The sequence below is a fragment of the Camelus ferus genome, chromosome 10 (assembly GCF_009834535.1).
Source record: "Camelus ferus isolate YT-003-E chromosome 10, BCGSAC_Cfer_1.0, whole genome shotgun sequence".
Classification (NCBI taxonomy): domain Eukaryota; kingdom Metazoa; phylum Chordata; class Mammalia; order Artiodactyla; family Camelidae; genus Camelus; species Camelus ferus.
Window position 1 is genome coordinate 27,886,012 of NC_045705.1, and position 243,793 is coordinate 28,129,804.

General features: G+C 38.3%; 2 protein-coding genes, 2 long non-coding RNA genes and 2 other non-coding genes across 7 annotated transcripts; 5 read left to right on the forward strand and 1 right to left on the reverse strand.

Moving 5' to 3' along the window:
- The first annotated feature begins 41,333 nt into the window (after window positions 1–41,333).
- On the forward strand, window positions 41,334–51,134 carry LOC116666355. The gene is made up of 3 exons (XR_004323165.1): window positions 41,334–42,594; window positions 43,852–43,982; window positions 50,736–51,134. It is a non-coding gene; the product is annotated as an uncharacterized LOC116666355 (long non-coding RNA).
- Window positions 51,135–54,850: 3,716 nt separating this feature from the next.
- On the forward strand, window positions 54,851–190,347 carry HSD17B12 (hydroxysteroid 17-beta dehydrogenase 12). Its single transcript, XM_006184248.3, has 11 exons — window positions 54,851–55,157; window positions 105,794–105,840; window positions 108,501–108,576; window positions 137,376–137,483; window positions 151,344–151,408; window positions 152,252–152,296; window positions 167,093–167,127; window positions 174,506–174,587; window positions 176,209–176,274; window positions 188,440–188,589; window positions 188,853–190,347. Exons 1-11 carry the CDS (start codon window positions 54,998–55,000, stop codon window positions 188,955–188,957), a joined length of 939 nt encoding a protein of 312 aa, XP_006184310.1. The 5' UTR covers window positions 54,851–54,997; the 3' UTR covers window positions 188,958–190,347.
- On the forward strand, window positions 162,449–162,550 carry LOC116666753. Its single transcript, XR_004323647.1, has one exon. It is a non-coding gene; the product is annotated as a U6 spliceosomal RNA (small nuclear RNA).
- TRNAP-AGG lies at window positions 169,130–169,201 on the forward strand. The gene has a single exon. It is a non-coding gene; the product is annotated as a tRNA-Pro (tRNA).
- LOC116666358 lies at window positions 172,783–208,789 on the reverse strand. Its single transcript, XR_004323168.1, has 2 exons — window positions 208,704–208,789; window positions 172,783–175,936 (listed from the first exon to the last, which is right to left on the reverse strand). It is a non-coding gene; the product is annotated as an uncharacterized LOC116666358 (long non-coding RNA).
- A 17-nt stretch (window positions 208,790–208,806) lies between these two features.
- Window positions 208,807–242,712, forward strand: ALKBH3 (alkB homolog 3, alpha-ketoglutaratedependent dioxygenase). Of its 2 annotated transcripts, none has more exons than XM_006184247.3 (10): window positions 208,807–208,959; window positions 210,618–210,766; window positions 211,150–211,253; window positions 212,058–212,092; window positions 214,553–214,600; window positions 216,124–216,227; window positions 217,813–217,901; window positions 223,957–224,166; window positions 239,706–239,804; window positions 240,563–242,712. In XM_006184247.3, exons 2-10 carry the CDS (start codon window positions 210,688–210,690, stop codon window positions 240,689–240,691), a joined length of 897 nt encoding a protein of 298 aa, XP_006184309.2. In that variant the 5' UTR covers window positions 208,807–208,959; window positions 210,618–210,687; the 3' UTR covers window positions 240,692–242,712. The 2 variants fall into 2 exon arrangements, with proteins under 2 accessions (XP_006184309.2, XP_032344400.1); XM_032488509.1 differs by lacking the exon at window positions 208,807–208,959 and adding an exon at window positions 208,994–209,169.
- Window positions 242,713–243,793: the final 1,081 nt, after the last annotated feature.

Sequence of the window (243,793 nt, forward strand, 5' to 3'; positions counted from 1 at the left end):
ATCATCAGATTGTGAGTCGTGCTGAGTAGGAATCTTGTCTTGCTCTTTGCATCCACAGAGCAACTAGTTAGGTGATGTTTAATAAACTTATTGTGCATAATAGATTTGCATTTACTTGCTTTAGGAGGTTGACTGGGATCTGTGGACAAGTCTGGGTCTGGTCTGGGCTGACAGAGAGGCAGGTTGGGTCAGTGGCAACTCAAGCAACATATATGGTCTGAGAGAATGGAGCTCATTCATTCATTCAAAAAAGGTATGTTGAGCATCTAATACACACCAGATACTGCTCCAGACAAAAAGAAAGAGCTGTGAACAAGTGAGAGAGAGAGTCTTGGGGGAAGGAGGTAACTCTAGTGGTAGAATGCATGCTTAGCATGCGTGAGGGTTCAATCCCCAGTACCTCCTCTAAACAAACAAACAAACCTAATCACCTCCCTCCCCCACCAAAAAAAAAAAAAAAGAAAGAAAGAAGGAAAGAAGAGAAAAGAGAGAGAAAGTCTGGCAAAGGAAGCAGATAATGCCTAAGTAGCTTCCTTACCCATTGCACTGAGGAATGGAGAAAATGAAAATGGCTAAAGTGAAAGAGAGTTTTAAAAGTAGGGCAGAAGGATGTGTCTGCTTTAGATACAGTGGTAGAGAGAGGCCTCTCTGAGACCCAGATGAAGAGAGAATCAACCATGTCCAGATCTGGGAGGAGAGTGTCCCAGTAAACATTAAGGCCATGAGGCAGAGACCAGATGGGAATACTTGAGAGACAGTAAGGCCTGCATAGCTGGAGTGTCGTGAATGAGGTGAGACAAGGGCTAAAAGGTGAGGTCAGAAAATTAGTCAGGAGCCATGCCATTTAGGTCTTGTTAGCCCCCATCAGGGATTTGGGTTGAATTCCAAGGTCAGTGAGAAAGCCATTGGAGGAATTTCAGCAGAAGAAGATATGCTCTGACTTATTCTTAAAAATATCTCTTTAGTTACCGGTGGAGGATGGATTAAAGAAAGGCAAAAGGTAAACAGGAAGACCAATTGAAAGGCTATTGCAGGTGAGAGATGACAGTGGGACATGGTGAGAATCAGGTGTGTCTTTGGTGCAATTTTGTGATGCAGCTCATGGAGTCTGGGTTCTCGGTGCTCTCGGGAACCTGGGATGAAGCATTGCTCCTACCACCCTAATCTGGTCAAGGGCTAGAAGCTTAATGAACAAATGTTTGCCTACTCAGGACCAAAACTGGAATCTTAGGGTTGGAAATGATTAACTTCCTCATTTTACAGATGACGATGTAGTGGCAAAGATGAGGTAAAGTGACTGATCAAAGTCACACTGTTTCTTACTGGTAAATCCAGGAATAGGGCACTTGCATCCCCGAGTTCTTTCCATTGCAGAAGACAGTTCCTCCACAGCAGCGTTCTTTGCCTTTATTTTTGCCTAAATCCTGAAAAGTCGGGCCCAGAATATTAGGGGAATTTCCCTTTAAATGGTTATGTGATTTGGTGGCTGGTGACACGGTCAAAAATATGACTGGTCCTGATCCTTGTTTCTAATACAAATGTTTTCCATGAGTAAAAACAGTTTTGCTTTTTTTTTTTCCTCTAAACTTAATGGATTTTTATCTCTTTTTTGTTTTTCTTTGCTGCCCTGACTAGGACATTCAGTACAATGTTGAGAAACGATGAAAGCAGACATTCTCGCCTTGTTCCTGAACTTAATGGGATGGGGGAAGTTAGTTGCAGGTTATTCATAAATACTCTTTATCAGGTTAAAGAAGTTCCCTTCATTCCTAGTTTACTAAAACTGTTGTTGGTTTTTTTTCATGAATGAACATTCTAAGTTCTCTTTCTACAAATGTTGAAATGATCGTGTCCCTGTTCTCTTATTTTGTAATATGATGAACTACATTGATTTTCAAATATTAAACTAATATTGCAAGCCTGGAATAAACTCTACTTGGTCATGACATATTATCATTTTTGTGTATTGTTGGATTTGGTTTGCAAATATTTTGTTAAATATTTGTCTGTGTTCATGAGAGAGAAGATTATCTTTTTTTTAATAACGTCCTTGGCTATTATCAAGGACATTGTAATGCCCCACAAAGTAAATTGGGAACTACTTCCTCTTCCTCTATTTTCTGAAAGAGTCTATAAAAAATTGGTATTCTTTGTTTTTTAAATGTTGGGTAGAATTCACCAGTGAAACTATCTGTCTGGAGTTTTCTTTGCAGAAGGTAGACGACACAAGATTATTTGGATTTTCTATTTCTTCTTTTATCGGTGTCTGGAACACAAATTCTATTTCAACAAAATTCTCAAATTTATTAACATAAAGTTGTTTACAATAATCTTTTATTATCCTTTTAATGTTTGAAAGATCTGTAGTGATGTCCCTCTTTAATTCTTTATATTGTTAATTTGTATTTTCTCTCTGTCTCTTTATCAGTCTGCCTAAGAATAGTTTAATTTTATTGATCTTTCTCAAAGAACCAATATTTGATTTTGTTGATTTTATGTTTTTCTGTTTTATTGATTAATGTTCTTTATTTTTTATTACTACATTATTTTTTTGGCTTTATTTCCTCTTTTGTTTTTTGGGTTTTTTTTTTTTTTTTTGGCTTCTTGCATTGGTTATTTTAAATCTTTCCTCTTTTCTAATATAACTATATAATGCTCTAAATTTCCCTCTAAGCACTGCTTTAGCTGCATCCCACAACTTTTCAGATGTGATTTTAAAAATTATTATTTATTTAAAATTCAATTTGAAGGATAATTTATATCTCATTTTGCTGATGAGCTATAATTTAATTATTTTGTGGTCAGATAACATACTATATATGGCTTTGATCCTTTGAAGGTTATTGAAAATTATTTTATGGCCCTATATATGTTTTATCTTAGTGAACATTCCCTGCACACTTAGAAAAAAAGTGTATTATGCTGTTGTTGGCTATAGTGTTCAATAAGTGTTAACTAGATTAAGTTGTTGATAGTGTTCCATGTCTTACATTCTCACTAATATTTTTGTTTGCCTGTTTTATCAGTTACTAAGATGGGAAAGTTAACATCAAATAGTAATTGTGGATTTGGCTGTTTCTCCCTTTAGTTCTGTTTGTTTTGCTTTAGGTATTTTGAAGCACTGTTATTAGGTGCACACTCATTTAGGATTGTTATTTCTACTTGATGAAGTCACTCATCATTATAAAATATTCTTTTTTCTCTGTTAATATTATCTGATATTAATATAATTTAATATTAATTTCACATTCCAGCTTTCTTATGGTTAGTGTCTATGCATTATATCTTTTCCCATTTTTTAATTTTAACTCATCTGTTTGTTGATGTTTAAAGTACAACTCCTTAATATAAAATTAGGTCTTGCTTTCTTATGCAGTCTGACAACAATTGCCATTAATTCAAGTGTTTAATCAATTTGCATTTAACATAGTTGTTAGGATAGTTGGTCTTAAGTCTAACATCTTCCTTGTTTTCTATTTGTCCCATCAGTCTTTGTTCCTTTTTTCCTCCTTCTTTTATAATCATTTAGTATTCTTTAGCACTGTTTTGTCTCCTCCATTAGCTTTTAACAATACGTATTTGATTTTCAGTTTTTCTGTTTGGTCTAGGAAGTATTATTTGTATTCTTAACTTATTATAACCTTCTATAAATTAACATGATGCCATTTCATGTATATTGTGAGACTCTTACAATCTGGTAGTTATTTTTGTCTCAGCAGTATAATACAACGTGTCTACATGTGGTTTTGCTTATATTTTTGCTTCTCAAAATAGGTTGAGTTTCTGGGATCTGTGGGTTGATATTTTTTATTAAATATGGAGGAAAAGTTGGTTATTGGGTCTTCAAATAGTTGCTCTGACTCAATCTCTCTATTCTTTCCCTCTGGGACTCCAGTTACACCCATATTATAACACTTTATATTGTCCCACAGATCCCTGGAATCTATTCATTTTTTCAGTGTTTTTACTTTCTGTGGTTCAAGTTCTTTGATTTCTTCTTCTGCGATGTCCAGCCTGCTGTTTAGCCCATTCAGTAAAATTTTAATTTCAGATATCATAATTTTTACTTTTAGAATTTCCATTTGGTCCTTTTTAAATTTTATATTCCTGTATGGAGATTTCTCATCTGTTCACCTATCGTGTCTAGGTTTTGCTTAAAGTTCTTGATATGCTTCAAAGTCCTTGTCTACTAATTCCATTATCTGTGTTATCTCTGGGTCTGTTTCTTTTGACTGGTTTTTCCTCTTGGTTATATGTCACATTGTTCTGTTTCTTGCCAGCTGGTGATTTTCTTTTAATTGTATACTGGACATTGGAATTTTACGTTGTTGTTAAGTGGATTTATTTGTCTTCCTTCAAAGAGTGTTTACTTTTGTTATGTCAGGTGGTTAATTTACTCACAGATTAGCTTGATCCTTTTGAGACTTGATTCTAGTGTTTTTATAGGGAGATAATGGAGTAATGCTTGTTTTATAGCTAGAATAGCCCTACTCCTAAGGCTTGGCCCTTCTGAGATCTCAAATGAATGCCCAGTATGTACAGTGAGGTCTCTCTATTCTGGCTCGTCAGATCTCCACTGCCTCCAAGCACTATCTCTGGAATCTGCTATCTCTGGGATCTTTGCACAGCTCACAGTTTCTCAGTAATTATTCTCTGCCGTGACTCACAATCTTTTTCAATGCATGCACAATTCAGTGTTCAGTGAAAGATTCAAGGAGAATTTTATGTGTATTTCTGAGTTCTCTATCTCTGTACAGCTCCTTTCTCTCTGGTACTTGACACACAGATTTCAGCCCCCTAACAAACGTACACTCCAGTCTTCACCCCATCAGCTCAGTGAGATCATTGTGTTTTCCCCATTGTGTGTTACCCCTTTCTGCACCACAGTCCAGAAATTGTTTCTAGGCAGAAAGCTCAAAGTGATTATGGGACTGACATCATGTGTTTTCCTTTTCTCCGGGATCACATTCCTTCACTGATCATTGTCTAAAGTGTGAAAACCCCTTTTTTCAGTTTTATATTTGTTAAGGTAGGAGAACTAGTCTGGTACCAATTACTCCACAGTGGCTGAAAGTGGAAATCTCTAGTACAACCGAGTGGTTCATATTCAATTGTTTATACTCCTCCATCTTAGATGGCTCTAATTTTACCTTAATGGAGAAATCTCTGAAAAGACATGTGACACTTTATATATTTTACAGACAAAGAGCATTTCCAAGGTGATATGTGGAATTCAAGGTGTTGTTTACAAACTCTGGTTTAATGTTTCTCCTGTAAGTGTAGTTATGCGCTTTTGTGTATTTATGTGTGAGAAAGTAAGAGTGAGAGAGAATGAGTATTAGAAGGGGGAAAGAAGAGATCAAGTAAATATAGAATTAGAGAAAATACACTGGAAGGATCAAATCTTTATTTTTTTAAAAATAATACTCGGCACGAAAGTAATTTAAAACTTAAAAAATTTTAATTCCTTTTATAGTATTAGCTACGTTTTTGAATTCTTATCATTGTTTCAAGCACTGTTCTAAGTGCTTCACATACTTTAACTTATTTAATCTTCATAACAACCCCTTCTGGTGGATGCCTGTATTATGCTCATTTTTTTTTAGATAAGAAAACTGAGATGTGGAGTCATGGTATAACTTGCCTAAGATTACAAGGTTAATAGGGTAGGAGTTAGGATTTGTCCCAAATGGTCTACACCCAAAACTCTACATTTGTAACCTGTGCACTGCCTTCATATCAGAGAAGGGTCTTGTTACTCTCTCTCCCCTATTCCTTCCCTCACTTCCCTGTCCCCACACTTTAAAAAAAAAAACATGTTAAGTTTTGGTAAGTTATAAAAATCTCACTGGGATTTGGTGTTGGTGAGAGATACTTGACAATGGAGAGACAGGCATTCTGTTTGTTGGTCCACAGGTTTTTCACACTGGACTCAGTATCTTTCATTTCATCGGCTTCAATAACCAGTGTCCCTTCTGATATTTAAGTGACCTTCAAACATGGGCAAAGTTGATGAGTGACTCAAGGAGATTTTTAGTGCCTAACTTCTTAATCTAGACTGCTAGAGAAATCAAGTGATGATTGTGATGACCCATCTTTCTCTAGACATAGGAAGTTTTTGGGGAAAAAAATCACTTCCCTAAATCATCAGTAATTCACATCAGGAGACTTTCAGACTCATTCTGCTACTGATGGGTGTGGTGAGATCGGGAGGCGGATTAGGGGTCCTGATCCATGCTAGAGTCACTGAAATCTCTAGGATTTTGTTTCTGCTTCTCTACCTGAGAGTTGGTATGTCCCTGGAATGAGTTTTTCCTGTGATCTTTGAGATCTCAGAAAGGAGGCGGGTAGCAGATTGCAGGTTATTATTATGGCAAGATCATTTCTCTTTGGCCACCAAGCAGTTGTTCCCTGAGTCATGAACCACTCTGTTCAGTGTCTGTCAAACTAAACTGCCTTTGAAATTTAGAGAAGAAACTCTGTGTGTGCCAAAACAAAGCAACTGAGTCACCCAGCACCCAGCAGGAAAACAGCAATGAACAGGGTTGGAAGTTGGGCCAGGAATCACACCTTCCAGCTAGTGTGGACCTTCAAGTGTCCATTCCACAGACATCTTTCCAGGTCATAAAATCTCATGTCCTCACAGGCAGGATGTGCCATTGTCTTTTCTCTCTGCTGTCTGTGAGGTTTCTGATCAGTGAATCATCTCCCTAAGTATCTTTTTACATAGATTGAGCCATGTACTAGGGAGATCATATTTTATTTGTAATGTCTAAGGAGACTGCATTAGACATTGCAGTTTATGAAACAAAATAGGGGAAATTTGTATTTGGAAACACAACATCTTATTTACTAGGAAGACGCGACTTTGGACAGATCTACCAGGGCCCATGTGAAACCAGAAAAACTAGTGTCCTTTTTCTCTTGTCAACCATAGTTCTGCAATTATTCTATATAATTTTTATTTTTCTTTTCTTTTTGGAAGGAGTCTCCTGCTGAAGAAAGAATCTAAAGAGATGCCTAAGTTGGGAATTTTCCTCTAAGACTAATAACATCAAGATAGCTTTGATTTTATTTATTTATGTTCATTATTTTTTTCCACAAGAGAAATATATGTCATCTTCAAAGATCCTGGGTTAGAATTTTTTTATTTTCCTTGTGCTGGTTGAAGACGAATCTCACACCCTGATGCTGTTTTTGTTTATTTGATGAAGAATTTCAAATGGTGCTTGACAACTGATGCCTCCTATAAAACCAAGAATTTTTTTTTACACAGTTTATATTAAAGATATCATCCAAGTGTCATTTCACTGAACAAAGAAATTGAACTACCTTGCACTATACATTTTTGGTTAAATATTTGAGAGCTATTATTTTTGAAAGTCACCCATGGTAATAATAGCCAAGTCCAAAAATGTCCCATTGAAGAGTCAGTTAAATTTTGATTCCATTTCTACATTTATACCCCTATCTTCTCCCTCCTTTAGTTCTTCTGGAAACAAAACAGAGTACCCCTCCTCCTGCAAGCCACTTGTAAAGTTCCATGTAAGAAAATGCTGAACTTGAAATTATGAAATATTTCATCAGTTTCTAAGGAGTCTAGGACTAGAACTTAACCAGAAACTGTATAATTTAGGGCTCAAGAGCCCAGAACATCAACTTCTGAGCTGGAATGGTATTGGCTCCAAGGTTAAAAATAGAGGACCACAGTTTTATTGCCTGCGATTATGACATACTCCCCGTGAACATCAGTAGGACTCAAACGTGTATTGAAGGCAGCCAAAGGGTAAATAAATTAAACTGAAGCGACTCAGAAAGCACCTAGGGAGCAGAGATGTGCCGCGGTAACAAGGGACTTTGTTCCTGAGAACAGCCCCACTCAGAACTTAAGGACGAGAGCCTCTTTAGAAAACGGAAAGAACTACAGCACTAAAATGAGTTTCATTTATAAGCTTTCTCAACAGACATGGAGAAGAATATATGTATGATGACTTAAGGGGACTAGTGGTACGTTTAGAAGTTCTGGGCACTTACCATATATTCAAGCCAATGCACTTTTCCTTTTAACCCAACAGAATAGCTGGGTCATGCGTACTAAGAATGTCTGTTGAAAAGGGTAGACTAGTATATGTTGATGTAAGGCCTTTGAGACCTTCTTTAATCTCTCTCACCAGCTTGCTTCTTGGAAGAGCTTCCTGCAAAGGCAGTGAGCTATACCTGAAGCTCATCTTTGTAGAACAGTTTTTCTCAGTGAGTTGCCTTTATGGCTTAAACTTGCTGCATTTTTCTGTACCAGGACAAGGCCCTGGTTGTCCATGGACTTTCACGAAGGCATCTACGGATGGTTTTGAAGTCCACTGGTTAAGAGGGAAAAGTGCTTTTGTGTTTGATCAGTGCGTAGGCGGAAGGTAGTTGGGAATAATGCTGAGTCACACTTTCAAACAGCTACATTGCAAACAAAGTGAGAGGGTTTCATCACAGGCTTTGAAGTCCGCCAACCTGGGTCCTGGCCTTTGCTGCAACAACGGCATGCCTCTCAATGTCTCTCAGCTTCATTTACCTTTTCATTCAATGCCAACATTTATTGAGCACTTACTATGTGCCAGCCACTCTGCTCAGCACATTTACTCATTTAAACCTCACAGCAATCCTGTGGAATAAACATTACTTTCATCCCCATTTTCCCCGTAAGTAAACTGAAGCTCAGAAAGTCTAGAAAGCTTGTTCAATGTTATACAGCTAGAAAACTAAGAGGACCAAGATTCAAATTCTCATCAGCCTCATTTCAGAATCTGAGCTTTTAGTCACCCTGAAAGGGATCTAATAGTAACATTGTTATTGACACTAGGAGGATCAAAAGAGATCATGTTTGTAAAAGCACCAAACTTATATATGCAGGTAAGATGTTATAATTATTACAATGAGGTCATTTAAGAAAAGAGAAGACTAAAAAAGAGAAGAAAAGGGAAAACTAAGAAATAGTTACATGACATGGTTATGGAAAAGTACTCTCAAATGCCTGTAAACCACAGCTTACTTGTTCTGTGTAAATCAACTTAGAATTTCCTGAATACACTACTTTTCTTGACAGTACCCCATCAAAATGTTAAATATGATATGTTCCATAAATCAAGTGTGATGAATGACCATTCTACTTTAGATCGTATCTGTTTTTAGAAAGCTGGGCAACCTAAAACAAAGAGAAGCAGCTCTAGTCCACTTGCTACCTCTGAGCCAAGCTGCACTGGTTTGCTTATTTGTTTAAGTTATGAAGACATTTGCACAGAAATTCACCCCATCACCCCAGGAACAATAATGCAGGTTACCAAGAGTCTAGAAAGTGCTGTTTGTTTGCTTGCAGGACGTAAGAGGATCAGAATCTATAAGACAGAAACATGATGTTCCTTACCACAATAAAATATACAGAATACCAAGTTCTTTTACTTTCAAATAGAAATTTAAATGGACCCCTACAAACAGTAAGTTTAGAAACACAGTGCTCAAAATGCTTTGTAGATTTACAGTTAAAAACCACACAAATAAACAACAACAAACTCAAGAATTTTGAAAAGATTTATTCAAGTTCCATATGCTCTTTCTTAAAAATGTATAAAACCCAAGTGTTTGGGCCACAAAGGCAAAATATACTTTCTCATCTATGGGATCTGTCCCTTCCTCAGCTCCGCAGAGCACTCTGCTTTTGTCGTACAAGCCTGTCTTCTGCGGTCAGAACACTGTTGACAGGTGGTACTGGAGGAAGAAGAGACGCCTGTCCTTCCTTCCCTTCCTTCTGCTGGCTGTGGTAGGGACTCAGCAAGGACCCTCAGTCATTAGAGGGAAGGTCATGGCTACATGGGCCAACCAGACAGTCTTTTGTGCAAACAGCTTCTTCGAGTCAAAAAACTGGCTTGGCTTGCCTTTTTCTAGTTCCGGTAGTACTGATGGAAGTGATTAAAGAGATTGGTTATTTTAGGGTTATGTAGTCAGATATGAATATATAATAATAGGTAGATCTAGAGTAAAGGGACTGTGGTTAGGAATGTGTCTAAAATGAAAATGTAAACCCAGACTCTGGTTACCAGATATTGTACACTTTGGGGTACAACTCCTTTGGGGAGCTGAGGACTGAAAACTTAGAATTCATGCTTACATCCCTGATAAAGACTTTTTTCCCCCAAATTCTAAGACTTGATGGTGTTAATAATTATTAAACTAGAGACTGGGGTATTTTACCTGATGGGTATCTATTTCCTGAATTATGATTTCCTGTTAATAGTAAAGTATTTCAGAGTTATAAATTTACATCATATTTAGTGCATCTTTAATAATTCATTTTTATTGAAAAGAAAAATATTTTCTCAAGTTGGGGCTGCACCAGAAAATCCACACTGAATGGTCTCCATACTTACTGGTTATCTGAGCTGATCTCCATCTGCTGAGTTGTAAAGGCTTCTCTTCTGAAAACCAAAGCTGCCTCTGGCCAAACATTTAGTTGAGTCATAGCACCAGCTACATACGGAGCTGGTACATACGTAACTGGCGCTCCAATCTTTCCCCTTTTGTCCACAAATAGGAAAGGATTTGCACCCTACACAATTTGAAGTGGTTTGGTAAAGTTGCATGGACTCTGTCCTTGGAGGATGTAAACCAAAGGTGGATTATCCTAGGAAGGGAGGTACAGGACGAGACAGCTGGATGCGCTGCACACCCTTTGAGGGACAGGGAATTTTACTCTTTTACTGTTTTGATCCCTATCAAACCCTGTGGACTTCTCAGAACCCTTGGCCTCCAATTACTCAATAATAGCTTTTATTATCTGAAGTTGGAGCCTCACTTGCATTCTATCAGGCAGAATATTGATGATTACTTTTTGAATAAATAGAAGAGGCTATATGATAAAGAAGGTGACCAGATTTTATAAAGAAAAGAATTGCAACTAATTGATAGAATCTGCAAATTTTTGGAAGGTGGTATTTTAGACTTACTAGCCCAGCCTCCTTTCCCCTTAATTTTACTAGTCCTGGCACTATGAGAAGAAAAGAGGGCATGAGTAAAGAACTATAACCTGAGAAATGAAGACGTGAATCCCCTTGGAAAAAAATTTTTGAGGGGAAAGGCCTATAAGAATTTATCTGGGGGGAGGTATAGCTCAAGTGGCAGAGTGCTTGTTTAGCACGCATGAGGTCCTGGGTTCAATTCTCCTCTAAAAATAAACAAACCTAGTTACCTCCTCCCACCAAAATAAAATAATTAAATAATACAATAATAAACAAAACATAAAGCTACTTTAAAAAAAAAAAAAAGAAGAAGAATTTATCCAAGTTCACCCAAACCAAAATGGCTTAAGAAAGAACCATATCCAAAAGGTAATCTCATGAATTTTAACACTGGGGTGGACTCTAACAGTTCTGCAAGGTTTATGATTAAGCCTTTTTGTTTTTAATTTTTTTCCCTTTTAGTTTGCTCAGCATGTTTAACAGGTACCATTTGTGATATCGAAGAGCTACTTTGTGGGTTTCAACAATAAGAGCAACAAGGAAAAATAGTGTTGCTGGAGTAATGTTTTAAGCCCAATTGATGAACAAAATCCAAGGCATTGTATGATTTTTTGGGATCTTGTGTCTAAAGCTTTACTTTCCAGGTTTTCATCTGGAGGGAGAGTAAGCAATTTATTTAAAATGGTTGCGAATGAAGAATTCCATACAAGGTCTTGTTTTTATCAATATAGCAATAGCAATTGTTGGAGCCACAAGCTGACATTTTAGTAGAGCTTCTGATTCAATCAGATTTTAAAAGTTTTTATTTCTGTTTATTATTTTTATTTTTCAGTTTTACTGAGATATAATTGACACACAGCACTGTATAAATTTAAGGCATACAGCATAATGACTTGACATACAAATACTGCAAAATGATTATCACATTAAGTTCATTTAACATCCATTACCTCATATAGTTATAAAAAAATTTTTTTCCTTGTGATGAGAACTTTTACAGTTTACTCCCTTAGCAACTTTCAAATATACCATACAGCAGTGTTAACTCTAGTCTTCTTGTGCATGACATCCCCAGTAATTATTTATCTTATAACCAGAAGTTTGTACCTTTTGACCACTTTTATTCAATCATATTTTTAACTCTTTCTGGTCTGCCATTGGCCATTTGAAAAAATGATGACTAAAGCTTTATATTTGTTTGTTTGTTTTTTTTTTTTTGCATAGTCTTCAAACAACATGATTTTTTAAAGTAGCCTGTATTTTTTGTCTTATGAAATGGTCAATAACTTTTTTTTTAAAGGGTTTCAGCAAATTGTAATTGAACAAATCTATGTCTAACAAATTAAACCATTGCTATATTCAGTTTTCTTTTTTAAAAAGTTACCTTTAAATAGTTTTTCAGCAATGTGTTTTAAAAAACCACAAATACAGAATTTTTCTTTTTGTATAAGGAGGTAAAACACTTTTATTTGTTCATGAAAACTGGCTGAGTCCGGGAGAGAGATCATTCATATTTTCCTTCATATAAGAGTCACATTAAGAAGATCTGTGGTGGGTTTTTAAAAGAGGAAAAATAAAACAGACTTTGGTAAGTGTACACACACACACACACACACACACACACGCATATATATTTCTGGACGACTGCTTAAAACGTCACAAAATTTCTGGAAGGCCTCAGATGGAAGCAGTCAGTGAGGCTGCACATGGAAGACAGTAAGAATTACAATTCAAAAAGTAGTTGCAAAAAAAAAAAAAAAGCATTTGCAAAAATCCTTCGAAGCCGTATTCAGTTTAGTTTCCTGTCTAGACACGCAAATTGAACTGAAGAGTTGAGGCAATTATTCAGATAATTCAAAGGAAAAAAAACTCTCCTCACTGAGAAAAGAAGATTTTGAGGAGCCTAAACTATGTGTTTGTTCTCACTGATCAATTCAACAGATAACTGTACTTCTCCCTGAGATTGAAAAGGGTCATGGGATTTGAGTCAAGAAGAAATTTCATGAACTTTTCTTTTTTTTTCTGTGCATTCAACTTCAATGAAATGTTTATAATTTATAGGAAAGAAAATAAGGCTCTTGGAGAATCTTCTTTTAAGAAAATCTGAAGTTCTTTTTATGAGGGATAGAAAATTTTGTATTAGTAGTGACCCCCTTCTCCCCACAAAAAAGTTTTCTGAAGTCTAATCTTCTAAGTACCTTTCTTTTTCAGATGAGATGACAAGATTTAACTGGAAGACAAAAGAAACTCATTAAGCTATCTGTCAGCTGGATGTGATACCCTATGGTTCTGTTCGTGTGGTATTTGTATATTCTTGTGAATTACACAATTTAAATAAAGGAAGAGTTATTACCAGTGTGTCTAGTACACATTAGGATTGTTATTGATACATGCTGAAGTAACTGCCAAGCTATGAGATTATAAAGGTTCAGAAATTCAGAAGTAATTACATTGATCCAGCTAGCTAAAGATAGATGATCTTTCAAAAAAATTTTTAAAAACCTATTATGAATATATTTCAAAAATTTAAAGAAAATATTCACATAGAACTGAACCATGCTGCAAATTTCGAGGTAAAAATTGGGTGGATTAATAGTCCATGAAATATATCAGATATTTAAATTAAAACAAAATTTGAAATCCATTCATGCCATAAATTACTACTGCCAAAGCCTGTCATATGTCCTGTTAGAAAATTAGAAGCATAATATTTAAACCAGGAAGAGTTAAATGAATATAAAAAGGAAGCTTATTATTTATCTCACTTGTTCATCAAATATAGACTTACGGAATACATTCAGCAGAATCGCATTAATTCTAATACTGCTTTAAAGAAGGGTTCAGGCACACACAAAATTTAAAAGACAGTTCTACTACAAACAAAAATATTATCAAAACAGTTACTTCAGATATCCAACAGGAAATAGCTGTTATCTATTTACAAAAAGCCTAAACTTGAGGAAACTAAATTGACAAAATGTAAAAAGAAAACAAAACCAAAAATTATAATTTCTCCACATTTAACTTTTAGGATCATTCATTATAATTTTGTAAGATTTGAAAATTTTTTCAAGATGGCATAATTAAATATTTTAAACACTTAACATAAAACTTTTATAAAGCCTGTGGCAAATACTAGCCTTGAACACTAAATGTTAAACTAATAGTTACTGTTAAAAATTATGCACATGTTTTTTTTAACTTCAAGTATTTTCAGAATTAAAGTAAAAATAGATAATTCTAAAATAATCTGAAAAACTAAATTTTGTTTATTAACAATCAATTTGTTTGGCAACTGATTTATAGTTCAGAAAAAAAAGAAGATATGACTAAAATATATTTTATTGGGAATCATATATTATAAATATGTTATAAGCATGCAAGACATTTTATCATGTTTATGTGAACCTTATTTTAAAAGAAACAACCAAATTATAGAATGAGAATGTTATCCCTACAAATTACATTGTTTAAATTTTTGCCAAGTTGAAACATTTTGATGAAGCCATAATTGATAACTATAGAAGTTCATTGTCAACATAGTCCTGAAATCTGTCTTTAACAATTCAAAAAATATTAAAAAGGCCAAAATAAACAATTTTGGACTAATAGTTAACATATGATACTGTTAAAAATCAATATTATTTTTTATTTTTTCTTTCTTTAAGAAATCACTGGCAAGTTCTAAAATTTAATATGAATTATTTTTAATTCATAAATATTTTTACTTAAGAATAAAATTATTATAACTGTTGAAAACCCTTCTTATGCTTTTTAAACCAGCTTAAATTCTTGACATCTGAAATACTAGTATTTGAAATACTAAAAGGAAGATGAGCTAATTTTATTAGTTAGAAGTTTTATTTTCACGAAAAGCAAGGACTTATTAAGAAGTTATTAATTGCTTAAGATTTTTAATTTAAATTTTTGAAAAATTGAATTAAAAAAACTCTGCATTATATCTATTTATAAAACAATGGAAAAGTATGCATTCTGGCTAGAAATTCTACTTAAAAACATTTGCTAAAAACCAAAAGCAATTTTTACTAAATATAAAAAATTTTAAATTTTTTTAGTTAAGCTCTTTTTAGATTTGTAAAGCAGAATAACAAAATTTTATTTTGAATACCAAATATTTAAGTAAGTTGGTATTTTATTGCTCAGATTTTTGTACCCTTTGTTTGGAATATAAACCTTCTACTTACTTCGATTTGTTCATAAATTCTAAAAATAAAGTATACATTCTAGAATTAGTCACATATGTATTTATTGGTTTTTAAAATGCATATAAAAATAATGCATTTTTGTTTTTACAAACAAATAAATGAACTAGTAGCAAGAAACAGAAACCATATGGCATACTGAAGATTTCCTGCATTTTATTTTTTAAAGTTGCTAAAACAGTAATTTCAGGAAAAGGATTATTTTTATTTTATCTGAGACCTGTAGTAAAATAAATAACGTTTTCAAAGGAAAATAATACCACTCTTTTTAAACTTCCCATTTTGCCAGTTCTTAGACTTAAATGAAATAGATGCAGCAGATTACAATTTTGATGCAAGATGTAATTCAAAACATGGTTCATAATCATATCTTACTAAACTAAGTATTAACTGATATGGAAATGAATATTACACATCCTATGGGGTAAATATAATAATAAAATGGGTACTACACAGAACAGAGAGACTATCATAGAATCAATAAGGAGGGAAATTTTAATACAGTTTTAGAACCTTCAAATCCATGGCTAATCAGTCGTATTTACTTTGCTTTACTTACTTAATGAATTAATCTCACAGTTTTGAAAGTTACAGAGGGGTAACTTGGTTTTAGAAGGTACACAGAGGTTATGTGACACAGTTCTAGCTACCTGACGTTTACAGACATCCAGTTGTCAGGCATCACTCAGGCAACATAGTCCAGTGCAGATTTTTGTTTCTTATACAGATATATTGACATTATAAAAACACAGTAATTGCTTTGATAGTGGTTATATGGAATTATACCAACATTAAGAGAAATGTTAGGGATTGGCCCTATAATCTGCTAAATTTGCTATTTAAATGTTTAAGAACCAGTCCTTGATTTATAAAAAATTAACTCAACTACAATGAACTGCATTTAAGAAAAGAAAAATAGTATGTATATGTTTTTGAATGAAAACAAAATGACATGATTTAACAAAATATTTATAGTGGTATCAAATAGGAACCACAGATGAAAACTAAAATGGTATTTTACTGTCTTACTACCATTTACTATTATTCATTCACTAGATATTAAAAACATTTTTAAAATAATGATTTTATATCTGATAGCATGTAATTTTTAATTAAATTTTAAAATTTTCATAGTATTAAAAAAATCTATATTCTAGTCTCAAAGTAGTTGCCACTATCAATGAAAGCTTAACAAATAAATTATGTCTATTTCTAAAACATATTTTCAGATATTCTAAATGATATTCCTCTCTTTAGATTTTGATCAAAGAATTCTGATATAATGCTAACCATTAGGATCTTGATCATGATAAATAAATCTTTAAGAATTTTGCCTAATGTTAAAAAATTTTATCTATATTTTGAAAGTGTTACTAGAAAGAATTGAAAAGCACTAGTAAAATTTTCTTTTTGCCGATTTTAATGTAGATAATAATAATGTTTTAAAACTCTCAATATTGGTCCCGAAGTTTTTGTCTTTATGACTTTTTTCCCCACAAAATACCATATAAGAAGAAATATAAGCAACAAGGATTTACTGCATAACACAGGGGGAAAGATTCAATATCTTATAATAACCTATAAGGGTAAAAAATCTGAAAAAAATATGTAACTAAATCACTTTGCTGTATATCTGAAACTAACACAATATTGTAAATCAACTATGCTTCAAAAAAAAAGAAATATAAAATTATGGTTTAAAATGTTTGCAGCACGCCACATAAAATAAATATTACCAAGCAATAATTTTTTTTAATTACGAGAGAAATTGGATCCCATTTCAATAAAACTTTCTTTCCTTTCTTAAATAATTTTTTTTTAATTTTCTTTTTTTTAGTCAGCTTCTCATGTTTTGTTTTTACAGTGATATCCCATTTTGCTGAAGAACTTTCTACTTGAAACTTACCCCAAATAGAATAGATCTGAGCCATTCTCAGTGATTCAAGTTTGGCAACTATCAATTACATTTCTTTTACTATCACGTGTTAACAACAAACAGACTCTGGCCTTGATTACTTTTCACTGTCACTATTGGCTGGCATTTTAGGAGCATTTTTAATTCTCAAGATTTGTTAGGCATTCAGATGAGGACTGGCTCACAACTCACAGATAAAGCAGAGATCAGCTACTTCCAAAAGAATATGTTGTGCAAGTATAAATGTTAATAAAAATGGACAAGAAGACCACTTCACCTTCTCACAATTTTTCAGGCTTTGATTTAAAAACATTCTGGGCTAACATACGTTTGGCCGGGTAAGAGCTAGTCTCCAGAGCTGTATAAACTTTCTAAGTCTTTTTTTTTTTTTTTTAACCTGCATTATAGCCATGGCCAAAGAAATAAGAAATGAAAGAACATATGGAAGCATACATGTATTTTCTTTTGGTTTTACCTATGTATCGTATTCATGACTCAGCGAATCTGTGATACTACGTTATACCATTGGTAGAGCTATCCCAGACCTCTCTTAAAATAGCTCTGAGATGCATCTAAGTAGTTTTCAGATAAGTACTGTTGACTTTTGCAATGTCATTTGACTGGCTTTATCAAAAGTGCTATGAGCAATACAATGTGAGCATTTAAGAATGTCGCTCATCTTTACTGACAATCCATACCGTGAATCTCATAACCATATATCACCCAATGTCTGGGTCTATATTTGTGATTGATACTAAGCAGTTGCTTGGCCAAACATGACCCCACCCCTACTATTTTATTTCCCCATGTTGATAGAATTGGCAGTTGATTTACCCAGGCCCGTTTTTCCAGGGAAATGTGGATGAGGGGTAGGGGAGGGCGGGAAGGAGAGGAGGAATGAAGAAATATCTTTATTCTTCTCTGTCCACAAACCTGGAAAGATCTGATTAGCTGCCAATACTGACAAAGTCCATTTGCAATCCCTTTGCATTGAACAAACGATCCAGACTTCTTCACAAAATATAATAATTATTATAATATTACAATTTTCCAAGTGAGCAGTATCAAATGAGTCTAATCGGGTCCTGTAACATCTTGGTATTCAAGTTGTGATCACACATGGTATTTTTGTTCACAACAGGAGAAAATCTAGTTCATTATCTCTAAATGTATCTTGAGAAAGCTACTATTATGTTTTTGTTTGTCGTTGGTATTTGTTCAATTTTCTCTCTTTCTAAGCTTTAAATATACTGGGTGACACTAACCAACATAGATTATGGTGCCTTTAGAAGAGCTCACTGGCATATGGTTCAAACCCCTTGGGGTCCCATTCACGGAGTTTATTGAGCCTGCCTGGTGAAGTTTCCTCCTTAGCTATCACTTCTTTCTAGGTCTGCATAGAAGAACATATTACCTCAACCACAGGCTCGGTGGGCTTAACACCAATTTCCTCTGGTGAATTCCTCATGACTGCTGGCTCTTTTCTGTATTAAATGAATGGAGTTGTCTTCCCAGCAAAACCTGATGTTAGGTCCAGATGGGAATTTACAAATTGATATATACTCCATAACTGTTTAGTAGGAAGGATGCAGGGTTGGAATTAATTTTTTCCGGGAACAATTTGTATTTAGTCTGATCTTCAGTCCAAACAAGATGTGTTTAATTTTGTTTGCTTTTTTTAAATGGGGATATGAAAGAAAAATCGTAATATACAAAGTACAAATGTAAACCCTAAATAAACAGAAACTACTGTTTTTCAGATGTCAGTTAGGAGAACATCTGATTCAGTGTCAGGACGTCTAACTTTAATTTTGAGTCTAGCAGTGACTCTTGGTGTAAACTTCTATAGTAATTTCTTTGTCTGGAAAATGAGAGTAACTCTATCTACCACAGAAGTTTCCTTGTAGGATTAAATGAGGTGATGAATGGTTAAACATTTTGGAAAGGTGAATTTCGGTGCATAGAAAAGAGAATTGGGTGGGAGTCAGAAGTCCTGGATTTTTCAGCCTGTTGGTTGTGTGACTTTGGGCACCTTCTTTTTGTGGATCCCAGTCTCCTTATTTACAAAATGTGAAAATTGGACTAGAGGATCTTTGAGTCCTCTCGTGGCTTTGACAACCAGTCTTTGGGGCTGATGATGAACTTATTTAGGTTTTAACCAAATAAGCAGTCCAGGAACAAGCAAATCTGTCCTTTCTCACTGATGCTATGCCAGATGTTCCCAGGATAATTACAAAAGGGGAAACACTTTATTTTTTCACAAGGAAGAGCTGTAGATTAATACCCAGTGTTCATGCATCAAGGAATGGAATATGTAATTTTATTTACTGTAAAAATGGAATTTAAGGGAAGGTTTGTGTTAATTGTTGAGTTTAAATAAATCCTTTATATTGAGGGAAAAATTGGGCAGGTGTCTGTTGACAAGATAGCAAGGTTCCGAACTATCCCCAAAGTGGAGGTTTCCAGGGTGTTTTTAATTTTTTTTTTTCTGTGTTCAGGTTAATGCCCTACATTTCTTTTTGCTTCTCGTGCTTCTGACTTTTTAGGGGATGTTGTCCTGGAGGGTGTCACAAAACACGACAAGTCCCTGTGCATCCAAGTATCTGTGATAACCAGAAGTGTTTTTGTCTGAATGCCCAGCAGTGAGGTATCTTGTTACAGACTGGAGAGAGGGTAGGTTGGATATTTGGGTACCTCAAATTCTGTGTTTCTATGAAGTTCATCTCCTTGTAAGAACCTAGGTAGATGGCTAATTAAATGGGTAAAAGGATGAAGGTTCAAGATGGTTGAGATTTTACTGCCTTAATTACTATGTCATCTCTATTGAAGCTTCCCTGGCATTGGCTTTAATGCCCCCTAGATGGAATCTTAATAGTCTAATAGGTTTTTTTACCTTAAAAAAAATGTAACCTTTGTCTTTCTAAGTTGGTTGCTTGGATGCGTTACTTCGACTACAAAGATTTTAAGTTTGGTGCAGTCAGGAAACAGATGGTGGATGGTTTGGCCAGAGGTGAAAAAAAAAAAAAAAAGAACTATAAAGTTTTTTGAACGAATACAGATTGGGTAGAAAGTAAGGGATCTCAAGTGTCTCTTTATAAGTATTTAACAATAAAGCTCCAAGTTCTCTTTGTAGCAAGAGGACTTTCTAAAATATATTTCAGAAATAAACACAATTTACTTGTTAAGCTTTCAGTTATTGGCAACTACTATAAGAAGCCAGAATATAGATTTTTAATACTATGAAATTTTTTAAGTTAATTAAAACTTACATGCTAACAGATATAATATCATTATTTTTAAAAAGGGGGGGGTCTTCCAAATTTTTCCCCTCAAAATTCCTAAAGGCGGTTTCTAATTTGTCCAGAGCATGGTCGGTCCTAATAGGCACCAGCTGGCTCCTTTTGACCCATTCTGTAAAAGGAGACCATTAACGTTAACAGTGGGAGACAGTAAGGTCCCATATCAGGAGACTGACTGAACAAAAACAGAAAGTTTTTTTTCTCTCTCTCTCTCCTTTTATTCCTTTTATTGTAATAAGTGTTCTCTATTAAACCCTGAGCTGCTCTGCCCTAAAGGTAACATGTACTGAGCTATGGATTCTCATAGAAAGGGACCACCTTATCAATATTTGATTTAGAGCTGACTCTGTAGGAATCCCGCCATCTTTCTGAACACTGGTTTGGACTGTGTACTGGGTAGCCACGATGTCCTATAGCCTGTGTCCTGCTTTTGCCCCTTCATCTCTTCCTCTCGCCACACATGGGCTGGAGAGGAACCGGGGACGCAGTTGGTTGACTACTCCACAGCAGGTGTATGTAAGGGAGTGGGACGTGAGAAAGGAGGGATGAGGAAAATGGCCAGAACTTTGCCTTCTTCTGAAAAGTTGTCAGAAGGTAAAATTCTTGATCTTTCAGTTTTGCTAGCTATTCTCTCTCATGTCCCTGGTGGACCTTCTTTTGAGCTCTTTGCCAACTATTGAAAAATATAAACAATTCAGAAAGCTGTATGACCTTGGTAAGTCATTTTACCTCTCTTGTCTTCCTCTGTAGAGCAAATAAATTGAATTATTTGATCTTTAAGGACCCTTCCAAATTCAAAGAGCAATGTTTCTATCACCAACATGTAGAGGTAATCAATAAGTATTTATTAGATGAGTGAATGATGCTAACATTCTGTTTCTTGGAGGTGCTGTAAAAGATGGCATAATACAGGACTATTTACACTGTAAATTTCATTTAGAAAGGAACTTTATAGAGGAAAAAAATACTTTTCTTGTGAGGCTCTTAAAGCTTTTGGGGGGTGGTGTGTGTGTGTGTTGAAGTTGTTTCTTGAAACATCCCATTGAGTAAAGGCAGGAAGGCATCCACTGGAATGGCCACATGGGCAAGGATGGATGGACAGCCTGTTTGTCCATCTGCATAAACACTGAGTGGCTTTGCAGACAATATCACGGATCAGGCATGAATTTCTGAGCTTTTAGATCACCATAGATCCTTTACAGCCCTTTTTTTTGTTTTTAACTTCTTCCATATTTGCTATTTTTCTTGCTTTACAGTCTTTATTTGGGAGAGTGGTATGAGGAGGTAGCCAACAATTAAGTTATCTATTGATTTTTCTGGAAAGCTTTCTGTGACCAAAGGAAAAGACTGAGGACTGTCTTCTGGATTGTTTTCCCATACTGTCCTTTGGTCCCATTTTTGGAAGCAGTTCACCTTGATTTCCTCCACCTAAATTATTACATCAAATATAAACGTTTCTATATATTTTTGTAAACGTACACGTGGGTATGTTGGCATGTCTTTTAGAATAAGGTTCATAAAGGAGTGGGACGTGGCTGAGTGTTGATGGCCATGCCCCACTCAGTCCTAATACTATCAGTAAATATTTTCTACTTCATACTTTTGTTATAGTTCCCTTATTAAAAAATAAAAAAAGAGAGAAAGCATAATATGGTATGCTTTGGTTACAAGGGAAAGAGGAGGTATATTTATCTTTTCCCCACACAGTTTTACCTCAGTGAAAAAAACAACATTTGTATTTCCTTAACTAGTTCAGTCATAGGTAAACCAACAATAAAAGCAATAAAAACAATAATAAGAAAGCACACATTTTTAAGGTAGCTTTGTGGATTCAGGGAGAAGGGGAAGATGCAAAAGATAAAGGTTGAGAAAGGATGAGGATTAGCTGTTCCAAGCAATGCTCTCTCCCTAAATGGCATGGAGGAATAGCCTTAAGTGCCCGAGCCTGCAAAACCCTCGACCCACCACCCTCCTTTGTTTGCATCAGTTTCTGATAAATATATATATACACACACACATATATGCAAATAGGAGACTTGATCTTCCTGAGAAACAAATAGATTGCAGATGGTATTGAAAAGATAATCTTAGTTAGGTTACCTATTTTCTCTGTTCTTTTGATTATTTCCTATAAAAGGACAAGAGAGACCTTTTGCCCTGGTCTTTATGACAAAACTTGACTTAAAATTTATGTCAGATTAATTTCCAGTCTCCTCTCCAAATCCCTCAAAAAAACTCTTTATTCCTCACTCCTTGAAAATCCAAGTAATCCATTTATTCCACCCCCTTCATGGATTAGTATAAGTTTACTTTTACTGAATTAACTAAATGATTGAAGAAAAGTGAATTTTTTCCTCTGCGTTTCAATGAATTTGACTCTGCAGAAAAGTACCACCTTAGCGTCTTGTGTGGATCGGGCTGTACAGACCTGGACTGAATGATCAGGCAAAACAACCCCATTTTAAACTCTGTGACTGTATTTAGGTCCCTTGTCCCACTCTCTTTGCTCCCCGTTGCACACTGATTATTGAGGGAAAATAACTGTTTGAAATTCCACAGGATCTTTTATCCAGTTCTCATCAGTGTTTGATTTAATGTGACATCTCCAACAGGCAAAATGGCAAGATTAGATGATGCCCGATGTTCTGTCAGGTAATGGGCTTGGAGCAGTTCAGGGTGGGCATTGCTTCCTTAGCAGAACTGGTTGGAATTAGCCACTTTAGAGGTGGCTTTTATTTAAGAACATGTGTATACTGCTACTCATGATAGAATAGAGACTTAAAGATATTATCAAGAAAATTAGAATATAGCCTGGGTAACAGGGAATTATTGTTAATTTTGTAGGCGTGATAATGGCACTCTGGTTCTGTAGGAAAATGTCCTTCCTTTTTAGATGAGCACAATGAAGTATTTGGGAATGAAATGCCATGATGTCTCTAATTTCCTTTAGAGTACTTCAGCAAAGGAAAAAAAAAAAAGAGAGATGAAGCAAATATGACTAAACGTTAATAGCTGTTAACTTTTAAATAGAGATGATGTACGCATGGATGTTTGTTATACTCTTTCTATTTTTCTTTGTTTGAAAATTTCCTTACTAAATAGTTAAAAATAAAAAAAGAACCCCTTGAGATCCAATATTTTAATATTAAAAATACCACACATATTAATAAAATAAAATATTGATGTAAATCAACTATAGATCAATATTTGAAAAATCTCCCCTCTAAAAAAAATCTTATTGAGATAATATTTTTTTGTGCATGCACAAGAGGGGAGCGTGGACTTAAAATTTCTCTGGACTGATGGGCAAACTTGACGTTCTGAGTTAAGGCTTTAGTTCTTAGAGTATGGTTAGTAACACATAAATCAGGATAAAATGAATATCCTGTGCAAAAATACTATTTATTTAATATTTTTAAAATACATTAAAAATTTTAGAATAGAAACTGCAAGAAAAGCACAGTAGACATGAAAAAATGAAGACATGCTCATTTTTATTTACCTGAGATAAATGATGAAACGTTTGGGGTTCTGATTCAGGGCAAGGTGAAATACTGCTTGAAGAAGGTCATAGAAATAAAAGGGTTTGAGGAACTTAGGAAGTGGGATTCTCGGATAAGAAGTTGAGAAGAAATCAGAGTAGCCAGTAACCATATAAGCTAACTGAAAGTCTGATGCTAATGATTTAAATTATGGAATTATAAACTGTACCGAGATGATTTTATTTTAATCTTCTTTGGCATTACCAGGTTTATGTGCTTCTTAAAAATGCATGTTTTATCTTCTGAATAGTTACCACAGTAGCTGGGTTCTACCCAAGTAACATAATACTTTTTTGATATGTTAGTATAGCATTTGTTAATCACAAAATGTGTTTATTTATTGCCAAACACAAAACGAAAATATACCTCCAGTAGTGAAAGGACTGTTTCTATGCAAAATAATAGAGTACAGAACTCAGCTTCAACTGTATTGATGTCAGACCCTTTGATTCTTTGCTGTACAAAATGCATGCCCGAATCTACTGGTATCACATGTAATATGTCAGAGTCATTAAAAAATATAAATATTACCCGCACAACTCTTGCAAACCCCTGTTTCATTTATACAAGGAAGGCAACCTTTCCTTCTGAATACCTTTTTTTTTCAGTTAATAAATATAAAATGGGCTCATTTTCAAGTCTGGGGTCTCTGGTGAGAAATATGTTTCACCAAATCAATATCACCATTTGAAAAGACTTGAAGCCTATATTCACCATGGAGGTCATTTTTAGTAGATATGTAGTCTCTGGTAAGCTTGCTCTTCCAAAAACAGTTAGACGCTGCTGAATTACAGGTTAGCAAAGCCTAGCTGTGCACCAGGAGGTAAAGACAGGCAAATCCAGAGTCCTTGATTCCTTGGAATTTGCCTTTTAGCAAGAGCAGTATGGTTCAATAGATAAAGCCCTGGACTAAGAAACACAAGACGTGGGGTATTTTAGTCTTGAAATTTAAGTGTGTCTCTGAAGTTAGCATTGCATTAATAAATGATATTTTTAAAAAAAGAAGAGAGGTGCATTACTCCTAGATTCCAGTCCTAGATTTTCCACTAACTTCTGACTTCAGTGTCTGCATCTGTAAACTGAGAGATTCCCCCATTAAATAATTGTTGACATTTCTTCAAACTACTCTGTGCCAGGCACTGTTTTTGGCACTTTACATTAAATTCCTTTAATTCTCACAACAACTCTATAAAGTAGCTGTTCTGATTATGCCTAATTCATCAATTACAGGATTAGATATTCTGAGATAATGAAGTGCTGGATAATCAGAGGATTTTAAAGGTGGGAGGGCTCATGGAAATCATTTAAGCAGAGAGGCAGTGCATCGTGGTGGTTAGGGTGCAAGCTCTGCCCCCAAAATGTGTGGTTTTCAAACTTGGATCCTTCACTCATTAGGAATACACCTTGAGCAAATGACTTAACCTTTGTTTGTCTCAATTTCCTCATGTGTAAATGGGGATGATAATAGAATCTGTATGATGAGATTGTTAGGATTAAATGTGCAGTGCTTAGAACAGTGTCTGTCAGCTAGGAAGCTGTCAGTAATTGTTATAGATGAGGATGAGGAGGATGGTAGGGACCAGGTAAGTAAACACCATTGCTTTACTTAGATGAATGCATCACAGTATTATTAAAACATCCTCAGCTAAGTCAGAAAAAGGTTGCTGGTGGCAGTGATGGTCTTGATGGGAAGGATAGTGTCAGCATTATCAGTGATACAGATGGTTTCTTAGAGAAAAAAGAATTTGAAGAAGCAGACTGAAGAGGGGCTGTTAGCCTAGAAAGGCAGAAAAATGTGTGGTATATTGTAATTCATCAAAAAGTTTACAGAGACACAGTGACAGCAGTAACACACACAGAAATAAGGCCCAAATGTGGGTGCTTACATGGAGTTCTTCCAGTTTCTCTGGATCATCATAGACACATATAGAATGTTAGAGCTAAATGCGACCTTGGAGACTGTCCTGCACAACCCCCTCATTTCACATTTTACATTTCTGTGAGAAATCTGGCCAGGATTGCAGTACACTGAAGCCAGGGAAATTTGTGGTATGTTTAAAGAGGGATTTCAAGTAAGGACGAAGGGAAAGAGGGAGTTTAAAGTGATACCCAGGTGGAAGAGGAGAGTAGAGAAGGCAGTGAACTTTCCCAAAGTAATTAAAAGAAGGAGGGAAAGAAGGAGGGAGAGAGAGAAAGAGAGAGAAAGACACAGAGAAAGAACTCTAATTTTATGCTAAACAGTGTTAGATTGGATTTGTAGTTAATGTTTAAAAGCTCATGATAAAGAAAATTATTTTTTAAAAAATTATTTCTAGGAACTTGGTTTCTAAAATGAATGGAAGTTTGGGGGAGAGTTTGGCAGTGTTGATGGTTCCAGCAAATGAAGAATCAGCTGGTGTTGAAACTGGTAAGCAGTTAGTGTTAATCTGTTGCTGTTTAGGATGAATATCTTGGCTTTAAAAAAATCACTTTTAACTAAGTTTATGCTAAGAGCTTTTTTTAAAATAATGGAGTGTCTCAATAGGATCTAATGAGTCAGATTAATTTGGCATGGAGTTGTGAGCAGGGGAGGGGGCAGGAATCCTCCTGAACACTAAAAAACACTTTTCGGAGTTTCCTTTACAAGTGACTGGGCCAGGGTTGGGATGGGGGCTTTTCTCTGAGGAGTTTAAGGGCTCCCCACTGTGTCTGCTCTCCAGTTACAATAGCATTGGGTTCCCAAATGAGGGATAGTTTGTTTACAAGGGGAAAAAAAAAAAAAAAGCCAACAGCCCTGAGGCCGAAGCAAAGAAGATTTTTATGGCTATGAACCCACTTGTGTATTACTCTTTATAGAAAGCATTTACCTACCATGTCAGTATTTTAGAAAGAAGCTTTTAGTCTGACTTTTTTAATTAAAAAAGGATAAACACTGCTGTTTCTTCTGACCATAGTATTGTCCTGACTGTTGTAGGGTGTGGGAATATGGGAGGCTCTCCATTTTGTACCCCTCAGCATCAACCAACACACCTCCATTGCTGGGAGAAGGCGTTAGGAAAATGAGTGGAGCTGAGAATAAATGCCACGTTTATTTAAGTCTTTCTTCTTTTTGCCTTTTGATTCCTCCTTCCCTGGCTGACTCCCACTTCAGTAACTGCTTGCTGTGTTGGGATCACGGAATCAAGTTAGAGATGAAGAAACTGAGGCACAGTGTAGCGATACACTTACCTTCAGTCCCTCAGGAGCATATGACAGACAAAATATGAGGCAGAACTCAAGCCTTTAGTCTGGGTGGAGACCTCATAAGTCTTGCTGCTTCTGCCCTAGAACTTGGTTGGGTCTGTGAGTGGCCAACTCTCTCACCCTCACTTTGCATTTGTGAAATTGTACCACAAAGGTCACATCCTTTGAAAAACTGGCTTAGAAAATCAAAGGCACCCAAGGGTAACGTAAGGAAAGGAATTTTTTAGGGCTGGTGCATATGAATTTTTAAAGCTCTAAAGCATTAAGGTAGTTATGACAAGATACGTTCAGTGATGTGAATAGTGACATCTGGTCTGGCATTCTTTCTTGGGGATCTAACTTATCTACGCTCTCCAACTTCATTCATCCATATGTGAATCCCAAATAGGATGTCCTGGTGAAGAACAAAAAATTGTTAGAGTCTGGTGAATGAAAGCCCACTCACCAGTGGGAAGTAAAAATATTTATATTTGGAGTATCCAGAAGTACCTTTAGCCAGACTGTGATATAGGCACCAAAACACCAAAATAAGATTAGAAATACCCTCAAGTGCTGGGGAAAGAAATGTTAAACAAATCTTACTGATGTTAAAAAAAAAAAAAAAAGGTAAGTGGGGTATGATAGACTCATAGCGAGAAGAATTAGAAAACAAGTCTAGGAAAAGAAATTCAGGGCAGAAACAGTGTAATTAATACCCACTCCCTCCCTCTAGACTTTGAAATAGGAGGTTCTTACGTGAAATTAAGGGAAAATATATGGGAACTTAAGGTTTTCCAAGCAGAAGGTAATTTTTTCTTTGGAGACGAGGATGTGAGTTAATGAATGTAATTCTGAATCAAAGTGGAGAAAAAATTATGAGCACAAAGAGGAAAAGGGAGGAGCAGGCTAATTGTTTTTAAAAATTCAGCCTACATCTTACTCTGTCTTAGAGTATTTCCAGCTTAGAGTATATAGTGTTTTAAACATCTCTTTTTGGGGAAGTTGATTTGAAGCTAGAAAAGTCTTTTAAGAGTTAGAAAGTTTAGAGTTTGGATTTTTTTTCTTTCACATATTTATTTGAAATTGAGATTATAGAAACTAAATATAAAGCAGGTATTACTATGTATTAGAAAACATCGTAAAACAGGTAAGGATAGTTACTGACTTCAGTATATTGAAAGAGTATTAAAACTAGTTCGAGTCATACATAAGAACCACAAACTATTATCAATGGCAGAATAAAATGCAGAAAAACTAAGTATAGGAAACTACTACCTTGTGATAGTGCTGTGATAAAATTTAAACTGTAAAACAGGATGATTTTTTTAATTGACAGCATTGATTAAATTAAATTATATTTAAGCCTTGCTGCCTAAAATTAAGACTCAAAAAATTCAAATATCCATCATCCTATTATGATTTTTCACAGAGTGGGAGTGATCATAATAATTAACCTGTATCTTCTTCACTTCCATAGGAGAATGTCAAAAGTTTTATCTCCTGAGAAACCTTGAAGACTCTTTTAAAGGTGAAACTTTTCATCTTTAGGTAAGGAAAAGTTTTCTGTTGTTTATCCATCTGTTAAAAAGAGAGCATTTCAATTAGGGGAAATAAGTAACATGTACTTAAGCTTTGCTTGTCCTAACTGATGTCAAACATTTGAAGAGGAGAGAGAGCAAGGTTTTTAAGTTAAAAAAAATTAGTTGGAAAATTTTTATTTAAAAAGATCAATTTGTTGAGGAAAAAAATGAGACCTTTTTTTGCACTTTCTCATAGACTGACATGATAATAGGATTCTCATCATCTAGTTTTCTAAGCATTTAAGATATAAAATTAAAATTATATTTAGCAAAATCAGAAACTAGAGATTTTTCAGATGACTAGAATATTCCTGAACATAAATGTAAATGTATATAATAATAAAAAGTAGACTATTTTGATAAATTTGAAAGACCGGTCACTGCTTTAAAAGCAGGCCAGTGAATTAAAGTTAATTAAGATCTGGGCAGTAATAGAGAAGCTTAAACTCTGGGATAGACTCACAGTATTGCTTTGTAGGGTCATAATGTAAATACAAACAATTAGTTTAATCAGGCAAGAACCTGTCCTTCGTGTGTGACCTGTTTTCAGTTTTTGCCTGTGTCATACTGTAACGTAAGAAAAGAAATGATAAACTTTTTGAGCATATTAGAATATTAGCAACTTATTCTATTTTTGGCAATAATTTTATTAGTGCAGTTTACTTGCATGAACAGTATAAACTACATGTAGGAAAATTAGATGTTTTAAAGCAGATAAACTAAAAATGCAGTTTTAATATGTAAATGTTTAGAGATGCTTTGAAGTATTTTATGAAGTTAAAAGAATAAAAGTAGTTGTTACTGAAATTATATATAGAATCTGTTGTAAGACCTGCAAATCTGCACTTTCCAGCTTTGTCACCAATACCATATTTGGAAAAAGAAATAGATTGCAATGTTTGTCTCCTATTAACATATATTTTTAAGAGTAAACAAGATTTCTCCTAATTTTAAATACATTAATACAGTTACATATGAATATTTTTAAAAATCATAGTATAGAAGTTTAGGCTTTTAAAAAATACATGTAAAAATTCATGTGGTAAAACAGAATCTAAAAACTTCGGGAGAAAAATAATAAATCTTTGGTATGAATTTGAAGAATGCATTTCTAGAATACATTTGTTTTCTTCTTATAAAGAAAATCATATTATTATTAAGTATATAGGTGAAGACTTACTTAAATGACTTAATTAGGATATACTAACTTCTAAGTCCTTTTTACAAGGAGAATTATGGTAACCTGAAAAAAATTTTTATTTTTATTGTAATCTTTAAATATAGCCTTTTAATATGTCAATTTTTAAATCTTGTATTTTAAAGAATAAAATAAAAGAAAGGATGACTAACCTCCTAATTGAGAATAAATCTCATAGCACCGAGAAGAGAGTTGTAAACCTGTAATAAATATACGAGGAGATCAGTTTCATTTCTGACTTGTTTTTGAGCCTTTCTCATGAATCATATGTTTTAACATCAGGAGAATAATATATAAAATATGCACTAAATTCTTATGGTTTTGCAGCTATTAAAAAATAGAGGGAAAACAATGCAACTTCTAGCTAAATTGTAACCAAAGTGTTAAGTGAAAACTAGAAAAATACAGAAGCTAAAATAGTATGATGACCTAAAATTCAAAATATATATGTATGTATAATTTTTATGTCTTAGTATGTAGCATTTATCTAAATTGTTAATGAAACTCCGTATACTGTAATACGAATGAAAAAATAAATGATGGAGAAGTATTTTCTCTTTGCAGTTTACTAGATCAAAAAATTTACTAATAAGCTAATAATATTAAGGGACAGGTTTAAAATAGAATATTGTAGAACAGAATTTTGCTGAAGACGCATCTTTCCAACAAGGCTTTGGCTTTTTGTGTGTATATTAGGATTTCTGAGTCTAGTGGTTTGAAATTCATGATACATTTTGAGTGCCCTATCAAATGGCAAAATCTTTCGGTGGAAAATTCAGACATTGTGTACATTTTATTTTCTATTGGGGTATAAGAAAAATAGTTGATACTTTAGGAGAATTCTAGCTGTTGTTTTAGTGCTTGCATCAAATATCAAACAGTTATTTTGTCTGTCAGTCAGTTACACGTCTGAGCAAGGTACAGTTTGTGAAAGTACATCTTATATATTTAATTTATATTGGTGATACAGTGATCTCTAAATGTGATTGTCATCTTTACTGAAATTATGGGCAATACATTTAAAAGAAATGTATTTTAAACCTTATTTTTAATTAAAATGAGAAAGACTTAGAAGGAGTTCTTTCGTGAGTAAAAGATGTGCTTGTGCAGTTTTCCGAAAGAATGAACTCCTAGTTTATTTTTCAAATTACATTTAAGTATTTCTTTACCTGTTGTTTGCTGATATTTTAAGTCAGAAAGGAATAAAGCAGCAGTATATGCTATATCTGAGTATGTCAATAGAGAGAGAAAGGAGAATGCAAAGTATGTTGGCACACGGGGTTTTCCCTTAAAAAATTTAATTTGAAATTGAAAAGATATATTGTCCATAATAAATTTTTCTTATTAGAACTTATTTGTAGTTGCATTAATTTTCTGAGTCAAATATTAGAGGAAATTCGTCTTATAAAATGGAGAGATGTAGAACATAGTAGTTATAGGATAGTCTTTCTCCCTTGTTGATTCCCAGAACTTAGAAAACAGACTTTAAATTAATAAAGTTGAGTACCAAAACCTCTAGGCTATATAATTTAGAAACATGCCAGAAAATTACAAGGGCGAAGGGGAAGATTAATTGAAGTTAAATGTCCCCTTAAACGATAAACATTTGGCACTGTGAGGCGAGCTCTGGAGTTAACAAAAAGTTCTCTGTCAGGGATAATTTTCTGGGCGGCTGAAGTTGTTTGTGTGGTAAAGAAAGGCGGCGAAATAGCGTAACTGTAGCTATTGAAAAAATTTCCAAAGTTAGTTTCGGACTGAGAGGCTAAAAGTAAGTGCAACAATTGGGTGTTGGGAGGTGTAGGGGGGTGCAAGGCTCGCCAGCCCCGCGCCACGACGGGGTTAACCGCGGCGCCGCCCGGTGCACTCTGGGAGTTGTAGGCCGCGGGCATTGTGGGAGTTGTCGTAAAAGTTCGCTTTCTCGCTGTGATGGCCGCCGCAGAAGCAGGAGTTGGGGGTTTCTCCCATTCCGGACGGTTTGAGGGGCTCTCTGTGCCGTTAGAGTGCCACCAACAGCCCCCAGGTTGCCAAGGACCTGTTAGTTGTGTGCTTAGGAGGTGGGAGAGCGGCCTGACGGGTTAATTTGAGCGCCTGCTGTCGTTAGATTGGCCAAGGGGCCTCTGGCGACGACTGGCTCAGTCAGGGGTCCCAAACTGCCGGACGCTGGCCATTTCTGGCCCTCTGCCTTTGAAATATCCGTGTGGCTAGCGCCTAAGAGTTTTGGAATCTACTTTATCTTATTGTGGTTTGTGTCCTGCGCCCCTCCCCCCTTTTGTTGCCCCGTTCGACTCTTCCTGTAGTCGTTGATGCTCACGACCCTGTTTGGGGTTGGATTGGGCTCGTTTTCTTGGGTCTGGTGGGATTTATGAAAGAGCTGGGATGTTGGAAGTGTGGGCAGCAGTATCCTGGGTGTCGTCTTTCTTGTTTTAGGTGTTAAGAAATTGCATGAGTTATGAGCGTGTCTGTAGTGAATGTGTGATTCTCTTTCCATCACATCCCGTTAACTCCCGTGAACTTTGCCCTTGTTTGCTAGTGCTGAGAGGCAGTGGCAGGCAGTTCCTGCTTGTGAAATGCTTTTCTGTTAACTTGAATGTGTTCTTAAATCTTTGGAGACTCCAGAAGAGTGTTTTACAGTTGTTTGGGAAAGGTATTGTGTTCAAAAATGAATTTTAAACAAGTACCTTGTGGGAGCTTGCCACTTTGGCTTCTCTGGTGCTGTGAAGTTGTTTGGGTATGTGTATGGGAATTAGGTTTGTTTTTAGCTGTGTTACGTTACTCTTGGCTCACAGGGTTCCTCTGCATGCTGGGACAGTTTGATCTTTGTTATTGAGTACTTTCTCAGCATGAGGCAAAATGAGACACTGTGCACTGACATGTAATTACATGTATCAGCATCTCAGGATAACACCAGATTGCCAGGCAGGTCAGCACCTGCCTTATCTCCGTACTAGGATCTCGCCATGTATTGTTTCATAAATCTTACCTTATTTTGATAGTCTGGTTGTTGTCTATGTAACTTGCTTAACTGACCATGAAAAGCCATTTCTCAGACAATGTGTTTTAAAAGCTCCTGCCCCCACAACCCCTGCCTTCAAGTAAAACTGGTCTCTAGAAAGTGTTTTCACTCACGTTTGGTGAAGTAGGGGATTTGAAATAATGTACAATAGATGTTTTGGAAATGAGCTATTAATTTTTAGTTTCAGGGGCAGGCCACATGATAAATGATTTATAGAGAATAAAAAGTGTTTTCATTTTTTTCTTGGTATTTCAGAGTATCTAAAACCTGTTTCTGTGTCATTGCACTGGACCACTTTCATATATCATTAAAAAGCCCTTTGATGTTTTGTGATGAAATAGATTTTCATAATTTCCCTCTTGTCTGAATTTGCTTAATATTGGACTACTTGAGAATACTGTAATGGTAGAAAAAGGAGCAAAGCTAAATAATTTTGTATGTGTGTTTCTGTTGAATGTGATTTTGGGTATAAATTGATAGACATATTGTTGGCTTGCTAGTCAGGAAAGTATTTCCTTCCCTCTGATCTGACCCCACTGTGTCTCAGAATGTTAGCTAACTTTCTAATTGAAAAAAATATTGGGAAACTTACTTTTAAGTGATTTGTTACTGTTCGGTTGTGTAGTAGAGTAACTGGTGAGTTGGTTTTGTATCTTAGGAAAACAGGGTGGCTAGAAGTTGTAGATACATAGAATCATTTAAAACCAGCCACAACCACAACTTGCTTCAAAAGCAGATGCAAAAATTTTTAATTGCTAAGTTACCTCTGACTTGAGTTAAGCAGAACAGCTAGATCGCAAGAAAGTGCTTTGAGAATGGATGGGTACTCCCTTTATAAGTTTAGAGATAAACTTACGAATGCATTTGCAGAGAACCCTCCCGGACATTTATGAGTAGACACATCTCTTGACGAAATAGTGAGATTTTACACCTAAGAATTCTGACATTCAATCCTTGAGGCCTTTATTTTGCACTCTGCTTTCCATCGCTTCAATTCTGCTGCTGGTATAAAATGTGTTTTGTGATATATAAAGTCAGTAATAGTTTCAGAAAAAAATAAGGCAAAATCCACTACCTTCTGGAGATTCCTAAGGTTGTGTATGCACATTGGATAGATATCAAAAGCTGTCTTTTTGGAACTTAAGCTTTGCATGGTTTTGATAAAACTCCTTTAAATGAGACAGAAACCAAATGATAACTTTGTTGACTTAGGTGTTGTAAGTGAAAGCCTTTGGTTCTGGTGTTCATTCAGTAAAGAGACACAAACTTAGTTCCAAATACAGACATACTTTATTTTATTGTGCATTATGTTATTGCACTTCACAGATTTTTTTTTTTTTTAACAAATTGAAGGTTTGTGGCAACCATGTGTCAAGCAAGGCTGTCGTGCCATTTTTCCAATAGCATTTGTTTACTTTGTGTCTTTGTGTCACGTTTTGGTAATTCTCACAATATTTCAAACTTTCTCATTGTTATATTTGTTACGGTAATCTATGATCAGTGATCTTTGATGTTACAGCTTTGACTCATTGAAAGCTCAGATGATGGTCAGCATTGTTTAGCAGTATTTTTTAGTTAAGGTCTGTGCATTGTATTTTAAGACATAATGCTATTGCACACTTAATAGAGTAAGGTATAGTGTAAACATTGCTTTTATATGCATGTGACTCGCATTATTGCGATGTTCATTGTATTGCAGTGGCCTGGAACTAAGCCTGCAATATCTCTGAGGTATGCTGTAATAGAGTTTGGAAAATAATTAAAAAACTGAAGTTTTCTCTTTAGATTGTAGCCACAATTTGGAAACACTTGGTGCGGGGGTGGGTAGGAATATCTATTTGAGGCTTCTACCCAAGTCCTTTCTAATTCCATTTCCCTATTTTATTCACTTTGCTGAAAGTAAGCATCTCTTATTAAGGTATTTCTGCATCTATGAACATTTGTGAGAGGCAAAACTGCATATACAAGACAACAAATCACCCGTTCAGAATTTGATTCTTATTTTTCCTTTACATTATTTGAAGAGGAAGAATTACTGATTGTACTCTGTGCACTTGTATGTGTATTTGTCTTCTTAAGTTTAATACGTTTGTTTTTAGATTGCAGTACTCTTAAACATGGAGTGTATCTCCACCCCTCACCTCCACCATCCCAGAGAGTAATAAGGTTTCTAGGAGAAAGAGGAAAAGTATTTAAAAATTTTCCATGCCTGTCAATAAATTTCATTTTCTGATTCTTCCTACATACATTTTGGACAGAATACATTATCTCTGCTCTGCTGGGCCTTATTTTTTGAAGTTATAGTATTAGTCATGATGTTTATGTGCAAAACACAGCAAACCAACAGTTACTTCAAAATAGTGTATCTAAATCAAAAGACACTAATTCATTCCCATTAGAAGGAAAACAAGATCATATGCATATATCCTGCCACTTAAAGCTTCAGAAGACCTTAAGTCATTTTGCTGTGTCCTGTGCCTTCTTTTTCTTTTTGTTTAACTTTCTCCCTCAGTGTGCTTGTGTGGTTCTAGAACTTAAATGACATTTTCGTTTAGTTTGGAATTTGTTTTTCCAAATTAATTTGCTTTAACTTTAAAAATCATTTTTATCTGAAATAGTCATAATAAGGGCATTATTTTAATAAAAGATTCTTGTCATATTACAATTTTATAATTAAAATGCTATACATATTACATTTCTAAGTGCTGGGGAAAAATTAGTTAATAACTTCCTTAAACTTGAGCATAAAGGGCCTGCAAAAAAATCCAGGACTTATGGCTTTAGTTTCCTTTTCTGTTATTAACAGTCTATAGTTAACAAAGAGATGCGTGACTTGTCATTTTCCAACAAGTTTTACTTGAAGACTGTATTACTTCTTGCCTGACACTTTCATTAAATACATACTTGTGAAAGTTTTATTGAGACAATATTAGAAGTCTTTGAATTCACATAATAGAAGAAAGCAGTTCTGTGTGTGTTTACTAATCTAAAAAAATTAATTTGTAAACTGCTTTCATAGTTTGCTTTTTTTAAAACTCTGAAATAAGTAAATTTTTCTAGATTTTAATTTGGTTTTAAAGCAGTTTTTTTTGAGGGAATGGGAACAATATTCTCAATGAAGTTACAGTAAAAGAGTGGCTAAACTTGTTCCTTTTTATTTTAGTATTAAACAAAGGTATAGAGTATGTACAATTTATGAGGGGGAAGAAAGGCCCATTGTATTAGAAAGTTAAAATGAACACATCAGTGATTTTAAACTTTTTATAAAGTCTGTGATTTGTTATAATTAATTTATAGAATTTGAATTTTTAATATGAGATAATTTAAAGATATTTGTGAAATGTCATTCCTTAATAAGATCCTGTAACATATCATTAAGTTTTTGAGATATATAGATTTAAGTATTTTTTCATCCTAACAAAAGATTTTTAAAAGAAAGCTAACAATGAAGTAAATGAAACTGTCTTTTATATTCTTCTACCTGAGGAGGAAAACTTGGAAAAAACATAATTTTTTAATAAACGAAAAGTTTTAGGACGTGTAATCTAAAAAGTTCTTGTAAGTCAGTAGGAAAAGATGGAAGGGATAAGCCATGGTATGACAATTCACAAAAGAAAAAAATAAAAATAACAATTAATAATGTGGCAGATTGTGTTTTCCAAAGTTGGCCACAGCAATATCTACCAGCTCATGCTTTTCTGCAGTGATGTTATCAAAAGGTGGCATCTCTCCACTTTGAATTTGGATAGGACCTCTGACTGCTTAGACCAAGAGAATATGGTAGAAGTGATAATGTGCCAGTTCTAGGTGTTGCTCTTACCCTGCCTGACAACTTCTGCTTCCTGCCTCTTGGAAGCCAGTCACTGTGTAAGAAATGCAATTACCCTGGAAGCAGTATGTTGTGAGAAGCCCACAGTCATGAAAAGAGGCCCTAGAGGATGAGACATCAAGTGGAGAGGCCAGAAAGCACCAAGGTGCCAGAAGACATTGAAGTGTGTGTGAAGAAATCGTTTTGGAAATTTATCCTCCAGCCTCAACTGCCTTGGCTATTGCTGTGTAATTAGATGAACCACCCAGTAGAGCCTCTTCCAACTTTTGACTCATAACATCTTGAGCAAAATAAAATGGTTTTTTTTTTTTTTTAAGTTTTTGGAGTTTTAGTGCTTCATTATGCATCAGTAGATAACTCGAAAAAATACTGAGAAAAGGATATAATTTATAATATATGGCAGTACAGGAGAAATTATTTGCATATTTACGTCCAACAAGGAATTAGTACCTATAATACAACAAGGAATGCCTAGAACATCAAATGAAAAAAAGAGACCAGTAGAAAAATGCACCATGGTTATGATCAGGCTAACAACATGGAAAGATATGCTCAAACTCTTTAGTAATCAGAGGTTCAGATTAAAGTGACAGTAAAATATCTCTTTACACCCAGTAGGCTAACAGAAATTAGAAGGATGGGTAATGTCAAGTGTTGATGGGGATGGGGGGATAGGAACCCTCTTATACTGGTGCTGAGAGTGTAAAGTGGTCGAACCATTCTGGAGAAATATCTGGCAGGGTTTAGTTAAATGAATATAGATGATAGTAATAGTGCATCTGAGTGTGTGTCCTCAAGAACTCTTACATAGGTCTCTAAAGTAACAAAAATGAAGATATTGATCTCATTGTTTTTGGTGGCAGAAGATTAGAACCAACCTGGGATTCTTAATCCCTTTGGGAAGGCTAGGGAACAGGTAAAATATGGTGGAAGCACACATAAGAGTCCTATGCATTAGGAAGCAAAAGACAACACATATGCGTATTTTTTTTAAATGCAGTGTTTAGTGAAAGTAATAAGCAATGAAATCTGTAACGTAATACCATTTGTGTACACTTAAAGCACTTGGATACAAAAATGTCTTAAAAGAAAATACTCAAAAACATGTCAAACATAGAATGCTTTCCTAAGGACAAGAAAAAAAGTTGCCCACGGAGGGAAAGGAGAGACTAAGAAGAAGAAATGAGGTAAAAGAAACTGAATTAAAGGGCCAATGATAGTGCTGTGCTGTCAACCAAGGCGTATGATCAAACTTTCTGTACCTATGGTACAACAGTAAAACTTCCCAAGAAAATTACAATTCTCCAATAGTCAAAATAATTGAAAGAATAGAATTGTTTTTTAAATCTGCTAGATCTAAATGATATTCTGTTTCTGTGCGTTTAGGTTGTTTCAATTATTTAGCTATTACAAATGCTGAAACAAACACTCTAGTATGCTTTCATACATATCTCTGATTATTTAAATTTTTAGAAATGCAGCTGAGATGTGTTGCAAATATTTTTTCCTAGTCTCTGGCTTACTTTTTCATTTTTTTTAACTATTTAGGTGAGAAATTTTAAAATTTTGATGGAATACAATTTATATTTTTTCTTTTATGCTTCCTACTTTTTTGTGTCTTATCTAAGAAATCTTTACATTACCCAAGATCACAAAGATTTTTTCCCTTTTCTTCTAGTTTTATCTCTTATGTTTAGATTTATGACCCATTGTATGAATAATATATATTCTCAGTTTTAGAAATCAAGTTTTTTTCACATGCCCATTTAAATGATTAAAATATCTCTCATGAAATGATAAGCAGTTTATTAATGAGGAACTTGTGAAAATATTACAATTGGGCCCTTTGGTTTCTCTACAAATTGAAACCAAGTAGAGAGTATAAGCAGATTGGTTAGAGAGTCTGCAGAGAAAGATGCTTAGGAATGGCTTTCTTGACATAAGAGAACCCATTTTGGCCTAAGTCATTTTGTGATCTAAGACTGGCTGCAGTGCTTCCCCTTGAGCAGGTTTCAGTAATTAGTGATCTCCAGGGAACCAAGGAGTGCAGGGACAGAATAAACGGCAGTCAAACAACAGTGCAGTGTTAAAGCGGAGTCCTAGTTCCTCTTCAAGGGATATACCCAATAAAATAGCTTTCAGTTCTGCAGGAACCAGGGGCCCCACCCAGGTGGAGGATGGAGAGTGGAATGATGATGTTGACCCTCCTGACTTCAATCACCTAAAGCTTAGATTCTGTTGACCTTTGCCCCAATTCTATGCTGAATTCTCCTCTGCTCAAGCCCCCTTGTGAATATGCATATACCCTTAGCTTAAAACTTCTCCGATTTTGCTGTTTAGGGAGACACTGCTTTGGGAAAGATCCCCCAGTGTTCTCAGTATTTGCTGCAAGTAATAATAAATCCTTCCTTCTCCCTTGCTTTGTCTTGATTATGCCTTTGGCTTGATGCCTACCAAGAGGCGAACCCAGTTTTCATATAACAAATTTGGCAGCTCTGGTGGGACATCTCTTGTCTTTAGGTTCCTTCAGCTCCCAGCAGGGGATGCAGTGAGCTGTGGCAGCTTGCCCAGGTAAATTCGTCCTGTTTTGGGGGACCTATGTTGTTGGGGGACCTATGGAGAAGGGGGGAAGAGAATCCCTCTTGGCACCTGTTATGTCAGGTCCAAGCACCTAGACTCACTGAACAGGCTCAGCAGTCACTCCAGACACCTTGATCTGGAGAGTCCCTTCACAGAGGTGAGTGACATTTACCCTACAAATGGGCTTCAGGGCTCTGTTCCAATCTCAGGGTGGGAGAAGGAATGACTCAAGAACTGCACAATCTGGTCTGACCATGGTGGCTCAGAGAGTCTAAGGGATTGTAAGACACCCCTGTCCTCTTAGTCCTGGAGGCTGATTGGGGATGCCTGATGGTGAAAGGCCTCACTGAGACAATCTGTGTCTCTCCTGGTTTTGATCCTCATTTGGGGGTCCTGGTAACTTGAGTTATTGGTAGAGAGGTACCAGTTTGGTATTCATGAACAACCTGAGTGTGTACTTCTAAATTATTAATTGGAAGAATTCACCAACTCTCTAGAGAAGGAAGTTTTCAGTGGGCTGAGAACAGAATCTTTGTCTCCACCAATACTTATTCCAGACTTCTTGGTAGTTGGAGACAAATCCTATACTGAGATCTGAGGAAATGGGGAACCAGACATCAGTCCCCTCAGACTGCCCATTAGGGTGCATTATGATGAAAACCAATTTATTTTAAGGAAAGGATAAAAACCCCTCTGTCTTTTTGGAGAGGATCAAAAAATGCCTTGGGCAATACACCACCCTGGACCCTGAAGCTCAGCAGTAATGAACAGCTATTTCATATCTCAGAGTGCTCCAGACATTTGCTGCAAACTTCAAAAGATTGCAGTGGGACCTAACACTCTCACTTCCCAATTGGTTGAGGTGGCCTTTAGGGCTGGAAGAAGAAAAAGAAGACAAGAAGCAGACCAACCCCAGGTAACCCAGGAGGAGAGAAAAAGACATCATGGGTGAGTGCCCCTACCCACAATGTGGGGCACCCTGGCTGCCAATGAAGCTGGGACCTAGTCAATGCATTTACTGCAAGAAAGAGGGACATTGGAAGAAAGGGAAGATCTAAGTTAAGGAACCTACAGAAAGAGTGAGTATTCATTCATATCTTCATTATACACACATATATACACGTATGATAAAGTGCAGAATACAGTTATAAATAAGATAATTCTGAAGGAAAAACCTCTAAGAGACAGTGTATGGACTGGAATTAGAAAACAGAGCCCTAGGAACTACTCACGTCTTGCACAAAGGTCATTTCTCCCTAACAAAAACTAGAGTTCCAAAGTTTTATTTTTAGATGATTGATGTCAAAGCACTATTGTCATTCGCACCCACATTTTTTCTTTCCTTCTGAATTTCATTTAATACAGGTATGCTGGAACCTAGAGCAGTTTTCCCTACTGTGTCCAACTATAAATTAAGACCACTTGCTTTGTGTTCCAAGAAGGAAGCTGTTTCACCATTAGGATGTTCACATATTCTTTTTCTTTTTTCCCCTCCCTTGTGGTATTCATAAAGTGAAATGTTGTTTCCTAAGTTGACTTGGTTTACACATGTTTCTGATGATTTCGAAACTGAGCAAGACCTTGTATGGCCCTCCTGGGCACAAAAGCCTTTTTGCATCTCTGTTTCTTTTTTTTATTTAAAAAAATGTTATTATATGTTTCAGATGTACTTTGTTATAGTTCAACATCTGTATGCACTGTACACATACCCATTTCTTATTTGCAGGAAAAAGGCTTCAGCCTCCTAGACTTTCCTGATTGAATACCAAAGAGCAGATTCAAACAGTTGCTAATCAGGGAAGGGAGGAAATGCAGAAACAAGAGAGGAACAGTCAAGAAACAATAGTGCAGCCATTAAAGCAGGATCCTGGTTCCTCCTCAAGAAATATGCATAACAATATCTTTGAGTTCTTCTGCAGGAACTAAGGCTCCCCTACCCAGGTGGAGGATGGTAAGTTCAGGCTGAACACAAGATTCCTGGAGCACCACCCTGTTACCTCATCGCCAACCAGTCAGAAGAAAGTCACACACCCTGCAGCCCTCGCCCCAAATTTTGCCTATGAAAACTTCTCCCCAAGAACCATTAGGGAGTTCGTTTCTTGAGCTCAAGCCACCTGTTCCCTTGCTTGACCCAACAATAATCCTTCCTCTGCTGGGACCTCTGCCCTTTCAGTTTGTGTGGCCTCACTGTATGTCAGGCACACGAACTAGTGTTCAGTAACAATTTATTTGTGGTGTCTAGTTGCTGATTTCACATCTGTTCTTAGCAACTCGCTGTCACTAGTTCTTTGTATAGTTAGCTAGATATCCATTTTTGCCGCTGACTTTTTTTCACACGATCCTACTTTTTTGCCTGCTCTTTCTGGTCATCAAAATGTTCTCAGCTTGATGACTCTTCCATGTATGTATACTTGAAACTTCCAAAGATGAAAAAGGTATGTGGTATGTGATTTCCAGGGATACTTGATTTATTTCTTTTTGGTGTGTGGGGGTGGTAATTAGGTTTATTTATTTATTTTTTTAATGGAGGTACCAGGGATTGAACCCAGGACCTCATGCATGCTAAGCATGCACTCTACCACTGAGCTATACGCTCCCCTCCAGGGATACTTGACTTAGAGGTGCTTCAAATAGGAAGCACATTAGGCACATCAAAAATTGCAAACAGATCATTTTTTAAAAAGACCTTAATAAGACAGTTACAAATTTGGGAATACTTGGTAGTATAAAGGAAATATTGTTAATTTTTTAGGTGGGATAGTGGCATAGTTTTTAAAAAGAGCCATTATAATTTTAGAGATACAAGCTGAAATATTTACAGGAAAAATAATGTTTTCTGGGATTTTCTTCAAAATAATTTGTGAAAGAGGAAGTGGATAGTGGTATAGATGAAACAAGGGTGGACATGAGTTGACAGTTATGGAAGTTCATTATGTGTAGGAGTTCATCAGATTATTCTGTCTGCCTTTTCGTATGTTTGAAATTATCCATAATGAAAAAGTAAATGCATTTTGAAAAGGATGAATAACCTTGTAATAACCTTTTACGAATCATTAGGATAAAGATAAAGATACTGTTACGGAATCGACAGGCCAGCCAAGAAACAAGCACCACTCGGAGGGTTGGAGTACTCAGATGTATTACGCCGGCGGGCTCAGAGGGGCTTCTACTCCGAAGCTCTGAGCACCTCCAAGACGTGCGCATGAGGTTTTATAGGGTAAAGTACAAGCTTGGGGTATTCGGCCATTAGGCATGGAACAGCTTTAGCAGCATCATTATCTCAAAAGTGGAGGCGGGGAGGCAGCAAACCAACATTCCAAAGCCAGATATATCTCTGAAAATCCAGCTGGCTAGCAAAAAAACATGAATAGCAAACCAACACTAATTAACTTAGATTTATGAGTTAGTCCAGCAGAACTCAGATCAGTATTCTGATACTTAGATTTGTGAGTTATCTTGTTAGCCCAGCCCAGCTTTTCTTTTACATTCTTAGACTTGTGGGTCATCTTGTTAGCCCAGCCAGGCTTTTCCTTCACAATACCATTGAGCAAAAGACATGAAGAGGCAGTGTGAAAAAGTAAATATATGAATGGCAAATAAATGTATAGGAGAACTTAAGCCTCAAAAAAAAAAAATGCAAATCAGAACAACTGTATGATATTGTGATTTATAATAAGAAACATATATTTGGTCTTCCTCCACTGTTCCTGGCTCCCAGCTCCCCACACCCTTTGAATTTCTTAAGTGAAAAGAACAGTGGGAGCATCATTTGTTATAATATTTGCTCTTTTGTAACCAGTTCCTGAAATAGCTCCAGAGCCATAAAGGTGAAAGGAGGGTCTTGTTATTCATAGCAAGGCCCTTCAACCACTTCTGAGGTTATGTTAACGAGGTGACTTTTGGAAAGCCCCTAAGGATGGGGGATGGGAGCACCCCTCCCCCCACCTCTGGGCAGAGGAGAGGAGCTGGAGGTTGAATCAACTGCCAATTGCCTATGATTTAATCAAGCATGCCTATGTAGTAAGCCCTCCAATAGTATGCGGTTCTGAGAGCTTCCAGGTTGCTGAACCTGTGGGTGTGCTGGGAGGGTGGTGCAGCTGGAGAGGGCATGGAAGCTCTGTGCCCTTCCCCACATCCTTTACCCTGTGCATCTCTTCCATCTGGTTGTTCCTGAATTATATCATTTTATAATAAACCAGTAATCTAGTAAATAAACTGTTTTCCTCAATTCTGTGAGACACTCTCGCAAATTAATAGAACCCAAGAAGGGGGTCATAGGAACCTCTAATTTTTAACCAACTGGTCAGAAGTGCAGTAACAACCTGTATTTGCAGTTGGTGCCTGAAGTGGGGGCAGTCTTGTGGGGCTAAGCCTGTGGGAGCTGATGCTGTTTCGGGTAGATAGTGTCAGGATTGAGTTAATCTAATTGCTTGGAAAACACACATTTGGAAATGAGACTTTTTCTCACCTGTAGAATTGACTGGGAAGCTGAATGATGAATAAACACTATTGATGAGGATGAAGTGAAGCAAATACTACCCGCACCACTCGTGGATGTGGAGCTCCAGCAGGCCCCTCAGGTTCCTTGGTGGTCATCTCTGAAAGGTGGGCATTCTTTGCCATCCCCATTTTGTACATGAGCTAACTAAATACTGGAACTGACCAAGGTCACACAATTTAGGGCTTGTTCTTTTCCTCATACTACTGAGAAAGAAGATTCTGTGGATGAAATATTTTGCGATATATATGATAATGAGTTGTCCAGAGTTGTTTTCAGATCTGGGTGATCCAAGATGATTGTGAAACAGAGCAGATATAAGCCCAGCCCATGGCCTGGAGCCAAACCTGGTCAACCCAGGGAGATGGGAGTGAGAAATAAATGTAGTTTATTGTACACCAAGGAGGCTTTATGGTTGTATGCAGGCTATAGGGGCCTAAGGCCTTACCTCCTATCATTCCCTTTCCTACCCTATTTCTCTTTTTAAAACATTTTATTTTATTTATTTTAGGGGGAGAGATAATTAAATTTGTTTATTTATTAACTGGAAGTACTGAGGATCGAACCCAGGACCTCATGCATACTAAGCATGCACTCTGTCACTGAGCTATACTCTCCCCACCATCCCTGCTTCCCTTGCACTCCAGTCATGCTACTCTGTCTTCCTCCCTGAACTCCTCAGCCTTACACTCTTGAGGCATACTCTTTCCTCAGTTCCCTCCATACCTGGGTGCTAGGAAAGGCGGGTATTTATTTTATTTATTTCTCCATTCTCTATCTTGTTTCAAAGATTTTGAGGAGTCTTATTAAAATTCTCTTAATGCAAAAAAAGAAAACTAGAAGGGGGCTAGGGATAGGAAAACATGTTTAGGTTCCCTATATAGATAATGTGAGCATAGTTCACTAACAATATCTGTTTCACAGAGGCATAACCAGCATTCTGATTTTTCAACGTCCCCTGTAAACTGGGTAACATGAGGTGGTATTCCTAAGATCCAGTCACACTTGAGTAAGAAGTGACAATGAAGCAAAGCAGGTAGACCTACCAGATGAGCTCTAAAAGCATGACAAAAGAATAACCAACTAATTGTGTATTATTTTTAACAGCTTGCTTTCCCCCCTGCAGACAGTAAATAAACTGATCTGGGCTAGGTAAGACAATGAAGCATGGCTTCTTTCCAGTCCTTGGTTTTATAAGGGGAAAATCCATGAGTTATAACTTAAAAGTAGAACCAACAGATGAGCTAGACAGTTTTAAAATTGTGACTGATTTTATTTTTCGTCTGGAAGTTATTGCTCCCTGCTGCTGAATTTTACACTTTTCCTTCTACAGTATTAATCCATTTGTTCATTTAATGAATACTTATTGAGAACTTGCTATATATGTTTCCCACGGCTATATTGGTAAATAAAACAAACAGACCTTTGTGGTGCTTTTAGTATGGTTGGTGTAGGGTGGATCTTGGTGCTTTTGAGGGCTAGAGAGAAAGCGCTTCTCACCTGAGTGTAGTGAACAAGAGAGGGAGGCAGGGGCCAGGGCCAGGTGTGCTTCCTCAGGACGGACAGACAGACACACACACACACACAAACAGTATTCGTTTTCTATTGTCGATATTGCAAATTACCACAAATTAGTGGCTTTAAGCAACACACACTTATTATCTGACAGTTCTGTAAGTTAGAATTGCAACATGGGACTCAATGGACTAAAATCAAAATGTTCCTTTTGGAGGTTCTAGGGAAGAGTTTGTTTGCTGGCGTTTTTCACCTTCCAGAGGCTGCCCACATTCCTTGGCTCATGGACCCCTTCCTACATCTTCAAAACAAGCCTCACTGCATCTCTGACCATTCTTCCACAGTCACATCTCCCTTTCTGACCAAAACTGGGATAGGGTCTCTTAAAATTAGAGACCTGTCTGATTATATTAGGCTCACCTAGATAATTTCTCATCTCAAAGTCCTTAATTGTGTCATCACAATATGTTGTCATTTAAGACAATAGTCACAGGTTCCAGTGGTTAGGATATATCTGTCTTGGGGTAGGGAGGTATTATTCTGCCTAATACAGACTTACGTGTGCAAAGATAGATATGAAATGAATTTTTTAAATTTTCAGAGTTTTTTCTCCAAAATATTGAAGTAAAGGAACAAACAATATGACTGTGCCCCCCAGATAGAGGCATAATCATTTTAGAAAGAATAAAGTCTTTTTCTTAGAAATATGATGTCCAGTGGAAAAAGCAAATCCCAGAAGACTACCCAAGTGCAGGTCTTAGATCTATGTGTAAGTCTCCTTAGGGCTGCTGTAACAAATTGATTAAAAAAAAAAAAAAAAAAAAAAAGCAAATGTGTGGCTTTAAAGAAAAGAAATTTGTTCTCTCACAGTTCTGGAGGCTAAAAGTCCAAAATCAAGGTATTGGCAGGACCACGCTCACTCTGAAGGCTCTATGGAAGAGCCTTCTAGCTTCTGGGTGTCATCTACCATCCTTAGCATACTTTGGCTTACAGCTCTATGACTATATTCTCTCCCTCACATTGTCTTCTTTCCTCTGTCTCTCTGTGTGCTCCAAATCTTCCTCTCTCTATAAGGACTGTCTTTGGATTTAAGGCCCACTCTAATACAGTATGACCTCATTTTAACTTGATTACATCTGCAAAGACCTTATTTGCAAATAAGGCCACCAACTTCATTGTCAGCTCTTACTCTGGGACTCCAACATATCTTTTGTGGGAACACTTTTCAACTTACAACAGTCAGGTTTCCCAGGAAACAGACTCTGAAGTTGAGATTAGTTTGCGGGGAATTTATTTATGGAGTACCCTGGGCAACAGCATAGGTACAGAATTGAGGGAAGGCTTAAGTTGAGGGAGAAGTTGAGCTGCAATGCAGTAGTAATGGAAGCCTCAGTCAATCCCCCAGGGAGCTCTGAAGCTAGGATGGCCTTTCAGAGATGTTCATAATTGAGATGAGTGGGCCAGGCTTTTGTATTTCTGCATTAACCAGGCACTGCATACAGGCTGTCTGTGGTGAAGGACCAAGCAGCTCCCATTGGCCAAGGTTAATTCCACAGATGTGAGCCCTCAGCAACTGGCACTCTCTACAAATGACTGTCTTGGTCCCAGAGTGGGTATCTGGGTTGCACACCCCAGCATCCATTTCTATGATGGTTTTTAATAGATCTCAAAAATAAGCAAAACAGAACAGTATGTTATTATTTCATATAAATTTTTGATAATGTATTTATATGTGTGTATATATATTAAATATTTATATCTGAAAGAAGTAGAATGATACACAACATTTAGCGATGTGCTTGTCTCTGAAAGATCGGATAGGTTCTTGGTTCTTTGGTTCTTGAGTTGGGTGGTAAGATACGAGTTTTTCATTATATTATGATTTATACCTAACTTATGTAGTTCATATAATCTTTGTATGTATCAAATGTATTTACAAATATCATAAAAGGAAGAAAGAAAAGAACTAGGCAAAAGTAATAGTAAAAGAAGCTAAAAATTTTACAATTTCTAGGACTTTTTAAATTTCTAAAATTTCTAGAAATTTTAGAATTTAGAAAGTCACTGGAAATTTTAGAAAAATAGTATGCATAAACATGGCAAATCCTGAGTCCATTGTTAAAGGAAGAATTTAGGCGAAGAAAACTTTCACCTGAAATTTCGTTATATTCTTTACTTCAGTTTGTTTGCATAATCATCCTAAAATTTTGTTAGTTTTAGTTGGCAGTGTGATTTTTTGGCAAAATATATTGTTTACTTTCCCTTTCACCTCCTTTTAAACTGATTTGTTCATCATGGCACTATTTTTTTTTTTAAAGTGTAAGAGTATTTTGTGTAAGTTGTTGGAATGATTAATAGATCTGCTGGTGAAATAAGGAAATCCAGTAATGTGCAACACCAAGTCAAGATTTCACTACAGTATTTTTAATGGAGAAAGAAAGTTGTTGGCTTATGTTTGTATGATCACAGTTTTTACTTTTTTTCCTTTTTTTTCTTGAAATATAGTTGACATACAATATTGTTAATTTTGGATGAAGTCCATAGTGATTTGCCAATTGCATCTGTTATGAAATGATCACCACAATAAGTCTAGTAACCATCTGTCCCCACACAAAGTTATTACAATATTATTGACCATATTCCTTTTACTGTATATTATATGCCAGTGGATTATATATTTTATAACTGGAGATTTGTACCTCTTAGCCCCCTTTACCTATTTTGCCCAGTGCTACCACCCTCCCCTCTGGCAAACACCTATTTGTTTTCTGTACCTATGAGCCTGTTTTCATTATGTTTTCTTTGCTTGTTTTCTTTGTTTCTTGGATTCCACATTTAAGTGATATCATACGTATATATCTTTCTCTGTCTTATTTCACTTAGCATAATACTCACTAGATCCACCCATGTTGCTGTAAATGGCAAGATTTCATTATATTTATAGATGAGTAATATTCCATTTAATATATATATATCACATCTTTATCCATTCATCTATTGATGGACACAGGTTTCATATGTTGGCTATTGCAAATAATGCTGTGATGAACATTGATATGCATATGTCTTTTTGAATTAATGTTTTAATTTTCTTCAGATAAATACCCAGGAGTAGAATTGCTGGGTCATATGGCATATATTTAATTTTTTTGAGGAAACTCCATACTGTTTTCCATAGTGGCTACACTAGTTTGCCTTCCCACCAGCAGTGCTTAGAGGGTTCCATTTTCTCCACATTCTCACTGACACTTATTTGTTGTCTTTTTGCAGTTAGCCATTCTGACAGGTGTGAGGTGCTATCTCACTGTGGTTTTGATTTGCATTTCTTTCCCTGATGATTAGTGATGTTGGGCCTCCTTTCGCGTGCCTGTTGGCCATATGTGTATCTACTCTGGAAAAACATCTATTTAGGTCCTCTGTGCATTTTTAAATCAGGTTGTTTGTTTTTTCGATGTTGAGTTGTATGAGTTCTTTATATATTTTAGATACTAACCCTTCTCCCATTCAGTAGGCAGCCTTTTTGTTTTTGATAATTTCCTTTGCTGTGCAAAAGCATTTTAGTTTGATGGTAATCCCATTTGTTTATTTTTGCTTTTGTTTTTCTTGCCTGAGGAGACATAGCCAAAAAATATTACTAAGACTGATGTCCAAGAGCATACTGTCTGTGTTTTCTTCTAGAAGTTTTATGGTTTCAGGCTTTACGTTTAAGTCTTTAATCCATTTTGAGTTTATTTTTTCATATGGTGTGAGAAAGTAGTCCAGTTTGATTCTTTTGCATAAAGCTCTGTGAGGCTCAGCAGCATGCTTCTCTCTGCTCATCAGAGCTATATTTTCTAGAGGTACCCCCCACGTGAGCTGTGTGCACCCTTCTGGAGTGGGGGAGTTGGCTGCTATGGGCTTGCTTGTACCTGGGGCTGTCCCCCAAACCTGCTCGGCTGCAAGGCCATGCCTCCTGCAGTGGGTGTGGGTTTGCTGGAGGGTGAGGTAGGCTTCCCTCGAGGCTGTCTGTGTGGCTTAGGGGTATTTGGGCTGGTGCTGATATTGGAAGGTGAAGCTAGGTGCCTGGTGCTAATAGACTAGGTGGAGGATTACAAAATGGCACCTGCCAGCACCAGTGTTACCGCAGTGGAAGGAGCTGCCCCAAATGACTGCCACCAATGTCTCTTTTCCCAGGGGAGTTCCAGTTGCCTCCTGCCTCTCCCGAAGGCTCTTCAAGATCATCAGTGAGTGGGTCTCACCCAGGCTCTTTTCAAACTACTGCCTCTGTGCTGGGACTTGGGCATGTGAGATTTTGTGCGCACCCTTTAAGAGTGGAGTCTCTGTTTGCTATAGCTCTCTGGCTCTCCCAAACATAAGCCCTGCTGGTTTTCAAAACCAGATGTACTGGCGGCTTATTTTCTGGTGCATGACCCTGGGGCTGGGGAGCCCAATGTGGGGCTTGGGCCGGTCACTTCATGGAGAAGACCTCTATGATTGTGGTATTCCCTCCATTTGTGGGTTGCCCACCGAGCGGGTGGGTCTTTACTATATTGTGTCTCCACCCCTCCTACCTGTTTCACTGTGGTTCCTTCTTTATGTCTTTAGTTGTGAAAAATCTTTTTTACTAGTCCTCAGGTTGTTCTAATATAGTTGCTATGTAAGTAGTTGTAACTTTGGTGTGTCCTTGGCAAGAGGTAGGTTTAGAATCTTCCTACTCCACCATCTTGGCGACCTCCTCACAGCTTTTACTTAAAAAAAAAAAAAAAAGGTATGTTTGTTGTAGATATCATATAGCTTTATACTGACATAGAAAAAGAAATGGAAGAATGCACTTCAAATTGCCAGCTACAATTAGTGGGAATAGGAAAGAAGGTGAGAGACTTTTTCATTTTATATACTTCTGTGAGCTTTTGAAACTAAAAAATAAAATAAGAAAACTATAAATCACTTGTTTCAAAATGATTGGTTTAGTTTTATATGTTTACAGAATGTTGCATGAAATGTGAGTATAAGTTCTTTATTTATAAAGTGAGTGATAGGGTAGAAAGAGCCCTGGATTTTTAGTGCAGGCACCTTGGTTCTAGAAACAGGCCTATTGCACCAGAATGGTTCTTAGGCAAGAAGTTCATCTCAAAGAGTTTGTTTCCTTGTTGGAAAAATGAGGGTGCTATTGTGATGTTTGAATGGATAATGTTAGTGAAGTCACTTCGAAGATAATAATGTAATATTGAAGCATAATAAACGTTAATGTTCTTATCTTATGGTAATATTGTTTGTTAAAGAAATTAAATTTTAACTTTTTGGAAACCTCCTAGTTTCTAATGTCAAAGGTTTGTTTATCATGGCACTATTTTTTTTTTAAACAGAAATTGAACACCTTTCAACTGAACTTAAAGGAGAAATTAAGTGTAATATTTTGAACTATGTTTACACGATGATGACATGGAAGAAGATGGAACTGTTATAAACATGTAAGTTTTATTATACAGCCAAATGAAAGATTCAACTGTATTGTAATGTATTCTTAAAAATTACTAGCTTCTATGCAATTTTCTAATTATGGGATTTTGTTTCATTATATTGAACTATGTCTGTAGATATCATATGAAAATCTGACCTGAAACTCAATTCACAGAAATACTGCAAATAAAATTAAAATTAAATGGGAACATTTGTATATTAATATGCTGTAATTTTGTTGATTCATATTTTTCCACATTAAAGATTATTTTGAACTCTAAATCTTTTAAATAAATGAGAATGGAATCCAATGTGGTTGTGTCTGAATATGTTATTTGTGTGACAACCAAATACTTCTACAGACAGTTCTACTCTCCCTTAAGCATTTTTTAAATGCTGCCTTCTCTGATCTAGTTATTGAGAAACGATTTCATAACCACATCTTTTTAATTGAAATCCCAGTTCTCCACTTACTTTCTCTGTGTCCACAGGAAAGTTACTTAAATGTTTTAAGCCTCACTTTCCTCATCTGTAAAATGGGTATTAGTACCTACCCCACTGAACACTTAATATCTCTGTGCCAAGCACTGCTAAATGCTTAAGTAGTATTGTCCCATTTTACAGATGTAGAATTTGAATGCTTAGTAGCTAAATCCACCCCAAATTATACAAATAATAAGAGGTAGAAGCGGGATCTGGCCCCAGGTTTCCCTGACACCAAAGTGCAAAATTTTGCAGTATTGCTCCCTCTTTGGAGAGCAATTAAGGTTTTCATGTTTGGCAGCATGGCTCTGCCAATCTCTGGGAACTGTGCTCTATATGTTAAATTTTAGCACAAAATGCTGCTGAGTAGGAGTAGACCATCATAGGTTCCTGTATGTATTAATGTTTACAGTGGTTTATAAAGTTTATCCAGGAATGAAGGATCGTTGTTCAATTCTAAAAGTGTGTAACTTTCTGAATGAGAAAGGGCTTAACTCTGGCACATACCACTTTACTCTGTGAGGCCTCTGTTTTTTTTTTTTTTTTTTAAATCAATAGAATAGTTAATATTCCTAAAAAGAAGCTAAGGTGATCAAAATAAATGTGTGTATTTTTAATAAAGATTATTCCTGTTAACTGAATGATTATGCCCAGAATCACAGAAAAAAAGTGGATACCAAAATGAGATGGTTTCAATCTTCAATATTCCTTGAGTTAAAATAACATATTTAATATGAATTCTAACAGCAATGGAAAGTGTATTTCTATGGTACCTGTCCTTATTTATTAACAAAAACAACAATTATTTTTTAATGCCTGTTTAATTTTACATCAGATGCTATGGTAGGTGCTAGAGGCATATTTGTGTGTTCTTCAAAACCGCAACAAACAATTAACTGGGATTTGTTGCTCTTCCTCTCCTCTACACCACTCTACTCTTTGCCAAATTAATTTCTGCTTATCCTTAGATCCCAGTTCAAATGTCACTTCTTTAGAAAGACCTTTCAGTCACATTTCCTCATCTAAATTAGGTTCTCTGTCTGTCCTCTTAAACCCTATTCTTTTCTTCTTTCAGTTTTATTCTACTTATTACAATTTTTATCATGTAATTAGTTGGATGTTTGCTTAATGTCTGTCTCTCCTATTAGACTATTTTTATTTATTTATTCATTATTCATTCAACAGGTATTTACTGAATACTTACTAAGTATTAGGTACCCTTAGATTCACATCTTAGGTTAAGATACAGTGGTGAACAAGAAAAGTCACTGTCCTCATGAACTTACGTTCTATTGGGAAGATGGACAAAAATTAAATAATTTGAAAGCATTAGTATTGTAAGGAAAACAAATTAGGGTAAAAGGATAAGCAGTGACAGGGCAAAGGAGATGAGGCTATTTGATCTATTCATGTAGTACTGTCAGTAAAAACCACTCTTAAGTGGGAGGATATATAAGCAAAAACCTAAATAATGTAAAGGAATGAGTCTTGGGAAATAGTAGGAGATTCCAGGGAGAGGGAACAAGAAAGTAGAACTGCTTTGAGACTGGAATAAACTTGATTTATTTGAGGAACTGCAAAAAGTGTGGCTGGCAGGTGGGGAAGCTAATAGCTCAGTGGTAGAGCCCATGCTTAGCATGTGCGAGGTCCTGGCTTCAATCCCCAGTACCTCAATTTAAAAAAAAAAAGTGTAGCTGGAATCAAGTGAGCACAGGAGAAGACAGTTGATGCTGCTGGAGAGGTCAGGGCAGATAAACTAGTATTGGAGGATTTTGTTTTTAATGTGATATAAAGTTCTTGAAGGGATTTGAGCTAAAGAAATGATATCTAATTTACTTTAAAGAAAAAACACTCTATAGATGAACAATCAGGTCCTACTGTATAGCATGGGGAATTATATTCAATATCTTATAATAGCCTATAATGAAAAAGAATATGAAAAAGAATATATGTGTATATATATATGTATATATATATATATATATATATATATATATATATATATATATATAATATATATATATGTATAACTGAACCAGTATGCTGTGCACCAGAAACTAACACAGCATTGCCAATCAAATATACTTCAATTAAGAAAAAAACAACACTCTAGTTGTTTCATGGAGAACAAACCCCATTAACAGGCTTCAGGGAGACAAGTGGTGAGACCCGTTGAACTGGACAGGTAGCGCCTGTCGAAGTTATTAAATTCAATTAAACCAAAATATAGTGCCAGATCAACTCACATGACTGAATTCTGCTGAACAATTGACAGTTTATGAAGAACAGTAACAGCCTTGGGGTTATATCTAATTAATCCTATAAGAGGGAGTAGAGAAAGAGGGAGGGGATTGGGCAGGGAGAGATAAGGCTCTTAAACTAAATATTATAAATTATGACTTTAGATTCAAGGTTGAACTGTTGACCCTTAGAATTATTATCCTCAAGTTTCTGCCTTTTAAAAAACTCTCAAGTCTTGAACCAGCAGCACCTACTGGCTAAGAAAAACTTTAGTTATCTTCTATGAACCCAAACCCATTGCCAGAAAAGGAAACAGAAACTCCTGAAGGGAGGATGAGAGAGTAAGTGTGAAGCACTTGTTGGCATTACACAATTTCTTCAACTTACATTGTGGTCTTACTCGTCTGGAACTTGGCTGAGGTGGTTTTCATACCTCCACTTGGTCTGTATACTTTTGTGCCCCCTTGCAAGCTCCTCCACCCCTATCCCCGCAAAAAAAAAAAAAAAAAAAAAAAAAAAAAGGAAATTAAAAAGAAAAATCTCTATAGTACTTTAAGATCCATTTAAAACATGGAGTCCTTCCTCAAACTAATTGTTCATTAAGCTTTATTCCCATAATATATTTATTTTTTGGTTTTTATGCCATTGTGTGTTATAGTCATTTGACTCCATTAAGTTATTTGCCTTTAAATCCAAGGCATTGGGAGCTTGTTTAATGCACAGCGCGGGAGGGAAGCCTGACATTTAGAAGGCCCTCCTTACGATGTATAACTGGACCGAAGGCGTGTTGTGGGGAACAAATACAGGAGATGCAAGCCTTTATCTGGAAAAGTTTATGGAAACAATGACAGCGCACTTAACAATCATACAGAACTGTTTAATAAAGATGTGAAAGTAAAACCATGGCTCCACGTCCGCTTCTTACTACAATCTTCCCACTCCGTAGTGGCGTCTCTGATCCCATTCCCTCTTCAAACTCGAGCTCAAGCCAAATTGGGTCTGATTGGCCAATCGGAGCGCAATCTTCCGTCGTCGCGAGGACCACTTCAGCCAATGAGACACCTGGACGATTTGGTGGGGTGAGAGGTGCCGCCCTCTGGCGGAATCCTGGGGGCGTGGTGACGTGTTGGGCTAGGCTGAAGCTTGATTGGCAGGTGAGAGATCCACTGCCTTAGAACGGAAACGCGGCTGAGTGACAGCAATGGGGGTCATGGGCGGGCCAGAGAAACTAGAGTTAGCCAATGGCTGACGCACTACTCGCAGAGAGAACGATAGATCACCAATGGCGGCACGAATATGGTGCCTTGGGCGGGGTTTAGGCCAAAAGCAGTGTAGAAGCAGCGCCTATTACTGTCGTCCTCACCGTCACGGCCGGAGCCTCTTCCTGGATTCATTCATTCATTTTTTTTTCATTTACGGAGGTAGTGAGGCCTGGTTGAAAGCCATGGAGAGCGCTCTGCCTGCTGCCGGCTTCCTGTACTGGGTGGGCGCGGGCACTGTAGCCTACCTGGCCCTGCGCATCTCGTGCTCGCTCCTCACGGCCCTTCGGGTCTGGGGTTTGGGTCACGACGAGGGGGTCGGACCCAGGCTCGGTGAATGGGCAGGTGAGTCGGATCCACTGCCAACCCCCCCCCCCCCCCCCCCGTCCTCGCTCCTGCGGCTGCTCGCGTGGCTCCAGGCCTGGCCTGGTCCGCTCTAACCCATTCCGGGCCCAGCGCTTGGCCTTCGCGTCCCCAGGTTCCCTCTCCGCCTTCCTGAGGCTACTGCGTCGCGCGTTCCCACCTGTCCCCTAAGCCATCTTCTGGCTTGCTTAGACTTGTGGAGTTTTTAAATGCCCAATGCATTGTTGGCTAAACTCAGCGAATCTCAGTGCCACTTGGTGGATGGGGGAGAAATCGGGCCTTAACTCCTTGGAGCATGTGTCCTTTGAGCCTTTCCAGGTTCACGACCCGGAGTTAGTCGCCTTGTTGCTCTCTCGAGTCACACTCTATTCACCTTGCCTCGTCCCTTAAGAGTGGGTTTAAAATAAAGTTTTTGGCTTGAATATTGGCCCTGTGTTAAGGATGAAAAGCTTTCTGTTGCCTTTGGGCGGGTGAGGATGGAGGAAGAGGACATAGCATTTCAGAAGGCTTTCTGATTGGATTCGGCCTATTCCATTATAATTTACTAGTTCTCCCCTTCTCCTTTTTTAAATCCTTTCTAAACTGTTCTGAAGTCCTTATGAGTAGCAAGAACTCTTGCTCCTGCAAAACGGTAACTCTTCATGTAGAAATCAGTAATACTTTTTGCAGAAGGACATTTGCAGGATAAAGTATTCCCGCAAAGAGTAAGCTAAACAAATGGATCCTGTTCCGTGTAGTCGGAGGATTTTGAAAATGGAGAAGAAAGGCCAGGTTGGAGAAGTTGGGAAAATTAACAGCAGGAAAGTTATGCGTTCTTTTTGTTGTTGTTGTTGATTTGCTTTTCTTATTTTTCATTTCTTTTAGCTTTTTTTTTTTTAAAGCCAAGTGATACGCCGTTTTCTCCGATGTAATTATTCATTCTGCAGTTTTGTAATTGCATGTTCACTTCACGAAGTATTTTATTGCATTTTAGGCTAGTTAGGGGTTGCTTTCAGACTAGGCTCAAATAAGGTACTCAAATAATGTTACTCCATATTCTTTATAAACTCAAAAACGTTTGAACAACTAGTAGGAAAAACAAAATAAGTTGACCTTTTGGGAGAAAATGTCTCAAGTAGGAATGAATATGTAAAGCAGCTATTAACATTATAATACATATTTTAAAAGTCACTGTTTTTGATCTTTGAAAAAGCAAGTGAAATGCTCAATTTGACTATATTCAAGATTATAATTTCTCTATTAACTTGCCTCAGTCTTGGCTATAATGTTTGGAAAACTTGCTTGTGGACTTTTGAAATAGTTGCGTAAGACTCCAGTGCCTTAGGAAATCTTACATTAGATGACTAAGTTTTGTAATTTGTAAGCAAAGACTTAATGGTAATAACTATCATAAAGGGAACTATTGTCCAGTTCACTTTACGCTGGATTGCTGGGAAATCTCTTGTGTTTTAAAAATACTTCAGCAGAAGAAGTGATCTAGTTATTTGTAACATTACTTACATGTGGCCTGGATTTTAAAATACTTCTTCCTCTATCTCGCCAAATTCAAGGGATCTTTGAGAAACTGAAATAATCTGGAAAACAAACCAGTAGAGATGGCACTTGAACAATTATTAATGGGGTTAAATTGTTACTAAAAATAGGTTGATAATTTGTTCAACTAAAGTTAGGATTTTAGAATTAACTTTTGTATGTAGGTAATACTAATGAGTTTTTTTCCTACAAACTCCCTACAAGACTGCTATCTTAATCTGGTGCAACCGTCTTTGAGTAAATGCTAGGAGCAGGCAGTTCAAGTGTAACCTAGCAAGGGCTCTTGAGCCTGGGTTGCAGAAAGCTGAACTCTGACAGCAGGTGTTTGCAGCAAAGTAAGCAGGGCAACCAAGCAAGGGAGTGAGAGACAAGTCTCAGATCTAGTCCACCTTGGTCTTTGAGTTAGGGTTTTGTTTTGATTTTTTTAAAGTGGAAGAACAAAGAGGCTGGGATTCATCATCATCTAGTGATACTTCTGTGACATCTCGTAATCTTAGTTTTGGGAATCAGGATGTCTCTGGTTTATGATTCTTAGGCTAGGTGGTCCATGGCTCTGGGGTCTGTTAGCTCATCTTGCACTGGAGAAACAAGCTGAGTTTGTGTGTTAATGACGATATCCACAGCAGTAATTTTAATGTATTAATGATGTTAACAACAGCAGTTTTAGCCACCTGACTCTGGTTGATTAGTGTTTAACTAGCACAGGATTGAAATCAGAGGGCACAAGAAAAGGAATAAAGTTTTGGATAGAAAGATTAATCATAAACTCAGTAAGGGAACTCAGTTTTAGGGGGACTCCGTTTCACTAGGGAGGCATTGCTTACTTTCTAATACTGATGTTCGTTAAACAGCTTAAATAGTTTAAGTATTATGTAATGATCTGTGTTAACTTGGTAGTTTATATTTATACTTGTTATTCTTAAGACTCTTCATGTGAGAATGTTTAATTTTCTCCCCCTCAGATTTTAGGATCTGAGAGGTAGGAACTGTGGGTCCACATTTTTTGTCTTTTACCCACAGTAACTGGCACATTGATCAGATATAAACTCTTCTTAACTTAAAACAAAAAACAAAACCGCTTGAAAAAAAACCCTGAAATACAGGTGTGCTTTGCAACCTGTAAAAATATTCCAGACCACAGATTCCTTAGTCTAGCAGGTTTTTAAAGACCATCCATTACATGGCCCATACTCGATCTCTTTTCATCTGATCAAGAGCTGGTCATCCCTTCCCTAGTTCTCTCCGGTAACACCCCCATTCAAGTGAGTTACGCTGATTTCATTAGGTCCCTCGCAGGTGGGTTTAGCCAGTTAGTAGGTAAGGCTCTCCTGCCTGCTATTGTTATGCGATCCTTTCTGTATTTCATCCAAGAACAAGGAGATTCTGTGAAAGTGGAGCTTCAAGTTGTTTGAAGGGCACAGTAGCAAGTAATGAAAAGAAGATGGCTAACAGAGGTGGTCAGTGTGTGCTAAATAAAGAAGAGAACATTCATTGCCGTGGAGCTATAAAGCATACAATCTGAAGCATTTGGTTTGAGCAGAGACATATTTTGCATTTATTTGAGCAAGTTTTCATCATTGGAGTTTTTCTAAAATGATTGATACTGAAATAAAGTGGAGATGACAGGTGCAAAGGCAAGGCAAGTATATGTCCGAAGCCACAATGTTTTATCAATTCTGAGCTCTTAGTTTTTAAAGGAGAGGATATTGCTCCAGGCAGCAGAGAATAAAAGAGACACTAATCAGTTAATGAGTTAGATTTTTAAAACAGCCTTATTACGATATAATTCACATGTCATACAGTTTACCCATTGAAAATCTACAATTCAAGGTTTTTTTGTTTTTTTTTAATGTTCACAGTGTTGTGCAACCATCATTAGAACCTAATTTTGGAACATTTTCATCTTCATTAAAAGAAACCCTGTACCTATTACCTGTCAACCCCTAATTCCACTCCCTCAAGTCCTCGCCAACCACTGATCTGTCTGTCTGTCTGTATACATTTCCCTATTCTGGATATTTCACATGAATGGAGTCATACAATGTGAATTTTTTGGTGACTGACTTCTTTGATTTAGCACAGTGTTTTCAAGGTTCATTCATGTTGTGGCATGTTTCAGTGCTTCATTTCTTTTTATTGCTGAGTGATAGTCCATCCTGTGGAGTGAGTCAGATTTTACAGAGGATCATCACCTCAAATTTTTGCCCCTGCACATCTTCGTTAGCAGATCCTTGAGATTTTGCACTTTTGGTTGCTGGTGGAACTCATTTGGCTCTGTAGTATTCTGAGGTTTTCCTAATTCAGTGGACAGTGATAACTTAAAAAAAGGGTATGGGATGGTGGGGTTCTCCTGTGGAAAAGCCGTTCATCAAAATTGGCTCTGCTTAGCCAAGTTCCAAGAATCAAAGGGTTCTCAAAATCATGGGTAGTACATAATTTCTGTTTTCACATTGGACAGCTGAACAAACTTTGTCTGTTTACTGCAAATGGTTGAAGGCTACTAACCAGGGCCCAAAGGCTGTAAGTCCTTTTCTTTAACTAGGCTTTGAGGTATCACATGATTATGTAAAAATGTATGTATGAAGGATTAATTATTTAATTTGGCAAACCCAGAAGAAATGTTAATCGCTACTGTTTATTGAATGATTGAAGCATTATAGGCTCTTGACATAGATTATCTCTAATTTCTCTTTGAGCTGTGCTGCGTTATCCCCAGTGTACAGAGGAAGAAACAGGCTTAGGTAAATGACTTTCCTCATCTGCAGTGTCAGACCTCGTGAGTTACAGAATCAGTATTCAAAGCCAAAGTTGTCCGTTACACAACCTCTGCACTCTTTGTGTGCTGACGACTGGCTTATAGACTGTATGGGTACTTGGGGGTGGATTCCTTTATACCTTAGCAACTTTATTGCTTTTTGATTTAAGGCACACTTTCAAACTTGCATAGGCTTGGTACTTCTGGAAGCATTGCAGAATAGCACATTTTAGAATCAAGTAGCCGGGGAATTTTCTTCAGATTTGCCAGCCGTGAATGTTGTTGCATAGGAACACATTGGAAAGGCACTCAGGGTGCTTAACGAAGCAGAGGACTTGACTGTCATCAAGATGGCTGGAGCTGACCTTGAAGGCTGTTTTCTGTTTATCACTCTGGCATTCTCAAATGGATTTAGCGACTCTGGAGGTCCAGCTTGGTAAATGTAACGTGCTCCCTGTTGACATTGAAGAAACTAGTAGGTCTGTCCTTACTGATGAACTTGTTCTTGATGGTGATCACAGTAGTACCGTGTTTTTTTTGTTTTTTTTTAAAAGATGGGTTTCTGTTTGTTTGTTTTTTAAAGCAGAGCAGGTGGTGGAGGGCAGAGAAACAGATGAACTTAGTCATAAAATTCTTGAAGATATTTATTTGTTCTGCACTTCAGCTCTGAAAAGGAAGTCCATAGGCCTAAATGGAACACGATCTCCAGATTGGAGTTAGTAGGGCAACCTTAAAGTGCTGGGGCTCGAGCTGTGTAAGAGGGAGCAGATGCAGCTGGAGAATCAGACCTAAAACATGCCCTGGTCTTATTTGGAGGAAAAACCAGAGAGGATGGTTTCCCGGAATTAGAAATTCAGCCTTTGTACTCTGAGTTAGAATATCTTTCTCTCCACCCTTACAGCAGCCTCCATTGTCTCCTGCTCCCCCCCCCCCCCGTTCTTCCTCATCCTTTCTGTGCAATAATAAGTTTCCTATTTATGGGTCAAACCTGAGATTTTGGAGGCTCAAACCTAGACTTGGATTCTAGCTTCTCTACTTACTAGAGTGTAACTTTGAGTAAGGGAGTAAACGTCTCTGAGCCTCACTTTCCTCCTGCAAAATGGGACTAATACTGGTACCTGTTTCATAGGATTGTTGTGAAGGATAAATGAGAATACTTATTCTATGTAAAACAGATGGTGCAGTGCCTGGTAGGTAAATGCTTAATCACTTATTGTTATTAGTAATATTATTATTATGTTTTTAATTTTAATTTTTCTGTGTGTGGGTGAGGGGAGGTAATTAGGTTTGTTTATTTTTTAGAGGAGGTACTGGGGATTGAACCTAGGACCTTGTGCATGCTAAGCATGCACTCTACCACTTGAGCTATACCCTCCCCCCGTTATTCGTAATATTATTAACCTTAGTAGCATTATATTCTAATCACTTGAGCTAATTGACAAGATTAAGGCTTAGTAAGAAAAAGCTAATATCAAGGTGACTGGGTCTTTAGAAAACTGAGATTACCTTTGCTACAGCAATTGAGAGTGTTGAGTTTCAAAACTATTTTTTGTTTGTTTTTGTTGGTTGAGGATCATTTATTTCTTTGAATTTCAGCAAAAATTTATTGAAAGATTTAGTTAGTGAGCAGAATATATGGGTAAGTGGATTTGAATAGATCAATTCCAATGCCAGTAATTGCCATCTATAGATAAGGATAAGTTTAAAAAAAAAAGTTGTTGTTGTTTCTAAATAGTGTGTCTTTGTTTGGGCTGCTGTAACAAAAATTCTGTAGACCAGGTGGCTGAAACAACAAACATTTACTTCAAAGAGTTCTGGAGGCTGGGGAATCCAAGGTCAAGGTGCTGGCAGGTTTGGCGTCTGGTGAGGAACTGCTTCCTGGTTTATAGATAGCTGTCTTCTTGCTGTGTCTTCACAGGACAGAAGGGGCCATGGTGCTCTCTGGGGTCACTTATAAGGGCACTAATACCATTTGTTAGGGTTCCACCCTCATGACCTAATCACACCCCAAAGACCCCACCTTCTAATACCATCACATTGTGGGTTAGGATTGCAACAGACACATTTTGTCTTTCACATATGAATTTAGTCTACAGTACAGTCCTTTATTCCATTTCTCTCCTCTTTCATGCAAATAAAAATATTAAAATATTTGTACCTCAGCCTTCTGGGATAGATTGTGATTGAGGCTGGGAGTCAGGAAGGATAAAGCCTTCACCATCTTGATGGAGGGTGTGATCCAACACTGTTCGTTTGTCCTCCTGAGCACTGGCCATGGACTTGTAACAGACCAGTGGGATGGCAAACACGAGTCAGGAACAAACTGCCCTGTTAGGTGGTGGAAAGCAAACACACTTGGTTCTACCAGAGCTTGTGAATGAAGGTCAGAGAGCCACCCTGGGGAAGCGACGGCTGAGCTGAGATCTGAAGGGAGGTGAAGAGTAGCAGAAAGAGTAGTGGGAACAGCAGGTGCGAGGCCCTTGAGGCAAAAGAGAGCAGGGCTCCCATAAAACAAGGCCTCGTGTAAGATGGGAGAGGAGAGGGGAGAAGGGGCCAGCGAGCAGGGCTTTTTCATCTCAGAACACGGAGTACAGTTGTGGGGATTTTAAGCAGAAGGGTAATGCTGAGTTGCAACTTTAAGCAGAAGTCTTTCTCTGATCTCCCTGAAGTTGTTCCATTGCCACAGAGATAGACCAGTGTGAGTTATTCAGATAATCTCAGTTAAAATTGCCTTTAAAAAATGCAAATTCATACTTTATAGTAAGGGAGGCCGTTTTTGTGCACTTTCTGATTATCATCTTTCAGAGGGTATTTCTCCCTGGGGGGAAATCTAATCACCATGTTGTGGGAAGTTCTGCTCTTACCAGAGGCTGAGTGATAGCATTGTTGAATGAACCCTGAAACTGGGTTACTGCTTTCTCAAGGTCACTCCATAGCACCATGGTGTGAGAGTTGAGAAGCCTGCCATACATGGGCATCAGAGGGAACGCTTTGTTTTATTATTCATTTCGTCAAGTGAAACAACGTGTTTGCCCTGTGTCTCACTGGCAATTCCAGGGAGACTATCAGTGTCTGAAAAGTTATCCTTACCACTATTAAGTGAAGTTATTTCTATTTAAATGATCTAGTCATTGGGAGAAAGGAGGAAAGGCTAGAAAACTGAAGATTCTGAGCAGTTACTGCCTCTCAGGAGTATTATGCTGGGGAGCAGTAGCACTGTCTGGAAAGACTGGCTTTGGGGTCAGTGTAGCCAGTGTGAGCTTTGCTACTTGCTAAGCTCTTTGACCTTGGGCAAAGATCATTCACTTCTGAGCATAACTTCCTTCATCTATTAAATGGGGCTGATACTTTTCAGGGTTAGTATGACAATGAAATGAGATGCAAATGAGGCTCTAGTGTAACCTTTGTGTGTTTTTGTGGATACCAAGTAACATGTTTAAGAACATTTTTTATTTGTATATGTTACTCTTATTTGATGAGAAAGGATTGCTGGAACCGAGAAATAATGTAGTTCACTCAGCAGATAAACTATTGGAAATCTGAAGTTATGAGCTGATCAGTTAGGAGGTGATTAATATACTGCAGGAGAATTCCTTGCTTTGTGAACAGATTTACCAAGTGCTTCCTTGAAATATGGTTCCCCTTAGTGAACTTAAGATACGATGGACTTCGAAAAATCTGGTTATAGTCAACTTTTCAATTGCTTTTTTAAAAAAACTTGAGTCATCTTCGACGCCTCTCTCACCCCATATACAGAGTCTGTTAGGAAATCTTACTGACTCTAACTTCAAAATATCCATAATCCAGTTCCTTCTAGCACTCTGGTGAAAGCCACCAAAATCTCTTGCTTCGATATAATAGCAGCCTCTTGTCTCTCTGATTCCACCTTGGCTTCCCTATGATTGATTCTTACACAGCAGTCAGTGAACCTTGAAAAGCTCAGGTCAGACCATGTGATCCTCTGCAGAGATCCCACTAATGTCTTCTCATCCTGTTCAGATGAAAACCCAGAATTCTTCCTGTGGTTGACAAGACTTTTGACCACCTGCCTCCTGCCTTCTTTTGCTTCTGATGTCCTCTCTGCCCATGTTTCGCCTCTCCCTCCCTCCTAGCCACACGCCCTTCGTCCTTGAACTCACTTCCTCTAGTGTGCTTGGCATCACTGCCTTGGCCTTTGGTTATGCCCTCTTCCTGAATGCTCTTCCTCCAGGTGTCCATGTGGCTAAGTCTTCTTACTTTCCTCTAGTCTTCGCTCAGATACCACCTTCTCAGTGAAACCTTCCCTCCTCTGATCTCCTACACCCCTCTTCTGATCCCTGCCATACTTGTCCTTTTTGTCACAGCACTTGTCACTGTCTCCCATCCTGTACACTTTGCTTATTTATGATGTTTCTTGTTTGTCTACCTGTCAGAATGGGAGTACCACAAAGACAGAGCTCTGTCTTTTTTTGTTCACTTATGTATCTCAAGCACCTAGAACAGAGCCTGCCTAAAACCGAAATACTGACTATAACCTCAGGAAGAAGTTCTCATAGCAGACTCTGGAACTAGACTTCCCGCTTCTGATTCCCAGCTCTGCCAGTTACAGTCTGTATCACCTTAGCTTCTGTGTGCCTCAGTTTCCCCATCTGTCAGATCGGATCTGAAGTGATGATTGAATGAGTTAATGGGTATGAAATACTCAGAACAGTATCTGGCATTTCTAGTAAACTGTATGTAAGTGCTAGCTGATATTGCCATCGTTTATCTGCTATCACTTTTATTTGTGGGGATAATTCTTATTTCTGTCTATATCCATCTTCTCTTTCCCAGACCTCTTCTCAAATTTCTAACAACTTACTGCATATTCCCTTCTGGTTGGGATGGTTTTCAAAGATCTCAGCCCTAACATGGCTAAAACTCAGCTTTTTTGTTCTCCCCAACCTGTTCTGGACTCCTTATTTTTGCTAATTTTAGAGTCAACCAGCCACTAAATCAGGATGACAAATTTAGATGTCTGGGCAGGCAGAGTACATGAGCGGCATGTAAATGCACGTCTGGACGCTGTTGGGTGATAAGTCGGAACTACTCACCATGGCCACTACTCAGTCAGCTGTTAGCCTTCAGAGACATTGGCCTCGTCTTCTGGGATGTTTCACGAGAAATCCCAAATGTAGATTCTCCCCTGGAAAGTTTCTTAGTTTTTTAAGGTTGATGCACATTTCTCAAGTTCATTCTGTGGGCCAAATAAATTGCGCCATTTTCGCCAGATGCAGCAAGTGGCCAGTTTGCTCCCTCATCTTTGAGTCACACTTACTCACATTTTCTTTCCGTGTCTAGGCAGGAAATTGTCATATCTCATTGCATCTGCCATCTCAGCTTCTCTCTCATCCATACCTTCCTCTGAGTTCCCCTGATATATCGCCTCCCTACCAAATCTTACACTTTGGTTTGAAAACATCTCCAGATTACCCCTTACAGGGAAACTTCAGAGTTTCCTAATGTCTATGCAAATGTCATGCCCCTTGGCCCTTTCTGATCATGTTCTTAAGTCTATTTTTGGTCTCGTCCTCATGTTGCCCTTTATGCATTCTCCCTTGGACTTTTCCCTGAGTGACTTTTTGTGTCTCAGATATGCCTGTACTTACCTACTTCTTTCCATTTCTGTGTCTTTTTGCTTGTGCAGAGACATTTAGTAGTTTCAGTGGTTGTTGAATGTTGATTTCACCCTACCTGGAGTGCTCTTTCTTCTGTGCACTCTTCTTACTCCTTCTGTTCAAGGAATCCTACCTACTTTTCAGAGTCCATATTACAAATTTTACCTTGCAGCTGCCCGCCTTGTAGGAAGCAATCACATACTTTTGGGACACTGATAGTGCTTGTTTTGTTCTTTTTTTGTGGACTTTTTCACGCTTTATCTTTTTAGTCATTTGTGTGTGTGTGCACGCACGAGCGCCTGTGCATGCATGCATGACTGTTCTAAATTATAAGCCCCTTGAGAGTGTACAATAAATAATATATAGTGAATAAACATATTTTCCTTGAATTATATTTCAATTGGGGCTAGGGTGTTTTGCTTTGGTTTTGTATTTTTTGGCTATGTTTTGCAAAATAACATGTACACCTTTTTTCCTCTTGGTTTGAACACGTCAAGTGACACTTAACAAAGCTAGACTGAAATTGAACCAAGGCTGACTAGACAAAGGCTGGTCACAGAATTATAGCAGGGCTGGGATAATAGTTCTGAAAGTGTGAAATGCAGTGAGAGCAGAAAGATGTTCTTGGGTAGTACTGGAAATAAGCTAATTTTCTTGCATACATATTTTAGGAAATTGCTAGAGGAAACTAACCACTCTGCCACATTTAATAAACATTTCAATATTGATAGAATTTTGGTAATGTGTTTATTATCCATCCCCAAATCTTTATAAAATTGTTACAAGTAGATTTTCTTTTAGTAAGAAAGACTTTTTCCAATGAAAGTTTCAGTAAAACCTTGGAAGTTGGTAAGGCTGAGATGAATTAGTGAAAAAATTGAATTGTGGGATGTGTTGACCGAAATGTAGTTTTGTTATTTCAAATGCTTGATAAAAATGAACCCAAGCCTTCTAGAACCTTCAGACTTTTTGAATTGTTGGAGACATTGAACTGAATTCCCTGGAAAATCTATCTGGTGGTAAAGGCATCAAATGGTCAGTGTATATCCTTAATCACTGCCAGAAAGTTAATTGCAGAGCATTGAGTATATGGTTTGTTTGCTTCATGGAAAGAGATGAATGCTGCAGGTGGTTGATAATCTACAAAAGTTTAGTCAGCCATTTTGTGAGAAACTTGAGAAAACTGAAAAATCACTAGGAGGCAAAAGAGAATAATGTTAGAATAACAAAACTGGAAGGGCTGTTGGGGACCTCTTCAGCTGAACTCTTAGGGAAATATACTGGAAGAGGTGACAACTTGCTCAAGGTCATGCATCCCGTTAGAGAATGGCAAGGCAAGAAAATCAGTGGCAAAGGGCAGAAAACGGGGGATGTGTCTGTGGTGGGTTGTTGAAAAGCATTGATAGGAGTGGGAATAGGAGAGATTTGTCAGGGGTGAATTAAGAGAGAAAAACTGGTGAGGAGGACACAGAGGTGATGAGTGGTAACAGCGAGGATGCACTGGACTTCATCACTCTTTTCCACAACTGGTATAGGGCAAAAAGCCCTCTCTGTACAAAAGCCTGAACACTGGAAGAAGTGACACCCATCTCCATAGTCCCTGAGGGTACCATTATGCCATGCTCTTGGTCCAGTCCTCCATGGACATTAAGACTGGAGGACTTTTTCACTGTAGATGGTGCTACAAGCTAAGTGGGTTGATCCAGTATCTCTTATCTATAGTTTCAGCTGTGCCTATAGCCCTAACTACAGATTATGTCGATGATACTAAATTGCCAAGGACATATTGTATAGTTTTAGTATCTGTTTCTCAAAGTGGCCAGGAAAGGGTACAGTATCCTTTAGAAGTTTAAATGCCAGTTTTAAAGTGCCCTTAGCCTTCCTCATATGTGGAAAACTCATTCCCCAGATAGGTTTTACTGTAATGACTGGCAGTAACTGCTCACCACCAAGCCAACTTCCAGTAGAAGGATTGCCAGGCTTGCTTTAATGATAGCTGACACTCCAGTCTTGTCACATGAATGGAGCTTATAGAGTAAAAAGGCTCCCCTAATCTTGCACATTCAGTTGAATAATTTTGCTGTGGAACAGGGAGCTGCTGCTTATCGGTGTGTTCCAATACCTCTCATTGCCTGTCATATGAAAGAAGGTGATGATCACTTTATAGATAATGTGAAAAAACACAGCGGGTTAGACAATAATGTTCACACATTCTGAATTAGAGGAGGCTGAATTAATGAAATTTTACCATAATTTCATTCATAATGACATCTTAATTTGCAAATTGCTTTGCAAGTAATCTCAAATGATTCCCACGACAACCCTGTAGTTATTATTTCCACGTAATATACCAGGACCAGAGGGAGCTGCGGTGACTGGTGTAAGGGTTACACAGTTAGTAAACGAAATTGAATCTAAGTTTTCTTACTCCAGGCTCCTGCAACATTTCCTGCTGAGGCTCCTGATAAGAATGGTTTGAAGGCAATTTGGAATACCTGTACAAGTTGGAGATTTCCTCAAATGTTGTCTGAAAGTGAAAGGTCTATTTATGTCATGACAGTATCCATGGGACATAAGAATCAATTGGATGTGCTTGTTAAAAATAAGAGTGTCCACACATTACTATGTATAAAATAGATAAACAACAAGGACTTATTGTATAGCACAGGGAACTATATTCAATACCTTGTAACAACATATAATGGAAGAGAATCTGAAAAGAAAAAAAATATATGTGTGTGTGTGTGTGTGTGTGTGTGTGTGTGTATGTGTGTGTTTAACTGGATCACTTTGCTGTATACCTGAAGCTACACTGTAAATCAATTACACTTCAATAAAAAATTAAAAAAAAAATTCAATTTGTGCTTAGGGCTTCACTACAGACCTACTAAATCAAAAACTAAGAATGGGAAATGTATTTTTAACAAATAGGTTGATTCTTAAGATTATGCATTTTGCGGGGGATGGTATAACTCAGTGGTAGAGCGCCTGCTTAGCATGCACAAGGTCCTGGGTTCAATCCCCAGTACCTCTGTTTAAAAACAAACAAACAAACCTAATTATCCTCCCCTCCCACCAAAAAAAAAAAAAGAGAGAATCATTAAAAAAAAAAAAAAGATCATGCATTTTGGGAAACACTGGACTGTGGTAAAGCTAATCCTAGAAGACAATGGACTAAATAGACATGCAGGCTTTTGAGCCAGATATCTATTCTTGGTACCAGGGCTCGATTTATAATAGTGTTAAACTTCCAACAACTTCTGTACCAAATATTTACTTATAATTTTGACAGTTAAATAGAGATTCTATTTTAGGCTAGTTCTGTGTTTGTGCATTTGAAGTAGATTAGGGGAAAAAAAAAAGAAAACTTGGAACTCTAGTATGTTGCTATGCAATGAGAACTCCATGCAACACATCCAGTATTTCCCAATCTCAGTAATTGGAGATCAGGGGTGAGGGTATGGGAGTCAGTAAGAATGGGTTTTGGTAGATGCAAATATGGGAATTTTAATTTGCTTTAAGGAAGACCCTAGGAAGGATAGCTGAAGACTTTGGAAGCTTAACAATGAAGAATTGAGAGAATAATATTTTCTTATTTTCTGTTTGTGTGTTTTTTGTTTTGTTTTGTTTTTAGTGGCCCTATTTCTTAGTTCATTTTTATTACATTTAGAGACAAGGAAGTTTTAAATCTGTTTGCTTTCTTTAGAGGTGGATTTTTAAAAAATTACCTTTATTGTGGAATTAACATAAGTGATACTTACTGGGCCAATAGACTGGAGAGGATGTTCTAATTAGTCTTTTCTTTTCTTTTTTTTCCAACTTTAAGTCCTCTAAATGATAAAGAAGTAGCAAAATGGGCTTAGGTTTAACCAGAAGAAATTCCAATTTTATTTGGCTATCTGGATGACTTTTGTAGTGATTAAACAGTGGCATTGGGCCATTCATTCATTCAGCAGATGAATATTCATTATATGCTGACTATGTGCCAGATACAGCACTGGGTATGGAAACAGAATGGTGAGCAAGGAAGCGATGGTGTCTACTTGCATTGGTCTAGTGGAGAACACAAAGCATTACATAAGCAGCTCCAGAAAGTTTAGTAGGAGCCAGCTATGGGGGCACTAACCTAGTTCAGGGATGTAAAGGTTTTCTGGAAGAAGTAACATTTAATCAAAGGTGTGGAAGAAAAGAAGTAGAAGGAAGAAGATGATGTTAATAATGGTAATAAGATAGTGTTTATTAAAAAGCTTACTATGTGCCAGATATGCTTCTAAATACCTTAGTGAATTCATTTACTCCTCACATAATCCAATAAAGTTGGCCCTATTAATATCTACATTTTACTGAAAGAAAGTTAAGGTAATAGAGAGGTCAAACAATTTGCCCAAAGTCACATAGCTAGTAAAACCGGAGGAGAACCTGGGGTTTGAACTCTTGTTAACTCTGCAGACTGTGCTGATGAATTAGACACAGGCAGATAATGGGGGCTGAAGGAGAGGGGAGTTTTTCCAGCAGAGGGAACACTTTGAGTGAAGACCTTGAGGAAAGTGAGAGCATTCAGGAGCTTTGGGCTGAAGGTTCTTGGGAGGAGAGAAGAAAGAGATTAGACTAGAGGAATGGGCACTGGGCCAGTCAAAAAGGACCTTGAGGCTCTGCAAGGCTTTTGTTTATCCTGGGGCAGTGGGAAGTCATTGGCAGATTTTAAGCAGTAGATGTCATGATCAAGTTTATATATATTTAGGACAGTTTGCCCTGGCGTTTTGGAGGAGGGATGTGGAGGCAGCCACCCAAGAGATAGGGGAATTCAGCGGGAGGCTGGTGGTGGCAGTAAGCCAGGCATCGGGTAATGGTGGCTTGGATTCAGGTAATGGGGCAGAGACTGAGCAGGGGGAGTCAGACAAGAGAGAGGGACGAGCTGGAAGTCCTGGGCCCTCATCATAAACAGGTTTTGGGGGTGAAGGAGCTGGCGAAGTCAACGGCTGTGAGGTGTCTGGGCAGACACTGACACTAGTTGTTGACCTTGGAAACACAGAGAAGGAGCAGGGTTTGGGAGGAAAATAATGATCTCTGTGTGGTTCTGTGTGGATGTCAGACAATCTTACTATAGATTAGCACCAGGCTGAGCCTGATATCATAAATTCCTTACCAAAGTCCTTTGGCTCAGCAATCATTTATCATCATCATAAGTTATATGCTGTATCTTATAGTCTATGGAAAATTTGGAGCCTCAGTATGTAATATTTTAGGAAAAGGCGAATGTTATTTTTGAGCTGTTTGAGTGCATCCCATGTAGCACTTTGTGTCTCAGCTTGGTGAATGTTTGCTCTTTTCCTTTTTAGGCAGAAAAGCAGGGAAGCCGACTATCAGAAGACCTGAGTTCATAGACCGTCCCACCTTTGACATTTATTAGCTGTAGAATCTTCAGTCAGCCACTCTGTTTATTTCATCTATCAGATATGTCTAAAAATACCCACTTTGTCTATATTCAGAGATACTGAGTCTCAGAGTCCTGTTTGGAAGCACTGTAGACAGTGCAAAGCATTATGCACAAACAAGACACTGGGCTTTTTTTCTCCTTCCATTTTTCAATTAGGAATCTAGAAATAGAATTGCCCCATGAGTTGATCAGATCCTTTGTGTGAGGTTCAAATCGCTTCAGAGATTTATTTTGGGATCTGTTGTAACTTTGTTGTGATCAACACCTAAGTCTCTTTTGATGTGATATCTAATATACGTCAGTTTTAGAAGCTACCTAAAACAGATTAAAAAAACAACTTTGTGGATATAAACTGGGTTTCTGAATTAAAAATTAAACTAATTTAACCACTAATTGTGTTAGTTTAAAATAAACACATAAGCTTCAACTTTATTTTTAACACATGCAAAATCTGCAGTTAGGTATAATGGATTTGGGATAGAGTTAAATTACTGGTAGTGAAGTGTCATTTTAACTCTGATATAATTGGAATACTTTCAAGCTTGACATAACTGTTTAAAGTCCCATTATTATATTATAAATGTTATTGTAAGAGGTGATTATAAGTTCCTGTCATTTCTCACTCAGTACCCTATTGTTTCTATCTCAGGCTTAAAGATACTTAGAGAGCTGTTTTTCTTGACTTAAAGTTTTCTGCTCTCACCTTTATTTAAGTTAGATTCTTATGAATTGACATTGATGACATAACAGTTCCTTTTAGATCTCCCTAGCAAAATTATTATCTTTGACATGAGGAAATATTTTCCAGATGTATCTTGAATCTGAGTCTTACAAATATAGCTAATATTAGGACTATGTATAAATATCCAAATCTTCTAATAATATTTGCTTCAAAATACATCTTTGAAAATTGTGAATGACTTTTGTGGGGCAATTTGCTTGTTAATATTTCTTCAAATGGAAACATTTACTTTTCTTTTCTGTCTTTTGGTTCCCCCAAAAGCAGATACTGAGACAGGGATTCAAGTGCAGTTTATTTGGAAGGTAACCCCAAAAAACACCAGTACAGAGGGAAGTGGGGAACACAGCCAACAAAGAGGCCATTATCAAGGCCTGTGATCACCTGGAACTAGTGTAGAATTCGAGTCTCAGAGTTCCTCCACCTGCAGGGCCTGGAAGCTCGGGTATTGCTACACCAGCAGCCATTAGTCACTGGTTGAAGGCTGTTGGTGGCGAGGAGCATTAATTCAAGGGCACTTGTGTCCACTGTGTGCTTGGGTATTTTTGGCTTCAGCCACTAGATAAAGCCATTGGGCAGTGAGATGCGTTTGGAATGTGCTCTCCAATGGTGCGGCCAGAGTGGGCATGGACGGGGCACCGCCAGCTTAGTGGTAATTCCCATCATTCTCTTTGCCCTTGGTTTCATTTCCTTTAAACAAAGCAACAAATAAAGACCAAGAAATAGGTAAAGAAGGAGTTATTTCCTGGAAATAATAAAAGAAACACAGTAGATTTGAAGCATATGTTGATGTATCATTGTGGGTGTAGGTTTTTGCTACCTCTTGGGGTGGTCGATGGATTGGCCTGTTTTAAGTGTTTTAACTTTTTTTATAAACACAGATGACTGACGAAATATTGAATGGACCTCATAGGTTTATGTTTGCATTAAAGTATGAGTTAACCTCTTCCCCTTCATAATTTAATTGTGATCTACTAAATGGGAGATGATTTCCACCAAATTTCCACATTTGAGGGAGTGGTGGCAGATATGGTTGGTTGCTTGTTGACAGAATGCCAAATGTGTACAGGTATTGGAGAACCATAGAATTCAGAGAAGGTTGGCCCTCTCCTCAGCCCCAGGGGCCCAGTCTTGAGTAACTTAAGCTTATCTTGATGATTCCTTTCCCCTTATTAGAGGCTGGTTTAGGAATAGGCATGTAGCACAGTTCTGGCCAGATGTGAGAAATCTTCTGGAGGGTGGGCTTCTGAAAAGGCTTTCCTCCCCTTTAAAACGAGGCAAAAGGAAGGGTTTTGTTCGTCTGTGAGGATATGATGTCTGTAGCCATCCTTGGGACCACAGGGGACAAAGCAACACACTGAGATGATAGAGCAGAAAGATGGAAAGCCCCTGGGTCTTTGATGCTGTTACTGAGCCTCTGAATTCACCCACGCTGGAGGTGCCTTACCCTTCCTGTTATTTTGAGATAATAAGTCCCATTTTTCTTAAAAGCTATTTCTGTTACTTGCAACCAAAAGCATCCTCACCTACAGATTTGGTGGAAAAGGAGGGAAATTTTCTTGTTTTGAATAAAATTTTATAAATGATTTAAAGCCCTATAGATTTTGGTGAACTTAATATATTGCTGTTTATTTGGCTATTGAAATGGATGATAGGAGGCCAACTTTGGTATGAGATGTGATCACAAGTTTCATTAGATAGTCTCACTCCTGATTATGCTGGTCCTTGAGTTCTTGGCCATATTAGGCCATTAAATTATTTTAGTGTTCAGGTCCACAGTTAATAAAGCCAGAGTATAGGTATGTGAAAATTGTCTTATTGCCAACATTCTTTGAGAACTGTTACCAAATGATTCAGGAATAGTGGGCTTTCAGTTAACTTGAAGTAAATGTCATAGGATGGTCTACTTTAAGTTAGTCTAAGTAAATTTATTTTTAGGGAGTACTTGGTAATTTGAAGACCTTGACCCAATGTAGTTCAACTGTATTGGAAAAGGATCAGAACTGAGTCTGAAGCAGTGAAGTTGGGGTGGGTATTTGTATACATGGGTCTGTTACCATCTTTAGTGCTTATTTCTCTCTAAATCCATTCCAAAGCAAATAAGAAGTCATAGTGTTCATTATCCTGGTGTTATAATCTTAGCTTTGCCATTTCTCCATATTAGTGTATTAAGTATAAAAATTATGAAATCCATTTCAGATAGTCATGGTTTGGGACAGTAATCAGGTATAAGGTTAGCGATTCAGTGTTATTTAAATTCCTTTGTCTTCCAAATTCAAATGAGGAAATGTGCCATCTGAGTCACTGAAAAGCCTGGAGCAAAGTTATGAGGAGCTTAGGGACGTGGACTCTGCTTTATATCCCATTTGAGGACACGGCCTTACTGATGCTGAGTTTGTTTTAAGAACCAGGAGAACCTGATGTGTGAATCTAAATACTATTTTAAAAAGAAGATAGAGAGATGGTTTGAGTTCCTCTTGAATAGCAGTACTGTAAGGAGCAAGCCTAAAGGGACTGAGTGCAATTGGAAATTAAGCCTCTCAGGCGTGTCAGGACTCTGATGAGCCATGCACCATTGCTGGGGCTCAGGGGGAAGCTGTGCTTTGGGTCTGCATGCCCCTTCTGCTAAGAGATTCAGTAACTTAGTCAGATTTTGCCCTGTGAATGAAGGTGCACATGTGTATATGTGTTTTGTATGTGTTCTTTTCCCACCTTCCTCTTTTAGAGATGAAACATGCCTTGGTTTTGGAAAGATGACTGTTCTTGTGTTTAAGAAACAGGTATTATCTGAGGTAAGGTACTACTGCTGCTGAGTAAAAGGATCTGATTTTTTGATAATGGGTCAAAGGCAAGTACAAGAAGACTGGGACAGCTGTTATTATCAGTCTTAATTTTGTAGTTCTTATGCCCCCTTTTCTTCTGTATTTGTTGTTACATTTTTACATTACTACCATTTCTATCCCTTATTTGGTATATTGGCACCTCATATCAGGCATATGACGATATATCAAGGATATATCATCCAGGAAATGGTATCACCTTTTTACTTTTTTTTTTATTGAAGTATAGTCCTTTTATAATGTTGTGTTGACTTCTGGGGTACAGCATAATGTTTCAATCATCCATATACATACATATATTCATTTTCATATTCTTTTTCACTATAGGTTACTACAAGATATTGAATATAGTTCAACATCCTCTATTTCTGAGCTGTCTCCATACACCCATCATTGTTCTTTCATTTAATTGATTTAACAAATACTTGATCACCTTTGGTGTGCCAGATACTTTGCAGTGTGCTGGGGGTATAGCAGTGGACAAAATGGGCCAAGGCTTGGCTCTCATGGAACTTGTATTTTAATAGGAAATGATGGACAATAAGCAAACAGATGACTATTTGGTCAGTCTTGTGATGAGATGTACTGAGAAGAAAAGTAGAGCAACGTAGATGATAGAGAGTAACAGAGGACGATGGAGAGGGAGTTTGTTTCCTTGCTAGTATACGTAGGGTGGTTAGGCATGATTTTTTCACTAGGTAACGTTTGAACTCAGACCTGAATGGAATTGCCTCTCCCCAGTCCATTCATACTGGCCTTCTTGCTGTTTGTTCCTTGTACATCTACAGCACAAATTTTGTGCTAACTTTTCCCACTGCCTAGAATACTCTGGTACAGATAGCCATGATTTAAATAAATGGGGGAAAGGATTGGGAGTGACCGATTGTGTTATCAGGCAAATGGAATTCCTTCTTCTCTTAGGCCTGCAGAGGATTGGTCTCGCTGCCACTGAATTATGTAAGAGACCCTCGCTGGAAGTTTTGGATTTCTTCGGTGAATCACTTAAAATAACATGAATGATTTGTTTGAGTGTACATGATATTTAGATGATCTTTTTGAAGACTTAATCCTATCAAGTTATTTTGCCCCATTTGCTACTTTAAAAAATTAATTTGGTCTATGTAGAATAAAAAACAAAGTTATAATACTTTGTCATTTGACCTAATAAAACATTCCCTGGGAATATCCATAAAGTAAGCTTCCACGATAGAAACTTAGAAGGTTTACTGATAAGTTGAAGCCTAGAAACAATTTTATTCAAAAGCAATTTTTAAAATAACAAGAGACTGTTGCTTTGTAAGCTCCTCTGAAAGCTGTACATTTATTGACTTTATCTAGAAGTGCAGTATGTATGTGTCTCTTTTTCCTAAACATATTGAAACTACACCCCTAGGATTGATTCGGTTTGTAAAGAAAAGGCAGCTGTAAGTGAATTGCTGAATAGCATTCCCTATTGGCTTATCTCTAAAATGATAATGTAGAAAATAAAAATAAACTATTTTTGCTGAGCATGTGATTTATGTTATCGGTAAGGAACTGAGTGATTCAACACCACATTCTCATGGTGATGCCTTGCTGGGACCATGGTAGTCGTGTATATGCTTGTTGAAGAGGAGAATTTCCATTTTCACTTACTTTTTATATTATTCTGTACCCAAAGTGGGTCATTTTCACCATTAAAAAAATCATTCTTTGCTTTCCGCCTCATCTTTTATTTATATTTTATAGATAGTGGTGTTTATAATATATATATTTTTTGTTTTAGCTGTGAGCCAATTAGTGATTATCTTTTACAGTGGTTTTCAAGGAGAACAGAGATAAGTGAAATTCAGAAATATTACAGAAACATCCTTTCTGAGAGCATCTTTAACCTCATTTCTCACCCATACTTTTTCTGGAACTGGAGAACAGACCAAATCAGGTTTCACCAAATTTTCTTTTAGCTAACTGTGCCCTCCAGTGGAGAAAACATAGGGCAGTGAAATAGCCCAGGTAATAAGCAGCAGAGGGAGATGATGTAACACATCCAGGTACCTACCATCCAAGCTGCGTAACTATTTTCTACATAAAAGAAAGAGCTTGTTTTCACCCCTCATAAGCAAGACTGCTATGTGTAAGTCCTCCTTTTAATGAGTTTGTTGAAGATTCAAAGAGGGATTTATTAGTAGTGCTTTGACTTCATTCCTTTGACAAAGTAGTTGATACAACGCTTTGCTGTGTTTTGTCCCCTTTGTAATGATGTATTCAGTTTATGAAACATCAGGCAAGTTTAGTAAGAGTTGAGAGTAGGGAGTAATTACATTTTTCCTCCTAGAATGAACTCAAACAATGACTTTGAAAAAAAAGAGAAAAGAAAACCTGAAATTAATTCAGTGGATATAAACATTTTGCCGCTGTATCTATGTATATTTAAAGCATTCAGAAAATTGTGAATGGACCACTACTCCCCTCTTTCTTGAACAGAAAGGACTGCTGCCTTGTGCTCTGACTGCTCGCCTGAATGTGGTCTTTTGCTGAACACAGGGCTTCATCTGTGGGTATGGTGACTGCATGTGCCTGAGCCCCTGAGAGCATCCTTTAACATTGCAGAGGCTCAGAACATGGACTCAGAACATGGGCTGGTACATTGCAGCTCTGGGCTGGGGAATGCAGCCAACGTGAGGGGGTGCTGAATTCTGCTGCATGATGATGTGCACGTTGTGCCAGCAGGCTTCCTTGGTGTCTCTGCCGTTCTAGGGTTGGAGAACTGGATCACTCAGTTGAAGGGGAAGCATTAAAAGAGACTGGATAATTTTTGTTTTGGTGGAAATTTGGAGATTAAAGTGATGGGTGATAGCTGAGAAATAGTAAACATAGGCTTTCTTCTTGACTCTTACAAAAACCTGGGCCAAATATCTTTTTAATGAATGGTCATTTGAAATTTTCATCATATTCAAGAAATATAAACTTCCTTTATTTTAATTGAGTATATATTATGTAAACTTTTTTTACATTTAGAGTGATTCTTAAAATTTAGGCATATAGAGGACAACTAGAAATATAAATGTGACAAAAATCATAAAAATACATATTTTTAAGCAAGGATCTTTGCATAGTAAATTTCAAAAGGCATAATGTTTTTTACTTGAACCATCTTTTTGCAAAATGATATAAATATCTTAAGAAGACACTGCCAAACAGCTCATTTTTTTTTTAAAGCATATGTGGACTTTTAGAAGGGAATTTTGAATTTTTTGAGGGAAATTATGATATGACTGTGATTTAGATTCTTTCAAAATTCTTTACCTTTATTTTATCACTTTTGTTTTAAATAATGAATTATGATGTTTTAAGATCAGGTTCACTTTGAACTGTAATAACTGACTGTAGAGGGCGCTGATGAGCACCAAACACAGTAAAAATTTCTATTGAAGATGATTTTTATTAAAATGAAGTTTCCTTTGGGTTTTAATCTAGTGCTTGAACATAAATACATATCTTGCCTCCCAAGAGAGCCCAGAGCAAATATACATAGTTTTTTTTTAATTGAGTAAATAATTTACTGTTATATTTTGGAATTCTTTGAAAATTTGTACAATTTCTTTTTTTAGCCACTTTTGCATCCTACTTTTGAAAGCTTGTTTAATTCAAAGGAAAAGAACCTACTTCATGGATATAAAGTACAAATCTTAGTACTGGATAAATTTGTTATCTTTTAAATTCAGATAAGTTTGCAGAGATATTTATTTTAGCTTTAGAAAGAATCATTCAAAAGTGTATTCTAAAGTTAAATTTTATAGAATTAACATTTAGCTATTAAGAGTCCCCAATGTTTTAATAAAATGAAATGAAAATACAAAAAAAGAGTCCCCGATAAAATATGCTTTATATATTTTAGCAGATAAAATACTTTCTAGTGTGATGTATTCATTTGAAGAAGATGATCAGACTTTTAAGATGGGAAGGCTTTTAGAAGATTGTGCCTTGAATTCTAAGGTGAGGTTGGAGATGCACATTAAGAAAAAGGTCTGTGTCACATGGAGAAGAGTTTGCTAAACAAGATGAATTGTTATTAATTGGAATAATAGTCGCTTCAAAGAATCAACTTTTACATAAACTCTTGTATCCTATCAACCTATGAAAAATATTTCCTTTTTTCCTGACTACCCCGTTTTTGAAATACCTCACTGTTTTCATTACTGCAGGCAGAAAGCCATATGGAAGGAATTCTCTCAGTAATTTGGTATGAAACTGTTTCATTCACTGAAGGCAGTGTTGTCCAGTAGAACTTTCTATGAGGATGGGAATATTCTATGTCTGGGCTGCATGGTTTGATAGCCCCCAGGTATATGTGGCTTTTGAGCACTTAAGATGTGGCTAGTGTGACTGAGGAACTGAATTTTTAATTTTATCTAATTTAAATTTAGTAATGGCCATGTGGCTAGTGACTATTGTGTTGGACAGTGTAGATTTAAAGTGACAGATACATCAGGGATTGAATTATGACTCTAATGCGGACGTATGTGTATCCATTCAGCCCTGCATTTTTATAATATTGCCTGAGATACTATAATCTGTAAACATCTTGCATTCAAATAACCACATTTATGTGGAAAGAAGAGGAATTTTGTCCTGAAAGCTAAGTTGATGTGTCTGCTTAGGTCTAGAATTCTGTGACTTTTAAAACTCACAAATTAAAGGGTTTTTTGCCCTTTGAGTGTATCACAAACCATGAAGGTTTTTCTTCATGTGAAATACAATTACATGTTAAAATACACCGGATATGACTGCTGACTGCAAAATGGAGTGACTGATTCAAACAAAGCCCAAACCCTACAAATCAGAACTCACATGTACCTGCATAGGAACTTGAGTATCAGAAAGAGGAAATTTGTGCTCACATCTGGTAAATAATGGGAAAAAGTTTGAATGATGCTTTAAATTTTCCCAGGCAGTTGCAATTCCACTTTCTTGAATTATTAGCCCCGTTTTTCAGGTGAGGGAACCATGATTTAATCAAAGGTTTAAGGCTCATTCATTCAACAGACATTTATTGTTCATTTATGATTATATGTAGATTTCCAGGTTCGAAATGGAAGAACAGTCCTTCCCTGGAGGAACTAACAATCCAGTGGGAGCAATTACACAAAGAAATAAGAAATTATCATATGGTATGTTCAGTGCTCTGCTCTATGTATGCAAAGGATGCAATGGAAGAGCAGAAGCACCTGACTGATGAGGGCCTCAGGGGTCCTCCAGGTGAACAGGGAGGGGGAGGGGCACTCCAGGAAGAGGAGACAGTAGGAGCAAAGGTGTGAAAGTGCTCATGTTCTAATCAGGGAATAAATTTAGTCATTGAAGTTACCTGAAAACTCAGGTGCACAAAACTTACTAGCAGTCTTACATCATCTTGACCTTGTTTTTCTTCCAGCTCAGCCTGAAAAAGGGCTGGGCTAAAAATAGCTCCTGGCACAGTGATAAATCATACAAGTAACAGTTTTCAAGGAGCATGTTAACACTAGATTTAGTTATTTGGCAAACTCTAACTTACCATATTGATGTGGTAACTAGGAATCGTTTTATTTATTAAAGCAGATCCCTAATGGTCTCTTTGTTTCCCTCACTCTTTCCCACTCTGACACCTCTGCCCCTGCTGTCTCCACAGGGCTTTAATTCACTACAGTTTTCCCAGGGCCTCGCATAGTGCCTGGCACATACTAGGTGCTTAGAAAATATTTGGTGAACGTAGAAATGAACCCTAGGTTATTATCCGAAAAGTCACTGTGAATGTTTCAAAGTATTAAAATGCATTTTTTTTGAAATGGAAAAATTCAGACATCTCCTTTACCCAGACTGGCCTTTCCCCCAGTGTTTCAGTTACCTATCGCTATATAACAAGCTGTCCTGAAACTCAGTGGCTTAACAACCAGATATCATTGCTAATGATTTGTGGATCAGGAATCTGGGCAGGGCTCAGAGGATACAACTCTATTCCACGTGGTAATGGCTGGGGCGGCTCCAGTGGGGCTAGAAGGTTCAAGAAGGCTGCACGTCCATGTCTGGGGCATGGGTACTCATCCAGGGGAGCCTCAGTTCTCTCCGTGTGGTCTCTCTAGATGTTCTCTCATCATTCACTAGACTGAGCTGAGCTTCCTTACATGGCACTTAGGTGATTCCAAGAAGGTAAAAACAGAAGTTGCAAGGTATCTTACAGCCTTGACCTGGAAACTACAGTGTCACTTCTGCCACATTCTGATAGTCTAGATAAGTCCCAGGACCCTCCCAGAATTAACTGGAAGGGAGAAGATTCCACCTTTTGGTGGAAGAATGGCAGATTGCCATAGCAAAGTGGCATAAGATGGGAGGTATTGTTCCAGCCATCTTTGGAAATGATCTACTACATACTGCAGTCAGCCCTCTGCTGAGCATAACAATTCACATCTCTTCCACGTGCAAAGTATACTTACCCCTCCCCTAGAAGTTTTATCCCGATACCTCAACTTGAAGCCCAGGATCTTAGCATTTAAATTAAGTACAGATGCATGTGAAATTTCTCAGCCACATCTGCTCAGGTACAGCTTCTTATGATCTACTTCCTTCCTGTGAATAAGTTGCCTACCCCCCCCCCCCCCATACAGTGGTGACACAGGGACAGGAAAACTGCAGTAGGTACTCCCATTCCAGCCAGGAAGAATGAGAAGGGCATAGCCATCACGGGGCCGTGGCAATGGTGAAATCCAGCTGGGCACTATGTTGCCGATTTTCATTTCTTTTTCAGAGCAATTGCATTTTTATTTATTTATTTTTAATTGAAGTATGGTCACTTTACAATGTATTAATTTCTGGTGTACAGCATAGTTATTCATATATATATAAATGTAAATATATGTATTTCTTTTTATATTCTTTTTTTGTGGCCAGTTTTCTTATCCACATACTGAAAATGTTCTTTCATTTGTGCCCATTTCTGCTCCTTGGGAGTTGTTCCCTAATATACTGTTTTCTGAAACTGTTAGCTCTACCCTTTGGTCTTTTGGCTTTCTCCTCTACTGCTTTTGTTTTTTGTGAAAAATGAGTTATATTGGCAGCTCAGTAGCTTTTTCAACTTACTTCCTATCAATATGAAGTTGGGACCTCCCCCAGACACTTTTCTTTTTCATTTTGAACTATTTCTCTTTTCAATCCAAGATGGTGGTGCTTTTAGCACTAAAATTTTCTTAAAAATTTTGAGAGTTTTCTATGAGTTTTATTGGGGGCTGATTCTATGTCCCAAAAGCCATATCCATATTTTTTTTTCCAACATGGACTTGTCTTTGCTTTGGATCTGTAAGACAAGGTCCTTAAGATTTTTAGAAGTCCCTTTGTATAAGTGTATAGGATGTGATGTGTAAAGAAGACTCTGGCCACTGTGTGGTGACTGACTAGAGTGGCCACTAGACTGGACTCTGGCCGCTGTGTGGGAGCTGGATGGGCACTAAGGAGTCTTGCAGTCATCTAGGGGAGATGAGAATGGTGGTGCCTTGAACTACGGTACGGTGCTTTAGGGGGTGAGAAGTGCTTGTTCATGGTATGTATTTGAGAGAGTAGACAGGTCTTGTGGGTGTATTGGCTACAGGATGTGGGAAAGAAGAGTCAAAGCTGATTTCTAGGCTTTTGGCTTGAGTAACTGAATGGGTGGTCCCATGGGGAATCTGAGAGAGGAGCAAGCTTGAAGGGGGAATCAAGAGTTTTGCTTTGACTGCTATTAAATTTGTGATGCTTACTATGAGAATACGATCAATGATAATAAAAACTCCCCCAAATGAAATTGTTTTCATCTTATGGCTGGTTTCATGTGCTTTTTTTTTCCCCCTTAATTCATTTGGAAACTTTGCCACTATTTAGATGGAGACACAGGGTACAACGAAGCATATGGTTGTGTACCAGAGGATATCTATAGTTTAATGTGTAGCCATTTACTGTGAAATTAGTAGCACAACTGAATACTTTCAAGAGTTAGGCAGTGTTTGTTGTATGTGTTGTGAAAACTTCATTGGTTCCTGAAAAATGTCAGTGTGGGTTTTTTTTTTTCTTTTTCCTATTTATTCCAACTGGGTGTGGTCATAAAAAATCATGTGTCATTTGTTATTCATATTTTATTGTTAGGGAGAGTTCATTCATTTTTAGTATTAAAAATGGTGGCTTGATAGTAATCAAAATGTTCTGGGAGAGCCTTCCAGAGGTCTGTAATTTTAGTGTTGAAACCAGGGTTTAGCTGAGACCAGAATCCTAACTCTATAATGCAGGACTGAGGAAGGTGAATGCATCTGACGGATTAAAGTGCTGCTTGTGAAGGATACTAACTTCACTTTTCCATTTGAGCTAACAGCTTTTTATTGTAGAGTTCAGATGCAAAATGAGATAATAGGTTTTTCACCCCATCTCCAGAGTCGTCTGGAGATAGCATTTTGACTAGATCTGCCATTCAAGTCAGCAGGTCTTAGGAAATACTTCATGATTTTATTTTCAAATTACGATTTTGGGCTATTATCACAAGACGGCCATGATGCTGCTCTATTTTACTCTAATTGGGCTGGCAGGAGATAATCTTCTATATAAGGTAAATTAATGGTTTATTGCTATTACCATTGGTTTTACCTTTTTTTTTAGTAAATGAAACTCATCTAAACAAATTCAGCTTCAAATGTATATTATACAGAGAGCATAACTGATTTAAAACCACATAAAATATGTTCTCTTGCTAACAAAACATTCAGTTTTTCCTTTGTGAAACCTTGAGTCAAAATGTACTGGTGAGTGAGGCTGTTTGTATTCCAGTGGTGTAGCTGAACCAGACAGGTCTGCAGCGCAGGGAGTTATTTTTAGACACTGGGTTGCCATTTTTATCCTGCAAAAATATTCATCAGTGTCTTGCTGACAGGCCATCAGTTTTATAAATGTGTCACACCGACCAGATTTTGTTCTTTGTCTCATTTTCCCTCCAACTCTTTTCTTTTCCCTTTGATTTGTTCACACAACTGTTTGGAGGTGGAGAATGCTTTTTATTTCAATTCACGTATTAGATACTTCAATTCACAGATTTTCAGCATCACACAGTTCATTCATCTGGCTGCAGCTGCTTACGCATCTCTGCTCATTATCTATTATGGGGAGACCGTTGCAGATCACTGAGCTGTAGGCAAGGAGGGAAGGAGGAACGCGTGCATTGGAGATTCTCTTCATGGGTCCCTCCGGTTTTGGGCTGCCTTCTCCAGATATATTATTTTATGCATGTACTTGTATGCGGTGTCTGTGTTTATTTACTTGTCTTGCCCAACTAGGGACTGGCATTATTTTGCATGAGCAATAGCTGCCTCAGGGCCCAGGAGTTACTATACATGGCAGAAAGCCTATTGGTTTGTGTGGAAAATAAGTCCATCACTATCTAAATACGAACAACACCAATAGGAGGCCCTTTTTTAAAATCCTAGATGGGTGAGTGGCAGATGCAATGACGGCAGAGAGAGAATCCCTGCAATCAAGAGAAAGCAAGGGGCCACTCATAAATACAGAAAATTCAGTTTTTTAAACAATGTATTCTCATGTCTCAGTTTTATAAAGGTTTAGCCGTCCAAAGCAGGCTTGGTATTCACTCGTCCATCTCTTTAATGAATGTTTATTCCTGAGCTTACTTCAGGTCCTAACGTCTTAATTGCTCTGGTAGATACCAGGGCTTGGAAAACAGGCTTCCTGACTTAGAGAGCTTATAGTTATTTTAAGGAGAGAAGATTTATATGTGGCTGTTTCACAGACATGGCTGTGTGGTTTACTGGGTAAGAGTGTAGACCTCGGAGCCAGAAATTTGGGTTTACAACTTGTGCTTGTCGGTTCCTTGTTCTGTTATCTTGGGTAAATTATTTGACTTCTCTGAGCCTCAGGTTCTTCATCTGCAAAACTGGTATGTATCTCAGAAGGTACTGACTGTACAGGTTAAAAAAAGATGGTGCTTATTTAGCGCTACGCTAAGGATGTGGACCATCATGCCCAGAACATAGTAAGCACATGATAAATGCTAGTTATATTTATGATCACAGTTACAGCAGTGACAGTGATAATAACAAATACCCGAAGAGGATTCTACTCTATAGTGCTTTGGCAGCCAGGAATGGCTTCAGCTGTACGGAACAGAATACCTGACTCTGGTGGCTTAAACAGATAGGGATTTATTTATCTGACAAGAGGTCTGGGGCCGTCCGGATTGAATATTCATTCAGTAATATTTATTGAAGATTTACTATATGCCAGGTACGATTCTAGGCACAGGGATTTATCCATAAATAAAATATAACAGCCCCTATCCTCATGAAGCTTTTATTCTAACTAGAGAGAAAACAGAATAAACAAAATAAAAATGAAAGTTATTAGAATACTAGAAGGTGGACTCGGGACCAAGATGGCGGAGGAGAAGGATGCTGGTAGCTCACCCTTTCCCACAGATACACCAAAACTCACATCCACGGACCCACCCAGCCAACCAGAGCACATGCTGAACTCCCACAGAACATCGCCTTCTTCAGTAGAATACTAGAAGGTTGACCTCAGAAAAAGCCTTATAAAGGAAGGCCCATTTAAATTAGGTCATAAGAGAACAACAGAGTTTTAGTAAATGAAGGCTAGAGAAAGGCACAATACACCTGAGAAAGGATGGAGGTGCCCGCCCCAAAGTGGGCTTTCAGTAAGGGTGCTGTGTTAGTCATCAAGTCGTCAGGAACCATGATTGCAAGATTTTTGTAAAGTTTCTAAATTTAATTTTTTCTGTGTTATTATTATTCTCACTTTGTATTGCAGTGAGCAGTCAGATACTTCAGACAACAATGATACTAGTATATGGTGCTTTGTTATCAAACATTGTTCTAAATGGTAATAATAATAAAACATAATGGCTGATATGTATAATTAGCACATATAATGCTAATTATGTGCCAGGAACTGTTGTAAGGATTCGATATCCATATTCATATCCTAATCTCTGAGTTAAGTACTATTACTGTTGCCACTTTATAGACAAGTGCATTGAGGTAGTGAAGTAACTTGGACCAGGGTTATTTGTCTTTGAGAACAACAAGGAAAGAGGCAACGAGAGAGATAACATCTCATACTTTAGTCCAGAGGACTGAGTAGATGAGAGAAATGCTAACGGGATGTAAGTAGGTTGAACTCCTAAATACTGAGCAAAGGAAGAAAGGAGAAATCAAGGGCACGTGTTGGGCATGAGGTGGCTCATATAAACATTGCTACCCCCAATTTCTGCAACTCAGCTTACTGTTGGGTGTGATTTGGTCCAGAACTCTGTCATACTCCACAGTCTTCCCACTGCTAAGCCTCAAGCATACACCTTCCTCAGCAGGTGCCATTAGAATCCTTTGCTCATGGAGAGAGTGTCTTTTTGTTTGTTTGTTTCTTCACTAGGTTATCTCATGAATTAAATGAAGAAGGAATTTCGGAGCTTCAAAAGTGGCCTTCTGATGGACTGAGTTTCCGAGATTAAGCACATTTAGGTGCTAACTAGAACAAATGTTATGACATGGCCTGTCTGTTAAAATTTCCACCTGGTTTCTTGTACACATTCCATCTCAAATTAGAAGCTGCCAGTCTTTCAGAATACTGGTGTGGTCCACTCTTTAGAGAATCTGGTGTAAGAAAATACAAATTTATAAAAATAGCTAAAGTAGGTGGGGATGTTTACATTCTGAGAACATTCTTAAGTCTTCTATTAAGTTAATTGGGGAGTTTGCTTTACATAATTATTCAGAAAACAGATTTTATTTATATAATATTAAGTGTGAGACCACAGTCATTACCTCATGGGTAAACTTGCTTATATATATTTCATATTGAAGACTCGGTCATGAGACAATGTCATGCTTATTCTCCGTGATGGTGACAATTGGGTCGTCAGGTAGCACATGACAGAGAAGACTGTGGCCTGTTAAAGGCCCACAGGCAACAAATTCAATGTAAAATATTGCAGCAGTCCTCACTAGTTTCAGTAGATGTTTCCTTAATTATTCTTACATTACATGGTATCAGCTAATTCACCAAAGGTGGCCCTGTTGTCTTTAAATGAAATCTGAGTAGAAGGCTCTGGGGAGGATCCAATTTAGAGGCAACTTTGGGGGAACTTTGAGTCTATTTGACTCTTTAGCGTGCTAGAGAAGTAACTCATGATTATAAGGCACTTTGTTGATATAAATTACCCTCAGAGAATAAACCGTCACTTCAATGCCTAATTTTTACAAATGTCTTTCTCCAGTACTTGGTTTTAAAACAGGTAAAACAGTAGAAAATCCACAGTAATTCCCTTCTCTCTGCCTTTGCACCCTTTTGGCCTTTGGTCAGTCCTGTTTCTCTGTGTTTTCCTCACTGTACCTGTCTGGGTCTCAGGTCAGGAGAGGTGGACTGAAGCAGTGAGTGTACAGTGGGCACTTCTCTATCCACTTCTCCAGAAGTTGTCGAATAGGTTCAGTTCCTTATTTTGTTTCATTTCCAGAAAGCCTGAGTTTATTAAAATAGTACTTTTCAATCCTAGGCCTTAAATGCTAACTGAATTAAAACAGACTATCTCACTGTGGCAGTAACCACGTAGGGGCTTCCGTGGTATAATTCTGTTTATGCTAGCACTTACAGGATATAATTTTATTTGAATTTTAAACTTTATAAAAAATTCTATAAGAAATACATTTAATTATTACAGAAAAATTAGAAAATATAGCCAAATAAAACAATGGAAATAAAAATTACTCACAGTGTTCTACCTACAGGTAACTACCATCAACTTCTTGGTCTATATATGACGTTTTAGACTTTTTCCAACATACATACAAGCATACACATACATGTGTCTATTATACACAGGATAGCAATGGTACTTGTTATTCCTATTGATGTATCTGGGAATTGGCTTATTTATACACTAGGTTTTTGATAAGCTGCTTTTGGCTCATCATTAGATAATGGTCATTAGAAATTCCAACTAAGGGTCTTTAGGAGGAACAAATATTGTTAAAACGAATACAATTTTGCTCATCACAGTTTTTCTCTAATTTGTCTTCACTTAGCAATATAGATACCTTTTGCTACCGATAGCTGTTCTTTGATGCTATAATTTTTGGTAGCTGTACTGTGTTTCCATTGTATTGATAAACGATGATATATAATACAGATATTGTACATATAACATACTAGTATACATATATGGATATACTATATATTACTATGTATACCATAATTGTATACTATATAACTACTATATACATATACATTATATTCTTCAATTGTATATTATATATAATTTATTTAGTGGTCCTTTATTGTTGAATGGTTTCAGTTTTGCTATTGCAAACAATGCTGCAAATAAACCAGCATCTTAAAGGTCATGTTCATTCTGAAAAACTAAAAGGGAAAGGCAATAGAGCATTAAGTTAGTAAGGGCCAGCAGATGGCATGGAAAGGCGTGACATTTAAAGAATTGCTTCAGATGCCCTTGTTTCTTAAGGATCAATGACCAATTAAGACAAACGAAAGCTACTGTACATCTATTCGAATTTATGAGTTTAGCAGTGAGGAATCCTAATCTTGTGAGGAATTGAAGGTATTTTTAAAACATTACATAGTGGATGGTATTAATGCTTCCACATTCCTGTAAGATAGGTGAGTAGGTCAGTAAATAACACAACTTTAACTTCAGACATCAGAGACCTTATTCTTTATCTTTTCCAGCGCTAGTTCAGGCAGTAAGACTTTGTTAAATAATTTACCTTGGAGAAAGTTGTGGAAACTTTCACCAGAGACCATTGAGTTTCCACAGTTCCTTTGCAGAATAAAAAGAGGTGTAAGTAAATAAATGAGACCACTGACAAGTACATAAGATTGCATTTTAGATCAGCTTTTTGTAAGAAGTTCTATTTGTAAGAGGTAGCTTCTTGGAGGGAAGAGAGTGTGCATCCTTTGATTCCATGATGCTCCCAGACAGCTGTACTTGCTACCTAACCACTGCATCTGGGACAAGGGCTTCTCCATGAACTTGAATAAAGCAGGCTTCAAATGACAAGGAGAGAATTATTTCACTGGTCTTTACCACCTCCAGAACCCTAGTGGTTCACAGGTGAGATAAAGTTATAAAACAAGCCTCAAGTTTTCCACCTTTCTTGCTAAAGTTCTGTGGAAGAAAAGTTGAAAATAATGAAAAGGTTTTTTGACTCCGTTATTCATGTTCTTTCTGTCTTGAATTTCTAAAGATGAGCTAGCTGTATGTAGATCTATTTTATTATCTTAAGCCATAGCTCTGACTTGACTTCTCCTGTTTCTAAAATTTGTGAATGTGTATTCGTTTGAATAATTAAAGGTGAGAAAGAAGTCATTGCTATGACTTTATGTTCATCACAGTCATGGAATCATAGGGTCTTGGCCATTCATTTAATATGTGAGTACACTTAACAGAATCTGAAACTGAGGCTCAGAAATGTTAATTAGTGGCCCAGGTTCACTGAGCTAGCAGAACCAGGATCAGCATACAGCTTTCCTGACTGCTAGTCAGCTCACCACTATTTTATGCAGAATATAGTCTCCATAACTGAGGAAAATAGTATTGGATTACATGAAGCACCTTTAAAAAGATTGGGTTGAAAATGTATCGCATTGAGTCTTAATTTTGAAAAGTGTGATAGTCGTCAAGTTACTTAGCATAATTTCATTGGCAGTCTTGAGTTTTCCTAAAAAGTAGAAAGAGTTCCAGCCAGATGTTGTCCGACAGGAGGGAGCTGTGCTTCTGTGGTTTTGGCTCTTCAGGGATGTGTGTGTTGGGGGGAACTACTGGAGAGAATAGATTAGCGTTCTTCATTTTTCCTCAGATTTGTTGTTGATACTAGCCAGCCTTCCAGATACATATCATAAGTTGTTTATCAAACTATCTTTTGGGGAGGCTGTTTTGAAGTTCTTGACCAGACCTGAGTCAGGCATGACAAATACATGAACCTGATCTCTCCTAGGTGTACAGTACCTAGGGATGGAGTGAGGCCTCTTTGGCCGAAGCGTCAACATTTAGGTCTAGGGAAGTATTTGATTCTTGAAGAAGAAATTATTCACTAGGAGACTCTGGCTCAAAATATGACTTCATTGTAGTGTTACGGTGATAAACCTGGTGGTTTGAAAGCAGAATAGTTTTCTTAGTGAGGAGGGATTTATTTATCAGAGTGACTAAGATCCAGCATCTCTTTGTTTCGGAGGAATTTACCCACTTCTTACCTCAAGAATATTGTTGAAAGCTTAAACTGGATAAGTTAGGTTGAAATAAACCAAATAATCTAAACTAGACCCCCCTCTCTCTCTCTCTCTCTCTCTCTCATGTATATATATATACCTTGGTGTATAAAAATTCAGTCCATTAGAAAGAAATTAATTATTAGAGTAGGACCATGAGCTTGCCTCTCCTCGTGACTACAACAAAACCACAAATGACTGTTAAACAACCATTGAGAAAAAAGACTGAAACCAACAAAAAAGATCTTCAACTGGAAACATAAAGAAGGAACCACAGCGGGACAGTAGGTGGGAAGTGCTCAAGATATAATTGGGTCCCATTATCCCCTGGCTGGGCGAACCACAAGCTGAAGAATAATTAAGTTGCAGAGGCCCTCCCACAGGAGTGAGAGACCTGAGCCCTATGTCAGGCTCTCCAGCCCGGGGTTCTGGCATTGGGTGGAGGAGAACCAAGGACGCCTGGTTTTGAAAGCCAGTGGGGCTTAATTCCAGGAGCCCTGTGGGACTGGGGTAAACAGAGACTTCATTCTTTGGAATGAATGCAGAATCTCGCCTGCACCAGGTCCAAGGGCAGAGGCAGTGATTTCATGGGAACCTGGGCCAGACCTGCCTGCTGGATTTGGAGGGTCTCCTGGGGACATGGTGTACAGCTACGGCTCACTCAGGGGACATAAAAGCTGGTGGCGGACATTCTGGGAGTGTTAATCTACATGAGCTTTCCTGGAGGCTGACATCTTGATTGGATCATTAGCGCCAAGACCTAGCCCTACCCAACAGCCTATAGGGAAGCCTCAGGCCAAACAACATACAGGGTGGGAACATAGCCCCACCCATCAGGAGACTTCCTAAGCCACAAAGGCCTCTAGACATGGCTCTACCCACCAGAGGTGTAGGACCGAGCTTTACCCAGCAGTGGGCAGGCACTGGCTCCTCCTACCAGGAAACCTGCATAAGCCTCTAGTCCAGCCTCATCCACCAGGGGCAGATACCAAATAAGAAATAAGAAAACAGCAATCCCAAAGCTTGTGGAAGGAATCCACAAACACAGGGCAGACTCTACACTGGCATTGGCTGGACCCTGGCCCTTGTGTGACGAGAGAACTGTACTGCTGGGACACATAGGACGTCTCCCACAGAGAGCCACTTCTCCAAGGTCAAGAAACGTAACTAAGCTACCTAAAAATACAAATAGAAAGACAATATGAGGTGGTAGAGGAATATCTTCCAGGCCAAGGCACAAGATAAAATCCCAGAAGAAGAAATAAGTGATGAGATACGTAGTTTTTCCAAGAAAGAGTTTAAAGTAATGATGGGGAAGATATTCAGAGAACTCCAGAGGAGTATAGATGCACTGAGCAAAGTTTTTAGCAAAAAGTTGGAAAATACAAAGTTGCATTTCCCTGACATTGGTGATGTTGAGCAGCTTTTCCTGTTCCTGTTGGCCATCTGCATTTCCTCTTTTGGAAGAATGTCTGTTCAGTTCTTCTGCCCATGTTTTAAATGGGTTGTTTGTTTGCTTTTTATTGAAGTACAGTTGATTTAAAATGTATTTTTAAAAAGTGCAGCGAGACAGTAATATTGCAGTTAAACAGTTTCTATGTGCTGCAGCCTTTATTTCCTTTGGGGGATGGGAATGGATGCTACAGAGTGTGATTAAAGACTCAGGAACTCAATTAAGAATCTAAATGAGTCACAGATAATTACTTGGACATTTGTTAGTATGTACGAGCTTATCGATGGATCAAGGAAGTCGTGTTCTCAGACTTGGAACTTTTATAATCTTGCCACAGGAGGAGTTTATGGTTTATATCTGTATCAAAGATAACTTCCTTGCTGTGGTCTTATTAAAAAAAAAATGCTAGAGGAGTGGATTGGAAGAGGATGACTTAGTTTATTGTCCTTGAATGCGAGGTTGCTTGACCTGAAAGATGATGTCTGTCACGTGGTAGGCACCCAATCAGCATTTGTTGAATGAATGTAATGATCGCGGTTGTCTCCCACTGTGGACTGTACACCTGGCCTCATTTCCTCAGATGACATAAAGGAAATACCTTTGTGACTCCCCAGGTAATTTAGTGTCTTCTTGGATTGGACCAAGAGAACAGTGGCTAAGCAGCTGACCTTGGACAGAAAGCTGCCAAGAGACACAGCTGGAGATGCTGGCGGCTGACGGAAAAGAACCTGGCTGGCTTGGGTGCTGGGGATGCTGTGGGGGACCAGAAAGCCTCAGAAGCAAAGAAGCTTCCTGCTGGACAGGCAGAAGATGTCTTCTCCCTCCAAGTCTGACTCTCACCCCACCTACCCCTACCTGCCACATGGATTTTTTATATTTGAAATTATAAATTTTAATCTTTTTAAAATCTTTGTTTCAAACTGCATGAGTAATGTGTTCCTTGTAGAAATATGAAAGTTAAGCACAAAGAAGACAGTTCCCTGTGACCATAGTACCCAAAGCAAAGACTGTCAGTATTTCAGTGTACAATGTATCCATACTTGTTCCTGCAACTAAATATGTCCATGGTATAAATATGACTTTTATACCAACATAAATGTGTTTTTACAATATTAGGATCTACTATGCAGATTGTTTCATATGTTTAGTGTTATAAAAAGTTAATTATTAGAATTGCCAAGTAGATTCCAATATAGCTCTTTCACTTTTATCAGGCCTGAGTTGTATTTTCAAGGACACTCATTAATAGATGATATGTCCTGCTAACATGTTTGCATACTGTTTATAAACTAAGGAAGTGTTTGATTTAGTTACTATTCTACCAGTTAAATGTGTATAATCATATGTCAAGAACTAGTATTCCTTATTTTGAGCTAAAGGGCTGTTCCAGTTTGGACCTATTGAAGTAACTTCAAGTCTGTAGGCATTTACGAGATGTAAATTTCTTACATAGGCATAGAGGGCATGTTATGTTTGATGTTGAATATAAAACAGTTACATGGACTGGGACAGTTGTCATTTGAATGTTATCTACTTCACATTAAGAAGAAAATGAAGCCAGGATTAATTATATAACAGATCAGAGATAAGAATCTTGCAACTGTGCCATCCACTCACTCTCTTTCCTTGTCTCATTTCATGAGCTAATTAATCAGTTAAAAAGTCAGAGAACTTCTGTTCTATTTCTTTGCTTCCAGATATTTTGAACTTGTGTACATTATTTAGCCTCAAATAATAAGAAATTAGCCTAAATCAAATTAGGCTTTGGTATCCTAGAGGTCACATAACCAACCAGACTTAATGATTGTTGTGGTCAGTAAAGCTTAGAAGTTCAGGTTTTTGGAAGGTGGCTGATCGGGTGGAGAATAGAGAAATGTCGTTCTCGATAATGAGGAGTGACTTGGGTACAACATATGGCCAATTCCCTGGCATGTTATATTTGGGAAACATCAGGCAGATTGGCTGGTTAAGTGAAAAATAAAGTTGGATTCTGCATCATCAGATTAATGAGCAAGGGACTCTTTGGAGTATTTGTGTGTGCACCATGATTCAGTGCTAAATGTGACCGTTTTAGGTTGTTCCAAGTTTATAAGTCGGTGTGGTTCATGTTCTGGGGATTAGAGTTAGAATGATGTGAACATTGGCAAATCACTAAATGTCTCTGAGATGGTTTCTTTATTTGTAAAATTAGATACTATGATAAGATTTATTATCTAAAACCCTCACATAGTTGCTAGGGCAACTACTAATTTTATCTAATAGAGTATTGGGACAATTAAAACAGTGTCTGTACAGTGCTTTCTCCTGTGTTTGGCACGTGTTAGGGCCTCCATAAATTTGGATACATGTAAAAGGGCTGGTCTACCCACAGGAGCCATCCAAATGTAGGTTCCTCTGCCTTCTGTTGTGTAAATTGAATGATGTGTTGACTGAATTTTACTTCCTGAATTCAAGGGATGACGCAGCAAGAGAAATAGCAATTTCCTTTGTTAGCCATTGGTGAGAAGCTAATCTTTACAAACTGTTTTAAAAGAGATTTTTTAAAATTGAGGTAAAGTTCTCATAACATAAAATTAACTATTAACCATTTTAAAGTGTACAATTCAGTGGGATTTAGTGCATTCACAATGTTGTGCAACCATCACTTCTATCTGGTTCCAACACATTTTTATCACCTCAGAAGGAAATACCATATCAAGCCAAGCAGTCACTCTCCATTCCTTTTTCCCAGCTCCTGGCAACCACTAATCTTTCTTTCTCTGGATTTACCTATTCTGGATGTTTCAAGTAAGTGAATCATACAGTGTGTGACCTTTTGTATCTGGCTCCTTTCGCTTAGCATAGTGCTTATACATAAGGTTCACTTACGTTCAAAATATGTCACTAATTCATTCCTTTTTATGGCTGAGTAATGTTCCATTGTATAGATAGACCACATTTTGCTTATCCGTTCTTCAGTTGATGGACATGTGGGTCGTTTCCACCTTTTGGCTATTATGAATAGCGCTTGCTACAAACATTAATATGTAAGTTTCTGTTTGAATGCCAGTTCTTCAGTTCTTTTGAGTATATACCTAGAAGTGGAATTAATGGGTTATATGGTAAATTATGTTTATTTCTTCGAGGAGCCACGAAACCGTTTTCCTCAGTGGCTATACCATTTTGCATTCCCACCAGCAATGTATGATGGCTCCACTTTCTCCATATCCTCACTAACAATTATTATTTCCCCCCTTTTTTAAAATTATGGCCAAACTAGTTCGTCATTGCAGTTTTAATTTGTGTTTCCTTAATGATGTTGAACGTTTTTTTCATGTGCTTGCTAGCCATTTGTAATCTTCTTTAGATAAGTATCTATACAAGTCTTGCCTTAATATTAGGTTGTCTCTTTGTTGTTGAGCTGTAGGAAATCTTTATATGTTTTGGATATTGGACCCTTATTAGATATATGATTTGCAAATATTTTCTCCTGTTATTTGGTTTGTCTTTTTATTCTCTTGATACTGCCCTGTGATGTACAAAAATTTTTAGTTTTGATGAGGTCCAGCTTGCCTATTTTTTCTTTAGTTGCATGTACTTTTGGTGTCATAGCGAACCTTGGTAGCTTCTTAATTTTCTGTTCTGTACCCCTTCCACTTTCTAGTACTCATTGTCTATTGCTAACATTTATTGAAAATTTACAATGTGCTAAATTCCGTGCTAAGTCTATTGTATACGTTGCGTGGTTCTCCAGTTCTCAGTCCAGAATGGTGGGTGCTATTATTAACATTGTTTTATTGAATCTTTACAATAACTCTGTGGGACAGATAGCGTTGTCTTCACTTTATACGTAAAGAAACTGAGATGATAGAGGTTAACTAACTTCTGATAGATGGCGGCGTTGGCCTTTGAACCTAGACTTGAACCTTGCTCGTCTGATTTTAGCACCCATATTCTTAACCACTTCACATACTCCTTTTGTACTAAAATGGCAAAAACTTAAAGGTTTTGCACTGTGGTGTCTTAGCAGGCCTGTGATCTGGAACTAGTAACCCCTTTGTTCCTGGTCAGAATTCCTACTCTCATGAGGCCCTTTCCACATTACCCTCACGTTCTGGGTATTCCCCAACGAAACCACAAAGCAGTTTGAATCCACTGAATCACCCTAAGGCACAAAGATTGATAGCCTTTTAATTCTCATACAAGGGTTTGTACTTTTAAAGAAGATGTGGCATTAACTGAAATGAATTGTTATCTGGTGAGGTTTTCAGTTAACCAAGTAAACTGAAGATATTTTGGGGTTTCAGTGCCACTGGAATGTATTACACAGCCTTGCCTGGAAGTCAGCCCAGGGGATTAGCAGCCTTAAGCAGATCCTGCTTTGTGTAATTTCTTCCTTTTCTCTGTTCTGAACCTAGAGGTGCTTTGACTGCTGTTTTGTTTTGTTTGATAATTTTTTAAGTGGCAGATTATAACTGGCCGCAGTATTTGGTTGGGTCAAGAGAAGAGGTGGGAAGGGTAAGAGAGGGCTGTTCAGTAGGGAACCCAGGAGGACTTAGTGGGAGAGGGGGCCTGTGTAGTACTGGGGTAGCATATTTGTAAACTGGGCCTTTTCTTTTCATAGTAATATACTGGGCTTGAAAAGATATGTGTATTTCCCCAAACCACGAGCTTGTGGGAAACGCCCACAATATCAGGGTTGATGGATAATCTGATTTTTTTTTCCTGTAAAATTATTTTTTATTAAAATATGATGGGGAGGACAAGTTCCAGTTGTCTTTTCTTATTTTGCATCACTTTCACTGCTTCTCTGTAATAAAAATGCAGGAAGTTGCTGCTGTTTTATTAACTTGCAGGCTGCATGCCTCTCTTCTTTGTTCTTTGTTAAATATGAGCTGGCATGTGTTAGACTACGTTAGCATTTGCTCTTGGGGACTTCAGTGGTTTCTAAATTCAGCCCTGCTAAGCTGGTTCCCGGTTTGCCTGAATCAATTGAGACTGCTATTTTTAGCAAGAAAAGGGAATTGAAATAGCAATTTTCTTTCCATGTAATAGATCCCTGAGAGGAATACTGATGCAAGCTCTGTCATTTTCTATTCTCCCCACCCCCCCAACAGCACTCAGAGGAAAGGCAGCTGTCATGGTTTGGGGCAGTATTAATCTTTAATCAATCATCTCTGCATTCAGGTGTTCAGGGCAGGGAAAGAAAAAGGGGGGTCATGAGAAGGAACCTGCCTGGAATAACTAAGCTCTTCTGCATGGGCTCTGCAGTCAGAATTTGGTGGGTTGTGGCTGGGAATAGACAGAAGAGCTAAAAATAGCATGTTTGCTTTCAGTGTTCCTCTAGTCTATTTTTGATGTTTGATTTTGATGAGGTTGATTGGGTTCTTACTAAAAATATTTGTTCCTAGCAAGTTGAGGACAAAAAGAGTAGAATATTTTTAACCTACACAAACTAAAGTATTTTTTGTTGACTGTATAAAATCTGGAAGCTGAACCCTGGTCAGTTGCCAGTGTTTTATATAATCTGTAACAAGCTAGACACTTCTGGGTGCCAAGTTGGGATATTCTTTATAGTTGTCAGTTTCCATCTTCTCAAAGGCTTCTGAATTTGGTTTCTGGTGTTATATTTATATATGAAAACATAAGCCTTTCAAAATCCCCTTTTCCCCCTCCTTTCTCTCCTTCCACCTCGTTCTGCCCCTGGCCATCCTATGTACTGTCACAGCCCAAACAGTTGTGGGTAATACCTGGGGCTACTGGGTTATGGGTGGGCGATACCTGTAGCTTTTTTTTGAGTGTTGTTGAATAATACCTTAACTTATCCACTTATTCCATAGCAGAATGGAATCTGAGAACACCAAGTGTTAACCGAGGAAGCAGATCTTAATGATAAGAACAGAGAACAGACACTACTTTGGTAATTTGGTGTGCTTTGCTAAACCAAAGTGATTCCTCTCCCCTTCCCCTAATCTTGCTTTGGGTTTGTTCACTTCACATCCACCCTGGCACCGCATTATGAGTGAAGTAGTTCTCTCTAGCATTTGAAAATCATCTCTTTTTAAGGACAGCCTCAGAATCCTTTCAAAGTGTGTATCTACAGATTCATCAGAAACGAAGTTAAACTTCTCTCTGTTATATTTCTTAAAATTTTAGATCACTGATTCTTGATGTTGAGGTGGGTTGCAGAGTCTGTGGGGTTGTATATACTAGGTGATTGGACATGATTTCTAAAAAGGGTGGATAAAGTAGTGGGGAGTGTTGTAAGAGGCTAGTTTTTTATTCATTTACTCATTCATTCGTCATCTGCTTTTTGCCAGGCACTGTGCTAGTGCTTGGACTGTGGTGACCCAGGCCCTTATGGAAACCTGTATGATGAATGTCGTGTAGGGCAAGTACAGAGTACTATGGGGCCAGAGACCTATGATAGCCTGCAAGCTAGAGGTCAATGGAAGCTTAAGGGAGAGGGGATGTTCAAGACCTCAGGGATGGGAGAGAGATGCTGGTTGAAGTGAAATTGAGAGTAGAGGGAATAGCATTTGTGAAGAGAGAGCATGTTACCTTGTAGGAACTGGAAGCATTTCAGCATGACCTGGGCAGTGAGTGGTAGGAGGAAAGTGATGGGAGGTGAGGTCAGCTCAGGGAAGACCTTGTAAAGCATAAGGGCAGTGGGAACCCATTGACAGGTTTCCAGCAGGAAAACAATGTCTGATTTGCCCTTTGGAATGATCACTTGGCTGCAGTGTGGATAGTGAATTGGGGAGGAATAAGAAAGGGAGCAGGTGCATGAGTTAGAAGACTGTTACAGTAATTCTTGTAGGAGAGGAATGCTGGTAGCCCCAGGTGGTGGTAATGCAGAGACATGAGTAGGTTTGTGTTCCAGGTTTTATATAATTGGCAATAGGGAAATACTGTCACTTTTTTTTTAAATTGAAGTACCATCAGTTACGATGTGTCAATTTCTTGTGTATGGCACAATGTCCCAGTGATGGATATACATTCATAGATTTGTTTTCATTTTTTTCATTAAAGGTTATTATAAGATAATGAACATAGTTCAATATCTTATCACTGTGCTATCACTGTCACTTCTTGATGAAAGAATGGGATCATAAAAATGGTGTTGGAGAAAGATCATTCTTAGCTGTGTATTGCATGAATTGAGTGAGAAGGAAGCGAAAGGGTTGTTGCTGATGTCCTTGTGTGTTGGGATGATGGCTTAGAACTGGGGTGAGAGCTGTTGTGAGACTTAACTGGATGGTATCAACAAAGTACCTTGAACAATTAAGTCCTAAAATGGTGTGAATGCTATTGATGAAAATAACCAATAAACAATCAACAATAAGAATAGAAAAGAGTTTTATTTGAGCCAACCTGAGGACTATAGCCCGGGACACAGCCTCTCTGATAACTCTTGAGAAACTGCTCCCGAGAAGCATGGTTTTCAGCACAGTTCTGTATCTTGTCAGAAGAAAGAACATTAAACAAGGCAGGGATACATTTCTTCAAGGTTTCAAAAAAAAACCAGGCCAGCATGTACATAGTGAGTCAGTATGGCCTTGACACCTGGGGAGGGAGTCTTACCATGAAAGAAGTACCAGCATTGGCATCCCAGGAAGGGAGGTGTTTAATCTTTATTTTTAACGTGGACATTCTTTATTTCTGGTCATTGCACCCTTTTCTTTAATAATTAAAGGAGGTGCACAATATATGTTCACTAGGCCATAAACAGGCAGTTGCAGTTAGCATAAAACTCAAGTTAACTCAAGTATAAGCCAGAATGACTTCCCCATACCTCAGCATTGACAATTTCTTTTATCAATACTACGTATTTTGTTTTAACCATTTACTGACAGCTTACTCTTGCTTTTCTGGGCCTATAATAGTGACTTGAACAATATAGAAGTTTATTTTCCACCCGGTTTAAAGAAGACTAGACAGACTTTTTGTGTATGTATGAGTCTCTGTGGTAAGCAGTAAAAAAAAAAAAAAAAAAAAAGGAAATCTTTGGTTGAAAAAACTGGCATAGAAATTCCATGGAGTCACCTGAGTCCTTGATTTCTATAGTACATTTCTTCACCTTAGCCTGTGGCTTCTACCCTCAAGGTTACTTTATGGTTCAAGGCTGCGGGAGCTACAGCCATCATTTTTGAATTGGTTAGATGAAGGACAAAAAGGGGTCTCTCCCTGCTGAGTCACTCCTTTAAGCAGCCTTTCTCAAAGTCCCTCACAGCACTGCTTGCATCTTATTTTATCACAAGGCCACACCTAGCTGCTAGGGAGGCTGTATTTCAGGCTATGATTGCTGCCAAGAAGGAAGGAAAGGTTGGGTATGGAGGGAGACAGTTAGCAGGCTCTGGCCCGTGTGTGTCTGTAACATAAGAAGGATGGGTCCCCAGGGTTGTTTTTGCACATTGCATCTTCTTTCAGTGTGATTTTGAGTGCTAATTTTTTAATTTTAAGAAACCTCAAAAAACAAGCAGTACTTTGAATTTGGATGATTTGGAAATTGGTCTTTGTTTCATTTGGTTTTCATTACAAGGTGGTAGATACATGAGGGTGATAGTGTTTAGATAGTTTCCCAGAAGACCAGCCAAGAGATGATCTTAGATACTGCATTGATGACTTTTAAAATTTTAATATTTTATATATATACTAGATAAATATATAGTATATATTAGGATACACTGATATTCTATTTAAATTAATTGAAACAATGGGTCCTTTACAATAATCAAATAATTAAGTAAATAGTAGTCTAGTAATTAAATTTTCTTTCAAACTTTATTTTTTAAAAATCAGTTTTAAGAAAACATTGTGACCTTAGGAAACACTGATTTAAGCATTGCTACACTCATTTTTGGGAAACTGGAATAGGTGAAGGTCTGCTAGATCAGTTTACCCTATCTTTCTATTCATAGTAGGAAAGGATTTCTTTTTTTGGAAAGGCAATACACGCACATGGTTAAAAAATACCAACAGTAAGAAGAATAAAAAATAGTAACCTCTTACCTGTGTTTTCTCAACGCCCCCAGAAGCAGCTGCCAAAAGACTTTTGATTCAAGATGATACGCTTTAATTAGCTTCCCAAAGTTAATGAAGAGTTGGCTGACTACCCAGATAATATGGAATCATTTTAATAGTGAGAATCACACTATTATTTTATAGAAATAAAAATTATTGAACATAATTAGGGGATTTTTTGCTATCCAACTAGGAGCTGCTCTCTCTGCTATTACTGTTGGAAGACATGTAACTTTTAAGCAAAGAATGTATCTTTTTTGTTGTTGTTGATAAGATTTTGTTTATTTGGTAGGAGGTTTTGTATTGTTTTGTGACAATTGCAAGTAAGTATTTTTAATCACAGGACATTTGTTTTTTATTTATTTGTTTTATTTTTGGGGGGTAATTAGGCTTATTTATTTTTTAATGGAGGTACTGGAGATTGAACCCCAGACCTTGTGCATGCTGAGCATGCACTCTACCACTGAGCTATACCCTCTCCCAATCACAGGAAATTTAGATAGTGAGTACAGCAGTTTCCTTAAAAACCACACACAAAACTTTCTCTTTCCCCTTTTTACCCTTTTGCCTGAATTAGCTGAATAAGCCTCCCTGTTGTCCACTAGCTTTGCTTGTGTTGGTCACAGCATCTTACTACAATCTGAGGTTAGCACCATTCTCTAAATAAACTGTTATATTTACTACTAGATGTTCATAATCAGAGCTCTGGCTATTTATTCTGTAAAGACCATTCTCCAAACCATATATAATAAAACTAATTGTTATTATACATTATTTTAAAACATTTTAAGACTGCAAAGAATATATCTTTAAAGGCAGAAAGCAGGACAAATCCTTGTCCCCATCCCTCTCTGTCTTAAATAAACAAACATTTTTTGGCATCAAGTAAAACTTTTATAATTGACTGAAGTTTAACAGATGACTTGGTCGTGTTTGTACATTATTCAAACACATTACCTACCATCTGACTTAGAGAACTAAAGAAATTTGTCATTTCCTTTGCTAGGGAAATGATACCTGATCCCCCATTGCCTGGCCGTTGTAGATGACTCCGATTATTACAGAAGTGCAGTGGTGCTTATAGAGATGACTAAGAGAGGCTCTGGGTTTCCAATTTTATTTTTTTATTTCTTTGTGCCCATAAAAATAATTTTTATGCTTTTCTGTTTTCTCAGAAAAAAAAAATACTTGTGAGGTAGTGTCTGACTTATGTGTAACTATACGGTGCTGGATTTGGTTCTGGAATATGGAAAAGTGATATTTTTATCTTTCTAAAAAGATCAGAGGCTAAATTTTTAATTTTTGTAAAATTTAAAGTCATATTACTTCTGCTTAATATTTTAAGTCCTAACCATGAAATGGGTGATTTATGGAACACCTGATAGCCCCACTGGATCTTATACATCATTGTATTCTCTGTAGCTATGCACATAGTAGTTTCTAAAAACTAAGTTTGATTTAAATTTGATAGTTACTAGAAGGAGCTGATACGAAAATGTTCTTGCTAGGAACATAAAGCTAAATCTTTTGAGAAGTGTGTTTAATATCTTAGTCTCAACTAAAGTTAGTCTACTTTAGTATATAATATATTTAAGAGGGCCCTTGGGGAACTTCCAGTTCTAAAATAGCCAAGTAACAGTATTTCTAGCCTTTTTATCTCTTGGAAATCTTCTCTAATAATTAGGAGAATAAGAAACAGAAAGCACCATTTTGATGAAACTAGGGAACTTCTGAAATCTCTCATCCTCAGTGACAGCAAATAAACTTGGAAGAGTGGTAACTGACTTCACAGACCAGAAACCTGAGTGCTCACAGATGGTCCACCCTTAGGAAGAAGGCAAGTTTGCCTTGGACCCCAGAAAAGGACAGGAATTGGAAGTATCAGGTATCTCAAAAGACAGGGGTGGGGAAGGACACTGAACTAGATGTGCTTGAGACTCTGGGAAATTGGGCACAGAAGAGGGCAGAGGTGAGATACCAGACTGAGAAACAGGGGTTGAGTGAAAAGTCTACAAACTAATAGCTGCCCAACTACCCAGCAGCCAGAAGACTGAAAATTGGGAGATGCTTAAGAGATACTGAAGGGTCCTAGAGAAAATACAGATACTGACTTGTGGATTCCCTAATGAAAAAGCTGGTTTGCCCATTGATTACCCTCTAGCGAGGGCTACAGTATAGTCATCCTACCCAAGCACACTAATCACCATGTTATTGCCTCCAAGATGAGGCAGATTGATCAAAAGGAACTCAGAGGAAACAGAGTAGAAGAGTAGAAGAAAGTGTAAATATATAAACAAAGTCTAATTAATGTCCTCAGAGATAAGAAGATATAATGGATCTGTTGTAAGAACAAGATGCTGCTTGAAAAAGAGAGTAAGAGCAATCAGACTTAGAGAAGAGTGCTTCAAAATTAAAAATTGACAACCTAAGTTTACAAAGTCAATAGAAAGTTTGGAAGATAAAGGTTGAAGACATTTCCAGGAAAGTAAACAAGAAAAAATTAATAGAGAAACTATATAACGTCCAAACTCTGATTAATAGAAATTCTAGAGAAAAATGTGGGGAAGAAATTATTAGAGTATTAATATGTAAGAAAATTACCAAAATTGAAGGTCATGAATTTTAAGGCCCATCAGTGCCTAGCACCACTGAAAGGAAGCACATCCACTCCAAGCTCTGCTAGCGTGACAGAGTCCTAAAGATGAAGTAATAATCCTAAATACCCCAGTGACAAAAGAGCAGGTCATATACAAGTTGTCTGAAATCAGAATGACGAAAGTTTTTAAACATTACTGGCGCTAGAAGAAAATGGAGAGTTTTTAATTTTTTCTTAAAAATCATCTCCTGTTTAGAATCTATACCTAGTGTTGACTGAAAAAAAATACACAACCTAAACATTGAGAATTTTTTAAAAACTGAAGTATATAAAGTTGATTTACAATGTTGTGTTAGTTTCTGGTGCACAGCATGGTGATTCAGTTATACATAGTATAGCAGTATGCTTTATTTAGTTGACATACTGTGGACCTAAGCATGGGAGACAGCCTCAGAGAGCTCTGCCGGACTGTTCTGAAGAGGTAAGGGCGGAGCCAGGATATATAGGAGTTTTTTTGCAACAAAAACCAGGTAGTTGGAACATGAAAAGATTACTGTTAATTAAAGAATACCCGACATCTCGAGTGAATGAATTTAGCACTTTCCTTTGCATGGGAGGGTGCAAGAGCCTGGGCTCTTTGAACTCATTCCTTTAATATGCACCTTGACTATCTAGGACCAGTATCCTGTTTTTCTCCATCCTGAATCCCCTCAGGGTGCACAGTTGGGGGTGGCTGCAGTGGCTGATGGTTTGATGGCCAACAACATCCTTTGTTTACTGATGGCAGGTGACATTCTGCCTCTGCCCTAGTTAAACTATTACCTGTGGGGTTAAAATATAGATTATATTTTTAAAGATATAAATAATTAAAAATTTTTGCTTCTTGAACTGTCACATGAAGAGATGATAACTAAATTTGATATGATATTCTGGATGGCATCCTAGAACAGAAGGACATTCAGTAACAAGACAAGCTGAAAAAAAAACGAACTTTAGTTAATAATCATATATCATTATTGGTTCATTAATTGTGACAAATTTACCATAACAATGTAAAATGTTAGTAACAGGAGAAACTGGCTTGGAGTGTAGGGAACAATCTGTATTATCTTTTTTTTTTTTTTTTTGGTAAGTCTAAAACTGTTCTAAACTTTAAAAATTATTTTTCAAAATGTTTACAAAATATATCTTTATGCATCTTTTTTTGAAAAGCTACTGGTGGAAGTGCTCCATAATGAGGGAATAGAACAGTATCTTAAAGATGATGCAGGAAAAACAGATGTGGGGTGTGAGGAGAGGCATGTCCCAGGCTTTGGTTGAGCCCCTGGGACGTGCCCTGCCAAGTGTGGGTCCTTGGCTTCTCGCAGGAAAGAATTCAAGAGCGAGCCACAGTTGAGAAAGGTAGATTTATTCAGAGATACATCATAAGGCAAGAGAAAGGCCACGAGGTGTTGGGGTTGTGTGCTCAGAGTAAAAGTCGATACACACTCCACAGACAGAGTGTGGGCCATCTCAAAGAGGGAGAGAGAGGAGACAGAGGCCACGTTTTTATGGGCTCAGTGGCTTCATATGCTAATAAGTGTAAGGGCCAGTCTAACTAGCCTGGGGAAGGGGCTGGGATTCTCAGGAGGTTGGCCATTTCCCACTCTTTGACCTTTTCTGGCTAGCCTTGGGACTGTGATGGCGCCTGTGGGCATGTTATTCACCATGCTAATATATTACAATGGGTGTATAATGAAGCTCAAGGTCTACTAGAAGTCAAATCTCCCAAGTCTTGAGCCTCAAGGCCTACTGGGTTTGAATCTTTTGCCATTCTGGTGTTAATTGCTGTGCTATTCCTTGAATGGCTGTGCCCTGCCCCCTTCCTGTCTCAGAGAGAGTGCAAGGGAATTCCCAAGATTATGTTCTAGATCAGTGGCTCTGCCACAGAGCATCTGTTCTAGGCTGGAGTAGGCTAAAAGCAAGAGTGGTCTGTGAGGGTGATCTCTAAGGAAAGAAAGAATGAACAAATTGATGGGGTTGATTGTGCAGAAAATTAGATTGGGAAGCTGTTAGAGAATGAGAGGATATTTTAAAAGAAAACTCCCACAAATGTAAGAAAAAGGCCGTTTTAACTCCAGTAAAAGAAAAATGTTGATTAGGAAAGGAAATGTACTATACTGTTTGGTTCAGTAGTGGATGTTGTGAGACACAACGCAGTGACCCAGGTTGGTAAAAGAATTTCCAGAGACCGAGGAAAGTTTAGGAAAGTTTAATAAGGATGCTGCTATAGGCAACAGCAGGCCACACAGTTGAGAGGTACCTGTGTGAGCCGAGAGTGGACGTACAGCATCTTTTTGGGGAGGGGGAGGGGGCTGTACACACAAGGAGTAGGGGCTTCATGATCAGTTCATGCACAGGTACCTGATGGGTTGTAAGATCTGTCAGGGACTTTTCTGGACAGTAGGATTTACAACTCTGATAAGGGCAGGATGTGAGGCCTGTCTGCCTAGGGTATTGTGAGTTGGGCTATTTCTTGGGGCAGTTTAGCTTTGTTAGGGTAAACACACATCAAGAGAAGATATCTTGCAGAAATGCGGGTATGCAAAGGGTCCTGCAGTGGGGTTAGGGGTTAAGGTGTCAGTCAGCTCCAGGTACCCAGAGAGCTCGGTGGTGGTGGGGTTTTATGACTCCAGAGAGTGCCAGTCAGCTCCACATTGGGTAATACATTTTTTCAGTCACAGTGATTGTTGTATAATAAAGAATTTGACTGGCCTTTGTCCCTGGTTCCTGGGAGGGAGTATCTAAATCCTTGGAATTTCCTCAGTGACAGGAGTGTCTTTGTTACTCATGCTGGGCTCTGATAATTTATACTAATGAGGTCACTCAAAATGGGACCCTACAGAACTTCAAGATGGGGGCTGGTCCTGCCAGAAACACCAACCATGTGGTTAGAAGATTGGAGCTTTGAGCCATGTGATACCAGTTCAACCTTCCAACCTCAAAGTGCAGTTGATCCTTGAACAGCATGGGGGGTTAGGGGCACAGACTCCAAGCAGTGGAAAATCCAAGTCTAACTTTAGAGATGGCTCTCAATATCCAAGGTTCCGCATGCAAGGTTTTGCATCAGGGGATTCAACCAACCTTGGATCATGTAGTACTATAGTATGTATTTATTGGAAAAAAATCTGTGTATAAGTAGACCCTCTCAGTTCAAACCTATGTTACTCCAGGGTCAACTCTATTATACAGATCCTCTTGTGTCTAATTGGTGGGTCCTATGATCAGTTATACATTGTAATTCTTCCCCACCCCCAACTCTGCCTTCATTGTAATTCTTAAACTAAACTGTTATTTTTTTCTTTTCTCAGTTGTTACAGGTAGTACTGATGGAATTGGAAAATCATATGCAGAAGAGGTATGTAATTTTCAAGACCAGTCTTTTTGGTATACAAATATAAGAACAAATATAGAATAATCTCTTACAGTAGTTTTGATTTTTGAAGTTAAAAGTACAAACATAGTGTTACCTAATACAGTAGATGTAATTTGTCTCTGCCTTGTCAGAGATACTATGTTTGCCTAAACACAATTTTAACGCAAATTTTTGTGTAGAATGTAAAATTTTTTAATCCTGGTAAGTTGGGGTTATGAAAATTTTAATGTAATTTTATTTTATATTGTATAATTATGGACAGTCCTCAGTTTTTAATGTTGATTTTTTGAATTATTTTCCAAAAGGTAGATGTATTTTTAGGATGGTTATATCTCCAGACAAGTCGGTGGTATCATTGTCACAAGAAGGACTGTGATTGACTGATAATGACAGTCACAGGCAAAGGATTCAGGTTCTCTATAGTGTAATTAAAGGATAGGAAACTGTAATAGCTTGAAGACCATTGTACAAAGCAGGAGCCTTGGCAGTGCTGTTAAGGCAGACCTGCCTGCCTTCCAGTTCTGTAAAGGCACCACTGATGTTGCCTGATTGTGATGAAGAACCTCGCAGATCCATTGAATCTCTCAAGTGTCATATCAAAAGTATTAAGAAAAAATCCTTTGTTTTCCTAGCTTTTTGTTTTGAATATGAAAACTACAGAAAAGTTGCAAGAAGAATACAATGAACACCCATATACCCTTTACCTGGATTTACCAAATTATTAACATTTTGTCAAATTTAACTTTATCATTATAATTATAACTTGGCTGGACCATTTGTGAGTTACAGCGTAACAATTCACTCTTAAATATTCCTGTGTGAATCTCCTGAGAACTAGAACATTCATCACTATAACCACAGTACAGTGGTCACACACAGGGAGTTTAACTTGACACAATAATACCATATAATATACAGCCCATAAGCAAGTTTCCCAATTGTCCAATAACATCTTTTATAGAGCCCCTTTCTTTGTTTCAAGATCCTTTTAAGGATTATGTGTTGCATTTAGATATCACGTCTCTTAACTGGAAGAGTTCCCTAGCCTCCTTTTTAGTTTTTTTCCTTTTTTCTTTTATAACTGGCATTTTTGAAAAATCCAGGCCAGTTGTTTTGTAGATTTCTCACCTTGGATTTGTCTGTTTCCTCATAATTAGATTGAGGTTAAACTTTTTTTTTTTTTAGCAGGAATGCTACGCAAGTGATACTGTATCCCTTTGAGTTTACCTTATCAGGAGACACAAGAGGTCTATTTGTTCTTTATTGATTACATTAAGATAAATCATTTATTAATATGCTGTCCACCATAATTCTCCTTATGAAAGTACATTTTCCCCTTTGTGATTAATAAGAAATCTGTGGGGTGGTACTTTGAGACCTATGAATATCTCATTTCCCAACAATCTTCCACCCGTATCTGTTGATGATTTTTTGCCTGAATTAGTTATTACCATGGTGGTTAAAAGTGGTGATTTTTAAAAAAATGATATCTTTCCTTCTACATCTATATTAGATGATATTTTTCTATAAATAAGAGCTTTTCCTTATTCTTCCTCCCCCATTAATTTTTAAAAAAATTATCAGTCTGTATTCATGGGTATTTTAGTGGTTTTATAGCAGATTAATTCAGCAAATTACTGCCAATCCTAGTTATTTTTATAAAAAATAGTCTTCCATATCTTCTCATTTGCAGTGCCACCCATTACTTAATAAAAGTTGACTTTGGGTATTAAGGCTGGAAAATTAGTTTACTAAATTACACAGTTTGTAGCACCTAATTTATTCTCACTTATATACTGTCTGGAAGAGTTCACTAAAACGTTTTGTGTATATCAGTGTTTTTTTTTTTTCTTCTGCCTCTCTCTATATTTATGGTGTGTCTGGGTTGGAAACCACATTTCTGTAAATTTTGTTCATTCTGTGCAGCATTTACTGAGCACTGGGAAAGTACATAGAAGGTACTCCTCAGGACGTTACTTATTAATTCTTCCAGTTAACTATCTCAGTTTGCCTTTGTTGTCCGTAAAGTATAACGTTTAATTAAACATTTTAAAATTGATTCTATTTTTAGGAATTCCTAACATTTTAACTGTGATTTTCTTTGCCAGTCCTCTAGTCTTCCCGTATCTAGTCTGAAACAAAAACTTTTTAAAAGCTAATTTGTAAAGAAGATAGGTATTTATGATTTAAAAAAATCAAAACAGTATATAGATAGGTACAAAATAAAAAGTAAAATTTCTCCTTCTTCTAAAACCCTTTGACATTTGTATTCTAGCTTGTTTTAGAAAGATAACCCTTTGGGGAATCCTTTTGTAACGTCTTCATTTTGGTGTTCCTGTTCACTATGCTTGGGTTTGTTTCTTTTTTTTTTTTTTGTTTTTTTATTTCTTTTTATTTTATTTTGGGGGGAGGTATTTAGGTTTATTTATTTTTTAAATGGAGGTATTGAGGATTGAACCCAGGACCTCATGCATGCTAAGCACATGGTCTACCACTGAGCTATACCCTCCCCATGATTTGTTTCTTAATTTGGATTATCAATATGATCAGGTTATCTTAAAATGAGACTGTATCTGATTTACATTTTAAAGTGAAATGCACGGGTATGATTTAGCTATCCAGCATCTCTTTTATTGTTTCAGTTAGCAAAGTGTGGCATGAAGATTGTCCTTATCAGCAGATCACAGGACAAACTGAACCAGGTTTCCAGTGAAATAAGTAAGTTCTCACATCACCTTTGCCTCCCCTTAAGGTCACAAAAGGAATACAGCTAATCTAAACTTAACATTTTCAAGCAGGTATCTCGCACTGACATATTTATTTCCAGTTCAGAAAGCTTCTTTTTCATGCTCTTAATGGGATGTTTTAAAGATGGATCATCAATTTTTTTCAAATTCATGTAGGACTATTGTAATTTGCCTAAAATGTCTTTTATTGACTCATTTAAGTTCTTTTGTCAGGAGTCAAATTCTCTGATTATTTCATCATGTTCTCTTTAAACATCTGAATTCCTTTTCCATTGCTTCTTTTAAATATTCTTGAATTGTTTTACTCTTTGACTTCGTTGCCTTTAAATGTACATCGTATATGATAGAGGAAAATGTAAAAGGTAGCATATATACATGTGACAGGGAAACTATTTTGAACTTTCTTCGTACACAGCTATGCTTGAGACCTGAATTACAAGGTGGCAAAAAGTCTTTCAACTGACATCTAATTAACCAAGCAGATGGATAAGCCAGTGCTGTCCAGTTCCTTGGTAAAATAGACTGACCGAAGTTCCCAGCATGCTGGCTATTTGTGGCCAGTAGGCTTCTCCGCATGGTGCTTGTGTACATTTATTTCTACAAGTTAAATGGTTTACTTATGAAAAGTCAGTTGTGTTTGTTTCTGAACTTACTTGCGTTGGGTACATTTGTTATTGAATATTCTGTAAACATGCAAAATATGTATAAAAAGAGGATTACAAAAAAAGTTGAATGCTCTGAAAAAATTTGAGAAAAGCGAGTTCTTTTCGAAGTTGCCAATTTCTAAAAGACAATTAGGGGTGAACAAGAAAAATGCAGAATATTGGAACAAACTATAAAAAGTCAGAAGAAGTTTGTTTCGATTATTTTGTAAGTGTTGAAGTTCTTGCCGCATTTTAAAAGACCTGAAACTGCCATCATAAATAATGCATTATGAGTGTGGTTTAGGTAAGAAAGAGTGGAATTCGAGACAACAAATCTAAACACAGATAAGGGCTTGGCTCTACAGAGAGGATTGGTGAATGAATGACACTTATTCATGGTTTAAATTAAAATAAAATGGTTTTGATGTGTATTTATCATTTTCTAGGATTCCTTGCTTTTACTGACTTTTCTAAGTAGCCAGCTAACAAACTGCTCTAATAGTTTCAGCTAAGAAAGGATTTCCTGTGTTTTCCTATGATTTTTTTCACAGCTTTATTGAGATAAAATTGACATAGAACATTATGTAAACTTAATATGCGCAACATACTGTATTTTATTATTAACATTACCACCTACTTCTAAGATTTGTATAGTACATTATTCTTTATCCCCTCACATGTACTATCCTCTTTGATCCTTCATCCTTGTGAGGTATATATTTTTGTTATCATTTCTACTCAGACCATAGCTGGTTCTACTGGACAGATTACACAAGATGTACTTCATCTTTACCACATCTTTATAGATTCCTAATATTAAGTGTATTAAATATTTTTGTTAACCCAGTTGAGAGCACAGATCTTTACAAAGGTGAGCATGTGGTATGTGGATATGCAATAAATCTTTGACTAAGGATTTTAACTTTCAAGGTTTCAGCTAGGAAACCCTGAAGGTCCAAGGCATTAAAGTATCTTGCAGGTTTGCTAAGGTATGAATTTGAATTAAGCTGTGACACAGATGAGCCTGAGGTTGTTCCTTAGGTGTAGGTGAATTTAACGTACTGCATGGATCTTAGTATTGTTCTTTCTTAGTTGCTTGTAGTCACGTGTATAATAATTCTTACGGTGATAAAAATGTTGTGTGTGTTGTGTGTGTGTGTAAAACTGATGTTAATGAAAGCACTTACTAGTTGCTAGAAGCAAAGGTTCATAGGCAGAAAATAGAAGCTTTTGATGAAATGGAACGTTGACGTTTGAAATGCTATGCTGTGAATGACTTCACCGTCTATTCGATGCGGAAACAAGAAAAGCTACCTCGTGACACTCACAGCAAGTGCTCAAACCTGTACAAAAATTACCCAATGAGTCAGAAGATATACTTTAATGATATTTGAGAATTTGGTTAACTTGTGATATGAGGTGACACATGACTGTGGGCAGAAATGTGATTCTAGAGAAAGACAGGATCCTGTTCAAACATTTTTCATGAAGGAACAGATGGCAAAGGCACTGAATTGACCTTTATTATGAGGGAAGTTTTTGGTTTTTTTTTTTTTTTCGTTGTTGAAAATTTTGAAAAATGTTTTTCTGGGCATAATAAAAATTTAATGGAAGAGGTGATATCAGCAGACCCATTATGCCATGGGTTGTCCATTCTAAGCTGAAGAAATAAATATACAGAGGAGATTTATAAGTTTGTACAAGTTTTTAACTCAGATGGAAATTATCTTTGGGAGGATAATGTTTTCATGAACATAACTATTCCAGAAGGAGGAAGGACCAGCATTTAATGTCAACGAAGACAGACTAACTCTGTTTATGCCTTCAGCATGACTGTATTGACTGCTGTGAACCAGTGTCCTGATGGAACTTAAATGCAAATGGAGGAGGCAGAGAAAGCAAATAGTTTTTTTTGAAAAACAAACAAACAAAATAAACAAAGCAGGAAAAGACACATCAATTAAATAATTACAGTTTATAGTAAGTACATGAAGGAAACAAATAAGGGGCCAGAGAGAGACAACGGAGAGGTTCCTATTTTGAAGCAACATGGCGGATTTTATGACTGGCAGTGTGTTAAAGGGCCAGACTAATGACTTCTTGTCCATATGATGGACGAGCTGGAGCCTTAGTGAATGGAGCATCTGCCGGTCCCTCTTGAGGGTGTAGTAGTAGAGGGATTGTGTGTGTGCAAGTTGCAATGATAAGTTAACTCCAGCATTTCTGTTTCCTTTCGCCTTTGGGTACCTGACTCTACATTATGCCGTGGGAAGTTGTGGCCTCCCAGTCATATTAAATGTGGGCTATCATGGAATCCAAGTTTCAGTCCACCAACGAAGTTAACTCTTAGAGCCCCTTCTAGCTGTATAAGCTGACCATTAAATCCTAAATCTTTAGTAAGTGACTCATGAAGAATACTGTCCCAACTGGTGTTATATTTTGTTTCACTTATCCTAATACTCTTAGAATCTATTCTCACACAGACTTTTCCAGATTTCTACCAATATAAATTAGCAAAATGTTACAATTATTTTGTACATAGGTTGTTACTTCCTGGATCAGACTTTGTACTTGTTCCCCAGAGAATGCCAGTATCCAGCCCTGTTATGGGTGGTGGTTAGGGATGGTCCAGCGAGGTCTGGAAAGAAAGAATTCCTTTGCAAGAATATTACCCTTATATTAGAGAGGTTATTAAAGGATTTTCAAGCCAGGGAAAGCTTACCTCTTCAGACAGAGGAGAGCAGGCTGTTTCTATTTCCACTGGTGAGGGAGGCCCAGAGTAGCATGGGGAGTCAAGAATCTTAGCTTCAGCAGAGTCCACCCAGATATCCCCATCCCTAGTTTCAGGGTCTCACTCTTTCTCACTCAGTTTTCCTTTCATCCATGAAACGTGGTAAGTCTGTGAAATTCAACTTACCTTGTAACTCCGCGACTGGCACAGTTAAATCTGATGTTAGCTGGGCGAGCTCTGTGGCTAGAAGACATCAAAGTTTTTATTGGGGTTGCCATATAAGGTCCTGATAAATGTGAGATTGAGAGCTTAAAGACCTGAGCTTATCATTTTCTTTCAGTAAGAGCTCCAGTGCATTCAGAAGAAGCTACATAGCACAGTGCTTTTTTTTTTTAAATTGAAGTATAGTTGATGTATAATATTATGTAAGTTACCGGTATACAATATAGTGACTTACAATTTTTGAAGGTTATACTCCATTCATAGTTACTATAAAATATTGGCTATACTTCCTGTATTGTGAAATATATCCTTGTAGCTTATTTTATACATAATATTTTGTACCTCTTAATCCCCTAACCCAATATTGTCCCTGCCACCTTCCATCTCCCCACTGGTTACCTCTAGTATATTCTCTATATCTGTGAGTCTGCTTCTTTTTTGCTATATTCACTAGTTTATTGTATTTTTAGATTCCACATATAACTGGTACACATTATTTGTCTTTATCTGTCTTATTTCACTTAGCATAGTACCTTCCAAATCCATGCATGTTGTTGCAAATGGCAAAATTTTATTTTTCAGGGCTGAGTAGCATTCCATTGTATGTATATATACCTCATCTTCATCTGTTGATGGATACTTAGGTTGCTTTCGTATCCTGGCTACTGTAAATAATGCTTCTATGAACACTGGGGTGCATGTATCTTTTTGAATTAATATTTTTGTTTTTTTGGATATATACCCAGGAGTGGAATTGCTGGGTCATATGGTAGCTCTAGTTTGTTTTTTAAGAACCCTCTATACTGTTTTCCACAGTGGCTGTACCAGTATACATTCTCACCAACAGTGTAGGAAGATTGGAGGAAAGGTCCCTTTTCTCCACATTCTCACCAACGTTTGTTTGTTTGTTTTTATGATAACCATTCTGACAGGTGTGAGGTGCCATCTCATTGTGGTTTTGATTTGCATTTCCAGTCTTTGTATTCATCATTTCTTCCAAACTCAAATGTAGCAGCTGCTTGGTCCCTTAAGACACTTCTTCAGTCGATACTTTGCTGTAATACCAACCATCATTAATTTGATTAATGGTGATGCCACCGCATCCAATCAAACCAATATAGGAAGTCTTCTGAGGTCTATATTTTGGGCTTCCATTCCTGATACCAATTTCTGTATCAGTCAGAGTTCGGTTGGGAAACAGAAGTCAAGCAAGTTAATTTAACTAGGCTAACTTGTCTCTCCTAGTCCAGCTCTTAACCTCACTCGGGTAGGTTAAACTCATCCGTCTTTCTTCCCTATCTCATTGAAACAAGAAAAAGGGGAAGGAGGAGATTGAAAAGGAAACTAAGTGCCAACTGAAGAAAAACAGAGGACGTCTTCTGGGTTCCTCTCACCTTCTAACTCTTTACTGTCAATATGTACACTTGGGGATTCTATGCCTTGAGAACTAATTCCTTGTGGCTGTGGAGGACAGTCTACTCATCAAAGTTCTTCAGAAAAAAATTTTTTTTAAAGATTATATACAGTTTAGTAGGGAACTGAATGTTTCACCAACAACAGTTAAGTGCTTTCTCAGGATTGACTGCTTCGATGAAATTATAGTTCTTTTTAAGGATACCTGTCACCCGTTGAATTAAGACAAGCTGAAAGTCATCACACATATGATAAGCTTATTCTAGTATCATTGTTAGCCAGGATTATTAATATATTAAGTATTTTTTGTCGATTTTGATTTGTCAAAGAATATAAAAATAATTTTTGGACTCTGAGGTGAGTTTTTACTTGAAATAAAGCACAATACAAAGGAGACTGGTTTTCAGAACAACTGTTAGTTCACAGAATATAGAGATGGGATATTTATAGTTCTTATTATTATGTGGCAATCGATAATTCTGATTGCATACCGTTTAATCAGCTTTTATTTTACACATCTCTGTCTTTGATTAAAAAAAACAATTATGATGTTTCTCTTTTTTGTAACTTATGTCAGGGTGAGAACCTTGAGAATGGCTCTGTAATTCCTTGGTTTTATCTCTTGAAATGCAAAGCTTCTAGAAATGTAAATCTTACTGGTTTATAGTCAACAGAGGAATAGGTTAAGATGAAAATTATCAGTTTCACTTTTTCAGTCCTTACCTATTATCTGTGCAGTTAAGGTATGGGTTTGACCAAACACGTTTGTTCCATGGTTTTCTGATGCACTGTTGGTATTGTTAATAGGTGCTTTGTTATATTTGGCTTATTTAATCTCCTTTTGGACAATGAGGCATTACTGAACACATAAAGATCTTTTTGTTTTATGTTTAATAAAACTAGAACCACATGGTAGGATTGGGACTTCATGCAGGCCCTAGAGTCATATTTTTTTAATCACTTCTTCAGTACCAGAAATATTTTTATTGCCGTTAGAGTTCACCTTTTTCGAGGTCAGGAACCATTAGGAACCAAAAAACCATCCAGTTTGCCTCTACTGATTTTGCCTGTAGTACCTATGACTGTAGAGGTATCCTCTTACTCCAAGCTCCCCAGATTCCTCATGTTACTGGCCTTCTAGAGAGTGACATTCTGTGCTGCCTGTCAGCCTGAGACTCCAGACACATCCTAGAGCAGGTACCAGATTAGTTTCCTGGGAGGTCTTTGAACCATTGTTTACCCAGATGGGGGTGTAATCTTCGTTTCTTACTAGTGGGCTTGTCATGCCTAATTAAGTGAGATTTACCGTTAAATGAAACATTTCTGGCATAGTCATAGTTGCACATTTGTTTTATCTAATTATATTCTGGTAGGGAGAAGGATAGGTTCTTACTGAGCCTATGCAATTAATTACATTGCCATGTAAAGTAAAAGGACTCAGTAAAGACGTGTATAATATTTGACCATAGTTCTGATTAATTTCACGGACAAGGTCAGTCAATGTGTGTTGTATTTTCTATATGGTCCATCTTTAAATCAATGCAACAATTTACTAGTTTATGTTCCAGTTACTATTGCTGCCTAACAAGCCATTCTAGACTTATTAGTGTAAAGTAATAACCATTTTCAATGCTCACAAATTCTGCTAGACAGGAATTTTGCCAAGACTTGTGGGGACAGTTCTTTTGCTCCTCACTGCATTCCTGAGGTCACTCAGTGATACTCAGCAGGTGGATTGTCGGGTCTGGAAGATCTGAGAAATTAATTCTTGTTCCTTTGGATCTTGGGTCAGCAGCATGGTTTTACCAAGTGTCTGATTTTTGAAGAAAAGGACCTTGAAAATACGGACTCAGTTTCCTGGTACAGTCTGTCTGACAGTTTGTGCTTGGTGGCGTGTTGGGTTTCACTGGGCAGGAATCAGACCCAGGAGTCAGTAACAGTCAAGAGTACTGATACAGGCCTTTACTGAGGCTTTGTTCAGTTTTCTCACCTCCAGCTTATGGTTGGGCCTTTTGGTGTGTTTGAAGGAAAAGTAGAAACCACCTGTAGATAAGACTGATGGTGTCTCGTTAATTTATTACAGTAATTAACAGTATCACACTGGAATCCCCTATTGGGGTATAATACAGAGCTAATGAGTGAATTAGTCAATGATTATCTTGAGGGCATGAGCCTTATGATGGACACCAAAGGCACTGAGTAATAAATCTCCAGGGACTATTATAAAGTGTGTTTTAAACCTGCCACCAATTAGCAGGAGTATTTAATACTTAGAAACATAATCTTGGAGATCTTTTCTTCTTTTGCATTATTGTGGCAGTCTTTGTACAGGATCATGAGTTTGTCTTGTCCACCTGAAAGGTATACCAGTGTTGGACCATATTCAGTATTAGTTGCACCATGGGTCTCCATATCTTGGGCTTGATGAACAAGGCAGCTCCCGTAATAGAGTTGAGCTAATTAAAGAAATGGAGAATACAGGACATATTGCGTTCTTCCTAATATCCTCCCTGCTCTAAGGGCTACCTAGTGGCTATCTGGGGAATACCAGAGACAGTTTGGGTGTAAAATATATCTTAACAATTTTATTATTTTTAAGTTGAGGCCCAGGTTTTACGAAGGTAGTATCATAAAGAATTGCCAGGAGTCTAGTACAGAAAAATACAAGCATAAGTCATAGGTGGTTCTCAAGACAAGAAATGATTCCATGACAGTAATTAAAATAAAGCATAGTTGCAGGAAACAGTAATTATGATGAAACCTAGCTTTTTCAGAAACAAGAAACTTTTGTTTAAAAATAATACAAGGGCGTGACAAAAGTCAACACAAAAGCTCCAAAAGTGAACAGGCTGTTAGGAAATGAAAGCGTTCTGGGGAGATAAGGAACCTTTGCTGGCCAGTGTAGGTACTGAAGGCACAAACTAATTTTTTTTATAGTTTTCTTGTTAAGACAAGACTATATTATCAAAGATCAAGTTTCTTCTCAACAACTGGTTTCAAATTGTCTAATTCATAAACTTTCTTTGTAGATTTTAAAATATCTTATACACCCACTTATACATATATTAGGTGACAAGTTAACACTTTCACCTGAAACTTACAATGTACTAACTTTGTGTTTTGTTATTATAAGATGATACACAGACCACACTGAATTTGCTATCCTAATTGTAGTTTTCTTTAAGGATTTCCGTCTTTAGAAAATGGCCAGGTAACCAAAGATTCCTCATTATTTAACTCATTATGATATTAGTGTATTATCTTAAGACCATTAAGAATTCTTTGCAATGATACTGCAGAGTGATACAATTAGTATCGATACCAAGTCTGTAAGAGAGATGACATTTCTAAGTTTTACACAGAAGACAGGACGAGTGGTTAAGACCAAATGATTTGCAGCATTGTCTGTGATTTAGAAGAGCTAATAACCCTTTTATAAAGACATAAGTGTTTATAATTTTAAATAATAGTTTGTGGAAGCAGTGATAATATATCTAACTGGTACATAAACCTAGTAGAAAATTTAAAAGTTCAAAGAATGAAATGTTACTGTGGCATTATATTTTGTACTGTGATGTGATCAGAAAGAAGACATACTTATTTTAAAAATTAAAATGATTGAACCAGTTCTAATTTAGCCAAGGATTTACTTTGATTAGAAGTTTATGTATGTTGGATTCTTACCAATTATTAAAAATATTTCAAAAGTTTGTATTTGTGCAATTTTATTTATTTTTTGTATTTTCTTTGTTCTTTAATTTCCTTTTTTTATTGAAGTATAGTCAGTTACAGTGTGTCAATTTCTAGTGTACAGTCGTGCAGTTTTAAGTAACTATTAGTTGATAGCCAAATGTCTGACTTTGACTTTTTAAACTATCACTGCTTGAGCAGATCATTTCTTTGTGGATGATTTTTCTGAAATCCTCAGCACGTTTAAAGCGTTAGAAGTTTTCTGCTTGTTTGGTAATTTCTGAGTTTTCTGAAGTTTCAGTGAGCAGTTACTATTCTCTATGAGCCAGTCAGAACAGAGACTTTAAAATTTAAAACAGAGAGGTGCTTGATAGTATTGTTCTTTGTGCTGAAATCTCCTTTGTCCAGCTTTCTTTTGATTAGTGTTAGCATGGTATATCTTTTTCTATCTTTGTTGTTAGTCTCTATGTACTTTATATGTAAAGTGGGTTTCTTGTAGACAGCATAGATCTGGTCTTGCTTTTTGTCCAGTTTGACTTTTGCCATTTAATTGGTATGCTTAGACCATTTATGTTTAATGTGATTGGGTTGAAGTTAACCAATTTACTCTTTGATTTCTATTTGTTCCATCTGTTTTTTGCCCCCCTGCCTTTTTTGTGTGTACCTGCTTTTGGGTTAAAAGCATGGTTTTTATTATTCTGTATCATTTTCTTCCTTGGCTTATTGGCTGTACATCTTCTTTTGTTTGTTTTTAGTGATTGCTTTTGATCTTGCAGTGTGTGTCTTTAACATGTCACAGTGTACTACTTCATCTTTAGCATGTGAACTGACAACAGTATACTTCCATTCCATACATTCTATTTCTCTATATGTTTGGGCTGTATAACATAGTACTTTTGCCTTAGTCAACTATATTTTAAAGAGAATTAAATTTATTTCTTAAGTCTTCTATATTTACACACATGTTACCATTTCTGATGCTCTTCATTCCTTTGTGTAAATAAAGATTTCAATCAGGACTTTTTTTTCCCTGTCTGAAAGATGTCCTTTAACATCTCTTGTAGTGCTGGTCTGCTGGTGACAAATTCTTTTTGTATATCTGAAAAAAAAACCCTTTGTTTTTGAAATATATTTTCTATGGGTATAAAATTTTAGGTTGACAGGTTTTTTTTTTTTTTCCTTCTTCCAGTACAGTATCTATTTTGCTTCAGTGTCTCTGGCTTGCAGTGTTTCTGAAAAGAAGTCTGCTCTCATTCTTATCTTTTTATTACTGTGTGTAATGTTTTTTTCTTTTTTTCTTCTCTGGTTGTTTTAAAGATTTTTCTCTTTATCGCTGGTTATAAGTAATTTGAGTATTTTGTCCCTTAGTGTAGTTTTTTTTTTTTTTTCACGTTTCTCCTTGGAGTTTGTGGAGCTTAAATTTATGTGTTTATAATGATCATATTTGGAAAAATTTTGGCCATTAGTTCATCAAGTATTTTTTTCTATCCCTCACCCTTTTCCTGGGATTCCAGTTAGACATATATCAAACTTATTGAAGTTGTTCCTCAACTACTGATATTGTGCTCCTTCCTTCCTTCTTACCTTCCTCCCTCCCCCCCACCTCCAATCTCTTTTCGCTCTGTGTTTCATTTTGGATGGGGGTGTCTATTGTTGTGCCTTCACATTCACTAACCTTTTCTTCTGCAGTGTCTAATCTGCTGTTAACCCTGTTGGTGTAATTTTCTTAACAAGACATTGTATTTTTTCTCTCTATAAAAATTTAATCTTTTTTTTAATATCTTCCTTACCCCTTTTTAAAATGTTCACCCTCTACTTTCTTGAACATATAGAGTATAGCATGTTTCTCTCTCTCTTTAACCCTTAACAACATTGATTTGAACTGCATGGGTCCACTTATACAAATTTTTAAAAAATGTACACTGCAGTATTACATGATCTACAGATGCAGAACCGCAGATATGGAGGGCTGCCTGTAAAGTTATATGTGGATTTTCAGCCTTGCAGGGGGTGCTTCTGACGTCCAAGTTGTTCAAAGGTCAACTGTGTATGTATATATCTGTCTTTATGTCTGTCTTTCATGTTCTTGTTCCCACTTTCTGTCTTTACTGTCTGCTAATTCTTTGGGCTCTATCTTCCCCAAATGTTCAAGTCTGTTTCCTTAACTCAGGGTACTGCTGGTCTCTGTTTGAGTTCTTCTCTCTTCATCCTAGTCTAGAAAATCTAACTGGGCAATAAGCTAGGGCATCCATAGGGGTCACCTTATTTATTTCCCTTCTCTTAGCTATTGCTCTCCTGAACTATCTCTTGTCCAGCGTCTGAAAAACCATTGTTTCATGTATTTTGTCCATTTTTTTTTTAGCTCAAAGTGATAGAGTAAATCTGGTTTCTGCTACACCATCATGGCTGTAAGCAGAAGACTCTCTGCTCCATTTTTTTTTAAAGCATTATAGATTTCCTGATAAATATAATCATCTTTGCACACATATCTATAAATGTTTGGTCTGCGTTAGTCTCTAAAGAGAGAAAAGGACTGAGTTTTTTTGTAAATGTTTGCATGGGGCCTGGCATACATAATTAAGGGGGAGGTACCCACTTAGGCAAGACTGTTGTTGTGACTGAAGAGTGGTTATGAAACCTCATGGTGGTCTTCGTGTTGCACAGAAAGGTACTTGTGACATTTAGCTGATGTTCCAATTTTGGCACAAGTGATTTTCTAAGCTAACGTGGGATCCTGTTGTAAAGCTGCCCAACTGAACAATTTCACCAAATGTAGCTTATTTCAACTTCATTACTGCTTGTTACCAATCGTTTACTCAGATAGAGAACAACATCTGTAATATGGGTGGATGTTTTGTTAGCAATGCAGCATACCTACCAATTAGCAGGCCCAGCCAAATTAGCGTGTGTTGCTCTGCATCTCCAATTAAGGCAGCTGCTTGAATGTTGCTATTCTACAGCTGGCATTAGGCATGCGGGAAGGTACTGCACCATGGCCAGACACTAGCTATACCTCTTAATTAAAATGTTTGCTTATGTTTGTATGGTTTCTTTAAAACAGCAAGTGGTCTTTCCAGTTGGATTATTGATGGTTCAGTGACTTTTGTATAAAATTCTTTTTTTGGTTGGGGAAATGTGGGACCGAGGTGTTCTGAAGTGGCTCCCATTTAAATAGATGATTGGTGTTTCTCCCCCCTCTTTTAAATTGTTAGTTGTTGTTTTAAGTGGATAATTGTAATTTGGGGTACAGCCTTCAGCTTGAATAAAAGAATTTGTAGAAAGGCCCATTCCTTGAAACATTAATAAAGTTCAGTGGTATTATATAGGGATTGCTTCCTTTTTCATCACAAAGAGAAAGTATTTTTGAAAGTTTTATGGAAAAGATTCACTTTGTCTTGATTTTTCCATCAAGTGAAGTTATATGTTTTATCAATTATCCATTATTTTAATAATCTCTTTATACCATTACTTATTAAATGCATAATTTATATTATACACTAATCTGTAAAATAATTGCAGATCAACAAATTTAAGTGACCTGGTGCTATATCTAATACTAGAATCAAAGAGAAGATGAGTCCATTAAAATGCACAGGAGATTTCATAAATTTTGTATTTTATTCCTTTGCTATTAAAAAACAATAGAATTATACTTGTACTTCAATACAAAAAACAAACAATAGAATTAATGTTTAATGACAGCAGGCTACCTATTAGTAATGGAAAGATTACTGATATAGAGCTAGATTTTATTGTGCTTGCATTCTGTTTAATGCTGTAGAGATGTATAAAATCTAAACTGTAGTCATTCTTCAATAACTGATTAAAATATTAAGCCACAAATGTAAGTATATTTACTTTTGTGGAATACATAGAATCATGTTTAGGCATGTGTAGTTTGAAAAATGTACTCCACACTATTTTAAAAGGGCATCTCTGTTTAGGAGCTACTGATGGATTAAAACTCTCATTTTATAAACATGGAAACCAAGTCTGAGAAACCAAGACATACCAAGTTAATGGCAGAGGTGGACAGAGTTCAGATCTTTGGCTTCTTGTGTTGTGTTCTCCATTATCCCCATACTCTTACATATACTTTGAATATTGTAACTGGGTAACTAAATGATAACTTTGGGGTAGGCGCATTCCAAAAATGTAGTGTCAGAATTACTAAGCAACAAGAGAATGAAGAACTGACCAACGAAATTTGCATTATGACTGTTTTTGAATGCAGCTGCCTATTACAGGTATTATCATTGGATCATTTGAAGGATATGTGAGCATTTTGATTAAATGGATGTGTTTTTTTCCTTTGTTAAAGACACAGCCATGTCCAACTATATATTTAAGGAGGAGTTTGAATTAGTAAAATCCTAACGTAACTAAATAAACTGTTATTTATACTAAAACAAATCCAAATGGTCTGTTAACCCTAGGCCCAGCATTCCTATAGGACCGCAATCAGCTGGAATTGTGACCCACTTGCCCTCTAGGTGGGGACTGTCCTGTCAAGGGTGACCCAGCCTCTCCCCATTCACATAATGTGTATATACTTTTATCAGGCCCTGTTCACACACTTGAGAAATGTGCTCGGCCCCGGAGGACATTTGAGTTTGCAGCCTCTATTATCCTTTACAGCCTTTCTAAGCAGCACATCTAGGGAGAAATTCTGTTCCATTTGCAAGGTATTGTAGAACATTTGCAAGACACATAGAACACTTGTATCACTTGTGCCTTATTTTTCAATGCGATATACTTCTAGTATAGTATAGGTACACTTTATAAATATTCTCCATTAATTTGCTTTTGTCTTGTAACAGAAACATACCTATAAATGTTAATACTGAAAACAATATAAACCTAGGATGTAGAAACTGTAAAAATGCTCACGTACAGGTGAATGATCACAAAGTTGAGGGAATCACATGCTCCCTCCCAATTACTGCTCCTCCTTTCCTCCCCTGAAGTAACCACTGTCTTAGTTTCTAATATTATTGTTTAATTTTGACTTCTTTGGACTTTATATACATTGCATAATACAGTATGTATTTTTTGAGTTTCATCTTCAGCTCAGCATTATGTTTGTGAGCTTTATCTATATTTTTACATATGGCTATAGTTCATTTATTTTCATCACTTTATGAATATACCAAAAGTTAGCTTTCTGTTCCATTGTTGATGGACATTTGGATTGTTCTTGACTATTATTATCAGTAACGTTACCGTAGACAATCCCATGCATGTCTTTTGGAGCAAAAGGACATGCATTTCTGCTGGATCTATACTGTGAGTGGACTCACGTTCTTTTTTTTTAATTCTTATTTTTTATTAAAGTGTAGTTGACTTACAATGTCAGTTTCATGTGTACAGCAAAGCAATTCAGTTATTGATATGAATACATATATGTATATTTTTTCAGATTCTTTTCCATTACAGCTCATTATAAGAAATTGAATATAGTTCCCTGTGCTATATACAGTAGGTCCTCATTGTTCATCTATTTTATATATAATAATGTGTAGCTATTAATCCCAAACTCCCAATCTGTCCTTTCCTCCCCTTCCCCCCGGTAACCACAGTTGGTTTTCTATGTCCATGAAACTCACATTCTTGAGACATACTGATATCCTCTTTGCCAAACATAAAGCATTGCTGTTTCTTTCAGGGTCTTTGGTCAAGAAATATCAGATACATTTCTAAGATTATATTGCAAATACAGCAGCAGAATCGGCACCTACGACCTTAATTACTTATGTGCCTTGCCACCTTAAAAACAGACCAAAACAAAAAGTATCTAATGAGACTGCAAAGTACGTCTTTATTTTTATGTCTTACCTTTTGGTAATTTCTGTGAACTTTAAACCTATATATATGTTTACTTACATACCTATGTATGTTCGTTCTTTCTGACAACTAGATAGTGCTGAGAAGCTTTTGAATAAAACACTTTGCTAAATGAGAAAAAAAAATATGTTACATTTTGAAAGTTGAACATCTAACATTTTTAGTGAACTGCTTTAAAATTTTTAAAACTTACAAAGACTTTATAAATCGGTTCACCTGGCAGTTTGCCTTCAGTCGGCATGGCTCCAAGTGGTCAGAAGTTACAATGAAGAGACTTAAATTACGTTTTAAAGATCATGTTAATGATGATGGAGCATAACATGGGGCAAATTACTGCATTAAGTGGAAAATAAAGAGTTGTAAGCTCCCCCCTGCTTCCCGCTCCTGTATTCTCTTAAAAGTTCATTCTTAAAAATGTTACAGAACTGATATATGTTCTCATATAAGTTCACATGTACCATCCTAATCAAGTCATGAATTAAAATACTTTTTATTTTTTGGCGTTGCCTTCTTTACATCACTGTTTCACACACAGAGCTAAAACGTTACTAATTGCGTTTTTTCTTGGCATAGTTACAGGGTGATTTCTGAAAGAAGGGCAGTTACTTAAATCGTCATTTTACACAGCAACCTCGCCTCTGGGACTTTTATACAATGCAGCTGCTTTTGGTAGATGAAGGAAATCAGGTATTGCTGCATAGACCTTTAGGAATATTGATATATTTTAAAAAGCAAATAAAATAGCCTATGTATTGGCTTGTGATCCTGTATGAATGGAGAATAAATCCGTAGGCATGGTTACTTTTTCTTAAAGAGAACAGAGCATCATGGGAATGTGGGCTGTTTGTACTCTTCTTGGTGAATGGGTTTTAAATGGTCAGATTCTCAGGAATGATTTAGGGGGAAAGAACATATTTTCAAGCTATTTTGAAGATGTTTAGAACAATTAATATTTTATGGAGAAATTTTTATCTTACTAGATTATTTTACTAAAAATATTTTGTAGTTTATTTATCTATTTTTAAAAATAGACTTTAGAGCAGTTTTAGTTTCACAGCAAAACTGAGCAGAAGGTAGAGATTTTGCATGTACACACAGCCTTTCCTATTATCAAAATCCTGTACCAGAGTGGTACAGTTGTTACAATTGATGAGCCTGTGTGTTTATACAACATTATAACCCAGAATCCATAGTGTAATATATGTTTTTCATACTCTTGGAAGGAACAGATTTAAATTTCAAAGTTTTATTGTCATATATTGCTTACAAAATGTTTCTGTTAGATTCTTTGGCTTACCCTCCTTTGGCTTTTAAAACAAATGGCACAGAAAGTAAATTTTTTGTTTTTCTGTTATTTGATTTTTTTCATTTAACATTTAATGTTTTCTAAAAATATATTTTCCTATATGCCCGTCTTTTCTGATCCTATATTATATGCTGGACATGGGCTGAAAGGGATCAGTTTAGGTCCCAGGTCAGAAATGCATATGCTTATAGAGATGAGGCAGTAATGAAAATGAATCAAGTGAGCTAGAACAAGGCAAGAGGGAGTGTTGAAATCTGGAAACCAGAAAGCTCTTGCCCCAAGTAAAGATGTTGGCTTTTGCCAGTTGTTACTGTGTGCAAACCTAAGGGTCCCATGTTTTCCAGTTATTTTAAAAGGAAACCAAGATGTCTTATATAAAACTTAGCAATTTTACATCAGCTTAGCTCTAATTGGTTTCCTCAAAATGACCAGTTAGACTTCCTAAAAATTCAACTGAAAATACATTATGGGGACATGGAATTTATTAATGTTAGACACGTTGTGTTTTATATTTTGCATTAAACTGTGTGACATTTGTCAATTAAAAAAATTTCAAGCAGTTTTTTCTTAGAAATAATCAAAAAGTATAGCACAAACAAGAAATAAAACTAACTACTTAAGGATTCAGCATTCAGTCAGTTGTATAATTTGACCCATTAATTACTGGTGATAATACAGATTTGTTGCACACCAGGATTTGGCATAGGACTGTAAACAGAATGTTGCACCAGTTTAACAAATTTGGAATAGACAGTTTCTTAGCTTCAAAAAATATTCTCATTTTTAGAGAACTGTTGTTCAGTCATTCCCTTTCTCTCTCACCTTGCTTTTATTTTTTTTCTCCATGGCATTTATGACCACATTTTGATGCATTGTATTTTTTATATTTTTACCTGTTTCTTTCCTGCCTACCCCTGCCCCCTGCAATAGACTCTAAGCTCCAAATAAGCAGATTGGTTTGCATCATGGCTAATATTCCCAGTACTTATAACACATAGTAGGCACTCAATGAATATTAACTGTTGAATGAGTGAATGGATTTCTTTAACATGAACTGCCTTATAGAGAGACTTCGGAACATATGCTTTCTAGACGATGATTCTATCCAGATTTAAATTACTTCAATAGAAGGAGAGCAGCCAAACTCTAGATGTTCAGGGCCATGTTTCCAGATATTTATACACTGAGAGTTTCAGAAGTCAGTCTATGGGTTAAATGTGTCAATAATCCTCAGCAAGGCAAGAGTAATTCTACAACTGAGCATTTTGTTATTTTGTTCGTCACAAAAATTTGGATCTCTGTGCAAGGCTGCCAGCGTCTGTTAATCAGGAAGCAGCACCTGACATCCTCAGGAGAGAGCACGGCTTGGAGTAAGATGGTTTCTCCAGTGCTGGATGCCTGGGTTCCCATCTGGTCTGTAACAGACCTTCCTGACATTGGGCAAGCTATTTCACTTCAATTTAAAATGGAGACAAGCCTAGCACTGTGTTCTAGGATTGTTGTGAGAATTCAATTAGATGATTCATCTAAGACACTTAGCACAGTGCCTGGCGTTGGTAAGCACGCACAGGTTGCCCTTTGATGTTTTTAGAAGAGCACTGTGAGATGAGAGAGGTTTCAAGTCAGAAATGGAACAACATTTGTCCCAATTGCAAGAGGAATGCATTTAGCTCCAGTTCCAAGGGTGGAACCTAGCCTATGGACTGGCTGCTATGGACGAGGGACTGAGTATCCAGAGTGGCCTGCAGTGATGATTTAATGATTTACTACTGGAGAGCACTGGCCTGGGCGGGGCGGCGAGAGTCCGGGTGCCTCCCTGTCTAAAACAGGAAACTTAATTTCCACACTGTTAAGTTCAAAAGGAAACTCCCGGTAAAGTGACCAAGATTTAGGAACTGGCATATAAGTTTGCTGGCCCTCAAACCTGATTAGGTCAGAATGTTCAGAGTGAATCTGCCTTTCAAGGGCAAACTTGCATGAAACCAAGTTTAATATGCTGGCTTCACGTGGATATGTAGTTGGAAGAGAGAGTGATTTTAGTAGCCTCTTCAGATAATTGTGGATGTTTTTCTTTGATACTACATCAAAACTCCTTAAGTGGAGATTTCTTAAAGGTTAGTTGCAATATGGTATCTGAAAACATATCAATGAATTTTTCATACTCAAGTACCTTAAAATCCATTTGTCTATCTCACACTTTGAATAGGTCTGTTGTCCATCATGATTTTGTAACTCTGTGCATTGGTCATTGGAAAATATTGGTTCCTGAGTTTGGTAGATCTTACAAATGTTGACACAGTACTCAAAAAATTACAATTATGAATATCACCCCTTATCTCATAAGAAAAATCTTTTCTTTCAAACTCGTGATGGTAAACACAAGTTTTCCAAAATTCTGATTTTTCACATAAAATCTCAGATTTTATCATGGACAGCAAATCCTGTTGCTCGTTTTTCTTCAAGTGACTGACTCACTTCATTCATCTTTTAGGATATATCTGCCAAATCTGAATATGCATCGTTTTTCTTACAGTTGCTCTTTCAAATAAAATGATGCCACATGAAAAAAGGGGCTAATTCAGCCCACCACTCTATTGCACACGCTTTTTCTCAAGACAGTCATTGTATTAGGTTCACAGAAAAAGTACTTTATGCATACCTCTCATCTTGCCACACAGAACATTAAAAAGACATGTACGCAAGGGTAGAGATTTAATAAAATTAATTATTTTACTGCTTCATCAAGAGGCATTCTTAAACGAAACCGACTTTCCTTTTTACTGCCAGTATGTGAAGGATAGTAACTTTTAATATAGTTGGGTGCTTTGATTCCTATGAAGATTGTAGCAGTTTTACCCATTGTTGTTTTTGTGCCATTGGTGCAACTGTGACCACGCTGAAGAAGGCAGATGATGTCTTAGTACTATTTTTGACTCTCAGAAACCCTCAGGGTCATGGACCACAGTTTGAGAGCTGCTACGCTGAAGTACTTATGGGTGATGGAATCTTGTTAGCAACTGAATGAAACATGGTTCAGGGGAATAATTTCCTTGTACAGTATTTGCAGCTTTTCTTTGCTTGAGATAATTTCAAAATAAAAAAAAAAAGTAACTAAATGATGGTCTTTCAAATGATGAGAACTGAAGTTTATGAGAATAATCGTTTGCAAGTTTCAGCAGTGTATCAGTAAATTCTTGTGCAGATTAAATGACATAGTGTCATTTAGTGGACTTTTTGGCATCTAGTTGATTCTCTGTAATTGATAACTATAATAGTCATTACTCCTGTTTAGTGGGTAGAATATTAACTGTAACCCTATGCATTTTACATGATACCTCTGAGTTCCTTAGGACATCCTAGAGTTGGGATGATTGGTGTTAAGTTCTTATCGTTAGTCCCAAGAGTACAGGAGGAAATACTCAAAGCACTTTTGCTTTATTTGGTTTAATAAGTAAAAACCGTTCTTTTTAACAATTTAAATGAAGAAGGGTTTTTTGTGTGTGTTGAACAGAAACATGGTTCTACTCTTGGCAAAATATTGAACTATATTGATCTTCAAAGTATTAATTGCCATAAAGTAAATACTCATTTCAATAGCTGGTATTTTTAATTTTATGGTAATTTTTTCCAAAAGTCCCTGATTTTGTTTTGTCCTTAAAGAAATAAAAACAACTGTTAAGCTTCCTTTTTCTAAATACCAAAATGAGAGACCCAGATCTTGAAAAGAATACTTTTTCCTGCGGCAAGATTTCACAAAACCAGAATGGAATCTTATAAGAACAAAGCGACAGGTTCAAATAAAAAGAGGTCACTTAAAAAGAAAAAAAAATAGCTCAATCAGCAGTTTTAGAAAAAACTACTATGTCATATTTGACTTCTAATTAATTTTAGCTATCTTTCTCTTTGAAAGAAGATGGGAGGAATATTCTAGAAGGTTACAAAAATATCCCTTTTGCTTTCCAAGTTGATTTTTAGTTCATGGTTATTCTGGATGGACTGTTGGTCAACTCTGGCCCAGATCTTACTGGTAACACAGCCCTCTGTATCTGCGGGTTCCACATGCCGGATTCATCCAGCCACAGGATCCTGCATTATGTTTACCATCTGGAGTGGGTCGAATCTGCAGATGTGGAGGGCTGACTGTGGGACTTGAGCCTCATTATATTTTGGTATCCACATGGAGTCCTGGAATCATACCCCGTGGATACAAGAGATGACTCATTTCATTTTTCAAGCCAACAAAGATAAGTAAGCCACCTCAAGAAAAAGGATGCTTTACTAAGAAAAACCCCAGAGAAACACTTTATGTGATTAAAAAATTGCTGAGACATAATCATAGGAATGTTGTCACATATGTGAAACTAACGAAGACTGTTTCAGCTCTAAGATATGGTAGTTAATAAACTATCTATAGCAAATGGGTAAAACCATTATGCCCTCTCTCTCCCGAACTCAGACTCTAACTCAGAAGCCTCCCAGCCGCCTGCCTCCCATTTCCACTGCTGCCTCTTCTCTTTGGACTAATGCAGCGGCTGCTCTGTTCTCTTCCTGCTGCCACTTAGTTTTGATAACAGGCTGTGTGTCCTCTCCTCTGCCACAGCATTTCCTTCAGCTCAAAAGGTTGACTTGTAAACTTACAGGATGACTTGTAAACTTACTTCGGGCCATCTTCCTAGGTGTGTACCCTGTGCATTTGCACAGGGCCCCATCCTGGCATGCTCTGTAGTCACCATCTTGAAATTCTTAACTTTTGAACACAGGGCCTTGCATTTCTGTTTTGCACTGGGCCCTGGAAAATTATATGGCTGGTCCTGCTTGTTATCTTGGCATATACAACCTCCACCAGTGTCCTTCTACAGAACTGTTTCTTTCCACTTCTCCCTGTGTACCACGTCCTGCGTTCCCAGGGATTCTTACCCCATGCCGTTCCTTTTCCCCACACTCTGCTTTTACCCACCTCTCCTCTGCATCGCTCATTCCTACTCAAGGACTCGACACCAGTGTCACCTCCTATTTAAATTCCCACTCTGCCAGAGTGATTGCTTTCACTTTGAGCACTTTCTTTTTATTTATTAGAGCAACAGTTGGGTTCACATGTATCTCCTTCACCAAAATATGACCTTTTTGAGGCGATCTGCTATTATCCTCAGGGTGAAGTTTGACATGTGGACGCTACTCAGTGTGTACGTCTTGAATTTAATCAGCCAAAATGTATTTCTTGACCTCTGATAGTGTACCAGGTACTACTGGGCTCTGAGTGTCTAATGATAAAGAAAAAACCAGACATGGACCTTGCCCTTCCAGAGCAGACAGTTGAGCGCGGCGTTTGCCTGGTTGCAAATGCTTGTGACCCTGGTGAATGAATGAGCACATGCTAAGTGTTTCAGGTCTTAGTTTAGGATGGGCAGTCTTCTGCCTTCTTGACTAGTGGAAGTGGTGGAATCTTATTAGCACTGGAATGCCGGAGAACTTGCCTTTGGAAGCTGTCCTCAGTTCATTCTTTGATGTGAAAAAGAAGGGTGGATACCAGCAGGGTTCTGTGTTTCTTTTATCAAATCACCATTGATCATGAAACAGTGATGCTTATATACATTAAGAAAGAAAAATGGCCTATTATACTGATATGACATCAATTGTAAGGCACCCTGATTTCAAAGATAAAGAGTGAATAACAGTGCATCTTGGAATAGATAAAGCATAGTAATTCAAAGGTTAATCACAAGCAAATTGAGTCAAAGAAATATTTGGGACACTAATGGTGTAGCTTAAAATAGTATATCATGACCATTGATTCCAACTGGTGATAGAGTAATAAGTGAATTTTTAAAGCCGAGTCATGTGCATGGTCAGGTTGAAAGGGGATATGCAGCTGATGCCAAGAAGAAAGAGTTAATGATATAGATAATATCTACAGCAGCCTGCGCTATTTTGGAAAAAACAACTATCTATCATGCAGTCATCTTTGTAGATATTGGTAGATATAAGAAGAGAAAACATTTGAATAGGGCTTTACATACATAAAATACATTCTCATGTGCTGTGACGTGTAATCCTCACAGGAGCTCTGTAGAGTGGGTATTATTTCTTGTAGTTCAAAGGCTAGGAAATAAAATTCCTGAAGGTTGAAAGGCCTTAGTGAAGGACCCTCGGCCAAGTGATGGAACTGGGATTCAAGGCCAGGGCTTCTAACTACATCTCATGCTTTTTTGAACAAATTCTATGTCTTGGTCAGCTCAGGATGCCATAACAAGATATCATAGTCTGGGTCTCTTAAGCAACAGGCAATCATTTCTCAAAAGTTCTGGAGGCTAGAAGTCCGAGATCAAGGTCCTGGCAGAGTCAGTTCCTGGTGAGAGCCTGCTTCCTGGCTTGTCTTCTCCCTGTGTCCTCACTCGGCCTCTCTTGGATGTGTTGTGTAGAGAGAAAGAGCTCTCTGTCTTCCTGTTCTTAAAAGGTCACTAATCCCACCATGAAGGCTCCACCCTCTTGACTTCAACTAAACCTAATTACCTCCCAAAGGTCCCACCTCCAAATACCATCACACTGGGGGTTAGGCCTTCAACATATGAATTGAGGGGTGAAGGACACATTCAGTCCATAATACTCTGCTTCCATAGTATTAGCAACATCATCTTGGAATTTTAAACATGGTAATGTTAGGAATAGTTCTTATTTTTTCTCACCTCAAAAAAATAAAATTCAAATGTTTCCATTGGCAGACCTTTTTTTCCCTCCAAGTACAGAAAATAAACATCTTTATTTGAAAATTTCTTCAAATGTGCCTTGTCCAGGAGTCTATAATACCTGAAGCCGATGTAAAACTGAGGATTTTCAAAAGAATGGGGCCTATTCATGCCCTTCAATAGAACAAATTCACATGGTGTAAGGTTTTTATTTATTACAGATGGTTGTTCTAGCTAAATAGGCTGTAATGAATAAACTATAATAACCTTGGCTTAAAATAAAGAAATACTTGGTTTGGGATGGAATCCTGAGGATGGATTTTTTTGGATTTGACTGAAAGTGAGTCTCTTCATATGAGATTAAAATGATGATGAATATATTTTCAAGGGCAATATAAAAAAAATGGACCATTATTTGTATAGCATCTCTGATAATTATAATTAAATGAGGCCTTTTAAAAAATGGAGTCAGATGAATCATTCCCTTCTAGGGCATAAGCACCTTTTCTGCAGAAGTACGTAAGAGAGGCTTTGTCTGTGGGGAGAGATCTCACCCCAAAGGGGAGGGGTGGAGGGAGACAGTAAGGTCTGGGGATAAAGAAGAAAACGGGGAAAGGAGAGAAGTTAAGTGGAGAGAATTTGGTTAGGGGACTTGTTCTTTGTTTCCCTCTTAAAATTAGAGAAAGTACGAAAAGACTCATACTTTTTGTATCTCTGAATATTGGAAGACAGTTTGTGTGAAAATGGAGGGGTTTTTCAAAACATGCAGTACATTTTTATAGTTACAAATTGAATTTAATGAATTTAGATTTTAGCAGCTAAAATTGGTAAGCATTGAATGTAGTACTGTTTCCCCAAGAGTCTCTTCTCTCCCCATAATTATCTTTTTCAGGACTGAGGATAAAGGAGCGTGGTCCCATAACTAAAATATCTTCAACCTTCATCTTCATGCCCCTGAGTTAAGCTTCCGGAGTATTTATTCATGAGACTGGATGTTTTCTAGGGTTTCTAATAACCCTAAGATGTTCCTACTTCCATGTGGGTGGTAGTCCAACCCATGCGGGACACAGGGAAGAACTGAGTTGTTTCTTAATTTATCTTAAGGCATTAAAATGCCTAATAGTACGTACCTTAGGTTATTATGTCTCACATAGACATCTCTTACCAGTATGTAGTTTTATTTCTATAAGGAGGAATTCAAGAACTATTGAGAAGATGATTTTAATAAAAGAGCTGTGTTGGCCTAGAGGTGTTTACTCACTCAGCAAACATTTGCATGACCTCTGCTAACACGCCAGGCATTGTGCTAGGTGCTGGGAATACAGAGATAACAAAGAATGACTGTTTGTTAGGAAGCAGAGACTCTGTGTAATACATTACGGTCAGTGCTCAGAAGGGTTACATAGAAGGTATCTAGGAGCACAGCCAGAGCAACTTTACCTTGGAGGTCATGGGAATCGTGAAAATTCAGTCTACAGAGATGGCGACCCAACTCGAATGATAAATGATGAAATCTGTAATATGGAAAAGATGAGGAAGGATAAATATAACAGGAATTTTGTAATGAATAGTACCTAAAACTTACAAGGAAAGACAGATTATTTGGATCAGGTATGGAGACAAAGGAGAATCAATATTTCTTTGGTGTTATTAATAGACAAATGATAAATAATACATGAGTTTATGTAGATTAGACCTCTTTTCTAGTATTCTCAGACCTAATATCCCCAGACATCTTGGGGGGAAATGGCAAAATTCTTTCCAAGACCTGGAAAACTATTCTTAGAGATAAAACTGTTAAATTTGAGAGATGTCAATTTGTTGAGCAAAATGAAAATAGTGATGTCCAGACCTAGAAGTATGTTAAATAGGAGGCTATTATGAATATATTCATGACCTTTCTGGGTCTGAACTAAGAAATGTGCTGGTTTTACTGTTGAGAGGTGTTTTAGCAGCATCTTGAAGCTACTTTTGGGTGAAGTTCCTTTTGTTAATTCCCGACTTGACCTTGAACCAATTCAGGATCCTATAGGTAAGAGCCAGCAACGTGATTATAGGAGTGGGGCACCCGTGCCTGGAAGTGATGGACTGACTTGAGGCAGTGAGGACGTTCATTGTTGTCTACATTTATGAATAACATTTGCTTTCCGTTATTCCACCATTGTGGTTTTGTAGTTTTCAGTGGACTAGATAAAAAGGAGATAAGCAGGGATCAGCCCAGCCATTTCTTAGCTTCATTTCCCCACTTTTTAAGCCAGAGCTAATTTTCTGCTCCCATTTCTAATGAGTTGACTGCCTTGAACAACTCATACCAATCATCTGAGTTTTTTGCTTCTTAGTTTTTGGTTTTAGCCACTAGACTGAGAGTGGACCAAGATCATATCAGAATCATTTCAATCTGACAAAGCTGGGGCTGGAGGGAGGAATGATTATATAGTCTTGAGTATCTTTGCATAATGGTATGTATTATTCTAATAGTGGAATTCTTTATTTCTTTAATTTCTTTGAAAATTTACAACACTACATTTTTACCATGAGACATTGAATAAATGGAGAGCCTGGAGGGAAGGCCACATTGTCATTCTTCATAAATTTAATTGAAATATTGAATGCAACCTCAGTGAAAACTGAGACTAAACAAGTAAGGATAACTGATAAACTTTTGAAAAAGAATAATAGTAAAGGAGCTTTGCATTACTGGCATAATAAAACTAAACATAAAATAATTAAAAGTAGGACAGTACAAAAGAACAGAAAAATAGGATAACAAGCAGACTATACTTTAGGAATCAGAACCGGATCAGTAAAAGCTGTCCAGTGGCTTTATACTCTCACTTCATTCACTTCTTGGATGTGGGCGCCATGGGAAAGGCATGATCTCGGTCCAGGCAGCCCTCTGACACTGGGACCATCCCTAAAGGGGCTGACACCTGAAAGCTGTGATTCTAACTTATCACAGCTCCTACCCTGGAGGAAGGATTTGACCAAGGCTGTCATCTCACGGGCCTTTGTGGTGGGCAAGGATCAGAGCACTCAGAAGTATGTCTCCAAAGGCTTTGGTAGAGTTCTCACTCTTCCCCAGCAGTGGGCTGTTGAGTTGTGGACTGGTGGTCTTATGAAGAGCCTTGGGTAGGGGAGCTGGTGAAGGTGGAAATGAAGATTTTATTATGTGTTTGTGGTACCCACTTCTGTTCCAGGTGCTTGTTACATCCTTGTGCTGATGTTTAAAATTAGAGGATTCTTGTTCCTCCGTGTTGGCTTCTTTCGGCAGGGTCAGATGAGGGCTGATAGGCTATGGGAAGAAGGTAGATGCCTAGATTTATTTCCCCATTTTCTAAGGAAGCCAGCTATCTCCCACCTCAGCCTTTTAGAACATCTGTCAGAATTCACTTCTGATTGCCTTGGCCCAGAGAGAGGCGTCTCCTGTCCTATTCTTAGATATGTGCTACTATTTTTGACTCACACAACTTGGTGGTGGTGATGGTTCACTGAATCCTCAAAGCCGGTCCACAGGCCGGGCCAGAAGCATGTGTATCCCATGGGAATCCTGGGAAAGGCAACATGAGAGAAGTCTGGGTTCTTCTGGGGAAGTTTGCCTCACTATTAAAGGGACACATAACAGGGATGCCCCATTCCTGCCTCTGAACATCACCTGCATGGTTGCTTGGAATGGCAGCGGCCCTTTTGAAGCCAAGAGGAGAGCCAGCCTCGAGGAATAAGGGAGGAGGGTGGAAAGACCCTGGAACCTTTGTGACATGGTTGAGCAACTGACAAAACCCAAGTCCTTGTCTTCACAAAGCTTAATTCTAATGGGAGCAGATGGCAAGAAATACATGCATTATTAAAATACATAGTATACTAGAGAGGGATAAGCACAATGGAATAGGATAAAGTAGGGAAGGGGAACAAGGAGTGCTGGAGAGGAGTGGCTGCATTTTATTAAGTATGGTCAGTGAAGACTTCTCTGAGAGGGTAACATTTGCTTAAAGACCCAACAGAGACAAGGAATGTGGAAGAGCATTCCAGGCAGAGAGAACAGTAGGTGCAAAAGCCTTGCGTGTATTTGGAGAACATTCTGTGTTTAAAGAACTCCTAGGACCCCTGTGACCAAGGCTAGGGACCAACCAGAGAGTAAGTAGGTGGAGGTAGAGTTCAGTATTAGGCTGTTGCTGAAGACTTTGGTTCTTACTAAAAGTGAGATGGAACCCTTGGAGGTTTGCAAGGATGAGCGTGACATGATCTGAGCTATGTTGAAAAAGAAAAATCCACAGTAGAGGCAGTGAAGAAAAGTTAAATGAGGGGGGAGGGAAACAGTGTTAACTAGACTAGAACATAATTCAGGGTAATTCAAGTGTAAATTCAGTTTTTTATTTATCTTGAAAAACTTGCATCAGAAGCCATTTTGCTTCTCCTAATGTGAAGACAAAAGAAAGAGCTTACTTGAGGGTTCTTATTAAGTAACATTCTTTTCCGAAAGAGTCTCTATTTTTTTTCTTTAAGCAGCTTATCTATATAAGACTGTGCAGAATAAGTACATTCACCAAATCCTGTGAGATCTAAAAGTAAATTTGATTCAGTGGTTGTGAGGTGGCTTTATTACTAGAGAGAAATTTTCCTAAATGTCAGTATATAAGTGCTAGTGTGGAAATAGACTTTGCTTTTCTTAAATAAATAGATAAGTTTATCAAATTTATTCCTGAATCAAGTTTTCCATTTAATAGAAGGTATCCTTCAGCCTTTTGATTTTGGTCTTTTTTCTTGTGAATTGGTGACCCTAATAAAGGCAGAGTTCTTTGCTTACTTGTGATAAATTCTGTGAACCATTTATAGCAAGACATGTTGGACCAGCTGTTGTGAACTGGCAGCTCTGTATCTGGTTGTCCATCATGTGAACACATATAATAACATTTATATTGAAGTTGTACGTGTACCTTTCACACCAGATAAGGTGTTTTCCAGGTCAGTTATCATCTTCTCTAGTTTATTCATGGATCCCCATGTAGGGTCGATACTTTTCATTGAGTCTAACTAAGAATCAAATCTCGTGAACCAGCTCTTTTAGACGTAGATCCTTTTAGATCAGGAACGGAAACCTCCTATGTGGATTAATGCTGCATATTCTGTGGTGAGCCGACACTGACTTCGAATGAAGAAAATTTTATTTTTGGAAGCTGGATTTTGAAACTAATTCTTTTGAATTCTCATCAGATTCCAAAGAATAAGCATTCTTCACCAACTGAACTTCACTAAGTGAAGTGAGAGTGGGGTTAGTTGAGGACAGAGAGGAGACTTTATGGCGTGCCTCCTGTATGCCAGTACAGTGCAGTAGTGCTAGTACTAAAGGTAATGCTTTGATACCTTTGTGTTGACAGCACTAAAATGGGGATTATTACCTTCATTTTCACAAGAGGATGCTGAGGCTCATAGGAGATATGTGACTTGCTCAAAGTCGTTTAACAGATAAGGGTGGAAGTGAAACTGGTACCCATGTCTGGGTGACCTCACAATCCACACCATCTTCTCAAAGCAGCCCGCTAGTGAAGGCAGAAGTCAACATTACACATTCTCTCAGATAAGTTTTGTTTTTCCAGGGTCTCATTTCTGAACCTGTTCTTTCCCTTAGCTCTGTTTGGACCTTGCATAGTCCTGTGCAAAGTAGAACACTGAGGTCTTTCTTGTGTCACTTTGTAGCTCTGATACTGTGCATTTTGTATGGCTTTTTTGATGTAGTGACTATTCATTATTAACCAATCTCCTAAATTCCAATATGATCATATTCATTTTGTTCCCATCTTAATAAGATGGACCTTTTCTTTTAATATAATACACTTTAAAATAGTTTATCACATAAAGACTTCTTCCTGAAATCATGAAGTATCAGTTTGCAATTAAAACCACAAAACCAGTGATATTTGAAGAGTATATAGCGTTATGATATGAATCATATTTTACTATTTGTACCTAAGGGTCGATAAAGTAGTCATTACTGATTTATAGGAGAACTGATTAAGGAACATTCAGCCAGCTCTGTGACAGCATTGAAAATTTAATTGCAAAACTACTGTGTTGATGCTATATCATCTCTTAGATGGTCTCATGATTGCTTAAAATGATCTGGGTCTAGATTTTATATTAAATATGGAGAGGAGAGTGTTTGAAAGAATAATGTCCTCAAATGCTTTAATCTTAATGGCCATGTATTAATTTTTCCTCTCTCTGTTTGTGTTTTTTCCCTAGGAGAAAAATTCAAGGTGGAAACAAAGACCATTGCTGTTGACTTTGAATCAGAAGATATTTATGATAAAATTAAAACAAGCTTGGCAGGTCTTCAAATTGGTGTTTTAGGTCTGTATTGCCACATTTGTGGATTCTCTTTGCATTTATTGACTAAGACTGTTTCCTTTTGGGATGTTAGGTTTTCGCTGGTGAAATGACCTGTGAGAAGAAAATTGCCTTGTTAATACAATTGGTCAGTAGATGATGTTAATCTATATACATTTGAATCTTTGGTTTTGGTTGTATTTTAATGATAATTCTACAATTTGGGTTGTTTACCCTGCCTGCTTTATTTCTGGTCTCTCATTCTCTCTGTATACATTTAGATATAGTTGTATTATAATAATCCTTTACAGTGGGTGATGCTAACCTATTTTTAGATTTGAGGAATGAAGGCTTAGGTATTTCTCAGCCTTTTGTTCAGTATTACCTGCTCCCCAACAAGAAGCCTTCTTACACATTATTTTCCCCTAATTTTCCCTCCCATGAAATTTGAGTACCACAGATACACTGCATATCTTGTGTATGTGCCGTATATATACATCTGTGCTTTATATGTAAAAAGAATAAGATCTCATACCACACCCTGAACCAGCTTTTGTCCCCTTGGGGGAACCTCACCCCAGTTGAGAAGGCCTGGCTCGGAGAGATTAGTGACTTGCCTAAGGTCACCTAAAGAAGAGTACTTTAGCTACTACTTGGTTTTTCCAAGTCTACTCCCTTTGGTACACCTTGTTATTATTACTAAAACCTGATGCTTTGCTGAGATAATGGAAGTATTGGACCTTGTTATGGAAAAGATTCACCAGATTTTAAGGGGCAAAAAAATGGTCTTCAAAAAGTTACCCACCATTCTGAGTCATTTTAAGAAAGAAAAGGGGCATTTAGTTCAGAAAATTGTCGCTGCTTCACTAAATCTCTTTCTCCCACTGCCTCAATTGGTGCGAACCTAGTAATTGCCATTGTTTTCTCTACTGGGCCATAAGAGGAGGAATAATGAAGAGAAGATACTTTAAAAAAGTGTTTCCTAACATTTCTTTAGTCAAGGCCCCACCTCTCTTCTTCATACTATAAAAGAATGATGTAACTTCTTATATCATTATATATTATACTTGTATTATCATTATAAGTTCTTATAGCTTATATAAGTTCTTGATAAGGCAATTTTTAAAAAGTTAAACACATATAACCCTACATGGTGCCCTTGGGCCTGGGGTTAACCTCGGCTTTGACATGCTGTCTTTTCAGCCCCTGCCTGGTCTATATCACTCATCACCATGCCTCACCCACCCACACAGCACTCCCACATTTATAGGAGAGCCAGTAGCACAAGACGAATGAAAACACAGGTCTAGATTTTGCCTTGTGTTCTTCTCTAAATACATTCATTGCCCAGAGTCTTTCACAAGCTCCTCTTCCTTTAGCTTAGGCTAAAGCACGCTAACTTCTGTAGAATCATTGATGTTTTTTTAAACTTCCAAATCAGTGCAGCTGTAACTTACTAGTTAGGATAGACAGTGCCATAGTCCATCCAAACCCCTTTCAAACCAGTCATGGACTGGAGAGTGAAGGCTGGCTTAGGCAAGGAGGTGGATCGAGGATCCCTAACTAGAGGAGACTTGTCTTGAACTTGTCCTGTTGGAGAATAACTTTCTTTTAGAAGCGGTTCAGTTAATCCCAGTAGTTCTTAGCTTTGTATAAATGTCAGCTGCTTTTCACTGGGTAACTTTGAAACTACAGCTACTCTGGTGACCATTCCACTGAAGATGGAAGATGTCAGGCATTGGGTTGCTGCAGAGATGGAGGGTTATAAAAGGCTCTCTTCAGCTGTTCTTTCCTGACCCACTATATTAAAAAGTCTGCAGTGTGAGTTTAGTCATAATAGATAGATCTGTTAAGGATGAGGTACAAGGTCCATTGGTCCCCACTTCTAGAATCCTAGGACTTGTGTCAAAACATATGCATTGATATTTAGACATAAGGATTGATATTTTCCTAGGTCACATATGCCAGTGGAACCACTGCTTTTGTAGTCCAGCTCCTTAGTAAATTGCAACCTGTGAGTCAGCAGTTTACACCCGTCCTTATTTATTCATTCACTCATTGGTCATTCAATGAACTGGAGACACAACAATGAACAAGAAAGTACCTTGCTTTCTGTAGTATAATGTCCTAATAGGAAAGACAACACTGAACAAAAATGGTTAGCTGTGAGTTAAGTGTTGAGAAGGGAAGGGCAGAGTGTATTGAGAGTGTAAAAGGGAAGAAGGAGTTGATACGGAAGAAATTTGGTGACTTGGTCTAGCCAGTGGGGTAGGAAAAATGAGGATTCCAGAAATATTGAGGAAGTAAAGAAAGCAGGACTCAAGTCGTGAGAGATTTCAAGTGGGATGAAGGAGAAGAGAGAACTCATGATGACCTTAGGTTTCTGTCTTGAGCATCTGTCAACAGTGCCATTTACTACAATGGGGAATCCTGGAAGAGGAGCCTTTTTGGGAATGAGGATCATATAAGTTTGGGGTTCCTCTGGGATGTCCGATTGGGATTGTTGAGTTGATAGTTGGACACATGGATCTAGGTTTCAGTAGAGCTCTGAACTAGAGATAGAGTTTGGAGGTGAGTCATCTCTGAGTGATAATCTCATTGAAGAAAGGAGACTGGAGATAATCTGAGGACAAAGGAGAGAATGTAAAGAGAAAATGAGGACCGAGCTCTCTTACATCAAGGGCTGCCTGGAGCGTATAGTGAGAAGGAAGTATCATTTTTTTGCACAGGTTCTGTACTGTCCGACAGAAATACAATGTGAGCCACATATGTAATTTTAACGTGTCTAGTAGCCACATTTTTAAAAAGTAAAAAGGAACAAGTGAAGCTAATTTTAATAATGAAACTAATTTTCGTAATATCCAAAATATTGTCACTTTACCATGTGATCCACATAAAAAGTTTCAAAATATTTCACATTCTTTTTCCAAGTCGTCAAGTCTAGCATTCATTTTACATTTATAACATATCTCAGTTCAGACTAGCTGCATTGTAAGTGTTCAGTAGCCACATGTGCCTAGTGATGGGCATCCAGTTCTAGTTCATCTTGGCTGTCTCTCCTCCTCAGTTTGTGTAGGAGAGCCATAAATGATTTCTAGATTTTTTTTTTTATGCTTTAACATGGTTTTCAACCAGGGGCAATTTTGCAATGTCTCGCAATATCCAGAGACATTTCTGGTTGTCACCAACTGAGGGGTAGGAGAAAGAAGTTCTCCAGGCTCCTAATGGGTAGAGGTGAGGGCCACTGTTAAACATCCTACAATGTACAGGGCCGACCCCCACAGCAGAGAGTTATCAGCCTGAAATCTCAACGGTGCTGAGGTTGAGAAACCCTGCTTTGAAGTTATACTGTAATTAAACAGTTCTGACTGAATACTTACTGAGACACACACACACACATATATACACAGACAACTTAAGTTTTGATTTCTAGGCTGGTTACAGATCAACAATAGAAATAATTATTGCTAGTGTCTACATGATCCTTTATAAAGTTTATAGCAGCACTTTCACATACAGTATACTATTAATTGGCTATATATTTCATTTTCTCCCTATTCTACCAGAACTGTGTCCTTAATCATAAGCTTTGTGTAATTATTATTGATATTTATTAGCAAATATCTTATATTGCACTGTAATTTTAATTTGTCAAGATTTTTGAGGAAACTATTAAAACACCTTTATGAGCTAAATTTTATCTTATTGCTAGGTCGTATTCCAACTCAAATCTTAATAGTTCTTTCTCTAGTATGAGTATAACCCTCTAGAACTTGTGGGGGAAAGGTCTGTTGTTTATGTTTTCTTTTTCTTGTGATTACTTGGGCCTTGACTTTCTCTCTCTTCCCTCTCTCCTCCCCATCCAGATCCCACAGACCCCCACCTCTGTATAATAAGGGGGAAATAATCTTATTTATTCTCCTTCCTCCTCTGCTTACTATCAGTGCCACCTTTATAACATTCCCTAAAATAACAAACATGTAATTCATTTCTAATAACATCTAGCAATCCATATCAAGTCAGAGGAAGAAATTTTTTTCTACTGAGTATTAATGAAACCAGGAATGATAAAAAAGAAATGTAAATCACTAAGATATGTTCCATTTGTTTGAATAGCATTAGCCACCAAAGCATAGTCAGTGCTTAATTAAGAAAATTAATATTTTCAGAATTACAACGGAGAGTGCTAAAGCTCTTTGTTATGAAAGAAACATTAAGTTTTCAATAGGATAAGTGGAAAGAAAATGGCTGTGAATTGTGTGAATTTATACTGAAAGGTCACCGTAACTTGATATAAATGCGAAAGGTTGAGACGATGGATTCTTAACTCTGTTATGTAGAATAAGTAAGCACCTGCTGTCTTCTCTCAGGTGAATGCCAAGAAACACAGATTTGAGAAAGCTTAAAAAACTTCAGCTATTTAGAGATAATGACATCAATACTGCTTTCAATAAGCAAACAATTGGTTAACAAAATGTGGCTGCTATAATGCTTACTTGATTCCTCAAGAGAGACTCTCATGTGTGTTCCAGATTGGTTTGAAGGACTTTGTACAGTACATCATGGGAGGCGTAATTTACCAAGGCCAGAGGAGTAGCCTTGATATTGAAGTATGCTACAGACAATACTTTTTTCAAATTCCACTATGACTTTTTTAACTTTTAAAAAGTGGCATTCTTTATTCTAGGAGCAAAAATAGAAAGGTCCTTCTGGAAAAAGATAGTTATTTAGTTTGTGATTCATTTGGAAACAAAAACCACCAACCATAGCTTTATTCAAGCTTTTAATGCATCCTAGACCAAGAATTTCCCCATGCCAAATGCATTATTTATGTAAGTTGTAGAGTCAAGAGAATCAGTTGGTATAGGGTGACCTGTCTGTCTTCAGGCCTTTTTATTACCCATCAGCTTTTTTCTATCTGTACACAGTGCCCATAATTTTATTAAGAGGCATCATTTAAGGAACAATATGTATAAATAATAAAAGTCAGTTAATTACAAAAAAAAATCATTGATTGCAAAAGCTGGAATAGACCATATTAGCCTCTTTTCTTCCTGTGCTCTTTATGAGTGAATACTTTCTTCATTAATGTGGTTGGTGGGTTATTTTTAATTAGTATCCTTCCTTCTCCTCAGCTGCATATAAAAATATCTTTTGATTATCTTTGCCCATGCATCTTTATGGATTATGGGAGATACTTGGGAGTGATTTCTGGTCAAGGTGTCAGAGTAGTAGGACCACAAGCTCGCCTCTCCTTGCAACTACAACAAAACCACCATCGACTGCTGAACAGCCATCGGAATATACTTGGGAAGCATTTGTGTTCTGTTATTCTCCCTACAATCTAGTATTTCCCAGAATGTTCTGGGATGGAGAGTAGCTGAATGTTGGGAACAAGTATCTTAAAAGGTAGTTTGAGCAGAGATGAATAGTCAAGATCGGTCTACTCTGTGTCTGTTTATGCTTGATTTTCAAAGCTTCTTAACAAAAGACCCAAGAGTATTATCAGCTACTTAAAGGAAGGTACTCGTTGACTTCAAAATGGCAGATTCCCAGGTAGTTAATTTCTTTGAGATCCAGAGACGGCTTCCTTATAGTTCAGTCTCCAAAGTGTCAAAGGAAGAGGAAATAGATTTAGGCCTAGGAGAGGGAGCTACAGGGCTGCAGGAACTGGGTTGAGGAAGACTCTTCTAGGAAAAGGGAAGGAAGAAATCTTGAACATCCTGGGAAGTTATGTGGCTTCTCAGTCCCAACTGATAAAGGAAGTTACAAGTAGAAGAGTCTTGCTGCTTCTCAGAGGGTTTAAAAATAAACAAAACTAAAGAACTTTACTCATTGGAAGTTAGTTTTAAATTGCCTTCTTTTGAAAGGTAAGTATCTCTGAGAGGGCGATGACGTATTCATTCACATCTTATTGGGATTAGTACATTCAGTTTATTACCTGTCTGCTTATTGGATCAGTCACCTTGCGGGAATGGCTATTTTAGTCAGTGAAAGACATGGGAAATCATTTTGAAATGGAGAGGAGAGGCTTAAAGAGGAAACTATAGTGGTACGTTGGTGATTAGTGGGATGCTGAGAGGGGAGGAAAAATAGGAGGGCAAAAATAAAGTAGTTGAGAGAATGCCAACCATAAACTTCATATGTTTGGAAATACCCTCCTCCTTTTTTTTTTTTTTTCCTTTAGCCCAGGTATAAAATGACTCAGGCTCAAGAAAGGACAGAGGCTATCATTTTTAAATATCCAGGTGAGGATTACGGGAGCGTGGTAGGATATTTTAGAGAGGGTGGGGTTTCTCTTTTATGCCAGGATATGATTTTCCTGCCTTCTGGGGTTGAGGATACTTCCAAAACTTTCCTTTTATAATTCAATCGAATTCTGTCCCTAGCCACCCAGAGTTAGTGTAGACTCCACAAGTTCAAGGACTCAGTCCCCAATAAGACTGCCCTTACTTCAGACACCAGCTGCAAGTTTGAGGGTCCCCAGGCCACCTACACTTCTGACCAACTGGCTCCAAATTTGGGGGTTCCCATGACCCCTTCAGGTTCAATAATTTGCTATAATTAAAATTACAGTTGTATTATGAAGGATACAAATCAAGACCAGCTAAGTGAAGAGACACATAGGGCAGGGTCTGAGAGGGTTCCAGACACAGAGCTTCTGTGCCCTCTCCTTGTGGAGTCAGGACTCCTCACCCTTTCCACACATCTGTGTGTTCACCAACCGGAAGCTCCACTGAGCTCAGTGTCCAGAGTTTTTATTGGGGTTTCATTATGTAGGTGTGATTAGTCAAATCATTGGCCAAGTGATTAACTCGATTTCCAGCTCCCCCCCGCTTTTCCAGAGTCTAGGCTGGCTCCAACTCTAGTCACACAGTTGCTCTTTCTGGTGACCAACTTCTGTTCTTTTTAGGCACATCTAAACATTTATTTAGTAAATGAGAAAACACATCCATTGTTCTTCTTGTGAGATAGTCTGATAAATGTATTTTCTTTCTTTTTTTTTTGACTTTTTATTGAGTTATAGTCATTTTACAGTGTTGTGTCAAATTGCAGTGTAGAGCACAATTTTTCAGTTATGCATGAACATACATATATTCATTGTCACGTTTTTTTTTTTTTTGCTGTGAGCCACCACAAGATCTTGTATATATTTCCCGGTGCTATGCAGTATAACCTTGTTTATCTATGCTACATATGCCTGTCGACCAACCTCTGTTCTGATTCATCTTATTAGCATAAACTCAGGTGTAATCCAAAGCCCTGCCATGAATAACAGAGACATTACCATCACCCTGGAGATTCCAAGGGTTTAGAGCCTCCACTCTAGGATTCTGGGACAAAGACCAGGCAAATTCTTTATTACATAGCACCTTTTCTTTCCTATTTGTTGACTGATTCATTCAGTCAGTCATGCGCTCGCTCATTCATTCAACAAGTAAGATTCCAGAGATAAAGCAGCAAGCAAAACTGATACTGTTTTTGCTTTCATGGAAGACAGCCACTGAACAAGTGATTGGGAGCATGTTGCATGTAATGAAAGGGTATGTTACTGAGGAGGCTAAGAGTGTTGGAGACAATCTTTCTGAAAAAGTAATAATTTAAGTTGAGACCTGAAGGCTAATTAACTCTGAGAGGAGAGATGTTTCCAGGTAGAAGAAGCAGTACGTACAATAGCCCTGAGGTGAACCGCACCTGGCAAGTTGGAGGAACTGACAGGAGATCTGTAAACCTAGAGCACGGATTGCAAAGATGACAGCGGCTAGACTCTGGAGATTAAGCAGCACCAGATCACAAAAGGCTTAGAAAATCAGGCTGATACGTTTGGGCTTTTAATAAAGGACAATGTAGACGTTGTAGAGCTCTAAGTAGTAAGTTGAGATCACACTAGGATTTTAGAGAGATCATTCTGACTGTGAAGTGGAAGAGGCAAGAACTGATAGCAAGGAGACCAGTAAGGCTACTTCAGCAATCAAGCTAAGATGAGGATGGCTTCTCTAAGGATGATGGCAGTGAGAGTGAATACAAGTAAACTGACTAGAGAGATGTCTAGGAAATAGAAATAGGTCTAATTTCTGATGACGTCCTCATTAGAGGTCTTGTCTGACAGAAGGAATGAAGAAGAATAGTAGTTTGTTTTTAATTAGTACTGCCAAGATTCATTAAGTGTTTTTTATATGCCAGTCACTGTGCTAATGAATCTCATTTAATCCTCAACAGTCCTGTCAGATATTTAATATTGCTATGCCCATTTACAGATAAGAAATGGACTTACTTTGGTTAAATGCACTGTCCAGGATTATACAGTTACTAATTAGCAACTTCCAGTTGACTTGAGCAACTGGATTGCCTTAAGACAAGACACCCTGGACCAGGAGCACTTCTGTAGAGAAAAAGGATGATTTCATTTGGGGATATGTTGAATCTGAGAGAGCTATGAGAAATCCCAGTGCAGATCCAAGTAGACAGCCGGATCTGGCATAAATGCCCTCCTATATGTTGCGTGAAGCAGAAGCCTGGTGTAGCCGATCACAGCAAGCAGAATAGGTATGTGGAATTTTTTTTTTCTAGGAGACTCATCAGGAACATTATTAGACTAAATAGAGTGCCTTATAGTTCCATTAGATGTACTGAATGAGATTGGATTTCTAAAGTGGGAATAAGACCTACACTTCAAATGTATTTCCTTTTACTCGAAAACCACTAATGGTATTAATTAGAGTAAAACCTTTAACTTAAAGGTTTAACTTAGGTAATTTGTTGTGATTTTGGAAATGTAAGTAGAGCCGTAATTCATGAAATTGATATGTATTCCTCCCATTCGCTGAGAGTTAACCGCCAGCCTTCTGCCATCCTTCTTTCCTCATCCTCTTCCAAGTTTATGTATGGCAAACTTTACGTGGTTCTGTAATGAGCATCACATAGCAGTTTATAATTAAACAGTGGAAATGAGATGTTCTGTTGTGTTGCTTCTGTCTCGATCTTAATTTTCCAATTTCTGAGTGAAAGCACTGCACATTTAAAGCCTTGTAAACTCTCTTTTATTTAGAAATTGCTACTCACAAGTGTATGAAAACTGTAAAGTTTGCAAAATGTTTTACTTGGTGTTCCAAATATCATCTGTCAGAGTCTGAACATGTGCTAGCTACAGCAATATGTTAAATAAGGCAAAGAGGGAATTTTCTTTGCATCACTTTCCAAACTCTGTAGATTCTAAGATTAGATCTACTTGAATGAAGTAAAGAGGGTGGAGGAGCAATTAGGATAAATTCAATCAGTGTAAACAGTTATTCTGGTTAACTGTTGCTTAGAGCTCCCTTTCAGAAGGATCTCTCCACTTTAACACTGGTCACATTTTTTATTAATAACAGAGCCTGTGGCTGTCCTGCCGTAGCCCCACCCAGCACCTACGTAGTGTTGGGTGCAAAACAGGGGTTCAGTGAATACTTGTTGAATAAATGACCACACAACAATAATGACTCTTTCTCCTCCATTTATTAACATACTAGTATATTCCAGGCATTGGGTTACAGACTTTATGCTTATTATCTCTTTTAATTCTTAAATTGTTATCCCTATTTTATATATAAAGGTGATGAGGAAACTGAGGCTTATTGGGGTGCAATCACTTGACTCTTGTTAGGATCTGGTAGCAGTAGGACCAGGACTGAAACTTGGGTCTGTTGGACTTTGAGATCCATACCCTTCTCGTACAGAAGCTTAAGACATGAGAAGTTTCTCCCACTTGTGGTATTACTTAGGTCTACATTTAAAAACTTTAGTATATTTTGAAATATTATTTTTATTAATGAACTCTAATAGCCTTTCCATCTCTCTAGTCTTTCTTTTGGGTGCTTGACCTGTATTAGTGTGTGCAACTATAGATATGACTGAAATAGAAACTTAAACATTTTCTACTTTAATATGATGAGGAAGGAATAGAGAATACTTTGCATTATTTGATACATATATGAAGCCCAACCTTTAGGCAGCATATTTTTAAACCACCTTGTCTTTTTAGGTCTGATAAATCTGGAAAAGGCAGCAGGTTGGAGGTGATCCTGTGTGTGGTTACCCATATCTGTTATTGGTGTGTTTGTTAGTGGACTTTGATTCTCTAGTAATTTATTGTCATTTTTTCCTCCCTCGTGCCCAACCCAGATACAACAATCTAATTTCCTAATGACATCATTATCTCTATAGCAGCTGGTTTTGATAACGGATTCTAAGTCCAGTAAAGTCAGAAGCAGCAGCAAATGAATTTAGAAGAAACAAATCTTGTGTGTATTCTTGTCATTAAGTACGAAGTGTGGAAATGATTTTTAAACAGTAGTATGATGTAATGGAGAATATTTACATAACATTCAGAAATACTCTGTGGATTTTCTGAGTCTTTCAAATATAGTCCTTACTGGTATTGGTGTTCACGACAGTTCTGGGTGGCAGACGTGGAGAGCACTGCTGAGGACAAAGCACTGACACTTCTTCCCTGCAAAAATCCCGCAACATCTCTTTCCACTTACCTTTCCTTATTCTTGGTCTGGCTTCACCTCTGTTCTCCATCTGCCTCATCTCTTCTGTTGAGCTCTTCCCAGTCTTAGAACTCCATTGAGAGACTGATGGGAAAGGTTGTATATCTGTTCATGGCCCTGTCACGATTATTGGGGTAGTGGTTGGAATTCAGACATTACACGGACATCCTTCTTTTTCTGAAAGACATGGTGTGTTACATGAGTTAAAACGGTTTTTCAAGTTTTTCAAATAAAAAAATTTAAATCTGCCTCTGATGCCTCACTTGAAGAATTCAAGAAAACTCACGAATGAACAGATATTAAATGCCAGTTTAAAGTGCTACCATTTAAAAGGGATTTTCAACTATCTGAATAATGTTGGAACTACTTGTGGCATTGTTTGGTTTGGTGAATCCTGTAATGAATCCTGTAATGTATAAAGATGGAATTGCATGTACCCATTCTTAATGAGATTAAATTATAATGGAAATATTTCATCCTTCACTCCCACCCAAAGCCTGTTTTCTTCCTTTTCCAAGTCCCTGAAAGCTTTCTGCCTGCCGTTTGGTTATTGCTGCCACCTAATGTCTCAAAGTAAAACTGCAATGAGTCTGCCTTTTCCAAAAGACTCGCATGATTGTGCCGTTTATGAAAATAACTATTTGAGAGCAACAGTTGTTTTTCTGTCTACTCTTAAATAATAGCACTCTTAAGTGATTAGTTATTGTGGAGAGATGATGGGCAGCAGATATGCCGCTAGTGGAAGGTAGAGTGAATAAAGCAGGGAGGGATGTGAGAGTCCTCATCCCCAGTAAAGGACAACTTGCCAGTGTGACCTTGCCAAGTACTTCCCTGCATAAAATCAGGCTCCGTGCTCTGAAAGAGCTCTTCCAGCTTTAACGCTTTTTTTTTTCCCTGTGTGTATTTTTGGTTATAAAAGCAAATAGCCTTTATACTGTGATACTCTTTATTTCTTTGGGCTTAAGTTCAGTATTGACCGTGTTCTCATTTAGGGTTGTGTTAAATAGATGATCACGTTTTCATTGTGTGAGTAGATAGCTTTGATAGCTTTCTTTTGCTCAGTTAGCAGAGACAGATCTGAAGACTTTCTGTTGTAAATACAGCCTTGCTTGCTTGCTTATTCATGGGCTTCCTTAGCTTGACTGTCCTTGTTAGCACCTGCTGCAAAGATTGCAAAGTCAACTGTGCTGCTTACAACATTTCCGGATTTTTTAAAAAAGACAAATCTGGATTTTAAAAGACTTACAATTACACTATTCAGTTTTCTTTAGCATTTTGAAATACAGCATTAATATCTCCATGGGCTAAAACGAGATCTGAAGAGAGAAAGTTTTCTAGATACCAGAGAGTGAAGGGAGATGGAGTTCACTGTATGTAACGGAATTTTCTTTAACTCTTGCAGAATATTACAATTTGGCAAAAACCTTCCCTTGAGGATTCTGTCATCTTAAACTGACTTTGTAAAGAATATATGGTTTATATGTAGCATTTTAACAGATATTTTGGTTGTTCCGTTTCTCTTATAACACTGTAAGTCACCCTTTATAACTCTATAGATGGTTAAAGCAAAGTCAAGTGAATGTAAACCTTCACCTTCAAATAGTTTTGGCTCAGTTAACGGATCTTTTATAGAATTCCTAGAACCTCTGGTGGGTGGAGACCTTTTGAATAAAATAAAAATGGATTTGAACCTGCTCTTATTGTTTTGTTTAGATACCATACCTATTCAGATTGGGACGAATCCTAATTAAATACAGTTTGCTTTGTCACTGTCCTTTGCTTACAGATTTTCAGACAGGTTTCAGTGATCTTGTTCAAGCCATCCTGACCGAATTGTGCAGGTAAAATCTTGAGACTCACAGCCTCAAGTGACTGGCTTACTGCTAAATTTAGAACCCTTATTGAATCCCTCTGAAAGACTAATTTTGTTAGTCTATTGAAAAAGTTACTATTACTACTGTCAGGTTTATCTGGCACAACTCCTGCTAAGCTTTAGCAGACTGATCAGAATTTCATTATCTTTTTGCTCCTGAAACCTTTCTTTTCAAATACTTTACAGTTTTATTAAACATTGCTATCAGATTTCTGTTTATTATCCAATTATTACTGACATTTTTTCCTGGACTGAATACTGAATGAAGGCATAGGGTGGCTTTAAAGTAGTGGTTAAGAGCCTAGCCTCTGAAGTCAGATTTCCCGAGTTTGAATCTCGGTCTTACTTTGCTCTGTGACCCTGGATAGGTTATTTAACCGCTGTGAACTGCAGTTTCCTAATATGTAAAAGGGAGATAATAATAGGAACTAGCTAAATAGGACTGTTGCAATGATTAAAGGTAGACAGACAGACAGACAGTTTATCCATTTCATTTTTAGTTAAGATAAATTCAAAGATACTTTATTTTTTGATTCTTGCAAATGTTCCTTATTCTGGGTTTATCTTTGTCTTCTAGAGCTAGGGGAAAAAACCATAGAATACCTGAGTGTTAATCATGTGACTAATTACATATACATTTTTTCATGGCTTCTCAGTTGTCTCGTAACCCCAACCTTCGGTGAAGTGATTGAGGAGGGAAGATACAAGGAGGGCGAAGACATAGCCTCGACTTCCAGATCTAGTAGGGATGGATGGTCCATTGGAGATGTTAGGTCTGACCCACTCTCTTGGCCTCCACAGAGGAGCCTTCTCTCACATCCCAGATGAGGTCTGGGACAGGCTCCCAGGGCACTCTGTCCTTTGTGATGAAATAATTGTTCGATTCTTTTCATTTAGTGCCTTTCTCTTCCTACTGGATAGTTTGCTCCATGATGTCACAAACTGCCTTTTTCTTTCTGTTTTTTTCTAGTTCCTAGTCCAGGTCTTGAATGATTAAACAAACTCTTGTTTTAGACATGAAGACACTGAGATGCGTATTGCACGTGACTCATCCCACGTCATGTATTTTCTGAAACAGTTACATAGAAGTCCAGTTTCTATCCTCCTGCCCTGCAGTGCTCTCCACTTCTTCTACTACACTATGAAAATTTAAGATCTAGAGAGGCGTTAAGGAGTATTTACAAGTAACTGTATTACAGAGGTGAAATACACACACACTCCAAGGGGCTATGGACATTCAGAGGCAAATAAAAAGTCATTTTGCCAGGGGTTGGGTAGTAGGTACAGAAATGCTTAATGAAGCAGGAGACATTTGAACTGTCCTTATGGGTAGGTTTTGGATAGAAAGGTCACTCTAGACATAAACAGCATTTTATGAAATTGTATGTATCATCTTAGTCTTAATATCGTTAATCCCACTATTTCAATAAATCTATAAAATGTATATGTTAGCCAGCTAATGATCTTGTTTTATTTCAGTGAACAATGTGGGAATGTCGTATCAGTATCCCGAGTACTTTCTGGAAATTCCTGACTTGGACAATGTAAGTCGTTCTTTGTGGATTATGGTAACAAACAGAATGCATGCAGGTATTGGACAGGCGACATGGTATCATGTTCAGACTGTGAGCCCTAAAGTCCGGCTAACCAAGGCTCACACCTGGTTCTTGTACTCTCTATCTGAGGTTCCCCCGGGGTGATCCCAACCATACTTGGTCTCCATTCCCTCATCTATAAAATAGGCAGCTTTACAGGGATGTTAGAATGATTGAATGAGAAAATATTTATAACCTCATTTGTACAGTGCCAAGTTCAATAATAGCTTTAGTTTTATTATTATCATTTTGATTATATCAAAACAGCCCTGTTTAAGTATCAGGATTCTATACATCAACTTAAAAACCATTAAATGTGTTAATAGACAGCAGTATGGTTGATTCAGATAAACTAACTCTACCCAAATGAAAGCTATATTCTTGATGCATGTATAATTCTTTAATAAAAACTAGAAAAGCATTTCATTGAAGGAATATGTAAATTAAAAAAATTGTTGAAAATTTTAGATTCAATAATTTCTCCTTTGCATATTAGCAGAGAGGAAGTGGCATATTTATTTTAGGTTTAATGGGTCTTTTTGCTTGCAGATTTCACTTGCACTTATACCTTGGGTTTGGCATATCAGCATGAATTGCTGCATTTGGTAGAAAAGTATTATAACATAGAGTAAAATAAAACCTGCCTCTTTACCCCAACTCCTGTCATTTTCCAAGGTCTCTGGTGTATCTGGGGAAACTTTCAATACATCTCTGGATTACCTACATATATGTATATCTAATATGGTTATGTCCACGATCAAATCTGTATACAATTATCCATTTTTTTTGCAGACCATCAAGAAACTGATAAATATTAATGTTCTTTCTGTTTGCAAGGTAAGCAGCTTTTTATAAATATGTCATCTTTTTTTGGCTCTATTTAAAAACACTGGGATAATCATTTGTTCACTTTAGTCAGCTCTTATGTTGACGTAAATATTATTCCAGATGAAGGCAATTATTTCCTTATGTCTTCAGGAAATAGAAAGAACTAACTTCCAAACAGGTGTCTGTATATTTTGCTTCTTAACAGCTGAACGTTTATTAAATGCCTCCTATATGCAAATATGGTAGTGGGCCCTGGGACTGTATAGACTAACTTAGGCTAAAGATTGATTTTTACGAAGTTTTTATCTACATGCAATTCATCACTGGTAAATTGTTTCCATTCCACATCCCCTGTGGTACATGCAAGTTGGTGAGCTAAATGTTGTGGGAAAGCATTATATGGGAGGTATGGAACCATGGAGTGATGAGAGTGATTTGTGTTAGCCACACATAAAAACTACTCTCGTTTCTAGCTGCCAGGCATACATTATAGCCATGTCACTTGTGTATGTTGACAAAAGACACCACAGCTAACATATGGTAAAAGGAATAATAGCCAGCAAGCCAGCATCTAAGCACCGTTTTCCCTTATATTTCAACAGTAACTACAAGGAGATACCATACCTTAATGATACATACCAGATCGGCAGGAAGTATTGCCTGAGGCAGAATGTCCATGTGTAATATCTGAACATACTTATGGGAAAGCCAAATCCTTTTCAATAACTCTTATATACTAATTGGAGAAAACCAAAAAACATTTAACTCAAAACTATTAGAATTGGCCAGATAAATATAAATAAGTATGTAATTACTAATTTTCTCTTTATGACATAGTTTTGATCTTTTTCTCTACTGTGAATATTTGAAGAAAAGTTCTCCTTTGTTTTCATGTCCTAAGAAATCATAACCATAACATTGTTGATTTCAAGTTTAAGGACCTTAAAATCTTATGTCTTGCCCAACTTTTCATATATGGCTGTGCCTCTCCTTGCGTAAAACATACGTTGCTTTTAAATCGTGTGATTAATTTAGTCTTTACATGATTTTAGTAATAGAGTTGATTCAGATAAACCAGCTCTACCAAAAAGAAATCTGTATCACTGATGCTACATAAAGGCATCTCAAATGAATTATATTGTAATAAGACAAATAATTTTATAAAGTGAATTATCACTGTATCTTTTTTGTTGTTGTGATTGACCACGGTTTTTTCTCAAGTAAGATTCAGTTTAAGTGAGGCAAATTACAAACAGGTGGATCTGCGAGTAGATTTAGAGCAAGACCCACATGCACAAAATTGATGCTTTTAAAACATGGTTAACATGAATGTATCTGTATAGCTTTAAAACTATTTCCCTTGGCATACTGATGTAAATGTAATCATTCTTCAATAAGCTGTATGAAGTTTCAAGGTAATTAAATAACTATCTATTACTAGTTATATGACTTTAAGTAAATTACTTACCCTCTAGCTTCAGTTTTTCACCTACAAATTAAGAATGATGATTCTCTTTACCTCACAGAATTGTTTTGGGAATTAAACAGGGTAATAAGTGTAAACCTCTTAGAATAGCGCTGAGATCATAGTAAAGGCTCTAAAAAAATGTTACTATTGGTTTGTTAAAATTGCTATGACTATCTTTCAGCAAGCAAAGTTTTTTTATCATAAATAATATCACTTCCAGCCTATAATTTGTGGTTTTGCCTTTTGAAATGACTGATGTGTACTATTGTTTTGATAATCTTTTCTAATATATTTGCCCAAATGCTTAAAAATAATGAGGGTTAAAAAATGAGTGTTCCATTATGTGCATGTGTTTCATTGTATATTGTAATGAGTTAATGATGAAAAATATGTTCAAGTGTTTAAATTGTATTTTATAGAACTTGTTAATATTAGCTCCAGACTAGTCTCCTGATAATTTTAATTCCTCTGTCAGATAAACTGTGTCAAGTTTTTACTCTAGACACATGAGTATTTTTCTCCTGTGACCTCCTTCTTGTCAGTACTTACATGTTTGTATACCCTTAGAGTATAAAACCCTGGCCTCCTCTGTCTCTCAAAACATATATTTTGGACTGGCAGTCTACAGAATAGTGATGATAAAAGAAAGGCCAAGGTCCTGCCCTTGATCTGTGAGAGCCAGTCAGCTCACTGTGCTCCAGTCACCCACTGCCTCCTTCAGGCAGCTTCCAAGTGCAGATCAGTGTGTCCTGGTGGTGGCTACCTCATCGCCCTGCTTAAAGACGAGTCGTACGGTGGCGGGAAATGTGAACGAAGCAGCACCAATCCAAAGGTGCAGAGCACCTTTCTGTACCTTCTTTAAAATAATGAGGAAATAATAACAAGGCACCCAGTCCTAGTATCTTGACGAATTATAAACTCCTTCCCCCACCTCTTCATTCTTTTTCTCCCACTTTCTTTTTTCCCTTTGACATAGGTACTTTCTCCCATGAAATGAGTTAATGGAGACTAAGGCCAACTTATTAAACACCACATCCCATCATTTTACGAGCCATATTGATGGGAAGTATCAGCAGAAGAGCCGGATATATGCTTAAAATTTTTGTAGGTAAACCTCTTTTTGCGAGCCAAATTCTACTGACAAATCACTGAGGAAGTTTGCCATTTAAAACACTTCTTCTTTAGGCCAAATCGTCATCCTTTAATTTATCTTTTCGAGTAAATATGCATCTTCCTGGCCCTTTGTGATACACTCTTTTAGTGGAAAAACAATTCAAAACTCTTAGTTTATTCATATGGAATTAATAACATCTGATGGACAGACAGCCAGTTATTCTTTGCTGTATCGTAGGCAGGATCTGTGTGGGTATCATTTCTGTAGCACAGTTGACAAGTTCAGGTATGGAAATGATTCCATTTGAACAGCAGGAGGTGCATGGTGTGCAGTGGGCTAGCCCGAGGGCCAGAAAAGTAAGTTAGGACATGATTGTGCAGGTACTTGAGTGCTGTGCTCAAGAGGGCAGAGAGCCTTAAAGTAGAAATAAGATGTGATCTGGTGTACATTTCAGAAAGACAGTTCCAGTGGCAGAGTGGCATGGCAATGTGTGTCTTATGGTATATGTGTTTAACTTGTTTATCCTGAGAAGAGAGCATTCCCCTTGATGGAGTTCTGTGTCTGATGCTCCCAGGTTTAGTGCTCTTTCGTGCTGCTGTGATTTGCCCTATGTTGTATTTTGATGAATTGTTCCTGTTGTCCTTTAGTTGACTGTGTTATGTTGCCAGGGCCAGGGCTACATTGTCAGTTGCAGTGGTTGCTTGGAGCCCTGGGGTAACTTAAAAGAAGATGAGAATTGGTCTGGCTCTAGAATCTTACAAGGCTTTATGGTGGCTGGACATCAGGGGAACCAGGGCATGGTTGTCTGCAGCCTGGTGCACAATAAATGTGTTGGAAAGGGCTTATGTGAGAAAGAGAACAGCCTCTTCTCACCATCAGTATTGGTCCAAGTTTTATCTCCTCCCTAGACCACATGAGAGGGGATGACTGGCTGAGAAGTGTGCCAGGAAGGATTGGAGAAATCAGCTTGCCCTTGTGACCTTGGATCTGTTCCCCTAATTTGGAGATACTTGCTGGACAGAGCCCAGCATCCGGTTGTAAGTCCAATGCTGCACCATGAGCACTGAATGACCTGGCTTGGCATTCCCTTAGGTCCGGGTTAGTGCCTGGTCCATGTGTTCCTGTCCCATATCAATAGATTAAATGATGATAAAAATCATGTAAGTCGCCCATTCCAAAGGAGGAATAATAACAGTGAAATTATCCTGATTGAGGCAACTACAGGTCATCACCAGATGAAGTGGTGGTGAGTGGTCCCCACAAAGTAAGGGGAAGAAATCTTAATGAGAATAGCTGGGACTCCGGACCCCTGAGGTTTAATCGGAGGGTCCAGTTTGGCTCTCTAGGCCTTCATGTCTCCAGTTCCATCTGATTATTTCACTTTTCATCTTATCCAGTAATTTAGGATTAGCCCTTTCTTCTCTCTCAGTGGCTTGCTTACCTGGGCTTTCCCTTTACCAGGTTAGTGGAGATAATCCAAAAGATGTTTAGAAGCCTTGTTGCCTCCTTTACAGTTTTGCTCTCAAAACCTTCAGGGTTAAATTTAGTCTTGTTCTTATTTCCTGCAGAGCAGTGAAGTGCCAAGGTGAGAACAAGAGTGGTGTGGAAATTCTATAGAGGTGGCCAGGATGACAGGAAGACCAGCCTCAACCTGGAAGAAAGGCCCTACTAGCCAGGGCTTTTTTCTTTGCAATTTCAGTTGTTCTGTGACTAAAATCTAAGGAAAGGCTTATTTCTCCTCAAGAACAATGATCTTTAGACCAGAAATGGTGGAGTTTAGAAATAATTAAACCTCCAGGTACTGAACCATACTCTTCTAAAATAGTTCTGGTTTTATGCCTGGAACGGTTTCCATCTCTAAATACTGAGAGAGTTTGCAAATGAAATCGTTAGTTACTATTAGGGAAATCATGGAAAATGGGGAACGTGCCACCATTCCAGAGGCAGGTAAATACAGGTCCAGTCTCAAACAAACAGCAATCCAAAGACAAGTTCTGAGACAGATCTCCTTTGCGTTGCTTGTTACTGGTTTGAGATCACTTGTTTTAACATCTGCCAGACTCAGAGTTGCCTTCCTTCTCTAGGCCTGACTGTTCTTTGATTCCTTTAATGACAATTTTAGACCCTCAAGACACTGTAGACTGTTAGCTCCTTTTCAAATGAACATGGCCTAAACAATGTTACCTGCCCTGCCCACAGCTAACCTGAGGGTAGGAAAACCATCCCTTCTGATGGTGCTGGCCCTGAAGCTGCTGCTTGGCTTGGTGAACACAGTGGATGATACGGAGTGGCCCTGTCTGCCCCCAGATCCCTTAGGAAATTTCGGGGCTAGCATTCTGACAAATAGAGGGGATGTCCCAACTTTCTTTCTTACCTTTCTTAGAGCAGAGAAGGAGGTGGATGGGGGTGTGACCCAAAGTAAAATTTATTAACAGTTTCCACTTACAGCAAAGTACCACTGAGTTTTCTTTGTTTTGTTTTATTTGGGGATGAGGAGTAGGAGTCTTAAGCAGGAGATCAGAATTTAGTTCTTTCTTCGTCAGATAACCAGCCAAAGTGGGGACTTGAGACTGTGTCTTATTAGGTAGAGAAAGGAAGCATGACATATCACACACACACACACACACACACACACACACAGCTAATCAAGACCAGTTCTACCTCCCACATATTTTTAAATTGACTCAATTCTTTTTATCCCCAGTGATTCCTTCCAGATTCCAAGCCCCTGAATTTCTCAGTGGGAGACACTAGAATAGCCTAACCAGCCTTTTCCATCCAGCATGTCTTCCTCCTCAGACTTGGTACTCCAGCCAACGTGTTATTTTACATCAGGTCTTATCACAGCCCTGTCACATCCTTCAGGGACTTCTCCTTTCCGTCAAGTCCAGAATCTTGAATGTGACCCCTAGGGAAGGAAGTGTGACTTGGCCCCTGCCCACCTCTCCCCTTCTTTATTTTTTTTAATTGAAGTATAGTAGTCAGTTTGCAATGTTGTGTCAGTTTCTGGTGTGCTCACCTCTCCCTTTGACCTTAGGGGGTCTCTCCCTCTGCTGTTGTGCTCAGTCTCTCGAACCTAGTGTTCCCTTAGGCTGTTCCCTCCCCCATGGAAGGCTCCCTCGGGTCCCAGTTTACTAATTCTACTCACCCTTCAGTTGTCAACTAAAGCGTTCTGTGCTTGGGGATGGAGAAGGGGGTGCTTCGAGACTAGATTACGTCTCAGCCACATGCTGTGTGTCTTCGTCCCCCTTAGCCCCATTTTTAATTCGTTCAGTGTCTCTCTACAGGCTGTAAGCCCCGTGAGGGCTGGTCCCACATCCTTTTCATTCTTTGCCATGTCCTAGCCCCAGTCCTCCCATATGGCAGGTAGGCAATAAATACTTTTTGCATAAAATAAATAAAGGGATTAAAAAACTGAAAATCCCAGTCCTTCGGGAATAAGGATCACACGTCCCATGTGTGGCCCCAGAAGGCTGGCCTTAGATCAGTTGTTGATATTTACACTGAAGTAAATGGTGAAAACTTTCTAAACTTTGGATCTGCCAGACATGGAGTGGGCAGAAAGTAAGAAGCTTTCTGACTCTAGGTCAGAGGTTGCAAACCAAGAGTCTGTGGGCTGAATGTGCCCTGCCAACATATTTTGGTTGGCTCCAGCAGTGTTTTCAAAATTGAGACATATCACACCCAAATCTCTAGCTTCTCTTGGGAAAAATCTGAAAATAGGGTAACACGGACCTGAACTGCTGCTTGGCAACAGGTGATTAGAGCTGAGTAACAGCTGATCGTGCTAGGTAGGTAGGCTGCATTCTCCTGATTACCGCAGTCCCCACTAGTCCCTACTGCCTGACTTACTGCATTCATTTATGCTACTTCGCTGGCCCTTGGAGGCATTTGAGTTTCCGTTCTCCTGTTCAGTAACTCCAAACATTCAATCTACTGAAGCTAAATAACTGCTTACTTGGTGGAGCTGAAGGATTAGAATGGCATCAATTAAATCAATCTCTTCCATCCCTATGATTATCTGAAATCAAATCACTTGGGATATGAGGCCCTTTGCCTGCTTTAGAAAAGCTAATTTTTTTTCCTTGTAATACCCCACTGTATTCATTGTATGTCATTCAGCCAGAAGTATGTGATGCTATGCCCTGACCATGCAGTAGATAATAAATGTTTGGGTGGGTGGCCAGATGGACAGAAAGCACAGGAGAAGCATTTGTTTTCCTTTTTTTTACCTGGATTTGTCTCTGGCATGTGACATAGTACCAGTAGGGGGAGCCCTCTATTAATTTGGAAATCCATGAGAAGAATCTGTTCAGCAGTCTAATCATATTTAATTTAGGGATTATGCTAAGAATTTATCCCCTCGTTCTGCCCCAAGAATTCAAGTTAACATTAGGAAATTAATAAATTGCAGTTAGGAGAATATGGCCTTCACCACTGATCTCCACTCAAGGCTTTTCTAGATGGAGACATTTCAAGTTAATATTTAGAGTCTTTTAATCCATTTGAAAGCAGCTATCATTAAAGTCTTAAAAATTTCCAAATTTGGGGGCACATTTAGCCCTTGAGGCCTCATAGTAATGGGCTGCTTCAGGCACAACTACAAAATGATAGGTTGGCCAACCTACATGACAACCACTCTTTCCATAGTTTTCATCTTTAAAAAATGAGGGAGTAGTTGTAGATTGGTGCTAAGGTTCTTTATAGCTCAAAGTAAAACTAGCTTGCAGGAGAAATGCCTTATAAATGGATGGAAATGTAAAAATCTCTTTGAGAACTTGAGGGATTATTTTCTCCTCCCCAAATCTGTCACTTTTGGAGAAATCAGAATATTTTGGGAAAATGTTAAGTAATGGAAGCTCTTAGCATATTATGGAGTGCTAAACTTAGAAAAACAATATATGGTGGTATATGCATTCTTTTCATCTTCATTTTTGTTTGGAGTTTATAAATTATGGCTTTAGAGTCATTATTATTAATTGGCAACCACTTCTCAGTTCTGGGAAGTTCTTTTCCTTTTGTTAAAAAATTTTTAACAGATATCACACCAGATTTTTTTTACAAAAGGAAAAGCTTTGTTTTTTATGGTGAGGTTGCATTTCAGGTTAAGTATTATGGTAGCGGGGAGGCAAGGAGGACTCATAACTTCCATAAAGACCTAAATGTTAATAGAGAGGAAAACTAAATCATACTCAGAGGTCTCAAACCACTGTAAAAACTTTATCTATTTAAGCTTTTCACACCTTGTGCAGTGACTATTCTGTTAGCCATATAGTTGAGATTCTAAAAATTTCTAATTAAGTTTTATTCTCAGTACCACAGAGCTCAAATTATACAGTTTGTCAAAGGAAATGTGTGCTGTGTCATTCTAGTATGACTTCCAGTGGCGTTACCACCTAATTTCTCCAAAACAGGCATTGTGTAACATCGCTGATACTTTATGTAATTCTTTTTGCTATTATACTATGATTTTTTAAATTATTGTTAATGATTCCAATTGAAAATTTGCTTAAGGCGTTTGCATCTATTTCCTTTTAATTTGTGTGGGTGCATTTTTCAGTCGCTTGAATTCAGATCCTGTTTACTCCAAGCTGGTTTCTCTGGGGTAGAAGGCAGAGCAGATGTGGACAAAGTGGCTATTCGTGGTGTCCTAATTATTTGAAGGAATAACCTGGATTCTTGGGGCTTTGCCAATTCTAAGGCAAGTTGTTACACTGTACTTCTTACTTATATATATTGGTGATACAGGTGTCAATTATTTGTTTTCTTATTTTACTAAAGTATCTTGAATTTTAGTCTTTTCATTGGGGTTTTTGGTTATTTTTTTAAGCATTATGCAGTAGTGTTCTCTTTAGTCTGTTCTCTTCAATGAATGACCAAACGCCAGAGGTTACATGATACAAAAATAATTTGCTCAGAAAAAGGAATTACTTGCTTGTAAAACAATTTGCATAATTTGTATAATTTGCTTATGTTATCAGTTCTCATAGCAAACTCAGAAGTGGAAAACTTAGACTGGCTTTAGAGTGTAAAATAAGTTTCCTTCTGCAAACTCTTGATAACTGATGCCAGAGAAGTGAAAAGAAAAACATGATTCATGTTAATTTCTTTTAGAAATAACATTAGTTGTGGGGGCTTTTCTAATTACAAAAGCAATGAAGCAGTTGCCAAAAATATGAGAAATATTTCAGAGTACTAAGATAGTTACATTTTAATATTACATTTTCAAGGACATTTTTAGGCTAGCCAATGCACTTTTGAGTTAGATAATACCAGTTTTGGTTTTGTATGAATTAAACCAGCCTTTTATTTATTTCCCAGCCCGAATATACTTAGTTGTGGCAGTAAATACCAGTAAATATTCCACTCTTGAAATAGAATATTTGCTGTCTCCAAGAGGAATTCGAAATTGAGCTATTGTTGGTGAAGACGCAGTTACCTTTGTATATGTGTGTGCTCTGTGGCCAGCTTGCATGCAAAGTGATGTAGTATCTAGGTGTGATGTAACGTATACTGACCTTTTCCCCTTTGGTTGTAGGCTTCTAGGGCTTCTTTTTGATAAGGATTGATGAAACTGTCACTAAAAAATAATTATCTCTATAAATAGGAAACATTTGCTTTTTCTGCAAGGATTTGAAGAGGTACTATTACATGACTTTTATCTACTTTTTAGGAAAGAAGTAAATTTAAATTGTTTGCTGTATACTTTTGGAAATAACCTCAACATAGGAGAAAACAAGTATAGAAATCATGTTTACTACTATTTTTTTAATATTCTTAACCACTGAACTTAGAAGTTATGGTAAGCTTATTTTAGCAATAGCTTAAAAGGAACAAAAATTTTCCTGGTAGAGCAATTATCACCTGCAGATGGCCTAAAATTAGCATATTGAGTTCACTCTAGAAACAGCTTGTGAGCTGTGAAAGTGGAGTTCAGACAGATAGTGAGATTTCACAGAGACACTTGGTATATGGTATAAATAACCAGATATCAAGATACCAATCGATGCATGTCAAGTAAAATGAGACTGCTAATAGCTTAGTTAAAATAGCCTATGTAAAACTTGATGTCAAGGAGAATCTCATTTGATGTGAACACTGTGAAGCCTTTCTACTTATACATAGAATATTAAGAATTATCTGTATATACATACCCAAACAAAGAAGGCTTGAAATTGAATTTATGATGACCTGTATTTAGATTAGAAGGAAAGATAACTTTTAAGTATAGATGAAGGCAGTAATCAATTTTATAAAGCCTGTAGATTTCAGGTTAACTTCTCTCAGGCTTTCCACTGTTGTTATATTTGACAAATCCAAGAAGGTATTCTATTCTATGGCAAGGAGAAATAATTTGGAGTCAGAATTTGAAAGGAGAAGCCAATGAACAATGCAGAAGAATTTAACTTTTTCATAAGTGGATTTCTGTCTTTGCTGATGAATCATTTGGTCATTGAGCATTCCAACAAGGATTTCTGGCCTTTAATAGCCAGGCATTGAAAACACTGCTTCTTCCTTTGTGTTAAGTAATTAAAACTAATTGAGTTTTAATTCACATATAAAAAGAATGTATTTTAGTGCTTGCTTCAGCAGCACATGCTAGAACTGGAACGACGCAGAGATAAGTAGCATGACCCTGTGCAAGGTTGACATGCAAATCTGTGAAGCACTGCGTATTTTTTATGTTAACCAAACTTACTGCGGTCATCTTTTCACAGTATATACATCTACCAAACCACTATGTTATCTACCGTAAACTAATAAAAAGTTACATGTCAATTATATCTCAATAAAACTGGGAGAAAAAATGATGTATTTTGGACATGTACCTACACTGGAGACCAGCAGGACCAATTAAATGCTTAGCATGTTGTTGATAGAGTTTTATAAGTAAGAGTATGTCTTACGGGGTTTTATTTTGTCTCTGATCATTTTCTGGATAATTTTTACCATTCAGAAAAGAGACATTTAATATATGACATATACAGTGTAAGGGAGAAAAAAGCTCCCAATATGTGCATTTGTATTTCCTTAATATCCTAGCATAAAGTGATATTTCATATTGAACTGTATTTAAATGTGTAAATTTATATCTTGGGGGAAAAAACCTGAATTGAGCTTTAAAATTTGCATGACCACTTACTAAATATTCATATTGGTACTGAGATCCCTGGTCAGAATAAAGGAAAATATCAGCAGATCTTGTAAACTTCCCTGGTAGTTCTCCAGATTGATCACTGCCTGCAAATCCCATACCTTCTCCTCTTCTTTAGTTCCCTGTAGAAAAACTAAACAGTCAGTGGCTACCCTGTGAACTCCACTTAGCTACTTTGCAGTTAACAAGTCTCATTTCAAATGAGACTTCCTTATGTGCATGTGCAGGCGCACCCCCCACCCCCACACCAGTCCTAGCCCTGGGTGAGAACATTTCTTCATCAGTCTTCTCATTCCTCATCCTGTTTCTGGTGGTCCTCAGGACTTCGGGGACCTGCATAATTGCTTCTCGTCACTAAATGCTTGGGGACCACTTTATAATACGTTAGCTAAATCATTTTGGTCCCCTGATGAAATGTACTAAATAAAAAGTATTTTCAGATACTGCTAAGAATGCATATAATCTATCCTTACAAATAAAATACACCACAACTGTTACTCTGCCTGATGTACATCTGTTTGTACTGGCATGAGAAGCTGTCCATGTGCAAATTGTCTAACAGATATAATAGGATGCCCATATTTTTACTACTTTGTATACTTGACGCATTCAACAAAAAGTTTTTTAAAATGCATGAATTCTATGGCATATATTGTAATTTCTTTCAGCTGTTTGCATTTCTGTGGTTCTTGTGATTAGAATTTTTTTCTGCCTAGTGAACTCTTATTTACTCTTTCAGGACTTAACTGAAATGTAATCTGTGAACTCTACCTGATTCCCCAAACATAACTAGTTCCTCTCCTAAGCATTGGTGCCCTCTGTCTCTACCTCTGTTGTACCACTTACAGCATTGTCTTGTAATCATGTATTTATATAAAGATCTGTTCTCCTGCTAGATTGTGAGCTCCCATCACCCAGCTCTGGTTCAAGTACATAACATGCCCTCTACTGAATGAAAGCATGCCTCTTTATTACTTCGTGTTGCTCCCGGCCATGAGTTGATATGCATGGAGCATTTTAAGAGCTCTTTTATTTTCTGTATTTGTTAAAGTAACATCAAATGTATTTTGTGATTCCAGTTCTTTATTTTTTATCCATATGATTATTGAGGTTTTCTTTTAAAAAAACAGCTTTATTATGGAGTAATTTGCATACCTAAAATTCAGCCATTTTAAGTGTACAATTGAATGGTTTTAGTAAATTTACAGAACTGTGCAATAATCACTACGATTTAATTTTAGAACAACTTTTTTTACCCTAAAAAGCTCCCAACTGAGGTACTTGAAAATATGGCTGGAATGGTCCAGAAACTTATGTATGGTGAGTTGAACTGGATGACCTCAAAATGTGTCACTGTCTTTTACAGTGTCTATACTCTGTAGGGTACAACATGCTTAAGGGAGGCCTGGATACTTAGAGAAGCTCCATCCTGAAGGAATAGTGCATGTTGGCAATAGGGGACACTAATTTCCTCCCTCCCGGGGGCTTACTCTGTGATGCATCTGTGCTGGTCCACTGTATACATTACCTTCCTGGAGGTTCAGACTAGAGTAAGCTGCAGCGTAGATGACTTCTTCATTTAACGCACAGGGACCCAGCAGAAGAAGATATGGAATGAACTTGAGGTCACACTGCTAGTAAGTAGAAGGGCTGGGGTGAGCACTTTGGCCTGAGTACAAACCACGTCTCCTTAAACGTTCAGTAGCTACATGTTGAGCAATTACTCTACTCCTATAAAAAGATGAATCTTAGAAAACATTGTTAACAAATTTGAAGAGTTATTGTTTAATCTGAGAAGAGAAGGGGTGACTGAGTTGAAAGGATAAACTTTGAAACCAGCTTTTTCTTTGGGTAGAGACCATACGGTTTGGGTAGAGACCGAGCAGGCACAGTCTGACTTGAGTCAAGCAGACCTAGGCAAGCAGAGAAATAGAATCGTGTTTTAACAAACTGAAATATTGAAGGTGTCGGGGGCTGTCTGCTAATTTCTGATCGAGTTTGCTTTGGTGATTGTTTCTCTTTTAAGTCTTCAAATGTTCACCTTGGTTGGTCTTCAGCAACCCAATGGTCAGTTATGTCACTTAGAATATTGGTTTGGCTGCTGTAATAAGAGATTTAGTAATGGCTTGCACAAAAGAGAAGTTTCTTTCTCCATCAGAGTCAAAGCTAGGTAGGTAATCAAGGTTTGGCATCACAGCTCCACAATCATTAGGAATCCTGCCTCTTTTTCCCTCATTGCGCTGCCACCATTAGCGTGTGGCTTTCACCTTGGGGTCTAAGGTGGCTGTTTTATATCCTTCCATCACATCTACTTTCTGGCCATCAAGAGGAGGACTAGGCAAAGAGAAGGACGTGTATTTTTTTCTCCTTTAAGGCATGACTAAGAAGTTGCATGTATTACTTGTGCTCACATCTTATTAGGCAGTGCACAGTCATCGGGCCATTTGCACTGTGACACAGAAGGCAGAAGGTAGTTTTTATGGAGGGCAGTGAGGATGGGAAGGAGAACATATAGCCAACTGAAAATTCAATTGTTAAGGAAAGAATGAATGTTGGGGGACAGTTGGCATTCTCTGCCCCATCATTCTATGAAGATAAGTTTAACATGGAAAGCATGGACTTATACATAAGAAGGAGGGAGACGTGGAATGCTGCAGGCCAAACTCTTTCTTAGGGTCTCTCCTTTTTCATCTGGGCCAGGAGATTTGGCCAAATCTAGATACTTCTGTTGACATGGTTCCCCTGGGCGTTGAAGACACCACTTTGTCTGTTTCGAAGTTGGCAGTGTGTTAGTCTATCTTTTATGACGCAGTGTCAGTTTGGATTTGTGTTTCTCCTGGAAAAGTGTATGCAGTGGCTCCAAAGTTGGTATCTGGGTTGTGACTCCCATAGAGCAGATTCCACATTGCTAAAGTCTGGATGCATTTTCTTTCTTCAAAAGATTTCTAGGAAAAAATTCTCTCCTCATCAGAATGCTACTTTAAGACACTATTGTTCAAGATAGAAAGCTTAAAATGCCTATACTTGGCATGCATGCACACTTTTCTGTAACAAAATAACATTTGTTTCTTAGAAAACTGATGATATGTAGTCCAGAGTTCATGTTCCAACCTCAACACTTAACTCTGACGTAGCTTTGACTAAGCCAGTGGAAGTCTTGACTTTTCGTAGTTAATAGTATCTTAAAACAGAGTTTAGAAGTAGTTTCTGTCATCATACTATATATATTTAGTCAACAGTTAGGAAATCCTTTAAAAATGCATGTGTCATTTTTTTCATTGTTGGTTACTTGAGATCATAGATAATAGCTTTCTTTAAGGATGAATTTTACTCGCAACTAGTTTGAGCAAGAAGAGAAATAAATGTGAAGATACACTTAATATTTGAACATTGTCACTTTATGGCATCCTTCTAAAGGCTTTAAAAAATTTTTTTTATTGAAGCATAGTTGATTTACAATGTTAGTTTCAGGTGTACAGCAAAGTAATTCAGTTATACATATACATACATACATATTTTTTCTTTTCAGATTCTTTTCCATTATATGTTATTATAAGAAATTGAATATAGTTTCCTGTGCTATATAGTAGGTCCTTGTTGTTTATCTGTTTTATATATAGTAATGTGTGTCTAAAGGCTTTTTTGATGAGAAAAGATTATTTGAGCTCTTGAGATTAGAAAGCTTAAGTACGTTTGGTAGGCAGGATATTTCTCGTGATAATGTATGTTTATTTCTGAGACTACATTTTCCAAAATGTAGATGTCACCATAAATCCTTAATTATTTGAAGATCTCTATGCCGGTATTACATTTCAGGCAAGACTAATTTTAGCCAAGTTCACTGAAAGTATTTGCAGTGTTACCTCCAGTAATTTCATCTGATTCCTTATTATGCGCTCTTGACACAGCCAAATGATACACAGTATACAAAATAAACTGCTCTCTGTAGAAGTGGTGAGCGGTTTCGTGATTCCTCCTTGTTTGTGTGGGTGAGTTCTCTCCACTCCCTCTGTTGCCTGCATCCTCAGTCATCAGTCATCACAGATGTTTTGTTTTTCTCTTTTGCAGATGACACGGTTGGTACTGCCCGGCATGGTAGAAAGGTGAGTCATAAGCTCACACACAGACACTAGAGTGACAGAGCTCATGATTATTTATAGGGAGAATCCTTTCTTTGAAAAATTCATTAAAGTGACTAATGAACCTGTCCTCCATGTCTTAGCGACAGGGTGATGTGCCAGGCAAGTCACACGGTGGAGCATGAGTCATCCGGTGGTGGAGGCCTTTTCCACTCGATTCCCTTTTTATTTCCCTCTCCAGGGTTGTGGTGGTTCCTTTAGATCAGGATTAAAAAGGCTGCCTGAGTCACCATCACTAACTCAATTGCCTGCTATTCTGAGGGGGTGGATAGAGTTCCTGGGATATTCCCGGGAATGCCTTCTTAAAGCCGTAGGCTCTCAAAGCCCAAATCAGTGGAGCTTCATGAAGCAAGACCCCGCCCTCTGGTTTTGTTTTCTTATTGGGAGAATGGATGTGTAAGGAACTTAGGTGTGTTATTGAGTGATTATAAGATGTCAACCCCCCTCCCTTGGAGGGAAAGGCTGCGTCCCCTAGCCCCATCTGTGTTCCAGTTTGAATTGGGTTCCACTAGGATACATTCGGTATCTTCATTTTTATTGAGAACTGTGTTAAGTTCTTATACTTGAAACAGCATGAAGTGTAAACTGGTAATTAAGCTCTGTTTCTCCCTTGGAGAAGCCTGGGTGATGACTAGATCTTCAAAGAAAACCTGTTGTAAAGAGTTGGGCTGGCTTGCTCAGCCATTTGCTAAATTTAGGGCTTCACAGTCATCCTTCCTCTGCAAAATAGCTTTGAGTTTAGAAGAGATCCAAAGGAATCACAGCTTTGCAAAGGGAAGACACAAGGACCCTACTTCTGTGAAGAGACTTCTGTGACCAGCTTCGGGCAGGGAATACAGCTCATGTTTATTGAGTACATGTTGTGTGCCAAGTGTTAGAATGGGAACTTGATATGTGCTCTCTCATTTAACTTTGATAGCCCTCCACCATTGTACAAATGAGGAAACTGAGGTTAGGAATTCGTTTTAGGGGGCAGCTGCTGCTCAGCAAGGCTCTTTGTTTGTAATTGCATTTTATATGTGGTTTTGTATATTTTAATCGCTTTGTTTCAGTAAAATTTCCCTTTAAAACCTTCTAACTACATATTGATGGTTGACAGGGGACTTGTGCTTCTAATGGTCAGATATGGAAGTGACAGTGGTCAAACCAGACCTGAAGCCTAGAAGATTACAGAGAATTAGTGCAGACAGAGCAGAACTTGAGAAGGATGAAATTTGGGCCATCAACTTAGTTCTACTTTTGGTAACTGCAAGTGATACAGTATGAACTCAGGATAGTAAGTTCCATCCATTAAAAAAGAAATACATTCCACAGAGGTACTGTATAAGGAATTTTTAAGCTGGTGAAAACCATATCAAAAGAGATACTGGGTTTGAAATCATTTTGCAGACCATGAAATACTAGATTTGAAGAGTCACAGAACTTCAAATTAGTTGAAACCAACCCCCCTCATTTGACATAAGAAGTGAGACCCAAAGAAACTGAGTGTCGTGAAGGTACATAATTAGTTAGTAAATGATACAAACACAAGGTCCTCACACCTGTGTCTATAGACCTAGCAGCCTTGATCACAGTTGTAGCTGGAGCATTAGGTGTAGACAGAGGGAAGGATCCACCCGTTCAACAGGCAATCATTGAATAAAGTTTATCATACAGAAGGTGAACTGGATCCTTTCCTTCAAGAAATCAAATTGATTTTACACCGAGGTTGAGAAATGATGTGGTAGAAAGCCCATATAGGCTAGAGATTGAAACTGATATCATCAGGTGATTGTGGCACCAGCTAAGAACTAGTAAGAAATGTAAGTGGATTTTATGAATCGGTAATTTTGGATAGGAGAAGGAACAGCTACGTCTGCTTGAATTAAAGGAGTTACTACACTAGTTGTATTAGTCAGCATAGGCTAGCTACTATAACAGACCACCCCAGAATCTCAGTGGCTTAACACTGTAAAGGTTGAAGTAAGAGGGTATAGCTTAGTGATAGAGTACATGCTTAGGATGCATGAGGTCCTGGGTTCAATCCCCAGTACCTCCGCTAAAAATTAAAATAAAAGATTAATTAAAAAATACATAAAGAAACAATTACCTCCCTGCTCCAAAAACAAATATACAGAAACCACTATACAGGTTGATTTTTTCCTTCACATCACAGTCCAATGTGGATAAGTGGTCGGGGCTCTGCTCCACCCAGTCATCCAGGGATCTCATGCTCCTTCCATCTAGGGGTGGGGGTGTAGGGGGCACTCCTCCCTCAGCCTTGTAGTTCTCCGCAGAATCATCTGCATCCAGCTGGCAGATAAGGGAAGAGAAAGTAAGGATGATTTTACTGGAGGTTTCATGGGCCAGGCCTGAAAACGGTGCACCTCACTTCTGCCCACTCTCCATTGTTCAGAACTCAGTCACAGACTACAGCTAATTGCAAGGGAGGCCAGAAATGTTAGCTGTGGGCCCAAGAAGAAAGAAATACTCCAAGTTCACGGATCACCTGAAAGCATTCTTACGTACACCTTATAAGTGATTTTATTAAAGCCTGTCCTTTACACTGCCCCAAGTGGCACATTTCCTATGGTGGCTCACCATAGGTTTCGTACCTCCATTGAGGAGCAGCAGAGCTCTTTAGAAAGATCCTTTGTTGTTGTTGTTTTTCCCCTTTCACTGATTCTACCTCTGATGTATGCGTTTTTCCAAACGTCCTAGAACTATAGCCTGCGGCCAACTGACTATCACTAAACAAGTCTCTGTAATCAAACTAAGGTATTATTACCTTGGAAGTAGAAAGTGCATAATTACATTATAGAGGAAACTTGCTCTTTCCTCTTCCCTGGAATTATAAACATTGTGTACAGCTGGAGCCAGGAGGTGGTTGCCATAACAACCATGGAGAAGCTAAAAATAGCCTCTTTCGTACTGTATTGCTTAAGGTGGAATTATGACATGTTTTGGTGTTTTAGGGCAGGCATTTCTCTTTCATGTGGGAAACGTTTGCAAACTTTCTTCAACAAAGCAATATTTGTATAATGTATTTGGATTGCTGGTTCTAATTATATACCTGACCCCCACGTTCCAGGGTTCTTTCCTGACATAGAACTCTGTTTTGATGTTTCTCAGTCTTCTTGAGAATCTGTTAGAGAAATATCTGTACCAATTTCAGTGCTATGTTTAACCCTCCAAGAGCACACTTACATTTATACTCCTGGATAAGAAATGAAAATATGAAGAATTGTGATGTAGTCTGTTCTGCACAATCTCCCTCATTTGCCATCACACTCTGTATCCAGTTAGCAGCCCACATTAGGACCAACCCTGTGTTCCCACACTTCACAGCAGAGTTTACGCCTCCCTGGCTCCCTCTCCTCACCTGCAGCATGGAGCAGCGATGAGTTTCCTGAGGAAGGCAGAAATCAGTGACTTAGGTCACGCGAGATCTGTCACTTCCTCTATGACAGTAGTATTTTTATAAGAGCTATGTACTGGGATACTACAGCAGTCTGAGGGCATGTATGGAAGAATAAAGGCTCAGTAATTTTTTTATCCAAGTGATAATTAAGGGGAGTTTTCTCACTGGGAATTTTTCAGGACTGAGGAAATTCTAGAAAGCATGGCTATAGGAAGCTGTGAATGCAAAGTACTAAATTTTATAGGGTTGGATGTGTTTAATGTTTGACTTGTAGGGGGGCTAGTAATTGAAGAGACTGTTTTTCTATGAAAAGGTGCTTCCTTAGCAGCAGCAGTGTTTTCTGCTTTGTTTTTGTAGCGTTTTAGTTCTAGTAGCTCCTCAGTAACTCACACCGCTGAGACACCATCGTGTGGCTTTTAGCAATTAAGCAGCATGATGAATGAAGAATGTCGTATCACAGAAAACATTAGTCGACTTGTTTATTTGGATATTTGTCAGAACAAACTAGAAATGTGCTGAAGTATGAGCAACACAAGTCTTCATTATGGAACTTCAGCAGATATTCTTAATGTACCTTCCAATCTTAGAATTGTTCCCCAAGTCCCCGGAAAATGAGAGATTAACCAGGGTTTGGTTTTATGTTTGTTTCTATGCACAACTAAGTGCAGCCCATTTTGTCCTTCTGCCTGATATAACAGTTGTCAGGAGTCTGGCTGTGCCATGGAAACTGGTTTGACGTCACTAATTCTGCTCAGACGGAGGATTAGAGCTCGACAAAGTAGATTTTAAAGACCGAGTCCTTTGTACCTTGCAGTCCCAAGTGTTCCTCCCCCTCCCTCCATAAAGGATGGGCACTGTATACAGTACCAGGACTAAGACAGCCATGCAAGTGTGTTATTTATGATTCAGACAAAACTGAGCTGAATATCATCATCCTTGGGGAGAGAGACTTGTATGCTGTTGTGTGTGGGTGTGGGAGGAAGGGCTTTGCCAGGCAAACAAATACGCGTGCTTCTTCGTTTCACAGCGTTTTTGTGGAAGGGGTGTTTTCTCTCCTGTCGTTTTGGTACAATTTTAAATACTGTCCTTTTTGTGTTAACTTAGGTACAGTGCATTCTCGCTTTATACTTTGTTGGTGTTGGATTTGTTTTTGTGCATTTTAGAGTGCAAATATTGTGTTTTGCATAAAGTACCTTCAAATTCTGACTTTTCACCAACTCTAACTCTACCCCACTAGAAATTTTAAATTAGGGGAGAATATTTGAGAAACAAAAAATCTCAGTTGCCTCAAGGAGTAAACAGTTAAAGGCACATGCTTGCATAATTGTGACATATTTGATTATTGGTCTGCATCCATTTTGAAAACAGGGATGAGGTTTTTATTATCTTTGAGTTTTCCTGCATTGAAATCATTGCTTTGGTGAGGGAAGTTTTAAGCATCTATGTTGGTAAGGTCAAGATTTAATTTTTAAAATGCATTTGATAATGTTAAAGTTCATTTTTGGAAGACTTTTAAATTGTATTTCATTTGTGAGGAATGAAATAAAAAATGTAAGATTTTTGTTCAAGGGCACACGCAAGTGCCCCAGCCAATTAAGAGTATATCAGCGCACATAACCCAGCTGATCAAACCAGCGGTGATAGTTGATACCGTGAAAAACGTCATCTTGAGATTGGCTTTTCCTCACCTGCTGTGCACGAGTGAGGACATAGCAATTCCTGGTTGTATAAGAAAAGGTTAAAGTAAAACACTACCTAAACCTACCAGGATGTTTGGGGCTCGGGATGGGGTGCAACTGGTCAGGATTTGGGGTTACTTCTCAGAAAGCATATTGTGTTGCAGAAGATGTAGTAGCTCTCAGCTTCTACTTGATTGGGATCTGCTCTGAGCTGAAAGGTGACATTCCCATATATCCTAAAAATGTTTTGCTCTCCCTCTCTCCTCTTTGATAGATTTATTGAGATATGTTTCACATATTATAAAATCTACTCATTTAAAGTCTACAATTTGGTGGTTTCTAGTATATTCACAGAGTTGTGTAACCATCCCCACAATCTACTTTCAGAATATTTTTAACACCCTAAGAAGGTAAAGATATTTTAAACATCATAAGTTAATACTATAATGAAAATTTCCAGTAACTGAAGTGTCTTTTAATTCAGGTTTGATCAAAGGGATTTCTCACAAATATAGATAAAATGAAATTACTGGAGACTAATTGCTCATTCACCAGTTTTTATCTTCGAGTAATTGGGTTTAACTCTTGATAGAGACTCTTACTCTCTTAAAATTTAAAAAGAAAAGCCTTTTCTGTCTTTGTGAAAGACAAAAGTAAAAAAATACAAGCATGATACAATCAATACAATTAATACATAATATAATTAATACATTGACTAAATATTTCCATTGTTCTTCGAAACCGTAATATAACAATTTAAAATTTGAGATTTGATTTCTATACTTGACATGTTAATGGATTTCACTGCTTAGGAAAGTGTATATTGCCAATAAGGACTTCAGTTTCAAAAACAAAAACAGAAAAACAACTTGTTTTCAGTGATTCATTAAGCTGCGCATCTAGACTTCCATTTGATGGTTGAAGAGGCATCTCGCCTAGAGGCTGGCAGATGGACTGGGTGACCTTTGGGGATTATTTCTTTTCAGATTTATGTCTAAACTAACTTAGATGCCATCTAATTGTATCTTTTATTATTTTGCATAAAAGGGGGTCTATCTAGTTCTTTTTTTTAATTGTTTAAAAAAAAAAAAGGCCTTGGGGGAAGTGAATACAGACGAATAATGAGAAAGTAAGTAGAAAAAAAGGAACCGGATCTGAGGACAGGCAGTAGGTGGGATCAGGTTGCAGTGGCCAAAATTTCTAAAACCGTAATTCCACACTTCACCCAAGCCACACATGCCTGCTAGCAACTAGTATGTTTACAACAGTGCTTTTCTCAAACTAATTTTTATTGATTTGTAGAGTTAGTAATTCCCAATAACTTTCTGACTTTAACTTTCATTAATCTCTAAAAGGCACAGTAGAAATTGAGCTTTGCCTCTTGGCAAAAGAATATGGTTTTGGGAAAAAAAAGAATATGGTTTGCTAAACTATAGAGTACCATGATTTTATTTTATTTATTTTTAATATATTTTTAAAATTTGCTCGTTGGGGGAGGTAATTGGGTTTATTTATTTATTTACTTATGTATTTCTTAGAGGAGGTACTGGGGATTGAACCCAAGACCTCATGCATGCTATGCATGTGCTCTACCACTTAAGCTATGCCCTCCCCCTAGATGTCCATGATTTTAGAGTCTACTCATTATTTAGCACCTGAATATCTACAAACCAGGGGAAGCAGGAGGTGCCAGACATAACCATTCATTCGTTGCCAGAGGCTTTTATCGAGTACCTGTTAATAGGCTCAGGACTTCGCAGAGTGTTTTGGAGAAAAGTGTATAGGACAAGGGCTATAATGTCTAGAAACTTATGGGTTTTGGGTTTTTTTTTGAAGGAGAAAAATGTTTATACTCATAGAGTGATTAAATGCTCCAGGATGATAGTATGTGATGATACGTCAAATAAAAGCATACAAGGAGTAGGAGAGTGTTTTTACGAGTGAGAATTCTTGATGCTATGGCCAGAGAAGACCTCAGAGGATAGACATCAACTCCAGGAGACTGAAGATCTAATCTGGTCATGCCCCAGATTACTAAAACTGAGAAATGAGCTAATTGCAAACAAGAGCTATTTTTAGTTGATTGAGTTATGCCTCATTCACTGAGCAAGCATATCACATGCCGACAAAAGGCATGGAGAGATGTGTGTCAGGAAAACAGCTAGGTTATTCTGTTTCAAATAATTATATATCTCAATCTGTAGTTTACAGACAGTTGTATATTTGACTTCATCCTGTGTACTTGGTACATCTTCCTTTTCAGATCTAAAGGGGCGATTATCAACATTTCCTCTGCCAGTGGCCTGTACCCAGTTCCACTGTTGACCATCTACTCTGCAACCAAGGTGAGCAATTTTTTAGTAAATTATGTCAGAATAATTTTCCATTTGAGAAATGAGCATGGAACTTTCTTGAAGTTCTACCCTTAGCAGTTGTCAAATGGTCTGAGAAGAAAAGGAAAGTAGCCAATGCTGGTTTCAGAGGAGCCAGAGATGCAGATGCACTGATTGGTATCAGCTTTACAAATGGGGCAGCACCAAAATCTCAGATCCACAAATGCTTTTTTCTCCCAGTAGTTGACTGGTTTTTAAAATTGGTATTTGTACTTTCCAGTAGAGAGCTGGTCTAGGCCACTTAGCTCAGTTGATCAGAACATGATGTTTATGAGTCTAAGATTGGGGATTTGAATCATGAATGAGTCAGCTTCGTACAGATTAAGTTCCAAGGCTGTCCAGCCGAGTAGAAGGATTGAAGCTAGTCAGCACATAAATACACACAGTAGGCACGAGAGAGACAGGTGAGAGGGTGAGTGTTCTGCCACATTATTCAGAATTCACAGATATTTATTGTCACTTCTAGAGTGAGACAAGAATTTCTGAGAACTCTCTGTAAAATGTCATAATTCTATACAACATCACCATTCACCTCATCACGTTACTGCTAGGACGATAATTTAGAATGCATTTCATACTGCCTGCAGGTCAAAAGCATTTTCAAATACATTGTTGAAGCAGAGGATGCATCTCTGAAATAAAAATGACCATTGAGATGCTGAAATTAAACAAGCTTTTAGGGGAAAATGAGCAAAATAAAATACACGATAAGAACTTGCAATATGACAGGGAAGGAAAAGAGCAAAACGCCCACCTTCTTGTTCACTTGGCTTTTTGTTCCCTGGAAGAACTTAAAGTGACGACGTACTATATTTTGAAAAAGCTTGGCACCACCCCCAAATCCTATGATCTACCTGCTTTCTGTATCTCTAAAACATACAGTAAGCATGTTTAATATGAGCACCATGTTTCTTGAAGCAATTGGTGACTTCAACTTCTTCTTGCCTGTTCTGCTCTGTGGACACAAGATGATGACTAATGGAGCCCTGGTAGAGTCATCACTGATACTTCAAGCCCACGGTGGAGTCCACATTTGAAAAAAATGGTACATTATATTTTACAAATAGATTTAAAGTTGTTCTGGTGGAAGAAGGGGGGCTGTCATGTTCATCTCTGGACTTCTTGGCTCTTGCCATCCCAAAGGACCAAGTGGATGCATGCTCTTCTCTTTACTGACAACAAAATCCCCAAAGAACATAGCTGAACAGAATTCACGTTGTGTTTCCGTTTGACTGGCAAGTGGAGAGGACGAATACATCCTTTGTTATATAATAAGACATTTCTTCTTGGAAAGTAATTTTCTGAAAAGAAGAAAAGATAGGAAGAACCTTTTCCAGTTAAGTCAAGTTTGATCTGGATATTATGTTTAGCTAGAGAATACTTAATTCAATGGCAGATAAAAACAACTTGATGTTCTGAGGTGTGTTTTTAAGGTCTCTTCTGCATTTGAAATAAAAAGAATGATTAGAAGCTATAGTGTTAAATGGTTAGTTGATCATTTTTGTTGCCATGGCTACAGATCGGGCAGATTGATGTAATGTGCATGTGTGTTCTCACTCCCACCCCGTCCCAGGCTTTTGTAGATTTCTTCTCCCAGAGCCTCCATGAGGAATATAAGCACAAGGGCATCATTGTGCAGGTGAGTGGAGTTTGTTTCAGTTAAGCATCCCTGTTTTTGTGTGGTTTCCACGGCAACTGTTGCTGTCTTGGCAATGAAAGAAAATCACATTCCTAAGTGAATGTGACGTTGGCACACCATTAAAGACACGGTTTCTTTTTCCTTTATGCACTTAAGTCTAGATTTTGAACAATTATTCCCTAGAATGTTTAAGTGGTAACACGTAAGGTAGAACTAAATGCAGTATGAACAGTTGAGGCATAATAATTGTAATTTCTCAATTTTTATTTTTGAGAGAATTAGACTGTCAATATCTCTTAGCTGCCAGGCATGTAAGATGTGCCATGACTGTTCCAAAGCCACTCATTATCATAAGAGGCAGAGAGCTGAATAAAGAGCTAACTCTTACTGGAGCAAGGGTGACTGCATCCACCAGGATGATGTAGGTGTGGGAGTGATTTTTTTTAATCCTGGTAAAATAGACATAACCAAAAGCACCATTTCAACCACTTTTAAGTATGCAGTTCAGTGGCTTTCAGTATATTCACATTGTTGTGCAACCATCACTACCTTCCATCTCCAGAACTTTTTTCATTTCCCAAAATGAAACTCTATCCATTAAACAGTAACCTTCCATTTCCCCCTGCCCGAGCCCCTGACAGCCACCATTCTATTCCTGTCTCTGAATTTGACTATATGAGTGGAATCACATAATCACATAATCACATAGCATAATGTCTTCAAGTTTCATCCATGTTGTAGCATGGGGCAGAATTTCCTTTTTAAGGCTGAATAAAATTCCATTTTATGTATACACCGCATTGTGTTTATCCATTCATCTGTCAATGGACATTTGAGTTTCTTCCACTTCTTGGCTGCTGTGAAAAATGGTGCTGTGAACATGAGTGTATACCTATCTTTTTGAAAACTTGCTTTCAGTTCTTCTGGATATGTACCCAGAAATGAAATTGCTGGATCATATAATAATTTTTTTTTGAATAATCACCTTCTGTTTTCCATAGTAGCTATCCTATTTTACAGTCCTACCAGCAGTGCATAAGGGTTCCATTTTCTGTACATCCTCACCAATAAATACTTCTTTTCTTTTTGTTTGTTTGTTTTTAATAATTGCCATCCTAATAGGTGTGAAGTGGTATCTAATTGTGGTTTTGATTTTGACTTGCATTTCCTCAATGATTAGTGATGTTGAGCATCTGTTCAAATGTTTATTGGCCATTTGGCTGTCTTTGGAGAAATGTCTATTCAGGTCCTTTGCCCATTTTTTCATTGAGTTGTTTGCTTTTATTTTTGAATTGTGAGATTCTGGATATTAACTCTTTATTAGATATATTAGATATATGATTTGCAAGTATTTTCTCCCATTCCAAGGGTTACCTTTTCATTCTATGGATAGTGTCCTTTGATGCTCAAAAGTTTTACATTTTGATGTAGTCCAGTTTACCCATTTTTTGTTATTGCTGCCTGTGCTTTTGGTGTCATATCCAAAAAAAATCACTGCAAATCAAATGTCATGAGGCTTTCCCCCTATGTTGTCTTTCAAGAGTTTTATAGTTTTTAGCTCTTAGGTTTAGGCCTTCCATCCATTTTGACTTAATTTTTATAGAGACCCTCTTTTTTTTTTTTTAAAAATTGAAGTGTATTCAATTTACAATGTTGTGCTTATAGAGACCTTTGATTTTATTATGTAACTAACAGATACAGTGCTGTACAAATACAATACAAAATACGAGAGGAAGCAAATATAGGAGCTTTTAAGGGTATCTATCTCAAATCAGCTATTGTTCAACACCAAGAGATAATGGTTCACAGTATTTCCATCCTTAGGCACATTTTTAACAATGTCTTGGGGAAACTGCAATCCTTACCCCTTTCCTGCTCCTGCCCACAACCTGCCCCTGCCTCTTCACACCCCCAGTGTTCATGGCTTTCAATTCTGTGAGCCTGGTGTTTTCCTTTTTGTAACTTGAAGCCTCCAATGATCAATCATCATAGTAATAGCTAATATTTGAGGGGATACTTTTCAGGCACAGTGCTGAGCACTTGTTGCGTGTCCAGTTATTTCATTGTGTCTCATAATGACCTCATAAGACGGTGTGATCATCATCATCTTTAAACATCAGGGTTCAGAGAGGTTAAGCCACTTGCTAATGTCGAACCAGGACTCAAGTCACCAAAGCCTTTGTTTTTAACCACTGGGCTACTTGCTCCAGGCCTTTGGGACAGCGTTGAAACCTTATTGGCTTCATTTGTGCTCAGGCAGCCACGTGTCAGAGGGGTGCTGGGCTGCCTAGTGCCATTTCCTCCTTTCTGTCTTTAGGGTGAATGTTTCCTCATCTTCTAGGGTCAGTTTAGTGCTTCCTCTAAATTCTTACCTGAGGTGTCCCCCAAGGGAGTCTCTAGATGTCATAGCCCTTTGGTGTTATTCCGATTTGCAGCTTCCCATCAATACTGGGTACACTGGGGAGGATAGGGCTTTCGAGAATCCTGAATTTTATATATGGAGCTATCCTACTCTCCCCTTTCCCCCTTCTTTGACACCAGTCATTTTAATGCTAAGCGCTCCAGCCTGCTCGGTAGAACGAGTTGTATTTTGGTAGCAAGGAAATCAACAAAGCATTCATGGGAGGTAAAGGCATCAGTTGTGCCATTTTTTCATTCTGATGAATCTGTTGTATTCAAGCCATTAATTTAATACTTTTTAAACCATCTACTGAGAGTCCTGCATCTACTAAGCAGGATCTTAAAGGTCCATTGGTAGGTGACCTATAAGCAGTGTGACCAGAAGCTGCAAGTGTTTCAGTGACAAAAGGGAATCTTAGGCTTTGTGAGCATAGACGAGCAGTATCTAAAATTCTGTCAACACACAAGACTGTCTCTTCCTTTTTTCCGCATCTGGTTTCCTTCAAAGATCTTTTCTCCATACTCTCTGCCTCTTGATTTGCTGCAACTAGAAGCTACTACAAAAACATATTAGCATTTGGTTTACTTTGATAAACTTTTATTTTTCCTTAATCATGAATGATAGATTATGTAATTTCATTAATGACTGCCTTCCTTCACAGGAATTCATTCAAGGTTTAAACTTAGAATGAATTTGGTGAAAAAAATAAGTGCTGAACTGTTAGTGAGGAAAGTACAAGTGTCCTGTTTCTTTGGGAACACATGAGAATGCTGAAGTAGAAGACGATCTCATATTGATTCTGACCAAGGGGATCAAAAATGTGGGATCTCAATGAAGCTCAGTTAAAAAGTATTGTTTTTTTCTCTGGTGGTGTGTTAAGTCTGCACATTTTTTGGTCCAGGAGTATTTATCAGCTGGCTTCCCCTTCCACTCTATCCCACATACTGTTTCCTGGGTGATCTTGTTAAAAACAAGTCTGATAACAGTTGCTTTGCTTCCTAGCCCTCCAGGGGCTGCCTGTAGTGTTTAGCATTGAATTCAGACCCCACAAGGCCATCACCTCTCTTGTCACTGTATCATCCCACTCTGCGTTCTGGCTGGAGTGGACGTTGTAGTGGCCGGTGTGTGCTCTGCCCTCTGCAATGCCCACGACTGGCCCCTCTGCCAGCCTGCCCTCTCCCCAACTCCTCTCCCCAACTCCTCTCCATGTCCACACTCCGCATCTCTCTGCCCCGTTCACACCTGAGCCTGTGGACCCCGTCCATCTTTCAGGGCTTCTGTCACACTTCACCTGCCCTGGGAAGCCTTATCTCGGCTGCTGGTATGTTTGGTTATGCCTTCCCTTCTGCCCTCTTATTTCTTATTATATATGTCTGGCTGGGACTCTCTGGCCTGGAACTGTCCCCGTTCCAGTGTATTCTTGAGAACAGGCTTTTGATTGTGTTTGTCTGTGTGTTGCTAATGGCACATGTAATTCCAGGCACACTAGAGACCTGCCATTTCCTGGCATCGCAGAGACTGGCTGTGCATGTCCATGCTTTGTGATACACAGCCCTCTGTTTTAAGGCTTTTCAAGCTTCTTCTGTTGCTCCCATATACCTCTGGTCTTGAATTTTCAAACTCAGTATTTAAAGGGTTTCCCAGCTAATGTTCTAATGCCAAGTTTCAGTTTCTTCTAACTTTGGAAGGAAAGTTCTCTTTTTAGGTCTGCCTCCATGTGAAGGTCCAACAGATTGCTCTTTGGGGAGAGGAAGAGAGTAGGTTTCTCAAATTCTAGGTTGTTTTATATTCATTGCTAATTAATCATTTTGTCTTTGCTTTTCAACCCCCTTCTTTCCTATAATTATGTACAGGCATTTAAAATTTCCTCCATGAATTCAGATTTGCCAATATACAAGCATTTCCTGGAAATGCAAGTAAGTAGCAACAAGTGATACAAGTGTCCTGGAGGTGAATTTTGACTCTGTCTGTTGAGGATAAGAAGTACATTCTCGTAAATCTTATCAAAATTGTGCTCTGTTGGTAAGAACTCTCTGTTCTCATTATAAACCCAGGCAAAATTATGCTTAACTCTTTCAAAGGGCAAAATCATAAGTGATCTGACTGGCTAGTTAGTGGGCCCCAGTACCCGATTCCTTCTGTGTGCCCCGTACCAACTTGCTGTTAATGCTGAGCAGGTAAGAAATTGCTAAGACTAAGATGGCATCCTAAAACAACACTTCTTGAACTCTTATTCTGTAAAACTTTCACAAACCGTCTTGTTTTTTTTAAAAAACTTTTGATTTGGAAATAATTTCAAGTCTACAGAGAACTCGTAAGAATAAGAATAGTACAAAAGACACCCCAATACTCTACCCAGATTCACTTATTGTTAACATTTTACTCCATTTGTTTTATCATTGGGAAGTGAGCTGCATACATCATGTTTCCTTACCTCTAAATCCTTTAGTGTGTATTTCCAAAGAATAAGGATATCCTTTTAGATAACCACAATTCAGTTACCAACTTTAGAATTAACATTGTAGTATTTTTTTTTAATTTTTTGGGGGGGTGGTAATTACGTTTGTATGTATGTTTGTTTATTTAATGGAAGTACTGGGGATGGAACCCAGGACTTTATGCATGCTAAGCATGTGCTCTACCACTGAGCTAGCTATATCCTCCCCTGATGTAGTATTTTTGTCTAATCTGCCCTTTGTATTCCAATTTTTGACTCCATGGTGTCCTCTATAGCATTTTTTTAATCCTCCTGTAAAGAATTCAATCTAGGACCAGGTATTATACAGCTTTCCTGTCTCTTTAGTTCCCTTTAATCTGGAATACATCCACGGCTCCTTTTAATCAAACATTCCTCATTTGGGATTTCTCTGATGATTCCTCATGGTTAGATTCAGGTTATGCTTTCCTGGCCAAAATTACATATGTGACATCGTATCTGTCTCAGGGCATCGCATTCAGAGACACATGATACCCACCTGCCCCTCACTGGTGATGTTGATTTTGAGCCTTCATTCGAGTTACCCAGTTTCTCTGCTCTGTCATTACTGTTCTTCCCCCTTGCACTAATGAGCTACTTGTGGGGAGACACTTTGAAGACCATGCAGATGTCCTGCTCCCTATTACAGTTTTCTCTACATTTAGCATCAAGCAATGATTCTTCACAAATCTGGCTTATGAAGAGCTTTTTGATGCTAAAGAATTTATGAAGCCCTGCCCAGATATTTAGCCACTTCAAACCAAGAAGTCACAGCTCTCTCAGTCCAGGCTGTGGTTTTATGCAGACTGCATTTATGACTGCTGTGCTCAGAGGCAGTGAGGGAAGGATGCCGAGCCCAGAGTCAACCAACCAAGGTTTTAGCTCTGATGTCCCCATAGAAAGCTGCTTCATTACTGTGAGACTCAGCCTCCCCCTTCAGCAGGTGGGGACACATGATGTAGCATCTGTAAAAACACTGAAAACTGTGAAATGGGAAGAAAGAAATTTGCATTTATTTACTGTCTACAACATGCCTCATATTTTCACCTACTTTGTTATCCTGTTTGAGACAGACATTAACCTAGTCCCATTTTACGAATGGGAAGCTAACAATCAATAGGAATCATGTAACTTGCCTCAGGTCAGTGCAGCTCACCAGCCAGCGCAGCGCCTGCCCCTGGCCAGCTCTTTAGTGAGGCAGGGAGGAGGCCAAGGGAATCAGACACAGTCCCTGTCCTCAAGGCACCCACAGAGAGAGAAGACAGAGATTTAAACACATGACAATGACAAGGGATACTAAGTCCAAAACTAGAAGCATATATCGTGTTCCACATGCCCTCAGTCAAGAAACACTGAGAAGGAGCTAGCAGGGAGCTGGGGACGCAATGGCAGAAAGACAGATGGAGTCCCTGCTGTGGCAGAGTTGATGTTTAGTGGGAAGGAGACAGATAATAAATAAGCAAATACAGGACTGAGATGGTTTTACATAGTGTCAGCCCTGTGAAGAACCTAAAGGCAGCTGCTATGTTGGGGAATGTGGGAAGGAGTAGGAAATTTACCCATCTGTGTTGGTGATGTGGGTTTGGATAACACCAAGGTCTGTGCTCTTTCTGCAATGCCTTCTTGCTTCTCCTTGGGTGTTACTCGGCATCTTGGTTTTCTTCCCTGGAGCTGGGAAGCCAGGTCTCTGGAAGCACTCTCAACAAGGAGATTATTTGCTAACTAAAACCATCCCGTAAAGTTTAGTTGACCTGACTCTCTACCCGAGGAAAGATGAGGAGGCAAGTGGAGACCACCCAGACCCAGAGAAGGCGGGTATTAATTCGGTTAAAAATGTAGCTTTAAATCAGCTTAAATTTAGAAAACAAATAGGATGAATTGAGAAGAGGGAGAAAACAAAATTCAAGTTTATTTTTTAAATGAAAGAAGATATTCCTATTTTATGTTTTGGTAAAACATTCTATTGCTCAGAGTAATCATATAGATCTACCAGGCTTCACAGAGCTAGAAAGCCAAACATGGAGACATGGCTGTCAGGATTGCAAAGCAAATGTAAGTCCTCATCCATTCTTCTCATTAGTTGCCAGTGACAATAAAAGAAGGTAATGGAGTGTATCTTTAGTGCAAACAGAGTCTAAATACAGAGAACTATAAAGCAACAGAAAGATTCCCCCAGGATATATTCATATCTGGTCAACTGCACCAACGTAATGGCTTAAGAATAAAATTAGTCCTGTTGGGATCATTGGACCCAGATCCCTTCCAACTAGGTGAAGCCCCATTTTTTATCAGTGATGATGTCTTTTTTTTTTCTTGGCCTTTTACAACAGTGTTGTACCACAAGCACTAAAAACCTAAGATGTCCTTTAATCCTTCAAACCACATTAAATCTGTATCCAGAAAGGACTCAGATATCCGGGTGGCTACCTCAGTCATTTTGTATAGGTTCTTACACCTCTTATAGGATATAAAAATTCAGCCAAGTTTTTCTTTCCAAATTCATTCTGAAAAATATAAATCTTAGAAAACTTAGAAAATAATTGCTGAGTTCAAATCCCATACTCTTTAACTGATAGTATGTTATTTAATCCTCATAATACAATAGGGAAGATGCTTTATCCTCCAGTGAAGCTCAGCATTTTGCTCAAGATCTCACAGCTCATAAGTGGTCAAGTGGAATCTGAATCCAAGTCTGTCTGACTTCAGAACTGATGTTTTTTCCACCTGTACCCTGCTTATTCTTTCCATCAGGAAATCCTACTGACTTTAGTTTATCCTTTAAATATATCCACTTTCTGGCAGGGGAAGCAGAGGGCATAGCTCAGTGGTGGAGTACATGTTTAGCATGCACGAGGTCCTAGGTTCAATCCCCAGTACCTCCATTTAAAAAGTAAATAAATAAGCCTAATTTAAAAAAAATCCACTTCTGATGACTGCCATTCCTACTACTCTAATTTGAGCCACCATGACCTCTTGTCCTGGACACTTGGGGGTGCCTACGCTCAGCCTTGCCTGTAGCTCCCACAGTTTGCTCCTAACAGTCAGAGTGATCTCTTTAAAGCACAGTCCAGATCATTTCTCTCCCTTCACTGAGACCTTTGCTTATGTGTAACCACGTCACATATATGTCACCATATCACAGAGGGCTTTCTTGATCACCTACAGGATCAGCTTCCATCACCTCCTTCCTTTACTCAGGTTTATTTTTCTTCCTTTTTATCATCACCTGCCAATGTCGTATACATTCTTTTACCATTTGTTTGTGGTCTGTGTACATCCACCCCCTAGTGCCCCCACCCCCATTAAAATGTAAGCTCTGTAAGATTAGGGACTTTATTTTTGTTCATAAATGTATTACAAGTGCCTAAAACAGTGTTCTAGTAGGTGCTCAGGAAATCCTTGTTAAATACATGCCTTCAGTGAGGTAACACTGTTTTCCCTCTTGTTCCTTGAATGTTAACATCTGAATTCCACATACTTGGAAGTAGGTCATTTGTAAGACTATCAGGCAGCCAGGATGGATCAAGGATTTTCTTTGTGCAGAGCCCAGCATTTTAACTCCTTCATTCTGGGCTCAGGTGCCCGGGTTTATATCTAATGTTACTATGGGGCCTTTGCTCAGTGCCATAGAATCAGAGATCTCAGCACCATCAGAATGACTTCTTTTTCCTAACATTTTCTAGGAAGTCCAAGGGTTTTTACCAGTGAGACAATCAAGGGCCCTTTTGTGGAAATGCTCATTTCATGGTCTACAAACTCCAAAACTAGGATCTATGTATATAATTGTTCAGGTTTCCTGGAGGATATCAGATCCTGAAATGGAGGGTGAACACATGGACTTAAGGAGAAAAGATTCCCTGAAACACCATCAGAGCCGCAGCCTCAGCCTTAGAAGCGTGTGGCAGCTTCCCTGGTGAACTTAGTGCTCATAAGACAGATTAGACACCATGTCGGGAATTCTATATTGTGCAAATAGACTGGAGCCTGGCATCCTCTGGATCCACGTTTCCCAAAGCATGGTTCTGAGTTGTTCGGGTCATTTTTCAATTCGAGAAGGCATGCTTGGTGCACAGATGACAACATGAAAGACACTCCACCAGCAGAAGCTAGAAGGTTCAGTGTTTGAGTCTTGAACACCTGCCTCGCAGCATCAGGCATCCATCTTTCCCCGACTCTGTGACATTAAGTTGTAGGAACCTTCCTGTTCTGAACCAAGGCCCCCTAAACTGTTTCCTAAAGACTAGATACCTAAGCAGGCTACTCAGTGGGTGAGGTAAAGGACTCTGAGTTTGTCTCCAGGGATTTTTTTTTTTTAGTAGACTGAGCAAAGGCAAAACATCCAGAGCTTTGCTTTATGGCCTAGTGAACCATTTTCAGTTTGGGATTCTAAGTGTGAAGACCAGGGCACTTGCCTGTATCTGAAGCTGTCAAGGTTCAGGTTGTCTCCAAGCTGGCAATATTTTTAATGGCAAATTGTTGAGCTTCAGCAACTTTTAAAATTTCTTCTGCCCCAAGTACTTCCTATAAGTTTGAGAATCCTCTGACCTGTTCACTGTAATGTTTCCCCACGTAGGTGGGAAAAATGGATTATCATTTATTGGGTTTTTGTTTAACTGTTGAAGGATGTAGCTAGGATGATATTTTGTCATATATTTCTTTTACATAACTTGAAACACTGCTTTTTAAATTCTGGGCAAGTTACTAAGACCTATAAGTTTGCCTTTGTTTAGATAGATAATCTTTCTTAAGCTTCAGAATATCTAAAATTTTTGGTTTAAATTCTCATATGACATTGTCAACTTCCCGGTGTAATTAACTTTCTGGACTGCAGCAGTAGAAAGGGACCCCTGTACAATATTCAGTGTTGTCCAAAATGAACTATTCTGTTGCTAACTTATTCAATACATCTTCTTTGCTCCCCCGGTCCATGCTAGGCACTGTTCTAAGCACTGGCAGTATCACGGTGAAAAAGACCATGTCACCACAGAGCTTATGCTGTAGAAACGGATACTGTCAGTGATTGGATGTAATTTTTTGAGCTGTTTAGCCTTACTCCTGCCACTGCTTCCCACGTTTCCGATGTCTGAACCGTACTGAACTACACGTGGTTCCCTGAGAACAGCGTGCTCTCCTATGTCTCCTTTTCTTTGGTCCTGCTGTCCCCATTACCGAAAATGTTCTGCCCTTATTTGTTTAGCTAGCAGACTCCCCACTTTATAAAGACTTAGCTGAAAAGTTACTTCATCTCTGAATCCTTTCCATCCTCTGTGAGGCCATATTAACTGCCTTGATTTTAAACCACTGTGGAAATAAATATCCTCTCCAGAATAGAACTGACAGGCGTCTCTTGTCCCCACCTCCAGAGCCAGGACCTTCTCTAGACTAGGGGGATGGTTTAGCTGAATGGTGAGTTAACGTGTGGCGCCATCAAGTGGTTCAGCCAGGCAGTGCGACTCAATTCTTCTACAGGGTCAAAACAGTCCGATTTATGCCAGAGCGAGCGAGCAGGAGGGAGAAAGGATTGTAATACAATTATGTAATCAGAAGGTATCATTACTAGACCACCTTTATGTTGAGATGCTCAAAACTGTACAGTACTCTTGGCAGGCCTATGGTCTATAGATGGGAAGGGTTTTGTTTTTTTTTTTTAATCTTTTTTTGTAACCAGGAACTCTGAGACACAGAGATGTGGCATGGTTTTCTTATATTCCTTCATTATTTGAGTCAGAGTATATGCATAAACTCTTTGCTTTGTTTGCTACTCAGGTCGATGAACAAACTTTTCTTTCCCTACCCATTGGTAGACCCTCCTTAAGCTCGGCCTTTCATGCTGTGTGTTAGGCTGAGCTCTCTCTTTGGTTTGTGCTCTCACATACTGGATCCTTGTATAAGCATGGTTTTAAAATTAAAGACCTTTTTGACAAAAAAAAATTGCTCTTTAAGTAAGGGATAAATGAATAGTAATTTCAATAAACAAATTCTTTAAAGTCTAAAAGTCACCTAATCAAAATTGGCCCTGGTATTGAAGTACTTTGGGGAAGTTAACTTACTTTGTGTAGGTTTGTGGCTGCAGGGACTAAGAGAAAGATGGAGAGGGACAGTGAGGAGGCCCTTGGGTTCATGGTTCTTAACAGGTAGGCTGAAGTTTGTATGGATTTAAAAAAAAAAAGTTTCAGCCCACCTGTTAAGGAGGGTGACTCACACTTGGAAGTGGGAAAAATACAAAACCAAACCAAAGAGATACAGGAACTCCCCAGCTCTCAGCAGGAAGGAAGTCTACAGTCTAGAACACATCTTAATTTTATTTCTGCTTCTAGTAATGAAGTTCTTGATTTTGACCACCATGTGTTGAAACAGATCCTCTTTAATAGATGTTTCATTGTAATTTACACCTCTGGCCTCTCACACGTGGCAGACAGTACATTCACTCCTTGGTGTGCAACTATGCCCAAGTTATTTCAAACTAGAGAAGGAACCTTGTGAGTCATGACTCAGGTGCTGTTGTAATAGGGATTCCTTACATTCTGTGTTGAAGTGTATCCAAAATGTAGCAAGTGTAAGAAAAAAAGAACAGAGTGAGGTTCCTCTAAAAGGTAGCGTCCAGATTTGTCCTCCCACACTAGTCAAGCTGTTTCTATAACGTTATCCTGTCTCCCCCAACAAAGAAAAAAGTTAAATAAAAAAAAAAAGGGAGGTGATCCTGTCATATCAATAGCAAAGTTTAGAAAACTCAGAAGCAGAATGGTAAGAAACTAGGGAGGAAATGTGGTAGCCCAAAGCTGCAAACGAGAAATGTTTATTTTAGAGGGACCAAAGCTGTTAGAATAAGCTTAATAACTGTAAATTATGGAGAAAATTAATATAATGTCTTTAGGGGGGTAAAATGTCAAAAATCTCCTGGGTGGTGGTTCTCTAACTATTATGCTGAGTCAGAGTGGAAAGCATCCTGTCCTGAATCCCTGCTCTCTAGATTTGTTTAACGCTTTCTTTTTAAAGGCTCAAAAAAAGGTACATTTCTGCTTATTTTTAATACTTTCTCTAGTCTCCAGCTCTGTTGTGTTGGTAGATTGGTTTTTTACGGTTTGTTTTAACGCTGTCATTTGTTCTATCAAGGTAGTTTTAGATAATTGCTTCTCTTTTCTTCTCTCTCTCTCTAAAGATACAAACTTTAGATTTCTTCAGAGTGTTTCTGCCACTAAGAACAGTAAAGCATCACTGTGAATTCTGAGTTTGTGACCTTCCTAATTAATGGCATGGTTTTGGGGGGTGGGGTATGTTGTCTTTCCAGAGTGTCCTCCCCTACTTTGTTGCTACAAAACTGGCTAACATCCGAAGGCCAACTTGGGATAAGCCCTCTCCAGAGGTGTTTGTGAAGTCTGCAATTAAAACCGTCGGCGTGCAGTCCCGAACCAACGGCTACCTGATCCATTCTCTTATGGTATGTAGATCTGTAAGTCCCAAATCAGCACTCTGAATCACATCGAATCACAAAATAGTATGTGATACATTAGCTTGTATACGTTATCTAGACTTAATAACAAGGCATCTGTGTTTTATTTTATTTTAAACAGTACACCCAAGAACTCTAAAATCTACCTATAAATGAAACAATAATACAGTAAAACTTAATAAGAGCGTATGTTTCAAATGACTTCAAATTATAGGCCTTAATTACATGTCTCCCCACTTCTTTCCCTATAGGCCTCAGTCATCTCAATCCTGCCTTCCTGGCTGTATTTTAAAATGGCCATGAATATAGGCACTTCCATGCGGGCTCGCTATCTGAAGAAAAACAAGAAGAACTGAGAATTGATAATTGAATGGAGGAACTTGGCCAGATGCTCCAGCCTAGGCATGTTCACAGCAAGGCACCCACCATCTCCAGATCTTCATTTGTCATGTTAATAGTTGCTGATAAAGCTAAAAGTTGTCATAATTGGGCGGACAGCAGAAGTTGCTTTTAGGAGTTCCTGACATATATTCTGGGAGCTACTAGGAGTTATTTTGAAGTTTAACATAAATACTCATATCAAATGGCTATAAAACTAACATTAAGAAGAACTGCTTAATAGGAAGGAACACAATGATGGCAAATCACAGAATGATAGAGTCAGACATAAGGCTCAAGAGTTTCATCTGGTCCCAAATGCCAGTCATGATGATTCTTGTATTTTCTCCAAAACATAGTTTAAAAAGTATGTTTTAAAATTGCCAGCTACTCTCTTTTTGCTTTTAACACTTTGAGGGAGTGGAGATATTAACTGATTCACTTATGGGAGGACATACTCAATTTGCATAGCTCTTGGTAAGGTTTTCTGAAAGTATGTCTCTGTTTATACATTTATATGGCACTTCTTCTTTCTCAAGGGTAGCTAATGATGTAAAAATAATGAAGAAATATGGAGTTATTTTTGACACAGGAAACCCACTAAAAAATGCTTTCCTCTAATACGTATGTCTTCTCAGTTTAAATGTATATAAATGATGAATGCTATATGGTATGACTTATAAAGGTAAACAGGCCAAAATGTACATTGAGATGGGCAGACCCCACGGTGCCACTAAAACCCTGACCCAAGAAAGTGGCCTGCTTGGACCCCAGCTGTGGTTTTTCTGCACTGCATCAAGATTACTCACATATGTGACAGCAGACTACTTGTAGAACAATGATGGCATTATACTTTTAAATTGGTGCCCTATAGATATCGACATAATTAGTTTTAAAAAATGATATAACCATGGTATTGATTGCGAATATATTTCTTTGGTGTTTGAAATTAAGGCCATTTTTACACTGGTTTAATATAAATTAAGACTTACTTTAATCCTGCTACATAACTTGTTTGGGGAAATTGCTCAGAAGTAACTCAGTGTTGTGTAACATGCAATATAGAAGGTAGGTCTTTGCCTAGGCTGTGGTTCCCAGGCTCTGAGTTTAGGTACCAGTAAATTTGCAAAAAAAAAAAAAAAAAAAAAAAGGAAAGAGAAAATTAATTAGTGTGCTGAAGTGTTTCTACTGTTTCTAGCTTTTAAACTTGCCCGCTAAGGACATAAAACAAAAACAGAAAAACTCAAATTTACCATCTGCTATTGGCATCATTATATAAAAGGCATTTAGCACCCTCAAAATAGGAAGAACATCATCTGAGAATGAAGAATAGTCATTTAAATTGAATAAATTTAGCTTTATGAAAAACACATTGCCTTTTTCTCTCATTTTCTTGTAGAAATGGTAAAACCACAATGAACTGGACAGTATCTCGTTTGCCTTCACATATTTGTTGGTTGATTGTTGTGGCTTTTGATGGAGAGTTGGTAGAGGGGGGAGGGATTGGTTTGCAAGTATACAACATACATCTTTTGTCCCATTTAAAAAACAGTTGTATTCTGGCTAGGAAATCCCTTAGCGATCTCTAAACTTCTGAGCTATGGCTTTGATTGCTTCAACTTAGCAAGTATCCTCTTGTATTTGACACTCCAGGTTGAAGATGATGACGTGGAAATCTATGTTTCTAGGCACATAAAAGAAGAGTTGTACTAAGAGAAACCAGTGTTCCTGAAACCTTCAAAATAGTGAAGCATAATTTCTAGACTTTTTGTTGACTTGATTTTGTAGTCTGATTTGTGCTAGGTAAGGTTTGAACACACACAAAAAAGAAGAGCAGAAGCTAGTAATGATTATTTATGTAGTATCTGCTCACTTCACAACACAGAAAGCCAGATTTTCATTTACTGTCCTTTCAGTGCAATAGCATGGGGTGGGGGGGTTGGGACAGGAGAGGAATTATCCTACACACAGAATGATGTGTGCCATTCTGATCTGTCCTTATGCCAGGCCCACATGCACTGGGAATAAATGAAGATGACAATATTGGTCTTCAGTTCCTCAAATGTGGTTCTGCCCTAAAGAGATGAATTCTGAGTTCTCATTTGATATTATTGCATCAAAATATAATAGAACTGAATTTTATATAGAGCGAACATCAAAGCCAATACCAATCAAATGGTACCGATTCCATGTGAAAGGGATTTATTGTGATAATAATACCTTACGAGAATGAAATGAGTTTAAGTAGTACTATAATTTCTGAAGTTTATTGACACCAAAAATTACCTGAGATTTTGGTGGTCCTGAATTCTACAACTTTATAGTTTACCAGTATCAAAGCAAATGAGCAAAGCTTTTCATTTAATATGTTGGAAACTAATTTAATCTTAAAAATTTGAAGGACTCACTACTTCGTGGCATTCTAATGTTTTTAGATTAGCATACTTATGTCAAACATGATGCAAAACATCTAAATATGGACAGAATTCAAATTCCCTTGTGGAAACATAATTCTTCTATTAAGGTTTATATGGAAACACCTATAAATGGAACACTGTGTTTAGCATGAGCACAAGCATTAGATAAAAAGTTTTAACATGATAAACATCATATTACAACTTTGTCCACTCCCCTTTACGTGTGCCACTGAAAAGCAAGCAAAGTGGGAACAAACAATAATCCTAAAAGGATATAAGGCCAGCTTGTCTTCCTTGTTCCAAAGTTTCTAGACAAACTGTTGTGTGCATTTATTGAAGGCCATCCATGTCCATTTACTCTTCTGGGTGCTGCTGAAACTACAATGAACAAGGCAGACAAAAATTCTTGCATCAATTGACCTTAAACTTGCACAGGGGCTGGGACCAGGGGTGGGAAGCAAAGAAGGGAGGCGGGTAATAAACAAACAGAATGATAACATAGTGTGAGTGCTCTATGCTGTGCAGAAAATGAAGCAAGGTAAGTAGGATGGGGAATCTGTATGTCAGGGTTATGGTGGGAGGCTTGGGATGTTAAATAAGGTACTCATGGCAGGCCTAGAGAGAGGCGGCAATGGAACAGTCTTGAGCAAGCCTTTCTGCCAAGGGAAGAGTATTTCAGGCAGAGCAAATGGAGGGGCGAAAGAGCCCAAGGAGAGCATACCTGGTATGTTCCAAGAATAGCTCAGTGTACATACATATGGAAGTACATCCTAGGAGAACCATTTCTGGCAAATTCCAGAGACCTTGCTTTAAATGAGTTATAGACTTGCTAGTATTAAATCACCTTTACATTCTTGGTCTCATCTCATTATCTTCATTCACTGCTGAATTCAGTTTGCTGGTATTTTATTCGGAATTTCTGCGTTTATATTTAAGAAATGGGCTTGCAATCTTTCTTTCTCATACTTGTCTGGTTTTCATATCAAGGTTATACCTTCAGAAGAGAGAAGCAAGATGGCGGAATAGGACGCTCATAGCTCACCCTCTCCCACAAATACACCAAAACTCACATCTACGGACCTACTCAGCCAACCAGAGCACCTGCCGAACTCTGACAGAACATTGCCCTCTTCGAAAGACAAAGACGCCAAAAATCTGGTAGGAGAAAAGGAAAAAAGAAAGAAGAAAAAGCAAAACAGTGTGGGACCGATCCCGCAGGGAGGGAGCAGCAAAAGAGGACTGACACTTGTTCACTAGGTCTCCCTGCATCCAACAGAGAGGCCAGCGGGATGGAGGGGGAGCCTCCGAGGCTCGGATCTGCCCCGAGCACCCCTTGACTGACAGAACTGAGTTAAACGGGCACAAAGGGTCCCCGTGTCACCCAGCCTGAGACGCGAGCCGGCAGCTGGGGCCAGGACGGGCCACCCAAGCCGGGCGGAGGACGGGGGCGGCTGCACTGAGGTAGCCCCAGGGGACTGCAGGGTGCTGCGCGCCGTGGCTGGGAGGGGATACGGAGCAGAACAACCTCAGGTCCCCCATAAGCTGCAAAAAAAGCAAAGCAACACGGCTGCTGTGCCCTGGGGGGAGGGGTGCCATAGCCTTTGTTTCCTCAGACCTGCGCTGCCATTACTGGTGCTTCTCACGAGAAGAGATGTGGGGCACAGCCACAGCCGCCGTCTCCTCCTGTGCACAGCGCCCAGGCAGGGGCGGGGTCAGGGCCAAGCCCTGAATCTGCACCCGGGGGCTCCGCAACCTCCTGGGCAGGACTGAGATTTGTTTACAGCCTGAGGTAGATAGGATCTTTCTACCCTGGCATCTCAGAGAACTTGCGCCGCCAAGACAAACAAGGAGCTGAGATTTGGCACAGGGCAGAGGTGGGGCCATTCCACGGTCTTCCGAAAGCCCGCCTTTGGGGCGCCGACCCGAGGCAGAGCGGGCAGCTGCACAGAGCATCGGAGAGACCGGCACCAGGAGAGGGCGGGCGGCCACCCCCTTTCCTGGCAGGAACTCAGCACCTGATCATGGTGCTGGGGGGGGATGCGATCCACCCACCTGCCTCCCTCCAAGTGCAGCACCTGACTGTGGCATCAGGAGAGGGAGTGACCCACCCGCCCACAGGGTAAGAGCTCAGCTCCTGACCCAGTGTTAGGATGGGGCGCGATCTGCTAGCTGACAGCCACTGGGAGCAGCACAGACGAGGGCGCCAACAGAGGGCCTCTGGAAACAGCAAGCTGAGTTCACGAAACAGGGCGAAGACACAAAGACCTCTCCATAAAATCATTAAGAGCACACCGTCTCCAGGAGAACTAGATAACTGATACTCCTTAAGCCACAGTGCCAGAGAGATATGAGCAATATGAAGAAGCAGAGGAACCACTCCCAATTAAAAGATCAAGAGAAATCCCCTGAAAGCACGATCAAGGAAATAGACATTGATGTCCTACTAGATCAAGATATCAAAGAAGGAGTGATCAAAGTACTGAAAGAACTAAAAGAAATAGTGTTTAGAGATACAAAATATGTCAAAAATGAAATAGAAGCTATAAAGAAGAACCAAGTAGAATTAGTAAACTCATTTGCTGAGATGAGAGCTGACCTAAAGGCTGTACAAAGCAGGCTAGATAATGCAGAGGAACGAATAAGTGACCTAGAAGACAGGACAACAGAAAGCACCCAATCAGAACAGCTGAGAGAAAAACAAATAAAATACAACAAACAATATAAGGGACCTATGGGATAATATAAAACATGCCAGTCTACACATAATAGGGGTTCCAGAAGGGGAAGAAAGAACAAAGGGGATTGAAAACGTATTTGAAGAAATCATGACTGAAAACTTCCCAAACTTAAAGAAGGAATCAGATATCCAAGTACAGGAGGCTCAGAGGGTCCCAAACAGGAAGAACCCAAACAGACCTACACCAAGACATATCATAATCAAGATGGTCAGAGTCAAGGATAAAGAAATGATCCTAAAGATAGCAAGAGAAAAGCAAAGAGTGAGTTACAAGGGAACCCCCATAGGCTCTCAGCTGATTTCTCTACACAAACACTACAGGCCAGAAGGGAGTGGCAAGATATATTCAAAGTCCTGAATGAAAAAAATATGCAGCCTAGGATACTCTATCCAGCAAGGCTGTCCTTTAGAATAGAAGGAGAGATAAAGAACTTCACAGACAAGCAAAAACTAAAAGAGTTTAGCAACACTAAGCCCATGCTAAAACAAATATTGACAGGTCTACTCAAAAAAGAAGCAGGATGCTACAAAAATGAGAAACTCATAACTGGAAAGGAGATAACTACTATGAATTTCAAATAGAATAAACACAAAATTGTAAAAGAAGACATCTAAATCATTAATAAGAGTGGGAGAGGGAAGCAAGGAAAGCCACTGTGGAAAACAGTATGGAGATTCCTCAAAAGACTAGGAATAGACTTACCATAGGACCCAGGAATCCCACTCCTGGGCATATATCCAGAAGGAACCCTACTTCAAAATGACACCTGCATCCCAATGTTCATAGCAGCACTATTTACAATAGCCAAGACATGGAAGCAGCCTAGATGTCCAACAACAGATGACTGAAAAAAAGAAGATGTGGTATACTTATACAATGGAATACTATTCAGCCACAAAAACTGACAACATGATGCCATTTGCAGCAACATGGATGTTACTGGAGAATGTCATTCTAAGTGAAGTAAGCCAGAAAGACAGAAAAATACCATATGAGATCGCTTATATGAGGAATCTAAAAAACAAACAAACACAACATAAATACAGAACAGAAACAGACTCATAGACATAGAATACAAACTTGTGGTTGCCAAGGGGGTGGGGGAGTGGGAAGGGACAGACTGGGATTTTAAAATGCAGAATAGATAAACAAGATTATACTGAATAGCACAGGGAAATATATACAAGGTCTTGTGGTAGCTCATAGCAAAAAAAATGGACAATACATACATGTTTATGTATGACTGAAAAATTGTGCTCTACGCTAGAATTTGACACAACATTGTAAAATAACGATTACTCAATAAAAAAATGTAAAAAAAAAAAAAAAAAAAAAGGTTATACCGTCATTAAATGAGCTGGAAAGTGCTGCCTATTTTACTGTGCCCAAGAAGAATCTGCAAAAGTTTGGGACAGACTTTTCCTTGAAAGTTCGTGAAACAGTCTAACCTTAGTATTTATTTGTGACAAGATTTTTAACTACTGATTATGTTGCTTTAAAGGTAATAAGACTATTCAGGGTTTCTATTTTTCCTTAAGTCAATTTTGAAAAATGTTTCCTAAGCTTTTACGCATTTCCCCCCAATTATAAATTATGCCAATTTATTAGCATAAAGTAGCTTGAGGAACTTTTGTTTATTAAACCTCTCCTGGATATGTACTTATATTTCCTTTTCCAGTACTTGTGTCTTTTTGCTTTCTGTTCTTTGACCATTTGCCAGAAATTTGTCTATTTTATTCATTTTTAAAGAACCAACTTTTGGCTTTGTTGATCCACTCTGCCCTTTTCTTTTTATGTTCTCCTTTCTGGAGGTTTATTCTGTTATTTTTCTTATTTCATAAATTTGACATTTAATTCATGTTCAATATTTTTTCTATTCTTACATAAACATCTAAGGCTGCAAGTTGAATTGTCTTTTACTGCATCCCACAATTTGTGTGTGTGTGCGTATATACACAAATGTATATATACACAAATGTATTCTTCAGTGCTAATATTAAAATTCACATTTTGGTTTCTATAACCTATGAATTGGTTAGAAATGTTTTTAAAAGCACAAATTTAAGTTTCTGTAAATGTATTTCATTTCAAAATAACATGTCACCATTAATTAGACAATTTTACGTTATGTGCATTCTGACTTGATGGACTAAACATCATCACTTAGGTGGTATTCCTAGCAAAAATGTATAAACTGAATGTAATCAGGAAGAAATATTTTTTAAAAAACTAAATTGAGGGGCATTCTGCAAAATAACTAGCATATATTTGTCAAAAGTTTCAGATTAAAGAAGACTGAAGAAACATGAAGAGTAAATGCAAAATGCATGGTCTTGGATCCTGGTTGAGGAAAAAAAAATTTTTTTTGCTATGAAGGCCAATTTTTAGACAGTTCGTGAGATTTGAGTAAAGTCTAGATTAGATAATAGCATTTTATCAGTGCTAATTTCCTGAGTTTGATCATTGTACGGTGGTTATTTAAGAAAAAGTCCTTGTTTTTAAGGCGATATACACTGGGGTATTTAGATATAATGGGACACTATATATGCAAATTAATCTCAAAAGGTTTAGAAAAACTTATGTATATAGAAAATGATAAAGCAAATGTGTTAAAATGTTAACATTTGGAAAATCTAGGTGAAAGGTATATGGAAATTCTCTGTACTGTTTTACAAATTTCCTATAAATCTGAAGTTATTTCAAAATAAAGAGTTAAACCTTTTGTTGTTCATTTCTGGAGGATACAGGGCCCAGCCAGCACGTTGATTTAGACTAGTATCCGATTTTGGACAGCTGGCCTCCCAAACTGTGAGAGAAAAGTCTTATTTTAAGCCATTGAATTTATGCTAATGTTACAACAGCCATAGAAAACTAATACAAATATGAACTTTTTACTATGACCTATTCTTAGAAATGTTTTGAGACTAATTTTATGTTTAGGTATGGTCAATTGTTTAAATGGGCTTTATGTGCTTAAGGTTTATTTTCTAATTGTTATTTTTCAATGTATGTCCATTAAGTCGTTTGTTAATTGTGTCCAAATCTTCCATCTCTTTACTTTTTTCTACCTGACCTATCAATAATCGAGAGAAGTGTTTAGAATTCTCTAACTGTAATGATGGATTTGTCAAATTTCCCTATTTTATTAATTTTTGCTTTATACATTTTGAGGCTATCTTTTTAGGTGAATAGTTTAGAATTATGTCTTCCTGGTGAGCTGAACTTTCTTCTGTCACGTCCTGACGTCCTTATTGCTAATAGTTTTTGCCTTAAAGTCTGTTTTCTGTGGTATCAAATTAGCTAACTCTTTTATTTTGGTTAGTATTTAGTAGTATTTTTTTCAGTACTTTTCCTTCCTACATATATATGTCTTGTAAGTCAAATAAATCTGGATTGGTGCGGTTGTTTTTTAATTTATAGTTTCTGCTTTTCATAGGGAAGTTTATTCCATTTACATTTATTATGACTCCTAAAACATGGAGACTTCTTTCTATCATGCAGTTTTGTGCTATTTGTTTCTCTCTTTTATGCTTTTTCCCCCCTCCTCTTTTTTTTTAATTGAAGTATAGTCAGTTTACAATGTTGTGTCAATTTCTGGTGTACAGCATGTTTCAGTCATACACAAAGACACATATATTCACTCCTTTTATTATGGGTTACTACAAGATATTGATATAGTTCCCTGTGCTATACAGTATAAACTTATTATCTATTTTATATACAGTAGTTAGTGTCTGCAAATCTCAAACTCCCAATTTATCTCTGCCCATCCCCTTCCCTCCCTGGTAGCCATAAGTTTGTTTTCTATGTCTGAGTCTTGTTTCTGTTTTATAAATAAGTTCATTTGTCTTTTTTTAAAATTCCACATATGAGTGATATCATATGGTATTTTTCTTGCTCTTTCTGGCTTACTTCACATAGAATGACGATCTCCAGGTCCATCCATGTTGCAGCAAATGGCAGTGTTTTATTCTTTTTTATGGCTTAGTAGTATTCCATTGTTTGTGTATACATATATGTATTTGTATGTGTGTGTATATATATACACATATACATACACATACATACATACATACATACATACATACATACATACATAGACATAGCACAACCTCTTTAACCAGTCATCTGTCACTGGACATTTAGGTTGTTCCCATGTCTTGGCTACTATAAATAGTGCTGCTATGAACATTGGGGTACACCTATCTTTTCAAATTAGAGTTCCCTCCAGATCTATGCCCAGGAATGGGATTGCTCGGTCATACTGTAAGTCTATTTTTAGTTTTTTGAGGAATCTCCATAACTGTTTTCCATAATGGCTGCACCAAGGAGGGGGAGGGTAGCTCAGTAGTAGAGCACATGCTTAGCATGCATGAGGTTATGGGCTCAATCCCCAGTACCTCCATTAAAATAAGTAAATAAATAAAAACCTAATTACCTCCCCCTCAAAATTATAAAATAATGAAAAAAAATTTTTTAATTAAGTGCATAATGGTTGCACCAAACTACATTCCCACCAACAGTGTAGGAGGGTTCCCTTTTCTCCACACCCTGTCCAGCATTTATCATTTGTGGACTTTTTAATGATGGCCATTCTGACTGTCGTGAGGTGATGATACCTGATTGTAGTTTTGATTTGTTTCTCTAATAATTAGCGATATTGAGCATTTCTTCATGTGCCTATTGGCCATTTGTATGTCTTCACTGGAGAATTGTTTGTTTAGGTCTTCTGCCCATTTTTGGATTGGCTTATTTCTTTTTTTGTTGTTAAGTTGTATGAGCTGTTTGTATATTCTGGAGATTAAGCCCTTGTCAGTTGCATCGTTTGTAAATATTTTTTCCCATTCCTTAGGTTGTCTTTTTGTGTTGTTTGCGTTTCCTTTGCTGTGCAAAAGAACATTATTATTCTGATCAACCCTTTCCTAACTTACATGTTTTTGTAAACCAGTATTTTAACTTCTGTGTTTTTAACTCCATAAATCAGATGTTTTCATTATTTTATACAAACATGTTGTCATAAAATAAATTACCACATTTATCATTTTGCACATCTCTCATGCATCTCAGACTTCCCTTATGGTGCATGTCATAGTTTAATTGGCACTATCTTTTCCCCTTTGTTGGTGCTATATTTAAAGTAATGGTGTGATTTAGAATTGATGGCATTTTAATGAAATACCTGATCTTCTGGATTCTGTTGTTAGTGTTCAGAAAGAAGTCAGTGTCAGTATGGCATTCTTTCATAAGTGATATATCTCTGGGCAATTTTAAGACACCCTTTGATTTAGTGTTCTTCAGTATTATGACAATATATCTAAGTGTGGAATTTTAAAATTTATCCTTCTTGGTTTGTATTATTCTTCCTGTATCTAAGAAATCATGTCTTTTGTCATTTCTGAAAAATCCTCAGTCTCCATCTGAGTCTCTTGTTATGTGTCATAGCTTTATTCTGTCTCTTAACCTCTCTCCCATTTTCCATCCTTGTCTCCCTGAGCTACATGCTGCATAGTTTCTTCACATCTACATTCCAGGTCTCTTAATTCTTTCTTCATACATTTTATCTGCTGTGAAAACTATTCACTGCTATTTTAATTTCAGTTATAATTTTCACTTTTCAAAGTTCTTTTTAGCTCTTGTCTAAATCTGCCTGGTCATTCATAGTTTCTTAGTGCTTATTCATTTTTAAAATTCAGTTTTAAAACTTAACAATAAAGTATTTCATGCATTGGTATTTTACATTCCATATCTGGTGATTTTTCTATCTGAAATTCTTAGGAGTCTAAATCTATTGTTTATATTTCTGCTCTTACTTGGTGGTTTATTGTCTTCTGTGTTTGATATTTTTATTTTGAAGTCCTATTTGGTTGATTTTTAATTTGGAGAAGGATGCTGGGGGCTAAATTGAGATGTTCTGCAGAGAGAACCGTTTTGTTTCTGCCGGCAGCCTGGGCTCTCTACCAACATGACACCAGTCTCACCCACTTTGAAGTATCTGACGATGCAGGAATCTCAGACCTAATTCTCTCACCTTGTAGTGATTCGCCATTCCTAAGGCTGATTTGGACATTTCCATGACTGATTTCTTATTTTCTTACTGCTCCTTGTTTCTAGCTCTGATTTCCATTTCTTATACTTTTTTCCCTTTTGGTTTGTTTTGTTTTCTGCCTTTGGAGATACCACATTTATTTCCTGTGAGCCCAGCCTTGCATTAAAATGTAGAGTGGTTACAAATTCATTTTACAAGAGTTTGCATGATTGTGTGTGTGTGTGTGTGTGTGTGTGCGCGCGTGTGTGCATTTCTTCCAAGTGGGGATTCAGTATGATATAAGCTAATAGATATACGACAGAACACAGGAAAAATTCATTTTCTGCAGATAACCAAGGAGCCCTACAGACAACTTCTACCTAACATTCATAGGGACTTTGTGGCCACTCTGTATGTTTGTTCTAACTTAGCCAAAATCCAGTTGTATTAGTTAGCCAAACTGCCAGGAGACTTCAATGAGTTTTCCATTTTTCTTCCCCTCTCTGTGCTTCAGTTTGGACATTTTCTATTGACTGTCACCTTTTAAAATTAATAGACAATCTTTTAGGGCAGTTTTATGTTTACAGAAAAAATTTGGAGAAAGTACAGAGAATTCCCATATTCCATGCCTTTGTCTCACCTGCCTGGTCTTCTCTATTATTAACATCCTGCATTAGTGTGGTTCATTTGTTACAACTGATGAACCACTATTGTCACATTACTATTAACTAAAGTTCACAGTTTACATTAGGGTTCACGCTTTCTTTGGGCACTTCAACAAATGCATGTCACGTAACCATCATTACAGTATCATACAGAATAGTTTCACTGCCCTAAAAATCCCCTGTGGGCCACCTGTTCATCCCCTACTTCCCTACTTCCAAACCCCTGGAAGGATTTACTGTACAGCACAGGGAACTATATTCAATATCTTACAAAAAATCTATAATGGAAAAGAATCTGAAAAAGAATACATATATGTATATAAGTATTACATATGTATATAAAATATATATAACTGAATCACTTAGCTGTACACCTGAAACTAATGCAACATTGTAAATCAACTATACTTCAATTTTAAAAATTGAAATAAAAATTAAAGAATAAAGTAAAAACAAGAAATGGGTATTGAGCCGAGCTAGGGCTAGGCTGCCACTTTAATTAAATTCAGTTTCCCTGCAGTTTCAGAAGTCAGCATAATGAAACCTGTCATTTGTTTCTTGGGGGCTCTTCTTTCTCAGAACTTTGCTTTTAAGCACAGTGAGACGCTGAGAGGTTCCACCTTGTTTTTCCAGCCCAGCCATGTATCCTCCCTTTGCTGCTCTAGTACTTGGCACATGCCTAGCAGGGCAAACTGGTCGTGCATTTGGGGACTCTTCTAGGTTCCAATACATCATGCCACCCCAATGACTGTCAAAAGATCTGTTGGAATATCTTTCTCCTAGTAGAGATGCCACTGTCTTTTGCAAGCCCAATCCTCAGTTGTCATGCTTGTAAAATGTCCTCAGGGAAGAACATAGCCAGCTTACCTAGCAAGGGTTCTTTAGAATTTTAGTTAAGCTAGTCCTTGCATCCACAAATCTCCAGTGTCTTCAAAGAAAAAGAAATTATAATTAACTTTTTTTTTATGTTATAATGGAATGACGGCTTGCTACTACCATGTCCCATGTAGTAGAGGCTTCATTGAGTTTTTAATTTTGTTACATTTGATCACTTTTTAAAAAGTAATAGCTTTGGATGTTTTGTGGTTTTAAACTATACTTATGTTTTTAATTCTTTTATTTAAACATATTAAATATCATTGTCATGTATCTAATAGTTTAAGTAATTTTTGTAGCTATTTCTATTGTTTCTGCTGACTTTTACTAATATGCTTAATTTCCCTGTATTTTTCAGGACTTCTGTGTTTGTGTTTATGTTAATGATAATTATACGGGGATTATTCAGAGCCTTACTGAGTGTAAATTTTCCTGGCAGGATTTATGTGTGTTTGCATCAGATTTGGGGCACTACCAATTTTCATCTGCCTTAAATTAAATTTCTCAGCTTGTGCAGTTGTTAGGTTTTTGTTGTTTTGGGGTTTGGGGGAAGGGACAGGGGAATTGTATAAATGGTGTTAATTCAGCCTTTAATCTTATGTAATGTTAGGCTAGTGGCCATGAATTCTCAGGAGGTTTTTCCCACCTTGAATTAACACCAAGACAAAAAAAGTTTTCTTGCTGTTTGCCTCTGTGAGTTTTCTTTTCTGCACTGCACCCCCACCCTCCTAGTTCATCCTTCCTTGGAGTATGAAGTCCTTCCTGGGTCCCAGCTTTATGCAGAAGGCCTCTGCTATAACTCTCCTTCATGAGCTTTGTCTCCATCCTGTCTCAAGCCATCTACCCCGCACCCCCAAGGAACAGCTAAGCAGCTGGCCACCCAGAAGTATACATCCGAGCTTACTCATCTCTCTGGACTCATGTTCCAACACTATTCCTGGTCTCAGAGCAAATCTCTTTTTTCACATTTATTTTCTTTATTGAAAGAGGAAATCTCTTTTGCACAGGCTAATTCATTTATTGAAAAGCATTTTATCTTTTATTTGTGGATGTTTTATAGCAGGCACCCCTCAGGATCTCCAACCTAATTTCTAAAAATGAAAGCTTTATATGCTTTCACTGCATGGAGTCAGATTCTCCTACATAATGCACTGCTGACTAGTTCGTTTCTGCAAAGTCACTGTTCCGCCCCTGCAAGGACAATGGTGCAAGACTTGGAAGAATACTTTCAGACTCATACTTTATAAATGTGGTTTCTGCCCAGCAGGTCATACCAGAAAGATGAAAGATATAAGGTCACTTTTTAATAGGCCCAGTTTATCCAGAGTGTTATTCCATAGGAATAATCTGGGCTCACTATGTTTTTTATTCACGCACCTACCCTGGGAAAGCTGTTGGCTGTATTTGATAACTAGACAAACCAATTGTGACTGCCAAGCACTACACAACCTATGGAAAGTGTGAGTGAAACCTCAGATGAACACTCTGTTTAACAGCTATGTTGTCTTTGGTTCTTCCAGGGCAGAGACAACCTAAGCACATCAGTGTAGTTTCTGTGCTTCTCTACATAATGAATTTGCTTCTAGAAAGTGGATAACTTGTTCCTAAGGCATTAGGGGAATTAGCCCACTAATCGTTAACTTAATACTTTTAGGTACTTTTTATTTATTCAGTTATATGCTTTTACTGAATATTTTCTGACCAACATTCTAATCATTTGAAAGAAAACAATTCCTGCCTTAGGCACACACCTAAAAACAAATGGACCAACACTCTGGTTTCTCTCTGGATCACATTAAGTCTTTCACCTTCTTAAAACAAATGGACTTGACAACAGTTTCAAAGTCTTCTATGACATGGAAAGTAAGGGAGGAAAGGAGAGTGTTAAATGTTAATCATATATTTCATGCTATATATAAATTAACATTTAATGTTTATTGTGCTTCTCAAGGCTGCATGATCTGATTCCTTTCTACCTCATCTCAAAAAAAATTCTTTCCCTCATTATCTATTCCTACAGGAAATTTCGTTTCTCCAGTACTCCCCATCACTTAGTGTGGTAGAATGATTGCAAAAATGGCTCCAATACTCCACTCCTCCCACTATCCATACCCTTTGCAGTGTGACTGCGACAACTCCAATCAAGAGGTGAAGTCTAAGAATGTGACAATGAATATATGTATGTTCATGTATGACTGAAAAATTGTGCTCTACACTGGAAATTGACACAACATTGTAAACTGACTATAATGCAATAAAATAAAAATTAAAAAAAAAAAAAAAGAGGTGAAGTCTATCTCCCCACTCCCTGAACCTGGGCTAGCTTGCTTTGGCCAATAAATGAAGAAATGGTTCTCTGCCACTTCCAAGCTTAGGCCTCAAGAGGTCTTGTGTGTGTCTGCACACATCTCCCGACACCACTATTAGAACATACCTGGTGAGCTTGTTCAAGGATGAGAGACCACATGGAGCCAAGGCTAGTCTAGACCAGCCAACCACCAGCTGCTGATCCCCCAGGTGAATCAGATCCAGTTCAGAACTCCCAACCAACCTAGGACTCAGCATACAATAAGGACATTACTCCACTAGGTTAGGCCCCCCCCCCATGATAGAGTCTCATATCAAATATGACAACTGCAATATTTGCTTTTTGAATGTCTACCTCCCCTGCTAGACTATAACCTCCTCGAGGGCAGGAACCAGAGCTGTCTTGATCATTACTTTGTCCCTAGCATCTAGCACAGTGCTGGCTACAGTCAGTGCTCCTTATTAGTTGATTAAACGAGTGTATCACTCAATGTATGAGTGAATCTTCATATGATCCAAGAGATGAGGAAAACTAAGGTTAGGAGGGCTTAAGAAACTTCTCTGAAGTTACCCACTAAGAAAGCAGTGAGGCTGAGATAGTTCATTCACTTGAAATAAGGCAGTTCACACAGCTCTGAGGACTAGGTAATTCTAAAGAGGAATCTGCTAAGCCATCTAGATAAAGCCAGCAAGAACTATTTATAATCCAGGGTCTGTTGGATTATATTGCTACCAGCTCTTCACTTTTGAAGTCATTGAAAGAAACCAGCTATGAGGTCCCGGCAAATGGCTCGATGTATCATTCCCAGAATAGTCCTGTCTCTCCTAATTTGGCTTTCATTCTGCCATGCCTTTGCAGAGAAGCGGCATGGTGGCATCATGTAGCATGGTGTTTCGGTTTTCTCCTTTATAAATGGGACTAATGTTTATATTACCTATGTCATAAGGTTGCTCTGGAAATTACATCAGTGTACACTTGTAAGTAATCGGAGCACCACCTGGCATCCAAGAACCTGTCAAGAAATGCTAACTAATAATATTATTTGCTATTATTTAGAAACAAGGACACGGAAATGCAGCCTAATCTTTTTAGGGGTAACGTAACTATCAGAATATCTTTAAGCCATCCGAATGCTTTAAAACCTTGACATAACTCCCTGTTTGCCATAAAGATCTTTGCTGATGACCACAACCTCTAGCTCTCCTGTCCCAGATTTCTGTCTGCTTTCTACAATTTCATATCTGATTTTACTGGTTTTGTTTTATTTTGGTTTGGTTTGGGTTGGTTTTGGTCAGTGGCGGTACTGGGGATTGAACCTAGAAACTTGTGCATGCTAAACACGAATTCTACCACTGAGCCATACCCCACGCCCAGATTAAAATGTTCTTTAATTGTACCTCCTATCATTTACACTGTGGTTTACTGGAAGATTTTCTCTCTGGCAGCATCTGCAATCATGCTGGGGACTGAACAGGAGGAGTGCCTGTCTGGAGTCTGGGGAAGCATCCTCTCTTCCTCAACATTGTTTAAAGTTGGCAGAGACTTGAAAACCTCCTCCCTCAAGCTGAGAAGCCCAAGCCTTTGGCAGTTGAGACACGAGCTGGGAATTTCTCTGTGACACCTTCACGGAGAACTGTTAGCATGATGGCCGTTATTTGCCTTGGACTTGGCTTTTCTCAGGAGGGGCTCCACAAGCAGCATGTGACTGAATGTTTGGCAAGAATCTGGTGTGAACATTGGCAACTGAAAACAGGCTACAGCATGCACCTCACCCAGAATCATTTCTAAAAGCTACCAGCGCTTAAAGTAACTATCAGTTTTGCCATCCAGGGAATGAGATTAACTGTTGAGTGGAAAAGTAATCACCTGAAGAAAGCAGGCAGTTGGAAAAAGTAACCCTTTAACTCTTGAAGCTTCTTGCAAAATGTAACCCTTTAGCTCTTGAAGCTTCTTGCAAAATGAAACAAGGCACTATTGAAAATGCAAATTGCTGGGCCCTGCTCCAGATCTACTAACTCAGAATCTTTTTTTTTTTTTTTTTTTTTTTGGATGCAGGTACTGGGGATTGAATCCAGGACCTCGTGCATGGTAAGCTTGCACTCTACCACTGAGCTATTTCCTCTCCTCCCCCAACTCAGAATCTTGACGGGGTTGTCCGGAATCTTCATATTTATAAGAATCCCCTACTGACTCCAATGCTGATGGTCTTCCAACCACATGCTGAGAAATGCTGGTTTCAGAGTAAAGGCAAGAGAATGGACACAGCAAAGCCTATTGGACTTCAGGAGGGTCGTCTCAGGTGAAGCAAAACAAGAAGGTAGTACAGGCATGAAGGGCCAGAGATAATAAGGCTCCTAATCAGAGGCAAACCAATTACTTGCAGTTTAAGGCCCACCCTGGAGCCAGCCACTTGCTAGCCATTGCTCTCATCCCTAATCTTAATCACACTGTATAGACTCAGGACTCAGACAGGAGACAGAAACCACATAGTAATTTCAACCAAGAAAAATAATTATTAACCATAACAGGGTATTACCTACAAAGGGGAAAGGAAAACTAATATGCAGAAATAGCAGATATAGGGAGAAGCCACTACCTGCCTCTATGTCAAGGCAGAACATGAAGGAAGGCACAAATCTGGAAGCACACTTGCCCATCAGGAAGTACAGACCTATGCTGTACATTTCAAGGTGTCTGCTCCAGGTGAGGGTTTCATATGGTTTTCAAGCAAAGGATGACTAGTCTCCCCAGACACAGGAGGACAAGCTACTTCCACTGCCAAGGGAGACTCAGGGTGACTTGGGTGTTCAAGATGGTCAGTTTCATCTGGGTCCAAGCAGATGTTCCCTATTTCAAGTTTTGGGATCCCATGCCTTCCCAAATGATGTCTTAACCTCACAAGAGAAATTTAACAAGGCTGTAAATTCAACTAATTCAGCCCACAGACAGGTTCCAACCACAGCTGACCACTGTGCACTGCAGAGCCAACTGAGAGGAGCACACTGGAGTCAGGGAAAAGAGCTTCTTCTTCCTCTAATGTCCCTCCAGCATCCTCTCCTGATGAAGCTTAATGCCGGGCCAGATGGCAAGAGAGAAATGTTCCAGTATTGCAAGAAGGGCAGTGAAGAATAGGGTTGGAACTGAGAATCAATGAGTTGTGACTGGCAATGCACCCCACTTTTATTCTCTCTCCCGTGGTCTCTGCTACTAGCCTCTAATAAAAACACAAATACTGCAAATAGAAATGAAGAAATCCAGGATGCCAAGACCCGTCGAGAACATCTTAAATTTAAAAAAAAAAAATCTTTCTAAAACTATACACTCACATGTATCTAGGGTGACCAACAATCTGTTTTCCCAGGACCGTTCCAGCTTTAGCACTTAAAGTCCTGCATCCTGAGAAATCCCTCAGCCCCAGACAAACTAGAACAACCTGTCACCCTACATGTATCCCAAAGGTTTTCAAACACTCTGTGCATCAGAATCACCCTGGGTACTTGATAAAAACATAGGTGATTCTGTTAAGTGTGTTAAAGGTGATACCATTATTTTGGGTGCAAGCAGACCATGGGTTAATTTCTAAGACATGTTCTACTTGGAGAACAATCCAGGACCTCTTTGTTTCTGTTCCAAAACCATAATCATTCAAAGGAAAGAAATGACATCCTTTGCAAGATACAGACAAGGTTCCAGAGCCAGAAGCAGACACTTACAAATTGTTAGTTGATGAAGGGGGGAAGATAAAAATGATAGTCCAGCCTTACCACTTTTCTCTACTTCAGTTCAAGGATAAATCATTTCCCTTCAATGTCACAAAGCATGCCAAAGAATAATGGATGCTGTGAAATTAGATTTGATAGTAGCAACAATATAGGGAAGTTGATGGAGGTACACTGAGCTTTCCGCAGGTAAGCACTACATAATACAAGGTTTATTTTAAAGACTTCTACAGTGGCTACCCTTTGATAGAGCTATGACAGTAACTTGTACAAAATAGTTAATTTAGTGCTACTTTTGCTATTTTCACACTGTACTTGGTTCAACATGGCCACTTTAAAGATACTTCTCAAGAACTCAGAAGGGGTTAAGGGAAGCTACCCAACATTTACTGAGTTTGTATTGCGTTCCAGGTATCATGCTAATTCTTTAAAAATACATTATCTCATTTAATCCTCCCAACAAAAGCTATGACCATTTTATAAAGAAGCAGGGCACTCGACCTAGACTATGCACCTAGTAAACGATGGCGTATAAACTGAAACTTTGGCATCTTTTCTCAAGCAAAATGTTAGTACTGTATAGCCATGACGAATAAGGCGCCATGCCCTGTTCTAAGTGCTACAATCGAGGTATGCACAGGCCGCAATGCTGCATCTTAGCCTCTCAACGGCCTTCAGGATACAAGTAAAATCTTTCTGCTCAGCACATCAGGACCAGGTTCCCCAATGCCTTCGCCCTTCCGCCAGCCCCACTGGAACTCAGTCGCTCTTTCCGCACAGACCAAAGACGCGGGCGCTTGCTCGTCTCCAGTAGCGGCTGTGGGGGAATGACGTCCCCCGCCAGAGGGGGGCGAGGAGGGACCTCGGCCTAGGAAACACGTCGTCATCCCCACCTTCAATATATCCCGGCCCTCGGGGGCTCCACCGCACCCTCAAACCTTGCGCTCCCCTCCGATCCCGGCCCTCCCATCGGCACCTTCAGCGACTCGGCACTCCGGGCGCAGGGGACGCTGACCTGCCCGGATCCCAGGTGGTGGCGCCGGAAGCGGCCGCGGCGGCGCGTGACGTCAGAGGAAGTGCCCGACGACGCGGCCTGTGGTTGGGAGTTGCTGGAGTTGGTACCCGGCTCTCAAGGTTCCCTGGAGCGAGGGCGGCAGCGGAGCAGGCCGGGGACGTCTGGATTTGCTTCAGAACGGGCGGCTTTGAACCTGCACCCCCGGCTCCGTGGGCAGGTGCGGCCGGCCGGCTTGTGGCTGAGTGGCCTGGGGCTGCGAGTGTGAGGACCGCCCCTGAGGTCCCTTCCTGGACGACCTCCGGGACCTCGTCTAGGACCTCCCGGAAAGGAAGGGTCTAAAGGGTCTAAAATAGGGAGAGTTGCTAACCCTTATTGAGAGGAACGGGCTTTTTCACCTGCGAGGATCCGCACTTCGACCGTGAGAGAGGTATTGGTTCCTCTGTCTGCAGAGGAAAATACAGGCTCAAGAGGTGAAGTCATTTGCCACAGGCCATGTCTCTGCGAAGTGTCACATCTGGATTCAAAGCTGCCGCCAGAGCCGTTGCTCTGCACTGCAGCAGTATTCTCGTGTTTTATTTGGGTAAAGAATCCCGGTTGGAAGGTGGGATTACTTAGTTTCTGGCACTCCGGGAATTCAGTAGGCCCAGAATGGGGTTCTGCTATCTGTATTTTCAACAGCCCTACCATACATGTAATCCATCGCTCCCCTGTGAATACAACAAGAGTGATAGCTAATTGTCGTGCTAAGCTTTTAAGGCCTCAATTGAGAGAAAATGCCGAACGAGGGCTTCTACAGATCTTGTGGGGCTGGAGAGGTTGTATTTGAGTCTGCCACTAACTTTTGGGTCAGATGGCAGCCTCTGTCCTCTTCCCACCTATTAAATGAGAAGACTTACATACTTAACACTTGGGGGAATTTGTTAAACAGATTCCCGGGTTCAGCTTAGTTCTTTGGAATGAGAAGTTCTGGGACTAGGGCTGAGAATCTGTAGGCTAAACAACCCATAAAGCGAGCCTGTTATCTTTGAGAACTTCACATGTGAAGCTGTTCTAAACCCATGAAGAAATGGATTTTAGGTTCGCAACAGATGCCCAGTATCTCCCCTGCCCGCCACCCCCGGCTTTTTGGGAGCTGTATAATTTTGCTTCTGTATTTGCTGTGGGCTAAACTTTTATTGGCAGAAATGTCAAATTAGTATTACTGGCCATTATGAGGTGGATTTTTTCATCCGCTGCAAACTGGAACTTAATAAAATTTGAATGGTAATCTACCTACTATTGATTTCCTGAGTGACACTAGGTGAGCCACTTAACCTTGTAGTCCTATATTTACCTGCTTATCAACATCTCCTACAGTGCCTGTTACAAAGACAAAACACCTGTATCCAACCTACATCAGATCTTCTGAGTCAGGCCAGGGGTGTTTTTAACAAGCTTCCATGGAAGTTTGTTGCAGCCAGTGATAATGGAATATGGAAATACACTGGGAAACTGAGTCCTAGCCTATTTCTGAATGTTGACGTAGGTGGAGTATTACAGTTTTCCTGTGTTCTGCTCTTGGGGGACTATTAAAGAGTAATGTGGTTTATGACAGACCTTGCTTTTAGCATTTCTTAATGCTTATTTTCTTGTGAATGAAGTGAAACTACTGTGATAAGATAAACACTGCAAAAGGTACATATTGAAAGCAACATCCCCAGTGACTTAATAGGCTCCTTGAGTGAGATGTTGTGATGACAGAAGTTGATTTTATATAGAAGCTTTGATTGCTTTTGAGTCATCCTGTCTGTCTGAAAGGATTATAATTACCCCTTGGTGGTCCAAGCTCACACAACCTCAACTAAAAGCATCTTTTTTTTTTTTTTTTTAACACAGGTACCATCGTGTGGTTTGAATCAGAAATGAAATCTTCTGAAAGCTAAAAGCAGAAACTTTTTTGGTCAACATGGAGGACAAAAGACAGCGAGCCCGAGTGCAGGGAGCCTGGGCTGGCCGTGCTAAGAGCCAGGCCATTGCTCAGCCAGGCAAGAACCTGTGGGATCTCGTGTGCGTGCATGTGTGTGTGCGTGTGGACCTGGACAGGTATCATCCTCCTTTTGTATATCTCTTTGCCCTTTATAGTGGACACCCATTTCAGTGGATGGTAAGGAATTATTTAAAATGTAGCTGGTTATTTTTTTTTCTGATTGTGTTGAGAGTGAGCTAAGGGTTGATCTTTAGTGTTCCTTGTATTTAGTCACTATTCTCTAACCTTTCAGTGTGTGAGTTGAGGTCTTTGATTGACTTTACTAATTTCGAGATGTCGTAGAGGTGTTCTCCAAGTGAATTTCATTGGTCCTTGCTCAGCAGGGGGTGAGGAGAGCAGACTTTTCCCTGGTTTGAGTCTCCTCTCTCTCTCTCGCTTCAGCTACCACTACTGAGAACCATCTCCAACAGAGACCTGGTCAGACCTGGACTAACAAGGAGCATCATCTGCCTGGAAGACAGTTTGTGTTCAGAGAACCCCAGGAGGTAAACTCTTGTTTTTTCTTCAACAGTAACAGAGGTTTATTTATAAAAGCAGTATTTACATACCAGATACTCAAATAGTAACAATAAATTCGCTGATAAAGGGAGAGTGGAAAGGACTGTAGTAATAGTGAAATGTAGAGCATCAGCTTCTTCGTATGTCTGAGGATTCTTTGTAGTTTGCCCCCAGTTTATAGGCATATGTAATTCCCATTTTTTGGCATGGAGGCATACCATAACTAGAGATTAGAGGATATACCTTGACTAGCACCTGCATTAGTTAGCTAAGTTCTAACAATCCTAAAATATGCTAGATATCTCTGGAATTGGATTGAAATTTCAGCTACTGCAATGCCTGATTTTTTTTTTAGCTTTTTTTTTTTTCACTGGGAGAACTGTAAGAATGGGTGAAGATTCCCTGTTTTAATAACATGCGAAAAGCTAAAAATCAGACATCTTGTAGTAGAAATGATTGCATAAATAATGATTAAAACCCCTTATTTCATAATATATCTTCTATTTTTAAAAATCCCCTATAAAGAAGGTTTTTCCAGTGCTGCTGGCTGCTGGGAAAATGGATTAATTCTAATTTTGTCATCTTTCACTGCCCTTAAGTAACAGTGAAGTAGTTTTAAGAAGAACAGAAACAAGAGTTTCTGGTGGGTTAGTAAGAGCTTAGGATGAAAAAGGGATAGTTCTAAACCTGATTTTTTTGACTGGAAATGAGAGGATGTGGTAATCCTGCAAGTAAGCCTCCCTGAGGATTAGGAATCATGTCAGAAATAAGACCCGGCTGTTTCCTTGCAGGTGGTACGCAGAGCCCCAGAGCCACGAGTGATCGAGTAAGTAATTTGCTGCCCTCCTGAAACTATTGGAGAGCCGAGGATCTTTCCCTCACGTTGATACTTCCATCTGGAAGAGATAACAGCCCAATTAGTGTCTAAATTTTAGGTTGGGATTTTCCTGTCTCAGATGTCTTTAAAGTTGGTCTTTTGAGAAGCCTTTCTGAATTTGCTGATGGTGTGGAAAATGCAGCAAGATATCTGTACATTAAACTCTGATTCTGGTGTAGATTTCCTGACCCTATTTCACCTTGTATCTGTGGACAGTAAACTAAAATACCTCTAGGTAAAGACAGAGAGGGATTTTTCCTGAGTCATGGAAACATGGCTCTTTGAAAAACCTTTACGTACCATTTTACTAGCAATGCTTTTGAAAACTGCTAAAAATCTAGATGATCTTACAGTTCATTTAGTAAAACCACATAATTGTTCCAGAGCAGTTAGATGATAGTAAGCATTTCTCGTGTATTGATCTGCATCTAAAATATTATTTTCCAAAATTGATGAAAGGTGCTTTGGCTCCTCTTTTCCTACTTCTCGGTTTCCATCTGATGCAGGTAAATTATCAGTAGAAAGCGTCCTTTTATTTTAGTAAATTTGCATTGTGTGTATATTATTGCTCATGAGCAATCCGTTAAGCTGTTTGGTTGTTTGCAGGCTGATTTGTGTATCTTAGAAAAATTGAAACTAACAAATGTCATCATACTTTCAAAGAGGCTATGTAGTTGTGGCCTTGCCATTAGTTAGCTTTGTAACTAGTCCTTAGGTAAGTTATTGCCATCTCTCTGGACTTTTGTTTCCTTGTCTATAATATTAAGGGTTTGGACTATGTCACTTAAGACCCAGTCTGGTAGCTCTAACAGTCTTTGATTGTTTTGCAAATGCCCATGTGATACTGCCTCCAATGGTGGTGAAGAGAAGAAACAAAACCATGTAACCTGTTACAAGATACAGATGGGACATCTAGGTTGAAAAAATGGATAATTGTTAATTCACAAGTCAGAAAAAAAATGACAGGACTCAGTACTACTTGACCCTGGGGTCTGTTCTGTTTATCTAAAGTTAGCTATGTTAGATTTTTTTAATAGTCAGAAATGTCCTCACATTTGAGGTGAGCCATATTCTAAATGTGACCCAAAATATGTCACATTGAAACATTATATTCACACTCTGGGAAACTTTATAGGCAACATGTTTTAAAATGTGATAAATGTTTACGACAATAACTGCCTACATTTTGGCTCAGAGTAGCTCACACACCTTCCTGAGAGCCCTGCTCAGAGATCATGAGCTATTAACTCGTACGGTAAAGGGTGATGTAAATACTCTCCCTTTATATTATTTTCTATAACTTATCTGTATCTGAAAAGGGTCTGATACAATTCTCTTGACTGAGGCACCTGTCTAGTCTGGGTCACTTTTCTTACCACAGTGGGTCATAGACCTCACCATCCTGCCCATCTGAAACAGTTTTGTACTTTTGCACATTTGGTTGACTTCATTAGTCTTTTTACTGCTCATCTATTATGTGCTAGGCACTAGGAAACAGAGTTATAACCCATTTCTACCCACTTAGGAGCTCACAGTCTAGTAAATGAAATATACATGTAATGAGATACATTATAATCCTGAATATCATGAAACAGTAGACTTGCAAGTAAGGTATAGTGATAGCACAGAGGATACTATGGTTAACATTAGTTGCCTGGATTACAGGTCAGGAAAGGTTTAGAGAAGTGATGCTGAGCTGAAATTTTGACGGATGAATTAGAATTTTCCACTGGACCAAAGCTGGGGGTGGGTTGAATTGGGGGTGCTGAATGGTGGGGAGGCATCCCAGCATGTAGAAAATCATGAGGTTAGAAACATGGGGTGTATTCAGGAGATTCTAAGCAGTAATTACTGCTGGAGGATGATGAGTCCATGGGAACTGTCAGGAGGTAGAGCTAGGTCATGGGGACCTTGAATGCAATGCTGAAAAGTTCATGGGGAGCCTTTGAAGGACTTTAATCAAAGGAGGAACCTCATTAGACATGAATCTTTGAAAGCAACAGAAGCTCAGAGCCCTGAAGTATACTTGCTTCTGTTTAATGTATCTATTCCAGAGTCTCCAAGGGGGTGCTCTATTTGGCACTCCTTCATATGATAGATTCCTGTACCAATCAGCCTGAATTATGGGTGAAATATAAAGGGATAGAACCAGAATTTATTTTATCCTGATTTTCATCTCCATGGCCTGATTTTGTTAGGATTCTATATCCAGTGCCATTAATGATGTACCACCATCTTACCCTTTATCTCAGTGGTAGAGGAAAGCAGAGTTGTGTCTCCCTCATAGTGAATGATTTTGGTAAACTGGGACTTTGGGAACTCCAAAGGACAGCCCTTCCTTCTGCTTCATGGAGTGTATTGTTTTATCTTATACTAACAAGTCTGTGTTCATTGTTGTTTTTTTTTTAGTAAAGAGGGTGTGTATGAAATCAGCCTGTCACCCACAGGCATGTCTAGGTAAGTGAATCCTCTCACTAGAAAGGTTCTATAATTATTACTGAGTTATAGTCTCTTAAAATAGTCTACTCCCTTGCTTAAAGTAGGAAACTTCTGCTCCTTAAATCCTTGGGGAGCAGATATTTGGTAATATCTCCTTTTATACAGCATTTCTAGCTTCAAAACATTTTTATTGCCTCTCTGTCAGATACAGTAACTATTACTTCCCCAGTTTTTCAGATGAGGAAATGATGTCCAGGGAGATTGAGTACTTTCTCCTAGTGCTACATAATAACTTAATGTTAGACTTGGGTCTAGCCTCAACTTTTGTGCTATGAATGATACATTATATTATTATTACATTGTTACTACATGTATTATTAATCATACATTGTATATAATACATACTAAGTTATATTATATTGCTACATAAGGTTAGCGTTTAACAAAATTAAAGCATATATGATTTAGAGTGTATTAAGCATTAGTCATTGTTTAAAAACATTTTGAAAGCATCACCTTAATGTATGTCACTATAAAATAATAAGACATTTAAAACAAAATCAAAACTTATATGTCTAAATGAATTGCTTAGAAGAGTTTCTGTCAGAGTTAGAAGTCTCTATAATTATAGTCCAATGGCGCTGCCATTGTTACAACTTTTAGGAACCTCTCTTTTAAAGCAAGTTTAATAGTCTTACAAGAAAACCAGTTGCATTATTTTGGTCATATCTCATTGTTAACTTGGTATGGCTTCAGGAGAGCTTTGGCTTTTTCAGTCAAATCATTATGCTGTATACCATAAACTGTATGTCAGTTATATCTCAGTAAAACTGGAAAAAAGTAATAATTCAGATTCAAACATTTTTAATTGGGCAACTGGTTAAAATTAATTAATAAATTACTTGTTATACTGATAAAAAAAAAATCAAATGCACCTTCAAAGAGTGAAATTTTACTACCAATAAGGCTGTTGAAGAGACTGTTCCATGGGGTTTTGGAACATATCTTAAGATATCCAAAACAATTTTGAGCTGACTTGGCATTGTTGAAATATGTGTATATTCAATGAGAGAAAGAACCCTCCTTTGGATATATTTATTTTGATACAGTTATAAATGATTGCTTTCCCTACAATTGACGTCGTCTCAGAAGACTACCAATTGCTAAAATAACACAGGGCCTAGTACTTTATTAGTTATTCTACTTTTCACAGTGACCCTGTGAAGTAGAGATCATCTTTGTGTTACAGATGGGGAAAACCAAGATTTAGAGAGGTTAGGTAACTTGTCTAAGGTTTCACAGCTAAGAAGTGCTGGGACAGTGTTTGAACCATGTCTGTAAAAGGCATCATGTACCTCCTTATCCTTCATTGCTTCTTTTATTTGTCTTAACATGAAAGAGGTTTATTTTATATCTGGAGCATTGTAACTTCGTCTACCCACGAAAGGAAGCAGATCAGATTAATTTTCTCTGCTAATGGTTAGAGTCTAATCCATCTTTTCCTGTGTTCTGTATTTAATAATGGCTCTTTCCGCATCAAGGGTATGTTTGTATCCTGGCTTTGTTGACTTAAAAGAAGCCAACTGGGTATTGGAACAGCTTTGTCGGGATGTTCCCTGGAAACAGAGGACCGGCATCAGAGAGGGTAAGTAGATCTCCAAGATCACGGTTGTTGCCGCCTGGTCTCCCTTTCTGGAATGTTTTCCAATACGATTGCCTCTTTGTACCACAGCCAGTCTTAAACAGAGATTCAAAACCTAATTGGAACCCTGAGGATTTAGCCAGTCAGAGGGACAGGGAAGAATGTTCCTGGCAGGAGAAACAGCTGGTGTTTCTCAGAAAGTGGTGGGAGATGAGAGTTCAAGGAACCAAAGAAGTTTGTTTGGCTGAACTGTGGTTGACATGCTTATCTCCATTTGTGTTTGTTCACTATTTATTACTTCAAATGGTGCCAGCTTTCCTCTTTCTTCATAGAAACTTCCAGAGCTTTCTTTTTTCTGATTCTACTTGGCATATGTTCTTTTGCAACCCTTCTTACCAGCTTTTTATTCTCATTTTAGTTTCGCTATTAGAGCCCAGTCTCCTTTAGCTTCAGCATCTGTAGTGTTCTCCTGAGTTTGTCAAGATTACCGGACTTGGAACAGGCTCCTAAGCCACAGTGCCTGCTATACCAGAGGTGGTCACTGGGGGGCGTCTGTGCTCTAGCATAGAATTTCCTTTCTGGCACACTGAATTTAAATTTTCTGTAGAGAAAGAGGCAAAGTATACTGGCATCATTTTTGCAACTCTGGCATCAGAATGAGAGTCAGCTCTTTCAGCACAGCCTACTCCTGATTCCCAGCAATTTCTACAGCAGGGCTTTTGGTTACAGACTTGACCACGATTACTGACTCTGTCTTTCAAAGTAATTGTTAATTTTAAGCAAATTACTTTAACAAAAGTTAAATACTTTTCTGATCCTTGATTTTCTGATCTATAAAATGGAGCTGATAATAATACCTATCTTATAAGGTTGTTGTGATAATTAAATGAGATAATGCATGCTAAGTGCCTAATAGAATGTCTGGTACATAGTAAGCTTTCGATGAATGTTAGCTGCTTTTATTTTTATTGTTCTTATTGTTGTAGTGGTTGATATCATTTGTAGGAAAAATAGCAGATCTGTGGGTAACTTCCTCTCTAAATAAAAAAATCAAAAACTTCTGGCTGAAATCAGCTACATGCTGTGGTTGGTCAGAGTACTTTTTTTTTCTTTTTTTCTCATTTGGAATCAAGAGGCCTTTTATAATGGTGGCATCTGGGTGAACAGTTTGTCTTGTTTCTTGCATGGACATTGGTGCCACAAGTTCCTACTTACAAGGGTTCAGACTCCATATCCTGCATTTTAGGCTCTCCCTAATCTGAACCTTTCAGTTCTGCTGTGTGACTCCTTCACTCTTGTTTATGTCATCACTGACACGAGTAAGTCACACGCGTTCTCACCTCAGAACTTTGCCTGCACTGTTTCTGCCAGTGTACCTTCTCTTGTCCTCCTCCTTTTGGCTGTAACCATTCTGCTCCTGAAATCCCAGCCTTCTCTGGAAGTGGAGCTTTTCGTCAGAGCCCATCCTTACTCTTCCTTTGTATTCCTCATAGCTTCTTAAACATTGCAAAGGCATGGTGGTAGCACTCAGTAGGTACACCTTAAAGAGCATTAAACCGTGTCAAAGGCCCTGTATTTTCTTTCTTAGATGTAACTTACCAGCAACCAAGACTTACAGCATGGTATGGAGAACTTCCTTACACTTATTCAAGAGTCACTATGGAACCAAATCCTCACGTATGTTGGAATGTTGTTGTTGGTATGGTTTTATAGACTGTACTGTAAATGTAGAGTACTGTAAAATAACAGTAAATTAGCTTGCAAAGCTGCATGATGGTTCCTAGTTCAAAAAATCCTCTGGGTTCAAACACTGAGTCTTGGCGCTTATCACCCTTGATGTGCTTTTGATCTATGGATGAACTCAGAGGATGAGAAAAAAAAAAAAACTGGAACTGGAGTAAACTAGAATCAGACTCAAGGATTTCAGAAAAATGAATCATTTCTTTTCCTAATCTCTCCCTTCCCCAAGCTTTTCTGGCTGCAGCCCTTCTGCGTATATCCTGGTACACATTTGCTGTGGGGCCAAGTTGTTAACGACTGGCCAGTGAGGTCAGAATGTTTTCTTTTCATTTCTCAGGCTCTTTTGCCATTTGTGAAAAAATCGGGTGCTTTTCTTGTTGACTTTGTATTCATTCTATGGCTGCAATTCTCAGACTTCTAACTTATCATGCTTTGGCTTATTTTCATTGCTTCTTTTGTTTTTAAAAATTTCCATGACAGACAGAGAGATTCTCGTATATAAATTAAGCTTGTCCAGATGATGGAATTAAGATCCAAGAAATAGCTCTCTGTTTAGTCCCTGGCATCTTGCTTTTGGCAAATAATATTATGCTTTATTGAAAGAGACTTTGAAGAAAATGGAGTTCTGCTTATGGCATTGGAATAAAGAGAAATGTGACACATTTAGAGCTTCTAGTAATTTGTAATCATAAACCACAATTTTACTAAAATGTTTGGGGATGAAATATTGATCAGAGGGAACACGGCTTTTTCACACCAGGAGATAGCTGTATGCTTTGGGCCCTATATGGCTGCGTTTAAAATGTAACCCAGGGAAATGCTGAGACCCTTTATATCTGAGGTTGATTTGGACACATGAAGAGAAACATGAATTAGGCCAATACAGCAGAGACTGCTGGCCATGTTTCTGTCAGAATTAGTTTATCTTCTTGTCAACAGTCTTAGCAGAGAAGTTAAGGATTAAACAGTCTGTGGGGGAGAAGTTCTTTCTTATTCATTCTAGTTAATCTTTTAAAACAGGATTTCTTAACCTTGGTGTTACTGACATTTTGGGCTGGATAATTCTTTGTTGTTGGGGTTGTCCTGTGCATTGTAGGGTGTTTAGCAATATCCATGACTTCTGCCCACCAGATGCCAGAAGCACCCCTCACGCAGTCGTGACAACCAAAAATGACTCCTGACACTGCCAGACATCTGCTGGGGGGCCAAACTGCCCTTGGTTGAGAACCACTGCTTTACCATAAACACAAGGCACATAAGATCTGCCGAGTAGAGTGGCCACTTATGCTCGGGGACATTTTGACAACTTTTCAAAAGAGTATTTTAAATGACAATCCTTTTCTTATAATGTAAGTGATATGCGTTTATTATTGAAAATTTAGAAACTACTGATAAGCATGAAGAATATTAAAATTTTGAGTAATCCTTCCACCCGACATTTTGGTTCCAGTCTTTTTTTATTTTAGGCAAATACATGTAGAGTTTTTCTATAAAAATCAAATCAGTTATGTATATACTACATTTCATTTTACTGTATCATTCGCATATTTTAGTAACAGTAAATATTCTCTTACAACACTATAGTTAACAGATACGTAGTATTCCATAATTTATTCACTCAAGCCTCTTTGGTTGGATATTAAGGTTGTCAAATTAGAGTTCTTTAATTTGAATTTGACTGGCTCATAACTTTGTATTTATTGCTAATAGACTTAGTTTCTATACTATCTTGAACAAAATAAAAGAGATGCCCCTTTCTCAGATTTTTTAAGGGGGAATTCACTAATGTGTGTATATATGTGTTGGCGGTACTAGATTAATTCTAAAATTGTTACTACCTCAAGCTTCATATCCTATGGCACAGGAGCAGTTTCAATCACAGGTTATTAAACTTCTTTTAGTTTTTGTTCAAATTGAATCTTATATGAACCCAAAGTACGAAAATAAATGAGTTCTTGACCAACTGGCAGTCCCACCAGCTTGTTCTCTTTTCTCCTGCTGTGATCCCTGAGGCTTCCCTGTGGTACCCAGGACTCTATAAAACACTGTTTGAAATCCACTGAATAGGTCCCTTTACTTTTGTGATTCATATTTTCTCATACTCTTTTCCTCAAATGTCTTTTAAGGATAGAATGTCTTCACTGAACAGTGAGATGACGCTGAATTTTAATTTAGACGTTCAGTTCTGAGGGATCTGTATATAGAGTATTGGTTGGAGAGTCTAAATTAATCCTCTAGTTCATTATTCCCTTTCTTCTCCTTTTCTCCTTACTTCACCACCAAAAATAACCAAGAAAAAATATATACCCACTTAGAAATATAATGCAAACTTGGTATTATCACAGTGCTCAATCCCTAAGCAAGTCAGGGGAGTGTTAATTAGTTTCTCATCACATTGCCGAAAAGCTATCATCCTTCTTTACATTCTTGTGTTTCTTGTTAACTGTATATTCTAGCATCTGATCTTTACCTCCATGAAGATAAGCTTAAAGCTATAAAATAAATAGGAAATACAGCTTGCTAACATTATTGTGGAATTTCACTTTGAAATTTATTCTCCTGAACATAGGTTAGTTTAATAACATTTGTTTTATTGATCTCAGCTTTGTTTGTTGTCATCGCTGTTTATTTTTAAAAAATCTTCTGCTTAGAGGAGCTGAATAGACATTTTCCCAAAGACATACAGATGGACAACAGGCACATGAAGAGAGATGCTCAGCATCACTAATTATCAGGGAAATGCAAATCAAAACCGCAGTGAGACATCACCTCACATCCGCTAGTATGGCTGTTATCAAAAAGGCAAGAAATAACAAATGCTGGTGAGGATATGGAGAAAAGGGAGCCCTCATACATTGTTGGTGAGAATTTAAATTGGTGCAACCACTGTGGAAAACAGTATGGAGATGGCTCAAAAAAAATTAAGAATAGAGCTACCATATGATCCAGCTATCTCACTTCTAGTTATTTATCGAAAGAATAAGAAAACACTAATTTGAAAAGATATGTGCACCCCTGTGTTCATCACAGCATTATTTAAAATAGCCAAGATATGGAAACATCCTAAGTGCCCATCAATGGATGAATAAAGAAGATGTGGTATATATACACAATGGAATACTACTCAGACTTAAAAAATGGAATATTACCATTTGTGAGAACATGGATAGACCTGAGGCTATTAGGCTAAGTGAAATAAGTCAGTTGGAGAAAGACAAATACTATATAATTTCATTTCTATGTAGAATATAAAAAAATTAATGAACAAACAAAATAAATGAACAAACCAAACAGAAACAAGCACATCGATACAGAGAGCAGAGTAGTGGTTACAGAGGGGAAGGGGCAGGGTGGAAGGCAAAATGGCTAAAGGGGATCAACTATATCGAGATGGATGGAAACTGAATTTTTGGTGGTGAGCACACTGCAGGGTATTTAATGGTAGAAATATAATGCTGTACACATGAAATTTATATAGTGATATAAACCAGTGTTACTTCAAATAAATAAATAAATACATTAAAAAAAATCCTCTACTTAGAATGTAATGCTACTATTCATAACAAGGAATGCCAGCTTTTACCATGATTTCCATATCAGAGCAAAGCTGAGTGATTCCCGCATGTGCTCCCTGAAAGTTTTACGTGACAGTAATCATGGGATATACCTGATAATACTATGCTTTCCTTTGCTGAACATCCATTCCTTCACTACCATACATAGAACATGGACTTTAAAGGGGTTCTCTAAATTAGTAGTTCTTAAAGTAGAATCTGGATCCCTGGAGGAGATCCATGAAATGCTTTTTGGGAATCCACAAGGTCAAAGTTATTTTTATGATAATACTAAGACTGGGTGACATTTTCATTGTGTTGAATTTGCACTGGTGAACAAAAGTAATGGTGGCTAAAACTGCTGGCACCTTAGCATGAGTCAAGGCGTTGTCAGCAAACTGTACTAATAATCATTTTCTTTACTCCATGTACTTCCAGTTTTTAAAAAAAAATGCTAGTTTCATTTAAGAATGTCCCTTGATGACCCAATAAACATTATTAGTTTTATAAAATCTTGATCTTTTTAAATAGTTCGATGAAATGGAAAGTATGCATAAAGCACTCCTGCTGCAAACCAAGTATGATGGTTGTTGAGAAAAAACTTTGTATGATTAAGCTGTAAGCTGAACTAGCTGCTTTCATCATGGACCATTTTACTTGGAAGAACAACTGACAGACAAACTAGTTATTCAAACTTGAGTATTCAGCAGACATTTTCTCATAAGTGAATGAAGTATCACTTCTAGGAAAGCGATGGACAGGATTTGTTACTAGTGATAAAAGCTGAGGTTTCTAGGAAATACGAATTTTGGAAAAATAAATAAATTTTCCAGTAAACGAATTTTGGAAAAAGTCACATCCACCATCTTGAGCCTGACCACTTCCCTTTACTTAGCTTTTTCTGAAGAGATCGGTGGTCACATTAATGGAGATGATTTTCTGGTGTTGTATAATGAAATGTGTCAACAGTTAAGAAGATCTGTATAACTCAATGAACCAGTGTTTTCCAAATGACCAATGCTGAATGTCACAAGTCATGCAAGGTTGGAAGATCCATTCAAAGTGCAAGCTGGACCGGTGGATTTAAATGTACAAATAGGAAAAGTTTGTTGATAGGATTTCAGATTCCACATTGCATTTAACCTTTAAGAAATCAGTACTTGTTGAGTTTTGGTATAATATTAAAGAATATCTACAGTTATTCGAAAGGGCTATGAAAGACGCCTCACTTTTCTAACTATGTATCTGTATAAAGCCAATTTTCTTCTTATACTTCAATAAAAACAACATATTGTAACAGATTGAATGCAGAAGCAGATATTAGAATCAAGTCTCTTCTGTTAAGCCAGACATTAAGGAGATTTGCAAAATAGCACCACTCTTCTCACCAATTTTTTGTTTTGGAAGATAGTTAATTTTCATTAAATAATATTTTTTTTGACATATAATGAGATGGTTATTTTTAAAATGAATTAACCAATAATTTTAATTTTTCTCAGTTTTAATTTTTAATATGGTAACTATCACAGCTGTAACCCATATAAATAGAAATTCTTTGGAGTCTTCAATGATTTTTTGATAGTGGTGTGAGAACCACTATTCTACAGGAAACTCTGTAAAGTGCTTGAGATTTCTTGGAGGCAAGACAGAGAACTCTAACAAGAACCAATATGAGCTATTCTGCTTATAGCTCCCAAGTACAACCTAAGGTCATAGCTTCCTAAAGCATAGGTGGCAAGACAGTGAGTTCCAAATATAAACCACGTGAGTGAACTCAGTGCTCAGGAGGCAGGGCTGTGGACTCTGCTTAAATCTTCTGTAGTTCACAGCCGTGTTATGATTCCATCCTGTAGAGGGTTTTTCCTCTTCAAGTTCTGTTTTTAGGAAGTTAACCAATGTGGAAATTAATATTAAATACCTTTTTTAAAAGGCAGTTCTGCCATTCATGGTAAAATAGGGATGGAACAGAGGGCCACCCAGCAGGAGAGTAGTTTCATTCTGCAGACTTCAGTCTGTATCTGCTAACTCTTGGTGGCCTGTCAGCTGTGGTGGCAAACCAGACTTCCTACTCGACTTGCCACCTCAGTGGTTTGCCCTGAGGGCCTTCCCTGGATATGCTGACAGTTGCTTCTTTGTGAGGGTCATGCTTTTAACATGGCAAGGATGAGATGGATGAATAGGCCTGGTTATCGTGGCATTGCTATACCAAATTTAATACCTTAATAAAATTGCAGAGGTTAACTTGCTTCAAAATAGAAGTCATGGGAGGGAATTAAGCTACTCTTCTAGCCTTTTGTTTATGCATTTCAAGTGGTTTGCCTATCCAGTGCCCCAGTTTATAACGTGACTGATTTTGCGCTTTCTGTTTTCCCACGTGGTTGCCACCTTGTGTCTTACGTGAACCATCTCTGCCCCTTTTCTTGGCCTGTTGATTGCAGTGGCATCCGGTGCTGCTCACACTAAAGAACCAAATTGAAGCGAACACAGGCCACACCTTCAACTCCCTGCTTTGCAATCTGTACCGGAATGAGAAGGACAGTGTGGACTGGCATAGCGATGACGAGCCCTCGCTGGGGAGGTGCCCCATCATCGCTTCACTCAGTTTTGGTGCCACACGCATCTTTGAGATGAGGAAGAAGCCCCCACCAGTGAGTATCCCCTATATTTATTTTATGTTCTTCCTGCCTCCTGATATTCTGTGAAAAAAAATTAAGCTCCTGAAAATCTTCTGTTTTCAGATTTAGGAGACAGGAGTACATGTTTTGTTGATGAAACGTTTACCCCGTGGTTGACTCTGACTTCCAAAGAGGCCGTTTATTCATTTAGTGATGCAACGGAAGTTGCCTGCCTTGTGCCAGATGCTGGGGGTTCATTTCCATTGGTGGAAAGGACAGATACAGTCCTTGTCCTCCTGGAGATGGTGGGAGAGAGATACTACTAAGTGTTCAAGTTAATTGGAATTATGGTGAATGCTAGGAAGGAGGACTTATAAAGGGAAGGTTCAAGCTAGAGGGGCCAAGAAGGGAAAGGAAGGAGACTGAAGGAAGGTGCCCCTGAAGAAGCCTTTATTTTGTGTTCTTCATGGCAGGGTTGCCCCTTTTCTGTGAGGGAGCATTGCATACATCGTCCCTGCCTTCTTAGCCTGCTGCTGAAATCCAGATGAATCCCTGATTCTTTCAGAGAGAAGAAATTCAAACCAGATTATCAGAAAAGTGGTGACTAAACTATATTTATCTTAGCTCTTAATCTGTATTACATTTGAGGGTTACAAGGGCTGTTAGTTCTTTTGAATCAACGAGTGTAGAACTTTAAGACTAAGATATATAGAAAGATAGTAGGAACATTAAGAAAAGAGCAAACCTCTACCAAATTGTCTATTTCCAGGGTTTGTGTCTTTTTCTAACCAGGATTCCTAATCATTCAGCTTACAACATTAAACAAGACACAGTCATTGTGGAAGGTCTGCAAGGCTGTGTTTTGAGTATGACCTAATCCAGACCATGTAATTATCAAGCAGTCAGTGCTCATGTCTGTTCTTCATCAGATATACTGACTTGGGCTGTTTTCCTGACATCTGTTTGGGTTTCCAAGCATGGTATTTTGAAGCATTTTGTGTTGTTTTGCATTTATACCATTAAGCACCTTTTGCTGGTATATTTTCCATTGACTGAGTTTTCTTTGCTTTTGTTTACCCAGAAATTTGGTCTATGTTAGTGGGGGATTGTCAGTTGCCCGCGACTTTCTGAGTGAACTTGCTCCGTGAGCACTTTGAGTAGCCTTCACAGTTTCATTGGCAGTCAGCCCTCTCCTGTACCAGAGAGTACCACTTAAGAAGCAGGCTCCCCAGCTTTGGTCATATTCTTTTTAGGTATGGTTATGTTTTCATATGCAAGCTTCTACTCAGTTAAATCCCAGATTCACACATGTGAACAATTCCTCCCACCCTTCATAAGTCCCCTGTTACATGAGTGGCAGAGAAACACCACGTGTCTCATTTTAAAGTTTAGACCCTCTTCTCAAGCCAGACATACAAACACCAACTTTTTGTCAGGCATGATCCTGGGAGCTGGGGCTATAGCAATGAGTAAGTAAGAGGAAGTCAGCTTTCCCTCTGGAGCTCAGGATCTAGCACATGCTAGTACTCGGCCTTCCTTCCGGAGTTATCCTTCCATCTTTTTGATTGGCAGGTAAACTAGTATATCCAGTATAATCTTGGGTATAATCCGAGTCTCTCGTTCTTTGCAGTTATTTTCTTTGTTGCCAAGTATTTGAATGTTTGGTTACTGCTTCTTTACACACGCACATTCACCACCACTACCACCATCCCTTTTTAAAAACATTTTTGGCCTATTTATAGATTGGAAACTTAAGAATTCCCAACACATGCTTTCTGAATAATTAGTTTTACTGTACAAGCAGTTTCCAACTATTAAGCATTAACAATGTTCTGGTGCCCAGAATACCCCCATTCCTTTTCCCCTCTAGGTAGCTGAAGGTATTCATTTTCTCATATTAAAACATTTATGGTGATCAAGAGCTTTTCCTTGGTAATATAATTCAGTTATGTTATAGATTAATTTGTGGATGGAGAATGTAACTACCACATAGCATTATTTCTGAGGGTAACTATTTGGAGCAAAATCTCTGTGTAAGAGGGAGATTGACATACTTACTGAAGATTTGTCTTCTCAAGGCTTTTTAGAGTCTATTTTGGTGAACATGACTGAAAGCACAGGCCATGAAACACTAAAAATGTGGTTACGTCCCTTTAATTGTCTGCCAGTAGCAGGGGAATCTATACTATGACTATGGTAGCTGATTTGATGAAAATACAGATCTGACGAATAAGAAATCTGTCTGAGATCTTGAAACAAAGTTGGCTAAGGAAACACATTTGGGAAGACCTATAAATGTGTCAGTACCTCAGGTACTAATTTTTGGCTTCCTGAATAGCTTAACTATGATTGGATTTGGTGCAACTTTATATCCCTTCAATTCTGGCTTTTGTTTAAGATGGGGAAGTTGAAGGTTAATATATTTGAAATTATAATCATACATTGGTGAATACAGTTTAAAATTTTCCCCAGAACGTATAAATTCCATTCTTGGATAAATAAGACCCAGGTTTAAACTTTCAGGAAGATTTCTTCAAGTTTCTTTAACAGATTTTTAAAATCTAGGGCTCCACAAATCTAGCTAACCTAGAAGTGCACAAGCCTTTCTTTGAGTTGACAGCCTTGGAAATGTGTCTGAGAGTACATCATCTTTATCTTAAGATAATGATCCCTTTTCTGAAGGATTGAAAGGAAGTGGTTATTGCAAATCTGTCTCCTTTTCTTTCTAAACTATGGTGAGAACTCTGAGAACATGACTCATGATTCATACAACTCAAGGTAAAAGCATAAATTAGAAAGTATAAATTAGGTTGGTCTTCTGTGTGGAATTTGTAGGAGTCTGACTTCCCATAACTCCTAGGAGCATATCTTGCTATACGACTATAGATTGTAATTTTCACATCTGTCAAGACAGTTGGAGTGTGCTACGGGTTGTGGGTGGGAATCTCTTTCAAAATCCAGTTAGTTTTAACCTATCAGAGGAGAAGGTGAAACCTGTTTGACTTGAGTCAAAGTTTCTTATCTAAAGCTGACATAAAAGAATCATGAGATATCCTGTACTTCATTCAACTATGCAGTTTTGAGACAGAAAAGCATCTGTTTTGGGCCACTTTCAAAGAGAAATAGCCTTTTTTTTTTAAACATTCAAACTCCTCTACCCCTGCAGCAGCTGTTTGTTCTGCAGTCTGGCACCTGAAGCAGTTCTCTGTAGCTTCCAATCTTCTGGAAGCTGCCCCAGTTCCACACATTTCATTCCTAACAATTTCTCGCTGTGCAGAGCTGGTAAGGAGATCTTTGTTTCCTAAGCACCAGTGACCCTCTGATTCATGCCGTTGGCTCAGTCAGCTTCATGCATCCATCGTTCCTGGGATTAACATCGACTCCTCCAAGATGCCAGTCCTTGTCTCACCATCCTCTAGTCCAAGTGCATCAACTCCTGCATTTGATTTTAGAGTCAATTACCATTTCCTTTGGTGATAATAAGGTACTTGAGTGCATAGTATACTTGCCTAATCTTTCTCTCCCGTTCATCCCACCTTTCTGTGAATTCAGTTTAAGGCACCATACCTATCTTCTGTCTTAAGGATATACTGTCTTAAGACAGAAGTAAAGCTCACCAAATATACCTCAGTAGACATTTTTTAGAAACCAAGGGCCATTTTTATTCTACCGAGCTGGGCTTATTAAAGCTTTTCTACACTCCTGTCCCAAACCTAGTTGTACTTTTCAAACTGTATCGTGTCCCGTTATAAAGATTAATCTGGTTCTTTCCCCAGTATTGCTTTAATTCTGTACTGAAAAACAAGCTGGAGAAGGAACTACAAAAGCCATTTGGCAGGCTGCTATTTCTCTGTCGGTTACCATGGAAACAGTGATGGCTGAGTTGAGGGGGGGTGGGTATTAGATAATAGCAGGAAGTTTGTGATGCGGAGGTTTAGATGCCAAAAGCCTTGGTTTTCTAGAAAATTACCCATGGATAAGTTCTATCCATCATCTGAATCCTGAAAGTGTGAGGGGCTTCCATCCACCTCGAGGTGATTGAATTGAGGCAAGCCGGCTATTTCTCTAACCATTCCTCTCCCTAGCACCTTCTGAAGGATGTAAATAAACCCCATTCATATCACCAGAAAAGATGGTTGTAAAACTACTTGAAATGGTAGAGGCTCTGAGAGTTCCCAGTGAATCAGGGTTCCTAGTGCCTCCCTAGCTAATTGGTTTTTTACACACTGCTGGGAAGAGTGGAATATGAAAAGGTCAGTTTGATCGTAAATACCAGTATTTTTCCAGGACTTTAGAAGAAAGGAGGATATTGGAATCCAAAATAATATAAACCAACTAGCTTAGATTTGAGAACTGGATAAACTAGACTGTAGCATTTCACAGAGCAGTGGCCAAACCTCCACCTCAGCCAGCACCCCACTGCCGCTCTCCAGCCACTTATGCTTCTTATTAGTCCATCTTCAGATCACAGCAGCTGTTCTGAGAAATTATAAGAACTAGTTCGAAGAAATTGTTGATAAACTCATCTCTTTAATATGTACTCTGATGAAATTTAGAAAATCGGGTTTTGTTTCCTGTTTCTGTCACTAATGTTTGTAAAAAGACCTTATCCACCTCATTTATACTTACTCCTTTATTGTAAATGGGGTTGATACTTGGTAGCTACTTTATGGGAGTAATAGAAAAGTTTTCCCATGAAAGGTACTATGAAAGTTGTTGCAGTAATCAGTGAATTTTTAAGCTGTTATAAGTGGTGGGTGCTATGGTGACTTTTCAGATGTGGAAATTGAAAAAGGAAATAAACAGCAAGGAAGCTAACCTCCAAGGTTTCCTTGTCCTGTGAAATGACATTCATTGAGGGAGCACAAGGGAGACTCGGGGAGGGTAGTGGCCTGTGGAGTGAGCATTCAAACTCCTATTTCTAGGGTCATGGTCATGTAATGGTTTGGAGAGTGTGAGTGAGAGAGTAAATGAATCTGTACATGTTTAAGCAGACAAAGATAAGTAGTCCTGAATTATCTGCAGGCACGAGATCCTTTGAGAATTGGAATCATCATTTGCTTCCTTGGGACCTTGTCTCTGGCTAGAATCCATGCCCTGACTGCCGCTGGGAATAATTAATTTTTGCACAGAGCCTCTCAGTTTTGTATTGCTGATAGTACTTTTAGTCTTGGGAGAACAACCTTTTCCAAAGTGATCGGTCAAGTTTGTTTGTGCCCTGGTTAGGTATGGGGTCTGCTTGCAAGCTGGACCTTTTTTAAACCTTGTCTCAATAGTAGAGTTTTTTCCTCCACTTTACTATACTCTAAAAATCTATTCCTAAGCCTTCTGGTAATTTTCTCATCTTTCGCAAATCACATTTTCATGCTGTGTAGCTGAGGTGGAAAAGAGCTTAGTGAGTTTGAGGAAGGAGGAGGTCCCGCATGGAGAAGAGTAAGCAAGCCAGGAGAGGTGATGAGAGGGGAGGAGTGGGCAGCGGCCAGATCATGCCGAGAACCAGGAGCCTCAGAAAGGAGTGGATTTTATTTTAAGAACGTTAAGAAGCTATTGAAATGTGTTAAGCAGAAGAGTGACATGATGATTGAAATTTTACAAGGTCAGCTGCTACTGTGTGGAGCTTGTACTAGACAGGAACAAGAGTGGAAGCCAGGAGACCAATTAGGAGGTTGTTATACCTTGTGTGTACCTGGGACCAAGGCAGAGAAGAGAGGTAGACAGATTCAATGACATGAGCTCAAAGGAGCAAGCATTTTTAAGACAGGCATTGGAATAATGGCCTGATAGTGTTGATGAGTATTTCCTGGTTCTCTGGATATGTGAGATTGATCACCTTCCATAGGAAGGGGTTTCAAAGAATTTGGAATCTTCTGGAAGTAGCTAGGTTTTGATTAGGACAAGGAAATAAAGGGAACCTTCAGAGCACGTGAAGTTGTGGATCTAGAGGTCTCTGCTCATCACTGAGTGGGAATTCCAGCAGACGCAGCGGAAGGGTCGGGGGTAGGGGTTGGGGGGTTATGTCTGATCAGGTTATGTCCCAGTTTGTTTCTGATTTAATGGTTGACTGGAGAACTTATACTGGTTACTGGGGTCAGGCTTCGTGGAGTTTGTTCTCGTATGATTTTCAAGGAAGGAGAGCTTTCATTTCTGGTGCTACAGTCTTGAGTAGAAGCTCTTTCAAGATAGCAGTTCCTTTAAGTTGCATTTCTTGGGAATATTATAGTACCAAAAGTGGAATCTTCATTACATTAAGTCTTCTGGTTTCAAATGCACATTCAGTGTATTTAGAATAACTACAGAAGTAAATGCAAAGTTAAGCTTATTTAAGAAAAACCCTGGTCTCACCCCCAGTACCATATCAACAACAAATATGAACAGTAAATACCATCAGCAGGTGGTTCACTGTAAACTGCATTTGCCTTTCACCATGTCCAGTCCAGAAGGAAAGGCAGGAGTCTCCATGCTAGTCTGGTCTGCAGGGCTGTTTTAGATCCGTGCAGAGAGAGCCTCTGCTGCAGTGAACAACAGTGCAGACCTCCCAAACCTGCCTCTGTGAGTGAGTGAGGCATCCTGAGGCCCTGCCTTATTGCGCTGTTAAGATCACTGGGAGTGCCTGGTAGAGGATGATTGATTGCCCGTGCCAGTTGCTCGTACTTAGCAGTCTCACTCACCTCACCAGAACCTTCCATGCCAAATCCATGCCAAAAATCTGGAAAGAGTTTGATAAAAACCCAGAGATTTGTGTGTGGCAAGTGAGTTCAAAATTGTTTTGAACAGATAACCTCAGTCATTTCAAATCTGTGCTTTTCCAGCTATCCTCCTACTTTGGCAGATCTTATTTCAGAAACAGCTGCTTCTCTTTTTAAGGTAATGTATTTCAGATCAATGTTAAGGATGTGATCATTCAAAGTGTGGTTTAAGTCAGCAAAATAATTCTGTAGAGATGACTTTGTGGGGTCCTCTCTTTACTCTGTTTCCATAATTTCCATAATATGTTTTGTCAGATTTTAAAAATACATTACCACTATGAACAAAAAAGTCCAGCTGTGTTCTTATATTGGAGCTATGGGAACAACTTTGCAGTCGAAATATAGCTGCAAGCTTAGAGATCCATGCAGCAGTCTAGAAGTCAGCTAGGTTCTCAAGGGCAAGGCAACGCCACAATTTGATTGGGCAAACAAGCTGAAAAAAATGATTAGAAAAGAGGAGAGGAGGACATTATTGGCATAGTCGTAAGTTGGGAGGTAGGGCATCTAAGGGGGCAGTGGGTTGCAGGGGCTAAGTGCTGTAGCACATGCTAAGTGCTGTAGCACATGCTAGCATTTAGTTTTCAAATATCCTTGCACTCTGCAAAAAAGCCTTGACCGTACCTATCAAGCAGCTCCACCACCTATCTGATTCTTGGACCGGAAAGCTAGAGAAGTCCTTACCCTGTTACCATCTTGAGAAAACCCTTTGCTTAATTTTGCAGACACTCTGACGTCTTGTTTTTTCTTGATTTTGAAGCACCAATTCTGGAATAAGTTGCCTACATCTGCAGTTTCCCTTTCCTACAACTTAACTCACTTTTAGAACACCTGGTCTTTGGATCCATCCTCACCACGCTGCTGATAAACTGAGACCACTGTCCTAAAGGGCATATACGCTAGCCTTTTCTCAGTTGTCATTCTCTTGTAATGTTGGTCACCAGTATCTAACACCTCTCTGCCTAAAACTCAGCCATCTGTTAGCCGCCTTTTCTTTCTCCTGTTAGTTTCTGAAATACTGTATTATCTTAGCTGTTCTCACACTTTTCTCATTGCTACTTCTCTGCCTCCTTTGAGTTTTTTTTTTTTTTCTTTACATTCAACCTCTTACATGTGGATATTCAAGATTATCTCTAATTCTGTTATCTTTGTGTGCATTACTTTTTAGGAGATTATGAACTGGCAGTAGATTGTAAACGCCATATAGGCAAGATCCATTTCTGTCTTGTTTATCATTATGTCCCCAGCATATAGCATTCTGTATGTGTGTGTATTTTGGTTGAGTATGTAAATAAATGGGATTTCATTTGTTCTTGTGGCTTCAACCATTTCTTCTTTGGTGAAGCAACTTCCGAGTCTCTTATTTCCAGGTTTGACTTTTATCTCAAGTTCTAGTTATTACTTTATACATGTTTATGAGACATTTCTACTTGTAATAGCTATTACTTTATACATGTTCATGAGACATTTCCACTTATAACAGCACATGTGACTTCTAACCTGAAATTGAAAAATTAAATTTATTATTATTCTTTCAAAAAACTCCACAATTCCACCTGCTCAGAAGTCCATTTATGTTTTTGATCTCATTATTCTCTTGGTTAGGTCTTACATCATAAGTTTGTAAGTTATTTTCAGTTCTTCCTTATTCTCTTATTTAATTGTTTCGGTTCCCAAATCTTCTTAATTTTTTCTTGAAATGTCTGAAAAACTCATCATTTTAACAGTGGCTTCATCCCAGACTCCCTTTACCACATGTCTAAAATATGAAAATGACCTTTTTCCACCTTGATATCCTTAATTCCAGTCTTTTCTCCCTAAGTTCTGATACCCAGATGCCAGGAATATTCAGGAATGGCTTCTTCTTTCTCTCTCTCTCTCTCTCTCTCTCTCTCTCTCTCTTCCTCCTCTCACCTCTCTCCTCCTGCTCCCAAATATTAATTGAGCACCGACTATGTGGCAGATACCATGCTCAACTCCAGGGATACAGCAGTGAATATGAAAAACACCGGGCCTGCCCTCATGGATGTTGCAGGGACTAGAGAATAATCAAGTGAATAGAGAGACATAATTATAACTTACGGTTAGAGCTGTGAGTTTGGATTTTATTCTAAATGCATTGGAAGTAAATGAGGTTGTGACTTGATCTGGTTTCTATTTTTAAGAGAACACTCTGGCTGCTGTGTGAAGAATAATTCAGGGAGAGGACACGAGAAGGAGACTAAATAAAAGGTTGTTTCAGTATTTTTAGTGGGAAACTGCTGATTTGGACTTAGATGGTGGCAGTGGGGAGGAACAAAGTTAATGAATTTGAGGTATGTTTTTGAGAGTGAGCTAGGTTTCTGGCTTGAGCAGTTGGTGAATGGACATGTATTTCCTCAGAGAGAGAAGGAGCAGGGATTTTTGCGTTTGATTTTGCTCTTGTGTAGGGAGGATTTGTAGAGGAAATCAAGAGTTCCTTCTTGTATGTGCTAGGTTTGAGATGCTAGAGACTTCCAAACGTGAAGTAGGACATTGGCTATGAAGTCTAGAGTTCAGATGACAGGCCTGTGCTAGAGGTATCATTTGGGAATTGTCAGGACAACAACAATAACAACAGTAAAGAAGATCAAGATAAGTAACAAGTGTATAGTACTGGCTCTCTGCCTGGCTTTGTTCTGAGTGCTTCACATGCGGTCCTCCGGTAGTCTTGTAAAGTCGGCGCTGCTCTTACCCCATCGTGCAGATGAGGTGGCCAAGGCCCCGGGTTAAGTCACTTGCTCCACATGGCATGTTCAACTCTTTGTTGAGTTGAATTGAAACTAATAATCTAGATAATATGTAAAGCTCTGGAATTGCACATTATCGATTCAGGGCAAGAGAATAGAGAAAGAGGAGCAGAGAGCCAAGACTGAGCTCACTGCTTTCATCACTTTGTTCTCCAACTCAGAAGACTCCATTTGCTCCTACTGGAACAAAGGATAAAATGTGAACTCCTCAGCCAGACTGTCAAATCTTTACATAATCTATGCCCAGCCTACTTTGGTGTCTCACTGTTGTCTGTGATTGCACCATTCTGTTGAATTACCTCTTTACTCCTTAGGTATGCGCTCCACCGTCTCATTAACTTAACTCCTCTCCAGGCTTCAGGGGCCCACTGTAGCCTCGAAGTCTTTCCTGATGCCTCCAGTGCAGAAACTAATAATAGTTATTGCATGTCAAGTGCTTCCTGTGAGCTTAGGGGATGAGAAACAGGTAGAGGGCTTCTACTTTCTTTTGTTTGACCTGTCTGTTCATATATGTTTTGTTTTTTTAAGCATCTTTTAGTAAAAAAGTTGGAAAAATTTTTAGATAAGTAGCTCATCTAGGAGATCAGAGATGGCTTAGAAAACCAAATGTTTCACTGTTGACCAAGAGCATTAATTTGTGAGCATATCTTTCTTTGAATGGCCTTTTTGGATCGCACTGGGGTCCCTGAGATTAGAATACGGTACTTGTAGTAGCATGTGTGTCCTGAGCTTTCTCTCGGGTACTACCATGCAGAATGGCAAAGAGGAATTAAAGAAGCCCAGCAGATAGCACGTGGCCTTGCTTGGGAGCTTAGAGGCCAGGTGGGACAGCACGACATGGACGTAAAAGAAGGGGTCATGTGGTGGGTCCACCAGCAGCAAAAGTGGGCCGCTCTTAAGCTGAATCTGCTCCTCAGACTTGTTTTGTTTATACTCCCGCATGTTTTTAAAGAAACTGAATTAGTTGCTAAAAATGTATAACTCAAGAGATCTCACATAAAATTTCCGCTTATCAGCCTCCCGGGGAAACTGAGAAAATCGGACAATACCAGGGGACCAGTGAGGGCGCTACAGAGTGACTACCACCTACCTGCAGGCCCCGCAGCCACACCCCACTGTGTTGCATGTGGCCCATGCCCCTTGTTTACGCTACTTGTTCATGTTTGTGACCCTTAGAGTATAGTCAGAGTGCCATATAATTCAGACAGGAAATATTACAGGATCTCAGAAGGAATAGAGGTCACTTTGGAGGGCACAGTAAAGTGGAAAGAATACAGGTTTTGAAGCCAGGCAGATAGGTCTAAATTCAAATACTAGCCTGCCTGCCTTCTGCCAGTCTTTTGCATTAGAAACATACTTTCCCTCCAGCAACCTTTGCTTATAGTAAAATGGAAGCTATCACATCCCTTACAGGGTTGTGGGAGAATTAGCAATACTGTGTACATATAGTCCCTAACGTGCCTGGCACCTGAGCAGTGTACACCATGGTTGATTGTGTCCAGAAAGCCGAGCAGGATGCCTTGGTTTAAGTACCTGGAAATTGTTATTAAAAAGAAGCCTGAGGTGGGGAGAAAGCCAATTCCAGGTGGATTAAAGAGTTAAATGTAGACTTTTTTTTTAACTAAAAGGAAATACAGTTGTGTATTTAACTGTCCTGAGGATGGGAAAAGGCTTTCTAAGCAAAAAGCCGTGAAGGAGAACCAAAGAAAGATCAGCAGATTTGACTCTAAAAATTTTTGAGCTACTCTATGTTAAAATCCTAAATGCAGTTAAATGGCAAAAAGCAAATGAGAAAAATATTTACAGAAAGTATAACAAAGGAAAAATACCTTACTATCTATGGTTACAAATCAGTAAGAACATTTACACCTCATAGAACAGTGGACAAAGGACATAACAGAGAGTTTGCAATAGAAGAACTGCAAATAGCACATAGACATGTGAAAAAGTGCTGAGCTGGGTAGTAATTAAAGAACTCTATGTTTGAAGAGTGAGTTACCATTACTCCCCTAAATTATTTTTCATCACTGTCAATTGATAATGTTTCATATTGGTGATGTGGCCAGAGGTAGGTACTGTCATGTTTTCCTAATGGAATTATAAATTGCCACAACCTTCTTAAGAAAGCATTTTGGTAGTATAAATCAAAGTGCCTTAAAGTTTCTCCCTTTGGATCTATATCCTAGAAGTAAACTCAGAGATGTTTTGCACAAAGCTACTGTTTGCAGTAGCTTTTCTTTTCTTTTTTAATATTACTGGTATATAAAAATCTCTGTCTCCAACCATGTGTGCCTCACTGCTGTATCCTTAGCAGCAGCACAGTGCCTAACATATATAGGTGGTCAAAAAATAATATGTGAGTTTAAAGAAGGAAGTACATGTTCATACAAAGGAATATAATCATATTTTTAAAATACTGTATATCTAAGATGTACAAAATGCTCACAATATAATGTTAAAAATGAAAGAGTACACAATTATGCATAAATTCTAGGTGACAGGATTAAAGGTGATTTTTATATTGTCTTGGTGCTTTTCCTCAGTCATTCAGGACATCTTTATTGATATGTGTGGTAAGCATTGAGCACACTTCAAAAGGGAGAGACAATATAGCCCTCCCCTCATGGAGTTTATCAGAGAGCAGGAAGGCAGACATTGAACAGGTAATTATAAGCATGTCATTTACTCTAGTGAACTTATGTTACTTTTATAGTAGGAAAAAAAACTATGCCAATGATGATTTTCAAGCATCAATGTTTGTAATTTCTAAGATACCTTTTTACGACAAGAAAGGTGTGATTATGTGAGAAGTCTGCGTAGATCTCATACAGCGTGAAGTGTCCTTTTCCAGAGAAAAGAAAAATGTTTAGATTTCTTATCTGTTGGGTGGTTGGTAATGATTTAGCAATAAAAGCACCCCAGGCTTTTTTTTTCCCCTAAATAGCATTTTTCTAAAGGAAATTGAATAGGCTCAGATCTTGGTGAGAGTTGTGGAACCTTGGAAAGGCCCAGCATTCGTTGGAACTTATAAGCATTCAAATGAACTGGCTGTGGTTGGGGAAGGAATGAGAATGTTGATTAACATTAATATAAAAGTGTCTTTTTTTTGCTTTTTTTTTATTTGTGTGGAAAACCAAGAGCATCAACAGCAAAATCCACGCTGCAGGCTGATGTGACCCCTCAAAGTTTCTTTTAACTGGGATCAGGAATGGAAAATTTTATCTTAAGCCATTGCTTTTTTCGGAGTGTGTTTTGTTTTGTTTTGAAGAAAGACCTGAGTAAATCAAAAGAGTTGCAGAGACGTGTTTTGGTAATTTAGCCACGCTTAATGGCTGTGAGTGAGCTATGCGCTGCTCTAAACAGTCTGACCCGTGCTTCCACTGTCCCTTATCCATTTATCAGCTGAGCCTTTATGCACAGCCACGTGAGCTCCTCTGGCCTTTTATCTGCTTCCTAAGTGAAAAAAGTCTTTGTACGTCTTGGTTAAGTTAAAAGGTGACTCTGTGGTCTGTTGCTACTCTGGTCTCAGGAGAAGGAAGCATTAGTGAGCTCTGTGTTGCCTTGGTAGAATCTCTTGCCCTTTTTTCTGTCTGTCTCCTTCTGTGAAATAGGAATGTGCTTCCTAAGCCAAGAGTGTTGGGAGGAACAAATAACAAGCAGCAGAGTAGTGACATCACCTCTCGCTGAGGGTGTGCTCCTTCGGACTGATCAGAGTGGCTCCCTCCCAAATGAAGGCTCACCCTCTTTTGCTCTTTGGTACAACTCATGTTGTACCATGTATGTAATGTGTTTCAAACCAACCTGAGGCTTTCTCTTTTTTGAAAAACTCAGATCTTAGGAACACTAAGTGAAATGTGGCTCTGTTGACCATCACTTTCTGTCCATGCTGATTTTTCCCTCCTGCACTTGGAATTCTCTTTCACATGCTGGGTCTGTTCCTGCGTCATGCTTCCAGGTAGAATTACTGTACTCACCGCTTCTTTTCCATTGGACCTTAGCACCCCTTCCTCCCCAATAATTTTTTTCCCATGTTTGGAAAACTGAGTTGTTGCATTTATTTGGAGCACAGGGCCTATGAGAGAGATGTAGGAGACAAAACTAAAGAGGAGGAGCAGGCAGGTCATCAGGAGCCGTGGGTGCCAAGCTAATGGATTTGAACTTCATCCTAAAGCCTTTGGGATGTCATTAAAGTATTTTAAGCAAGGGAGAGGAATTCTGAGGTCAAATTTGCATTTTATTACAGTGGCTCTGGCACAGCAACACTAGATTAGCAAATGCTCACTCTTAACTTTTTCAGCTAATTCTCCAAATGACTCCCCACACCTACTTTCTGGTCTCAGACACCTGTGTACACAGGTTGGGCCCTAGTTTCTTGGCTTATGGGCTGCTGTATACCCAATTCCTTTTTCCTAGAATATGCTTTTCCTCCTTAGTGTATTGCTAATTTTTTTTAAACATTGAAATATAGTTGATGTGCAGTATTATCCCAGTGTTCTAATGTCCTAAGAGATCTTCGTTTCAGGATTGTCTTCATGTTGTGGTTAAGTGTCTTTCCTGTCTACTGCACTTTACTCTCCTGTCCTAGTGTCTGTGCTTGATTTATAGATTAAGGCCCTGTAGCACTTCCGAATTATGTAGAGGGTACTGGCAGTTCTGTTTCTAGCTATGTTGAACCTTTATCTGATAACTGACATTACAGCCTAAATCAAGGAGACTTGGACCCTCTAATCTCTCCCTTCTGATATCTTTTCTTTAGTAGGGCATACAGCTCCTTTCTCTGGAATGCTTTTTTCAGAGAGCAGCCTTTTGCTTTTCTGAGACGGAGCTGGGCCACTCGAGGACGGGGTCACCTTCCTGCTGCTCTCTGGCTGGCTGAGGGGTCAGAGGTAATGTTTTGGTGCTCACTTATGACTGGAAGACAAAAGATGGCAGGCACAAAGTCAGTCCCTGGGACCAAAAGCTGTTTCAAACATTGCTTGTATCTTCTGCCTGTACTGCCAAGAGTTGAGGCCTGGAACCTAGACTGTTTATGAAAGTTCATTATTGTTTTGATTTTGATTTTCCTGGGGGAAGTCATTGTAAACAGTTATGTTCTCAGAAGCACCCCTACAATAATAAACATAAACACAGCGTTGCAGTGAAAGCAATCCTGCAGTAACTCAGTGTAATCTTTTGCATCGGAAGTAAAGCAGATGAGTGGATGGATCTGCCCACAATGAAGGCGAAGAAATCAGGAAGCTTGGGTCTGTCCCAGTCTTAATTCCTGACTTGCTCTTTGTCGCTGTGAGCAAGGAAGTGGTTTAATGCACCCCTTTGTCAGTGGTGGAGGAGGAGTAACACTGCCTGTTGGCCACATTGCAGCCTGAGCTGTGAAGCTTCGTTATGATATTGGACATGAACTGACTGAGCTCTGGAAGAAAGGGGCAGTGTAGACACAGGCATTTGGATGCTAGGCACTCAGGAGTCGTAATCCATTGGCAGAGGCTCCCACATCCAGTCTTCAGTTTAGCAACACTGTTCTGTTCGAGGCAGAGCCCCTTTCTTTGAAAAAATCTTGCTGTTGACTGTTCTGGCAAGAAACAAAAATATATCTCCAAAATCCCAAAGTCTTGTTTGAAAGCCGATTCTCCTAACACTATGTCAAAACACAAGGCACAGCATAAGGTGGATGTAAACAGTTCTTGTATAAACGACTGTGAATTCCTTCATAAGCCAGAATGTGCTTTTCTGCGTTTTGGATGCTGATAATACTAATGCTAATAGCTGTTATTACTGTACTTAATATGTGCCAGTCTCCAAGTGATTTACGCGTATATCAATTGAGGCTCACAGCAGCCCTGTGTGGCAGGTACTACCATCATCTGCATTTTACAAATGAGTGAATTAAGGAACAGAAAGGTGAAATAACTTGCCTAAGGCCAAACAGCTACCAAGTCACGGAGCCAGTAAATGAAGCCCTGCCATCTGGCTGAGTGGAGATTGGCATTTCTTTGACCAGTGTCACAGTCTGCATCTTGATCACAGGAACAGAACATTCAGTGCAATGAATGCTGTTTTCTAGGAGGAGAATGGAGACTACACGTATGTGGACAGAGTAAAGATCCCCTTGGATCACGGGACCTTGTTAATCATGGAAGGAGCCACACAAGCTGACTGGCAGGTGAGAACATGCAAGTATTGTGGATTCACTGTCATGAGGAGGCAGTTTCCTGACTGGCGTATGATTATTAATTTCTGTAGTAAACATGGTGAAAAGCAAGTCGCTTTTATAAAAAGCAAGAGGCAATAAAGTGGCATCATTTCCAAGGAGTTTTGGTACTACCTGCAATCAAAGCGGCCCTCCACAGCAGTGGTGTCTGATAGAACTTCCCATGATGATGGAAAAATTCTGAATCTGTGCAGCCCAGTGTAGAAGCCACTAGACACAACAACTCTTGAGCTCGTGGGATGTGGTTGGTGTGCCGAAGAACAGAATTTGTAATTAATTTAAAAAACTTCAGGCAGCCAGTGGCTAGTACATGGGGCTGCACAGATCCACAGCTTAGGCCAGGCCATTTTTAAGTTGTGCAAATTAATGTCAGAACATTTAGTATGAGAGGAGAATCTCATGCATCACTGGGCTCAGCCATTTATGTATCTTCTTATGAGCTCTGGAAAAGTGGCAGGAGGCTAAGAGGAAGAGCACCACTTAGAAAAGATGAAACTTTCTTACTGTGAGGGCGCTGGCATATCGTGGTGGGGGTGGGGGTTTGTTTCAGAGAAGGAGACCTTTATCCACAAGACTGTAAAGAGCTATTACTGCTCGTGAAAGGCAGCATAAAATTGAAATATGTCTGTGTCCTCATAAATAAGTTTTCAATTGCTTTGAAGTGAAAATGTAAGTGTGTTTATGTCAGAGTTATTCATATTTCCATTTAGCATCGAGTGCCCAAAGAGTACCACTCTAGAGAACCAAGAATAAACCTGACCTTTCGGACAGTTTATCCAGACCCTCGAGGGGCGGGGCACACTGCTGATGTGAGATCTTTGAGACAGAAGCCATGCTGAGACTGAGCAGACCTTCCACCATGAAGAAACTTCCAGAAGCTGCCCAGCTACTCTTGTGGTGTGGCTGTTTGGAAGATGAGGATGGTGTTTACTTCCCAGCTTGGAGTCCTGTTAAATGGCAGCCAGCAGTTCATGTTTATAATATGGTGACTGAGGGAGCAGTAATCCCTAACCACACTTCGGAATCACATATTTTCTTTAGGCAAATTAAAAACTGCTGTGGCTGTGCTCACAGATGGTTTTGTCCATAAGCAGTTTTTTCCTGCCCTCTTCCGCTTCATTTGAAGAAATATGAACGGACTTTGCCTTCAGGGTAAATCTGCACATGTTTGTTCCCTGTGACTTTAGCAAAGTGGAGATACAAATATGCGTCAGTGACTGGAGCCTTCCGCAGGCAGACAGCTGCTGAAACCCAAACAGAGCTCTGTTGAAGTCTGCCTTGACTCCTAAACATCTTGGCTTGTGTGCTATTGTGATGGAAAGCTGCGTATTCTGGGAGCACTTTACTTAGCTGAGTCTCCTTGCCTGCCCATCTTCCCAGGACACACTCGGGCAGGTTATAGGCCTCTGAATAAAGAGTGGAAGCAGTGCTCTACGGCATATCTTCAAGCAGCCACCTGGACTACTTGGAATACAAGAGAAAAGTGTCCCCTCAAAGGGAGGAATAATTGCATGATGTCATGAGAAATTTCGGCTGAAGAGCAGCAAACGCCCTGCTGGTGGCAGCTGTTCCACATAGATTAGTTCCCCCTGGGGAATTACTTAAGTCATTTAAACCCAAGCCAGATAGGAGAAGGAGCAGTCCTGCAGGGAATAGACTCAGTTACCTAATAGTTCTGTTCTCTTTCAATTTCAGTAACCCTATGACTAAGGCTTTCTTCTGACTCAGTGCTCTCTTCTACACAAGTTCCCAAGATTCAATCATTAGTCTGTGATGTCACCAAGGTTCCCAAAACAGAACAGAGGCTGCCCCTCATTGCATCATAAAAGCACTTGTCTTCCTGACCCCTTGACTTAGGAGCAGTGTGCCAGATCAGTTCCAAACCAAGACAGGGAAACAGAAGAGAAAGAGAATGGAATTAAATAGATGAAAGTAGGGTGAGAGAGTTAAGAGTTTCCCTTGCTGCCTGTGGGGAAAGTTTACAAAGCCTTCTTGCTTTTGGTCTTGTTTCCATTCCATACTGTAAGATAGATGATCCCCATGATCATGATCAAGTGCCGAAGGCTGGGCAGGCTCTTCCCCAGAACTCAGGTGGATGCTTTGCCTGGCCAGGCTCCCTTCTCTGACAAGCTCTGTGGCTTCTTGAGTCAGAGTCTCTCTGTTTTTAAAATGCGGTTGCGTGTGTATAGCTCCTTTATCTAAGAAACACTAAATGCTTTATAAAATCTGAGCCTCATAGGAAGCCTTCCTGTGCGGGAGGTACAAATCACCATAACAATAAAATCAAACCTCTGTTTAACTCCTAGCTTTCCTCCTATTCAGACAGACAAAAACTGGCCAGGGTTGGGCAGCCAGCTTTGGTTATAAGTTGGATGTATGACCTGCAGGAAATTCCTCTCCCATGCCCACAAATGAAGGCGCCGGCAGATGACTCCAGGTCTTACCACATCTCTCCTAGTGCCAGATCATGCTCTCCCCTTGCGTCAGCTGCAGATTTGATCTCTTCCCTCATCACTGCCATGTCTGTCAGGGAAACGAATTCCTACTCTTCAGCACACAGCTTGGGCCACCACCTGGGTTTCTTCATCTGAGAGCAACAATCTTAGGTTTTGTTTCTTGCTGTCAAACACCAGAACTGCTTCTTTCTACCACTAAGATAATGTCCCTTCTAAAATGTCAAGTAGGTACTTGCCATAAAGTAAAAGTACAGGGTGTAGGACCAGACAGGGATTCCAGACCCTGGCAAAGGATGCCCGTGCTCAGTGACTGCTCCAACCTGTTGCTGTGTTTTACTGGTGGTAGATCTTAACTAGGAATTAAGGGTGAAGCTCTTTTTTTTTTTTTTTTTTTTTTTTTTTTTGCCAACGTTACTTGTAAAGCAGAGGGGGCAAATATAATGGCTGTAGCATGAAGAAAAACAGGTTTAGTTTTTTAGCTGCCCCTTTTTTGAGCTTTAATAATAACCTGCCAGGACAATTCAGTAACCATCCTAGGAACTTTATACATAATCCCTAATCCTCCCTAAAGCTCTGCTGTTCCCATTGTAGAGACTAGGCAACTGAGCCTCTTAAGTGGTGAGGTCATTTCATAGGACTTAAAAATGGCAGAACCAGAATGGAAAGCACAGGCTAAATTCTGCCATGCAGAATTTAGGTGGAATAATCTACTGGGCAACCCCAGGCCTCTGAGCCTCAGAGCTTGCTCCTGCAGAGCCGGTGACCCAAGCTCACCCTAGTGCCCTGCTGGCCAGGCTGACTGACAGGCCACTTCGTTTGTCCCCTGGCTTTCCTGTGCACCAGGGCAGGCATCTGCATCTCATCCCTCCTTAATCAGCTCTAGCATCTCTTAGAAACTCTGCCGCCAACTGGACTGGCATTGTCCGTTGTACTGAGGGAAGCTCATTTTGAGGGGACACAATCCAATTTATGGCAAAATAGACAAACTCTCATCCAACCTTCCTGGCAAGTGACAAAACAGAGTTTCCTGACCATACCCAAGCAAACTTCTAGAGGTAGGCAAGTGGGCCTTCCTCCCTTTGTTTTCACCTGTGAGACTTCTGGGGACTTTGCCCAGACTCAGCACCAGGCTTCTTCCTGAGGCTGACCAACACCACGACTGATAAGCCGACAGCCTAGAGACGCAGGTCGGCTGCACACTGAAAACTTGTTGACAACAGGCAGCTTGCCTCAAAAGCGCAGGTTGGAACAGTCTGACACTTACCATCAGATTGTATCCTCAGTATTAAAATCACGATCTGCGTAGTTGACTAAACCACTAACCCACGTGGCGTTGATGATTCCTAATAAGTTTGGGTCACGGGTCGTAAGCCTTGCCATTTTCTGTGGGGCTCCCTGCTGCCTCCATGGCTGCTGTGACCTGCCCTCGCAAGTGGCGGATCTGTCTGGACCTGGTCAGTAAGTGGCACTGTCTCCTGACTTTTG

Coding starts and splice junctions, on each gene's coding strand:
- HSD17B12 (XM_006184248.3), top strand. CDS start 54,998: ATGGAGAGCGCTCTGCCTGCTGCCGGCTTCCTGTACTGGGTGGGCGCG. Junction 151,409..152,251: donor AAATTCCTGACTTGGACAAT/GTAAGTCGTTCT, acceptor TTTTTTTTGCAG/ACCATCAAGAAACTGATAAA. Junction 188,590..188,852: donor ACCTGATCCATTCTCTTATG/GTATGTAGATCT, acceptor CTTTCCCTATAG/GCCTCAGTCATCTCAATCCT.
- ALKBH3 (XM_006184247.3), top strand. CDS start 210,688: ATGGAGGACAAAAGACAGCGAGCCCGAGTGCAGGGAGCCTGGGCTGGC. Junction 210,767..211,149: donor CCAGGCCATTGCTCAGCCAG/GCAAGAACCTGT, acceptor CTCTCGCTTCAG/CTACCACTACTGAGAACCAT. Junction 212,093..214,552: donor CCAGAGCCACGAGTGATCGA/GTAAGTAATTTG, acceptor TTTTTTTTTTAG/TAAAGAGGGTGTGTATGAAA.